Below are 288,358 nucleotides of genomic sequence, written 5' to 3'. Positions count from 1 at the left end.
TATTTTTAATATTGGCACTATGGGGGCTCTCTATTTATTCTGTCAAGTTTACTCAGAGCAAAAATATGTGGTTTGACAGCAAGAAACTCTCTCTCTGGCTCTTGTGATCTTTGGATTGTGGTGGAAAAGGCCTTTGCTAACTCATAACACTGCGGACTCAGATGTCAGAGTCTTCCTGAACTGTGCAGAAGTGATGGAGAGCGATGAAGTAGAGCATGACACAGTGCTGAGAATAGACAGTGCAGGAAAAGCAGAGACAGCAGGCTTCTCTCTCTCCCTGCTACAGAGGATTTATGACGTTGTAACAGGCTTTGCCGTGAGTCGAATGCGAAAAGAATTTCTCCCAGACTGTAGTACAATCAGCATTTTTGCTGCATTGGCTTCATTGCTTTGCTTCAGTGTTCCAGCGAGCTGACTGGCAAAATCCCAAGCTGCATGCTAAGATCCCTGCAGTGCTGCAGGCAAAAGAGTGTCCAAGCTGCAGAAATAATGAAGTAATGTAACTCGTAAGTGCCCTTCAGTTAGTCAGAAGATTCCCTGAGGAACAGCAAAATCCTGGAGAGGATGTTGCCAAAAGTTCCTTTGCTGTCATCCACTGCAGAGGTAATAATTTGCATATAGTTACTGCTCAACAAATTCCCTGATCCAGCCTCTGCCCTCCACACCAGAGCGCTGCTGGCTGCTTTCATACACAACAGACAGATTCAGATTCCTATAAACATGAGCCCAGGATGATGGGATCACTTATCTTTTCACCAAGATGAAACCCCATCAGAAAAAGCAATTTCATTGCTGTATCCACATCTCTTACTAGCTTACTCTATCCTTTACTGTCTTTTCCTTGCAGCCTGAATACGAGGCTCTCGAGTAAGGTTATTAGGTGCCCACAGTGCTGAACACAATGAGATCTTGATCTTCCTTCATCAATCACTATCACAATCACATCAGCATTTATTTGTTTACAGTGTGTTCTTTCACTAGGAAGGTCTGCTGGGATCTCAGTGGTAATAAGAAGAGAGCGCTGCTTTTCTCAGCCATGCCTCCTTTTAAAAATATAAATGGCATAGCTCTTTATGGCACCCAGTATGACATTTTTCCACAGATACTAGTGATTATTTTTTGAGTTGGCTTTTTCTTTTTATGCCTAATTGATACTTTTTTACACTGTATATTCAATAGCTTTCAGGCACTTTCCATGCAGGAATTTTGAGGTACAGAATTATTGTATCTATTTTACAGACATGGGAATCTGAGGAAAAGCATGGAAAGGTTTCCTGTCATCAAGGTCATACACTGAGTTTATAACAAAACTGGCATTTTAAAAAAATCCTGGTAGTTCACCACTATTTCTTTCCCTGTTTTTAGCCATTCCCATTCTCTACACCTTCTCTCCTTCCTGTCTTCCTTTTCTGCTACCATTTTGCCAATGTCATGTCCTCTCTTTCAGCAGGTCTTATCCCTGAAAGTGGGGTTTGTTTTCCATATTTCTGAATCTGGATCTGATACCCAAACACTTCATATGCCATGCAGACCCGCTTGCTGCCGTCCTGCTTCTCTTTCACATGCTAACAGCTAGGAAATTCTGTATCAAACTCCCAGCTATTTCAGGGATTTTGGACACTGCCAGTAATTCTTCTTTCTCCTGCTATTTTTTCTGTGGCCCATTATAGTGTTGGCTTTTAGCTTTGTTATGGGCCATTAGTATTTTGCTTTATAAACAGGTCATTCTGAAATGTTGTGGAGCATGTAGTGTGTAAAGACTCGAGAACAGTTTTCCATGGGACTTTCTGGACTCAGTATCTTTTGTATGACTGTGTGCAGTAGTATGTGGGGAGGCAACCCATCTTTTCTCAGCCTCTATTTCAAACAAGATTCCTAATAAAAATTTTCTTTCAGTATTCTCACATTGAAAAAGTCCCCAGATTTCTTCCTGGATGAAATCTTCAGTGTTTGCCCTGCAGTGCACCCCAAAAAAAGGACAGTCATCTGGATATACAACAGCTGGTTAAAGGACATGTTTAGGGTTTGAGTGGGGTTTTCTGGTCAGTATTTTTTCCTCTTTACTTTTCCAAAAAATAACATAAATTCTGTGCTTAGTTATTTTAAAAACTTCTGGGCAATATACTCTGTGAAGTCAGAATAGCCAATTCAAAATTCCGATTTGTATTGATGTGGCACTCTTTGTATTTTAGACACCGTGTAAATGTCTTTTCTGGATAGATTTATTATCTTGTTTTTAATACATTGAAACAAGGGGCAGCTGCTAAGGAGGAGGGGAGGCACTTTGCCAATGTGAGGACACCAGGGGAGCTGTCTGCCAATTTCAATAAGAGAAGAACAATTTTTTTTTTTTGCTTTCTACTCCTCCCCTCCTTCCTAGCTCTCCTACTCCCTTAGATTCACTCCTGGAGAGAGGTAGGAGTTCAGTCTCCAAACTGAATCAATTCTTGCTGCCTTCACTGAGGCTGTCAGCAGAGCAAGGCTAAAAGTGTCACAACAATGTTTTTGTGTTGTGAATAGCTTCTTCTATCTGCACTTGCTTGATATAAGCAGGCTTGTAGCCCTTTTCCCCTTTATCCTGCTCAATGCAACATACACACTGCAGATCACTAAAGCTAGAATTACTTGGCTTTACAAAGCTTCCCTAAAATGACTTGTCTCTCCCTGTCTCTCTCCTAAAAGCACCACAAACTCTGTCTTTTGTCTGAGTGTGCTCAGAGGAAAAAAAATCTTAATTTTAAAGACCTATTTTTCTTCTCACTTGTTTTACATCTGCCACCAGTTATCTGTATGAACAAGGCATGGCAAAACAGCAATAAGAAAGAGTAACCCCATACTGATAAGATGGCTACTAGGTGATCTGCCTTGACAGCATGTTCCAACTAGCCCTACCCAAGAAAACCTTCAGTGACTGGAGTAACAACATGGCTGGGAGAATCTCAAGGGATTTAGCCAATTCCAAGTGGATCAGCAGCCTCATAATATGGTCTGGTACTGGTGGAAATCACAGTTTTCAGGTGGGACAAGAAATGAACTCCTTACTGAGCTATTTTCCACAAGAGTAGAGACTGTCAAGAGTGGTGTCCGTGCTACTTCTTGCAAGATGCTAGTTACATTCTGTCCTACTCAGTATTTCCTAAGCACTCTTCATTTGTAGAAGCAATCCTCTCTTCTTTCTGCCCTGAGCTCCTGCTAAGTAAATAGTAGTTACTCTCCTGGGGGGAAATTTACCCTGTGCGTGGAACAGATATACTGACAGCAAGTGTCAGTCATGCTGTTTGATGGAATGATAAAACTTGCTCCTGTTGCTTAAATGCCTTCATTTCTATGTAGAAAACGATAGCCTAATGGTGGAGTATTAATCTGATGAGAGGAACTTCTCATCAGCTTGGAAATCCTTGTATGGTTGACAAAACAACATCTAAAGCTGGCCTCTTGTTCCCCCTTAAAGTTTTAAGTGCACTTCAGCTTTTGAAGCTAACCCATTCTGCTGGAGGACTGCCCAGTCTTGCTTTGGCTTGCCTCTTTCTCTGGATTCCTGCCACATAAGAGATGTTAGCTACTTTGGTTGTGTTTTAGAAACATGGAAAATGTGGGTCATATAAGCTTATGATAATGGATTGCTGGACTTTTCAGGCTGATGTTGTGTTTTGTATTCTGCATTTCATGCTCAAGAATTTCCCTTGTGTAAACCTCACCCCTGTTGTTTCTTTGCAAAGAGAAGTCTTTTGGAGAGGGGACAAGATTTACCAAGAATAGGAAGGGAAAGTGGTTTGCCGTGAAAGTTGTGACATATCCTATACCTCACTGGAGCTTTGCAGCAGAATCCCGTTTTGCTGCTCTCTGATACCCTCTTTTGCTGTACTGATGTTTGTTAATGCTTAATTACTAGTCTGCACTGCTTGAACCATCTCATGGCTTGTTGAGGCTCACTGACCATCACACTGCAGTCCACTGCCACCTTGGTTTTGTAACATCAGAGAGAGGAAAGCTGTGTGACAGAAGCATTTCTTACTGGAGCTTCCAAACAGACAGCCACCACAGCTCTTATCTCATTGTAGCTAAAGATATACTCATGAGGTAACAGGTGAGAAAAAGGTTGTTTATTTAGGAAAATAACATATGTATTTACATATCCTACTCCCTATTTAGATTTATATTTATCCCTTCAAAAATTAAAGACCATCAAGCATTATGTCCACTGCAGATATTAAAGTGCATGATTTTATTGTGAGACCCTTGGGCATGGGGCAAGTTTCTCTCCATATCTCCCCAGCACCCCAGCTCTCACTTCCATGAGTGTGGCTGTGCTAAGGCAATGCATGGCTTCACACTTTCACTTCTCCTTTCTTCGGGTGTCTGCCAAAGGTGTAGCAACATCCTGACATCAGACTGTCTGCAGGGAAGGAGGGCTGGCTTAGGAGCTGCAGAGCTGACTTGTGAGACAGTTCATTTTTTGTTTGGCCTTCGCTTCATTCAAATGCTTCGGCCATTTGTTGTTAGTTGAGCAATGTCAAACTTCTCAAGAGGACATTAAGATATGAGCACAGGCAAGAGTGGTGAAATGAGCAGCTCCTGTCCCATGCTGGGGCCCTAATTGCTCTAAAGAATTACACACTTTGTCGAGTCCTGTTTGTAAGTCCTCTCTGTATTCAGCCTATTTTCCAGCAGGGGGGAGAGAAGGTGAACTGCTTAATTTGCATAGCGCTTGGAGGCAAAAATTTTCAGAAAAATTAAAGCCTTCACATGGTGATTTTTATATGCATGTGGATGTCTTGTCAGCCCATGGCTGCCCTACACAGACAGCATTTCCCTTAATGGCTAGGTTTATGCCCATGTGCACAGAGTGTATGAAGTGCCTTTTGTTTCTGATAAGATGAAATGCCCTTAAAATAAACCCTGTCCCCACAGAAATCAAGAGCAAAGCTCCCAGTGACATCTGAGGGTGCAAAGTATTACAAAACCTAACCTTCTAGAAATGACTGAAGTCTGGACAGGCCAGATTTTTCTAAGGTGCTAGTAATCTGCTGTACAGAAGAATCTCATTTCTTAGCCTTGTGTGCTGTGCAAAAACATTTTGTTTTAGGAACAAGCTTCCCATGCTGATCAGGTCAAGAACTGAACATTTGATAAGAGAATTTACAGCTCTATGGAATGAGGCCATAATGCCCTGTTTGGGTACTGGAGGGTCTCACATAAAAATCCTGAAGCATCTGTCTGAAAAGATTAGGGAGAACCCCAATTCCAGTTCTGGGATTCACCTACCCTGCTAGTTTTTCATGGTTCATATTCCAAGCCTAAACTGGGATCTATACAGAGGCACGTGGTCATTCTGCCTCTGTAGAAGATCTGAAACTGCAGGCTGGCATTTCCCTGACCTCAGTCAGAGTTGTTCCTACTGCTGTGTTTTGTGGCACCAGCCCACTTCAGCAGCAGCAGCATTAGGTTAAAGGATACCCAGAGTCCTCCTTGTCAATCACAGAGGAGTTCAGCTTTACTCCCAGACACAAGATTCCTGCCCACAGCCAAGGTCTGAAATAAAGCTGGCCGAGGAGAATTCCTCAGGCATGCAGGTCATGGGCAGGCCAGAATTTGTGCTTGGAGTGAGTCAGCCCCAGAAGCCCTAGGAGGCTGACATTTGGGGATGAGGGCAGTGGAAGACAGGCCATGAGTGCATCACTAACACTTGTGTGTGTGCACATCCAAGCCAGTCTGTGAGTGAAGTCCTTGCAGCTGGGTAAAAATTTTGCTGCTGTGCTTGGCAGAAAATGGGGGCAGCTGAACTGGCCCTGAGGGTGGGAGGAAAGGGTAAAGGCAACTTCCCGCCTGAGAAGTGCCATGGCAGGGACTGGTCTAGATTTCATGCCTTCCACTGATTTCTGTGCCAGGCAGCCATGGTGGTTGTAGCCATACTAAAACCAAGGTTTTCCTCTTCCTCCAGGGGAAAAGAGAGGCCAGAAAAGAACCACATACACGACTGTTGCAGCCTGAATTGCTGCTAGTAAAGTCCAGGGTAAAGAAATGAAAAGGGCCTTTGCATAATATCCACAGATGTTCAATTCAGCCGCGCAGTGAGAGGTGCAGGTCCCAGCACACACACACATGGACAGTCCCCCTTTCCCTCCCCAGGGCCCGGGGCTGACCCTGTTCTCCTGTTCTCGGGCCATACAAAGATAAAGGCCAATCAGGGAAATGGGAGGGAGCGGCTCAGGAACACAGGAACAGACATAGGAACAGGGGAAGGAGCCATTGGGGTATTACTTAGGAGATGCCCCCCAGGGCCTCGACGATTCCCCATTTTTTATATTATTCAGAAAGCTTTTCTGAAGGATCAACTGAATCAACACAAAATGACACAAACAATTAAAAGCGCCCATAAGACAATTTTCAAAATGCAAACAATTTTGAGTCCCCAGTGTCCAAACATTTTCTGGAGCGTCTTAGAGCCGGCAGGAGGGATGCGGGGCTTCACAGTTTGTCAGGAAATTGAGGCAGGAGAAGGTTTCTTTAGCAGGGGCCGTTTCTCTGTCAGCTGTGGTGAAGTGTTCAGCTGTGATAGACTCTGTATGAGGCAGCATGCATGGTGGTATGCCTGGTGGGCTGTGCCATGTCTGCTGCTCAGCCGAGGGCCTCTGGACTGAGTTTCTCTCTGCAGGTGGCTCTTGATACCTGCTGCACAGGGCTGCATGGGATTTGCTTGTGGGAATGAGGGGAAAGGGCTCACTCTGTGCCAGGCAGGGTAGCATCAACAAGAATTAGAGGAAAACTTGTTGTGCATAAGGAGGCAGGACCAAAAAGTGCATTTCTTAGGAAATAGGTTAGTCGCCGTTAACAGGATCAAGAGGAGTCATGTGGACAAAAGGCACAAATGGGACTATTTCTACTACTGCTTTAAATTTCCCTGTAGCTGCTTCACAGAAGGATTCATTCCTCAGAACAATAATGTGGAGTCCTTCTTCTTCTTTTGATTGTAACAGTGTAAATCAGGAGCTAGTCTTTGGAAGTCAGTGCACCTGACGTAGTAAAACAGAGGATAAAGGTATATAAATGCAAGAGCTAGGAAAGGGAAGACTTAAACTGAAATGACCTACACAAGAGGCAGTAAGAGTGCAATTCCTTCCCACACTACTATTCACCTGACCTTAAACTTTAGCGAGAATTACTATGTAAGGACTGCTCTGCCCTGTATCCATTTTGGCTCCTGGCTGCTCTGCACCATCAGCCAGCAGGAGAGCTGCTGTGAAGTGCCTGGAATCAGGGCACCCAGCAAGGCACCCTGCTCTTGTCCCAGCACATACCAAAGGATACGTATGGCATCATGAACAGCTCTGAAGGAGCAGTCAGCAGCAGGGATTGGTGAAATCCTTTCCTTACTACCCTGAGGACAGGCAAGAACTTGCAGGGATATATACAGTTTAGTCTCAATTGCTAGCTCCTATTTCTCTCAGTTCTGGATAACTGGCCGGTGAAGTTGAGGCTATTTCTAACCTCTCGGAAAAAAATTTTACTTTAGCTTTCTACCTGATCATATTGGTACTGATCTTTTCCCACTGTTGTAGAAAAAGGCTGGCCGGACAGTGCAGCCCAGAGCAGAGCTACGTGTTCACAGAGCACCCAGGAGCAAGCCTGGAGCAGCTAACCCAGCTGGTTCTGCTTCCGTGTGCAACACATGCCATTGCAAAAAGAGAGTTTGGGATGTTTGTAAGCTCTTTTTGATGAGGTGGTATCTATCTTCTTTTCCACCAAATATATACTGTCCTAGTCTGTAGCTTTGCCTAATTTCCTATCAACAGCTTCAAAGAGACTTGGATGTAAGGTGTCCACTTTTAATCCTCTGTCTGCAGGAGCTGGAGATGGGGCTTGGAGGACAGGAAAAGATACAAAACTTGTTCAAAATACTTGTCCTCCATTTCCAGTTGCCACTTCCTCCTCTTACCAGATCAGGAGATGTCTATATTTCATCTCCAGTTCTAATGGAGAATGTCTGCTAGTATTTTCTCATTGACTGCATTCATTTTAGAGAGCAATCTTGTAATTTTGTCATTCATTGTGAGCTTCTGTTCCCTCTAGTGGTGGCTGGGCTCTGTGTAAGCCATAATATATAGGGAGTTTATTTTCGGTCTGAACCTATATTCAAGATCTGATTTACCCTCGGTCTTCGTTGTTCATTACAGATATTCACTAAGAGAATAGGAGACATTTAATCCAAGCTCTGGAGTTTGGAAATAGTCCTTGTGTATGCCTGAACTTCTCAGGACCTCGTGTGTCAAGCACCAGTCCACCAGCAGGTGTCCCAGAAGCCCACTCGTTTTCAGCACAGCAGGCACAGGATTTCTCCTGCCTGGTCCTGGATCTTCTGAAGAGCTGTACAGATGCTCTGCCACAAGCAGGATGCAGTGCCAAATAAAAAGCACAACGTGCAAATTAAGAGTGTGTGGCTTGCAGGACTGGGTGTGCTGGGGCCAGGATCTTCACCTCACCACATGGATACGCTCCTTGCAGGGGCTGAGGAGCCTGCTGTTGCCTTGGTGACTGGAGCCGGCTCTATCAGCACAGCCAGAACTTAATCCAGTATAGTCCAGAGGATTAAGAACGAGTTTCTGCAGCACAGCACAAGAAGGTGTGAGTTCAGGGATGACGTCAGGAAGATATAATGTTTTGTGCCATGTTTAGCCAACACGGGACTGCTGGGTTGAGACGGCTGCCGATCAATCCCCAGTACTGTAAAGAGAGAATTGTCTTCCTCATACTCCAAAAGCCCTTCATCTTTGACACGAACAAGAGCTCCATTGTGGACTACCAGTTCTCTATTAGCAATACCATCAACAGACAGTAGTTTCTACTGCTCTTGCAATGGAAATGAAACCTCTGTCTAAAGGAAAAACAGCAATAATGTTGTGCTAGTTCATGAGAAAAGCACAGGAGCATGTGCTAGCACCATCTAGCCAGCATCCCCATCATTGCAGCACCAGCTACTTTCTCCTCTTTTTTCCATCTTTGAACTTGATGCAAGTAGTTGCTTACTGTTTTGTATCCTTTGCCCTCTGGCATTACTGCACACCCTCCTCCACTTCTCATTGCCTCTCAGGGAGAGGCTGAGAACTTGCAGGAAATTGAAAAAGGCATTGATTTTGCACCAGTATGTGGGAGAGAGGATGAGATGTTCTGGTGGTATCCCAAACCTGAGATCCTCTGACAAGGGTGAAGCCAGAGTATTCCAGCATTCTGCTTCCAATATGGGCCTGAAATCGTGTGAAAATGGCTACAGTGGATGCACTGGGGAAGCTCTACCTTGACCCAAGGCACAGCCCTTAAAGCAGGGAGTGGTAAAGTCTCCTCTGCCGCCTGCTGTCTCCTGTTGTGGCAGCCCCTGGTATGGGTCAGCTGGACCCAGATGTCTGATTTCAAATCTATGCATCCAAAGCAGCAGGGGAGGAGCCAGGTGAGCAGCAATTAATTACCTGAGGCAAGTAATCCCTGAGGACTAGGCAGGGCTGTGGGGCCAGACATCCTTGCCCACTATGGAGAGCAGTACCCTGTTTCATGCCATGGAGCTTGTCCTGGCAGCCCACTCTGTCTTGGACCTGATCTCCTGGTCTGCTTTTCCAGGCTGTGCTCTGCTTGGGTGTGACATAGAGGTAGTACAGCAGTGTGTGAGCAAGGGCAGGATTTCCCTGTAAGCCCTGGGTCCTCATTCCCAGCATGTGAAGGTCGCTGGCTCCTGGGTAAATTTCCATCGGATGCGGCACTCTCCGTTGCGACTCAGCATTTCTGACACTCGACTGCAGCTCCTCTTTCTTATTTGATCATTTTCTTCGTAAGGGGAGCTAACAGCCGTTACTAGAGTGATTTGGACACCGTCCAACAGTGTGTGTATTACTCACACATTTCCCTGCTAGCAAAAGGGTTTTTTTTCCCACTGTCTGGTTGCAGCCTCTTCCTATCTTCATCATTAGATAGCTCAGAAGGTCAGTGCTAAAAGAGAAACCTCAGAGATTTTCTTTACAACCCAGAGTGAGGGAGGGCCAGTGCTGGGGGAGAGAGAAGGGGTAAGAAGGAATGGAGCGTATGCCTGACTGAATTAATTCTTCTCTAGGATTGTCTCTGGTACAGCTGAAAACACAATCCTGGAAAATGTAATATTTATAGAAACCGTACTGCCCTGGTTGGGTAAATCTCAAGGTCATCTGATGATCACTGCAAAAGGACTGGCCAGATACTGCTGCTTTTGCCCTGGCATCATGAGACCATAAGACCTTCAATTCAGCACTGAAATCTGCATACAAAATGGGATCCTACTCCCTCTCCCTAACAACCATCTCTCCTGAAACTGCCTTAAGAAGGAAATGCACAGCCCAGCAGTAAGGAGGTTCAAAATGCCTGCACAGCCTTTTTTTTTTTTTTTCCTTTTTGTTGAGAACATTAAGCTATTAACTCTAATTCCCTCTGAGGCAGAGGTCTGCAATTCATTTCACGTATAGGGCATCTCAGGAGTTTGCCTGAAGGACCAAGTGTTGGCCTGAAGCCAGTTCTTTCATTTCTGAGCCCTTTCCGTTCCTTGAGGGAATTCTGCATGGAAAAGCTGGATGCCAAAGTCCCCAGAGAGAAAAGAGGAGCAGAGGGTTTGTGTTTTTCACTACATCTGCTGTATTCCTGCACAAAGACAAGTCCTGGCCTCATCATCAGGTGGACACAATCCTTCCACTGCTCCCAAAAGTGCTAACTGTCAAAGAAATTGGTGGTCATGGGGAAAGGTGAGAGCAAGGTCATGACTGCAGCTATTTCACTCTGGTCCAAACAGCTGTGCAGGTCTGAAGAGTGAGGGGTCTGCATTGGAGGAAATGGAGTCAAGGAGGCACTGTTCTGAGGCAGGTACTCCTGAAAGTTTAAAAGATTGTCCCCTTTCAAAACATTAAAAGCGAACTAAATGTGATCTCTATACAACCTTCCTGAACTCTTTCCTGAGCACAGAGCAACATCTTCCCTAATATTTTCTGTTTCTGAAGTATTTCCTCCAGTTAGGGTGCTTGCAAGTCTTTAAATTTTGTGTGTGGGGTTAATAGAGTAAATTAGGATAATTATTCATGTCTTCAAGCATTTATTCAGCTGTTAACCAAAATACTTGATTGCAGCAGCAGTATTTTAACCAATGCAGCAATGCAAAGCAGTAATAAAAAAAAGAAAAAAGTCAGACTGCGAAACAGTGGTCTGCAATAATTATAATCATGTTGCAACTGAAACAAGGAGCATACAAAGTAAATAGCAAAGGTGAGCTCTCAGGAGAGTAAAAGGCATGAGAGATACCTCTTTGCTGTACATATACTTTGGGCCAGATTCAGCTGGGCCACACAAACGTGTGTGCCCAGCTGTACTGGAGCAGGTCCTTTGGTGCTCACTCAGGTGAGCCTGGAGGGCACCTCCCTGTAGCCCTGCAGCACCCCAGAGAGCCATTCCCTTCTGGGTAAGTGGAACCTGGTCTGCTTGTCTCCATGGAAATACTACAGCAGAGCTCATGAGTAGGTAGCTGGCCAAGAATATGCAGCTCAGGAGAAGTTATGGGAAAGCACTGGAAGACTAACAGTTTTGAACTCAGTGTCTAACAACCTGAACCTAAGCCAAGTTCAATGGCTCATGAAACTCAGGTGACAGGATTTTGTGGGTCAAGGGGAAATGCATGAGGAAAAATGCTGTGGAAAAGCATTAACTTAATGATGCAGGTGAAGGTGAAGACTGTATGTGAACAAGCTATACATAAGCATGTTCAAACATGAAAGGGAGATATAGAGAAAAACAGTTTAAAGCATTTGACCTCCAGATTCCCAGACTGAACCTCCCTGCTCTAGGAAGGAAAAATTATGTATAGATTTAAAGGTGGGTGCTAGAGGGAGAGCAGTGGTTTCTTGTCTCTCTGAAGACTAAAGGCTGTGAAGGGTATGAATTCCTAGCCTAGGATGGTCTGTCTTGCTAGGACTTGTGTGAAATTGAATCCACTCTGGAGAATTCATACCAGAAAGGCTGCAGCTCATACACATGACATTCTCAGGGATTAGAAAGATGATTTTTCATAGGCCAAATTACTTTAGAGACTCTGGCACTGTCATATCAAGGTGAATCCTATTATCCATCTGGGGGATGCAGGACAATATGGAAGCACCACTGGGGTATGGAATGCAGAGGCAGCTAACTTACCTGGGAAGAGATGGTTGAATGCATCAGTGGGAGAGAGGCCTGTGTGTGTACACTGTTTGTCTTGATAAACTTCAAAATTTCGGGCAGAGAACACGTGCTGAGCACAGTCTCTTCCTTGTGTTCAGTGTTGTCTTAGCCATATTCTGGAGAATATAAGGTTGGCTTTTAATCAGTGAGGTCAAGCTCAAAGAGGCAACTTTGCATGATGCATCCAAAATAAGCCTCCATTAGGAACTCTACACTGTCCCTCAACAGATGTTTTCTACTTTTCTTTGAATCCTTTCAAAGGAAAATACATTGCCCAGGTCTGCCTGCTACCTTGATGATTAATGGAATGCTGAGCATTAAATTTCTTCAGATGGCCTCACAGAGGAGTCTGGTAAACATGAAAGCCAAAGTTGTAGCTCAAACATTGTGGAGGCCTTTGTCTGCGTGGGTTTTTTTCTCTTGTTTTTTAATGCTTCTTGTTGAAGAACTGTAGTGTAATAATTATTATGCTTATGCCCCAACACGTATCATGGAGGCATGAGTAAAATTCTCTTCTTAGACCTTGTCCTTTGGCTGTAGCACCAATTCCACAGTCATTTTCTCCTGCTGGATGTAGGATCAATAACAAGTATATACATTTTTAACACTAGAACAATCATGCCAAACAATGCCAAAGAGGCCCTACAGAAAGTGCACAGGTTAGGGGCGTGTCAGGTAAGAGAAACATAAACTATTCATTCACTCCCTCTAACACTGTTTCATGCCTTTTAAATTATGAAAAAGTCACAAGAGTCTCCGCCTCCTTGCACATTTTTGAAAGAACTCCAAGCAGAATGACCTCCTTCTCTGTTCCCTTGGTGAGAGGACACGCTTCTGCCTACAGTGAAAGGAAGAAAATACTAGCATCTGCTAGTCCAGCAGACATATTTCAGCAGTGGAAGCTTACAGGTTTTGTCTGGTATTTTCCCTCTTCCTAAAGCACATGTTGACAATTTTGACCTTTCTAGTAATTTGATTCCAAAAACAGTGTTGCAGCAGCTGAGCCCTAAGATGCCATTTGGAAGATTATTATCACTCTGAAATCAAAGCAAGCAGCTGCTTGTTCAAGCCTGTGTGGAGATCCCCTCACTCACACAGATCCTATTCTCTCATCCCTCAGTGTCCTCAGCCCTGGGCCTGCTGTCAAGAAGTTCCAGCCTGTTTGGCCAATTCTCTGCATTTGTGTCGTACAAAAAAGCTGTAGAAGAGCCAAGCTGGTTGAATATAAAGGCATCCTTGTACCCAGGTACCTAGGATAGAGGGGGCAGGGGCTGTAAATCTTTTGTTCATGGTGTGCAATTAGTTGAAAGGACACCTTGGCTATTTTCAGCTAGATCAGAATGTGTTCTCTTCTTTCTTTAAGCAGAAGCTGGCTCATGCAAAAATTCTCCTTCCAGATCTGCATTTCCTTGGCTCCTCCCACTGTAGAGGAGCCAGGGAAATGCAGATCTGTGAATAATCCCTAACATTTCCGTGACTCAGTGGATTTGCTATGGAAATCAGGGCAATATTTTCAGAGTCATAGTCTAATACCTGAGCCCCGACAGGATTCATGCTCCCACATCTCTGGCATTTTGCATAGTTATGTAACGCCTCTTACTCATGGCACTGAAATCAGGAGTATGTCCGAGTTGTGAGGAACAAGTGAAATTTGGAGTAAAATCCAAACCTCCCTTTCCCTCACTCTTGAAAACCTTTTCATGTTTGAGTATGCAACATTTTTTGAAATGTGATTTGCAGATAGCTTGCTCTGTTGGTGAGGACAGGGTTACAACTTTATTTTAAATTTCCTCCTTTTGCATGGCAGAATTCAAGTTACTGTGCAGAAAGAAAATCTGATCAGCTACTTCATGAAACTAACATGAGCATCTACCTTCATCTTTGCTGTTTCATCCTCTTTTCTCCTGATCTCCTCCCTGCTTTTCCCTAAATGACTAAAAAGAACAGTAGCTGGGAGACCAGGTGTGTGAAAAAAGATAAAGTAATCTCATCCATACAACCCCCTAAGCCTACTACAGCTGTTTCTTGTATCAACTGAATATAAAGCTGTTGTCCTTAGAAAACTGATAATAAAAATAATTTGAGAGGCTCGCTGTTCCATGCAGAACAGTCATCTGTCCTAAATGCAGTTTCTGGTTGCTCCTTTACGCAAAGTATCCTTTCTGCTGTGTGTGACAGAGGTTGTTCTCCCAGGTTAGATGGAGCACTCACAATGAGTGCAGAGGCCACAGAGCCTTGTCAGGCTACACTGGGGAGTGGTCAGAAAAGAACTATTCAGATATTTTTATGGGATATTCAGAGAGGGTATTTTATCTGGCTTACTGAAAGGTAGGAATAAATCACCTTGCAGTGAGTTCACATTTATAAATACAAATAGGATTTGAAAGTGGTAGGTGTGCATGGCTTCCATATCTGCACCAGCTGCCTTCTCTAGGCCATAATCACATTTTCAGAGAAGTTGTATCAGCCACTACTGCTGTCTGTAATAATAAGAGTAGCACTGACTTCTCTGCTCATGTATTCATACAGCCACGGTCTCTTACAGAAAGAGGTGCCTCCCTTAAGGCTACAGAAAGCAGGTCCACCTGCAGACTGCCGTGCTACAGCTGTAGAGCAGGTGGGGAAGCCAGAGCCAGAAAAGCAGTCATACGTTGCAAAGCCGCTCTCAGGTTCTGTTTCATAGGTGAAGAAACAGAGACAGATGGAGGGCAAGTGATTTTCTCAAAGTGATATGAGTAATATCACTGGTAGTGCCAAGTCTTGAAACTAATCCTGGCTTAGGCCAGGCTCTGGGAAACGTACAGCAAACTGCAGCAACATCCCTGGGCTTCTTGCTCTTGTCCCAGGGAGACTCACTGCAGATGTGTGGCACAGCTGGCTCTGTGGGTGCATCATGGTGTTGGCTCTGGTCCAACAGTAGTGCTGTGGGACCTTCCTCTTTCTTTCTCATGTGGTGACCAAGTAGTGATTATTTACATAGCAGGTGCTCTTTCTTAAATTAAAATGATCCCTTCTGGGTTTTGGTCCTGTTCAGTTCAGTCTTCCCTTTTTTGGTACATGATGTAGCTGGGTGACCGAATTATTTATAGGTAACACCTGGCATGGGCAAAGACACTGACATTTAATGAATCAGTAGGTGTTGTATTACACTAAATGAAACAAAGGATTTGGTTTTTGCTGATGCTCCAAGAATAGGCTGCACGGAGAGCAAGCATACCTTGTATTTCCCCTCTGCTCCTTGTCCCTTTGGTATCCTTTCCCAGTGCACTCTGAGCTGTAATTCCCACTTCTTTTCCCCCCTCCATCACTCCCTACAATTGGCTGCCCCAGGAGAATGTTAAGCTCGGGTGCTCCATGCCCTGACTGCACCAAAGTTTCACTAGACCATGGGCAATAGTTGAAACTATCATCTTTTTTTGCAGTCAGAGGTATTGCAGTGTGAAGGATTGTGACTCTCACCAACCTCTCTGTGAGCCTGGGTTGCACCAACCTGCCCCATTCCTAGACCTTTCTTCTGCCATTCTGCCAAAAGTTCCATCTTCTTATTTGCTGAGTTCTAAGGTTCTGCTAGACCCTCGTCTCTGACTAAAGAGCTTGCTCGCCCATGAGCCCTGTTTTGGACTTTGATCTTCCTCCTGGTCATCTTGGCCAAGTCCTGGGCTTGAGGAAATAGTCAGGTAGGCAGTCCAGTCTGCAGGGAGAGTGAAGGCTACAAAGGAGAAACAAAGGAAATCATCCCAAACAACACTTCTGGCAGCAGTTTAATTGAACATGATGTGATATCACAGAATCGCAGAATCACTAGGTTGGAAGAGACCTTTAAGATCATCAAGTCCAACCCAGCCCTAACACCTCAACTAAACCATGGCACTGAGTGCCACATCCAGTCTTTTTTTAAATGCATCCAGGGATGGTGACTCCACCACCTCCCTGGGCAGACAATTCCAGCACTTCATTACTCTTTCATTAAAAAACTTTTTCCTAACATCCCACCTAAATTTCCCTTGGTGCAGCTTATATATCCATCCTGGGCCACATCTAATCTTGTCTTCTTGTCTTTTCTTGTCTTGTTATTCTTATCTTTCAGGAAAAATGATAAGGCTGGAAAACAGCCAAACAGGTCAGCTTGTCTTAGGGCTAGGAGTTCTGTGACTTGTATGGCTTGTATGGCTCTTTGATGGCACCCACAGACTTCAAGCTAACCCAGGATTCATGGCCTTTTCTAGTTATTCAGGCTCTCCCTAGCTGTCCATCATCCTCAGAACCAGCTCATTTCCTGAAAACTAACACTGCCATTTCAACCCAGTATCTTTGGCAGTCCTAGGACACTTCTCTTATTGTTTGGTATCCTTGGATCTGGCGTAGATAACCCAGACAACTTTCCCACTGTTCTTTGAACAGCATAACCCTCTTTGCACTGGTTAATTGTTTGGCCAAAGTATAAGAATGCTCTAGGTGATGTGCTTCACTTTGAAAAGACAAAGAGAAGAGCACAAATATGCACACAGAAACTACCAAATCATGACAAACAAGTGGTTTCTTAAGTTCTCTTTTCAGATGGATGATTTCAATCCAGTGTTAATTCTCTATTGCTCCTGTCTCCTGGAAAGATATTTAGAAGGGAGAGGGAGTAGCACATTTCCAGAGCTAGATATTGGAAAGGATCAGTAACTCCATCTCATAGTAACACTCGTCAGTCAGGCGTGTGCTGTGTGTCACTCAGTGGAGGAGTGCCTGCTCCTCTGTGCAGCATCTCTGCTGTCACTGACAGCTTCAGTCCTGCATTCCTTACTTAACTTCCCACTGTCACTCTCCTCTGCACCTTCCATCCTCTAGTCTGGTCCCTGCTTCTGGATCATCCCCTTTCTTGACTGTGCCATGAGTTTTGTACCTCTATGCCTTTTGCAGCGTCTCATGCTGACTGCTTTTCACACTTTCAATCTCTTTTATTTCTTCTATTTACCCCTCCCTTCCTGGTGTTTTCAGCATTACTGAATAGTATTTGGCACGTCTTTGAAAGCCAGAATCATATTTTCTTCAGGCTTTTATAGTTTTAGCCATCTCACAATGCCAGAGGGAAAAGTGAAACTAAGCACACGTAGGGATCACCCTACAAAATATTCATGTCAGAAGCTGACTTCTCAGTCTCAGTGTGTGGTTCTCTGGCAGGGCATGAGCACTGCACTTTGCTCAGCACCGCTTACGACGTGGGAGTTCCTGCCATCACAGAGCAGCCAGTGGGATGGGCTGTGCCAGCCTCTTTGGAATCTGCTCTGGTGCAAAGTCAGCCAGAAAGCCAGGCTGGTGAGCTGCGTACAGGTGGGAGTCACATGCAGGATCCCATCACCGCCCAGTTTTGGGCATATCAGGAAGCAGCTGGAATATTGCAGTGTAAATCTTTTCCAGATGATTGAAATGTGCCTGAAAGTCTTGGATTTGGCGAGAGGGGAGGATGTAATAAAGTGGATAGATCTTTTCTTTGTTCTTTCTGATCTGTAGATGCTATCGTTATCTGATGCTGTGCTTTCAGAGCAGGAGCAGGCTCTGTGTCAGCATCAACACAGGACTGAGTGTAACTCCTTTACTTGGAAATAGACCCATGCTTTAATTTATTGTGGGGAGTGTAATAGAAGGAAATAAACCAAAACATTTCCCCCATTTATAAGGGCAGTCTATGTCAGGGTGTCTGCTGTGGACTGCTTCCCCTTGGACGGAGCTGTTGGATGGCTGTCAGCACACTGAAGCCTTTTACATGTAAGAGAAGGCCAACCTGAACTCCCCTCATCTGGTCTGGATAATCTGACTGATCTCACCATTTCTGCCGAACAATGGAAAACTGCCTGAATATTTAAACATGTATTGTTCTCAGGGAAACAAAATGTTCAGCTAGTTTGGTTGCCTTAGCAACATTCACTTCTAAAAATACAAAAGACACAATCTACAAAATAAGTGAACGTGTAGAACATAGAACAGGCAAGGAAAGAAAAATGTTTCTTTCTTCCTGACCCAGAGCAAATGGGTCGTTGAGAGAAATGCCTTCATTTAAATCTCAATGAAGGATTTGGGTGTATCTTCACACACTTGTTGAATACATTTTATTCTTAATACTTTAGAATGTGGCTGATGTCCCTGTGACAGGCAAGTCCCTGTGACATCTCTTTTCCAGTGGCTCCAAAACGATTCTGTCAGTGCCCTTTAGAGTGATGTAGCTCAGAAAGCACAGGTTGCACCCAAAAAAAGTAGCAGGTCACTGCAAAGGTTGCTGCGCGCTATGCAGCAGGAGGGTTAAAACAGTAAAAATTAATTAAGAATGATTAAAGGCCAACATGAGACACTTCTTGCAAAGGCAAGTAAAAGAAACAACAAATTATTCCTTTGTGACATGATGTGGAAAGGACATGTGCACGCTTGGGGAAAAAATGAGGGGATCCTAGGTGTGACCCAAGGACAACAAAAATTAAATAAGTCTCCAATTTTCAGTAGTTCTGACAAAGGACAATATGGAGCAAACACTGTGTGTACAGAAAAGGAAATTACTGTATTTGAGATTAAACAGGAACGTAAGCATCTTGATCAGCTCCAGTCACAGGGACCAGAATATCTCAGAATATTGAGATAGCTGGCATATGAAATGGCAAATCTTACAGGGCGGATTTTTAATTAATCTGTCAAGTTGGTGGTCTGACTGCAGAATAACAGATGCAGTTATCTCTAAGAAAAGGAAAAGAATGTAATCTAGGGAAATGCAGACCCATTCTTCTGACCGCCACAATGCCTACAGGTTTAGAGCCAATCTGTAGGAGGGAAAAATTAAAAAAAAACCACAGAGGCAAATGAACACTGAGGAACAATGCAATATTAGTTTGTCAAAGGTAGAGCACGCCAGAATAAGTCGATATTTCTCTTTGATAAAACAACTATTTTAGATTGAGGAAATGAAAGAGATCTTACCTGTCCAGACTACAATAAGGTACTTGACATGGTGCCATAAGTGAAATTAATATCTAAAATAGAAGCTATGAAAAAGTTAGAGGGTAGATAAAGAACTTGCTGATGGTTGTGCAGAAAGGGAAGGCATCAGTTTGGAAGAGTTGAATTCAGTAGCTGGCTTTCCTAGTGCCTTAGCTTTAATATGCAGAAATGGATCAGCATCTGTAACACAACACTGTTGTAACTCAACAGCTGGAAATGCCAGAGAAGGACAAAATCTTGGTCTTAATAATATACCACACTGTCATTGCACAGTGACTGTGAACCCCAAAATGTTTCAGGTGTGTAAAGACGAATAATACCCTACAGTGTATCCAGAAAGAAAAGGAAGAATGATTGCTGGTATGCAGGACTCAGGAGAGATCTCATCTGAAAAATGGAGTACAATTCTTGTTGCCCACTTCCTGGAAAGATGAGTTTCAACAGGGGCTGGTGAAGAGAAGAGTGAGCCTTGTGACCAGGGCTAGGGAGGCTCATAGCCTAACAGAGAGATGAAGGGAGACTGGCTTTTACAGCCAGGAAAGTGAAGGATAAGAGTGGCTAGATTTCCTCTCTATAAATCTATTGGAGTGTAAAAATCAGATATTACAGTTGAAGGACATCCCAAGAACAACTGACTCTAAACTGATCATAAAGGAATTTACTCTAGAAATTAAAAGAAAGCTTCTAGCCATCAGAGAAATCAGGTTTAGAAACAGTCTCTAATGGGAGAGGCAAGGAAAGAGGCCAGATGCTTTAAAAATACTTCACTCAAATGAAAGACATTTTGTTCTGTGGTTTCTTGTGATAGCACTCAGTGACTGAGAGGCTTCCAAGGCTATATTTGCCTAATCACAAATCAGTTTGGCACCATCCATATACAAGAGGTCTTTTCCACTTTACCCAAATTAAAGTCTGTGCTTTCAGCCACATCAGTAGAACTTAGGGTGCAAAGCAGTGATTCACAGAAAACACCTGGTGGGAGGAGAATGACAGCAGGGAAAGGAAAACACAATTTCAGCAGAAAGCTGTTGTCCTTCCCTGATGCTGAGGGACGTGTGATAACACCACATTTGCCAAGTGGGGATAAGCCCTGCAGTGCTGATGCCAACAAATGAGCTAAAAGAGCTTCCTGAAAGTATAGTAACTGCATGTATTGGGTATAGATCCATCATGGAGACAAGCAGAAATGGATTTAACTTTCTCACTGTCTGTTTCTGTTTGCTTTCCTCCATGAACTGTGACTTTGTTGAGAATGTTCAGATAAAAACTTTTTTTTCTGGTTGTTGTTCAGCCTGGTTTTTATCATTTAGAATGTGGTTGCCATTCTGTTTTATATCCACCGTGGCCCATGACATTTTGTGACTGTTCCTCTCTCAGAATCTTTTTACAGAAGATAAACTGATGTTCAAACTGGTGGGATGATGGGCTAGAGCAGTTTGGGAAGTCTGCAGTAAAACAAATTGTCCACCAAGTCACTACTCACCATAAAGTCAATGTCTCTGCAAACTTTCTTCTGTGTTTCATTTTCCCCTTCCATTTTAGTCTGCTTCATTCAAGATCATTCACGTCCTCTTCACTCCCTTCTTCTCCTTGCCAGCTGAAGCACATGACTGAGGTGCCCTGCTGCAAGCCTCTGCCCTCTGATTTCCCATGATTTTCCTGTTATTCCATCCATCACTCTCATGGCTGTCACAGTTGTAGGTCACCGCAGCAACAATGCAGTGGTGCTAGGATGCACACAGAAAAAATGAGTTGTTATGACTCCAGCTGAGGCAATATACATGTACAAATGGAAAGAGGGCTTTGGGAGAGCCCTGGGTAAGATTTTTGGTTTGTAAGTGGATAGAAGCTGATATGACAGACTTGGAAGATCTTGCTCATCGTGGGCAAAACTCACACAATTAATTCCCACCTCCTGGTCTCTTCAGCCAGCAGCTTTTGCTATGTGTTTTTCCTGCAGCATTCCATTTGCTGTCTACACTTTGCCACCCCTCCCATGCCAGGCACAGCTGGTGAGTGTAATCTGTGATCCTCTGCAGACCATCTGGCAAACAGTGGTGCCACAGAGGCTGGGACACAAACCTCTGATGCTGCTACACGAGCCAGTGAGCCACATTCAACTCCCATCACTACAGTGCACAGAGGAGAAGAAAGAGTTGTCAGAGAAGAAAGCAGTCCTCAGAATCAAAATTTATGTGCAGTGTGGAAGGGGTTTGTCAGTGCTGCTGCAGCCCTTTGGGTGACCTGCGGTTTTCTCTCTGAACTATCAGAACTTTTATGTGTTTCAGTTGTGATGAGAATGGAGACCTTTCTCATAGTACATGTGTCTTTCCAAGAAAGGAGTCTCAAAACCAACTGTGATATAGTGGAAGTTATATCTGACTGTAGAGCCAGGTACAGGTTCTTGCCTTCCAGAATCACTGTGTTACTGTTCCATTTATATGGATGTAACTTTGGTGCACTTGCAGCAATTGTGTACAAGGAAAATTACTTAATTACACATAAATTTGCTCAGTGCCGTTATATATTTTGATAAATTATTAATCTTAATGAACCAGGTCTTCAGACGAATCAAGTAAATATTTGTCTCAGAGAACTGTGAGGGCAAGGTGACATGAGCTAACATTTTATCCAGCTAACATCATCCTGCAAAAAGATTAAAATGGATCCAAAGGTAATGTTATTAAAAGGAGTTTAGGGTTTGTGTTACCTGTGCCACAGATATATCTCCCTTGGACTCTGATATAGTGGCCAGAGACTGAGGTGTGCTCTCTCCTCTTGGGCTTCTAAATAGCAAGAGAAGCAAGAGACAGAAAGCTGGGTGTTTCATGTCAGTGCTTATGAACTTGCTGTCAAAGATGACTGGTTCTTGGTAAGGCATTAAAGGTTTTCTACAAAATACTGTGAAAATACACACCAAAAGAAAACACACCTACATTCCTCTTTGCAAGAAACAAGAAAAAGGAGGAGAAAGAAAATGCTATTTAATTTATATAAACAGGAGGAGGAAATAAAGGCACATACAAAGTTTTAGTCCATTTTTTAGTCGGTTATAAAGGAAAAGCAATGAGCTGTGTCTGGTTTGATTTTTTTTTTAAATAAAGACTGAATTGTTGAGGAACACTGAGTGGTGCTACACTCTGCCTCAGTGCAATTCTTTTGGTCAGTTTTCTGCCTGCTTTGCACCACAGACTCTGTGACAAAGCTGGGACAAAATCTGTCCCACTCTCTCCCTTTCCTCTCCATCCTCTCTTCCAGCTAAGGAGCTCACACACTACAGTGAACTTGAGGGCTCATATCTCACTATCTCTACCACCACACCTTGGTCTTACCCTTTGGAAAGTTATCTTTTTTTTATTGGCAAGATAATTAAAGGGGAGGCCACTTCATATATACCAGCTGCTCCTTTGCAGCCCTTTTTGCTTTGTTCAGGGTGGTTCTTCTTCCCTGGTATCTGAATGACTGATGTGGACTCATACCCTCTTTGCTGAGGCACCACATCACGGTAACAGCAGGAGAGTTTAACCCTGTGGTCCAGTGGTCACAAGCAATGTTCCTGTCAAGCAATTGTGTCTTCCCCTTCATGTGTGTTCCTGCCTGGCCTCTGTCATCAGGCTGTCTAATTGTCCCATCCCCTTCTCCATCAATTGTCTCCTGTTGCTGGTTTCCTGCTACCTTTTCTTTGGCCTGTGTTTAAAGTATCTGTGGGAATTCACTGGCTCTGGGACTGCCATGACAGGCTTTATGATGTGTGTATGTATGTGGTGATATGGCAATGCATCACCTTGCAGTTTGGGGATACAGCAGAAGAAAAAGGAAGGGAAAGCGGTGAACAGAACTGCAGTAAAGGTTGTGTCAGCTCAAGGCAGACACAACATCTGTACACATTTGTCTGTTGTGCTCTCCTGCTCTGCTTCCCACCAGGTGGAAGAACCTGCAAGGGTGAAATAGGATCTCACTGGGGAGACCCCTCAGAGATTTTGCTATGTTGATTACGAAACCTACCCAGCTGTCACCAGCTTTTTGCTTGTAGCTTTGATTGCAATTACTGATTTGTTCCTAAACCTGGGGGCAGATGTGAGTAAGACAGTAATAATGTCTTTACTCCTCTTCCCTCTGTAAGAAGGAAAAATGGTCACGAACTTGGAGCTCTGACTTGACAAGGCCAGGAACTGTGTAGGGCTCCTTGTTCAAAAAAAACTCTCTTGCTATGTGGCTGCTTCTGCTCTCCCACTGTCAGAAAATGTCCTGAGCCCAGGAACATCTCTGCAGATTGACACTGGTTATAATCATAGAATTGTTTAGGCTGGAATAGACTTTTGGGATCATCAAGACCAACCATTAACCTCACACTGCCAAGTACGACACTAAACTAGGTCCCTAAGCACCACATCTACACGTATTTTAAATACCTCCACGGATGAAGACTCAAGCACTTCTCTGGCAAGCCTGTTGTAATACTTGACAACCCTTTTGGTGAAGAGATTTTTCCTAATATCCAATCTAAAACTCCCCTGGTGCAACTTGAGGCCATTTCCTCTTGTCTTATTGCTGGTTACTTGGGAGGAGAGTTTGACCCCTACCTGGCTACAGCCTCCCTTCAGGCAGTTGTAGAGAGTGAGAAGGTCCCCTCTGAGCCTCCTTTTCTCCAGGCTAAACAGCCCCAGCTCCCTGAGCTGCTCTTCACAGACCCTTCACCAGCTCCACTGCGCTTCTCTGGACACACTCCAGCGCTTCAATGTTATTATTGCAGCGAGGAGCCCAAAACTGAACACGGGATTTGAGCTGCAGCCTTACCATGAGGGTTGAGGGGAACAATTCCTGCCCTGGTCCAGCTGGCCACACCATTATTGATACAGGCCAGGATGCTGTTGGTGTCATTGGCACCTGGGCACACACTGGTTCATGTTCAGCCCCTGTCAACCAACAAGCCTGGGTCCTTTTCCACCAGGCATCTTTCCAGGCACACATCCCCAAGCCGTGGTTCCCAAACTATTGTCTCTACTCCAGTGTCTGCCTGGGACCTGGTAGGAATGAGAAGTGAAACTGCCATTACAGTTGAAGTGCAGATCATGAAACTTGGTCTTGAATGGACCAAGTTTCATGCAGAAAAACAACTTTGTTTCAAGATATTTAAGACACCATTTGTGGGACCACATGGAGGGACAGGGAAATCTTTGCTCGCTCAGCTTTCCTGCCTGAAGCCAGGAACTCCCCCAAGGTTTGAAAGGTTTTGAAGATAGGGTGTGTGTTATAACTAGAAGTTTGTACTTTGCAACTTGCAGTTTTCCTCATAAACTGGCCTAGATGACATTTAAGTACATGGCAGGACCACACATGCACCATGCTGTGACTATGAGCAAAAACAACGCCTGCAGGCTAGCAAGCGCAGCAAATCTCCCCAGCCAAACCTAGAATCCCCTGAAATCTTTTTCTGTCTTAGATTTCAACAGTGCTGGAATTTTACCCCTGCATCTACTTTCATTAGATAACCTTTTTTAATCCTCCACTCTCTTTCTTAGTGGCAGACATCCCATAACATCCATCTGACCAGTACCTTCTTCCCATTTAGATCCCTGTCCATCTTCTGCAAGGAATCACTTAATATGAGTTACTGCTTTTTCATTATGTGATTATTTTAGGTATTTCTAGGGCCTTTCCTCATCTGTCAGGATATACTATATCAGCTAAACCATGTCTCTGTGTTTGTTGCAATTCCTCTTGCAGATTGTGTCCCAGCGATTCCCTTTCCCCTCCATTCTCCCTGCAGTGAAACTTCAGGTTTCTGAGGGGAGCCAGCAGGACTGGTCCTACCAGAAAGCTCCAGCTCACATCTGCTTCTCACAGGGTAGTGCCTTCCATCCCTTGGTGTGCATGGGGATGAGCATTCATGCCCACAGAAGCATCCCATGGAGGCGGCCCATTTAACCCCTTGCTTTCATTCCAGAAAATCTGGCTGGATCGCAGCCTTGCAGTGGGCACCAGGAAAAGCTATCCTGAAAAGCTGGCCTTTAAAGACATGAACTGATGACGTTGTCAGCACATAGCGTTCATTCCCAAGTCATGAAGTTTATTCTGGGACCACTTGAGAGCTTCAAAGCTCTTCCCTTGCCAGGAAAATATCTGTGCTGTTGAGCTCTCCTTCAGATTCTCTCCACATGCCATAAAGGAAATGTTCAGAAACCTAATCGGGGGGGGGGGGGATTGGGCTGCAAATTCTCCTTGTCTGCATCAGCCTTAAGGGGCATGAAATCTGAGGGTGCTATAGAATTCAGGCAGCCTTTCTAATGCACACCAGCTGTGTCATAAGCCTCCAGCATGGAGGCAAGTGCTCATGTGTCCCTATTGCTTCAGACTCCACCCTTGCTGGTACTCTGATCACTAAGAAGTAGCTATGCCTGCTGCTAGGTAAGCAAATAGGAATGACATGTTCCTCCCTTGGGAAAAGAGCGAGAGGTGAAGGGTGGTCTTGTGACTGAGACACTGAGCTGTGACTCAGAGAAATAAAAATCTCTCTTCCAATCTCTGTTGCTCAATTCTTGAGTGACCTTGACAAGTCACAGCTGCTGTTTCAGTTCCTGGTTTTGATAATGGTTTCTTGTTCTTTTGTCTAACTGTGTCAATGTTCGACTTTTTGTGCCATAGACTTCCCTCATTTGTGTGTCATCCAGCACAGTTAGCCCTGAGCTCTGGGTGAGCCTTTAGGTGCTGTTATGATATCCCTGAGCAGGAACAGGAAGGGAGCCTGTGGACTGTAGCATGCATGGGAAATGCACTGATCCTGACAACTTCCTCTTGGTCCTGTTCTGTTGATGCATTTTGACTCAGCAAGGGCTGACACAGTCTTGAGTGTGAACTCCCTGCTCTGAGCCACAAATAACCACCCCAGCCTCAAAAGGATGAACACCAGGGGCTAAACATTCACTGTCAGCAGATGCTGCATTGTAAGGGAAGGCAGAGTTAACCTACTTTGTGTACCTTATCCAGGACGTCGAGATGTGCTCTCAGTTCTTCTGACACAGACCTGAGTGGAAAAACTAAATCAAGCTATATAACCCTCACTACTGAGGGCTTATGGGCCATCAGTTGAAAGGCCACAGAAGTGCCAAGTGCCCAACAGTATTTGGAAAGGAGTTGACGGCAGCAAAACAATGTCTGTTTTGGAAATTATATATAAAATTCCTATAACTGTAGAGGAAGGTGTCTAAAAAAACAGAAGCCGCTTCTTCAAGACAGACTGCACTCAGAAATCGGGTGGGGATCAGAGGAGAATATGTGTCCATGAAAAAGAGATGTTCCCCCGTAGGACTCACCTGTTAGTAGGCTGTTCTTGGGCCACATGATTCCAAGCTAAATCAGCTATTGAGGGGGACTTGATGTAAAAAGAAATCAACAGAAGGGTAAAGCCCTGTATGAAGGGAAACCAGAAAAAAAGCAGCTTAAAGGTGTGACCCTGAAGGTTCCTGCTTCAGGATCTAAACCTGGGTCAATTCTTCTATACCCCGAGGAGAACAAGTCCTGTGGGATGGGACAAGGGGAACTGTGAGGGCAAAACTGGAGGGAGGACAAAAAAGATCTTGTAAAGAAAATGAATGGGAAAAAGGAGCAGGGATGTGAAGGTTGGAGAGAATGGGGTGAAGGAATGAAGTTAGGAAAAGGCAAAAAATTGAGAGGAGGTAAAAAGACAGATTTTTAGTGGCCTGTGGAGATGCAATTATTGAGCCAGGTGTACCTTGAAGCACACCTTGAAAGATGTATCTGTGGCCCCCCTGGTAGGCCTTGGAGAGGAATATCTTATACATTCCTCTTACCTTTTGCGGGGTCTGGATTGAGAAAAAATGTTATTAAGGCTCAGTTCTCTTCTTTAGGATCCCTGAATACCAGAGCAAACTAAAACCAAACTGTTTTCCCAAACACGCTTATATAGAGTGGCATTTTTTCAATGCTTTGAATTCCTTAAACTCCTTTCTCTGATTTGAATAATCTCTACAAAGCTATGTGATTTCAGGTATATCTTGCTGACAGCAAAGGCAGATTTAAGGTATGAGGCAGCTTTACAGGAATATCCTAAACCCAGAAGGACAGGGTCTTCTTTCATCAGGAAATAGCTTTACAGGCTCTTCCTGTTGTTTTTCTAGGGCAGTCTGAAGCTTGGTGCTGGCTTCGATCTACTATGAAGCTTCAGTCTTCACTTCAGTCTTTCAGCTAAGCCAGCCACTTGCCCATTCCTCCTATCAGAGTATTCTCTGTGTGTGAGGTTCCTCAAGAGCTGTGGCAATTACCATCATATGTCCTTGTTTTATTGGAAGTTTCTCAGTAGTCAGAGGTTCTATGTCAGAGTTTTGGGCTTAACCAAAGTTCGGGTTTCTTTTTATTTCGTTAGTGTAACTGTCCCTGATGGTTGTTGAGAAGAGCTTTAAAACATGAAAGTTGGAAGTTTAAAAGCCAGAAAAGAAAATTAGATAATTTTGAAAAAATAGTTTTAAGTGAATGGTATCATTACTAGTTGCCTAATTTGTGATTTTTAAACAGATTGTGTTTTTCAGAGATTCTGAAAAGGGAAAATTTGATAGTAGCCCGTGTATTTGTGTAATAAATTTTCTGCAGCATTTTAAGATAACTTAGGCAAATGTGTGATACAACTGTCAGGTTACTTTCTTTGTGTGTATTTTTTTCCAAAACGCTGTCTACTTTGAAATAGAGTGGCCAAAACAAGCGAAAAGCTTCACAAAAGTAACTCAGTAATGGAAACAAAGCTGAGGGATTCTTAGAATTAGGCAATCTCCATAGATAAATCTATTCCATTGTCTGAATGGATCACACTGGGATTGCACGTGTGTTCTGGCACTTCCATCAGCACACCTCCCACTTTTAAAAAGCCTTAACATGTTGTGGTATGCTATGACAACATGTCAGAAATTGTGCTGCCCAGGCCCAGGGGTCCCCTTTGCCTCTGACTCCTACAGAGTGCCCTGGCAATGCACAATGACATTGCTCCACACATCCAGGTGTTTTACTTGGCCCTCCAGACAAGCAACAATGTCCAACCCCAATTAATGTTTGACTGCAGCATCAAAACCAATCAGACCTTAAAACATTTCCTGACTAAATTAGCGACCTGTATTTACTGCTGCTTTTACCATAATTCATTAATAACCCTGAAGAGCTTTCACTTTGCAAGCACCCTCTGGCTATTACAGGCCACAGCACACATTATGGAAATACAACTGCAGAACCGCAGCCACACACATGGCTTGGGTCCTGGCTCTGTCTGCCGTGCCTGACAAATCCAGTCTGCAAACCCAGAGAGCATGTAGGAAGTCTCACGGTCTCTGTCCCCTCCGAGCCCCAGAGCAGCCAGCAGGTGTGTCCTCACCTGCCTACAACCTGCCAGCAGCCCATGCTCCTGCTGGTGCTGCAGTGCTCAGCCATGAGCATAGTGGGGCAAGACCAAAGTGCTGCTGGCAGTGGAGGTGTGAGCTAGGACATGGATATGCCAGGACACCTGGCCCAGCAGAGCCTTTCTTCTTTTGCAAGCGCAGTGAGGAAACCTCAGCCAGCCTTGATGCACGAGCAAGTCCACTGCTGAGTTATTACTGGTCCTTCATGTAGGTTCTCAAATGTTCCCCTTCCACTTCCATCTGGCTCTGGATAGAAACATATCAGCCTCTGAACACAAGGCTGATGAAACCTGTTGCTTTCTCCTGCCTTGCAACATGAAGTGTATGGTACTGTAATCAATAGGAAGGACTGTCCAGAATAGCATGGGTGCAAAAATAGTATGTCCTCTGTGCGTGTGTGTTTTCCCTGTGACACCCTCCTATTTCATAACATAGTCAAGGCAGGGTTTCTCTTGTTTCCCTGCCTGTGTAGATGATCAGGCACCATGTCAAATATTCCACACCTACCAGGAATCCAGATCCTGGCTCTTGTGCAGTCTGCAAAACTAAAAATCAAATCCACTGGGCAACAATAGATGTTGCTCAGCTAGAAGATTTGACTCACTATCAAGAAATAAATGAAAAAATATTGAAATTAAAAGCATTTATCTTAAAAGCCCATTGGACACTATTCCCCAGGCTATCTGGCACCATAGTCAGTCTCCATCACGACAGCATCCACACAAGCTGTAATCAGAACCAAGTGGCCACACTGGTGGCTTCTTTCCACCCCTCCTGGGTTGCAGCACAATAATAACAACAGCATCTCTTGCATTTCGTATTGTCTGCAACCTTAGAAACACCAGCAGAAAACAAGATGGCATTAAAGAGGGTCTACCAGTGATACAAAGCTGATTTGTGGCCTAAAGGATATATGAGTAAGGATTTAAATGGTCATTTTGGTGTGTGCTTAACTCAAGTTACAGCCATCCACACTATTTCCATGCTGGTGTTTATCTGGGCCCATTTTCTGGCATTTCTGGTGTTTTTCTGGCTCACCTTGGTGCACTTGAGAGCTGGCAGCACAAAGAGCACTGGGGTGACCTCAAAAAAGAGAGAGGAGTGCAGTTATCCAAGCCTGAAGAGAAAGACGCAGAAAGAACACTTGGCAGGAAATCAGAAGTCTCAGTACAGAGATAGAAGGCATAATGAAATCAGCAGACCTATGGTGTAGGGCCAAAGCTGTTGGAACCCAGGATTTATGGTATTCCATCAGTTATGAGAAGGGCGGACTTTTTTCCTTATTTCTGTTTTCCTAAATAGATGGTATATTATGACAAGACTCCCTTGGCAGTGGATTTGCATGAATAATGTGGCTGTACTGTACCCAAGTAAATCATATTTTGTTCTCAAACATTCCCAAATGGTGTTTGTGCAATTCTGAAGTCTTAAAATCCTACCTGCCTGGCAAAAGTTTGGCTGCAGGAATCAAAAGGAAGTGATGCATCCTGTAGGACAGGAAATCCTCTCCAGGACTGCGAGAATGTGGGGATTCAAGGGCTGCCCAGAAGAAACTTTACCCACTGTGTATCTGAAGCTACTTGGTGGTTGACAGCAGCTGTTGGATACCATGTGACACCATGACAGACCAAATTGCTTCAGGAAATAGAAAACTGTCAAGCAGATGCTGCTAGGACATTCATGGTGGGAGGAAGTACTCGGAATTTTTATTTAGGTACACTATTTTCAATAGTGACAATCTATAAAGGGCATTTTGAAAGAGCTGCTCTGTCACTGCTTTTAGAGAGCATTAGAAAGCATCCTCAGAGGTGTGCAGCTGCAAGATACCATGTGAGAGCATTGGAACAACACCTGAGCAGGTTTCTCTTTAAGGTCTCCTGCCCAAATACTGACAAGTGGAACTCAAAAAGATCTAACAAGCAGGAGCACAGAAAGGTGTAATAAATAACTAAAATATTATTTTGTGTCAATGAGAGAATAACTAAAAGAAACATGCTGAGCTATTTCTTTCTAAAAACTTAGTCAGAGAGACCAGTTACCAGGCAGCAAACACCTCATAAACTGAGTCTCTCTAGAAAGAGAAATGCTATGTAAAAGTGGTTTGTAACTAATTAAACTGGAAAATTTTATTTTTTTATTCTCAATTTGATGCTCTGTCATTGCTAACAGGGAAAACAGAGAGGATGTTGTGGTAACTCAAAGCTTCTGGTGTGACTAAGGTACTTAAAGTGGCCCATATGGATTTCAGACCACCCACCTACCCACCCCAGCCCTTAGTCAAGTCAAAACAAAGCATTACATTTTTGAAGAGTTGCAGCTATGGCAAAAAATATAGGCCTCTAAAAAGCTTATTATTAGACACTGCCAAGATAGGTTTTTGATGACAATTTCTTGTAATTTGGCAACACAAATACAACACCGGTGTTTTTTATTATGATACATGATGTGTGGTGGAGGCTCTTTGACAGGTATTCATCTTTAGGGCTCATCTCTCAGACATAGGAGATGAAGGGGGCAGGACATGGTGGCATCCTCTCACAGTTGCAAGTTCTCACACATTCATCTCAGTGAGACAGATTCTCCTTTCTGCAATGTGGGAAAATGGGAATAGTCCCCTAGAAATGACCAGCACAGAGCTGGTGTAAGGTCATCCCTGAAATGTGGGGTCATGGGCAGCTGCTCCTCATAGACCAGCAGGAGACATCCAGCTCCCAGGCAGCTGAGTTTCTACCATAGAACAAGAAAGTCTGTGGTGTGTAGCCAGGACTACTGCTCCTATACATTCCAGATGGTCCACTGAGAAATTTTCTAACCCGAATGATCTAAGAGCCTAATTGCCATTTACGTGTAAAAATAGACTCCCAAACAGTTTGTGCTGTGCCTGCAATTAGTTCTACAGCTGTTAGGTCTTTAGTTTTGAAATCAATGTCTTTATTATACCCTCAAAGATGATTCTTTCCCCAGGTGGGGCTTGTTGGCTGAACCCAAAGTGCCCAGTGGAGGGTCAGTCAGTGCTGTCCTCAGAGCCTGATACAGTGCCCTGTGAAATATCTTTGCAGAGCATTTCTGGAGGCTGTTACAACACTCGATAAACCCTCGTATCATATTCTCAGGGCTCTATTTTCAGTGGTGTTCTTTCATTATAGCCGGCAGCACTTGTGATTTTCTGATTCTGAAGGCCTTGAGGTCCCAGTGCACCTCTGTGCTCACACTTCTATTGGAACACATCATACTTTTACTTCTGCTCTTATGGGGATTTCTCTTTCTTTAGCCAGAAGCTTTTGATTAGGATGAGCTATACAACACAGTCTACAACATGTTGAGTTTGTTTGGATTTTTTTGGGGACAGGTCTGACAAAACCAGGTAAGGAGGTTGAGCATTTCAAGGAGAAGCTGACAAGAGTGATTAGTTTCATACAGAAAAAAAGAGAAACACTAGAAAGGTTAGTTTTATACCAGGAATAAAGAAAAGGTTTGTTGGGTTTTTTTCTTTTTTCTAGATCTTTTCTGTAATCATCTGAGGTGATGGACAGAGAAGTTTTCCCGTCCTTGGAATTGTTCAGCTGACACTATCCTTGCTGTCCTTGTTGTCATCTTGTAGCAGTTAAGTAGGGAAGTCCCAGATGAAAAGTGAAGGAGCAACACAAAGTGATGCTTCTGAGCTCAAGTCCTTGCTTTCAGCATTTGTCTCAGCAAAGCTCCTCCTTGAGGCTGTGGAAAGGATGCCTCAGTACACAGAGGCAGGAAAAGTGCCACTTGTAGGGCCAGGATTAAAGGATCAGAGCTTGTGGGAGTGGTTTTGAGGTATTGGGACTGAACTCACTGTCTGTTCCAAAATAATGGACAGAACTGCAAATTAGGGTAACTCTCTCTCTACTGAGAGGATATTTTAGCATGTTCCACAAGTGGTCTGATCTTTGAAGCCTGATGCAATGTGTTCCAGCTTCTCATGACAGGGAAGACACAAGCCTGTAAGAGGGTCATGGAAGGGTGGAGTGTTGGACCTTTGTTTGCCAAGAAGTGTTATTACGAGTGGAGTATTTTATTTCTGCCATTTAACTTGCACATGAGACACCCAGAGATGGATATTAAGACATGGATTATGACCCAGAAACATCAGGCTGAGCAGAGCAAACTCCTCAATGAAAGAAGAGAGGGAGAGAATAGCTGGAGCAAGTACAGGTCAGCTATGTGGAAGAGAAGCAAAAGGGCTATAGGCTTTGAAGGGCAGGGGCACCTGTGTGTAACTTCTGCCTGCTTTTCTGAAGTGGACTGTAGGAGAGGATCCTGCATATTGAGACAATATTTCATGACAGCAGGTTTTGGGAAGCTCTCCAAAACTGTGACAAGCCAAATCACAAGAACTCTGATGGATGAAGCTCCAAGTGTTGGAAATTATGTGGTTTGTCTACACAGAGAAATCGCACATGCTTTAAATATCCTGGAGTTAAAGCTCTGTGATCTCCACTGTGAATGAAGATTATATTTGTATGAAGGTGCATGATGCCAATACAACCATTTCAGTATGTAGCAGGAGTGGGGAGAGAGAACATGCTTCCAACTGAAATCATTATGTCTGTAGAAGAAAACAGTGGCTTGGGACTACTTAAGCAGAGTATGTTTATCATACCAACTAGCTCCAAAAGGCTGCATTATAATCATTAGGGGATGAAATTTATATCCTAGACTAAGACTAGATTTGAGACTCTAGTAATAAACTGGTTATGTCCTTTCTACTGGCTTCTGCCATACCTGCTAGCTCTTAGGAGCTGGAGGAAACTGTCCTGAAGGAGCAATCATTTTCTTTTTTTTTCTAGTTCCTCAGCATTTATGGCTGAGGAATTCTTTATTGGCAACAATATATATCATAGCTTCAATAATTCACATGGGAGTGGATTTCAGATTAAGTTACTCAGATAGACTTAGCATTTGTGCTCGAGTCCCCTGGCTTCTCAAGCAATCATTGATGATTCTGGACTTTCTCAGATCTTCTGAGCTAAAACAACTTTTATGGCTCTAGATGGGCTGACTATACAGAGGCGTACAGCACCTTTCTGTACATACATATGTGGGCTTGGGCTTGAGCTCCACTCCAGTGGAGTGTAAATTGATAGTGGAGTATGAGTACCAGCGTATTCCTAGATTAGCCAGAACTGATTTCATTTGCCTAATTCCAAATAAAATTCAGAAAACATTTTTCTAGGCAGCAGTGAAAGCAAGGGAGTTCCTCATCAGTACCTGCACCCTCTTCTAGGAGTGCAGGGGAGGATATCTTCTACAAATACATGTCACAGAGATGGCTGCCCTGGCAAAACAATAGTGTCCCAAAATAGTGTCTGCCAAGGACCTGGCAGAGGAGGGGGAAAAGATCAAGGGAGTAGGTGGGGTAGAGCTCTCTAAATAGATAATTCAGCTGACACAGGGGCTGCTATTCTGAAAGGGAAGCTTTGGCTGCTTGACTGCCAGTTTCCCTGTCTGGTGAACAAAGAGTTTCAGTGTGGCTTCACCATGATGTTTCTTCGCCTTTCATAGGACCTACAATTACATGAACGCACCAAATAGTCACTGAACTTTGTCTCCATTAAACCTATCATATTCCAGCAAAGTTGTAACCAGGTTACAGTAAGGCTACTAAATTTATCTAAATCTCTTTTCTAGCCTATGTAACTTAAAAACAATGTTCTGTATTAGTCTGAGTGCAGATAACTGTACGTTATTCTAGTTTTATATAGAATAGCAAAGACCTGTGCAGTTCAGTAACCTATATACAGGAAAAGGAATTCAGCTTAACTCTCCCACAGCAAACTGCTGTGTTTGACTGTAGCAACCCTGCCTCAGTTTCTTCCCTGTAATGAGACCAGATGGGCTCCTGTCCAGGGCTTACATATTTCTGAATGATAGACAAGAGCTAAAGGTTGAGAGCAGCTTTCTTGTTTGCACTAGAAAAACTGAAGTCTACAATGTAAGCAGCTTATAATCTGAAATATTTATGCATTCTTCCCTATAAAAGCACCTTTCTTCTCTGCAAAAGTACAGTGAAGCAAAATGCACTTCTGGCTGCTTAGAATAGCTATCAAGGAAAGGCATCTTAATTGATTATTGTGAAATTCAAATTATTTTCTTCTTTAGTTCTCTTTACTGCATCTTTTGTCTTTAGAGAGCAGGTCAGCCTTCCTGGAGGGCATACAAAACCTCACCAAATACAATGATTACAAGCAAGGTCCATTGCAGAAAATGACTTCCAGTGTCAAATGTTTTGCATCGAAATTGTCCACCCAGTGAAATCTTCTTACTCAAGTTTATTTTGATATTTGATGAGTTTAGGACAACAAAAAAAGCAGAAGTACACAGATCAAAATCCTATTTCATTACTTGGGCCCCTCTGTGTCAGAGTGGATACTTGATAACTGGACCCTATGGATGGAAAGGGAAGGAGGCTACAATAATTTAAGTATTAGTCAAGGTTTTAAAGACCTGTATTCAGTTCTTAGCTATCAAGTGATCTAAGTCTCTCCATCATCCATCTATGAAACACTTTCAACAGCTGTAGCCTTTTTTTGTAAGAAGTCTTATGAAAGTGAATGCATTAGCACCAAGAAAATGCCTGGGTATCATACAGCTGTATCAGCCAGTAGTGCAAGCAATGTATTGGACAGTGTAGTGAAGTAAACATTTTCCTGTTTGCTGTGTTAAGCTATGAGTCTTAGAAATGGTGAAGTAGTGTGATTTTCCTCTTCCATTGATTTCCAGCATTTTAGCATTTTTGGTAGCTTTCTGTAGTCCTTTCAGATTCCTTTCCGAGTCAGAAGAGAACTCACGTGTGCCTTCTGTACCTCGCACATCCGATGCACAGCATCAGGACACGTTGAAGAGGTGGTGAGAAGGTGTTCTGCAGATCCATGAGGGAACAGGAAACCTTCTGTGATGTCTCTGTCTATGAGAAAACACAGAGCACTGGAGTTATAGATATGTTTCACACTTGAGCTATTAGGAACTTGATGAAATTGCAAATACTCTCATCTTCTCTTCCCTGAAGCTTCTCTCTAGCCTTGGCTGAAATTGCAATAAATACTTTCTTTGCTTGGAGGGAAAATAAAAAGAGAAGGCAAAAAGTGAGAAAATAAAATTATCTCTAACATGTAGAACATGTAGTTGGAGCTGATGCAGTAAATCCAGCTGCTCGGTTGCTGCTTTGCTTTTGTTTGTTGTTTCTGCCGTCACCCACGAATGTAGTTGAAAAGCTAGCTACTAAAGTCATTGAATGCCTTTTGATTTATTCTTTGTTTTATATCCAGTATATATTTTCACAATTTGGGCTGTCATTACAGTAAGGGTGAAATTTCTGTCCTTTTTCTAGAGCCTAATTGTATAAGAAAATAAAACCCCAAAATATTTATAGTATCAATTGCAGTGTATCTGAGTATACCTGTAGTCTAAAAATACTGATTTTAATTAGCAACCTCTTCGGGGTGAGGCAAGAGCTCCATTTTTAGTTACAGGATATTGGTGGAGGTGGAACTCCAGTATAGTTCCAGGGCAATAAGTAGCACGGATTTTGGTGGCACATTTCCTAGCCCAGCAGAGGAGTGGGGAGGGCTCGTGATTATGCTGTTCAACCTCACAGCACGCTTGCACTGTACCTACAATGTGACTGAGACATCTTTAAACCACAGTGTTCTCTATTAAAGATCCCAGTGATGGTTAAGTGATTAAAACACAGAGGAGTAAGAACTGCTAGGCTGCTAGAACTGTAAGACTGCTAGAACTGCCTGCTGTTATGGGGAAGCAATTATGTACTGAATACCTAAAGGCAAGATATATTTGACGGAAAGAACTGGAACTGGGCTTGTAAAGAATAACTGTGAGTTCATCAGTGGTATAAATGAAGATTTTCAAGCAGTTTTATTAGAGAATTCTTTGAGTTCTGTTTTTGTGTTCCCGTTGGCTTTTTTGTGTGCATTCCTAAAGTGAAAGGCAAGAAAAAATTACTCCATCAAATTATTTGCCAGAATTATAGTCTGGCACATTCTACTGTCTGACTAGCCCTGGTGGGCAGGGTTAATATTGCTTTGAAAACTGAATTTAAGGTTATCTGATTCACAAACCCTCAATCTTAAATATAATATTAGGGAAGGCGGGGAGTAGGGGGAATTTTTATCTTACACAATGTTATAAAATAGTAATTGTAATTGGACAGCAGCTGTGTCTTGTTAGTTCTATTGTTCTGAAATAGTAATGACAGAAGACCATTTCCTTGCCTGTATCTAGACAGATGCAGATGTTACTGCAGGGTAACTTGGGAAGAAGGTACCATTTGCTACCCAGAGTACCAGCCTGTGTACATGCTCTGGCCTTACAATAAGCTTTAGTCATCTTGCTCCCTTTTCACTAAACCTAAATCCCTTCAAGCTTTCATTTACTGCTGCATTAGAACATGTAACTGAGAAAATAGATAATATTAACTTATTCCTCTGCTTGAGCTATTCCATAGCTCTGCACTGACTTCAGAAGAGCAATATCTGGTTCTGACAGCAAAGGGGATCAGACTGGGGTTCACAGGCTGTGGAATCTTCAACAGGGCCTAAAGGAGAGGGAACAGTACCCACTAGTCCATGCAGCTCCCATACACCCTTGTAAAAGTACCATGTGCTGTGCTTATCTCTGCATTCCTAGTTACTAGCTCCAGATAGTTTAGGAACAGTCAAGTTATTGCTCCGTACTATGCTTAATATGATACACTGTTCATGTGCTATCATCTGGGACATCTGGGTCATTTAGGGACACAAACAACTATCACCAGTAGGTTAGGATAGATGAAGGGCTTGTGCAAACTCTGCTGAAGCCAGTGTGAGTTTTTCCCATGACTCTGATTTGAAGCTAGATAGAGACATTTTGGCATGAAATTTATGCACACTTCTTAGTCAGTCTCCCTGTAGGAAAGTGTGGAAATAAAACATTGAAGGAGGGCTTAAGAGAAACTTGTTCAAGTGTGATCAGTGGTGCACTAAAGACTGTACTCTCAGGCACGCAAGCTGGTCTGCTCCAACTTCACCAACTCCATTTACAGTGTTTACCTGTTACATTAAGGAAGATGGAATGTTTGGTGGTTTGTCCTTTTAGATGCTCTTTCTCCTCCAGCTGTTGTCAAATACAATGAATTGTTACACAGCTGCCAAATTTATGCCGTTGCATTTATAAGGAGGAAAAGCCCAGTCTGAAATAATCCTGGTTTTCCAACAGCAGGAGCAGTTGCAGCAGGTGCTTGCTGAGAAATACCTCTGGAAGAGAGAGGAAGAGCAAGTATGCCTGTATATATCACTTTGCACACTGACACTCCTCCCAAGGCAAGGGAGGAAATAAGCCAGCTAAGGTTGAAAGTAGCAGCTATTTGACAATCCTTTTGTCTAATTGTACAAAGATTTAACCAGACCATCATGTTTGTAATGAGATTCATTTTAAGAAACAGCTGTTCAAAGAAATCCTCTTATTTTTCTGCTGTCAGTCAGTATCAGTTTGCTGCCCCAGTGGTAAACATTCACCTCCACCCTGTGTCTATGTATTTAGCCAGTGGGAATTCACACCAAGCAGCCAGCACATCTTTATTACTGAGAATTTGCACTGTGTGCAGATGTTCCTGCTGTTAACTTGAAAATCTGGCTGTGTAGTGCCAGAAACATTTATGAATCTGGGATTCTCTTCCTGGGTCTGCTGCTGAAGCCTGATGATTTGACTGTAGTTAGTGGAGATCTCACAAAAGATACACCAGCAGGACTGGTACAAATACTGCTCTCAAAAGAAGTAGTTACTCAGGTGACCAGAGGGAGCTGCTCAGGTGTGTTTATTGTTGGTTAGAAAGTGCCTTTGGAGGTAAAATCTTCTGAGTAGTCACAGAATAGGTGCAGCAGTGATAATGATTTCTAACAATGCCTTCAGGCACCGACCATAATAAGACTCTGTGCCATGGTGTCTGCCCGTGAGTTAATACCTACGCATTGTAATGATGTGGTTTTATGTGGATAACTCTCTGCCAGGAACCAAAGATGTTACTTTGCACTGCGCAGTCATCTAAATAAGTTATTGAAATTAAAATTCATTTTGGCCACAGTACTTTGGGCTGGATTTTAGCTATGTAAGAGCATGGAAGATGCCACTTACATATATTAGAAGAGCTGGGAAGAGGGATGGGTATGAGATGGTAATGTTTGCAGGTAATTAGCTTGTTGAGGCTAGGTAAATCTGGAAAGAGTGAGAAGCTTCAGAGGGATATAGCCAAATCTGGGTATGGGCAGCAGGCTGTGCAAGTATGTGGGTGTATCAGTGAGTATTGGGGAGCTAAAGGCATGCAGGATCTATGAATACATCTCATGTGAGCTAACTGCAGCCACAGAGCCAAGGCACTTACTACCACTAACTGTCTAAGGTGCTTCCTTAGCACCATGCTTTTGAAATAAGTTCTATCTATTACGGATTACAGGACAAATTTATATAATTTCTCATATTTTGCCCAGATATAGGCCCCTCACAGAAAAGATACCATGTCCTTGATGATCTTGAGTGAACTAATCTGGCACAAAAGTTTTTAAAAGATAAAAAGCTTTACAGTCCATTCTTCTGAATCGTTCCCATTATTAACTTCATTCTCCTTATAATACCTCTTTTCAACAGGAAGCTATCAAGTGGATTCCAAGAATGTCATCATCCTGACCCAGCTCACTCAGATTAATTTGTCTCGGGATAAAAATTATAGACAGAATACACCAGGTCTATAGAAGAAAACAAATAGTTCAGATGTCTATATGGAACCACTGTAAGTAGATCTTTTCTCTCAAGTAACGTAATTGTCTCTTTCTGTATCTAATTGCAGGTGGTTGCTGAATCTAATTACGAGATTGCTTTGTTTTCTGTCTTAACAATGTTTCTAAGGCCTGAAGCAATGAGAGAAAAATCAAGATTATTTAAAATTATATGGAGTGATTGATTCCACTGTAGCACAGAAGGATATTTTTCTTGGGCTTTCATAGATTTCAGTAGTTTGAAACTATATTGTCTTCTTTAATGGAAAAGTTATAAAACCCCCTGTAAGGTGAGAAGATTCATGAATTCCTTTAGTAGTCAATCACCAACATGTGAAACAGAGACTGAACTAGCCAAGCATTCTCTTAGATACATTACCCTCAAAAGCTGTTTCTGACACTTTTAAAATGTAAAATGCTGATGTGATGCTTCTGATTTGGTAATAATTTACTGAATTACCTGCGATTTGCATGAGAATTTCTGTTTGCAAAAACAGACACAGCTGGTTGTTCTGCAGTGTTAAAGCATATTGGTGGTCTCATATTCATGGTCAATGTGCCACCTGGAACACAACTTGGGAGTCTCCTTGCCAGCCACAGACCTCTGACATTGAGCAAGAGCTGGCTCACCATTCAGCCACAGGTGTCTGTTCCATTCATACCTAACCCCATCTTTTAAATTATGCAGCAGGTTTGATCCCTGCACTAGAGGGCAGTCAGAGCCAGCTGCACCGGCTGGCAGGTATGTCACACCAGCCCCAGGAAAGGTGGGACAAGTCTCAGGACCTGCCTTTTAGTCCTTCAGTCCCTCAGTATTTGCCCTTTACCAGGGCCAGGAGTGAGCAGCACAGGCTCTGCCACTTCTTTTAATGAACGAGACACTGAGGTGCAGTGGCTGAAGGCCATTATTTCAATAGGATAGGGCTTGGACAGCTGTCACTGGTTTCAGGAAACATTTAAGAGCTTGTCATTGTCTGGAAAATCTGTGTGAATAGGCTTGCATAGTCCCTTATACCATCACTGAAGCCATCAAAGCATTTCTGTTCCCTTCAAAGCTTTGTGCCAGTCTCAAGTCCAATTGACCTGCTCAACATCACCTTCATAAATGACTGCATTCACTTATTTGGAAGGTCCTGCAACATCTTAAATCCTGTTTAAATTGTAAGCAAGACAATAGGAGTATCCATTTCCTCACCTGCTTTCTCCCCAGGGCAGCTGAACAGGCCTGGCTTCTGGCTGTGGATTGGTATGGGCTGTGCCCTGCGGCATGGGGCATGACAAGGACAAGGGATTTGGTAGACCTTTAAGAGTGTGGGCTCCCATGAGACAGAATTCACCCAATATTTGGAAAGGTATGCCATCATGTGTGTGTGTGAAGAACAAAGCAGAAGTAAAACTGGAATTTGATGGCAAAAGGTCTGGGATGCAGAGTATTTGATTTATTTAGGGAGAAAGGAATTTTTCTCCCTCTTAGCCAGCACTGAATCATTCATGGAATTGTGAATTTGCCTCTTGAGAAGGCGGCATTGCCTGATACCTCAGACAAGATACTAAACTTGGTGGTTGCTGGTGCGACCTGGCCCAGCAGATCCTGTGCTATGTTGGAGGAAGAACTCTGGCAACCACCTGCTTGGATATTTCTGCCTTTGTGTGCAGCCAGATTTACAGCACTACAAACATGAGGAAATCATATCCAAAAAGGAACTTCACAGAAATACCATGCTGTTAAGTGAATAGCAATTTTTTGTAAAGAGCAGTTGACTTTGCAGACTGGCCACAAATGGATTTTGGGTAAAAGCTGGGGTTTTTTCTATCAAAAAGCTGAAAAACAGCCGAGGAATAGAGGGTGTCTTACTATCTCTGGTTGAGGGCCATGCCACCAAGCCATCTTGGTCAATGCTCCTCCTCCTCCTCCTTTGGCCCTCACATGCACTGCTCAAGACTGTCTGCAGCCCCATAGCCAAGCCTGGCGTTCCACCACCTGCACCACACAACCTTTTCTTTGTGCCTGCTGCTGCTGTTCAGGGTGCCACCAGTTCAAATGGAAACACAGATACAAGCATTACCAAAAGCAAAGCCCTGTGTGGAGGGGACAGTGTGCATCTGGACCTGGTCCAAGTTGAGTAAGTCACCTTTCTTCCAAGAACCAGGAAATATCTTCAGGGGATTTTTATTTTTCCTAATTCCTGCTTATTCTATTTATAAAGGACTGGCAATTTGTAAACATTCCCAAAGCACAAGGTCCACTCTGAGCTTTTGCTTTCTCAGATTTCATATCTGTTTACATTACAGTAAGTCTAAAATAATAAAGGGCAATAGTAACATCTCCTTGTTTTGTTTTTCAGCTGGCATTTCCAGTCTGGTCTGGAACAGCTGAACCCAGGAAGGGATTCCCACTGTTGTCAAGGGCTCTAAATGAATATTCCAGAGCCAGTCCTACATTTCTTTTATTTTGCATGCCCTAGACTCCCACCAGTTTCACTGGGTGCTGACACTTTTTGCCAATGGCAGCCTCAGATCCCCCCCGCAGGGATCTAGCTCCTGTGCTGAGACTGTGGGAGATTCATGTTTCATTTCCCTGTGCTGTGTGTAATCCTTTTCTGCAGCATAAAAACATAGGGACTATAAAGCCCCACCATTCTGATTTCATGGTTTGTGCAACACCTTTGCACTCCCCTTCTGTAGGGGACTGCATGCAAGAGAAGGAGAGCTAGGGGCTTGGGAAGTGCTTGTTCTGATGACTGAGACTTAGTAGCTCTTAGAGAAGACCAAAATAATTTTAAAATAAACCCAAACCCAAATTCTTCTTTAAAACATCAAGGTCCTTTCCGTTTTCTCCTTCCCCTTTCCCTTTCATCCTTTTTTTTTTTTTTCCACTTGTCTCCTTCTCCTTTTTATGTCTCCTCTCCTCTGAGCACCAAAATTTCTTTTAACCTTCCTCTCAATTAAGACCTCTCTCAATTTTTCAGACATCTCTGGCCTCAAACAGGAGCTGATGTGCCAAAACCCCATGAGAGAGGTCTATTCTTACAGTATTTCTGGCCTATTTTTGTTGTGAGGAGAGATGGGTGCCCTCTGAAGCTCAGAATGGTATCTATGGTTTCAGATGTTTTCCCTGACCACTGTGGCACTTGTCCATGGCACATACTCTGTGTAAATTACCTGTCTGCTTGAGGGAAAATGGAGTCACCACAGTGGTGACCTGCTGTCAGTTTGGAGAGGGAAAGGGTAGGAAATGTCACTCTGCCTTCTCTTTTGTAGGGAAAACAGTGGGACAGCATATTATAAAATGACCACTTGAAAGTCAGTAAAGGACAAAAGGACTGAACTCAGTCACATTTCAGGTCAGCTGGGTGTCAGATTTTCTCTCATCCAAGGTATGATAGCTGTTTCAAGCATTTTTTCTTCATGGCAGTAATAGTAGACAAGGTTTATGAATGAGAAACTGGAATACAGAGACATAAAAAGGACAGTTGCTTCACAACACAGAGGTGGGGCTATTCCCAAGGAGAAAACACTGGCCCATAAAGCTGGACCTAGACCACGTTTGGATGAGGCAGCATGGTACAGAGTAGCACAATTCCATCAGCTCAGTGCTTGCTCTTGTGCTGACCAGGAGTCCTCTGCTAGTTGTGCCTTTTTCTGTAGCTTTGTTGGCCAGTTTAAAACCAGACTGTTTTTGTCAGTGGAGGCTGAGGTTGAAGATGTGATTTGGGTTGTAAAAGAAATGGCAGACCACAAACTGCAACACTCCCTGGCGCTCCATGTCTTCTCTTTTTCCTGTATTATCCAGTACTGCCTCCCCTTTGTCTGTCATCTTGCACCAAAAATAACATCATATCAGATTGATTCCTGGCATATAATTTTGGGAGCACAGACATGCTGGACTCTGCCAATGAAGTTTATATAGCATGAAAAGAATCTTAAAAAAAAGAGACAGTTCTACAGTTCTCTAAAACTCTTCATTAACCTGCATTAAGCCTTCCAGATAAACCTCCTTAAAAGTTCTGCAAGCCAAATCCTGCCTTCTCAATGCTTTTTCCCATAGGATTTTGTGGGCCTCAGATAGCACGGTCAATTTGGAAGGCAAATACTGTAGAGATGATGCCCAAGGACAAAAGTCCATTATATTGCCTTCATGGCACAGATTATATCCAGGCAAGGGCAGAAGAGATGGTGGAGCAACAAGGACTACTGTGTTTCACTGTACTAAGAACAAATTCCATGGCAGCAATTATGTTGATTTAGTAGTAACTTTACATAACACTTTACCAGACTAGCACTGCAATTCTAAACAAAGCCCTAGAACCTTTAATAATAATGCCTGATTTTAAAGGAAGATGTATTTCACCTGGTTTTGCCTCTTTGGCTTTCCTTTTCCTTTGGAAAAATGCCCAACAGAAACCACGTGCATTACTTGTACACAGTAGTACATAAAATGAGAAAACTTTTCAGAATTTTTTCTCTTCTTGTGTTAGAAGTGGATTCAGGCCTATAAATGGATGCATTCTTTACAGCATTAGCAGTTTTTTTCACTTTTAATCAGCCACATGATGCTATCCAAATATAATTTAACCTGTAATCATCTTTCCTCCAGAAGCCCAATTATTAGCATTGCTAATAAGAACTCACTAAGGCGGCACTCAGGGGGGTTTTGTCCCCTGAATGCTGCCAAGTAGTTAAGTTATAATATAGTCAGAGATTTGAAAGGCTGTAGTCAAAGTACTCACCCTAGTTATAAAATGACTATTCTGGGAACTAACCATCCAGTTAGTACAATTACTTATTTCCAGTAATAGCAGGTCCAACCCAGTTCAAAGGTAAAATACCTGGTGAAGTGTAATAGCATGGTCTACAGGGAAGTTCTTCTCTGAGAACAAGTATGATCACCTTAAAGCAAGTACATTAAAAATCCTTGAGGATTTGTACTGTACACAATGTTCCTAGAAATGTTGCTTTATTCAAATTCTAACATATTTAAGCAAAAAATTAATAGGCTTTTTTCTTCATGAATGGGTTGTGGCAATGTGTAGGGCAAAGCCAGCTGACACTGAACTCTAAAATGCTTAATTTAGCAGAGCTGAAGGGAAATGCAGGAAGAACATTGCTGTGCATGGCAATCTGGAAGCGTGCACATAAGCAAATGTTCTGGTACCATGGACATTTTAGATCTGAAATATATATGCAGCCTTTAGATCAAAGGGTACCTAAGTGTTTTATTACACCAATCTATCTAATAATATTGAGCAAACTCCAAAGTACCAGTATCTGATAAACATTCACTTACCCACCTCTGATATGGAGCAATTGCAGGACATAATCATAGTTACACTCTAACAGCATGCAACAAACTAATTTCAGTTTTGTGGCAGGAAGACTGGAAGCACTTACTCACACATGAAATGACAGGAGAAAGTCTTGCAGCTGATACCCTTGCCATAGTTACAGACCTCAGTCTTTCCAAAGGAGCAGAGGAGATGAAATGCGAGGTTAGGGGCAAGATCCTGAGTCCTGCTTGGTTATGGGAATTGCCCTGGGATTTCTCATGGAGGGGAAGGTGGGGAGGGTGCACAAGCACTGGCCCAGCACAAAGAGCCTAGTAGCAACTGAGATCTCCTTGAAGGGACGCAGAGCAGATGAAGGGAGAGAGAGCTGGAGACACAGACTGGATGGTGGATGGGTTTGGGAGAGGGGTGAAGCAGAGTGAGTGTTTGCAAAGCCTCTTCACCCACGCTGTCTGGTGTTGCACAGGTGTCTGTGCAGGCAACAGTGGGGACTTCAGCACCTCTGCGAGGCTTCTGTGCGTTCCAGCTGTTCTGAAATACCTGGCACTGTGTGTGTACAGAGTGCCAGTTGCTGTCGAGGCTGGGAAGTGACGTTGGTGGCACCAAGTGGAGCTGGCCTAGAAATGGCACTTCTGGGTGCCAAATGAAACACAAGGTGCTGCAGCAAGTGGGTGTAGGCTTATCACAGAAGGGGATTGAGGAGCAGCAGGAAGGGCAGCAGCTCAGTAAAGGACAGGGCAGTGTGATCTTAAGACGACAGACAAATGGCATGAAACTAGAGGAGGAAGAGAAGGAAACACTCATCCCATATTCCTTGAAATCTCACTGGCTCCTCATTCATAAGGCTTAATGGTATTGCCAAACTTTTCTGGCATTTGAATTGGGAAAGGTTCAAATGTTGTTCAAATGTTGAATACTTCAAATCAGCCAGAATCCCCTTTTTCTTCTGCCAGCGGGACAGAGAAGAAGTACAATTTTGCCTATTGCAGGGGAAAAGGGAGTTACGTTGTTGGAGCTGGGGTATAATAGCACTTTTTCTAAGTATGCATGGCGTTTGGTTGGTTGTTTTTTCCTCCATACCAAGCTTTTCCAGCCCTGAATTATTTTAGTGAGAACATGTTACTATTTTCATCTCACATCAGTCCAAACCATTGTCCTAGTACGTCTTCTGAAATAAAATGTATTATTTGACATGGGAAAATTAGTGTCAGTTTAAAAAAATAAATTGCATGCTCACCAAACAAAGAGAGCCCTTAAGGAGCAGGTCTCAGGCTCTGTATTTGCAAATGAGTGCTGACTCAGGTAATTGAGTTTTTGGCAAGATTGTGAACACCCCACAATGTCACATTGAGGCCCAAAATATATTAAAGCGTTGGTTTGCAAAGATCACAAGTGTGCTCACCCCATTTATTTACAGAGCTATCCTAAATAAAAGGTCAAAACATCGTTGTAGTTTAGCTATAAGATTCTGAAAATAATGAACAAGCAGCATAATTTCCTTCTCAAATACAGTGTATTATGTGTTAATTTAAAACTTTCCACTCTTGTGAAGAGCAAAAAGTGAACCTAGCCACAGACAAGTAGTGAAGATAAAGAGTTTGAACTGTTCTGGCCATGCAAAGAGAGCACACAAATCAGCTCTTCTATCAGTAAAATAAATCAGGTCCTAACATTTTCACAGCCATATCTGAGTCATGGGATTTTAATAACACCACCAAGAATGCCATTGCCGATTATTTAATTATTGAAGGAAGAACATCCCCAGCCTAGGCTTTCTACCAGCTCTCTTCTCACCATTGCCGGAGGATTGCTCTGAAAAAAGATGGCCTTACGCTGGCAGAACCCTGTGGAAGTCTGTGGGAGTTTGCTTTCACTGTGACTTGCAGGAAACAGTTGGTGAAAAGCTAAGTCTGATGGTGAGGGCTGTCAGGCAAATGGCCAAACCCAAGAAGGAATACAGACACCTAAACACTCACTGATCTCTGTGACAGGCTGTGGCTTACATTTCTTCAGGTGGCTTGCTCCTGTATCTTCTTTTTTCTTTCAGGATTAACGTATCAAAGTTCAAAAGCGTGTTTATTTTCACAAAGAATAAAGAATGTGTGTGTTTTCAAGAGCTGTGGGCAAACTGGTCAGCAGTGCAGCAGGGAGAGTCTTGGGAAGGATTGTTAAAAATCCAGGGATAAATTTAGATTACTTGACATGCAGATGGGCTGTGCTGAATGCACATTGCCTTGGCTGTACTGTGTGGCTGGGCAGAGGGTGGAAGTGAGTCTGGGCACAGGCAGTGATGCCTCACAGCCTGCTGATGACAGCTGCACTACTGGTGAAGCAGGGACATCCAAGGATTCAGTCCCAGAGCAAATGGGGCCAGTGCTCGGGTGGCCCTGAGTGTCTTGTGCAAGCATCCTAGCTGCCCCAGGTTTCCTAAAGAAAACCAGGGCATGGGAGAGCTGTATCCTCCAGGTATTTTGTACCTTTGCAGAAGTCCTCAGAGGCCACTAAACCTTACAATCCTTGGGGCAAGAAAATACAATGTGACTGAAAAAGCTTCTCGTACACAGATCTAGGAATGCATCAGGTCTAAGCATGGGCAGTCTACTGAAATGCAGCATATATTGCTTTGGGTTAGGAGCTGACAAGCCAAACTTTCATCAGTATCCACCACATATACAGATTTCCCTGAGAATTCCATGGTTTTCCCAGCCTGTGCCTTTTCAAGGTGGCATCACTGTCCTCTTAGAGTCACTGCAGCTTATTGCTGGGGACACCGACAACATGCAAGGAAAATCCTGGCGCAGCACCTTCTTTCCAGCGTTGTTGCTTCTCTCCTCTCTGTGGAAGGTCTTCCAGACTAACACACAGGTACAGAAAAACATTGCACAAGAAATTAATGCTTCCCTGGGCGGGCACAGAGCACAGAGGATTTGTTCCACCCCTGTCAGATATCTGGAAGGTTAATCTTGGTGGTGCTGCGACCTGGGACCAGCTCTTCCCTGACTGCCGCCTTTCATGATCCACAGAGGACTTTGCACTGCTTTGATGCACAATCTCCAGGGCTGGTTTAATCAACCCTCAGAGCCCACAGAAGCACAGCCCACACCACAGTCAGCAATTTTGTCTCCTGACTTGACATAGACCTTCACTTCACTTGCAGCTGCCCTGAACTTGCAGCTAGGTAGAATGAACAGAAGTTTTGCTGAAGTAAGATTAACAAGTTCAAACCTTTATTAACATCCAACTTCCAGAAGTGGATGTGGTCTAAGGAGACACATAAATGCTTTTTTACTAAAATGTTGCTTAATTCATTGTGGCAAGTTAAGATTTCTATGAGAACAAGAGGCTTGAAGAGGACTACATGCTTTTTGGAGAGAGTGAGACAAAAAATAAATACAAAGAACCATCACGTATGTATATAGCTACTGAAAAAAAAATTAAACATTTTAAGTGCAATACTCAGCAGTGACAAATTATCCATCTCTTTTATGTCTTAGGGAAAAGTATAAAAAAGTTGCAAGCCTTGATCAATGGTAGATGAGTCATTTAATGACAAATGACTCGTCCTGTACTGATGAGTCCAAACCTTTTAATTCAAGTACATTTTAATCTCCTGTTCTGTTTAATTATCCAATAATGGCAACTTGGATGGGGAATGATAGACTGTGCATACAAAGAATCTTAAACTCCAAATTTTATTTGTAAGCTATCAGTGAAGAGGATGCTAAATAGGCTAGACCCTGACCTCTCCTGGGTGCTATTGCACTTATTAACCCAGATGAGGAGCACGCCTGAAGAGTTAAAAGGAGTCCACCAGAACTTAAGAGAAGCAGAGAAGTCATCACACTTTGAAATGCAGAAAGAAAAATACATGACAGCTTGCATTATGACCTAGAAACTCAGTCACTGAATTTTTATAACCTTTCTGCTAAAACCAGGAACATATAGCCCTGCCCTGCTCCAGAAACATCCTGTCAGTTTGTATGGAAAATGTGAATGTTCTCTCAGCTCATTGTAGGCCTTTGTTTTGGTTTGGTTTTCAGCTACCTTGTTTCTCCTAGTCTTCAGCCTTCTGTGTTTGCTAAAGCTATTCAAGAATGCAATGCCAAACAATGCCCTATTACTGCTCTGCAGCTTTTATTTAGAAGGCCGCCTCTCAAATGTACTCATCCTAGGCAGCAATGGCTACCTTCACCCACAGTTAGGGTTGCACAATTATTTCCATTTCAGGAGTTCTTTCTTCTTTTTTTTTTTTTTTCCCCATTTTTCCCCCTGAAGTTGCTTGTAACTTCACTAGACTTGATCATTTAGGCTGAAATTTTCCATGCTGGGTGTGTACCTCAGGCCTCTTTTCCTTAGGTTAAAACAAAACAGCTTCAATATCATCCATTTCTGAGAACAGGATGATGCAAAACGTGTGCACTTCCCACGTCAGAAATCTTACTGTAAAGTGAAGCACTCTGGTGCATTCGCTCCTTCGCCTTGCTTGGAGGTCAGTGCAAAGCTGTCCTGCTTCTTAGAAGAGCCTTTGTCATTACCGTGGTATTTCTGGAAATTTGAAAAAGTGCCGGACTGAAACACTTCAGCTCTGCCTGGTTAGAAGAGCCTAGAGTTTGCAAACTAAAATCTGTAAAAATGTGCCAGCCTTTCTCGTGGAAACCAGCACAGTCAGGTTTCACAGCAGTGACACAGCACCTGCCTGGCCTCAGGCAAAGAGCACAGACACCAGAGAGAAGGAGGTCAGCCACAGGCAGAGGATTTTCCTCTCCAGGTCCATAAGTAAAACTGGGTTTATTGTTCATGTTCAGCACATAATTTACTCTATTTTCCTCTTAGGGAAAGTCAATGGTCATGAGTTTTTCAGCAGGAGTAGTTTCTCTGTAATGTCAGGTGGGAAAGGGCTGATGAGGAGTTGATGTTCTAGCTATATCAGATAACCCTTGTGAGGACTAAGGTGAAATTTTGATGTTGTCACTGTTTAGTTTCCTATTAATGCCTCAAAAGCATTGTGAAATGTACTTCACACGCCACCATTAACACTGCAGCCCTTCAGAAGCCAGATCTGCCGTGGTAACTATATTCAGCTCCCCTTTATGGCATGACAGTGGTGTGGAGAGGATAGAGAAACAATTTAGAAACTATGATGGCAGTGTGACCAGCTGGAAAGCCACATCCACCTCTGGACTCCACTCATTAAACTGGCTCCTCTGGGACTTACACCTTTTCCTTAATAAGGTTCAGAGTATTACCATTTTCTTTATACCAAGCTTCTTCCTCTCATCCCCTCTCCCTCTGGCCTATGTTAATGAAAATATTACTACACAGTGAATAAAGAGCATATATGTGGCTAAAAGCAAGCGTTATAGCAAGATATTAAACCTCTCTTCATAATTATTGTGTCAAAAAATGAAAAGGCAAAACTGCATTTTTTGAGATGCATAGGCTCTTTTCTTCTTCTGACAGAAGCTGTAGGAGCAGGTCTGTGATTCTGCCACAAGCCTGGAGCAGCTGGGGACAGGTCTACTGCAAGCACGGACAGCACAGCACTGCCCCGGGCAGCAGTGGGGGCTGATTGCCGCATGACCTGCTTGCCCAGCACAAAGCCACAGGGTCCTGCTGGAGCTGTTGCTGTTGCAGAAAGGGCCAGGTTCCTTCCCTGGCACCTGCTGAATGAGGACAGGGTCTCAACACATCTGGCTCCCATTCTCCTGTTTTTCCTCCCATCCTTCTGAACTGACACCTGCCAGCTCTCAGAGCAGCAATGGTAACTTTGCCTGTGCAGCTCTGTTAATTGGTTCAGTCAGGCAAGATGGGGTTACTGCTCAATAAATACCAGCAGAAGATCCTTGGGAAAACTTCACTTCTTTTAAAGTATTTTAAGTATTAAAGTATAAAGTATTTAAGTATTTCCTCCTAGAACTCTGAGTTCTAGGAACAAACTAGGAATGACTGAGGATTTGCCACTCATCAGTTTCGTGGTCATATCCACCTCAAGCCGCCTCATACAATCACACATGCTCTTCAATTAGCTCCCTAACACACTTATGTGAAAAGTTCTGACAAATGCAGAGACAAGCGATGTCAAAAAATAGCAAACATATAACTTTTTAATAAGTATATCAACAAAGCCAGTGAGACAGTATTTCATATTGGCTAGTCAAGTTTGCTCTTGGGATAAATATTAAAAGATGGATAACCCCAACAGTTTCAAATCTGACTTTTGTAGTGGGCTACATAAAGAATTATCATCAACAAAAGATCACAACGGGGATTCTCACACTTGTGCACACCTTCAAAAAACTTGCAATGGGGTCATTAAACGGGAAATGTTTGTGTTTGAGAAAGTTACAGTACTAAAGTGGCTGTAATACAGAATCTCTGATACTTTTTTGATTTTGCTCAACTTTTAGTACTAATGATTTTTAAGGGGTTTAGTTATCTTAAACTCCTCTAAAGACTTAGACTGTTTTTAGCAGTTTAACTTAAAGTTGTGCCAGTTCATAGGGGTTGAGGGATCCCAGTTAAAGCAGTGTATGGTCAGGACATGTCAAGACATACAGTTCAGCTCTGATGAATGTTCAACATGTTGAAGCAGTCATAGTTTTCAAGCTCTTTTTTCCCTGATTTTTTTTTAATACAGGACTATCACACATAAACATAGAGGTTTTTTGGCACTGAGGCTCAGGGAAAATTTGAATTTCCTCAGAAGTTAAATATTAACTCAGAAACTAAAAGGTGAAAATTTAAAGTGATCCTTCTGTGCTTTTTGGCATGTTACTTGTTTTGGGGCTGTCATTGCTGTCTTAGGATTGCTCTCTAGGAGCAGATCATTGAAACCTTAAGTAGTGCTTCCCATCTCCTCATTGAAGTGACTCTTTGCATTGTGAAGAGGGGCAGTTGACAAAGTTTCAGAGGTTTGCAACAACTTCTTTATTTTTATTGTGGCGTAGTAAGAAGACACCAGTTCCTCTCCTTTCCTCTTGGGGAGAGAACTCACTATTCCCATGAAACCAGGCTGAACCTCAAAGACCCAGCAGGCCAGGAGTCTGCCTGAGGCATTCATGTAGGAGACAAAAGCAGATAACCATGTATTGCATCTAGAGGAAAGACCCAGGGCAGAGAGAAGGGATAGGGCAGTGAAGATGTGGACTGGGCAAGGAACACAGAGGGTCCCAAAGCTGGTGACAGTGAGCACAGCTGTGGCTGTGTCATGGAGAATGTTAGCTTTGCTAATCACTATCTGCACAGCCTAGCTTTTTCCAGCACAAATTGGTTCTCATTATATTGCATTAAATTCACATCATACAGTTGCGCTGAAAGGCTTTCTGGAATTCAAATGCAGATGAGGGCTGTAGCCCTGTGTTTCTTGTCTAGTATTGAAGGGGTTCACAGCCAGATGATTGGTTACATCTTCCTATCACAACTCCTCACTCCTTCCAAGAGTCTATTTGCTCATTGGCATCTCTCCTCCAAGGAGAGATGGCTCTGCCATTCATTCAGCTGGAAACGTAAGAATGGACCTTGCTGAGTGAATATTTCTGTCTGGCAGATGCTTAATATGCTTGGCACACTGCTAGGAATATTTCATTAGCAATAACAGTAGTACTGTCTGTCTAGTAAAGATCTTTACAAACACAGGAGAAAGAGGACTAAACCACTACAGCAGTACTCTCACCTGAGACAGTTACAAAAAAATCCCTTTTGCTACTGCCACCAGCTCTGACTGGGAAAAGAAAGGGTCTGTTTGCATTTGTGCTGAAGAGGTAATGTTGATGTGTTCCTAATTTTTAAATAACTTTAATATAATACCACAGAAACCTTTAAGATTATGAGAAATACATATGAACAGCAAGAAATAAGAATGTGCCATTGTGTTCCTGCAGCTCCTAATTCAGTTTTTAGAGTCTATTGGGCACAGACACATTAGTCTGACTTTAGTCACAGGCACAGACGATTTGGGCTTTGGGCTCTGCCTCACCTCTGTCATTTTAAGATGAGGCTCAGACCATTCTCCTCTTCCCCTTTTACCTGTCATTCCATGTCCTTCGGCACCATCATCACTTTAATTAACTACTTTATATTACAAATACCTAACCAACTGCCTTGTGAGAAAAGAGACTGTTATTGCACCCATGTGACTCATTAGAAACCACAGGACAAGAGGATAAAGTAGACTATGCAAGAATATATTGAAAATTTCAGCAAGTCAGAGAGTTCAACCTGTTTTTTATTTCCCAAATTCCAGATTTTCTGTAAGCCACTGGACTTTAGCAGAGGAGGCCTGCACTCTCCTAACATGCTCATCAACACACCTAATTAAAATCTCCAGGATAAAAGCATATGCAGAAATTGGACTATTTGCACTAGATCAGAATTCAGGAAAAAACCCCGAATGTTAACTCTTTAAATCTCAAATGTTAATTGTTCTCTATAGCCTTCCTTTATTGTCAAGAGCTCTGGATTGCATATCCAGGTTTACTGCAGTCAGTTCTGGAAAAAAACACAGGAGCAATCTGACTGCATCCAGCAATTTTGCAAGAAATCACAGAACAACTTACAAAAAAGACAGAGAAGAGATGAACTGCTTATTTGTAGCCTGGCTCAAACTTTCCTGAAGAGCTAATGTGCGAGAGAGATAAGAAATTTAAACTACCCTGTTCTGCTGGTTCCTAATTGTCCCCACAATATCCCTAATCATGAGAAGTCACACAGGAACAAACAAAGGCACACATAAAACAGTACCTGGAATTGCAGAACAAAAATGAAAAGCATGCTCTCCGGAGAATCCAGAGAAAAATACCTGTGCAATTGCTGTGAAACATGAAAATGTAAAGCTCAGAAAAGGTTTTTCTGCTGTTACTTGAGACAATAGAGATTTAGTAAATAAAGGGTTTCCATCAAAAGGTAAATGAGTAAGACCACTGTCAAAGAAAAACCTACCAGAGCAATACCAGAACCTTCACTTGCTCTGTGATGTCAGCCTGTCTTTATAAAGCTGTGAAGACAGTGCTGAGCTCAGCATAGTGCCTGGGCTTTACTTTCTTTTACACTAGATCCTGGAGAAAGTGTCCAATCAAAGGTGCTGGTGCAATGTTGGTGGTCTCACAAACTGCTTCTCTTGCCACCAAGAGAAAAGATGGAGAAAAAGAATCAGTGTCAGGGGCTGGAATGAAAAAAGTAAGGGAAGACAAAACTAGGTCTGGAGGTCAGGGAAGTCCAGGATGAGATGCATCCCAATGCTGGAACAAATTCCTGTGTACATGAATGTATATTATTCACCCTTGAGAAGAAAGTAATGCTGTAATAATTCTCCAATGAAAGAAAGTGATCTCAGCATTAGAAGAGTTTTCTAATTGAAATTTGGATTAAGGCTTGTTCTTAACTTGTCCTTAGGAGGAGATTGAAAAGGTGACTTAAGATTTTGGTAAGGGTTATTCCTGTTCAAAGAATGAAAGCGGCTTGAAGTAATTAGTAATTACAAATACAGAAGACTCATAGATCAGGAGGGTACTTTTTGTCCATGTCTGCATCTGAAACTAGATGACCTCTCTGGTTGAACTTCTGCTTCTTATTTCCAAGGACAGGATGATACCCCTCGTCTCTTGAAGCTAAACAAAAAGGCACCATTTTCCACTGTAGTGAGCTGTATTCTACCCTCAGAGCTATTGAACTTGCAGTCAATTTAAATCTAATGTGAAAATTGAAAAAGAGAGACCAGCTGTGATTTTCATGAAGCTAATCTCCTTTCTTACAAGGATACTTAATAATTCTCAAAATAGCCCTTGAATTCCTTTACTTCTCTCCCTACAGACATCAGGCAGGACTTCTCTCTGAGCCTCCTGGATGAATTTTGGAGGCATATCCTCTGTTATTAGCAGATACATGTCACCAGGTTAATGGGGAGGTAGGGAGCAGAGAGCAAACAGTGACCTGAGCGCCGGGCACTAGTCCCACAGGGAGCTGTGGAAGATCTACGCAACAAATCACATCAAAAGAAGCAAAAGCTAATGTTTACCTCCCCCTCAGTTTAATGCTCTCAGCTGCAGAGAAACAAAGCAGAAGAGAAATCAGGAATAAAATCCAGTCATGGCTGCAATTGGTTTCACCTGCTCTTGAGTGCACAGGTTGATACAGCTGTGAGATGCTGCTGCATTGCCTTAGAGAGACAAGCATTGCTGGCAGAAGTTTTGTGCCAGCTAAATAGATAAGTGAAGCTATAATGGACTATAGGTTTTTTCTTCAGGAATTCCATTAATGGAAGATTACAAATTGCATTTATTGATCACTTTTATTGAATGAGGAAGAGCTCTGAAAAACAATAATTCCTTTTATATCTTAGACTTGCCACGCAGAGAGAGTTAGGGCTTCTGATTTCAAAGAGCTGGTCCTGTAAGTTGGTCCAGCACTTCATCATACCATGGAGACCTGCAGTGTGATAGTGCACTGAGAATATTGGGGAGAAATATGTCCAGGGAAAATAGCAGTTGTGCATTCAGTGCAGGATTCAGCTTGTGGGCAGGATGCCAGGTGCAGAGATCCATATGGAATGAGGACAGGAAGGATCAGCCTGTTTGTTTATTTGATCCATGGCTGTATGAGAGGGTAAGTACAATTCTAGGACCAGGGCAAACGCACCATGGCTGCATGATGCTCAGTGCTGAAATGGTAGATACTTACTCTGCTGTGTCAAATGCTTTTTAAAGAAGTGAAGGGACACTCTGTTCTGGCAGATTGTATATCATGCACAGTCTGTCTGCACTTCACTGACTTCGTGATGAGTCAAGTGTGGTCTGTCCTTCCACAGCTGGTGTAAGTCCTCTATATGAATTTAATGGTTCCTAGCAGCGCTAAATCCTGTCAGCTGTGGCTGAAAAGATGATTAAAATGGGATTGTTTGCTTGCATCTGATCCAGATGAGACCTATTCTGCCATCACCCAGTAGTGTGCAGGCCACTTATCAATGGTTGCAGTGTCAGTGTTCATGTTCTTCCCTTACCTGTGCAGAGTATGGTGTGGGTTCCTCAGACAAAACAGTTTGTGATCCTGTAGCTGGAGATCATATGGCAGTGCCTTACCACCAGCAGGGCACAAAGGTTTCATAGGCGGTTTTAATCCTGGCATTTCCTACCCATGAGCGGATGATTTTGTCCCCCTGGTGATGTTCTTTCTGTGTGTCATATGATCATAAGTCTACCCTTGTGAGCATTTTCCTTGCAATATTTGGATATTTTGTCTATAACTCTTCAATAGTGGGCTTTTGTGTCTTCCTTTGTAGAACTTTTGCTACTGCTCAGTTTGTAATCTTTAGCAATGAATTCTGCTCTGAAACAAAGCAGTCTAAGACATGATTGCTTAAGCATCTACAATAATGAGACTAAATGTTTTGGCATTGAGGAGCTGCCATAAACAGAGCTTCTTTTGTGATGGGTTCTTCCTGGAAATTATTAAAATCTCCTATCAGTATTTCTAGTTAAGTTTTAAAACATACTGCTTCCTTTATTACCTGCATCCCTAGCAATTCTCTCTGTCTTTCAACAAATTAATAACCCAGCTGTGTTAGAAGCCAGTTTTGCATGTGAACTTGAGGGTGACTTTCACCACAATGCAATTCAGCCACGTGCTGCGCCAGGTGCCAGGTGTTGGGGCCAGCCTGGGACAAACACTGAGCTGGTTTGTTACAGAGCTCTTGGAAGTAAGGCTGCTTTTGTGTCTCTGTCAGGAAAGAACAAGCAGCCTTCCTTGCTGTGAGGCTGCTCATCATGTCTCTAACCAGGGGCTGCTGGCAGCTGTCACCCCATTAGGAGCTACAGCAGATAACCTGCTTTTTAAATGGGAGCTTGTCCTTAGTAAGATCAAAAGCCCTCACATTGCAAATGGAGCACACTTTCAAATAAATGCAGCACCTCTTTAGAGCAGTGTCAGGTTTTTCAGCAACTTAGCAGAAGTGAATTTAGCTGCCCTAACTAAGAGGAACAGATATTGAGATGAAATCATAGAATGGTGTGGTTGTTAAGTGACCCAAGTTCCAACCCCCTTGCCATGGGCAGGGACACCTTCCACTAGAACAGGTCTAAGCTCTATCCAACCTGCCCTTGGACACTTGCAGGGGTAGGGCAGCCACAGCTTCTCTGAGCAACCTCTTTCAGTTTTTACCACCCTCACAGTAAAAAATTTCTTACTAAGATCTAATCAAAACCTTCCTTCTGTCAGTTTCATGCCAGTACCTCTTTTCCTATCATTACATGCCTTTGTTAAATGTTCCTCTCCAGCTCTATTGTAGGTTCCCTTCAGGTACTGGCAGGGGCTCTAAGGTCTCCCTGGAGCCTTCTCTTCTCCGGGCTGAACAATCTCAACTCTCTCAGTCTGTCTTTATAAGAGAGGTGTTCCAGCCCTCTGATCATCCTTGTAGCCTGCTCTGGACTTGCTCCAGCAGTTCCACATCCTTCTTATTTTGGGGCCCCAGATCTGGACACAGGACTCCAGGTGGGGTCTAACCAAAGCAGAGGTGGGGGGGCAGAGTCCCCTCCCTCACCCTGTTGGCTACACTGCTTTGTATGCAGCCCAGGATATGTCTGGCCTTTTTGGGCTGCCTGCATGTGCTGCTGGGTCATGTCCAGCTTCTCATCCACCAACATGCCTCCTTTGATCTGTGATCCTGAGATCTGCTCCTATGACAGAGGAAGGAAGGGACATGGTACAGATAGAAGAGTGGCGGTGGTGACCCTGTGTTGAGATCAGAGGAGCGAGGCAGATCATGCTGTTAGCCCTGATGTTGGAAATAGCAGCTGTCCACATATTCTGTCCCCAGTCAGCCAGAGGTGGAGGCAGCAGAAGACAGTGTGACTCTTCAGCACCCTGGAGTACGTAAAACGGGTAGCTGGGCCATAGCTGGCTCATGTGCTTTGGCTTCCTGCTCTTGGAAGTTCATGGCTTCATTAATTCCTAGAGCCAGACTTGCATCTGTTTAAATATAGCCTCAATTATTTCTCCTTATGTTTGCATTTCACTACTTTTTCCCCTCTCTCAGCTACATCCCTGCCCATTCTCGTTTGCATAGGGAGGGAAAGATCTAACCAGTGCTCTTTTGTAACAGGGATGCTCTTTTAATTCAAATGATAGCAGTCTGTGTGATTGTATTGAGCATCTTTGTTTCCATCTCCAGCTGCCCTCCTCTGCAGGGTGGGCATTGCAAGTGTGTCACATCTAGCGCTAAGATGATGGAGCCTCAAATCAAGCAGATGAAAAGACAACAAACATCCCCCCAAATTGCCAATGAGGGTAAATACTAGCTTCATTAGTGGAGATTCTCTCTCTTTGTGTGCCATCACATAATGCTTGCAACACCATCTTTAGTTTTTGTCTGCAGAATGCTGCAGCCATGCTGACTGGAAAACTACCCATGTGTCTGCATCCATCCAGGAGAGCAAGGGGAACATTTTTGTCTGTGTTGCAGCCAAACCCACTTTCTTCCAGCACAACAAAAACTTGCTACACAAGCTTCATGCTAGAGGTGTTGAAGGGGGTGGCAAAGTAGGAAAAGATGGAAGTGCAGCCAGAAGGCTTGTGCCTCAGATACTCTTGGCATGGAAGTTGTAGCTGTGTTTCAACAGTAACAGAAAAGCACATGAAAAGTGAGCAGCTTCTCTTTTGTCCCTAGCAGGAGACCAACATCAACTCTAATTGAGAGAATGTGATGGAGTACAGTCACAGTTTTTTCTGGACCCTGGGGACCTGCCAGCTGTACACAGTTGGGAGCCAAGGCAGTGCATCTACAGGACTGAGGAAATGTGGGCATCAGCCAGAGGGAGGTGATGAACGGAAAGGAATTGGCAGGTAGCAGCAGAAAGAGTATCATATGTTGGGAAGGTGGTTGATGCTCAGGAACAATTATCCTGGGAACAGTGCTAGCCTATTAAAGGCATTGACTTGGAGATTGTTGCCATGGTGGTGTTGATGGCAGGAGTGCCACGACCTTCCTGAAGAAGCAGCTTTATAAAGACAGGCACAATCCTGGCAGCAGAGTGATCAGCTCTTAGCCTGGCAGCGGTGCCAGCAATGCAGAGAAAAGAGACTTGAGCACTGTGTGGCAGGTTCCACAGACTGGATACCTTTACTAGAGCAGCCCTTTGTGAAGGGAGCTAGGGACAGCAGCTCTTTCCTTACAGGGGAAAACAGGAGTTTGTATAGGGAACTGGAAGGGCGGGGGAGAAACAAGTAATGAATGGATACATGTAACTTGGAAGAGTGGCAGGGAAAAAGCCAATGGGATACAACACATTAACTTAAAACTGCAGAGAATCATGGGCAGGAGGGTTTCCTCACCACGGCTGTGTGACTAGTTCAAGGGTTGGCTCTCCAGGGGAGACTAACCACTCCTCTGCTGGCCGGTTCCTCGGCCCCCACAATTGTAGTGCCCTCTGTGATCCAAAGGTTAGAATGAATATGAAGCTCAGCAAGCACAGCAATAAAGTGGGGAAGCCAAGCTAGCTTGCAGAGTAAAACCCAGGAGATGGTTTAACTGTATCACGGGCTTGCATAGAATTGCTCAGTAAATTGCTAGGCTCTGCTGTTGAATATGAGTTGAAAAGCTTCTGCTCTCTTTCCATTTTCTGATACACATAGTATGTGTGGAAGGCTTGTTTGAATCCCATAGAAGGCTGGAGGTGTTTCTGTTCCTCTGGAAGAACAACAGGGACAAATTTCCCACTGCAAGTTGTGGATGGGCTTGGGGAAGTGTCCCTGCTGCTCCCATGCACCTTACCGTCCAAACAGCTCCCACATGGAGGGTGCCCTATGCTTGCATGCAGGGAGAAAATGTGGAATATCTTGGGGACTGAAAATTATACCCTCAATCTTTATAAACACATAGGCTCTAATCCCAGAAAGCTGAGCATCTATGAAGACATTTTCACCAGTTCCACTGCACCAGTTTAGTGACACATCTGAGATTTCTTCAACTGAAAGAGCCCTCTGAAAATTAAGAGGTGATTACCCAACACTTTGCACAGTTTTAAAACTAATCTATGGAAATTGCTTAAACATTTCTTTGTGAGATCCATTTTAAACCTAGCTAGTGCAATTTTCTTGTGGTAGCAGAGGCAAAGAGTTAAAAAAAGGAATGGAAGAAGGCAGAGGTGGGTCACCTCTTTGTGTATGTGTGTGTGCATGCCACCTTTAAAACATGGTCTGGCTCAAGCATTTGAATGTCATGGTTTCTCTACTCTTTAGAATAAAAATTTTCATGAGCTGCCAACTATTGATAACATACTTAGGTGGGACAACCAGCAGCTGGATTTTTACTTGTTACTTTCTCACTGTGATTTCACATAAGCAGGGCAGAACCATGCCTGGAGTTGAGGGAGGAGATTAGCAGGAGTCAGCATATCTTAAAATTTTACTCTCTCCCAATAACTCACTTTTTTCCTATGGACAAGTTTTCAGTTTCTCTGTGCCTGGGAATGTGGCTTCATGACACAGAGTCTTCTTTGGTAATTCAAGCTTTAGGTATTGCTACTTCACTTCCCATCATCATCATCATCATCATCATCATCATCATCATCATCTTTCTCTTTGTTTTTTCCTTCCTCCACAGCTCATTCCTGTTCCTCTGACACTGCATGGCACTGTGCTCATCATTAGTCAATATTTTCCAAGCAGAATTGTCCCTCTGGTAACTGTTGAAATTATAAAGCAATACAAGAACAACAAAAACCCCTGTGTTGGGTTTGTTTGTTTTTCAGTTGAAAGCTACACCACCAGGTTTATAAGATAACACACTGTTTTAAGGCTCAGCCAACTGGGAGGTGGCTGTGGCAAAAAGGAGGAGTGGGGATGAGGTAGAAGCAGCAGTTGCTGAAGACTTTGCTGCCATCATGTTTTTTATACTGATGCACTGTGGCCTCCATTTTAGTGTTAAACATAAATGAGAGAAGGTGCTGTGAGTCATCACCAAAGGATGTTTGCAAAGGGCTTTGAGATCCTCACAGTTATCTTGCAAAGAAATGTCCATGAAAAACAGACATCTCTGTTGTTACCCTATGAGATTTTCCATGCAGACAGCAATAAACAAGAATCATTGCAGGTCATGGCTAGTCATGAAAGAAATGCATGTTTTGAGAAGAAGGAGGGAAGAGGGGTTTTTCTTTGGCAGATACATTTCTGTTCTGTTGTCTAATTGCAGGAAGGTGGAGGGAAGACTCAAAGTTATGGGTTGAGCTTTTGACCCTGTTCAGGATGCAGTTGTCTGAGCAATTTTTGTTTAGAAGGTTGCAGTAGGAGTGCAGTAAGGCTGTGATATGCAGTAACTAGCTGAAATCTTATAATTCTCCCATTTACCCATAGTTGTTTTTTGTCATTCTGTCCCAGCTCAGTTGTCCAGTTGATGGTGGTACAAGTATTTATGCTGTATGTCAGACAGATGTTTGAAGGAAAAGTAATTTTTCATCCTGAGCTAATTCAACCAAACACTGGGTTCAGTTCAAGCAAGAGTGAGGTGCAGGAGCATGAGTATGTGATTAAAGGTGGAGAAAACCAAGGTTTTTTAAGCCAAGTTAAGCAGGTGTGACACAGATGAGCATGTAGCAGACTGTACCTTATCCTGGGTAGATGGTTCCCAGGAAGAGCTCTGTGTTACAGAAACACTGAGATTCAGGTGTTGTTCTGTTCAATGTTTTGTATATGACACCAGGGTAGAGTGTCTGTATTTAAAAAGCCTCTAAAGTCTCAAAAGACAGCTCTGGGAAAGGCCATGTGAAAGGCTGTCATCCAAAGGCTGCATAGGATCATTCAGCATCCAGCAGACAACAATTCCTCTGCAGTGACATTGGTGCTGGTTTTTGGGCAATTTGATATGGGAGCTCAGTGAGGAGGGAGCTGCTTTGATGACTAGAAGGAGTGAGGGACAAATAAGGAGAAAAGAGGGAGGAGAAGTGAGACTGAAATGAAAAGGGAGGCTGGTCTGAGGGGACCAGAAAGGAGGATGTAGGAGCTAACTCCTATTCAAGAAGAAATACTTGATTTAAAATTGCAGAAATGGATGACATTGTGAATACAGCTTTGAGCTTGCTGGTGTGATTCTGTGTCTTTTCCTGCCAGCCTTCAATACAACAGCCCGTGCACCCAGCTCTTTGCAGTATGTGTTTTATCTTTTCCATTTCTTCTCTTTTCCATATGCAAGCCCATATGACTCTGGGGTAGAAGACTCCCCATGGCTCTCTAAAGGGAGTCAGTCAGTCTTGTACAGCTACTGGTGGGTGTGTTGGGAATATTTATTTTTGGAATCGGGGGAACAAAAGAAAAGAGGACCCACACAATGGTGAAAATATATTTTTTTCTTGCGTGCTGCTGCTGTGCATTACTAACCTGTTATCCTATATATGGCTGTGTTTCAGGAGCAGGAAAAGTCCTTCAAACACCCTGGTATGGGATGGGATGCGATAGGCCAATGTGAAACTTGTCCTTTAATTGCCAGCTCTGTCCTTGCGCTCGGAGTCAACATCCTCTTAAGACTGGACTCCCCATTTCCATAGAAATGCCAGCCCAGTTCTGCAGAACGGCATCATTTTACATGGTGTTTGTTTTGTGTGTCACAGCTTTCAACACTGCAGCCTGCCTCTCCTCCCCCCCACCCCCCTTTGTTGCTTGCTTTCATTTTGCTCTTTGTTTCTTCCACCGTATTGTTCATTTATTTGCCCTCCCTTTGTGCCTTGTCTCAAGGCTGTGAGCAATGTCTCAGCGCAGGGAATTCATTGTGCTACCACGTCATAGTGAAAAGAGCTCCCATTCAGAGCCAAGGGAGCATCTTTTTAAAGGAAAAACTGTGTTATCCACAGCTTTGTGTTTGTCCAGCACTATGTACAAACAGTGTCCCCTTTGGCACTACTTTATCTCCTGCTGTTTATGGCAAGGTATGAATCAAGGAAGAGACAAATTACAACAAAGGAGGAAGTTGGAGCCTGTTGAAAGAGAGAGTAAGCAAGCAAATGCCCAAAGTCACAGGGCACAGAAAGACTCATAGAACACAGCTATGATTTTGGGCAAGACATCTAACAAAGGGGTGGGAGCTAAGACAAGGGTCTCTCACCTCTCACCTCTATGTGCCCCTGGCTGCTGCAGTTTACAGGCAGATGCATTCAGTTGGACTTGATGATCTTAAGGGTCTTTTCCAACCTAGATGTTTCTACAATACCTTGAGCTTGCTTCAATTTAAGCTTCCACTCAGACGTTCAGCATTGAAGGACACAGCTGAAAAGCAGCCGATCACCCACTCACTTCTGGATGGGGTGTAACTGCCACACAGCCCTGCAAAATCCATCCCTGAAAACAAGTTGGTGCCTGGGCTTCCCAGATGAGGTTCAAGACAGCAGGGCTATCGGAGCGGGGCCGTCAAGTTGCCATGATAGCAATGAGAAAATTAACTCCAATGGTTGTGATAAAACAAGGCCTAAAGGAAAGAAAAGGTTCACCATTGCCAGAGTGAAAAATATAAACAGGGATGCTTGGAAGAGAAAAGTTAGGATGCTTTGTCAACTCCACTCCAGAATGTTATAAACATGGTGACTTCTTGATCCGTGGCTGCCAGATGGGTAATAAAATCCCATTAGTGCTCTCTGTTGTAGATGAGGCTTGCATGGGTTTGGCCTAATGGAGTCCCTGGAGAAATAGGTGAGGTTAGTGAAAAGGTAATGGAGACAACTCCTGCCTGTGGGCAAGAGTGGGAAAGGGAACTGAAGGAAAAGTCCTGAAATTAGGCAGAGCCATAGTCTAAAACCTTACAAGCAAGGACCCAGATCCCACATGGCCTTCTACAGGTAGCTCTGCTGAAACTAGTGTGCAGTCTCTGGCTGGGGTAGACTCAGAAAACAGCACATGCTGCAAGACAGCAAGGGAAGGTGGTTTGAGCTGGTGCTCTGCAGTGAAAGCAGAAATTGCAGTTGCTTAATACAAGTAGAATTCTATGAAGACACAGCTTTCCTACCTGTGCTCCCCCTATACAAGTGCTGGGCTGGCACTGTCACTTGGTCCTTGGCAAGACTGGGGCCTGAGAGCTGCTCTTGTATAAATTTCCTTGCTGACATTCAAACTTAAATGGTTAGATTTGGTTTCCAGACACTAGTGCTGAAGTCATAGAATCATAGAATTGTTTAGGTTGAAAAGAACAACATTCAGTCCAAAATTTAATATGTAACACACTGGAAAAAGTTATATGCAAATACCTATTTTATACCTATTCTTTGTGCCCAATGAGCTTTTCATGTTTATTCTTCAAGTGGTGGATGTTTCTTTAGATATTTTGAGATTCATCACCTCCATTTCAGAGATCAGTGTGACTTCTAATAAGACATTAAATCCATGTTCCCATTAGCTGCAACATCCTTTACCTGCCATTGAGCACCCAGCTATAAAGGGTGTGAAGATTCTTGTGCCCTTGGAAATGCATCCAAAAACCAGGAGCAATAAGGTCCAGACAGATATTTGCAGACTATTGAGAGCACATATCAGGAGCTGCGTGTTATCATCAATGGTGGTATTTAGTATAGTTTGGATTTTTCATTAGTCTTCAGAAACTATGACAGATAACTGATGGAAAAGTAAGGATAAACAGTCCCTCTTAAGGCACTTCTGTCTTGATGTACACCAGTTTTGAAATAGGTCTGGCTTTACATGCAAGACAAGAATTTTTTTAAAGCCATATAATGATGACAATACACAGGCAATTAATATGATTTTGGGTTGCTGCTAGGTGCAGGAGACACAGACAGCCCATCAAAACCCTTCAAGAAGTCTATACAGAGCATAGGTATCTATAATCAACTAATTTTTAACTCTGTTACTCAAACAACAGTGAGCCAAGTGCAGCATTATCCTAATAAGATAAAAGCTTTTCCTCTGCAGAGCTCCCTGGCTTCTAGGTCCTCCTTCACATTCTGTTTTCTGCCCTGCCAGAGCAAAGGGCTGTGGTGAAAAGGGGTATGTGCATGGGGCAAAGCTGTCAGGTGTGGGGGGAAGATTCCTATGTCAAAGGTGCCAAGCCCAGCACTGTGCCAAAGAGTGGCATACTTGTGAAGGGAAGGAAAAAAATCCAAGTTAGAGGACTGATCCCACAAGGACTTTTGGGGTAATAACCTGGAGGAGAGTAAAAAAGACATTTTATTCTGCAACATTTTTATTTTTCTGTGTGGGTTTATACAGAACTTTGATGTTTTCCATATAGTTTTTCAAATGTGCAGTTGACATTCGGGTAGAGCACTCAAGTGGCTGAGAGAGCTTTTCCTCCTTCTCCTTGCTGACCTTTTGATTTTTAGACGGTTTGAAAATGGAAAATTCTCTTTTCCTATTCTGCTAAACAGAATGTCATTGCTGTCAGTGTACACTCTTGCAAAAGACAGTACAATTTTACCTTGTGTTTTCCAAGATACAAATGTTTGAGCGTTGATTGTGAATGGCTCATGCACACCTAAAAAGGCTTAATTGCTTTATGGGAGCTGGAAGGGTCAGAGGAGCCTGCAATGAGCAGGTTTTTTGCACATAGGACTTTTCATGTGATTTAATATACAATATTCTCCTAGAGCATTCTCTCCTTTAGTTACTGCCTCCTCCTAGGGGAACTGATGTGTCTGCTCTGGTCAAGAGGTCTGGGAAGTAGGGTGGGAACTGACAGCCAGGCAGTAGCCAGGGTGTGGTAATAAATAGCTCCTTTTCAAGTGGCAGCCTGTCACAAGTGGGGTCCCTCAGGGATCAGTGCTGGGCCCAGGGCTGTTTAATATCTCTGTCAGTGATCTGAATGATGTGATCAAGCATACCTTGAAGTTTGCCAGTGATACCAAAGCGAATGGAAAATGGACACCTTGGAAAGCAGTGCTATCCTGCAGGAAGATCTGGATAGGCTGGAAGAGTGGGCAAACAAAAGCCTTATGAAATTCAACAAAGACAGATGTAAGGTATGAAAAAACATAATCCTGGAGTGCAGCTCAGGCTGGGATCTACCCAGGTGGGGAGCAGCTCAGTGGAAAAGACCTGGAGAGCCTGGCTCAATGCACTGCAGCAGCACATTGTTCACTCACAACAACCCAGCAGGATGCTGGGCTGCACCAACAAGGGCATCACCAGCAGACATAAAGAAGTCACTGTCCTGTTGGATTCAGTGCTTGTCAGGTCACCCCTGGAGTACTGTGTTCAGTTTTGGTCCCTGCTATACACAAAAGATGTGGACAAGCTGGAAAGGGCCCAGAGAAGGGCCACAAAGATGATCAATGGTGTGGGAAGCCTGTCCCATGAGAAAATGGTGAGAGGTAAGTGGCTTCTCTCAGGTTTGAGAAAAGAAGGCTTAGGGTAGACCTTATCACCATGTTTATCCAGTATTTAAAGGGTGGCTACAAAGAAGGTGGAGACTCCCTTTTTTCCCTAAATCTTATGGAAAAGACAGGGGGTAATGGGTCCATGTTACTTCTGGGGAACTTCCAATTAGACACAAGAAGAAAATTTTGCACAATGAAGCCAACCAGCCATCGGGATAGTCTCTTGAGGGAAGTGGTGGATTCCCCAATATTGGATACTTTTAAGATTTATCCATTTGTGGTTGTCTGTCTTGTCCAGACTGTGTTTTTGGCAAGAAAGGTTAGACCGGAAGATCCTTATGGTCCCTTCCAACTTGGTATTTTATAGTTCTATGATTTTCTGATTCTGACACTGGCTTAAAATGACCCCAAGGAAAGCTTGCCATTTATATGGGATGTCTCTCTTCCAGGCATGGACTAAGAAATAGCTGCTACACACTCAGTGTACCCCTGGAAGTGTCACAAATGCTGGTTTCGTAGACAGGTGCTAACTAGTCACTGCAACTGTTACAACTTGGCAGAGTTCCTCAGCAGTTCCCCAAAATTTATGCTTGAGGGAACATATTCTATCTTGTTACACTAGACAAATGATTTTTGCCAGCCACTAAAAATTCTAGAAGAGATGTGGGTTCCTGTGTAGAGAGTTCTTTTCTTGGTCTTTATCCATGGACTCCTTAAAAATAATTTACAGACCCCTGGAATCTCACATAGTATGGGTTGAAAACCACAGTACTGGATCAGTAAACAGATCCCCTGGTGAAATGAAGAGGTATTTTTCTGGTTGCAAGTAGTGCAGAAGTAGGTGTGAAGTTAGTCCAGTTCCATTTGTTTGTTGTTAGACAATGTGTTCTTGTGGATAAAGCAGTGATCTGGCAGTCAGGAAACAGGGTAGCAAGCAGGACCTACATCTGTGCATCATGCTCTTCAAAGCAGAAAGTGTGGTTGATTCTTGTGGAGAGGTAAGACAAGCACTTAGTCCAATATTTCAGAGCCATAGAAGCAATTTTGGATAGAAAACTGGCTTCTGAAAAGGGCAAGTAATGAAACATATGTTTTGTTTGGGAGAAGTTCTGAAAAAGACCTTTCCTGACATACTGTATTACTACAGAGAGACATTTTCCTGGGATGTTAACAGAAGTAGCTTTCCTAGAGTGATGACAGTAGGAACAGCACTGGAGATTTTTTTTTCCATGTCCCAGTACCACCAGAACAAATTTCCTTTTTGGTGTGTAGAAAACCTGTTTCTCCTGTATTATAGGAGGCAGTAGGAGTGTAGTACTTCATTGAGAAGTTCAGTATGTCTCCAGTTAAACTGTGTGAGCTGGCTGCAGTTCAGCCTGCTTGTTAAAGTTGGCATCAGCCTTTTAGCTTTGCCAACCAGCTTCAGAGGAGCATCACATTCACCTAATAAAATACAAGGACTAAGTTTTTCATTCTCCTTCCAAATTGCTGCCTGAATGCACCCCATTGGTAGGACATCATTACCACATCTTACACCTCCTCAGTAAGCTACTGGGCTAATCAAGATCTCTGTAAGAGTCATGAAAATCTTTGCAAGGGTTATGTGGAGAAGTGAATATCCAGAAGAAGGAGAAAGTCTCATCCTCCTACTAAACATGCTTTTAGCACTGATAGATAGAAATATAGGAACAAACTGGATATTGACTTTCTAAGATATGATAGGTAAATGAGGGCTGCTCTCTTGTTGATTGGATATGCATCAAAATGCTGAACAGGTTCCTGAAAACCTGCCACTAATGCTTCATATCTCACAGTGCCAGAATGTTTTAAGTGGTTCTTGCTGCTTTCCTTAACAGCCAGTTCTTGCAGCTGGGTGTTTGGAAAGCAGAGAGTTTGTTTTTAGTGATCAGTTTTAACTGTGGACTAAACAAAGATTTCTCTCAGAAGCAGAAACAGTATATGAGGATCTTTAAGCATTTCCATGATTGGAAATGAAAATTTCTGAGCCTCTTCAGAAAGGGGTTTCTTTCAGAAAGGAGTTTCTGAAGAAGAAAATACGAGGGAGAGCGGACTTCCTTCTATCATCTTTCCAAGGAATCAGTCCTAATTTGGTGGCTGAAGAGAACAGTGTGCTTGAGATTTAATCTGTGTGAGGTACACAAATACTGCATGAAGGAGCATCACTTCTTTTGTACATACAGGGAGTATTTCAAGCATATCTGCATTCTGGCTTTCCTGCACCAGAATGAATCTGAATTATTTCCACTGCAGACAAAGACAGTACTTCCTGTGATTTACAGCAGAACCTTCATGTTTGGAGGCAATCAGGCACAGTTACAGACAATCATCCATGACCCACTGTACTTGAATGCAGTTTTTGGCCTACGTCTCACCTTGTGTCACTTCCATATATGTGTTAAGCACTGCAGATGTCACATTGAATCCAAGGACTTGCAAGTGGAGAGTACTTGTTTAATAACCTTGTAACTCCTGCAAAGCTTCTCAGGAGCGGGATGTGGTGCTCAGGTCTGATACTGCCTCTAGTGTGTCCAGCCCCCACCTCTTTTTTGTTACACATACTCACATGGCATTAGAGAGCTGTCTCACAGCCACTGCTCTACTGTCCTTCTGCAGAGGAGAAGAACCTGTGTAGGTCCCTGCTTTTAGTTTGGAGTTCAAATAAAGTGACACTTGGCATTTACAAACCATGTAGCCCATGCCGAGCATTGTCTGAACATGAAGCTGCTGACCTACATGCCAGCTGTATGAATTAGGTCACCCTGGCTCAGTTTTGTCTTCATAGTACAGATAAGGAAAATAATTTATCCCTGTGGAAAGTGGGCTACAAGGATTTTAGTCCCAGCAGACTTGGTTTTTTTTTTATTTACTAGCCCTAAGAGGGGATAATAAAAATGAATGGGGGGAAAAATTCATCAAGTGCAAGGTGCATGCTGTGCCCCGGCCAGAGGATGCCATGTGAATGAGCCAGGCAACTGCCTCTAAACAGAAGCCTGTGATATCCCAACAATACTGAGATCCCAGCAAGGGACAAGTCTTGTTTAATTGATCTGCAAGTAAGTGCATAGGAATAGACGATTCTTGCCCCACAGCCATTACAATAGATTTGCTGAGAGGGATGTAGAAAAAGGATTCAGCCTATGGAGAACTGAGAGGAGGTATGGCTTTTCCCAAGTTGGAATAAAACCTGTGGCAGGGCAAGACTTAAACCCCTTTTCCCCTTTCAGTGCTTAACCATCCCTTCTCCAAATTCCCTCTCTGGCTGTGCCTGCAAAGCTGTCATTCTGAGGAGCATTAGGAGCTGCCACGGAAGTGACTTCCATGCAGTTTCCCTCTTCCTCACCCCCACACCCTCTCTCATTAACTTGAAAGCTACTATTTATAAATCTGTTCAAGATTGCTTGTTCAGAAAGGAGGAGCCAAGACATTCTGCGCACAGACTGAGACTCAGCAGAGACGCAGGCAAGAGCTACTTCTCACTCAAAGGGTAATAACCAGATGGAACAAGTCAGCAGGAAGAGTGCCTGAAATGTCACGGAATGAGATCAAGCAACAGCTAGAGCTGTGTGTCTGCAGGCAGAATGGGGAGAATCACAGGCTCACAGGAAACAGTAAGAAAGAAGGGCTGAGAGGAAGCAAAATATTTACATGAGTAAGTACATTGGACTAAGTGGCCTGATAATTTCCCTAGACCACCACATTTTCATAATGCATTTTTGACACTCTCTACCAGCTTTTGTGAGAGTGATGAACAGGAGGCCTATAAAGCTGGCTTGCTACGAAAAAGTGTGCCAGGCTACTAACTATGGAGTGACTTGTCATCTCTGTTTTAAACAGTTCATTCGACTCCTGGGATGCTGCTTGTAAGCACAAAACTTGTTAAACTCAGGCCTGCCTGCATGTTCCGTAGCACCTGGTGATTTTGTACTGGCAAGTTAGAGAACAGGCTGATGACAACTTGAACCCCTGTGAGGGGAGAAGTGAGTACCTAAATAGCTGTCCTACATTGTATGGCACTATTTACAACAGCCTGACTTCTTTTATCTTTCCTCCTGACTGTATTTTGTGATAATGATCCAGACATGACCTAGCTATCTCAGCTCTTCTGGAGATGCACAGCACAACTGTGAAAGATCAGACAAGCTCATCTGCTATGAAGATAGGAGGAAAAAAAGGGCCAGCCCCCAAGTTTTATATAAATAAACAAAACTGCAGTGACCCATAAGGAGTCACATTCATGGAGAGAAACAGAATCACATTGTTCAATAAATCAGAGGAGAACAAAGAGGTTCAATGATAACCCAAGACCAAAGCCATTTCTGCTAAGGAGCCTGCATCCACATCCTGAACATAACCTCACCTCTTCCCCTTCCGGTTTAACAAGTGATTTCATGGAGCTCTTTTTGCCAGCATGCAGGCAATTCCCTGAGCTGCTTCTCTTCACTGGGCTTCTCACTAGAGGGCAAAGGGTGTGCTATACCAAGTGCTCTGCTCTGCTCTTTTGCAGTCTGAATTCTTCCTGTTACTCTCAAAGGTTTACTGTCCTTGACATCTATGCTCTTAGGAGCTTTGTCATCTGATACATTATTGTTTCTTAAAACCCCCCAAATTTAAAGCCCACAATCTTACCAAGGTGAAGTCTCAATGCATTAAGTGACAGTTTACAGATCCAGTAAATGACAAGTGTTCCCACAAAATGCCCATGCGGTGCCTAAGACAAGACACAACCACCAAAGAGGTAGACTGAGGGAATGAGAGAATCAAGAATTAGAGTAACAAAAATAATGTGATGTGCACAGTTGTGACATTTTCAGTCTGATGACTTCAATGATGGTGTGCTGGACATACCAGAGTACTGGGACACTCTTACAATAATACCAAAACATTTCTAACAAGAAAGTTACTGAGTTTGTATTCATCCTCCTTGCTGGAGAAAACCTGATACAGTTTGTGGCATCTGACATATCTTACATATTTAGGAAGCTCTCTGCAGACATCAGAGAAAAAAACATTGTTCTATCTAAAGCATGTCTCAGTCACAGACACAGACAGAGGTGGGTTTAGAAATGAGCAATGAAAACTGTCAAAGGCCTAGAAAACCTGCTAAATAAAAATTCTTGAAGGAATTGCATTTATTGGATTTAGGAAAAAGAAATTTGAGGAGGAACATGGGAAACTCTCTTTTAGCAGAGCTATAAAAAGGACAGGGATTAATTGTTCTCTGCTTCTGTGACAGGGTGTGCCACAAATAGTGGCCAGCTTTGTTTGCATAGACAAAGATTTTGGTTAAGTATCAGAAGGAGATTTATTCTGAAAATAGGATGAAAGAAGCAGTGAAGCAGCCTTGAAGGCTGTGAAGTCCCTTAAGAACAAAGCTTTGTTAGTCAGTGATGGTGGTGGCATGTTTACTTTTTCACAAGGAGGGGGCCTCTGAGGTAATTCCAGCCCCATATTTCTGTGATTTGTACTAAGTCTTCAGTTCTAGCAGAGCAAGGCTGCAAGATGTAATCTCATTATATAAATAAACAGAAATCTCCAACCAAACCTGGAAAGGGAAACAGGCAGTTTGGCAAAAACAAATGCCCCAAGAACCTTAAAAGATTTATAGGTGTAATTTGACCCTGTAGCTCTCTTTAGGAGTATTTGTGAAGAGTGTACTGGGTTGAGTAGGCTGAAGAGGGGGAAAGGACCCCTACTCCTTTTCCTTAGCTTTGTGGCAGGACAAACTGGCTTATCCTGTGTATAAACAGGCGGCTTCAGGGCTGGCAGTGGGATCCAGCCTGTATCTCAGTGTCTACGCTCAAAGTGTGCAAATAACAAAACTTCTAACAAAATTTTATTGATGGAAATATCCTGAGGTAGCTAAGGTGGTTCACAATTTCAAAGCTGGAACAGGAGAGGAGAGAGGTTTGTGAAATTAAGAAGTCTGTCCAAAATCAGAGGGGAAAGCTGAATAGCGCATTGGTAAAATACATGAACTTTAAATTACATTATGAATGATCTATGGTGTAAGTACTACATATAAGATTGCTGAATATTTTTAAACAGCACCTGTTGGGTTTGAGTTGAAACATTAGATTTACTTTAGTGTAAGTTCTCTTAGTTAATAAAACTACATATGATTTGGCACTGTATTGATGAAAATCTAGTATGTTTGCTTTGTGAAAGTTTCATCGGGTTTCTTTTTGCATCCCAAATAATTTACCGATTTATCATTTTCAATAATATCAGTGTTTATGGTTTTGCCTTTATTTTTTGGTTTTGTTTAAAAAGGAAGTTTCTGTGTCAAACAAAGAGGTTCCTAAACAGTGATAGATCATGGCTGATGATCCTACCTTGAGCACTCAAGCACACATGTAAGAATTGAAACACTGTGAGCTTAACTCTGGAAGATGATAAGAACTGTGGCCCCAATCCAGCAAATTGTATTTGTCCTGGGAATAGTGTGATTCAGCTGAATTATTTGTGTGCTCCAATCTAAGTGTCAGGAAAGAGAGCAGTTCAGTCAGGACCTGTTGGGATTAAGAGAAGCAGTGCAGATTTGATCACAGCAATTAAGTGCACTTCCTTATCTTTGATGCAGTTCCTCTAATGTATGCAAGGGACAGTGAAACTGGATCTGGATCTCTAAGGTCCTTTCTCCCTTTAGATTCCAGCTTTCAACATGATCTCTTTCACTTGGAATAACATCAGTTAATTGAGATAACAGATACATATCACTCATTTATGACAGAAAGAAGCTACCCAGGTTCTGTAGAAATTGCTTATCTTTGTGTTATAACCTAATAAATATGTATTCTCCAAGAAGATTAATCTTGGAATATCTAAAAGTCCTGTCTAAAGTCCACAGTGGTGAAAAAAGTAGGCTCTGTCACGCTGCTATTGCTAATAGCACGACTGTTTAGCCAGGCAAGTGTGAATTGATGAGTCTCAATCCAGCCACAAACAGGACCCTTGGCTCAGCCCTGCTACAAGCATCTCTGTCTCTTGCTCCACTACACAGAGTAGCACACAACCTGATGGAAAACCCACAGAATAAACTGTTCCAGAGGTCAGATCCATCCTAGGGTCTAGATGTTTGTCACTACTTCTCTGTCTATCAGAGCTTTGTTCAGTGTGGCCCAGAAATGAATAATGCAAAAGCCTATTTGAATCATGTGGCCTCTGCTTGTTCTCAAGTTTCTTGGATGAACAGCATTTTACTACAATACTGCAACATCTACATCCTGTTTCTAGGACAGTTTTCCATCTCTTTCTTGCTTCAGAGTAGCAGGGCTTGGATCACTGAAAAGGATTAATGGAAATGCAAAACAACATCAAGTCCAGAGCTCCTGGCTTAGAGAAATGGACACTTCCTGTTTCCATGCAAGCTGCATAGCCTGGATCTGAAAGCTGGTTAGCTTGTCTCTCTGGGGGTTAGCTCTTTACAGTTAGTCCAAAAAACCCTAATTTGGTGCAGACCTATAGATGGTTATATAGAACCTTATGCATATGATCACTCAGTAGTGTATGTTGACAGGAAATGGAAATTTAAAAAAATAGAGAAAACAGCTAACACAAGGCTGTTACAAACTGCAAAATAAGAAGGAAACTCACTGTTTTCCATACACCTGCAATTCTCTGTTATTTGCTTTCCTTGCTGTTCTCTGCTCCTTCCATAGTTTCTCAGTGTGTAAAATCATAATTGCATTACATAACTTACGGGGCTGATGTCACTGTGGAATTTGGTGCTTGGCTGTTTGATTTATTTTTATTAGATGCAGTGATTAGAATCTAAAGAGTGATTATAGCTTTAAAACGTCTATGAATACGTACTTGTTTCCAATGGGATTTTCTTTGTACTTCTTAAGAACCTGTCTGATTCAGAATACTTATTGAAACTTGGAGAATGAATGTGCATGGAGAAGTATCAAGAGGGGACATTTGGATCTTAAAAGCATGGTCAAATATCTTAAGGGCAGCAAAGTTGTACTGTAGGGCAAGGTACTTTATTGCTTAGGTTGCTGACAACTGTAAAATATGTCTCTTTCCAGAAGAAACATATGGTCTCAAAAACATTGGTAAGGGGGTATGATGTGGTTTTTCATTGCACTGAACCAAAGCTAGCCCAAAGCCTGTGAAAGTTACTACTGTTGAACTTACTGGGAACTGTGGAAAAGGGGCTCAGATTCCAGTGCTTGGGTTCCCAAACACCAGGGCACTAGTGAAGGATTAGGAATCAGTGTCCACTGTTTCTTTACCTGTATGTGATGAAGAGGAGCCCCAGGAAGAGGAGCAAGGAAGCTGCACATTTCTGTACAACAGATTAATCTGCTTATGTGGGGATGAACTGGAGTGTCCCACTGAGGGTAGTAGTCTACATCACATGAGAAGGGAAGCCTATCCTTCTATATGTATTTGATTTGCATGGTTTGAAGGAGCTAAATTAAATCCACACGCAACTGGAATGACAGTCTTAAAAGAGCTGATTTGCTCACTAGACTAAAATTACCATTCTTCATGTTTCATTTTGGTGGTGCCTTTCCCTGACATATCTGGCTCTACCAGCAGTTGTAGCCATTCCAGAAAAGGAGTGCCTTTTTCTGGTTTGAGATAAGCCACTCCTGTACTAGGTTATAGGTACTGCTCAGGGTTACCTTGCCTGGTCTCTTCAGTACTGTTTGTTCTCATTTTCATAGCCATCTTGTCTCTTCAGGTTGACAGTTTTTCTGTCTCAAGCTATTCACCTATGTAGTCCTTGGAAAACCTCTTATCATGAGAAAAGTTAAAAAAAATTTTTGGAACATTTTCCAGCATATGTTCACAGACACAAGGACAAGGTACATCCTTGGCTGCTATCAACTCAGAGTCCACATTTCAAAATGTGTTCTGGCACACATTGTTTGTTCGGGAGAAGTCATACAGAAATACTTCTGAGACATCTACACCTTGTTTATCAGTTGAATGTCATTGAACTTTTTCTTTTGTCCTTTCACCAGAAGGAAAAAACCATAAGTGCACACAAAAGGGTCAATGTTTTTGAAAGGTCAGTAATTCCAGATGAAATGCAAACCTAAGGCTTAAAAAAAAAATGTCCATTGAGCAATAAGGCACTTAGAGTTTGACTTTGTTACGCAAGAGAGAAACTTTCCAGCTGGCTGGCAGTGGCTCCAAAGGGTGTCTGTGTGGTTATTGATTAATTAAATCTATTGTTACTCATTTCTTTCATTAATCCAAGTGTTTTCTCTTCACTCGTGTCCCTGTATAACCCTGTTCTAAAGATTTGGAATCTGACAGAGACAACTGCTTTGAATATCAGGTTGCTTATTTGAAAGGCTAAGTCTTCCTGTCTCAAATTTCTAGGCCTGGTATTTTAGACCTCAGAAGAATGAGAAAGTTACTTCAAGTCTTCAAGTTGAAGGTGTCTCCAGTCTCATGTTCAGGCCTGGAACTCTGTAATGTGTAATGTATAACAGAGAGGAAGGGCACAAAAGGCTGGACCAGAGGGGTGGCTCCACTCGTTCTGTAGCACTGCACTCAGTTCCAGTGCTGAAACACAAACCATAGCGGGTGGTGTGAGGGGCAGATGTCTCTAGAGGGTTGACACTTGCTGTTCAGGGTTCTAAATCTCTGGAGGAGTAGTGTGGAGGATGAGATTAGCAATATCAGCAAGTCAGCAACACAGTTTTGCTTCTCCGTGTACCCACCTTGGCCCCAGAGAAAATCTCTAAATAGCCTTATACCCCATAGTCCTCTGCTCATGGCCCCAACAACCAAAGACCTTAAACAGCCCTGCTGCCTCAGCAGTAGGAGGCTATGTCTAAAAATCCAGAGAAAAGCCCAGCTCCTGCTAGGCCACACAGTCCCCAGCATCTCTGTTTGCTGTACTGAGGGTACTTTTTGTGCTGGTCCCTGGCCCGACTCCACCGACTTGTGTCACACAGGAAGCTGAAGCCCTGCCAGCTGGGAGCCGCTTCTGGTCCCTATCTCCAGCCATTGGTGCTCAATTGGAGCATGTTACACAGGCTCCTGACCTGCCAGCCTTGCAGGTCCCAGGCATTTGCTTTCCCTTTTGAGCCCTTGAGATAGCAGAGTCTGTTCTACTGCGATTAATGTGTTTAGGAAATGCCAAGTCTGAATTAACTACTGCAGGGTACTGGGACTCTTGCTTGACTGGCAACATTTACCAGAAAGTAGGATGGACTGTGTTCATGCCCAAGAGCAGGGCAAACCTCTTTGATAAAGCTTTCCCACAGAAGCAATTCCTTATCACAGCTGACAAGTCACGCCTAGTTCCTTCCTGCTCTATACCAGCATTATTTCCACTGAAAGACAGGGGTCATTTGAAGGGTAATGCTGCAGCTGTCACTCAAGTCAAGAAAGTACCACCTCCACCTTTCTGAAGCAGGGAGAGAGGACACGCTTCCAGTTCAAGATTATTTGGCTGCTTTACAGTTTTGCTTGGTGAACATAAAAGAGACTTGGAAATTTCAGACGCTTCCTTCAGGAAATCCTTTACAAGTTCCTTTAGTAGATGGGTTTTACCTCAGCAATTCAACTAATTACAATCAGTGACTCGATCCTGGAAGAACAGGGAAATTGTATTATGCACATTTCATACAGGATTTACTTAAGCATTCTGGGTTTAGTTCTTTGGCACCTGCAGCTAGTCCTTTTGCCTGTAATTTTGTCTGGCAAGAGTACTGATGCCCTCATACCAGAGAAATGGGCTTCCTCTTCTGAAGAGCAACAACAATAGTGTCAGCTGGCAGGCTCATTTCTTGCAAAAATCACAGGCAAACAAAATATGCATAGGTTGGTCTTCCAGTCCAGTAGGATAACAAAGGAGACGTCTGTTCCGTGGGGATGTCCATTTTCCTCCAGTTGCAGAGGGAGAGGGAGGGAGGTACCAAAACATTACCTTGCTGATAAGTGTAGATCACCCTGGTTATAGCAGCGCTGCTAACAAACTCTGCGGTAAACTTTCATGCAACACAGTATCAGGAAGGCCACCACCTTTCCCTGAAGCATTTTTAAATGGGACTTTTTAACCATTTCCTAGCCACAACAATGTGTTGGCCATTGTGAGAGTCTGTCCAGAGGACCTAAAACCTCAGACAGGTTGGCACCGCAGATGCGGAGGAGCAGCTCTGGGGAGGAGCAGACCTGTTTACCTTGTGTGCTGCTTAACCATATAAATGTCTTGAGCACAGAGGAAATTTGCAGTCAATTTGGTGCAAACAAAATATTTCAGCATAAGTGCAGTAATTAAACAGAAATGCTGCTTTTAACTAAACATCTGTTACCTTTTCCTGATTGAATTAAATAGTTATAAGCCTCTGAGGCTCACTATTACTCTCTCTTCCTTTCTATCTTAAATCTCTTTTCCTATTGTCTGTTTTATCAATCAGTGATTGTGCCTGAGGATTTTGCAGTGTCTCTTTTTGATCAGATTAGAAATGTTTGTGATTTCTTGCTCTCTGAAGCCTTGCACAAACAAAACAATCTTCCACAGCTACCCAGCAGAGCTTTTTGTGCCAGCAGCTTGCCTGCCTTTGTCTGCTGATGCACCACCACTGCCCTAACCTCTGTGGAGGGGACTGATCCTGGAAATATTTTGATCCTGATATGAATAAGGCTGCCAGTAGAAGCAGACAATGCTTTGCCATCATACAGTGTTATCTAACACACAGGAACATGGACGTAGCCTTTCCCTGAATTACCTGCTCTGGGTGTTGTGTTGAAGCTGTGTAAGGTGCTATGACCAAAGCAGATGCAGGCAAAACAATTTAACTCTGTACTCTGTCAAAGAATTTATTGTTACCATCTTCCTCCTGAAGACCCACCACAAGCAGCGTTGTGGGTGGTGATGTCTGAAAACTGCACTACCTGATTACAGATCATAGTAGGGATGACTTCGAGCTTTCTGTCTCTTCAGATAATTTTCTGCTGCTTTCTCATCATCTTATCCTCATCCACCTTCTGTGTTTTTCTCTCTGCAGTCTTCAAATATTTCTGTATTGGTGTTTTAGGTCACCTAAGTGAAGCTGGAAGAAAAACTGGTTATGAAAGAGCAACAGTGATAGTCAGCTTAGCAGCATGACTCCTGTGTACTCAACCCCACTAGGTTCCCTCAAATGTAGGTGCCTGGCCTCACCTGACCTGTGGCCCCAAGCAGTCCTGCCTTTGTATTGGTTCAAATTTGCTGCAAATAGGTCACCCTGTGTGAGAAAGGCTATAAGAAAAGAATCCTAAACATTTTTATTTCTGAACTGGCAATAATCTTGGACAGTGCATGATAGAGCTTATAAATAGCGCTTTGAGTGCCTGTGATGTCACAAACCACAAGAGCGTCTGACTTGTGATTTATTACATCAGAATCATGACTTGTTCATAGGCTTGTAGTTTGCAGCTTATTTACAGTAAGTACACCCACTATTATTCCTAAGCCATCACTGTTATGCAGATATATAAATGCTCCCTGGAACTGAAACAGTAAACAACCAATTAAAAGTTTAACCTCTTCCTTTCTGATCTCTTCCTGTGTGATTAACTGAAGATGCTGTTGCATAAATTACAGTTGTGTCAGATAATGAAAAATTGGTGTTCTTTCATTTGCCTGTGTATCACATTTACAGTAAAAAACACTTGTAGATTTTTTTAAATATTTATGCTCAAAAATAATTTCTCATTAAAACTGCATTCATTTGAAGACAATTTCTTCCCTTTTCTTCACTGCAAGATTGTTGTTTTACATGACTTCCTAGAATAAAACATTAAAAGCTAATTTCTGGAATTTAATGAAAGAAGAATTTGAATTCTTTTTATAGTTCTTGACACTGCACACATATACATACAAATTGGTTTATCTAAGAAGCAGCTTGAAAAACCAGAGTTGGGCAATGTAATTAGGAAGGGAAAAGCTTGCTATTCAGATTAATTAAGCTAAGTAACATTCAATTTTTATGTCACATCTTTTTGGCAGAGGGGGTAATCTCATTTACTTTGACCACATTTTGGAAGAGGTCACAGTTAAGGTTTAAATACAGGCCAATATAAACCCCAGGCATTAATGAATCCTGAATGTAATGATTTTAAGATTGGAAAAATTCTTTGTTCCACTCCCTATCTATATCACTGATTATTATTACAGGGATTATTTGGTTTTGAATGGCCTATTTGCAGAGAAAGGCACTCACCTAAAAATCTACAGAAAGAACTAAGCCATTTCAACCATCTTAGTTCAACTATGTGCATTTTAAAATAAAGAAAATCCCACCCTGAGAAAACCATGTGATTATATTCAGGTACCTAAAAACTGGTATATCCAGGTATCTCAGAGTGGACAAGAGAGTAACTGTATCATTCAGAAATGGCAAAATGGGAAATAATTTATGTAGGTCTTCTCAACTGAGTATCAGTGGACCTGGCTGGTATCAAAGCTTACTATAAAGCACTTCTAAACACATTGTTCTGATTTACTCCCTCACTTTTTAAAAAATCCCTCAGGTGAATCTAAGGCTGTAGGAGAAGAAAAATAATTACCAGTACTAATGTCCTGTACAATACCTGGCTCTATGCCTCATTGTTTCACAGTCTGTGATCTTAAAAATGTAGTCCTCCTTTTGTATTCTCACAGTACAAAGTACTGTAACCCAGCTGGTCAAAGGCGATCAAACACTACATGTCAGTGGAATTTGCAAAACAGACACAAAGGAAACTTTTCTGTAACCAGCTGGTTCTTTCTAAACATTCATTTGCATTAAAAGATTTGCTGTGTTAGTGGCCCTTACTGGAATTGGAACTGAGTGCATATAAGACAGTTCAATGTGCATGAGAAATCAGGTTTATTGAAGTCTTCTCTGTACAGATTTTGCATTAAATACCTAATCTTATTTTTAAGTAGGGAGTTGGCTAGATGAAATGTACCAGTGTCCATGAAAGAGAAATCTAATGCACGGCCTGTCAGCAGTATTTCTTCTAGTTGAGTTTATATACATCTGTAGGTGGCCTCAAAGCTGGGTTTTATTCATTGTGATCTGCTTTTAAATATGAGTGTTTCCAGACTCTTGCTGGGGTAGGCAGAGAGTTTAGTGGAGATCATGGGAGAGCCATGTGCTTGCTGTCTCTGAAAAGAAAAGACACAAGGTGACTTAAATGCAAGAAAAAAGCTTATCTTTGTTCAAAGAAAAAATATTTGTGTATACTGCTACTAATCTCAGGTGTTTAGTCATCAAGGAAGAAACCTTCAAAATTCAGAAATCAAATGATTAAGCAAATAAATAAACAAACAGGGAAAAAATCATTTTAATGCCCCCTGACTATGGGGGACATTGGTGAAGAGAGTTCTGTTTTCAGGATTTTTCACACAGTCATGACAGTTCAAATCCCATTTCCCTTTGATCTAAGTACCTAAGTAACCCCTTGATACCAGGAATTGCAGCTCAAGGAAAATATTGCAAAACTTTCCTGTATGCAACTACGCAGATTTTTTTGTATCATCCGGTTGCTGGCCCACTGCCATTGGCACAGAGCAGTGCTGGAGGCTGACTGGGTGCCTTCCACAAGTACCCACTGTGGATCTTCCTATGTCTTACCATATCCCTGGACATGTGGTAGCAGCCACTGTCAGAACCTGGGCAATGGCTAAACAAGCCTCTGCTGGAGCCTTTCCTATGTCTTATTTTGGATTTGGAAGAGTTAATAAATACACAGATTTGTTTTTCCTCCTCCGTAATTAGATCCCAGAGTAAAAATGTGGTAAGCCTCAACTACATCCTTAATCTCCTGAACAATAGAAGCTGTGTTAAAAAACCCAAAACAACTGTGTTCCTGGGAAGGGTGGATGCTCATCAGTGATCCTCATCTGGGTTTCTGGTGTGAGCCTTGCATCGGCTGGCTGGGGGCACTGAGGGGGCAGCCTGTGACTGCAGGGGCACCTCCTGCTTACCTGGGCTGGGCTGGGCTCCTGCCAAGCAGGTGTTTGTGGCTCGAAAACTGGCAGGGTGCTCTGCAGCAATGTGGAGAGGTGTTGGGGAAGGGGGAGCCTGGGCAGGTGGGTGAGCAGCTTGCTCACCACTGTAAGAAGTGGCTTCTTTCCAGCTTGGAGCACTTTGGCAGAGGGATGAGGTGGACAGATGCTCTGCACTTGCCCAGTTTATCTTCTGGAGAGGTGCCTTCCCTCTCTGGGTCTGTCAGCTCCCCTGCACTAAAAATACTTCCCTGAAACGTGCCCTCCTGTGCACTCAGTTGTGCAGAGAACCTGACCCTCAGCTCAGCTGGCAGAAATCAGTCTTCTGGCATTTTCTGTGTTCTTCAGGAAGGGCACAATCAGCTGCTCAGAACAATTATCAAAAGAATTGGGACATAGAATTGCACACATAAACCCCGCCTCTCCTCTCTTCCTCCTCCCTCTGACTCAACAAGTGGTGTAAGTTCCAAGCAGCATCCTTATCCTACAAGTGTGTTTAATTTCCCTAACAAATTGAGGTATTAGGAATCTTAAACCCCAGATGTTTCTCAGAGTTATGTAAACCAAGAGGCACCCAGATGCTAACGTAAGAGAGGAGGGAAATTCCCTTTGGGAACATGTGCCTGGCCCATGGATATAATGGGCTGCCAAGCAGTGTTATTCAAACCGTGACATGCAACAGGCTCAGATAGCAAAAGCTCAAGGCAAGGAGAATGAGGTGAAGGTGTAAAGTGACACACTGTTCCTTTTCTTTTTCCCCAGGCAGGCCTTGGGAAAATCAGAATATACTACAGCTATACCTACCAAATAAAGAATCAAGTTCTCCTGTACATGAGCTCAGGCAAACACTAGAAAGAGACATGACAACAAGTATTAAAAGAAATAAGATGTAACAAAACAGGTAAATGCTAACATTCAGTGTTTCCCAGCGTACTGTATTTCATTTTCCCCTCCTTGTTTCACTCCCCTTTTGAGACAAAGAATTGTCATCTGGAAAAGAAGAAATTTCCTCTTGTTTTGTTGCATTAAGGCACATAGGAAGGCTTGAAAAATTTTAGGTATTTAAAAATTACTCTCTCTTTTTAGAGCAGTCACAAACACTGAGTCTGTTTCCTGGAGGTCTTCCGTGGTGACCTTCAGATGTTGGCTATGAAGTCCTTGAATTCTTAGACAAAGTAGCTGGGTCTTTTTTCCTTCCAACAGCTTCTTTTGTCCTTTCAATTGAAGATATGTTAACGAACACACACTGTCATAAACAGCTGTTCCTGCCTCGTACTAGAGCTCATCTCCACCATAATAACGCTACTGAAAAGAAAAAAATTATCTCCCAGTGTGGATTCAGTCCTGTGTGAACTTTTGCTTTCCTTTCTTCTGCAAGGCTCTGTCCCTCATCCAGAATGGGCAGCCTGCCCCTGTCTATCCTGGGATGTCCTGTGTTACAGGGATCAGTGACACGACCTAGCCTTATCTTGTACTAGGAAATTATAGAGCTATCAAGAGGGTGGAAAATACCTTTTCTCTCCCTCTCCTCCCACCAGTCAACTGCAATCAGCACAAGCTTTACTGTAAATGCAGTGGTAAGAGGAAAAAGCAGCAGCAGGAGGCTTTTTGCTGGTGTGGCTTATTATTACTATCTGAGAAAATAAACTCTAAATGCAGTACTGAGGTTTGCTGGTTACACCATTGCCCCTGTAACTGTATCTTGTTTAGTGGAGGCAAAAGATGAGATTGGAAACTGTGCAACCAGTGAGGCAGGATTTTATCAAATGCTGCAGCACCCCGAGGAGTGAAGGAACTAAGCTGTAGGTACCAAAGAAAAGCATTTGATAATGTTTTGAGGACATCCACATGTATCTGGGGCCTTTCCAAGGGGACCTTCACAAAACTCTGTGCGTCTCTTCTCATTCTATCTCATCTCTGTTGAGATACCAAGGAATCCATGGCCAGGATATCATCAGGCCTTTCTGGCTGAAGGGTACTGACTGCAATAGTGTCTGACTCAGTTTCAGCCTAGTGGCCTCCTGAAACTCTCAATATGTGCCAGATATGAGAAGCTCTTCATCATGCAGGTATCTCCAAAGGACCAAATTGAGGCCAGCTTATCCTGGCATGTAGAGTACTAATCTGAGGCTGAGTCACCATTGAATCTCACCGGACCAGGTTTTGAATCAGGTCAGAGGATCAGCTGTTTATTGTCAAAATCCTCAGGCTCTCTATTTCTACTTGCCAGGAAAGCTGTTTAGCTTCCCGCCACCGTTTCAAAGAGTTACTCGTTCAAAGCGGCCTGTGTGTGACTTCTCCTTAGTGCAGCTTCCTGGAGAGGGGGAAACACAGCATCACCCTGGGCCAGGGCTGGCTGCCCTGGGTGCATGACCTTTGCCATGCTAACCTGCCCTCATCTTGCCCCTCATTAATTGCCTCCTTGGGCAGCTTTGTCGCCAGCTCTGGGAGGCTGGGACAGACAGCTCATGCTTCCGCTAGTTAGGAGCCAGTAATAGCTACTTTGGGTCCTGACAGGAGAGAAGGAGAGGCTGGTAATACCCCTGCTTCAGTGTCCCATTAGAGTGGAGGAATCCTCAAAATGTGGGTTAGTTAGCCCCCTCCCTCTCCATCCCAGGCTCTTCCTCATCTTGTTTCAGCTCTGCACCAAAACCCACGTGAGGAGGGTGTGATGCTATTTATTCTTGTTTCCTCCCTCTCTGAGATCCTATCAGAAACACCAGTCTGAGTCAGAGGCAGAGGCTGTGACTGAAACGAGAGAGAAAACTCGGAAATGCACAGATTTCAGCCCCGTGTGGCTACCCCAGCTCTCTGGAAAACTGGGCCTCAAAAATGTGTGAGATACTCAGCAAAACAGCAGCTAAAGAAAGACTATGTGAATTAGAAACTGCCTAGCAAGCAGCCAGAAAAAGGAGTGGCTAGCTTGTCGTAGGTAAGGAACAGGACTCAGAGAAATGTTGTAGCATGGGTGTTACATGACCTTCTACCCTCTTGCAATATCTGCTATTTTTGGACACTTGCTGAGAAGAATCCCTCCAAGATCGCTCCTCTGGTTTATTGGGTGGTGATAGCTGGGTTTTCCAGCACAAACAGAACTGTGCTACAGTGAGAGGTTTCCAGCAGTGATATTTTTCCACATGCATTTGGATGAAAAATCTTTTAAAAGCCTACTCTCTGCATTTGGCAGGTAGGGGCAGGGTACAACAAACCAAAAACGTATATCCAAATATCCCAGCCCCAAATACTTAGATCTAGCTCCTTACAACACATTTCATTGCATATTAAGCAGCACAGATCTGGAAGGATCTGGAAATACTTTCCACATCCAGATCTCCCCAGCAATAACCATGTCTTGGGCAGATTGCGTTTTTATTACCTTCACTGCCTTGCTGAGATGGTATCCCAGTACTTAAGGTGAACTGTGCGAGTAATGGTACTTCAGCAGAATGGAGCCATTTACTTCTGCTTAAGTGAACTGGTGCTTAATGGTCTGTACAGTTATATGACCTCTGGTTGCAATCTGATGAGATAGAACAAACGAAATGCAGTAGAGTCTTGCTGATAATGGGAGGAGAATGGAGGCTCAAGATCTAGGGTATTGCCAAAAGTAGGGACAACTGGTCAGCAGGTGGCAATCTTATATCTGAAGCAGGAAAGGCCCACCACCGCTAGAAAAATTTCCTACCAGCCATGTCTTCAGTGAGAGGTGTAACTGAGAGATTTGGATGCTTTGTGTACTGGTTCTAATCACATTTAATTTTTCTTTGCAGGCTGTTAACAGCCCACTTCTGCCATGTTCCAGATGTTTTGACTTAGTTTCCCTTCCTTCCATTCTGCCATGCCTTCTGGTTACAGATCTGATAGGTTATACTCAGCCTCCTCCTTGGCCAGGCAGCAGTACAGGTCCAGACATGCAGCCTTGCTATTTGCTGCTAAAAAGCTGCTCTAGAATGGGTGCACCGAGCAAACGTAAGCCATGTATTCTCATTAACCAGATCTGCTGCTCAGGTGTGTGAGAGAAGGGCACCTCGGTCCTTGCAGGCATGAACGGCTCACTGACTCCACTGGCCTGTTTGTCCATGCAAAGTAAGTCAGCTGCAGCAGTTTGATCAGCACCACCTTTAATACAACACTTCAGCGTAGGCATTGTTGCTTATATAGTGATACTTCTGAAATGCTTTCATTTGGGCCTTTTTATAATACACAGAAAAGAGTTGTACAAACCATTTCCAAAGCATTTGACCTCATTTTCAGCCTGTCAAGTGGGAGAGAGGCCATGAAGCATAAGGAGGTGGTTGGGACCAGGCAGGGAGTATGCACCAATGGCAGCATTTGTGATGTATGTTGTCCTAACAACAGCAACTTTCTCTAAGCCAGGATCGCCTGTGCTAACATCTTGAGGAACCCTTGAGTATGGCCTGCTACCTGAAAGGCACTTCATGCTCTTGGGGCGAGGGAGGAGGTGAGAAAAAAATGATACTGCTGCTTTTAAACTGAATTTAGCATTGAGGAGACTAGCTTGTTCCCAAACCTGGAGCCTGGAGCTCTGTCTTATCCACAGGGCATGGGAAACAGGCAGAGCTGGAGCAAATATCCCTGTCCTGAGTCTTCTAGAACTGAGACCTTGCATCCATGCATGTGAAGTGCTGCAGGAAAGGGGCAAGAGTTGGTGATAGCCAGCCACTTCCTGTGGACTTTGCTGAGCTTATATAGTGGCCAAACGCCTTACACACCTCAGAGCACCAGCCCCCAGTAGTCTGCTAACAGTGCTTACACTGCTTTCAGGAAAGCAAGGTTAGGGGCCTAAAACCAGGTGACCTGGGCATGGTTACATGACAGGTTTGTTGCAAGACAAGCAGTTATACTAGAGTCTCCAGAATCCTTTCTCTTGGGTTAGAGCAGCTTCAGTTGCCCATTCAGATATCATCCCCAGAACCAAACAGCTAATTTGGGCCTATTGCAAGCGAGATATGAACCACTGAGGATTAAAAGTCACTTTTCTCATCTTGCCAACAGTCACCAACTGGAATTTGACAGCTAAGCACTACTAGCCTGTGCTTCGTCTAAGCTGGCAGCCTTCTTGCTGAAGTCAAGGTCACCAGGAGTAGCACAGTACAGTGAAATGCCAATTAAAGCACACACGAGCCACCTGGGCACTCACAGCAGGTTTGATTTCTCATCCCTTCTGCTGCCCAGTTTTCACAATGCACATCTACAGATTCAGGTTATAACCCCTGAAGTGTTGCAACAAGTTAGGGCTTGGAGCACATTTTGTCTGCAATGTTTGCATGATCTGTCTCACGAGCAGCCAGGGCTGTCCTAGGCATGCCAGCAATGCGGGTGGGAATGGCTGGATGAAACTTCCAGGAAGTGAAGAGGGCTTTAGCTCCCATCCCATTGTAACCCCAATGGTGTCAAGCATAAGTTTTCTGAAACTGAAACCTCCCTACCTACTGCTTGCCTGCAGCCTTTACCCAGAGAGCTCGTGGAGCTGCAGCAGTACAGATCAGTGGTGTGTGGGAAAGAAAGGGTGAGCACCGAAGTGGTGCTGTCTCAGACAGCTGCTCACATCCTGCCCACCAAAGCAGTGTTCTGCGTTCAGAACCTGACCCAATTCCAGCCCCTGCTGGCTTCACAGGAAAAACACTGTGGGGTTCTCAGGAAGCACTTGCACAACAGCCGATACCAGGTGAGCTGCAGGCCAAGACAGATGTGTCGTCAAAGCAGCGTTGCCACATGTGTTGCAAGGATGAGTGAAGGACATTGGCATTTTGTGTCATTCAAATCTAGAGGATCATTTTTTCTTTTCAAATGCAATCAAAATGGAGAGGAGAAGGGGAAAACCATGGTTGTGATGTTAGGACACCAGTTATGAGTGTGAATGTGTACCTGGCATAAAGTCAGTTCTTTCAGTAATGTTTATGTTACTTTTATGCTCTTGTAGAAAAATCATCAGTGGATTAAGACCAAGAAAATGGTAGGGGCCTTTGCTTCAAGAGAAGGGCTACAACCTGGTGGTGTGAAATTACTGTTTCAGAATTTTTCCCTTCATATTTGACATTTGCTCTACATCTGCCCAGGAGCTCTGACCGATCTCTCATGAGCAACCTCAAAGCATAAGTGAGCACAAGTGAAGGATAATACATTTTCTTTCACCAGAATGAAGAGGGAAAGCAGCAACTGATGGGAAAAGTCCTCTCTTTAGTATGAACCATAAGTCTTCCAGCCTGAGGAGCTGGTCTATGGCTCACAGTGGAGTGGGAGTGCTGGGGTGGATGAGAGGGCTTGGAGTGGTGCACTTGCCCTCTGGTGACCTGGTCATACATGCTCCTTGTGACCTTTGATGAAACACTGGCTGTTTCTCTCTGGAAACCATTTGCTTTCCACCTACTGTGTCAGTCCTCAGAAAAGCTCACCTTGGAAAAAAAAGGCCCGGTCATCAGCCTGGTAAGTCAGGCTTCTGGTCTCCTCTGTCTCTCTCTTGACCTGTTTTCTCGGTGAGAAGCACATTTGTCCCAGACCCACAGAGTCCACATCAAAAATCTCTGCTTTAGTTTCCCTGGATCTGGGAATATATAGAGAACTAGAAGAGGGAAATGAGAACAGAAGATGATGCAGGGAGGTGTCAAAATGAATAGACAGGAAAAATTAGATCAATATGTGACCCCAGGCTGCCAGATGGGTATGTGAAGGAAAGGAAGGAACAGGACTTTTAGAAGAGAGTTCTCACCCTAAGGGAAATAGGTGAGAGACACGGCAAATTTTACTATAAGGGTCTCAAAGATTGAAAGATCTCAAAAAGCTGCTAAGAGCAGGGAAGAAAACCAGTATTCATCTTGGAAAATGTGAGACATAGGGATCACCACAGCCCTCTGGGGAGGTTCACATTTTTCCTTAGATGGCCCTTGTTTAGTTATGCTCTGCACCAGTACTTACAGCACAGCCCTGCTGATGCCACAGCTTAAGCCTGCAATGTTAGCAAGCGTCCGCAATGGCTGGTCCCAAACCATGTGGGGCAAGGTGCCACAAGGCTTTCCTTCTTGGCCAGCACCCAAGAAGGAGCTGTAGCAGCTCCACAGGGCCCATCCCCGCCCCTGTCTGCCTGGAGGCTCCCGGTGTCCCGGCCGGCTCGGCGAGGGGGCTGGGAGGACAGCGGTGCTGGTGTGACTGGTTTGGGCGGCATACCAGACCAGAGCCGGTGCCACAGCGCTGCCCGGCCCAAGGGCTGCTCCGCTGCTCGGCACCTCCGCGGGGCACGGCAGCGGCAGGGACCGGCACCGGGAATGGGCTGGGCCGGGCCTGTGGGTGAGGGAGCGGCTGCCGCTCAGGAAGGTGGGCCGTGGGAAGGCAGCGTGGCGTCGGAGCGAGCGGGAAGGAGCACGAAGTGGTGCCGGGCCCAGCGGCGGGTCGGGCTGGGGGAGCGAGGAGCACGGCAGAGCCCCAGGTGGCTCCGCCAGGCCGAGGGAAGGCCGGGGGTGCCTCACGTCAGCTCCAGGCACCCGTCAGGGTGGCACAGGTCGGGGCACAGCACCGCCCCGGGCACCGGCACTGCTGCCGGCTGGTCTGCAGGGAAGCGGTGTCCTTGCAGAAAAATGACTCTCCAAGTCCCTCTCTTGTGCTGTCCCAAGTTGCCCTTGATGGTAGTGGAAAAAGCCACAGTGGGGATCCTGTTCTGCAGCATTTTCTCCTTGAACTCCAGAAGGCAAGTTGATGTTGCTGTAAATGCAGCGACACACTTCGCCGCTGAGGCATTTCTGTGTGGCTGACAGGGATTTTGCCTAAGTCACACGGGAGGCCAGAAATATGTCATCCTAGCCTTAACAGCTCTTTCTGCTCCTCCTGCTCTAAGGACTGGCATGAAATAATGAATAGGGCATCAGGTAAGGACAGCTAGCCCCTGTCTTCTACCAGTCAAAGTCTTAGCTGGAGATTCCTGCTATGGAGGTCATTAAGCCAAGGGAGCCTCCTTGGAACAAGCAAAATATCAAATCCTAGACCTTGAGCTGAGATTCGGTCCTCACTGTTATCAGGCTAGAAGGCATGAAGCCAGGCAGGATTATTTCCTACTTTTGTTTGAATTTCTTTTATCTTGAGGCCCTGATGGTAGACAGAATTGAGAAACTTACCCTTGTGCTTCTTTGGGAATTTTTGCATGTTTCTTGTGTCCTGGGAGCATGCAAACTTCCCATCCTCTTACCACAGATTGTATGGTTTTTTAACCCCTGTTTTCCACAATGCATTCCAGTGAGAAATGTGTCCTGTAAGTATTTTGTCTCAGATCATCCTGCCCTCAACAAGCCAGGACTTGTGGAAAGGAAATCTGTTCAGGCTAGGAATGTGTTAACTATTCATTGCTGACTCTCCCATCAGGGGCTGAGAGCTGTGCTGGGGATTTTGTGCAGGGGATTTTCCACCAGCTCTGCCTATTCCAGCTTTTCAGCTGGGTGCATTTTCCCACAAAGATGTAGTCTCAGAATTGCCATCTTCACTGCTTAGTCACTCAGGTAAAGAAGATAATTTGAGCATGGTTCTCATGCTGCCTCCTTCCTACCAGGCACTTTCCTTCATTTTGCATTATAAGTGAGACTAAATCTTTCTGAAATTCAATGTGTCAGCACTGAATTATTTATAGTCATGTCAAACATTCCTGAGTATATGGATAAAACCTGGGATAAAGTGTCCTAGTGTGCCACTGATGACAAAAAAGTGTTGTGCCAGTCAGAGAGCCAGCCTTGATGTGATGCAGACAAAGATGATTTTTGCAGGCTGGGGAGCAGGTGTCAGCAGGGTGGTGCTTGCTGTAGCAAAGTCAGTATGTTGTATTTTAGGATTACTTTAATTATCACATCTATAATAATGTAATTTTCCCAGCAGCTGACTGCAGCAGCAGATAAAAACCTAGAATTATGTTTGTGAATTTGATAGAGGAGATTGCAGACTGTTCCCAGACCATGTTTGTTCTCTTTGCCAAAGCCAAGTATTACTTAAATAGAAAGCTAGAGACACTATGCTTCAGCTGAAATATGACCCATTATACATGCCTGAGAAGACACAATTAAAAACTCAAGAAATTCTAAATAATTTCCTCCAAATAAAACTACGGGAGGGGAGGTAATTTTATTGCTGCATAAGTTATAAATCCAGATCTTGCTTTGTAGATACTTATTTTCTTTAGATGCTATTTGTCCTTATTTAAAGAATAGCTCAGGCCTTATACATCTGCATATAAAGTATGCAATAATATATCATTATCCTGCTTGTTCTTTATTCATTTTCTATTTAAAAATCTTCCAGCAATTGGAGCACTCATCCTTATATTCAAAAACTGCTTGACATTAGTAACTACCCTCTCCTGTTTCCAAAATAATTAAGATCTCCACATCTTTACATTTTTTAATTTTATTTCTGTCTGTGTTCTGACATATGTATTGACCAGCCCACTCCCACTGCCCTCCACAAAAGGAAACCATGACTAACAGATCCTGTCTTCAGTTAGAGAAGGTCTCTCAACAAGGGGAAATAGGGATTTTCTCTGGCTGCTTTGGTACTCAGTGCATTGTTCACACAAATGGGCTGGACCATTGTCAAAGGAATGGTTAAATCTCAGCCAGACCTGAGAGTGTTCAAGTGGGCAAGGAATTATAGCCTTTCACCTGTTTTGGTCTTCTCAGTCTTATCATAGCAATATATGCTTGCTTGGTCACTCCCTTTCAAAAAACAGTTGGTCTGCTGAAAAAATAGATCCTTTGGTTTGCTCTGTATTTAGGCAAAACCAGTCTTGATTCCAGGACTATAGAAATGTATGCTTTTCTTTCCACCCTTCAGCTAAGAAAAAGGAGAAAACAAAAATTTGAGCAAATCCATCTATAACAGTGTAATATTTTACAAGTCTGTTTAATAGACAACTACAGCAGTGAGGGGGATCTCTGGCAAGTCACTGCTGCCCTTTATGTTGTTTGTGCTCTGACAATTTCTTCACTGTCCTTCAGAGTTTGCAGATTGGACTGTGATTTCTTGATGGGTTTAGTTCATGGGTATAAACTTATTTTCTGGTAATGCCTAGATGGGGTAGAAACTTCAAAACCATAAAGAAACCATTGACATCCTCAATGTCCTGAGGGTGGAGGACAGATCACTGAAGGGAAAAGTGAAATAAAAAGTTTGGAAAATCAGAGTTACTGCTGTTGACTCCTCAGCAAAGCTGTGTGACTTCTCACACTGGAGTGAATATTTGTCCCCAGGTTTGTGTTTCTCTCTCTAAGGGATAATGGTGGTATTGATAACATGTATATGGATTATTCTGTATTAAAAATTTTTGCTGTTTTTTTGAGGTATACTAGTTGGGAGTATACAGGAGAATACACATCCAACTCATCACAGTTCTGGCACTAGCATAATTTAAATTATACTTGGAAGAAAATGCAGTATAGTTACTTAAATAGCTGAGAAAATAACTTCTCTATGGTCTGAATGGCCTTCTCCATTACTGAAGTATTTTTGTCATGGCTCTAGCAATATATGCATATGCTGGAAAACTTTCATTGTAGGCATACTCTAGAGAAACTGGGTGTCCAGCTGGCTGAGAAGGTCACCTATGTGTCTAACTCTCTCAGACACACTCAAAATGAAGGGGGAAACTAAAGTTTCCCTTTGGGAATAACAGCTTAATACATTTCACCAAGTTCCCTCCCATCCCTGTGAGGTCTTGATGAATGTTGTGGTATCATCTTCTCTCAATCCCAAATCTAGCCTACCTGTTGCTCACCCTGCCTTCAGCGCTGCCTTTCACACATACACCAGGCAATAAAGCTGGTAGAGGAAGCTTGGGCTGGGTTGGAGAGAAAGTGGAAGGGTAGGATGAGGTCTGTCAACAACATGTTTTTAACTGGCAAATAGAGGGACATTTCCCTTTAGTGAGAAGACCTGCACCTGTGATGCAAATTAAGTGGAATATTTGCAGTGTCATACCAGTTTGTGTAGGTTCCACTTGTTTTAAGATACGCACAAATCAAAAACCTCTTTTTCCCTTTCTTTTCTGCCTCTGGAGCTAATGCATTTAACTCTCAAAGAGGAGAGAGCTGATTGCTAACTTCAGATTCTCTTGATGTTAATTTTACTTTTTAAAAAGCTGGCATATTATTCTAGATTAATTATATCTTTCTGTAAATAAAATCATTGGAAGGGGTCCACCTCCCTCCCCTCATTCTGCACAGTTTCTTCCTTGATTTCTTTCACAGGTCCCTTCCCCAGTGAATACATCTGAGTGTTACATGGTGTTAATTAAGGATCTTAATTGCATATTCGTCTTTGCAAAGCCTGCCAGTGTGTACAGGCAACTGTGATTGATTGACAGCATGCAAAGAACAATGGAGAAGCCTTAACAAGACTTGGCAAAGCAATTCAATCAGTGGAGAGCGTGCTCAGGGGAAGAGCTTCGCAAGGATTTCAGGAAAATCTGTGCTGGGTAACTTTTATTTCCTTAATCAACGGCAGGAAACAGTTCAGCCCTGCTGCAGCTGGTGATAAACCCACTGCTAGATGAAATAACCACATGGCTTGAGGTAGAACAAGCTGTTCTGGAACATGCACTTTTGTCATTATTTGGAGAAGCCTTAAGAAATTGTGGTTCTTCTCGGCACTGACGAGCTGGGATATTTTGACTTTGGGCTCTGCAGTTGTGACAGCACAAAATGCTTGTGATGCTGGTGCAGAGAGACTCCCCTCCCAGCTGAGGTCCTGAGTAATTGACCCAATGCTACACAGGTCAGTCATCTGTTCTGCTGCCATCCCAAGGAAAAGCTCCAGCACACGGGAAGAGAAAAGGTCTGGATTTACCTCAACTCATGCAGAAAGTCTCCCACAGGCAGGGTGAGCTTCATTTGCAGCCATCTGCCCAGGATGTCAGGGGAAAAGCTTATTCCAGTTCTGGGCACCATCCACAGGGCTTGCCTGTCTCACAGGCTGTGGTCATATCTGGTACCACCAAATCTGAGTACCAGACTCCTTCCCTTGAAACTTTGCCTTCTCCTCACATTCCTAAGGGGCTAAAAATTGCTGCAAGCTCTGATTTGCAGGAGACAAGTGGAGGTACAGAGATGTCACCTGTAGCCTCCTCAGTTTCTTAAGCAATGATGAGAAATTTTAGGGTAGAACCAGAAATTAAACCTAGTTTTCCCAATGATGTTTCTTGGGGAGTTACCTCAGGAGCTTCCAGCCCATGGAGCCAAGTAACGCATAGAAGACATGCAGTGGTTCGGGTAAAACTCTGAGAAATCACAGCAGTCTGGGATCTGTTACATTTGGAAACAGTAGCATAACGCAGTAAAACTAATTTCCCTCCATCTGTCATGCTTGGAGTAGCATTTACGTACGTAGATCTCTATGCCAAGGGGTCAAGTTACAGCCCAGCTCTCTGCTAACCATGTTACTAAGTTTTTGTCTCACCTGCCCGTGTTACAGCTCCGAGGACAAATTCCTTGCTGAAACAGAATTTCACCTTATGTTTAGCAGAAACAATAACCACTGTTGCAGCAGGAGTGCCAAGTGTTTTCAATTTTCTGTGCAGACAGATCTGCTCTCACCAGTGAAGAAAGCCACCAAAGAGAGATATGCACTTTAAACTTCAGGGGTAGGAGGATGTGGTGATATGCTGACCTATAAAAGTCTGCACAGCTATTATTTTTTGCCTATTTTACCTCCTCCTCCCTGTCCTGCACTTGTCTCCTGAGTTGAGAAGCACAGAAGATTGGGTGCTGGCAAAGCATATAGGAGACCTGGAGTCAATATCTTTGCCTGCTGCAATCCTTTGCATTTGAGCTGGGTGAACCACTTGGGGTTTGTCTGTACCAGGTGAACTAATTGCCTGGGAAATTATACCTTCCTGTAGGCAGCAGTCAGATAAATTCACCCAGGAGAACATGGCATGAATGTCTCCTGAACAATTTAGATCTTGTCACTCAAAGAGGTTGCCTGGGCTGCGGGGATGGCCCAGTTCCTGGGGAGAGCAGCTGGTGAACCCCTGTGGTTTACAGCCTTCATCATTAAAGTAATTATCAACAACATAGGAAACTTTAAATGAAAAATGGGCACATTGGATCCCTCTATATGTCTGTCTAATCTAGGATCCTCTCTTCATCAGTGATTGACAGTAGATGTTTAGAGGAAACTATGAGAAAGGCAAGCATGTAGTGGTAATTCTCTGGTGTGCTTGCCAGGCTGTGGTTTCTTGAAAGCTTCCTAAAATCTTGCTGTTTAATTGCACTTAATAGATCTGTTTGCAACTTGTAAAATCATTTTTTGAAATCTATTTTAGGAATCCATAGCACTGCTAGCAGCAAGTTCCAGAATTTAATTACCCATTTGATGAAGCTTTTCCTTTTGTTAGCCTTGAATCTGCCACCTCATAACTTTATTTTATGCTGTTTCTTCTGTATAATCCTGCCATGTGACCAAACTGTGTGCAAGTCACCAGGACAATTCTCAGACTTGTGTCTTGTCTATAGCTGCATGCTGTGAAACTATTGTTATGTGGTTATGTTGTAGTTATGTTGTGGATATATGTGGCATATGTGTCGAGGGGAGGATGTTTTTCACTTAACCGAGCCCAAACCAATATAACTCTCAATTTTAAATTCCATTACAATAACCTGAATAGGTCTGCCAATGATAAAACTCTTCTGTTTTCTTGGCAGTGAAAGCTTTGCCAATGTGAAGCACTGATACATCACAGAATCACAGAATATGCTGAGTTGGAAGGAACTCATCAGGATCATCAAGTCCAACTCCCTGACCCTGACACTCCAAGTGTCACCGTGTGCCTGAGAGCATTGTCCAAGTGCTTCCTGAGCTCTAGCAGACTTGGTGACCATTTTCCTAGGGAGCCCGTTCCGGTGTCCAACCACACTCTGGGGGAAGAAACTTTTCGTAATAACCAACCTAAACCTCCCCTCACACAACTTCAGGCCGTTCCCTATTGTCCTGTGGTGACCTGCCACTGGTCACCACAGAGAAGAGATCAATGTCTGTCCCTCCTCTTCCCCGCATGATGAAGCTGTAGAAAGCAGTTGTAGTCCAAAAAGCTTGTCCTTCAGCCACAGCTTTGTACAAACCCTTTTCCAGCACCAGTGAGTTTTACCAGGGAGTGTCTCTCTGTGGAGATGGTGTGTGTCAAGGCTATGCTTTATACCAGCCTGTAACTCACAGGCAGAAAACAGGGCTTTGCTGCAAGAGTGCTGCAGCAAGGCAATTCACCCCTCTTTGCCACCAGACCCATCTGTAGGCCAACAGAAATCTTCAGTAATCCAGCCTTTGGGGCTAAACCAGCCTGATGGGGTGCAAAGCTGTCCCTCAAGTCATGTGAAAGAAAAAGTAAAAATATCTGCATGAGGTCTAAGGAGCCTCCCCGCTCAATGCCCATATGAATGGCACGAAGTTCATGAAGACCTGTGCCTATGATTTGCTTAAAAAGCCACATACCCAAGACCCTATCTGAAAGTCTGATAACAGACTTGATTTCTCAAGAACTGTTGAGTTTCTATTAAAAGAAGTGAGAGAGATTGTGAGTTCTGCTCATTTGAAATTCAAGTAATTCATGTAGGAATCCAAATATGGAGTTGGACTTTTATCTTATGATGTATTGGCCTTTGTCTTGGGCTGTAGTAAAGCAAATATGATAAGCTATGATAAGTGGCATAAAATTTTCAGCTACTTTCTAAATGTTACAGCATCAAAGAACCAAGCAGAATTACTGAGGGGTCAAAGGCATAGATTAGAAACATCATTAAGAAATTTTAAGAATTACTGATAAGTTTTAGTGTCTTTGTTTTATTACTTCCCTGTCTCAGTCAGATCTGCAAACACACTGATTCACATTTAATTGAACAGCTTCATTGTGAAACCTGCCATTCTTAGCTCTAGTAAAGAAAATATCTTTAAAAACACCGCCCCCGCTTTCTAACATTGAACAGACAAAGAATTACAGCTCATCTGCCATAGGATATACTCTACAAGTGGCATCATCTCCCTTAAGTCTCCTTTTTTCTGTCATACATGGTGTGACAAGTAGCAGTCTGGGGACCTGTGTGCTGTGTGTGCCTCTGTGCAGCAGGGCTCCTTCCCCCTGCTCCTTCATGCCCCTCAATGCCTTAGTCATCACCAGCAGCCTCTGGGCTGGTGCCCCAAAGCTGCAGAGTGGGGAAGGTGGGCCATGCAGGAGGCGAGGGTGACCTTCACTTTGAGTCCCCAAAGCCCTGCCCATGCTCCAGGGCATTTGCTTGAGCACAAATAAATGTGTCCCATTTCCCTGAAAGCACCACTCCATGGAGCATGTTCTGCTTCCACTGGCCATGGGCTGTAACATTCACTGTCTGTCATCAGATGTATATATTTGATTGCTCTCACAGAAACAAAAAGGATTAGCTGGCTCTGTAGAGCATTGGCCTACATTTCACCATTTTGCTCGTGGAGCTGAGCTGGATAGGAGTGTGAAAAAAGAGCTTGTGAATGCCCTAGTGCTGACACAGTTATGTCAGCCAAAAAAAACCCCAAAGTTGTCTCAAGAACTAGTTTCCTTTTGAGGTGCTCTTCTCTGTGGCTTTCACTGCTACAGAGGTGAGCCCCACCTCATGCAGATCATGCAGTGCAGGGACGATAAGGGTGTGCAGTCCAGCCTGGCTGTGGCTCCAGAGGTGTGCTGCTGGCGCCTGCTCTGTCCACGCAGTAGTCTGGTGTCCTTGGTGCAGCTCTTAGGAGAGGCATGCATCTAGTGCAAAGTTTAGGCTTGAGGATGACACATGAGAGGCTTCTGACCAGCCTCTGATTAGGATACTGCATCCACGTGCTCAAGGGTGCATTCACCTCAGTTTATTTCAATTCCAGCATACAGGCACACTGCAGTGGAAGGTGCAGTGGCTTGGAAAAGAGTGGATGGTCCTTTAGGTCTGACTGTATGCAGGATGCCCCTGGGAATGTCATACATTCCGTGTCTGCCTCAGGCCGTGGGAGATTTCACAGCTCTAGTGTCACATAAAGTTCACCACAGTGATCTGAATTGATGCAACCAAGTTAAAAGTGACACTTCAGTACAGATAAGCCCTTGATTTTTAAGTTGGTTATTTACAGTAGATCAGCCTGTGTGAGTCACAGCATCTGACCTGAACAGCACATTCCACTACCTGGGTAAGGATTTGTCTGGTTCTGTCCCTTTTTTGCCATTTTTAAACTCCTTGTGAAGTCAAGGGTGATCGGAGGAGGCTGGAAACTTATCTGGACCAGTGAAGCCTTCTTTTGCTCTGGGTTTTGACCTTTAGTCATTTTACTTTCAGCCAAAATTCCTGGAAGTTCTTTTCTGCTAATCTGTGCACTACAGATTATGAAAAACTGATGAGAAAAGCTAAATCTCATTTGCTCAGAAAGAATAATTCCATTTTTTTCCTGCAGCAAATGAGAAAATTAGGCAAATAAATGCATTTGCCTTAGGCTTAAGTTGAATACTCTGTTTCATTTGGCTTCACGTAAGGGTGAAGAAGGGCCTGGGAATAGGTCCCTGATGGGTTAATAACTCAAACTTTGTTTCTACAGGGTTTTTCAGAGCACAGTAGTTTTCCAGATGGAGGACTGGCAGCCTGAGGAAAGGTCTCGACCCAAGGGGTCCTGGCAGTAGAAAGGCTGGATGGGTGGGTGTCCATGAATGTTGCAAGAGAAGACCATGTCTGTAGACCTTTACCTGACAACTGTGCCCAGCTTTGGCCAGATGAGTCCGTGAGTCATGGTCCAAACACAACATCACTATAATTTGATTTGTGAGCGTTGTCTCCAGTGCTCTGGTAAACATCTGTCCATTGGGAACAAGGCTAAGTCACTTTTCCCATCTCTTGCTTTCTGCCTGAGGGAAGGGTAAGAAGTAGTGGCTCTTGTCCTTAGTATCATGTTAAGATCCAGAGCTGGATAACTGCTCACATGTTCTGAGCACTTCTGATGATCCCAGAATGCCGAGACAGTGCAGCACAGTGAGGGTGGTCTTATATTTGAATTATTAAGTCTTGAATTAAGACTAAAATATTTAAGAGTTAATTACCTACCCTAGAGAGGCTATTCTCCATTTTTCTGTCTTGTGTGTCTGCAACTTTCTGCACTGCCCAGCCTCATGCTGCCATTTGGGTGATGAAACAGAAAAGGCCTTTTTTGTGCCTTATATATCAAGAAACCTTGAAGCTGCCCACCAAATCCTCCTTTTGGCTCCTGTGGCGTGCCTGAGGTTGGCACCACCCTGCAAAGCTTGCAGGTTTTGCTGACACATTGAGATAAAAAAAGGACTCACCTTATATCCTCAAGAGCCTAGGCATAGCAGTGACAATGAGAGATAGGTATTTGAGGTTAGAAGTTTGCATTCATTCTGGTGTAAAAATTTCAGCCCCCCTGGAAAAATATTGGTGTTCTCCCTTTAGGTTTTTTAAACTGCATATAGACGAAAGCTGCATCCCCAGGAAGGCAATGATTATGATTTTGCTCAGAAAGGCATGTCTGTCAGAGGGTAAAAGATTATAAAAGAGCAGTTTTCTAAAAACAAAACTGATTTCAATTGAAAGCATGTATCCAGCAAAATGCCTGAAAAATTTGCAGCAAATACCTGACTTAATGTTTCAGCCAAAGATAAACGATCAGGCAGACTCAAGAAGTAATGGAATGAAATTATACTGTCTGTGTTGTGCTGGAAGGGCATAATAAATGGTCCCTAGATTGCAGTCTCAAATTTTCCTGAATTTTCTGCACACTGTTGCTTGGAACCAGACAAGGCAACCACTATCTTGCTCTTCCCATCTTGCCTCTCCTGTTCAGGTCTGTTGCAAGGCCTGATGTGGAAAGGGTAGAAAAAGAGTGCTAGATCTGCAGAAAACAACTCCTGAAGTGGAAGAATAACAGTTGAGAGAAAAGCTTCTTCCCTGAGTACTCGTGTACATCTGGTCTCCCCCACTTCTGCTCCTCTCACCTCTTTTAGATGATCCCATACAAGACCCTTCTCTCTCTTGAATAGCTTCTTTACAAAAGAAAATGGAGGGGAAAAGTCATCTAAGTGAACTAGTGGCATGAATTTTAAATAGGTGAGTCAATTGCAATAAAGTGGACACCTTTAATAAGGGTGGGTTAAATCAAATGTTCTTCTTAAGCTAAAATGCCAACATGTGGCTTTAATGAGGTTTAAATAACTTTTTAAAGTTTCATCACTTGCAAAGTTCATTCAAATTAGGTTTTGGAAGCATCTCCATGTAGGTAAACCCCCAGTTTCTCCCACTGATGAAATGGGGACTTCCCTGCCTTAGGAGGGTGCTGCTGCCAGACCCAGTTCCCCAATACCTAGAAAGCATGTTGCTCTGCCGGAGGCACAGGGCCAGACGTGCACAGCCCTCCCTCCTAAGTGCAGCAAACATGGGCTCTGGGCAGCTGCTCATGGTTCTGTGCAAGGCTCCCAGCTGCAGCCTCTCTAGACACCTGCCAGCTGGCAAGGACAGTACTGTCACCTGCACAGAGCCCTATCTGAGGTGGCAAAACACTGGCTCTGCTGTTTCTTCTGCCACCAGCTCCCCATGTCCCACATGCACCTACCAGAAATGGGGCCAGGGATGTGCACTTAGTCTTTAGTATGCTTGGAAGTCCAGCAGGGAGAAGAGGATTTGCAGGACTGTTCAGTGCCTGATGTGGGTGACTTTCCTGTGCCATTTCATTAGGGGAACTCAACTGCAGCAGATTCCTGGAAATCTGATCCCTGAGATAAACGTGGAAGAAGTGAAACAACAGTATCTGTCCAGTGCTTCAGACTGTCAGTTCAGAGGTAGGTCAGAGCCTCCCTGACCTGAACAGAGCTGCCAGTATACAGACAGCTGCTCTCACTCATAGACACCCAGTGGGCCTAAGTGGAGGCAAAAGTTATGCTAAACAGCCACACTGCTTTCAGAGTCACATGAGCACTACTAACATGCATTTTCTAAGAGACTGATGACATTTAAAAGTCTTTGAGTAAACTATTTGCTTTACATTTGTAACAGGATATTCATCCCACTGCTTGCCATGGGAATGAAGTACACCAATCAGCCTTCCCAATGACCAAATGTTTGCCATCTCAAAAACATTCTCCTGGAGAATAAAATACACATCTTTATTGTACAGTTCTGCCTCATCAATAATGCTGGGACAGATTCTCTTACAAAGGTATCAGGTTTAAGAGAGCAGCCATCTTACTAACTACACCAGCCTATTTCCAGATGGCATTTTGAACAAAATATAGACCAAGGGCCTTGCTATCTAATCCGTTATGCAATTAATTAGCACTTATAAATTAAGTATGGGCCTAGCAGAATGTGTCCTTCCATGTGGCAAGCCTCACGTGGCAAGGACAGACTGGTGAGCCGGTGAGTCACCACAGGTGATGCAAAGGCCACCTCAGCCGATCATTTTGCCAGAAAAATGAGAGTCAATTCCCAGGTGCTAGGAGGCTGCATCTAAAGAAGGAAAAAGATTCTCTTCGTGCACTCTTGTTTGTTTTCTGGTGGTGTTGACATGTGGATGCTCAAATAGCAGCGTGACAGACAGGTACGGTACCTCCCTCATCAGGTGAACTACTGTGTGTCCACCGAGGTTTTATGGTTCACCTGTAACTGCACACCCCGTGGGAAGGCTGATCTGTGGGCACCCTGAGGCTAATGGTGACTTATTCAGCCAGACCAGAGACAGCTCTGAACCCTCTTGCTGGGCCATGGTGAAATGCACCAGTGACAGGCCAGCACTGGCTCTTTCTGTGCAGTGTGTGGCTGCGGTGACACCTCCCTCACCCCTGCACCCCGCTGGCCTCTAAAGCTCACCCAGGTGAACTTGCAGGGGCTGCAGTCACACCATTAGGCTGGAGGGTGAGGTGCAACGTGCCGGATACAAACTGTTTCTCCAAAGTGAGCCACAGATTAGTCTGGGGACTACGCCCAGTTTACTTAGCTGCCAGTGTACTCCCTGGCTTGGGAAATCCCTCGGTGGCACACTCCTGACACCTGGGAGGTCACACTGGTCACTGGGTACTTGCCCTGTTCTTAGGCTCTTTTTCTAAATATTTGGTACTGACCACAGCTGGAGAAGACACGGTGGATTAAATGGACCTTTGGCATGTTCCAGGTGTTGCCAGTCTCATGTGCTTACAAATCACCAAAACTAGCTGGTAACAAAACTGGTTAGCTAAGACCATTTTGGTAAGGAGTGTTCATTTGTGAAGTGCTTTGAGTATCAGGCAATAGTAGCTAATCTTTGATTACCAATAGTGACTGCTTTTCCAAAAGGAAATATGGGTGGGGAGAAAAAGGAATTTCTGTTCAGTTCCTCATCCTGTTGCCTGGTGAATTCTTTTAACATGCAGAAGAACAGATTTGCATGTTGGTATTTTGGGGATGTTTCCTGCGAAAGAAAAAGTGCAACTCAAAACTAGCTGACTTGGAGGTCTTGTCATGATTATATCCTCCAAGGATGGTGTTATTCAGCTGATAAATAGGGTTTAAATAAGGGAAAAACAAAGGTATCACCTTATGTCAATAATAGCAGCATCACAGCACACGACCTGACCCGTTGTTAGGGCAGACATATGAGTGGAGCTGTTTGCTCATGGTGTTCACTTCCCCATGGCAGTCACTTGTGGTATCTTATTTAGCCAGGATTGAGAGCTTCTGAGAAATGCCTGATCAGTCTGTGGCCACCAGCAACACAAGTGCCTAGGTCCCATCATGATGTTGCAGGATGGATTCACTTTGACACAGATCTGGTACAAATGTCCATGTCAAACATATCCTGGCTATCTGAGCACAAAGGCAAAAACAGATTTTCCAAGGTATACAAGCATCTAAAAACACACTGAGGCTCATACAGCTTTTTAAATCATTCACACAGGTCAGGTTTTTAACTTCTACTAATTATAAAAAAAAAAAATATGAGAATTATAATGAGAAAAGTGCTTTTTAAGCACCTGTTAAATGTGTCTTGTCCCTTTGGCTTGCATGATAATGCCTCTCAGGCTGTGTAGTGTGCTGCAGTCCACAGGACTGGCTTAAAGAGAAAAAGGAATTTCAGACTCCAAAGTGGTTACTACGCCACCAAATTCATACAAGTGAAATGAAAGCAGACAGCTTCCATCACAGCTGCATGATGTCTTTGGTCATAATAACTGGAGGTTCAGGACTACAGAGGGATTCTCCAGTGAAAATGCGTTTGGTTTTTACATGTCATGTGTCACTTCAAGTGAGGGTGCAGTGTTGGTCACTTCAAGATGTCACAGTGGAACCAGAAAACCCAAGCCAAACCAAGGTCCACCAAGAAGGCCACAGTGGGCAGCAGGCTCCCTGGTTTGCAGAGACATCCACCTTCAGCTGGTAAGAAGTTCTAGTATGGACAATGCTGGAGCAATCTTTACAATTACCACGTACATCTGTGAAGAATTTCAGGGGAAAGACCTCTAGTGAGGAGAAGGAGAAAGGCCTCTGGCAGGCATTGTAAATCATGTACCATCCCACTGATGTTTAGGAATAATCGAACCGGAGCTTACCATTCTCATTGCCAGCTCCTGTGTGGTGCTCTTAGATAAGTCTTGCTCCTGATGGCTAAAAATAGAAATGTTTTTCCACTCTGATTTTGTTTTTCTTTTTAGAAATTTTGTTTTTCTTTTTCTTTTAGAGAAGGCCTCAAAATAGTTTTGGAGGTTATTTAGTTCTTGTTCTTTGACTTGGTTGCCTGCTGGATGTCCCAGGCTGGCTGGCCCAGCAGACAGCAGAGTTCTAACTGGAGCAGACAAGCAGACTGGTACCCAAATACAACCTTCATAAGAAACCCTAAATGAGGCTTATGATCAGGGCCAAGTGGAGAATGAACTCCTGTGATCTTACTGCCTAAACAGAAAAGTGCTGGCAGCTGTTGAGAGGGTGCACAGTGCTTCTATACCCAGTAGGAACCAAATGGTGACAATTTTTTTGGAGCAGCAGGGTTGAAGCTGTATCAGTGCCTCAAACTTGCAGCTGCTACCTGCATCAGGAGCTCATGTAGCTGCCTGAGCTTGGTGGCTGCATACCAGGAAGCTGACTACTGCTCCAGTAAGGTTCCAGGTGCCCATTATAACAAAATATGTGCTCTTGATAACTTCATAGCTAGTTCCTGGGTACCACTGCTTCCCTGTGTGGTGATCACTTCCAGATGTGCTTAGGAAAACAGGGTAGATTTCATGCAAGACAGTATTTCCATGTTATCTTCTGTGAGATCAGAGTAATTTTTTCAATATAAACCCAAAAGCAAAATTCTGGCAATATGATGTGACTTCTGCTGCCTTCCCAAGTTGCCTTTGTGTCCATCAGAAGAGTGTTGGTACCTGGCAGGTTTCACTGCAGCAATTACCAGAACCCCATACTGTCCACTTGAAGTATTTATTCCAGTTGTCAAACACCAGGCACACATCATATAGTCTCTATTGCATCCCCCCTTTCTGTCTTCACCTGCCATCCAGTCCACGCCAAAACCCTTCCTTTGTTCTGCACATAGTCACCAGTTCAACATAAAGTGAATCTTTTTTTTCTATCACTGAGCATTTAGACTTTCTCCCACCAGGACTGGTCAAAAGACTGCACCAGCTGGTCATTGTGGCAGGGAAAAGTGGCTCAGCTCACATAAACTAAACCAAATCAGGACCGAAATGGTTTATTGATTTATTAAGGACATGTAATTAATGGACAATCCATGAACTATACATTCAAGGTCTATGTCAGCAATACAGCAGTTCAACCACTAGGTTAGACACTTAGAAAACACTTATAAATTCCTGCTGGTTCCTAAACACACCTTTGTAACTAATCCCCAGACACGTGGGCACCAACCCCTCTCTCACTGCCATGGGAGTCACTTCTGGGAACACAGCTCCCCCCAGTTATGTCCTTCTCCCACTGGAGTTGTGGCCACTCCAGCCCTGGTGGTGCCCACACCGCTCCAAACAATCAGCTAATGCATCTGCTGACAGGAAGGGACACCAACAGGTCTCATCCTGTCCCAGAGTGTGAGTGCCACATGCTGCATCCCATGGGGTCAGACCATGCACTGAGCGCCTGCTGCTGATGGTGTCACATGGATGGGGAACTGCTGCATCTGACCTCCACAGGGGCTGTGATGTGCCAGACTGGATTCTGACAGTCTGAGGCCTCTCCCTGTTCTGTTACCGGTTTTTATTTTTCTTTTATACAGTCTTTCCAACCAACTCATTCTTTGTCTCCAAATTGTCTTTGTCATTCCCTGGCTACCATTTAATCCAGCTGACGGATGCCATCCTCTTTAGCTGATATCTGCTATTTGTTTTCCTCTTCAGCAAAAGGAGTTTTAGGCAAATGCCTCAGACACTTTTGGATTTCCCATCCATACATGCTCCTTAGTCACTTACCTGTTTTATTGGCTGTTGTCTTACACCTCATTTCGCCAAGGGTGAGCTGTGGAGGCACTCCACCATAACTAAAACTGGCATTAAGGAAAAGAATAGTGTCCCCATGTCTGAATTTTGGGGGAAGTTATTTCTACAGGTATTTGCTTTCTCAGGGCCTACCAGTTCATGAATCCTTGACCTTAGTTACCTCACCTTGCACAACTATATGCAGGTAATCTGTTTAAATTGTGCAGTCACTGTGCTCAGAGAACCAACTGCATATGTCTGTAAATCTAATTGCTAATGACCCCACACCTGTAAGAGGGACAAGGATAGGAAGGAGGAAGACTTGAAAGACAGTTTTGTCCTGGGAGACAACATGCCCTGCTCGAGCCAGTGTTATGTGTAGCAGCCCCTGAATGGGTTTTTTCTCCTCCTGAACATCCCAGGCAGAAAATTGTAGGACAATCCCAAGGCAGCGTCCTGCAGGACCAAAAAGCTGGCATGGGGACCAAACACTGGCATGTACTTTGCTGGGACCCTGAGGGCAGTTCTTGAGGATCACTACTCTCCCCTTCAAGGCCATCAGAGGACTATAAAATGGCTGTTTGCCACCTGGCATCCTGATAGCAGTCTGAAGGCTGCCGTTCAGTTCCTTGTCCTCTCTCACCTGTTGTGTGTGATGCAGGCTTGATGCCAAGCAGTTGAGCAGCTGTCCTTTTCCAGCTCCTGGGCGTGCCCATCCCCATTTGTTTGCAGTGGCAGCCCTTGGAATAGTACCGACTTGAGGCCATTTTGCACACTTCTGTCACCTTATAACTTGCACTTGGTCCCACAGCCTGAGTTGCTCCCTGCCCTGGCATGCCTCTCTGCTGCTGTCCATCACAGCATCACCCACAGCCATCTTCAGAGATGTTTCTAGCTCACAAATTGCTCAAAGTTTCTGTGTGACCATTACCAGCACAGTCTCCTTTCCCCCAAAAACGGCACTAAGGGGCAGAAATCAAGCCAGAAAAATCCTTACTTTGTTTTGCTCTGCACTGGCCATTTTTCTTTCGCTGCTACGTTAGAAATAGTTTTCCACCCTCCTGCCCCATAGTGAGCACCTTTTCTTGCTCTAGGTGCTTTCTTCCCATAAAGCAGGAGATGGAAAGGAAGCAGGAAATCTCTTTGATGGCTATGCTAGAGGCAGTGAGATAAATGCTTAGCAACTTCCATCCCGTAGGTTGTTCCTTCCTAGGTGTCAGTGCACAGCTTTTCCTGACTCCATCTTTCATCCTGCAGCTAATCTCCTGGACATGCATTGCTTTGCACATTTTGTTCTTGGCAGTTTCCAACATTGCCTCAGGCCCTTATCGCCTTAAAAAATCAGATCATACGGTTGTGGCCTTAGAGACTGCCTGATTGATATCTGAGCAGCCAAACAAACAGTAAATTTGAATAAAATTTGGCACCTCATTGCCTATTAATTCTGCTGATTCTGAGAGGATAATTCACAGACATCAAGGTAAAGTGCATCTCCTGAGCATGCACAGGACAGAGTCTTCAGTTTTGTAAAAGGTTGGCAGGAATGGTTTGAGACCCTCATGAAGGGCATTTTGCCTATTCCACATCCTGCATGCCCCAGCCTGTGCAGTCACAGGGATTTGATACTTCTGGCCACCACCAACACAACAGGACTTGTCTGTGCATTTATACAGAAATAGGAGGAAGAGCAGGAAGAGGAGAGAGTTTTCCAGTGATCCTTGAACAAACACTGATGAAGTCAGCAGCTCCTGCAGCTCGGCTTCCACCAACAGCACTGGAGCTCATAGTGATGGCGTGCTGTGCTCAGAGGAAGATCGTGTTTCTGGGTGGCCATTTACTATGTAATTGTGATACAGTTCTTTAGATCTTCTCTAGTTGCTTTCTCCAAACTCACTTTCTGTGGTCAACAGGAAATAATGCTGTGGTAGAGTGTATCTCCATTAAAATCTTCCCTGATTTCAGTATCACCTTGAACCTCCCTGAATGTCCCATGCCTGTTTTGTTTTGGATGACCTTATTGCTCAGGCAGAAGGCAGGAAGGGGAAGGAGGGCTGCACAGACTGCTGATGTTCCATGTGCCCTGAGCTAACTCATGTGCTGTTTCTCCCACAGAACAGATGAACTGGGTCCTGGCCCATAGAAAACACGAGACATAACATTGCAGGGCAGGCTGTCTGGTGAGCAGATTTCATGCCTGGGTGACACCACCACGCACCCATACATAATTCCCTAACTGCTGTCCTTTGTAGGGTAGCACACCTGAGCTATAAAATTGCGCCCAGGGCATTAGAAGGAAAGTTGGTTCAGCTCCTCAGCTGCCACTGCAGACTTGCAGTTGCAAGTTCTCAGCCCAGCAGCTGAGAGGAACAGACTAGCTGGCAAAAGCAGCATCTGCACTGTGGTGTGGGGAGTCAAAAATGGGTGGTTTTTCCTTAAGCAGTGCTTGTGTATTTATTGGCTTGATTGTAATCACAGCTGCCTTAAGTTGTAAGTGATACTGCCCTCCTTCAGCATAGATGATGTTCACTTGGGTATCAGGTACTGCTGTCTGTGTTTGCTTTTGTTATCAACCACCATCACCAGGACTCTTTAAAAGACCAGCTCTGACCAGACACCAAGGAGAAAAGAGAGATTCCAATTATCCTCTTCCTCATGGCTCTCCACCTCTTTCCCGTCACATAAACACCAGAGAGGTGATTCTCCTAACCCAGGATGAAAATCTGTGTGGCACACTTGACTCCCTTTGACCATGTATAATGTATCAAGATGCATTCATCAAACCAGACACTCCCAATTAAACACACGTGGCCTCGTGTATCTCTAACCCATAAGCCTTCATGGCTCAGAGAAGTCTGGTTGCATGTCTAAAGCTAAAGAAGCCATCCTCAGCTGCTGCCAGGAGTGTAGCTGTAACCTTGAGGGTATCTGGCCTATCTGGACCTAGAGTGGCCCCAGCAAAGTAAGACCGGGCCTAAAAAAGCAGGTCCCTCAGTTGCTTCAGGGGCTGGTTCAGGGTTGTAGCCATGGAGAAGGGTGCCTCATTATGGCTTGTTCCCTAAGTGCTAGCTTTAATGGCTTGGGAAAGGTGTGTGATGATGGTGGCCAGACCACTTCTTCTTGAGGCCTGAGAAGAGCATGTTGAGTTTGGGTGGTTCTTGATTCCAGGCTAGGTCATTCTTGCAGGGAACTGCCAGAATGTGCACCTGCTAGGTAGTACCATGGAAAGGCTCATCTTATGTGCATTCATTGCAACTCTAGACCTTAAGGAAAAAAAAAAAAAAAAGACGGAGCAAAAGTTCAGAGAATGTATCAGTAGCTTAAGGGTGAGAAAATGTGTGGAATACAATATTACAACTCGACAGGAAGTTCAGAAGTAAACCCAAGTGTGCTTGGATGCACAGATTTAATTTAAGTGTCCTGTAATAGTAGCAGGCAACCAAGGCACATTGGTTACCTGTGATGACAGAGGTGCCCCCGCAGAAAACCCCCCAACCCCACCCGGCCGGGCCGGCGGCTGGGTATTCCCCGACCCCGAGGCGGCTGTGGCGTTTGTGCAGCGCTCTGAAGGTCACCCCGCAAGGGCGGCGGCTGTCGCGTGTGCGAGTCGTGTCCCTCCCGCCACAGGGGACGGGCAAGGCCCGCTGCCGCCGGGGAGACACTGCCCGCCCCTCCGGCTGGTGCTCCCGGGGCGCGGGGGGCAGAGCGCGGGGCCGGGACGGGAGCGCTGCCGGCGCTCATTATTCCGCAGCCGCGATACACGCGAACCTGCCGGAGCGCGGCCCGACCGGCGGAGCGGGGCGGGCGGCCGCGCGAGGCGCTAGGAGCAGGAGAGGGAGAGGGATGGCGCTCAGCAGCGCCCGGCGACCGGCTCTGCTGCGGGGAGCAGGGACCGCAGGGAGCAGGCGGGGCGGGAATACCGGGAGCGGGCGGGCACGTGTGCGGACCGGCGCGCGCACAGGTGTGCAGCTACAGCCGGGCAAGGGACGCGCGCCCCCGCGGTAGCGCGCACGCACCTGCCCGGCTCGGCGGGTCGGAGCTCCGGTGAGCAGTGGGCGGCCAGCACCCACCCTTCCCCCCGGTGCCGGTGCCGCAGCCCCCCGCCCCCTCCCTCCTTGACGCTCCCGCCGCCGGGCCCCGCCCGCGGAGCGCTCGGCGGACCCGCATTGGCGGCGGCGCGGGCAGGGCGGAGCCCGCGGTGTATATGAAGGGGCGCTGTGCGGGGAGCGCGGCTGCTCCGTGCCCCGTGCGCTCCGCCGCATTCCCCCCGCCGCTCCCGCGTTCCCCTGGCCGCCTCCCCCGCTCTGCCCCGTCGGGCCGGCGCCGCCGGGGCGGGCGCACCCATCCGCACCTTCTGGGGCCGCTCCGCCCAGCCGGGTCCTGCCCGCTCCGCCCGCTGAGGGCTGTAGATCTCCGCACGCCGCTCGCCCACCCCGCTGTTCGCCATGGCCCGCGGGAAGGCCAAGGACGGTGATGGCAACTGGAAGAAATTCATCTGGAACTCGGAGAAGAAGGAGCTGCTGGGCCGCACCGGGGGCAGCTGGTGTGAGTGCGGGGCCGGGGGGCGGCGTTGCGGCGGGCGCTGCAGCACGGCCCCGGCGCTCCGCCTCCGCCGGCTGCGGCGGGGCTGCGGCCGGGGCGGGGGGGGCTGGTGGCAGGGCGTCCCCGGGGGGCGAGGGAGGCAGGGACGGGGTCCCCCTGCTCTCTCCCCTCGGTGTCCGCTGGGGCCCCGCGGGGGCCGGCGAGCGCTGCCCGTCGAGTGCGGCTCCAGGTGGGTCCGGGGGTGAGGCGGGGTCGGGCCGACCTTGTCGAGGGCGCCTCGTCCTTGGGTCTCCTTCCTTTCCCGGTGGCTGGCCCGGCCTGGGAGCATCGCCGTCGGGGGACCCTGACCTTCCAGCTCTCATCTGCCTTAGACCTTTCAGAGGCTTTTTCTTTTTTCTGTTTTCTCTGGATAAATGAAACTAAGCGAGTTTTACTCCGCTGGGAAAGAGCAATTGACTTTTAATATCTCCGCAAGAAGGAAATGTCTCTATGTACATGCCTCATAAATGCTTGTGCTGTATTCACTGCATTTAGCTTAAAGAGGTTTTTAATTTCCTTACGCAAATAACAGCCTTCCAGTTGCTGCCAACCACAGCTGATGTTACCACCCTTGCGATGTTGAATTCAGCTCCTATTGTAATGGATTGGCCCGGAGGTGCCACGTCCAGAGCCGGCAGCTCTGGCAGGTGGACTAGAGCAGGCTTCTGCCGTATCTTTACGTGAGCAGAATGGGGTTGTGGGTGCGCATGGAGAGGTATTTTCTGCTTCTGAGGCACCAGGCAACTGCGCAGCGCTTTAAACACGGAGGCTGAACCAGGTCCTTCTCCCAAATTGTCCGTACCTATCTGCCTAGAACTGATTTCCATTTGCTGAGTCGATCTGCAGGCTGACGATCAGATTCTTCTGTTATAAGCCTACCTGTTGCAAGAAGCTTTTTCCTTCACCTCTGTGGTGCTCAGTTTCTAGACCCACTGCGTATTTTCTGAGACCTTGGAGTTTTGACCTTTAAGGTGTCTTTGGCGTTTAGAGCATCCTGGCAGGCAACCTGATTAAATAAGCTACCTCCCAGCGTTTGCCTTTTGATGTTACAAAACTCAAAGGCATTACGCTGCAGACAACAGCATTAGTGTTTGGTTTGTTACAACAGCACCTCCTATGACCGTGCTCTGGAAAAAATTTCCACACGTCCCTGACGTCACGGCCATTTGCTTTACGCTGCCTGGATACCAAAGAGTGCTTTAACTCCTGGAGCACCATGTTACTGCACCCAGGTCTGCCCTCCAGCCCTGGCTACCTCCGGTGCACCGAGGAAGACAAGAGGATGGAGTGCCTTTCTGACAGTGTCCCTCAGCCTCTGTTTCTCTGGGTGGCCGTCCTGTTTTCTGTCTTTCATAGACTTAGAACAGCCAGATGCCAGCTTTCATTGCGAGGCTTCTCCAATGATGTAGGGGGTTTTTTTGATGGAGCTGGGGAATGAGGAGGAATATTTCCACCCACTACTTACTCCCCATCTCTGGTAGCTCATCACTTCAAGTCCTTCAAATAAACTACATCTGTTTTGTTTGCGATTAGGTGAGGACAGTCTGAGATCAAGCAGGCTGGCTCTCAAGTTGTCTTTGGTCACTGCTTGTCCCTGCAGCCTGATGAGCAGTACAGTTGCTTGGCATGGGCTGGCCTACCCTTGTAGGTGGCCTGGTGGTGTGTAGTACAGCATGTTACCCTGCAGTTAATCTGTTCAGATAATCCTTGTAAATTGGTAACCGATACCCAGAGCTGGGCTGCATCTCCGTTCTTTCCAGTCTCCCCTCAAGATGATTCTAGACATTCCTTCTAGACTGAAACTACATTTAGTCTTTCGTTCTTACGTAATTCACACTCTAATTGGTATGAGCGCTGCCAGAGTGTCTTTGTAGGCACACAAGACTGGTAAATATGCAGAATTTTGACACCTTAAGACTACTTTCCTACATTTGAGATGGAGTCCTGAAATTAATTTGGCCTGAACTCTTTACCCGTTGTCTTTTTTTGGAGGTGATGGCCTGAATTACTGGAAGAGATCAGGCTTTACAATGGCTTGTAAATGTGAATTAAACACTTACTGGTACTGCTCCTGGAAATTTTTTTTTGAGCCCCAGAGCTGTGTGGAATGAGTATCCTTCAAGCACACCCGTGCTTGCTGTGGGGCACGTGAATCACTGACCGTGTCAAGTGCACGGGCCTGTGGTGGTGCTGCTGGGTCAGCCAAGGGATCCTTGAAGGTGTGGGGGAGCACGGTTTAGTCTTTATGAGCCCAAATCCCGATTCACAGATTTCTAAGTTGTCAGGAGCTCATGTTTCCCACCACCAAACAACTGGAGTGCCTTACATTTCCCGTCTGCATCAGGGCATAATCTCACTGTTAAATAGATGTCTTTGCAACATCTGAATTTCGTGTGCTGGGCACCTCCTTGCAAGTGGCAAAGGTTGGAAGTACTGTCCTGAAGCGTGACTGCCATGAGAACTTGATTTGATTCCTCTTTGTTTGTTTTCTCTTGCAGTTAAGATCCTCCTCTTCTATGTCATCTTCTACGGTTGCCTGGCAGGTATATTCATCGGGACCATCCAAGTGATGTTGCTCACTGTCAGTGAATTTGAGCCCAAATACCAGGATCGAGTGGCACCTCCAGGTAACTAAATAGGAGGCCCGTGTTTGACTTCGTGCAAGCTGTTCTGGGAAGGCGGGGTCGGTTACTCACCTCACGAAGGAGTATGAAATAAGCGCGTCGTTGCTGCAACACATATTTGTAGGGGGTGGGTGTGTTCTCAGCCTTCTGTGTTAACAGTACTGGGGCTTGAAGAAAATCCTGCTAGAATTAAAGGTTGCATCACAGGAAAAATGTTTCCTCTCTGAGAGGAACTTGAACCTGCTTTGGTTTTCTCTTCCCCTAAGCTGAAGTGATTGGGTGAGGCTAAAAGGCTTCACTTTTGGGAACAGGCTGTATGAGGAAGCTAGGTTCCATTTTTCTTCCTTCAGAACCACTCTCTTCACATGGGTAAGTGAAGGGATAAAGATAAAACGTTGGCTCTATCAGTGGAAGCGGCGTGTACAAGGAGCGAGGGGACAGTGCCAGTTCTGGGAGTGCTCATGGAATTGTTTGATCCAACACCAAAGTACCCCTTCTCTAGAAACGCTGTGGCACTCAATAGTGGGAATTGCAGCTGATTGCTGTGGGAGGTGAAGGGAGGGTGGGTGGGTCTGGTAGCTCCTCACAGACATAGAAATATGTGCTCACAATGATGCCTGAGCGGTGTCTGTGGCCAGCTGGCCTTGGGTAGGGCAGAAGGAGTGAGTGGCCCTGGCTGCAGGTTTGTGCTCCGCCTGCCCAGGCTGCGCTGCGCTATCTGACTCCGCCGCAGCCGGCGGCTGGAGCGCAGGGGGAGCTGCGCAACTGCTGCTTTCCCACATTGCAAATGACCTTGAGGCTGCCTGGCACTGGGCATCCTAACGATCCGTCTCCGGTTGCTCTGTGAAACAGTTCAGAAGCTTTTAATAACAGTGGTATTTAAGTGACAATTGTGACGCTGATGGCTGGTAGCTACACAAGTTGGCCCTGATGCTGCGCTGTGTCTTGCAGCCCCGCTGCCTGTCGTGCTGTGCTGTGAAGCCCTGCCCTAAACACAGGGAATGACACTGTCACCAAATGGTGTTACAGCTCAGCTAAGTCATCTTTTCCCAATAACTGCTTTTCTACCAGCATGCTTGAAACTCAGAACAGAGGCTGGAACTGCTGTGTTACTGTGTTTTACTTCTTCGTGTACCACCACCATGGTTGGGGCAAATGCTGTCTTAAGGACTGAAAGCAGCTCTTGTAATCTTTGCAGTGGACCCTGACATTTGGAGGAAAGACTGTCACTGATACTGCCCAGAGCCATTGGCTGCATCTGAAAAGCCAACATGGCTAATGCTGGGGTAATTGTTACTAAGTAATGTGTTTTTCCCCTTCATGAAATAATTAGCAAAGGCACCCATGGATCTTAGGTCTCACCCAGATAGCCCTGCTGTTCAGCCAGATGTCACATAATTACCTGTTCTAAGTAAACCAGTTGCTTTCTGTGAAACAGCAGTTTATGATTCCAATTTCAAAGCAACTCTGGTAAAATTTTTGTGAACAACTTCAGCCTGCAGAGGATTTTTATTAATATCGTAATTGCATACTGCACCAGTTTTTCTGGGGCTTCTTTTTTTTAACAAAGAAAAGGAATTGAATTTCAAGACATTCTTGTAGTTTGTACTGCAGAAATCAAAATGGAGGAACAATTACAAGGTTGTGAGGAATCTTTTGTAATAAGCTTTCAGGATGGGTACTGAAATCAAGGGGAGCAAAATCCACCTCCTTGAATGTGTGACAGTGGGGAGCCAGTAAACAAGGGGTTTGAACCAAGCTGCAGTGGCATATGCATAAAACTTCAAAGAAATAATTAGTAAATAGAACAGGATCCTTTGCAGAGCATCACTTGACAGCACTTCCTGCAGATGTGGACAAGCTGGTGCAGGGCATGGTGGAGGCTGGCACTTTGTATCCAGTACATTCTTTGTTCTGTAGCACACCAGCCGTGAAACTGCGAGTCCAAAATCGCCCTTTAATGCAGGCTTTCAGAGACACTGACAGGTAGTGAGTGGCTGCACTGCTGTTTGGGGGGGGCAGCAATCCCTGTATTCTCTGGATGTGCAGGATTCTCCCCAGTGCTGCAAGCACAGCTGCTGTTCTGTCAAGGAACACACGTGTGGTGAGCACCAAAGTTGAACTTTGTGATCTGAGACACCTGCACATGATGAACCATATAAAGTAGGATGTTGTGCAATTCTAATTCCTGGTTCTTGTGGGAAAACTTGTGAGCCAAGTAAGTATACTGGCAGCTTGATAAAGCCCGGGATTTGCTAGGGAGCCAGAAAAGCTGGTTTTATTCTTGTTACAGTGCTCTGTCCTTCTTGGGCAAGTCACTGTTGTGTCAGCCCAGAATGTTTTGAGAAAGAGAAAACTAACTTGCCTTCAAGATTTGCAAGAGTAAATGCTGTAGGGGCTGCTATAATATCATTCTTGTTCTGAAATACCACAGATTTCATAACAGCAGCAAAACCTACAGGGTGTTGTATTGAGTTATTGACATGGGTATAACATTGAAAGCCATAAAGTGCTATTTTTGTAGCCAAGTGTCATTAATATGGTAATTGGTTTCTGCATTGAACACAACAGGAATGTTATACAGGGCTTCAGGGCAAGCTGAGCATTGTACCTTTCCATTACACTGGTTTTCCTTTTGTCTTGTGGTGGGGGAAGGGACAGTGCAGTTCACCTGCCTCCAGCCCTGCCATTGCGACAGCCCCAGCTCCCAGTTCCACGTGTGCTGCAGGCTCGGACTCTGCTTTGAACACAGAGGACTTAACCCTGCTACTAGTGAAGGATGAGGATATTGCCTCTTAAGAAGCATCCCTAAAAAATAGAGCTTCATTCTCCCCCTCCCCACCCCAATACAAATTGGGCTGTGTGTCCTGCCATCTTGTGGCGTGCATCCCGTGGAACAGCATTCTGTCGCGGGCTGGTTGAGGGGACAGACCTCGCTTCAGCCCGAGGCAAAGCTTTCTAAGTGGTGGCTGGAAGGAAGAATCCCTGCTCCAGCCAGGGGATTTCAGGTGTTCCTGCTTCGGGCACTGCTGCTTGGGCAGTGAGTGCATCACAGAAAGGCTGCTTCGGTGTGTGTTCCCCACTTGGCTTATTTGACTTGGACAGCAGCAGCAAGGTGGCAGGGAGACTTCAAAGGAGTGTGTGCTGCCTCCTGGGAAGTTGCACCTCTTGGCTTCTCTCATCTCAGCAGCACCTGTGCTTGGGAAAATCTCAGTCTTCAGGATGTTGCAGCCAAGCAGGTTTTGCTGCGTTTGCAGAAAACTCAACCCCTGTTCTTTGCGCTTTGGGGATGAGGTTGACTGGAAGCTGGGAAGGACATTGATATGGTGACTTTTAAAGTCTATCCTCACATAGTGAGCTGGGGGAGGGTGTAGTGATCACTTGATTTGTTTGTGTCATCTCATGAGTGTTCATACTCATTTGGAACAAAGATTACATGGTACTTGGAAATGAGCATGGTGTGATGGAGCAAGAGTGGTTACTATGGCCTTATATAGCTAATAACAAGCCTGACTTCCCGCTTGTAGTTTCTTCCTCTTTACCCTCAGGATACTTCTCCTGAAGTCTTGCTATTGCAGCTCAGAATGATAAAATCTATGTGGAAAACTTTTTTTAAATGAACTTGAATAAACAGGATTTTAATCTGCAGTGGCATTTTGGAAGTGGAACTGTAGCTGAAAAAAAGAACCAAATGACTTTATGTGGGTTTTTTTGGTATTTGATGTCCTTGTATAGTCGCAGCCAAGAAAAGGTGGTGTCCATTACCAACTCAAGGCATTGCTCTTCATTTATATGGACAATGCCAGCCAAGTGAAGAAGAGTCTTATTTCCTAACAAGGCACTCTGAAGGGCCAGTTGTGGCAATTTTCTAATTTGTCAGTATTTTAGCAGTGAGTTACTTTATTCTTTCATGTGGAAAGAACAGCATAACCATGTGACACCATGGTACATCTCAGTTGTAATAGCTTGAGCTGCAGAGCTGGTCATACAGATTACAGTCTGAGGATGGGGAGAGGGTTGTTAGACTCCTGGCTCTGGAAGCACCCGTGGGTTTGTTTCTTTTCCCCCATAGGACTTGCTCATGAATGGCTTCCTCATGTGCATGCAGCCTGTAAAAGCTTCATTCATGCCAGCCACACACTTCCTTGGGTGTCTAGCAATACATGCCAGGTAGTACTGCAAGGACTCAACTTTTAAGTGTTTTTTCTTGTCTTGCTTGCTTAAGTTGCCAACTGGGGGTGAGAGAATGTTCCAGAAAGGTTAGTGTTCCGCAGAGGTTACCTTCTGCCATTGTACAGCATGCTTGGTTTTCCACACAAGATTGCTTAAGGTTTCAGTGGCAGTGCTGCTCTGCTAACACCACTGCAGCTTTTAGTTTGGCTATGGGATGTACAGAAGGAAATGATACATCAGGGCTTAGGGCTTCACATCCACTCAGTTGCAGGCATGTGAGAATGGAGGTTGTGGTAGAAGCCAGTAGCACAGTTTTTTAATTAGGATAAAGATATTTTTCATTACGAGTCTTTAATATTCATAAAGATTGTCTTTCTTGCTTTGTAAGTGGGAAGATTGATCTCCACTTTGCTCCTATCCTAAACAAAGCAACCACTCGTGTGCCAAAGCCTGGTCTAGTCTGGTTCATCCAGCCACCTGTAAATGCTCCCAATTAGGCAGAAAACAGCCCAGCTTGGGCCAAGGGCTACCTGGCAGGAACAGTGGTTCCTTTGTGCTGGCTGCTGGAACAGCTGCTTGGATGTACTGCCTGGGCTTCATGGCAGTTCTGTGGAGGTGTGCAAGACAGGGATGCTTTGGGATGGCAGTCTGTTCTCCAGCCAAGCCACTTGTCTGATGAGCGGAGGATTGGCTTTGGACTTCATCTGTCAGTGGCCAGGCTCTCTTAAAGAGAGAACAGAGATCTTTACTGGGTGGCTTTTACAAACCACAGGGCTTATTGCTGACCTTCACATCACCTTTCCCAGGCCTGTGTGGGTGCCCTCGGTGTTACCTTGGCCAAGACAAGAAACAGAGGTGGGGAGGTCCTGAGCAAAACTGACAACTTCACCTGCCTGAGTGGAACTTAACAAGCCTGGCCACATTATCTTGGTTTTTTTTTTCTTTTTTTTTGTATTTATACACTTGAATATGTATGTCATCTGTAACTTGAACTCTGGAAAAGGCAGACCCAGGAGAGGACCTAAGGCCTGGCCTGCCTCTGCTTAATTCCAGACAGCCATTTCAGGTGACTCAGTCTTTTCTTCCCAGCTGAGTGGTAACATGAGAAGGCCTTGGCAGGATGGGTTTGAAGTCCCTTACTAAAATGGAAACTGGTGTATTTTTTTCTATCTATAACTGTTTTGAAGCAAGAAAATGAGTAATTGCTTGAAAAAGGGTTGAAAGCCACTGACTTTGGGAGGGTAGGATGTCATTCTGTTAGAGGAATGGAGAAGTGCTTCTAAACTTGTAAACTCAGCCTGGTCCCTTTGTAGCAGAGGGATTTTTGAGCAGTGGAAAGCTGCTTCAGGAATTAAACTTGAAACACCGGAGCTCCTTGCTGGACTTCTCGCAATCTTGGTGACCAGGAGCCGTGTTTAGGGGAACAAAGGTAATCTTTGTCTTAGGTTACAAATTCCAAGTTAGTGGGTAGTGGCAGGGGGGTGGGGGGGAGTGGTGAGTTGGTTTGCAGAGGGACTGAGCAGAAGCACTCAAGTGGCTTTGGAAAAATTGCTGGAGTCACAAGCTCTTGTGGGTTGGGGCCAGCCGGCTAAGCTGCCTGAGTTTTGCACCAGTGGAGCTTCTTGGCAACAGGCCTGTTCTGAAAGCTGTCAAAGCAAATGCTGCTCTCTTGCTCCTTTTCCCCATCTTGCTAAAATGAAGAGGACAAACTGAACTGAAGTCAGAACCTTAATAATTACAGTCACTGCCACAAAGGCAGCATGAACTTGGTTCCCGTTACTTGAATTAAAGTGTTAGCCATGCATCAATACTTTCAATTAAAATGTGACCTAAACATTGCATAGGAACAATTATTTCCAAGTTCCACAATGAAGAGCAAAGGAGATGGTGCTTTTCATTATCTGTAGGCATTTCTTGTTTATAGTCTCTTATCCATGCATCATTATTATAGTCTAAATCTCAGCTGTTTAGAACAGCCCAGAATGTGGAGAGTCTTTTAAACAATTCTTTTGTGTGGTGGCATTTCCTACTCACCTCCTTGGTGATGAGCTGCTGATAGAACTCAACTTCTGAGGTCTCTTACAGTCAGAAATACCCAATTAGGCAGTGAAAAGAGAGGAGGCAGTGCTCAGGCAGCTGAATTTACTAAGGGAGAAAATGTCTCCTGCCCTGCATCCCACAGGGGAGACACACAAAGGCCACATGGATTCCAGCTGGCAGAGCATGACCGGACTTGGGAAACCTCTTGTCTTTTGTTGCAGGAGCTCACGAGGGGAGAGCTGTGCTGTACCCTAACCACAGTTTGCAGACACTGAAGGCAGCCTGTTAGGGATACTTATGTTCTTGTGTGGTTGGCCTCTTCCCTTCTGTCCTCAAGGAGGAGGCAGAAGTACATAGTGGACCTGTGGTTGGCTCTTTTTTCTTGAAGGAAGGCTAGACCTCATAGCCTCACTTCTCCATTTTGTGATTTTTGTGTTTTTACCTGACACAAACACTGTGATAAATATTTTAAGACTGTTGCTGGAAAGAGAAGAACCTCTTCTCCAGTGAGCTTAAGCTGTCTTGTCAAAGTTCTTAGGTCTGAAAAATAGAGATTATTATTAGGAGTTATGTTCTTGGCATCACCTGGAAGCTGTGCAGCTCTGAGGTATACTTAATGTTTTCTCCCTGACTTTGCTTTTCTTAGGACTGACTCAAGTCCCCCAGGTTCAAAAGACAGAAATTGCCTTTACGGCCTCTGATCCCAAAAGTTATGAACCCTATGTGAGGAACCTGGCTAATTTCTTAAGGGACTACAGTGATGAGCAACAAACTGAAAACATCGTGTTTCAGGACTGTGGAGGTAAGTCTTGATTGTTTCCTACAGCTGAGGACTGAATGATGCCTCTGTCAGGTCTACCAGAAGCTGAGGGTGAGCAGTGGTGGTCTTGGTCTTCAGCTGTTCCAGCAGCATGTGTGTGAACTGGCTGCTCGTTAATTTTATTTGGGCAGACCAGACTGGGCCGTACTTAGTAGCTTATTGGAGGGTTGGGAACCCCCACATTTCACTTGGAGAACTCATTCTTCAGCTGACTCTGAAGATGGCACTGACCTTATTCTCTCTGAAAGCCACTGGGGTTTTACTGATGACTTTGCTAAAGCTAGTGTTGGTCCTCTTTGTGCCATGCAGTCAAACATCTGGGAGGTGTTTACCCTTAATAGGTTATTTGTAATCATGTGAATGAGACTCTCACCTCATAATACGTCTGTATCAAATCTGAGGGGAACCCACTTGTAAAAGCTGCCCAGAAAAAAATTAGTCTCTGAGCCAGATGGCTCTGGAAGAAATCTGTTATAAAACAAAGCTCCATAAAACTTGCTGGTCTGGGAGCAGCCCTGTGTTGGGGGGTGGCTGGGCGTAGGTCTGTGGAGTGCCTTAACTGCCCTGGTGAGGCAAATCCCACCTGCCCAGGGAAGTGTAAGTGACATGCACAAGGTCCCAATGCATCTGGTTGTGTTTTCCTTCCCCTGCTGTGACAGACACACCTACTGAATACAAAGAGAGAGGACCATATAATGATGCCCAGGGCCAGAAGAAGGTCTGCAAATTCAAACGTGAATGGCTGGAAAACTGTTCTGGATTAAATGATCCCACCTATGGCTACAAGGATGGCAAACCATGCATCCTTGTCAAGCTCAACAGAATTATTGGCTTCAAACCTCAGGCAAGTATCTTTCTTCCCTTTCTAATGGAAGCTACTGATCAGGAGGAAGGGTTGGCTACAGATTTGCTATGCCTGCTTTTTGGTTTCCAGAAAGAGATCAGTATTAAACCCTTTCTGCAGAGGATAAACTGTGAGACAATTTGAGTAATTTGCTTTAAAAATGCTTTTTATTGTGAAGCAGTGAAAGTCGTGCACTGCAAGTTGGTAACAAGTAGCTCTGAACCTCCCAGTGCAACCTCCTGGTTATTTATCTGGTAACTTCTCAGCCTGCTATTGGAGTTGCTATAAAGGGGCATTTTCTTCAAATTATAAATTCCATTTTAAATTCCTGTATGCTTCCATGGCACCATCCCAGGCCAACCCTGTCTGTAGTAACATTAGTACATTTTGTCATGCCCTGATCCACTCCATTCTTTTCCTCAGGCAGTGCAGTCTTGTCTGCCTTGCCATAACTGCTTAATTAATTTATGAAATGCTAATATTAAATACCAGAGTGAAACACAGGCTTGAAAGAGTAAACTACATTTGAAAGTCAGGCACAGCTGCAAGAAAGGTGAGGAGGTCTTTAGTTAATTTAATGTAGTTTTCCAGAGGCTTTAGGATATCTCTGCTAACTGGTTGCTCTGCCCTTCACCCAAGGGAAGGCTGCAGTAATGCCGAAGGGTGTTAATCTGGGTATTCATGGTTTTCCTTCTGGTTTTCCCCCAGTGCATAAAAATGCTAAAAATTTCTTTTAAGAATTCAGTGGCAAAACACATGCTGTTGGATAAGGTGGTGTACAAAACCTGCCACTCCATCTTTTGGATGGAGAACAGTGCAAATGGCGTTCTAGGCCACCTTCACTTCCATCTGTCAGGGCGCTTGAGGATGGGAATTGGTGCTAATGAGTCCTGAAGAATGTTTTCCTCCAGAGAGCTTGTCCTGTGCTACAAAAATGAACAAACTTTTGGTTTATCTGATGCATGGTGGAAACATTTCAGCAGAATGTACTGTGGTGGCTGTAGGATGACACGAGATATGCATGTTTGATGACTGGGGAAGAGAACAGTTGTGTGTTTCTCTCTTTTTTTGCAATGAAGCTCTGTAGACCTCCAGACTGCATTAGACAGCAGGGTCTGGTCGCGGAATGACTTTGCAGATTTCATTTAGAAATAAGGTAAACAAGGCAGTATTTATTTTGTGGTTCCGTGCTCCAGCAGAGACCCAGTAGTTCTTGCATTGGGAAAAGTGTTTGTAAAGCAGATCTGAAACTGCAATGTTGTCAAACAATACTGCTGCACTTTAAAAGACCAAAGACCAGCCGGGTTAGTGGTTGGACTATGAGAGTTGGAACTCACACTTATCTCTGATAACACCCAGAGCTTTTGTCCTTCCTTGTTGGTGGTGTTGAAGTTCAGCAGTGTCAGAGTGAGACTGCCACACTTTGTTCTTTCCTGTGCATTTCAAGTCCTGATTGCACACACTGGGCAGGCAGGTGGCAAATCCTGCACCAGTGCAATCCTGCAACTGCCTGAGCTTGCAAAAATGAGCCCCACTAGCCACCGACACTCTGCCATGAAACACTTTCCCCAGGGACACCACGGAACTAAACCCAGCCTGACCTGCTTGTATCCACAGCAGGTGAAGCTGTAAGAACAGCCAGCAGTTCTTGACCCAGCTTGGGTCAAGTTCCCCTGCTTCCAGTTGTGTTACACTACTTGTCAGTCCCAAGAACCACTGACAGCTGTGCTTAGAAGGGATTCCAGTTAATGGTGTGTGTTCAGTACTGTTGATCTTTGTTGCTGCAAAGGTGCTCCAGTCTGCAGAGGAGTGTCCACTGTGTAACATCCCCTTGTTCTGGATTTCTTCTAGGCTCCAGTCAATGAAAGCCTACCTCCTGAGATTATGGCAAAATACAACCCAAATCTCATCCCTGTCCACTGTGTTGCCAAGGTAAGTTGGAAATGCGACAGAGCAGAGTTGGGAAGCTGCGGGGGATGACTAAGCCTTTGTCCAAGTGTAGTAGTTATCCCCTTGCCTGCCTTTCCATAGACAAATGGGGTGGTTCTTGCTTGGGGTAACAGAAGTTTCTCAAAGCCCTGCTGATGGATGAGTTAGTGCTACCTTCACAGAGTGGGGTAAAAGAAGGGCAAGATAATTAAAGGTATCTTCAAAAATAGCCATTTGGCTTCCAAGTGCTGTGCTGGAGCCAGCAAAAAAGGCCTCCATGGAAGGAGGTTTTCATACTCGGCATGTGCAAAGCAGCTGAGAAACAGCAAAGTTTCTGTAGCCAAAGACTGTGCAATTGTACCACAGGATGCTCTGGTGGTTTCTGTGTAAGTGGCTGAGGCTCTAAATTAGGCAAAGCCCTTTTGCTGGCTGATGTGCGCTGACACGTCCTGTAAACCACTGGCAGCTCCTGTGCTGCCACGGTGGGGACCAGCGCTGACCAAATGGGAGGTCACGGTCATGCTGAAAATCAGCTGCTGATACAGCCCAGGGCCGCCAGAGTTTGGGTGGTTGTCATTGCTTGTGCCTCCTCCTCCCCCCTGCAGCGAGAGGAAGATGCGGACAAAATCGGCACGGTGGAGTACTATGGGATGGGCGGCTACCCCGGCTTCGGGCTGCAGTACTACCCCTACTACGGGAAGCTGCTGCAGCCGCGGTACCTGCAGCCGCTGGTGGCAGTGCAGTTCACCAACCTGACCTACGACGTGGAGGTGCGTGTGGAGTGCAGGGCCTACGGGCAGAACATCGTCTACAGCGACAAGGACCGCTTCCAGGGACGCTTTGATATTAAATTTGACATAAAAAGCAGCTGATCGTAAGCACAACTCTCTTCTTCCCCCCTCCTCCTTCTCCTAGCCATTTAAAAAGGTTTAAAAAAAAAAAAAAAAGAACAAAAAAGAAAACCTCCTAGTCTTGAACAAACTGTCATACGTATGGGACCTACACGTAATCTATATGCTTTACACTAGCTTTCTGCATTTACTAGGTTAGAATGTAAACAAAGTGTAGCAATAGCGACAAATATTTATTCTACTGTAAATGACAAGAGAAAACAAAATTGAGCCTTGGGACATGCCCATTTTTACTGTAAATTATGATTCCATAACTGACTTGTAGTAAGCAGTGTTTCTGGCCCCTAAGTATTGCTGCCTTGTGTATTTTATTTAGTGTACAGTACTATAGGTGCATACTCTGGTCATTTTTCAAGCCATGTATTGTATCTGTTTTCTACTTCTTGTGAGCAAAGACTTCTGCTGTCCAAGGTGTAAATACTCAATGGGACTAGAACTGGCATGAAACTTCTCATTATTTTGTTCCTTTTCAAAGAAAGGCCCACCTGTGAGATGATATTTAACAGCACTCCATAAGGCTTCTGGCTTTTCTGTGGTGTTAGGGTATTTTATTTGGAGGGGTGGCAGGGAAACTAACTTAAGTGAAGTCAAAGAGAATAGGTGATTGTGTACTGTGCTTTGTAGCGAATGCTGTCTCTCTCCCCACCTCTTCCCTTATCCTCCAGAACGTTGTGTGAGAGACCGGGTCAGGCTATCACTATCCTCAGTGATAGGCATAACTCTTTGCTTTGTATATTTTCTTTTCTTTTCTTTTTTTCCTGCTGAAGGCATCGCACACTGTGGTGCTAATGTCTTTATTGAATGTTTTAGCCATTTTCATGGTGGAAGAATTTTATATTTATGCAGTTGTACAATTTTATTTTTTCTGCAAGAAAGTGTAATGTATGAAATAAACCAAAGTCACATGTTTGAAAATAAATCTTTATTTTAAACTTTATAAAAGCAATGCAGTACCCCATAGAATGGTGTTAAATGTTGTCTAAAGTGCAAAACTCTATGTTCTAACATGTAATAATAGCCAGGAGTACAGTGCTCTTGTTGATCTTGTATTTCAGTCAGGTTGAAACATTGGACAAATAAATGAATGAACACACAGTTCTGTGTGCATGTCTTTGCAGTGGGTGAGGATGGAGCCTGTTAGTTGTCCAGAATCTTGAAGAAGTACTGCACCTATTGCAAAGAGAAAATGCATCTTTATCATTCCCGGACAGTCTTGGCACAAGGGAGTTGAAACAGTTGAAACATTTGAAACATTGAACTGTTACACATCAGTGTTGGGGTCTGCTCATTAGTGTTCCCTCTCCCTACCCCGGATGAGAGGCTCTTGTGGAACACCTGCCTGTGCCTGTCAGATTCCCAAAAAGTCTCTTCCCAATTACTGCACATGCTCCACCTCTGGAGGCACTGGCTCTGTGCTCCAGCTTCCAGCAGCCAGAAGGGAGGCTGCATACTGAAGCCACAAGAGTTTCAGGGCAGCCACTTGCTTTGTGTTACTGCTGGGCCAGTGGCCATGGCTGAGGACAGGCTCTGCCTGCTGGGGCTGCTCCGAGATGACAAAATGTGGCAGCTGGCTTTGTGCAGGAGTCAGTCTCACTTTGTGCTGCAGGATGCAGAGTACCAGGGAGAATGTCTCCATGTAAAGTGACAAAACAGGACTATCCTAGAACAAGTGGCTTGATAAAGACTTCCTAAGTGGAACACACAATCCCAGAGAAGTAAGATGCTGAACTCTTTGCCTTCTGCTAGAAGGAAAAGCGTGGTATGCTGTGGTGGTTAGTGCACTCATTTAGCTGTTCCATGTTGTTCTCAAGAAGCAGGTGCCAGCAGAAATTGCACCTTCAACTCTTTCATTTGCTACTGTATGTTTAGAGCAAGGATTTAAAAAGCTGTAATGAGAGCCCTAAAATACTCCCTAATGGAAACTCTGTCTGCAAAAAGAACTGCAGGAAAGCTGAGCCATTTTGGCTCCCAGCAATTGATGGGTTCCTACTGCTACCATTTTGGGTGGGGATGGTGTTGCATGGCTCAAGGGTTGGTAGGATCAACTGCCCCTACAGTCCAGTTCCTAGATGATCACTCTGTGACAATTAAAAAAATCAAAACAACAACAACAAAAAGCCCCAAGCCAACCAACAAACCAAAAAAATTCCCAATTTTATTTTATAAGACCCAACTCATGGTTAGGTATTTTACTGCCTTTTAATTCTCTATATGAGTGCAAAGTCTAAGCATGGACTATTAACAAAGAGTCTGGCTTATTCCAGGGGTTGGGACAACCATTGTGGAAAACTTTAAGGTGCTTGTGTTTGCTTCACTGAGCAAATGTCCAAAAGGGCTTGTGCAACGTACTCTCAGGAATTGCATATGAAATTAGGCAAAAACAAACCTGTACCTAACATCCCCACCCCAATCACTTTCATGTCCCACATCAGTGAAAACAGAATGGCTGCTCAGATCACTGATTAACCAGGCAGGAAGGGCAGTAGCTACACTAGCTACATGCCCTGCAGCCAGCCACTGAAAAGTCCCACCTGCTCCCAGGCTTCAGGACAACTCTGCTACTAAAGGACCACACCCCCCACGCCCCAAAAAGGCAGTAAATGCACCTGGTCAGACACGTCCCCTTCCCCCATTAGAAATGCTACTGCAATTTGTCAGACCGTAGTGATACAGCACTAGAAGACTGTAGGATGGTCAAAAAAATTCCCAAACAACCGAAGTCCAAGGAAAACTCCCCCCACCACAAGCAGGTGTAGACTCTTAGCTGGGTACCCTGCTCGCCCAGTGGCACCGCTGCTTTGGATACACAGCAGCCTTGACATCAAAATGACCTTTCACAAGTGGCATGGAAACAGCCTCATCTGGGTGGGGGCTGGTCAACAGCCCTGGGGGCAGAGGGACTGCAGGCAGGGCAAGGGCCTCGAGGAGTGACATCTCACCAATGCAAATTAAACCATGCCTTCAAGGTGCTCTATTCACTCTCCTCAGGAAGGCATCGCTTTCCTTACTGCCTAATAGGACGTTACATTATAAATTGCCAGTCTGAACATGCTGGTCTTTCTGCCAGATTTACTCAGCATAGTCAAATATAATTGTAGCCATTAAAGAGAATTTTCTCTCCCTTCTTGTTATATGGGACACCTGCATTTAATAAGAGAGACATACAAAAGCACTAGTAAAATAAAAAGCAGAGAGACATATGTACATATATTTAACAACACAAGCCTTTTAAGGCTGTGTCTGCACAAACACTTCCACTAACACACACCAGCTATCAATTTTACAGCTCTGAGCACTGTTCCCAGCTTGGCCAAGGGCAGGTGTCCAGCACGGGCCAGGCACAGCCCTCTGTATGGGTTGGGGAGCTGTGCCAAGAGCAAAGAAAAAGGCTAAGTGCAGTGGAATCTACTTCTTCCTAGGTACTAACATCATGTCCCTCCTCAGCCTGGGTTGCTGATACAACTGCTGCCAGCACAGGCCTGTTTCCCTGCCATGGAGCAGGTTTAATAGAGCTCAGTCGATGCCCCCCCACCCCCACTCTGGGCTGCCTCAGCTGGAGCTGCATGGCCACCCCTAGGATTTAAGTACTGATCCACCTCTGCAGCACACACTGACACAGGTGAATGCTGGCCTTGCCCAATGCCTCCTCACTTAACTCTAGCACGAAAAGGATTTGTGCTATTTTAGTCCCCAAAGGCCCCTTAATTTTGTGCAACCAATTTTTCCAGGCTGGACTGCACATCCTCAGTTTATTTAAAACCTGTGCAAAACCTCTTCCTTCTCCATTGGCTTTCAGTAGATTGTTCAAGACCCACACAGACTGTATTGGCAAGGCTCAGACATCAGAACAAGCAACACTACATTTCATATATTGTGCAAAACCAGGCGCCTGTATGTTCTCTTTAAGTATAATTATCTTTATGTGGGTCAGCTGCCACCCAGTTCCCAGTAAAACCAGTTAAGAGCTGGCAGATCTGTGGTATGCAGATAGGATCTTTCTAAGAACCTCCCCCTTGGGAGCATGGCAGTGCTGGATAAGAAGCAGCAGAACTTAGTCACCCATCCCATGACCACAGATATGGCGTTATGAGAAGAATCAGGACTTCAGAAGAACCAAGATTTCAGCACTACCAAGAGATTTGGGGTGCCCCCATCTTATGAGGCCCCAGCTGAAGACACCTTGAAGAACCCGCATTTTAAAGCACCAGGTCCTTTTCCAAGGGGATCCAAGGGGACTTGGTGATACCTTGCATCAAGCATCCAGATGGGGGTTAGATACTCCAAAATACCCTGTATTTTAGGAAATACAGTTTCTCTCTTTCCCAAGGTCTGAGCATAGTCCAAACCACAGAAAGGGGAGTTGTGCCAGTACAAAACATCTGAACAAGTCTCACATTTGACCAAGGGCAAGGTCAGCCTCTCTGAGCCAAGCACACCTCTGATCTCTACAGGATCCAAGGGTGACAGAGCACAAATCCACACCAGGAGCTGACCTGAAACCAACCAACACATTTCATAGATGCCACCCAAATGCCTTTCCAATGATGCTAACATTCAGGCATGCTCACTGTTTCCCAGGGGTGAGACAGGATCTAATTTAACATCAATACTTCCCTTGCAGACCCTAGGAAGCCTCTATCTGCTTTGCAGCATGCAGCTATGCCCTCTCTAGCTCCTGTTCAGGGACAAATCGCAATAATGCTCAGGAAATCACAACAGGTAAATAACCATGACCTACTGGCTCTGACCCCATAAACTGCTTCACTGAGGAGGAGCTGAGAGCTGCTTCAGTTCCATGAAGTTTTGCTTCAGTCACACTCCCTCCCAGCAAAACTCATGTTAATGAAGTTGGCTGCTCTCTCTAAGCACTTCTAAGCGTTACCCCAAAGTTTCAGGAGCTAATACAGCATGCAATAACAAAATCCAGTCGAATGCCCTGGCTGAGCACAAGCAAGTATCATCTGAACAATGTGTGCCCTAAGAGCATGGAAAGGCCAGGCAGAATTATAAAGGGGGAAGCAAATCAAGTGAGACAGCCAGTTTTCCAAGGGAGAGCAAAAGATCTTGGTATTAACACAGGGCCCTGCACAGGCACAAAGAGCGCTGAAGATTCCAAGTGTAAGAATTACAGGCACTTACAATTTACCTCTCTTTCTGTCCAGAAAACAATGCAAACAGCAGAGCTGATGAGAGGTGTCTGCTGAGCAGCTTTGGAGTCAGAGCTTTTGTCTATAGGCCAGACCCAGGCACACCTTGGGCTGTAGCAGCACTCCACACAGGTAGAACTGCAGCCTCAAAGAAATCCCCTCACTATTGAGAAATACCTCAACTCTCCCTTGTTCCTCCGGGCTGGCAGTTTTTGGTAAGAGACCCTGTTAGTCTCCTTCATAGCAGAAGCCAGGGGGCTGACAGGGTGACATACTGTCAAGAAAAGGGCTGAGTTCAAAGATTCCCTTTTCATCCATCACCAGAAAAATGACAGTAATTTTCAGTCCTTCCTCATCTCTTCAGAACCAAAACTGGCAGCTGGGAGATGGAAGCCTTTTCCATCCCTGTATTTATTTAGAGCCTGTCAGGAATCTTGGTGCCTTCCACACAGCTAGACAGACACTCACCAGCACCCTCTCCCCAAAACCACCACAACACTCTTATCTTCTTGGTCAGTGCAGGCATCCAGGCACATGATCCAGAGTCTTTGCTGACCCAAAGTTTCAGTATCAGTACCCTTTCCCTAAACATGAAGGTCTGATAAATTTTTACACGTTAGCTCAGTTTGAGGTCACAAGTAGGAAACAAAAAGCTTTTTTTGCCCATTAACATTAGTTTGTACATCTGCATGAACTCACCAATGCTGTTAGCAAGCACACTTGCTAACACCTGACATCTATACCACACTTCAGCTACAGTTCACTCAGCTGCTTCACGACTAAATCATTAGATTAACACATGGAAACGCCCATGGATTCATAGCATCCTTTCAGCCACAAGCACTCCAGAAAGAAGACTGGTTGTCAAAGAAGACAGTCTACTTACTTACGATTGTATGTGTTCTGAAAATAAAGACTTATTTTCCCACACAGATCTGAGGAGGATTTAGTTTGTTCAAAAAAAAAAAAGGGGCAGGTTTATCAGTCCTGCCTCTCTCTCAAGCATCACACAATGTAAGAAATAAAAAGAAATAAAGCCAGTCGGGCTGCCTAAGACAGAACAATTTGTACACATGCACTTCAACTATCCACAACAATTTCTTAAGCAGAGCTGGGATAAAACCCCCTATACACCAAAAAACCAACCTTGCAATGGAAGGTTTTATTACATAAACCCTACAGTGTTTATTACATAAACACTACACTATGTCACGTGCTGTTAACATTGTCACCTCAAAAATTGTGTATGGTTATATTCAACTCTGAAAATACAGTGGAAGAGAAGGGCAAGGGAAGCTATTTAGAAATTGTAACAATAAAATAAAAGATTAGAAACATGTGAATTCCAAACAGGATGGATATGAGAGGACAAGACAGTAGTTCATTATACCACAATCACAAATACCAAGAGAGTTTTATGCTATTTACTCTAAGAAAAATAAGTGAACTCCAAAACTACTTTAAAACAACAAGATGTTGTTTTTATGTCATATAACTACTGTACTGACTCAGATCACTGACTTCTGAAGCATAGATACTTGCAGATTTAACAAGAAGGTACAAGTTCACTGAATCTCCTCAGTCCCCACCATAAGCCAACTGCTCTGCAGCTGGAGCTGAACATATTAGTTCAGAACTCTCCCACCTGGAGTTCTACTTCTTATCTAGTAACATCTTTGGTCACCATCAGAACACATCAATGGCTTGGTAGAACCAATGGAATGAAATAAAGTGTAAGATCCCATCTCCCATCAGACATGACAAACTCCAACATGACAGCAAGTACTGCTTTCCTGAGGATCCTGAGGATTCCTCAAGATCACTGCCTCTGCACTTCACACTTATCTTGCTGCCTGCCTCACAGTCAGGAGTTGCTGTAGAGGTCTTGTAGGGTGCCCTTGAAGCAGCAAGCTAAGGTGAGACACGACACCATAAGTGCACCACAGATGTCAGTGCAAGCTGCAAACACACCCCAGGCACTGGATAAAAACACTGGAAAGGGCCCTGCTGCTCATAGACATCTGCAGTATCTAAGTAAAGCCAGGTTTGTATGTGTTTGTACAAGCCACAGGCACTGCCAATGCTGAGCAGTCTCTCTAGCCTGCTCACAAAGCACTGACAGTCACGGTCCTCACGAGCTACCAGGTTATGGCCAAGACAGGAGGAAGTGGTCACACAGAGACAAGAACATGTTTTCCAACACATCATAGATTTAAGTGAGGATGGAAGCAGCAAAGAAGCAAAAAAAGCAGAAGGCACCCATCATTTAAAGTCCATCCTGAGCAACCGCGATGTTCAGCAGATTATTACTTGTGCATGAGACCCAATAGAGTACACATGGCAAGAATGCTAAAATTATGAAGATGAGACAGTAACAAAATATCCTGAAAGAAAGTTCCAGTGGAAGGCACCACCAACAGGCTCCTACCCTCTACTCTTATTGTGGCTCGGAGTGCTGACAGGAAGCATGCCATCCCACCAAACTAACGGCATAAATTCCCCAAACATAGTGCTCAAAGTACCTTCTGAGAGATGTCACTGAATCTAGAAAGCTCCATTTCCCTGTGGAATGGGTCACTATTAAAAGGCCAAGAGTTTGTTTTGAGTCTCATCAGCTTTCAGTGACTTCAACTCTGCCGCTGAGTGCGGAACCACGAACTGCCATGGCAGGATACCTCAGAGATCTAGTTACTATTCAATGGCTGGACTAAGGCAGCTACCTGAGGAAGCCCACAGTTCCAGTCTGTGGCTGGATAGTCTTAGCACACTGTGTCTCCCCATCAGAACCAATGTAGAAGGAAACTTGCCCACTTATCAATTCTGAATATTCAGAGAGAATTAACTTGTCTGGTATTATGCCTCTTGCTCAGAGACTTGCTGACATATGTCAGTGTATCTCAGGAATAGCTGTGGATGCATCATTCCTGCCTATGTGCCAGTGCACTTAACAGTTAAAGACAAAGAGGAAGAATGCAGCTCTTACTGAAACCAGCAGATGCTGCGTGACTTCAAGGAGCTCTAGACTACAGCCAACATCCTTTCAGGTGACCACTGCCATCCTGTTTTGTGTTTGCACAGCTGCTAGCACAGGATCAACACAGTATCTAAGCCCAGCACTATGACAGCACAAAACCACTAGTGGCATGAGACTATGCTTTGAATCATTAGCTATTATTAATTATCAAAGAAGAAGTAGCTTCTAGAGCTTTGCAAAGTCTAATGTCAATATATGCCATGGTATTAGCATCTATGACAGACAGGAAACCTTATTCACAGTCTTCTATCCATATAAACATGTCTGGCTTTGAGTTTTTCCTCCCATGTTCCCCCTATATTTCAACACGTATAAAAATAGCTGACTTAAATTCTCTTAATTACTGTTGCTTGATGGTAGTCAGTGAAGGAAGCTGCAGTGAGATGGGAAGAGGTAAACCCCACACAGGAAGCACCAGCAGAGATAATAATTTGTCTATTTGACCTCTGAGAGAGAGGTGGGAAGTGCAACTGGACGAGGTCAGTAACAGGAAACCACATGAAAATTTATGGGCATCTCAGAGCATGTTTGTTATGGAACAACAGTTTCTCCTACCCTGCAAATAAGGTGCAGGGCCCTTTGCTCCAGAAATGAAGGATATTCTGAGCTTCTATGTGGCTGTACAACTATAGCACACCCTTACTGCTCTTGCTGTATAAGCTGTTCCCCTGGGCTTTTTTGTCTTCTTTGCTGTAGTTTGCCCATGGTGCAGCTGAGTTGCAGCCCAACTGTTGCTCTGCTTCAGCTCTAGGAAAAGGAGAAATGGAAAAAGGACCTGGGCTTTTTGGTTAAAAAATGAGAACATGCTGAGGGAAAGAAAGAAGGCAGCAGCCTCAAAGACACAAACTGGGCCTCAGATGAGTTATCAAGAAGTGTCACGCCTTCCCTCCACCTTGACCTCCCCTCCACAGAATTACTTTGTTCAGCGCAACACAAACACGTGCAAAAAGCCAAGCCTTGTTTATCATGTAGATTACCTTCAGGATCAGGTGCAACTCAAAGAGCTTTGGCAGATGCTTGGTTCACACTCATTAACTTCTCTCTAGCACTTATGGTAACTGGACCTCGGATTTTACCCAGAAGTGGAAGCACAAGAGGTGAACTATTTCACAACTCTGTTTAAACAAGTTCCTGGTTTGGTTTGCCTGTCTAGCCCACAAGTATAATAATTATACAACCTATGCTCAAAATGAGGCTGCACGTGACCTAATAATACAATAATCTTTAAAAGAGAAATCACAAACATCTCCAAGATCCATCCATCTATTAATGTTATTTTTAATTCTTAATTTCCTTCAGATAGGCCTAGGCAAAAGGGTTACTTAATTCTCTGTACAAGTATATGTACAGCACCAGGAAACATTGTGAGACAGCATTCCAGTGCTGGCTAACATGTTCTGATATGCAAAACCGCCACCAAGTAAGATTAAGTTTTCTTACACTCCTGATTCTTTCCAACCTGTTCCCACAGTTGTCAGATAAAAAGTCTCAGAAAGTTTAAATGGAGAAGCACTTGAATCATAACAACCATTATCTGACAGACCTCTCTAGAAATCATTTTGTACCAGGAGAGACTGAAATTTCCAACTGACAGACAAAAATAGCTACTGCTTGGATGAAAACTGGGGAGAAAAAAGTGCTGAAGCCAACCTCACTCAAACTACTCAATTTTTATTACTTTTCAGTGGAAACAGTGAAAAGCATTTTACCCTGGATTATGCAGCTCAGTGTGGGCCTCTAATAAAAGGCTTCATTGCAAAATTGTTTTATGACTGAGTGAAACAATGGCTTCTTTATTAAAACATTTTAAAGACTCCTGAGGGAAATGCAGAGGGCTGAAATGCCCTCAGTGAAAGGTTCATTGCCATGCTATGCACTTCTGCTGTGTAATGTTTTACAAGCCGGGCTGCTCTGTGAATGGGGAGAGTTAGTTCTCGGCTGGCAGAGGCAGCTTGCATAATACCAGACAAGTTAATCGGTAACAAACAATGCAGGAGACCTTTGTTCCAAGTGCGACACACACACATTCCACACTAAGCACATCGATGCTTCAGAGAGTTACTCATTGACATGCTTTATTAAATTGCTTGGACTATACCTTGATGCACCAAAAAGGACTAGTTTAACAGAGCTACATCCTTCTGATGTCTTCCATCCTAAACTGTTGCACTTTAACCTCGGCCCACAGATCAGCTCTTTACTAGTACAGAAGCATTTCCAGGGTGGATGATAGTGAGCACCTTGCAGCACACTCACATGTCCAGACAATGGCAGTGGGCAGCCAAGGAGGCAGCACACAGGAAAGGGCAAGGTGGCAGCCAGCAGAGTGCTTCAGTAACAGGAAGTGGTTATGGAAACATGTGTTGTGTTCCCCCCTCCAAAGCAACTGCTCCCCTGCCCACCCTGAACCGTTTGCTAAAATACCACCCTGCCCTCAGCCCCCCTGAAAAAATAGAAAGGGAAAGGAAAAATAAGACATGCTTCTCCTGGCATGATCTGGAATGTCAGACAAAGGACAGCTAGCCTCTAGCAGGTGGAATACACACTGCACCAAAAGCTTAGGAGCAGTACAGCTCTTAACACTCAGCAGAGCATTCAGTTTATACCAAGTCTCCAAGTCTGAGGAAAACTATCACGGTTTTCACTGCCCACAGCACCAGCCTGGACAAAACACTTCTGCTGAACTGGACCATCCTGTCACCGCTCACTGTACAACATCACCTCGCATCTCCCCAAGGCTGGATCCAGGCGGCTGAACTTCCAGTGCCAGAGCTGTGGGAGTCTCTGTCCAGCAGATCACCATAGCTGATCTGTCGCTAAGGGATATTACTTGTTTGCTTTAATGCCCTGGGAGCAGTAATTAAGCCAGTCTCACTGGTGCAAGGCTGAGCAAAGGAACAGAGAGCCTCCAGCAGTTTGTTGTACAGTCAGCCAGTCCCCAGCCCTACACCTGAACACCAGTGTAGAGCTGAAATTCAAAGAAGTGATAGGGAAAAAACCAACCGTCATGACAGCTCTCTCAGGAGACAGATGAAACCCAATCTTTGATAACAGCAGTCATCCCCCTTTGATAGGTTATTTTCATGTCTGTGAGTGCCACAAATAGCTCTGAGGCAAGGGAAAAGGCCAGCAAACGATACTCGAGGAGGTCCTCGCTCCTGCCTGTCTGGAGAGCTGCCCGTGACGCTGAAAACTGACCCGGGGCCGATGCCCAAGGAGGAGCCTGACGCACCCGGTGGCCTTGCGGCGGCCACACGCCGTGCCAGCTGAGAGCACCCGTGGGGACACAGGATTGGGAAGGCAGTTGGCACATCCCCCACTCCCACGAAAAGTGGCTTCAGAGGTCACCCCCCTCTGCAGTTCCACTCGTAGCCGAGCAGGCACACAAAGGCGCGGGTAAGCACACACCCCAGCAATTGTCCCGATATTGTCCAAGGATTAGTCACCTAATAACAGCGTCGCCCTCGGCAACAGGGAGAAGGCTGTTTGACCCAGAACTCAAGTTTTACCCATCCCACAGCAAATCCTTTCTCATGCATGTCTCGCTGAGAGCAGCATCCTCCCCTGTGTGTAAGTACACACACACACAAACACATGTATGACTATTAAGGACTTGGTAATTATGCAAAGAAACCCCATGAGACTGACTGATTGCCCCAACACCATGGCACAGGAACACAAAGCCAGCCTGGGTGGCTCAGCAGGCTGCACCGCAATGGAGAACCCTTTTAGTTCACCCAACATGTGTGCATTCTATGATCCCCAGAGTGATCTTCTGCACTGCAAATGCCCTTATAGAACTGCTCACATACACAAAAAACCAAACCCCAAAACCTTCAACTGCACAGCAACAAGTTACAGACAGAGTGTGCCAAACCCCAGGAATTCTGGTTTTGTTATAACTGCAGTTCTAGGCTACCAGTTTTTTAATTATGTGGTTTCCTGCATAATCTGAAATATACTGAGCCACTTGAGACCCGGGGAACTGAGGTGTGTGTACAGCACCACCTCCTGTGGGAAATTTTACTCACTGTAGTTTCAGTGATTTGAAGGAGGCCTTTGTGATTGATTTTTAATTTGCCTTCACTTCTTTAAAGAGGGACACAGACTGTGAAGTCTGGTAGCCACAATACTTGTATCACTGCTTTGATTAAGAACTATTCTAGGAATGATCAATTTTAAGGAAACTTCTTTTGTCTAGAGAATGATGATTCATCAGAGCCAACAGTTTGCAAGCTTCTATTTCATCAAGATATTTATCAGAAATGTTCCTCAGGTCAAAGATGGTGAGATGAAAAACAGAATCATCTTCCACCACATGTAGATGACACATCTCTAGTCAGTGAAACAGAGCAGCTCGGTATATATGCATGTTCCAGTCCTGGCTCTACTTGACTCAGAAGGAACAGGAAAGCAGGTGAGTACTGTAATTGCTTTCTCCAAATAGTACCTGCTTTATACAAAACAGAAAAAAAACTTGATGAGAGGTAGAGCTGTACCTGCTTTGATGTGGGAAACAAATGCAACTGTCTGCTCTGAATGAATGTCCAACACAACATCAGCTGCTGGTTGACCCTTCAGTCACGAAACTGCATCATCTCACAAATACTCCATTGCTATCAGTCTCCCTTCTCTACTCTTCCTCCTTTCTTTCCTCTTCTCATTAAAATGGGAAACTGATGACAAGGCTGAGAAAACAGACTGTTCTGAGCTAGTTGTGTCTTCTCATTGTCGCTTGTAAAAATACATTTTGTACTGATAAGAGGACACACAAGTCTATAAAGTGAATAAGTAAGTGCCTGACCTAGTAAGTCAAACAACTCATCTAAGAGATGAGGGCAATATTCACATTTCTGTATCACTAAACTAGGAATAAAAAAGAGCACTTAAAGTTCTGCAAATTAAAATACACTGATTTTACTACTGTGACCAGCTGCATTTAAGGTTCAACTACATCTCCCCTCCTTTCTTGAGCCAAAGTGAGTTATTCATTAACTCTGATATTCTTTAGTCGCTGCCTAAAATGTGAAGTCATTTGTAAAACAAAGACAGGAGTTAAGGGTCATACTGGTGGGAGCAAGTGCTCGTATTTGCTTTTGGGGTTGGTTTGTTTGTTTGAGAGGATTTTAAGATTAAAAGTAAACTTTCCTTTTTTCAGATCCATGGAAAGGAAGTCTAAGAGAAAAACACTGAAAAACTGCTGTACTACATTATTTAAGTATAGTGTTCTAAACTAGGTGCACAAGCTGACCCTCACTTAGTTAGTCCTTGCTGTTCCCAAGACAGTGTTCTGTCTGCTCTCACCAAGTACTCCTTAGTCATGATTTTTGAGAGAAAGGTTACAACCTTGCCCTTCCTAGGGACAGTCAATCAAGTGCAAAACACCAAAGCCACCTAGAGTTTGGCTATTAACTTCAGGAAGCATTTTATCTATTATCTAATTCTCAATTACCTAGCTCATCTCCCCTAAGGAGTCTCCATTTATGGACAATGAGACAGCAGTTGCTATTGCAAATTCTTCAAATTTCAGCTGGGTGATGAAAACTGAAGAGAAAGGTGGAGAAATCTTAAGATAAACAGTGTGTTGCACTAAAAGTACCAAAGTTCTCAGGAAGGCACCAGTGTAGTGTGTTCCCTTCTACAAGGGAACACGCTTCTGTTGTGCTTCCATAAACACTATGCATTTTAAGACCCATCACAGAATACTTGGTCAACCAGGGATCTCCCCTTTCCATCTCCATTTGGTTCTGGAAGTTCAAAAGGCACAGAACCAATTAAGACACAAAGCAACCTATTCAGCTTTCCATACACAGCGTCAACAGCAGAAGTTTCCTCCACGTTTCCTCCAGGATCCCTTGGGCACTGCAGGCCCTGCACCCACCCTGTGTGCACACAGGACACGAAGCCATGGCAGGAGTCAGGACTGTGGCAGGGACACCTAATAGCTGCTTCAGCATTAACAGTGTAAATACTCCACACACCAACCAACAGGTACAATCAAAGCTTCCTTTGTACAAACTCACTGTGCTCAATTCAAAACATTCACTGCTTTATTTACTCACTAAACAACATTGAGTGATGTCCTTTACAAATGCAGACTTAATCTGGGCTGTTACAGAAGAAACTACAGATTGATGAACAGCAATATTCTGCACACAATTATGCCCACGGTAAAAAAATATCTTAGATCCCTTTCCCAAAAAAAATACAATCAATAAGCTACTGTTAAAATGATCAGACTGCACCAGGAACTGCAAGGTGTGTAGTCAGAGTAATACCAGATCAACAACTTCAGTTATGACTGAGCTGCAGGACTTGAAAGACAAACACACGTAATGGAAATCCTTGAGAAAGAATGCCAGCCTCAGTTTTTGTTTTGAAGAAGCAATTCTTGCCTCACTTATAGTAGCTCTAAACTCAATTTAAACAACCAGCAAAACCTACTTTACACCAATGTAAGGCAACAGACAGTGGAAAATTCTGATGGAGAACTAAAATGTTCTTTGAGTGTCGGCCTGTTTGATTTTTCCCTTACAGGCTGTGCCTTTTGTTCTGTTGCCACTGGAAAGCCACGGCTGAGGAACTTTAGGCATGTGGTGAAAAAATACCCGTTTTCTCGTATAAACCCTAAGGAAAAAACTAAAAATTGTCAACTTTTCAAGACATTTTGAAAATGGTGAAAAAAGCTGCAACTTTGTATACTGGTTGCCATCATGATATTTTGAAAATGGTGAAAAGAGCTGCAACTTTGTATATTGGTTGCCATCATGACATTTTGAAAATGGTGAAAAAAGCTGCAACTTTGTATACTGGTTGCCATCCTCAGTGTTGAATTTCACTGGTCTGTGCCTTAAACTAGATGGGATTTCCTAGCAAAAGCACTTTAACCCATAGGTTATTTCATAGAGGAAGTTGGAAGTTAGCTCTTCTTCACTCCCACATGAACCCACCATTTTGGCAATGTAAAATTATCTAAGTAGGACAGCCCTTGCTGCTCAATGATTCTGCTATACCTGACAGCAGAGCACTCACAAATACATACAGACAGCAATAAATAAGCTGTGCATACACTGGAAAAGCATCTCCATTGACACAGAGATACATCCAAGATTACACACCACTTCAACCCCCTGCTATGGACCTTAGTTTTGAGGCACAGAATTAAGTGAGTGAGCTTGTTCTGGTTTTCATAGTGAGTACTTCTGTCTTTACAAATTCCTGCAATTTAACATTTTCTAATTTTATTGGACTTTAAATTTTGGCATACAAAGCCAAATCAGATAATAATTAGTAAGCTAATATAGAACACATGAAATATTAGCTGATGTGCATAAGTATGACTGTCTACAAATAAACCTAGGCCCTGTCTGGAGGATTTAAATCCCTAGTGCCTGTAATATTCCAAGTTCCACACAAGCTTACTGTAGACGCAATCTAGTTTAGGAGTCAGGGTGGTCACCCAAGAAAGGGCAAAGAAAGTGTCGCTGCAGAAGCACTGTCAGGTACTGATATTCAGACCCAAGGACACATTCAGACAAAGACAAGACTCTTGAGTTTCAATCCATTGAATACTTCATTGTACTATATTCATTCAAGAAAACTGCATAGATGATTTTTTTTACAGTACTGAGTCAAACACCCTTAATAAACTCTCTCTTTTTGTGTCTAGTCTGGCCTACAACCCAGCTACTCCACGTAGAAAACACTTACTGGCTTGAAAGAGCGTCAAGAGAAGCATTTCATTTTTCAAGTTCCTGTGAGAACATGTTTGCCTAGCAAGCCTTACCTCTAAAAGTCCATCTTCAGGCAGGTCTGTGCAGTGAACAGCATTCTGAATCTTGTCCTTCCCAAAGACAGCACGCAGAGTTCCAGGTCGGAGGTGACGGGCTAATACCTATTGAACACAAACAAATCAGAAGACCTTTGTGAACCACACTGTTCATTGTATCATGGATGCAAGAGAACCTTACAAAGTAAAATATTATTATGCTATTAAAATACATGTAGCATATTAAAGTATGTGTAGCACACTGTAAAATAAAACATAGATTGAAAGCAGCCCTCAGGAGAAGGACCTGGAATGTTGGTGGACAAGAAGGTTGACATGATCCAGCAACAGGCCAATTGTATCCTGGGCTGCATCAAAAGCAGCATGGCCAGCCAGCAGGGCGAGGGAGGGGATTCTCACCCCTGCTCCACTCCGGAGCAGAGTGAGAATCCCCTCCTGACATTCTGCATCCAGCTCTGGGGCCCCCAACGTAAGAGGATCGTGGACCTGTTGGAGTGAGTCCAGAGGAGGGCCATGAATGAAGCACCTCTCCTGTGATGACAGGCTGAGAGAGCTGAGGTTGTTCAACCTGACAACTCTCCAAGAGGACCTTAGAGCAGCCTTCTGGTACCTAAAGGAGACTAAAGCAGAGCTGGAGAGTGACCTTACCAGGACAGGCAATGATAGGGCAAGGGTGAATGGCTTTAAACTGAAAGAGCGCAGGTTTAGAAAAATACTGTGAAGAAATTCTTCACTTCGAGAGTGGCAAGACACTGAGACGAGTTGTGCAGAGAAGCTGCGGATGCTGCATCCTTGGAGCTGTTCAAGGACAGGTTAGATGGGGCTCTGAGTAACCTGGTCCAGCAGAAGGTGTCTCTGGCTGTGGCAGGAGGGTTTGGAACTACTTGATCCTGAAAACCCCTTCCAACTCAAACCATTCTATGATTCTATAAAAAGAGAAATTCCAACCTCTTCTACACACATAGCTACTGAAAAAACCATGACCACAGCTACAAATACCTGCTTGAAATTGGGCCAATCAAGCCATGTTGGGTGGCATACAGGACCCTTCATATTGCAGAAACACCTTACTGGCACTTTCATCAACACAGTTAGCTCATGTTAAGACCTTTGCAGCTCTCAAGCACTGGATGTGCTTGTCTGTGAGCAGATACAAATGTGCTGCTTTGCAGATTGCTTCCCTTAGCATGGAGCTACCTGCTTCAGAACATGACATTTGCGCAGTCCAGCTGCTGAACCTCCTCTCAGTCTTCTCCTTAGACACTGTGACTAGGGCCAACATCTGATCCCCTCTAAGGATCAGTCCAGACTCTACATCTTTCTTTGTTCTTTGAAATTAACATTTCAATACTCTTCTTCATCTACAATGCCAAATACCTCTTAGGCCTCTCAGAGGCCTATTTACCACAGGAGATACTCAGGTCCTGAGATAATATTCCTCCCTACATTTTCCCTGTGGTATTTCCCTCATACCCCGGAGGACTGCCTTCATTGGCTCTCCCCTCCACCATACTCTTTCTTTCAAGCCACAATGAAGTCCTGCTGTACTTCTCTGCACTATCACCTTGCACTGTGGTCTTTTAACCTCTTTCCTGCCCCACGGATGCACTTGGCCTCTCTTCCCAACACCCTGGAGGCTCTTCTCCAAGATCTATGCCACCCAGTTTTCCCTCCTTAAAACCCTTTGGATGCTCTTCCACAAGTGCCTGTGAGGCCTACAGCTACTGAACAAAGAAAAGAACTCTTTCCTTGCCAACAAAGCCTTCATCAGCCCCTTTCTGAATAGGCACTGGGTACATTAGGGTGTAATCACTTTGGAAGTGGCCAGTGCAGTTTCACTGCACCACTCCCAGGTGTTTGTTTCAGTGTCACAGCTGGAGGTTACTGTTCCCACAACTGAGTCATCAAACTGGATTGTCCAAGCATGTTTTAATTTTCAGTGTCAAATGGGTTCGAATTGACTTAATCAGTAGCTCTTAGCTGACCTGGAAAACCTTGCACATGAAAACCAGTCCATGATGCAGTCTCTTCTGGGATGGCAGTGAATGTTTTAAGCTAGTTCCAAAAGACCTCACAAGAGCATTATCTGACAAACAACACCCTCTGTCCACTTTCCAGCTTCACCCATTGTTTATGTCTCATTATCAAACTAAGACAATTGGACTTTAGCTCAGCAAGTCCTAGATATTTTCCTGTCATAACAATTAATGATTATTATGGTCTGTTACCCCCCTGGAACACAATTAAACTGCTTTAATGCTTGGGGTGTGTATAACCCAAAACATGATATGAGGAGAAGTTTCAGTTCCTCATTGTTACTGTGTGTACATCACAGGTTATACAAGACCTTTTGATATGAATGTAGGACATTTGAATAAGACACACTCAATATCAAAAGAAGTTTGCTTAAGAGGAAAGTTCAAGAGTTTCACTTAAAAAAAACGCCCCAAGGAGAAAAACCCCCTCTTCGACATGGTCCTCATTAAAGGCTTGAGATAAGGAAGTCTGCTGGAGAAACAAAAGTCACATGCCAGTTAACTACAGCTATGTGACACTTTAATCAAGCCTTCCTTCAAGCTAGTGTTGATTGCAGTAACCACTAGCTGTCAGGAAGCCAGCAATAGCACAGGAGCTTTCAATCATTTCAATGAAAGTTTGGGAATACTAGAAAAAATGGTCATGGCTATGAAACCTTTAAAAACAATTTAGAGACAGCACAAGTCCAAAAAACTAAAGCTTGGTATTTTATATTCTGTTTACTTCCTATCCATCAAAAATTCTTTTGCTAAAACTGTTCTGTCCTCCAACAGGTCCAGAAATGCTGCTTCTTATGAAAATTCCACAAGATTTTCCTTGACTCACCTTCCTCATCAAACCCACTTTTCTTTTTTAAATTCTCTTCTCTCTGTTTTTAAGAGCAGCTATGGTCTCTTAACTTACCATTTGCCCTAAGTTGTCATTTCTGCTTCACAACTGAATGGCAAAAGACATCATGTTTATTCCTGTGGACTCACTCTTTCTTACTAATGTGGGCCAAAGCTCCTGCTGTTGCACTGTGCAATCTTCTGTTCTTCCTTCCATTTTTCAACACAGTTTGCTACACATTCTAGTGCCCTCCTGAAACTCTTGAACAAAGAGGGATGCATTCTGTTCTGCCTGGAATTACACCGGGTCAGAACTGCTCAAAGGTAGGTCCTTCAGCACTTTACACTGTTAAGACCTGATTAATAAGAATCTAAATAATCTTTGTATAATCTAAAGAATCTAAAGAAATAAATACTCTAAAGAATCTAAAAATCTTTCTTGCCATTAGTTAACAAACAACATGAAACTGTCTCAGCTTACATTTACACAGCCAAAAAAAGTACAATAATTGTCAATTCCAAAGTTTTACTATTCCGCTGCTTTCTTATTACACCACTGAGGAATCACGAAGAAACAAGATCTCTGTAAATGATGGAGATACAAAGAGCTGTACAGCTCATATATTGTGTCCTTGTGTATGTATGGCTGGAAATCTTGGGAATGTTTCAGGGAAGAAGAGAATTCATTATGGAACTTACTGCTAATAGCAAGTATTAATACACACTCTTCTGGTCCATGACAGGAAGCTTACCAATCATTTTATTTATAAAGCCTCATCTGTCTCAACAGGGAGATACAAACAGTGGGCTTTGGGTTGGTTTCTCCATGCCCCACCATCCCCTCTTAAACCTTTTTCCTAAGCTTTTGGCTGAGTCTAGTTTCTGGAGTATGCATTTTGTGCAATGGTTTTCAGAATTTTTTTGACAGGAGTTGAGAGTAGGATGATGGAGGAGTTAAGAGCAGCTACAGCTCTGCCATATGCATGACAGGAGACTGATGTGTGCGTGCTGGAGCTTCATGTGCATGTGCAAATGGGGATGACACAAAACTGGGACCTCACACAAGAAGACACTGTCTGTGGCACAACAAACCAGGGCTGCTGTACCAAAAGGCTTCAGCCTTTGGTCTTATTCAGCAGGTTATTTGATCACCCCTTACAGCTGGGCTCTGATCTACAGATAGCCCTTTGAAGATCCTTATCCTGTGTGAGATACAGATGCATATATTTCATGTTTCTCTTTATCATGTAACTGTGTCCAATGCAGCACAGCCTGCACGAAGTACTTAGCACATTTCTAAAATTTTTCTATTTCTACACAAGCGAAAGGAAACAAAAATGTCACCAATGCCAGTAATATGTCAAAATCAAACTGAAAACATCATAAACATATTCATAAGCAAAGCTCATTAATTGCTTTTCTCCAAAAGGCTGTATTTTTTTCATGGGCTGGATGGAAGTTAAGTAGAATAGTAACATGTATTCCAGCCAATACTGCAGATTACAAGAAAATTTAACCACAGTGTGCTCAGCAGGTTCCTTCTTTTTTGATTTCAGATCAGCAGCATTCAGAGGATCTCCTGGGCTGCATCAGACTGCACAGATCCCTCTACACTCTCATAAACCATTTTCCTATTCTAGCTGAGCCCTGGCTGTGCCCTTGCTCCTTGATCTTCTTGGCATTCCTCATTCATCCCTTTCTGAAGGCTTTGTGTTGACTTGGTCTCACCACCTCTGCCTTCCCCACCTTGCACTCATGAAGCTTCCCTCTTCTGCAATTCTCTATGCTCTGCTGCTGTCAGCAATGAGATGGTCCCTCTCTCCCTTTGAGGGTGCCACCTAATCCATAAGGCAGAGCCAGCCTCAGGCAAACATCAAGCACCTTTCTCCTCATAAGGACCAGCTATACCCTTGTCAAGAAAACAGAACACACATTAACTGTGAACAAATAAAATAATGTAAATTCCACCATTCACTCGGAATTTGTCTGGCTGACCTTCAGGCATTGGAAAGTCTACTGCCTCATCCAAGCAAGGCACCTGAGCTTCCTCTATAGTGCATAAAAACAATCTAAAACAACATTTGCCGCACAGCAATTATGGAAGCTAAGGAAGGATAAGTGCCTCTCTCTCTTCACATCATCATAGTTCTTTAGGTGACTTTTATTTTCAAGGCATTTTAGCACCAGTCATATCAAATACTGATGGTTGCAGTAGGGAGCTGGACAAAATACTTGTTGCTCCAAGCCATCAGCAAGAAGTAACACGATAAAAGCAGTACAATCTTAGTCATACAAAACAGGATACTAGACAAGCACCTCCTGCAATGCTGATCGAAGCAACAAACACTTTATAACACTACTGTTACTGTGAGAACTCAGATCAGTCCAAGAGATTCTTCACAGAAGTTCTCATCCAAAGACAAATGCTTAAGTGTCAAAGTGACATCTGTGGTCACAGGTGACTATGTGAATGATACCAAAAGGCCTAGCTTGCCTTGGCTTGCTTCACGTTTTCCTTGCAACTCATACTCCCTCCAAACTGCAGCCAACCACTTGTGACATGTGTGCTTCCTGATTTGTTATCTCAGCTCTGCCCTGGTTTATGTTGCTCAGTTTCATGACATAGGCCACTTGGAAATCAGCATCAGCTGCTGCAGAGCACAATTTTCTGCTCCTGCAGCAATTCAAGGTCCAGTTCATCACCCCTAAACTAACCCTTCTGTCTGTATTACAGAGAAAAATTACCGAAGATGGTGGTGCTGTTGCCACTGTAAAAACTTTAACTGGGGAAGAATTTTGCCTTGAAACCTGTGGTCTGCCTGTAGAAAGGTGCTTCATAAAGCTTCTAAATACAAAACCAGGCCAGTGTTAAAGAGCATGCAAGAGGCTTCCTTCAGCTTACATTTCACAAACCAATCCAGAACAGAAGTAATTTGTCGAGTAACATGTTTTCTCTTTGTGTTCCACATGAGCTGCAGCAATGTAATGTACAAATACAGAGTCAGTATCAAAGGCCTTACACAGACTTCAAGGGAGTCAGTGTAACCTGAAAGTGCTTCTGTACTTTCCACATATCACAAAAAAAAAAAAAAAAAAAATCAAGCCAAACCTCCTTTAAACACACACACTAAATTCCCCTCGCCTTTTAATTTTTATCACAAGCCAAACTCAAGAACCTGGAAAAGCTGCAAAGTCTTTACAATATTTAGCCTAACCATCTCTCTCCTTAGCACTGCACACTTCACCTAGACTTCCAAGCCATCTTCTCCTGGTTGATGGGAGAATATATCACTTTTTTTCCATTCTGACAAGGTTCTCATACTTTTAACTGAGCCAAGTCTGTGTGTACATAGTTCTGTATGTGAAAGAGGGTGGCTGTAAAGGTTTATTCAGCAAATGAATTGATCTGATCCAGGCAACAGCAGTCAAATTTTCAATTGCAAGGCCTATAAAAAGTGCATGCGAGGTAAAACTCCTTCCAAAGTCAAACAGTTTTGCAACAGTAGCAGCAACTTCTCAAACCATAGTTTATTTTATTATGTAAGCTTACTCTTGTCTGACTAAAAAAAAATAAAAAATATCCGTCTACTTTTCTGTTTATTTTAAAGTCAGCCAACCTCCGTACTACCAGTCTGAAGCCCCATGTCTTTCAAAGTTTTGTTAACAGACCTAAAATTATATTCCACGCTCCAGTGTTGGCAGTTTTCCGGAAGCTCACAAATCTGTATAAGTTGTTATACTGTCTCCTCCTCACCCTCCATCCCCTCAGGCGCTTTGATTCTCTCTGTTTCCCTCCCACACCTTCCTACCACTCCTCCTCCCTGGCACCCTAAAGGTTCTGCACTAGCTCTCTGCAGGTTCTCTGCTGTGGGCAGCACGCGTGGCACATTTGCCAGCCTAAGACAGTATTTTCACTGGTCCTGGTGCTTCTGGTTGGTGTTTAAGTGATTCTAATGATAAGCGTCCTGCTCCGAAAGTTTGTGTACCTGTCTACCATTGCCAGTGTGCTGAACTTGGGTAGCCTGGAGTGGATGGTGAAACCTTTAAGATAATTGAGATACCAAATACAAGACGGTCACAAAACAGAACAAAGATAAAATATCCACCTTGTCCCATTATCTTGTCCCATTATCTGGGTGCTATAAGGGATATTTACATTACTTGACAAGCTGGAAAAAGAAAACATTTAACAACGAAAAGCAACTAACCCCACAAGACATCAGAACATGCAGTATAACAGTAAATTTCATTATTAGATGCTTTAAGTTTTAAAGGTGAGATGGTCCTACTGATGCTTTTCCAATGCCTTCCAAGGCACCCAGAATATCATCTATTTATCAATTCACCTTTAAAACAAGGACAAACACACACTAGGTTGCAAAAGATATTTTTAGATTTTATTAATTCAGATTAGCAAAATATGTGAAGGGCCTCCAGTAAAAGTCACTACAAGATTGCAAGGCATTATTTTTCATCTGCAGGTATTTTGGCTGATTTTTCCCCAGTAAGAACAAGAATAATTAAAAATCATCTTTTCCTCTGATTTTTTTTTGAGATTAAATTCTACATTTGCGAAGCAGTCCAGGTATTGGGGCTTTACATTTTGCAAAGAAGAAAAAAATGCTCTGAAATTCTACTGAGACTTCCAAAGCTGAACCAATTTTCGACCATTCACTTCAACAGAAGATGGAAATGGATTGAAAAATAAAATTCACATGTCTGCTGCAAATCCCAGAGATCATTTTAATTTAATTCTTAGCATAAAATGATAGAGACCTTCCCCTTCATTTTGTGTCCTAAAGCCTCTCCAGTGCAACCTTGGAGGCAGCAACGCGCCATCTTCCTACACAGTTGTGTGCAGCCCTGTTCTGATGGAAGGAATTATTCATTATTTGTGTTACAACTGCTTTTTAAAAGCCCCTGCTCTGTTCAGGACTAGCTGTATTAGTCAATCTGCCTATACATAATAACAGATGGCTCTTGGCCTGGAAAACTCATAGGAAAACTTATAGGAAGAGACACAAAGAACAGAAAACAGCAGCATGGGTCCCATTTTCTGGAGTGGGGAAACCAAGACATTGAGACATTTTCCAGGGGCACAAAAGAAATAATTCACAAGAATCACAAGTTCAGTGTCTAACTTTCAGCTCATATCTTTAAAATCTCAGAACAGTTCCTTAACTATTCTCTCTCCTTGAGGTAATGCTTTGTAATTCCTGGGTAGCACTCTGATGATAAGCCAGTCTGCAGAACTCAGACCATACCAGGTCACCCATGGGAACTTGAGAGCTGCCATGGGAATATGAAGAACTACTGCTTACCCATCTTGCACCCTGACCACCTTCTAGTTCCTTGATGTGCGAAGTCAATGGAAGCAGAGAAAGGAAAAACTTCTTATTAGGAGTATTGAAGGGAAGTCCCATTACCACATCAGATGCAATCAGATGCAATATTGTAAGTGAAAGAAGCTGATAAAAATTCAGCTCAGGTGGCCCTGCAGCAGAACAGAGAATGTCAGTCTGAATCAAACAGACCAGCAAGCAGCACCCCAAATTATTCAGCAAGTTCTCAGAAATTGAATTAAGCATGTTATATCCAGCTTCTAAAATGCTTTTGTTTAGTTAACAGTATCCCTAGGCAATGACACCAGAGATATATACTGAAAACTACTGCTGCAGTTTTTCTCACAATGCTAAGGCTGGCTGTCAGCAGTTGATAAGAGGAGTAAGAACAATACCCATCATCGTTGTAAATGTGAAACCAGACTACTAGTTTTTGTTACAGAAGGGAAGGCTTAGGCCACAGTATTTGTTTTCACCCACTTTAAAGCCTTCATTAATGTAGTTCAAACAGAAAATAACTTCAGATCCAGAATCATAGAATAAGCTGCCTTGGAAAGGAACCACAAGGACTGTGAATCCAACTCCTGACCTGGCACAGGACACCCCAGGAGTCACACCATGTGTCTAAGACCATTGCTCAAATGCTTCTTGAACTCTGTCAGGCTTGGTGCTGCAATCACTTCCCTGGGGAGCCTGCTCCAGGGCCCAACCACCCTCTGGGGGAAGAACCTTTTTCTGATATCCACCCTAAACCTCCCCTGACACAACTCCAGGCCATTCCCTCGGCTCCTGTCACTGGTCAGCACAGAGAAGAGATCAGTGCCTGCCCCTCCTCTCACCCTCCCAAGGAAGCTGTAACTGCAGTGAGGTCTGTCCTCAGTCTCCTCTTCTCCAGGCTGAACAGCCCAAGTGACCTCAGCCACTTCCCATACAGCTTCCCCTCAAGGCCCTTCTCCATCCTCATTGCCCTCCTTTGGACACTCTCTAACAGCTTTATACCCTCCTTGTGTTGTGACCAGAGCTATACACAATATTCCAGGTGAGGCTGCCCCAGCTCAGAGCAGAGTGGGACAATTCCCTCCCCTGCCCGGCTGTGATGCTGGGCCTGATGTCCCCAGGATAGGGCTGGTCCTCCTGGCTCCAGGGCACTGCTGGCTCAGATTCAACTTTCCATTGACCAGGACCCCCAGGTCCCTTTCCATGGCACTGTTTTCCCCATTGCTTTCTCATTCCCAGTCTTTCTGCACATTCTAGGTTGCCCCATTTCAGCTACAAAATCCAGCACTTTCCCTTGCTGAACTTCATACAATTGGTGATTGCCCAGCCTTCTCATTTATCAAGGTCTCTTTGTGGGGTCTCTGCCTTTGAGGGAGTCAACAGCTCCTCCCAGTCCAATATAATCTGCAGACTTGCTCAGTATTCCATCCAGCCCTGCATACAAGTAATTTATGAAGATGTTGAAGAGCAGAGGGCCAAGGATGAAGCCCTGCAGAACCCCACAAGTGACAGGTCACCAGTCTGATGTCACTCACTGTAACCCTTTGTGCCCAACCTGTGAGCCAGCTGCTCACCCATCCTATGATGTGTTTATCTGGCTGTATGCTGGACACCTTGTCCAGAAGGATCCTGTGAGAGATAGTGTCGAAAACTTTACCAAAATCCAAAAAGATTACACCAGCTGGATTCCCTTGATCAACGCGGTGGGTCACCTTGTCATAAAAGGAAATTGGGTTTGATAAGCAGGACTTTCCTCTGAACAAAGTCATGCTGGCTGTGATCAATGATTGCAGTGTCTTTCATGTGTTTTTCAATACCTTCCAGAATAATCTTCTCCATAACTCCAATTTCTCTCATATGACAATTTATCATCAAGAATACCTCAGATACACTGTGATCTACAGCTCCTTTCTTGTTTGGCTGTTACTAGCTCTACTACTGATAGTATTGACCAAGCAGAGCCTGAACAAGAAATCCTCTGGGATAAGGAAAAGAGAAAAGTAAGTAACGCACTTCTAGGAATTCACCATTCATAATCTGCTGACATGAAACTTTCTGGGACAGTTACAGCCAACTTCAGGATATTCATAGTCACAACATCATCATGGTTGTGATGCCTTGAGAGGCCACCTAGAACAGAGGCTAGATAGTGTTAAAGGAATAAAGTAGGTATTTATTAAAAAGACCTTCAAAGAATACACATTGGGCAGTGCAAGACCTGGCTAAGGTTATACCCAAGATGGGTATACCAGGTCACACGTTTTCACACTTTTCTAAGTTTTGGCCCATTTACTTGTTGGGGTGAATTGTCCCATTACAGCTTCAGGTTATGAAGTCCCATCCTCCCAGATTGCTCTCCTCAATTCGCTGTTGTTTACACTTTTTGAGCCTGAAGCTGTAACGGTGTCCTTGGTTTTCAGGCTGGAAAAGGATTGTTTTGTCTAACTAAACTGAGGAGAACTTGCTAACAATTTATATGAAGGTCAGAGTTATACACTAACGCAGTACAGAATCTGGAAAATATGAAAGCTAAAACTTAAGGTGTCAGTTGTGTAGAAAAGTTAACTGTTCTACTGCCCTTTTTCTACATGGTTATAACTTTCTCTATTGCACAATTTCATCAAGCAGCTTTTTGTGTTGACTCTTGCTAACTGCCATCTACAGAGCTCTAGAAAAAGCACTTGCTGTTCTACCACGTTCTACCTTGATTTTCATAAAAATTCTACCTTTATTATTTTCTTAATTTTTAAAAAATGAAATATCACTCATATTACCTCATAAAGTGAAGTATTTGCAACAGCACAACATAGCCAATATGTTCCAACCAGAGGCTGGGACAAATTCTAGTAAAGGACAAGGCTATCTACAGTCAACAAAAACCTAAGGCACGCATGTAAGCAAACGCTCTTAATCTATTCAAATCAAGGATTCTACAAACACACAAGGTCACCATGACCAGAGTGATAAGAAACTAAAGGGGAAAATAGTTGTTTAGTGCAGTAATAGTATAATTTTCTCTCCCAGACAGAGTGACCTCAGAACTTGCCGTATCTTTTGGAAACACTGTTCCCTTCTTGCAAGGAAAAACTGAAGATATAAGCTGGCTTATTTTCCTGAATATTCATTTCCTGGTATTTTATATATTCAAAAACATTGCTGTCCAAGGTAAAGGAGTGATTTGCTGTCTGCTGTAACCAAACAGAACACAAGGAAAGCAAAGAAAACAACCACATCAACTGAAATTAACCCAGAACCATTATATTCTCAAAAAGGCTCTTACCTTGCCTTTATGGACTGAATATATTAATTAATCTGTTCTCAGGAACCTCTGCAACTACAGTAGAACCTTAAATAGAACAGTGCAAAGGAAAAAGAAGGGAGAAAATGATACTAAAAAAATGAAAAGAAAGGGAATCATCAAGGAAGACAGACATCCTCTGACTGCAGGAGGACACTACAACCTAAAACTTCTGATGATCAGCTATTTGTATTACTGACAAAGACTGTTTTCCTGGGGCGGGGGGGGGGGGGGGTGGGGGGGTGGTATACTCTCATTTTTAAACAATATTAACCTCCCACAGGCCAGGTAAACCACATTGTAATCCAGTGCAGCTGTGAGAAACAGGCCCTGGAGAGAACCCTGCAGACTGCCTTTGATCAACCTAGCAGTGCAAAATTACGTTGTATATTTGTCTATACTAGGCTGGTATCACATGATCAGCGGCTATATTAGAAGCCTACCTCTTTCTCTACAGCAGTGGGAACCAAAACTTTTCCCTTTAATCCACCTAAGATACCTAAGCAGAGATACAACAAAGATATAATGTATTGAAATGTATTGATTTTGCATTATTTAGACACAAACCAAGCAAATGCCAAAAGAAACTAGGCAAGCACTTCTAAAACTTTGTGTGGTCACTTTTAAAATAAAATATGAGCCAACAGTATGAGATACTAAATCTGTAATACCACCCTGAAGCATGGCATTTATTCAAAGCTTGGAGAGGACATTACGAGGAAGATCCAATGCAAATGGGGTGTGGAAGCATTCATTTTGCAGAACAAGACCTGCAGATGGATAGTTATTACCAAAACTCTGCGCAATCAGAAGAACCCCACCTCCTGAAGGCTGAATAGACAAATTTATGTAACTTACAGCATTTATAAAACCTTGTGTTCATCACAGTTGCTTAAAATAACCAATTCTTTAACATACACCTACTACTTTGATTTGCACTCAGTCTGAGTGCAAAGGGAGCCTTTATGATTTCTAAGCCAGTCTTTCAGTCTTCATTCCCACCTACATACAGATGTAATTAGTCTTTATAATTTCAGATCAGATTAAATATCTTTGTGTGTCTGCAGAGCTGATCAGTACCAAGGTCTTGACCAAAAAAATTGAGTTTTCTTAAAAAGTAAATATTCTAGGTGCAGCTTAAACCCTTACCAAAATGGCTAGTCCTGTAACACTTTTCAGGAAAAGGCCCAAACATCCAGCTCCAGGATATCCTGGCACATTAGCCATTCTGGAGAGTAACTAGGAGGTCTCCATGGTAGTTCAGCAAGTCAAGGAAGATCAGTAAAGTGCTGTAAATGCTTTGTGGCACAGCCCTGCTTTCCTTCAGTCTCTGGGTTCATGTTAAGTTTAACTTCTATTGCTAAGATAGGGCAAGTTATTCCAGCCTGGAACGAGGCGAGAGGTACCCCAAAAGAAACATTTCGAAGCCAGAGACATAAGGGAAACACAGACATAAGGGAAAGACAGAAATGCAGATGGGAACCCTGAAGCTTCTGAAACTCATGCTACTTTCTAGAAGGACATACAGAATTTTTGACAAAATATTGTAACTTCCTGCAAATGTCCAGAAATCAGTTTAAAACATGTCTTGTCATCAGGGGATACTAAAATATCAGTGTTAGGTAGCAGAGGAAACTCCAAAAAAAAAAACCCTTCTACATAGGCTAGAGGGGTTTTGGTAGTCAACTAATTATAAAAAAAGGCATTGCAGCAACTGGAAATGAGATGCAAATATACTCTCAGTCCTCTCCCAGAGGGCACCAACACCTTCTCTCCAGAGGACAAAAGCAGCAGACTCTCCAGTATCATGCCTCTGTGGTGGCAGTGGGCCTGGTAATAGACAGTGAAGGATCTTTTATTAACTATTTTACCAAATTAGTTGAATTTGGGACCACTGAACTCAAGTCCAGTGAGCTCACATCCACAGTGTCTTTAGGCAGCAACAGTTGCATTGATAACACATTCAAGTTCAGTAGCTCTGGAGCCGCAGACAAGGAGTACAGATAAAACTGGTTTTTTTCCAACTGTAACTTTGCCAACATGCCTCAATCACACTGGATTTAAAGCAGAGTTAGGTCTTGAGGGCTCTGTCAATATTTAGTCTCCTGACGGAGCCTGTCAGTCACCACTAATAACAGCAAATTTCAATCTAGCCATCAAGAATCAAAGTGAGCCTACAAGCTCCAGCTCCACATGACACTGAACAGCCATCATATGGCAGCAACCTTGCAGCAACAACAAGCCACATCTAAAGCAAACCACTTGCAAGTAAAGAGCTCCTCCACTACTACTGCTCTGATTTTTATTCTAATATCTGCACAAAGACATATTGCCCTGGGGCTGAAATCTCTCTTGCCATCAAACGCCTGCCCATCATCTGCAAAGAGTGGCTTGGAGGAGACAATCTGCAAGAAACAGAGCTCTAAGCTGATCATTTCAAAACTGTAAGCAGATCATCCATGCCACTACAAAGCACACACACATGTGAGCAAAGCAAATAGGGCAGCAGAGGCAGGCTGGGTGTCAAGGCCTGCCAGACCTCTGCAGTACATTTTCAGAAGCAAAAAAGACATCAATAGAACTTACTATGATCACTGAATTCATGCCTGTAAAAATTACTTATTGGATTCTTGACTCTCAGCTGCTCCCAGGGCTACACAGAGCTTTGAGAGGAAGAACAAGTAATTATCAGTTTTGTTCCTGCTGCAGCCAGTGCAGACTCCATGCATTTTAAACCAGGGAAAGAAACTCCCTGCCACAGGTGGGGTGTTTGGCATCCACAGACAGAGGCTTGTTTCTGGCAAGAAACTGTAATACTGTTGGAGGTAAATTTCAAATCATACACCAACATACTGACAGTCTAAAGCAGTGGTGACAACTTCTAGTTGCAGTCCCATTGCAGCTATGGGTCATTAGAGCACAGCTATCTCAGCACTTCTTTTCTTCTAGATCCCCTGCATCTGCACAAACGGGTGACATGGAAAAAGGCAGGAGAAATCCTGAACCTACAGATACCTTGGGCTTTAGGAATCAGCAGTGCCAGCTCAGAAAAAGGGGGGCTGCACTAGAGGGAAGAATGCACCTCTGCAGACAAAAACTGCCCTGTCTCCCAACTAAGAGCCTTAGCTCTGTCTAGAACACTTTTTCATCAGACCTGCAGAAGTTAATGTAGAAGTTAAAAACTGAAAGGACAGAGTCAGATGATTGATCTTAAATAACATCTGAGCAATTCAATCATGTCTTTCCCATTGCTGGCTTAAACAGCAGGATATTGTAACTGGTATTGATTGGTCTCTTTGCTACTCTAGTTGGTAAAAGTCTGCATCTGAATTGTTGTAGTGTGTTTTTATACTTTGCAATACTTTGAAGTAGTTCGGGTTTTGTATCCCTGTAGTTTTCCCAAATAGTTTACCCCCGACTGTGCCCCCTTTCCCTTTACCTATGTAATTCTTCTTCCATGATGAGATCATCCCCAAATCCCCACCCTGGCTCTCTGTCAATCTCTCAGCATCCCATCCCCTCCATCTAGAAGCTTCGGTCCAAGACGTCCAGTGATTACCCAGAGGCCAGGGGTCAGCCCCCCAAGACTTTCTTTATACACTGTCCTAAATGTCCATCCCTTAGTACCCATCCCTTAGGGTCATTTATTGGTTGGTAAAATGTTATCTACTTTTGGTTTCCACCTCCCTTTAAATGTAACCTTGGCACATCTCCCGGGGCTCTCAGCAGAAGGCCCCCTGAGGTGCAGGAGCTCCCCTGGCTCCTGAATGAAACCTTGGATTAACCCCTGCTAAGAGTCGGCCCTTTATCTTCCACCGGTGTCTCTGGTGTCTCTCCTGCTGCAAAGGTGCCCAGCCTGGCTGCCCTCAGCACCCTCGGGGCACAGAGAGTGGCTCCCACAGTCGGCCGTGCCGGGGATGCTTCCCAGGTGTCTGAGACTCGGGGCTGGCCAGGGTTCCTGAGGGGCTCCCAGAGGGATGGAGACACTGAATGAAAGTTGTTATTTTTATTACATGACTCAGACTATCTGAGCAGATAATTAATTATATTAAAATCTTCTTTGTTAAAGAGTTAGATTAAAACAATCTTATTTCTCTTGAAAGACATTATGTACTTCATTGTCAACACTCTCATCAGGGCTCACTAGGCTATAGGGAGAATCCACACTGAAATAGCTATAGAGGTATTACCAGAAAACAAGTACTTGGAAGCTCAAAAATAGCCTTTATATTCCTTTACATCTTCCACTGAATTATTCTTTATATGATGCAATATGAAAACGTTGTGCTGATAATGTAGCTCTAGGAATGTACATGAACATTTTAGGCCCCCTGTTTTTCACTGCTAGAGATTCTCAGGAGGTCTATAAAAACAAAAATCTTACAGCAACAGTGCTCTTTGGCTCATAGCTATCCCTATTTAACTGATGTGATTAACTGAGGCAGAAAGATATTGAACTTTTTGTCCAAGGTCACACAGTGAGGTCAGGAATGGAGCTAAAGCAGACTCTAGCTCTTTCAGTTCACTGCTTTGTTTTAAACCACGTAATCTCCCTTTCAGCTCTTTCATGCAAAAGTAGAAATGACTTGATACAGTGTTACACTTAGAGGTGCAAATCCCCAGTGTAAAAAGAAGGCAGGTTGGGATTTAAAGCAAGCATATGAAAATCCCCTTTCAGTCCACAGGATGCAGAAATATTGCAGCACATCCCATCACTTTAATAATATCTCACAACAGAAGGGACTTGAGTCACGTTTAGTGTACTGCCAGTTCCAAGTAAAAGCTCTTAAGAATACTAAAATTTATGCAGTCAGCCAGGAACATGTAGCTGATGTAGACTCTTGGAATAATGTATTATAACCAACTTTTTAATTTGCATATGAACAAAGTTAAAAAAAACCAAACCAAAACAACCCACACCTTAATTTCTACAGCATTTTTCAAGTGTTTTATGAATACTAAGTAATCATCCTGGCAACCCCACGACAAAATGGTACCAAGAAGTTATTTCAATATAGAAGCTTCACAAAGATGTGAAAACTAAAGCTGTAGCTTCAGACCTAAGCAATAACAAAAGGCCTCTCACTGCTCCAGGGTCCAAAAATATACAAACATTAGTGAAACGAAATATCAGTGCCAGCAACCTCAAGTGGTGACAGGATTCCCTGGTCACTTTCGCCTTGTTCCAAGGTTTTCCATTACGGATTTGACATCCAGATCCATGTTAAAGCAAGCCAAATCAATGCAGAATAGGTTGCTTTCTTTTTCTTTCTTACTGAACTTAAAACAGCTTTCTTCATAATGCACACTGTCCTGCATTTACCCCTACCCCTCCAAGCATTTTCATTTCTTTACAATGAAGGAGAAACACAACTTCATTTCTGTCATACTTTGGTCCAGTTAGTAACTTTCACCTCCAAGTAACAGCGTGTCCTGAAAGTTGAAAAGACGTGTTCAGTAAGAATCAGATTTAATTAACTTTTTAAGTCCTCTTCCTAGCTTTCTAAAACAGGTACCTCTTTGCCAATTTAAAAATTTTTTTACTTTCAATTTTTTTTCCTTTCTTTTCAACTGCACCAATAGAAACAAGAGGTAAACAGCACTCAGCAAAAAATGTGTAATTTAAGAACCTGCGTAGCAAGATTTGATAGTGTATTTTAAAAAAAGGCTTAAATGATCCAGACACACCATGAAAATCAGAGGGACCTGAAGTCATTTCATAAACCCCATTCTTATTTTTAACTTAAATATCTGAACAAAATTCTCAGCTGCTCATAGGATGTCAGCATTTCAAACCTTATAGTTCCGTGTGCACAGCAGTCTGAGGATGTCTCCCCTCCCTGAAAAGCTGCAGTCTTGTGTGACATTCAGAGACCTTTTTAAACAGCTCTTATAAACATTGCAAATCAACATTTTCAAGATGGGCATCAGTATGACTGCTGGCCTTTTACAGGGGTACTGCAAAAATAAGTGAAGAGTAAACAGCTGTTTGTTACAGTAGATGTGGAGAGAACCTTCCACTTCCAAGGCCCACATATTAGCCACAGAGGCAAACCAGGACAGAGAGGAAAAGGCACAGAGGGACGCCAAGAGCAAGGCACAGAAGGAGCCTGAGACCTGACTAGAGAATGCAACTGGAAGACAAGAACAAGCATCATGACTGGACTACAGAAAAGCCTGAGGTGTGACTACCAATAACTCAAAAGAATGAGCTGCGTCCCAGCAGCTGAAGCCAGGTGTGCTTAAAGAGGCTGACAGCTCACCAAGAGCACACTGAGCCAGGCAGACACTCAGCAGAAAAGCGCCAGCATACAAGGAGGATGCAAGGAACAGCAAGATCTGCAGAAAGGCAAATATCCTACTGCATGCACTATCTACTGGGGACAAATGCTTCACAAGCCGGAAATCTGCCACGCTGAGCCCTTCAATCAGACCACAGTAATTTTGGGAGGGAGCACGTTCAGCACAGTTCTTCCCAGAGATGTATCTTTATCCTATCACCTGCTTTCCAGGTCCAATAGGGCTTCTTCACACATGACTACAAAGAGGCTCAAACCATGTTTTTGTTTAGTTGTCTTCCCTACTACCACAGAGGAGGTTTTAATAAATTATTTATAAGCTGTTTTATAATGAAGGGTATTTTTGGCAGAGAGCTTTACTACCTGCAGTGCTAACAAACTATTACCCACTTATAGAAAATAGCCCAGAGTTCCAGTTCATTTTTAGCATTGTACACTTGTTATAAATTGTTATCTTAACAAAGTCTAATCCTCAAAATAGAAGAATTTTAATTCTTTCTTCAGCCCTAAACATCCTGCAAAACGAAGAACAGACTGAAAGGGCTGTTAACATTTACACACAGTTTAGATATCTGATGTGCCACAAAGTAATTATTACATTTGCTATGTATTTAAGATATAATTAACAGAACAGGTGATTGGCAAAGATTCACTATATAAGTCAAATTCCAACACCTTCACTCACTTGAAATAGCACTTTACCTTGAAAGCGATGATAGTGATTTCAATGGCAGAAAAGGTACTCTTTAACAGGAGCAAAAGTGACCCAACTGGGTCCATTTTTGTGAACTTGGTCTTCTTCTGTGTTTTTGAACAGACTGCACACACATCAGAATCTAGCATACATGAACAGACAAGTTATTAAGAGATCCAGATCTCTTAATGATAATGTACTATTTGCACGACACTTAGATCTTCCTTAACCACTAGAATATCAATCAAGTCCAAATTATCTTCATAGTCTGCATATAACCTCTTTCGGTAATGAAACTGCTGTTATGGTTTCTGCTACTCCTATTTTAGACAAATATTGTAACCACAAAGCGCAGTTGTGAGCTTCTCTGGCAATTCCAGTTGGAATGACAAAAGCCAAGATACCTTAGCCCCTTTATCCTCGGGGACTAGCTACAAACACTATCTGAAGAGACAGACTAATTTCAGGCAATGATTAGTCTTGAGAGCATCTGCAGTTACTGTACATAGGCTTTATGTGCTTGGAGAATCAATTTGCAATTTTTAAAGAAAACAGTGCACAGAAATATAACACAGTTGCCTTTCTTCCAAACATACCATTAGTGGAACAGCTCTGAAGTCAGTGTCCAAAACTTACAGTCTGTGCTTCCACTAGAAGCAGGCAGGTACTCATTTTCACTTCATGAGTCAGACATTAAACCATTACCAGGGAAACACAAAGAGCATCACATGGCCACTGAGGAGCAAGAGATCTGGGAGACAGGAAATTAGTTCCCTCCTCTGTGGTTTTCTTCTGTTACCCAGAAAATCTATCAGTTTATACATCCCTCAGTTCCTCAGCTCATCGCCAGCTGCTTAAACACATTGCACAGTTATTACAGTTTTTCATGTGAGTAAGAAAAACTAATTAAATTTCCCCTATATAGGAACAATTGTCTTTCATAAATAAAAGCCACTGTGATGTTTGCAAGCACAGGTTGATTTTAATGTATCAGGTATTAAACAAGCAGACACATGAAAAGGATGTAATGGGCCCAAATAACATGACTGCATCTGTGAATGTTTTAAAGACCAGTAACCTTAAACATGGAATTTGAAACAAAACTGAAACCACTAGATTGTGTACATTACTGCTGATATACCATCCTACAGTTAAAACTAAGTCCGATAAATGGCTTATGCTTTGCTTACAAGATACTAACGCAGTAGAGAAATATTTGAATGTTACCAAACAGAAAAGGCAATAAAAGTTTGGATAATGCCTTTAACCTGTGCTTTCTATAACGAAAACTCTGGATCTGAAGAAAAACATACTCTGAATAACTTGTTCTCCCCTTCAAACATTCATCTGTGTGATTATTTTTCAAGAAGACTGGTGACTTTCCTCAAGTTTGCCCCTAAAACATTAAATCATAAGAAGAAAAACATACAAATCCTGACTTCACTGCCTCCATCTCACCTTTCACCTCACTGTTCTTGTGTGTAGAGCAGCCTTCACTGTTTAACAGAAATCTGCAAAACTTCTGAACAGTACCTACACCTGTCTTCAAATTGCACACAGTATTACACATAAGTAATTATACGCCTCAAGAAACGAAAACCAAAAGTTAGATGCAAACAGGTATAAGAACTTTGACACACCTTTTGGTTTGCTTCCTTCTAAAAATCAGAGGAACCTATTCTCCTTTCAGTTTCATCCTAGGAGAATGCCACAGGCATTAACATGTGATTACACTAGCATCCACAAGAAATAACTGTTCATTCCAGGGCCCTGAAGCCTTGCATTCTTATATTTGTGAATCCTTTAACAGAGATTTTTGCCGAGATAGCTTTCCTTTCACATAAATGTCATCACAGTATTTTATAATCTGCTTTAGGTAAGATCATAAGGGTTGCTAAAGGATTTGCAAATTGGTTCACCAAGGTCACTGTTTGACCTCCTATAATAAGGTAAAACTGACATATTTCTAATTAATGCAGCAGGCATGTGGCAGCCATACCACACTTTGACATTTTAATTCACTTAGCATATCAATTTTTTATGCTTTATTTATCACTCAAGAAAGTACTTACAGGGTCAGAAGGACCACAGAAGTCTCTGAACACTTTTGAAGGATTGAATTGTCTAATCTCCATTGCTATGCAAGGGCCTGAACACAACTCTGAAACCATCTCCTGGAAGAGAAAGAAGACAAAAAAAAGTTGAACTCTTTGGGTTTCAGCAAGGGTTTTATTTCTCCCCAGAACAAGGCCCAAACTAACAGGACAGGAACAATTAAGAAATATGCATTTAGGAAAGTGAGGACACTAAACAGATACCATTAGTATAATGCTTTCCATTTTGCTACTTGGTTTAGAAGGTGGAAATTGAGAAAAATTGGATATTCAGCTTCAACAGGATTCTGAATAGCATATAACAGCATCCACAATACTTTGAATTCTTTTTTAGGTACATCCTTATTGATCTGGACCTAGATTCCATGGCAGTGTCTCGTAACTTGTCAAACCAGACTGAATCACTGGAATGTACTTTGCTGGGTTTTAAGCCTGAAAAATCACGCTATGTTCTGCCAGTTCCACAGGCAGCAATGTACTTTGCAGTGTTCCCTACCAGAAGCATAGTACACAGCCTATATCTGTTTTCACATATACACTCGTTCAATGGCTTTAAGTCATTAAAATGTCTCCTGGGCTTTTGGTTCTCTCTGTCTTTTCCTCACAGATTACCACAGAAGCTGAAACACACAAGCCAACAGAATCTGTGCCCGTGGCACAACCTGTTAGGGAAAGGGTCTGGCAACATTCTTGTGATATACTAATACCAGGATCTCAGTTACAGTGAAATCATCTGTTTCCGTGGAGTCTCCAGGAGAGTAAAGAGACATCGTGAGTTCTGTGTGGGTGATGAAGATGGGTCTTAGTTTTCATAAGCTTAAATTAACTCTGGGCATTAGTGCCAATTTGGAGTTTGTTAATTAGAGGTATAGGTTTCACAAGCAGAAACACTTTATTTTGATGTTCTAGTCTGACTTCTTTTTTTAAATCATGGCCTTATAATTGCATATTTGTCTAGAAATCTGGACAGACAAGTTTTAAACAAATCAAGACAATTAAAGGAATCAAAACCAATGAGGAAAGACGAAAGGACAAAACATGCACAGAAAGTAAGCGAGGATAGGCAAGGACTAACAAGGTTCTGCAATCATGCCCACCAGCCACAGGCAGATCAAATATGAACCATGGCAGAGCATACAGAGTGGATGAAAGAGCAGAAGGAAAACAACAACTAAGTCCTTCTCTTCCTCCTATAAATTGTGACAGAAAATAAATACAAAATGACTCCGAGTCAAGCAGCACTGTTCCAAAAGCTGCGATCCTCATACTGGATTCCATACTGAGAATGTGTACCTAAGCTCCCCTCTCTGAATTTTATCCAGTGCCACTATCATCAGCCAGATCCTAGGAAATTTAGGTAGATGTATTCCTTAAGGACATGAAAAAAGTGCAGACTAGCTTCACGCTCTACAACATAAATAAATATTTTAATTCCAAAAACTGTTTTATCACCAACAGATCCTCTGTTCAAAAGAGGTCAAAGAGCTACATATTTCATTCTGCTAAGAAACAGTAAACAGTTCCTCCCTCTTTTATTGTTTCTGTCTCAGCACAAACATTCCACCAGCAACAGTGAACATGATGGAAGTTACTCCTGACTCCTTCACTACCGCACTGAGCTGAGACTTGAAGACCGGCTGCCACCAGGTACAGCACAGAGGCAGGCGGTTCTGTGTCAGACAAGCCTGATCTACTTATGCAGCCTCATCAAGTTCAGAGCTGAGTCTAAATAGCACGCAACGTTTGTCTGGTGAGGCTCCCAGTTACAGCCACATCAAACTTTCTCTGGCAAATACTTTATTCATCAAATAGCATGGGTTTGTGGTCAGTCAGAACCATTCCTGGAGGTGGATCAAGCTCAAGGATTTTTGATTAATAAAGTGGATTCTGAGCTGAAATAATCTCACTTCTTTTTCCCCGTTTTTTATTCTGGCTAGAATAGGAAATAAGAGCAAAACAGCACAAAAACTAAGCAACATTATATAAAATCCCATGTAGGAGATACTACCAAAGCTAAAATTCTGGGCAATTGTACAGCTTTCTCTTTTCACAAAGTACTTTATATACAATGTCAAACCTTTATCTGACTCACATGAAATAACCAGAAGAAATCAAACTACAGTTTTTTAAAAGGATTTCTGAATGCTAGTATCTTTTCTGCTGAGTTATTTTTGAATGATAAATAAAATTTAGATCAAAACAGATGGTTCTGAGTCACATATAGAAGTGGTCATATTCTTTCTCCAATATCCTATTTTGTAACACACTTTCCTATTTGGACTTCACTGACAATGTCCATTGCTGTTCCCATGTGTGCCTTCTCCAGAACCCTTTACCATCATGGTTAGCTTTTCTATGTTCTCCTGCATTTCAGATACTGAGTGCATGAAAATATTAATTTGATTTCTTTTCAACTGAGTTAATCCAGCACATATAACCTGCAGGATGGAGCCCCAGATTCTCACTTTTCTTGACATCACCTACAACACATTTTATTTATTGACTTACCTTGTTTAAATGTCACCTTCCCTTCTGAGTAACTCTCCAATTAAATTATATAACTAAAATTTGCAACTTGCTAGAGGGTTAGAGATTGTGCAGCCCAAGAGCAGAAAATGGCAGAGAATTTCCCATTTTGTTCAAAGCAGAGACTTTTGCAGCACTACAGGACTCCTCAGGCCCTGAAATACTGATCAGATACTTCCATTTATAAATTCTGCCACATACTCACAAGTATGCCTGTCCAATCTCCCTTTGGTACTTGTCAAAAATTATGTTCAGAGGAGACCTTATGAGTATTCCCCAATCTGAGAGTGAATTAACAGCACTCCGAACCCATTTAAAGACAAATCTACAAACCCTGTTAAAATAAGTTAGACTGAACAATCATAAAGGAGGAAGAAAATAATAAAAAATTCATTTTCAGAGTAATATTAGTAAATACGTAGAAAACTTACAATAATGTAGCCATTTAAAAATTAAGGATAATTTGCAACATAATAGCATGGCAATAAAGCTAAACTCATTACTATGAGTAAATTACACAGTAAAGTAAAAATTACTGTGAGTAAAATGAACCAAAATCCTCTGAGAGAAGGTGATCCAGAAGTACAAGCTCATCTTCTTGTATTCCCATTGTTCTATCTGCAGCCAGGAAGTTTTATGTGACAGTACAAGAAAGCATAATACTGTAGAGAATCTCAGATGTCCACTGGGATTACAGCATATCTTAAACTTCTTAAATTTTCTGAATATTTATGAAAGTCAGATAAATAAACCAAAGAATAGTTCAAGATGTCATTAGGAAAGCCTCCAACACAGCAGCCTCATTGTAAATAAAATGATAAACATGTATTTTGGTCCAAGCTGCTCTTACAATGTCCAATCAAAGAAAGATGCAGGTGGTCTCACAGCTCAACATTAATAAAATAACTTTTTTTGGGGAAGCTGGGGACATGACTCTGTTGTATTTTACATATTACTTGGCTGAACAATTTTCATAAAAGACTCTCCTTAATTATGACACAAATAACACAATTCTCACAATGAATTAATTTATTTGAGAACAGACTAGAACTGTTCAACACCAGGTTCATAAAAGAAACCACATCACAATCCCAACTAATAAGAAATGTGGTACTTTCCTCACTTGAGCATATTTTATTTTTAAACAGATTCTTGTTAAACTTATGCTTACCAGGTATTCAGGGACAACGCCTTTGTAAATCTCATAAAATTCTTCCACATTTGGACGCTCCATGTTGAACTAAAAAAACCAAAATGTTAGCCAGTCTATATTAAACAACAACAGGAATACATAGACACCCATTCTTAACCAGCAAATGTTCAGAATCCTCTAACTTTTACCAGGTAAAAGGAATGGCTTTACTACTGCAATATGAAGCTTGTCAGCGACTTAGTGATGGCACAGGCAACATAGTACACATTACTTTTTTCGACATCAAATACAAGTAGACAATGTAGTGTTGGGTGATCTCACTAAGAAAGAGACTGTTCTTCTTTTGTGATAGGGATTTGAGTGATAGGAGAATGTCAGATCTTGAGACTTTCACCACAACTGAAGGGCAGGACTCTTGAGAACAATCTCTGCGCCAAATCCTTTTAACTGCTGAGGGTATTCAGGGTGTCAAAATTCCTCAAGTACCTTTAAAAGCATTTCCCATAATTCATACTAAATATATTTTTTTAAAAAAATTAAGGAAGGATATTAAAAATAGTTTAATTAATCTTAGCTAGTACATTTTGTAAAGATATCTCAAATTGCTCCAGAAGAGACAGATATAATTACCTCCCCTGCTAACTGTGGGGAAATTCAGATACAGGGAAGTGAAGTGTCTTGGCTCAAGGTCACCAAGCAAACAGAAACAGATTAGCTGATCAGTCAGATACTAAAACACAAATATCACCAAGACAATGTTGATCCCAAAACAATGCTACAGCCTGCACAAGAGTTTTATACTGCAGGAAGACACCTGTGCACTGCTATGACCTGCATACAGCACTACTCAGGCTTCCCTTTATCATAAAAACACAAAAAAGGAAACCTACCATCTGCAAAGCTGAAATCTCAAATCCTTCCTTGAGGATGGCTTTTATAATCTTTCCAGAAAGCCCTGAAGAAACATGGAAAATATAGTATTCAATCTCAAAAAGCAGATTTTACAACTGAAAGGTATTATGCCAATACACTGCTTATTCTCAAACGGAAAAAACAGTATTTGTGTAATGCTTGAGAGGAAGCAGAGAAGAGGTCTGAGTTCACACACTCTATGTTCTATATAAGCTTACATGTTGATGGTTTCAAATAATTAAACTCCATGCAGCTGTTGAAAACATTTCTACCAAAAAAGGTAATTAGTGAAGCCTTTGCTCTTCTCAGATCAACTGCAAAACACCCAGTTGCTGCAAGATCAAGATTTATATTTTTAATGAAGACCCACTGGCAATACTGATGCTTAATCAGTCATCAATTCAGAGCACCAGCTGTCTTGTTCTTTTTGCAGGTCCTACTTTAAGCCAGAAACAATGCAGGATGATAATAAATAAACTAGTGCAGGAGTTCATGTCTTATATGGGAAAATCACATTAGTGCAAAATAACCTATTACTTCAAAGTTTACAGCTCACAAATAAGCTATTGCTGATGATACTGCTTGCTTATTCTCTCCAGAACACATCTTCAAAGACTGAATTATACTGTAAAACAAAACATGAAACTTCAGAAAACAAGAACCACTGATTTTCCACTGAATGGACATTTTAGATTTGCCCGTGCTTATAAGATCAGGCCATTTTGGAGATTATGTCAGCCAAGCACAGTACTCTGTATGAATGAATTTCACAGAATCATTGTCTTTTTATAGAACACAAATGCCTGTCCTCTAGCACTATTTGTGAGAAAATACAGATTTCTGGACATTTATCTAGAAAAGAATTAATCATAGAAGAATACCCTCTAATGAATGACAACAGCAGGACCAGTGACTCCTGGTCATTAGATCCTTTTATTAAGTAGTCTTTAAATTGCAGGACATTTAGCACTGCATAAATATAGGAGATGAGAATAAAACAAAGCTAGTATGGAAGTTATAGCATGCTTGAGATACAGCCTACTAATATCTGTGCCATGGGACTAGAAAGCTTCCAACGACATTTAAAGGACAGTGGAAGCTCTGAGTAAATAAGACTGAGGGTTGAAAGACTTTCAAAAATTGTATTTACAAATGAAAATGAAAAAAAAAACCCATGTCTCTGAAGTATTTGCTATCACATTTTCACTCTAAGGTTTGTGTAGAAAAGCCTTCCCTCTACAAAACACTGCATATTTCTTCCAAAAGTCTTCCAACTACTGAAAGGAATATCTGAGATTTCAGTGCATACTCAGTCCATGCGGCTCTTTGTGTTTAGAGAATATAGAAACAAGCAGAGGCAAATACAATTCCTGTCCCACTATACTGTTCCACCATGTTTTGGTGAAAGTTTCCTTTTAACACTCCTGTGAACCCAGAGGAAAAAGAAATCCCCTTTTTTTAAGATTAAAAAAAACCAAACTGCAATAGCAAAATGAAGGGTCTTCGACAGGTTTGCCCAGGAAATGTAAGACCACATCAGAGAGAGAACCCAGAGTTCTGATTTCTTTTTTTCCACCCTGCTGCCTTCAGTCTTGTTTTCAGAGATGAATGGGCATTTTGTAAAGAGTTCAAGTAACTGGCTGGGAATCATTCAGGAAATGAATAAATAAAATAATTTAATTAATTAACTAATTAAATATGTGACACAGCATAAACATTTCCTCATTCTCAATCTTCAAAGACAACACTCTGGTCAACTCCTTCACCAGAAACCAGCAAAGATGAAGAAAGGGCACTCTGGTAGATAAATGGTCACTGTCACTTGCAGGGAAAAAGCTATGAGAGAGGTAAGAGACAGCTGCTTTGCCTGACACATATCCATTTTACACTTTATCAGCCAAGAATGGGCAACTTGTGCAGGCACTCTACGCCAGCAAGCATCTAATTAAAATACATCAACTTCTGGGGTATTATTGATTTGTGGAAGCAAACAAACTCCACAACTTTTGTGAAAGTTGTAAAGCCAGTATGCTTATTACAGTGCTGGATGCATGTGGGAATCGTTCCCCTAAAATGACATGTGTACCTCTGGGAACTCCAGATCCAAAAGGATCCTCTCAAATACATATGCATGCAATTTCACAATAGCTTCATACATATTCATTCTACTGATTTCAAGTGATATTTGCTGCTAATTCTTCTTTATCAGAAAGAACTCCTGGGTCATGTTGCCCTGCTCTCTCTGTCTCTGTCCTTCAGCTGAAGCAGTTTCTCCGAGCATAGGTTTTTGCGAGAACAGGCAGTCAGACTAAACAGCTATGTTTGCAAGCTACAGGCTTAACTCAAAGATGTACATTTCACCTAAATCAAAATGGATTTCTACTCTGGAAAATTTCCACTCTGCCTGATTATGGAGATCTGCTTTTTACAGAACTTTTGTCTTCAGCAGTTTTACAACCTACAAATAAAATCCACGTTTAAGAGAAGCAAAAGGGGACTCTATTCAGCTTTCTGGGCTGTTTCTCTGCTGAAGTAACTAAGACCTATCTCTTCTGTAGAGAGGAGATAGTCTTCTTTAACGATAGAAATGAAAGTAGGAAGGTATTTTGCATAATGGTCTTTAATACAAGGTTTCTTTAATAATTTTGATAAATCTATCATGATTTTCCTCTATATTGTATTTCTGAGCTCACTCTCACTCATCAGAGCAGCAGAGCACTTTGTTGCTCCAGACAGACGGCCCATGTCTGCAACATTGAAAAGGCTTAACCAAAGGACTTATTGTCACCACCATGCAGACAGATAGACACCAACCGAAAAATTCAAAGTGCTTTGAGGAAGAAGTGCCATGAGATTTCATTTATCCTTGCAAAGCAGGATGTTAGCACCACTTCCAAGACATGGAAATTGAGGCAGAGGAGCATAAGCAAGTTGCCAGTGGCAGCGCAGATCCACAGATCAGTGATTTGCTCTTCTTTGTCCCAGTTTAGGCAATCCACGTATCATTTCTCCTAGGGACACTTTCCTTTCAAATTCTACCTGAACCAAAATAGAAACAAAAAGCACAAAGGCAATCCCCAAGCAACAGAAGAATGCAAGCTCAAGAATCAGCCTGGAATCTCTCTGAGGCTTTCAGCCAGTTACATGATTGACCTGGGACGTATCCTCTTCATTGGGGACAGATAAGGCTCAGGAAAATATGAGCTAATTAGAACGCCATTTCAGCAGCTTTCAACTTTAAAAAACAAATCTGTAGTGAAAAAACAACTTTATAAGGACCCTTCATAAAGGGTCAGTGGATGTTTAAAATGTGATTACAGTAAGAACACAAATCAAAGCCACAGATTAGGCACCAGTTATGATGAATTTTCAGTCTCAAAGCACAAAAGAATCCCAAGCATTACTAAATGCAACTGAGGGAATTTAACACTAATCCAAGCAAAAAGAGTGAAAGAAAGGGAGCATGGGCAAACATTTTTTGTCTGCTGGGCAGCTTCATATTACTACATACCTTGTACAGGACATAATAATTTTCTAATATAGACAGAAATAATTTTCAAATATATTTTAATCAGGTAAAATTATAAAGTACCAAGACTTTCTCAGTTACATTAATATTATATGACTTGTTGCTTTACAACATACAGTATTTGAAAATTGTCCTTCATTAAGAAATTGAAAGTAGCAGGGAAGACATCAGATTGAAAAATGTTACCACTGTTTGCAGAGTTATGCATTGGGATAAAATAATACAGTTTAATGCAAGCCACTTTTAACTTTAATCAATGAGCCACAGCAGCTGTGCTACTGGGACCTTTCAGTTCCAGTGCACTATGAAGCACCAGCCCTAGGAGTAGGAATGTTACATTCTCTTCCATTTCTTCTTGACCTGTTTCCTAATTTAACCATTCCTCTAAAAAAAGCTCATTAGGCAAGATAGCAGACTGCTTTCAAAGCAAGGCAAGAACTAGATTCCTCATCTTAGCCTCCATATGTCGTTTTTAAAAATCCTTCCAATAATTAAAAATAATTCCTCTTAAACATCAGGGGGTTTTTGACAGGAATACAAAAACTGCCATGACTGATCAGACTGATGATCTACCTCATCCAGTAATATATTTCTAGAAGTAACCTGTACTGGGTGCTTAACATATCACTAACTAAAAGTAGCAATTTAATGTCTTTTTCTGACATTTTGAAATGCAATTTTGCTTCATAGGATAATGAAATAATCTGATTCTTTACTGCCGAGTGGTAAGGTCCTATTTCAGAACTCCAGAGAATCACAGACTTGACTCCAAGCAAAGTCCTTTTTGAACTCTAGAAGATGGAAAAGTGGGATTTAGAGTTGGGCTCTCCTGCAATGTATTTCAGTTGAAGTTCTTGCTAATCTTTGTTTCAGACAACATTGAAAAACACTGGGCAGTAAGTAAATGACAAATGTCCTTCTCAAAAAGCGCACTTCTTCTTATCATTTGGTCAACCTATACCCTGAAGAACAAGGTTTCTCTCTCTTTTCTTCTTTTTCTATTTAGGAATAACACAACTCTAGGCATTTTTACTATGCAGCATAAAACCACCATTTTTAGACTCTCCAAAAGTTTGGTCATGGTGATAATCTATAATTATTGGTCTCACAGCCCCACTGTGTACTGTGTGAAAAAGGATATGCAATCATTTTTGCACCTGTGCTCAGGGAATGACAGAGGGTCTCCTAAGTGACACATTCTGGGCCAGCAAAGGAGAGGGGACCTCAAAAGCCTCCCAGGCTTTTGGGAGGAAGGAAAGAAAAGACCTGTGGATACAGATGGGAGAGAGAGGAGCATGTGAGGAAATGCTGAGACAATATTGTTCATAGTGATAGAGCCCAGGATGTTCCATTACCCCTCATTTCTGTCTAGGTACTGTATTAAAGGAGAACCTCGAGAACTTTGAAGGGCAGTTTTACAGACATTTATTCTTTACTTATGGAGAACTTAATCAACACTGCAGCACTGGTGAAAACTTTCACAGAAAACATTCATTTGAAAATACTAAAAGTTAAAGGAGTGAAAACAAAGATATCATCACGGCCTTACTGGAAGGTAGAAGTCAGGAAACTGCTAGCACAAGAAAAATTATGCATGCAGATATTAAATCTCAGGGGACCTTGAAACCAAAATGACCAAGTATGTGACGCAGCTGAGAATGGGAACTGACAGATTCAAAGGGGGTGAAAGGTTCAAAGGCTTAATTTCAACTGCAACTTTCTGAACTGCTATGAACAAGGCAAGACCACACATGTGAATTCCAAACAGGGCATTATAAGATGCAGAAAGACACCCATCCATAGGCATAGGGAAAAAAAGGTATTCTGGAAATTCTTGCATGGGAACAGATGGGAAGAGTCACACTTAGCATTCAGATACAAAGGGCCATTGAGAAATTCAAGGCAAAGATTAGAGCCAGACTACACAAAGTATCTAACAATTTGGCTGGGCAGTGTGAACCATTGGAGAAGAGAACTTGGAGAAGAAAGCAATATCATGAAGAAAAGTCAGTATTTGTGCAAGAAATTGCAATTGTGCAATCTTTTGAGTTCAGTTATGCTGAACTCAAACTGACAGCTGTATATCTGCAAAATAACCCAAAACCCAGAAAAGCTTAGTTTTCTGTCTTTCTTTGTTCTTGTGTTAAGAGAAAGTTTCAAAAGAAATACCCAGTTTGATTTGCTCTTTCTTTCATGATGTTCATTACTTTGTAGTCCTTTAGCACATCCAATCAGATTTTATTTTTCTTTCAACTTAAGAAGATTATGGTCAACCATTCTGGCTAGTACAATAGTTCTATGGCTATAATGAGTTTCATTTATTTTTGCATATTTCTTAAGTGTGAACAAAACAAAATATGATATTTTAGCTGAGGCTGTACCACTGGATTATATGAAGGCATTCAGTATTGCAATTCAAACCATTCACAATCTTAGTAACATTTCTCTCCTTTTCTCTGGTTATCCCTGCTGAACACTGTGCACAGGACTTCTCATTAATGGTTACAGCTACAGAGAGGAAGTGGTTAAAATTATTCCTTGGAATGTGCATTAGCCCATAATTATAAACAATAACTTTAATCTACTATTTCACTGTTAATTAAATTCTGGAAGTTAAAATTTTCATGCGATCCCCTACAATCTGGAAAGTTCACCAACTCACTGTCCTAGAACAATAATAAATACACTGTAAGCTGTAAATACACTGTAAATACACTGTAATTATTTTCCACTTGGCAAAAGACTATCACATATTCCTATATTCTGTGTCTTGGCTGTCTTCAGATCCAGTATCTTGCCTTTCTCCTTACCCTCTGATTTGAAAAGGGCAGTAAAAAAAGAGACTTCAATATATTTACCTTTTGCACATTTTTTTGTACAATGAGTTGGATTAGGCATGGCCACATTTTTTTCATTTTTCTAAAATGTTCTCAAAAATTTCTGGTAACTTCAGGTTCCGTTACATCATCAAACATCAGGCCAGTGATGCCCTACAAAGTATTCCTAATGATTATATTAAATCTTCTTTCTTCTAAATTAGTAAATATGCTCATATTTTGTAAATGTACTTACAGAAAGCTGTATATCCCTGCCCTACCTATCTCAGGTTAAATAAATTAAACCCATAAAGCTTTCATTGGCTAAATCTCTTATTCTTTTGCTCTCTTTTTCTGTTCTTTTTGAAACAGTGCCCAGAAACTGGATATGATAAATTAGTTGGATTTTCATTAAGCAGAACTAGTGGGTACATAGTGAACACAGATTATGCCCGTTTCATCATTATACCAACCATTTCTCAAACTTTTCACTGATACTCTGCCAGTTCTTCTTTACTTTATATCTTTGCATTTATTTTCCCTTCTTCACAGCAGTGTTATGCAGTTTATATTCAGTTTAATCATCTTTGCATCACATAATTTCTGTAATTCATCATGAATGTTTTGATGTTCTGTTCACAGAAATGTTCTGTTCACATCCTTCAAAATTTCAGTAGGCACTCGGTACCATGTGTGAACATTGCAAGCATGCTCTGCCCTCACCTATTCAAGCCATTAATGACAATATTGACAAGAACTGGCCCCAGGATGCCTGATAAGACTTCATTTGTAAAGCCCTTTTAATTTGACATGCTCATGTCCAGTCCAACATTCAGGGAAACATTAAAAACTGTGCGGAGGCCCATGTTGACCTAAACATACAAATTACTCCACGAAAGGAAAATTCTAGTTTCCTAACAGCAAAGAACTTTCACAAAGGCATTGACAACCAAGTGAATTAGGCCATCTTACACTGTTTTACCTTCCTTTAGAGAAAGCATACTTGGAGAATTCAGAGATCGATATTTTCCTTCACAAAAGACATGCTGGTAAATGTCCATCAACCACTGAGTGATTTCAATGAAATGATACACTCCTGATTCATCAGTTTCCTCGGTATGAAAAAATTTCACTATCCTGGTCCACTCTTAGAATTGACTTTTCTCTAACCCTTTACAAGTGAAAATCCCAAAATGCAGTAGCAAACACTCATTTCTAATGTCTCTTTTTTTTTTTACAATAATACCATCGTCCCTGCACAGAGATGATTTCCAGTAACACGAACACCACAAGTACAAGTCTACTGAACACAGCAGCAAATACATTCTTTCCAGCTGGAGGATACTTATGAGCTTCAGCAAGGATGTGCCATTTGACCTGTTTGGTCCTCTGAAGTGTATCTCCTCCTCTTCCTTCCTGTCTCAAGCTGTCAGAAAGGATTTCCAAATTCAGTTCACCTCCTCCCCTGCTGAAATCTATTCAAATGTAAAATACATTTTTCATACATCAAAAAAATAGATGTCACTTTCCCAGTAGTCATTGAAATCCAAAATCAGTCTAAGCTGGGAAACCAATGCCAAGGTGTTAAAACTTTAGGCAGAAATAAATGAGAAAGACTACGGGCTTGGTTTCAAAACCAAACATCCCAGGCAAGGAATATCCATCATTACAACAACAGCAAAGAATTAACAACACAGATGGAAGCGCATGGATGACTGATTTCATGAAAGCTAATTTTTTTTAATTCTAAAAAACGGTGATGAAGTGGCAAAGTAGGTTGTTTTCACTTTAACTACTTTTTTCTAGCTTCTCTAAAGAGAAAAAAATCCAACCATCCAAAAAAAATCCCAGCACCACTAGACACCACCAAATGCTTCAACATCCTACATAGTATATATATTCGAGGAAAACACAAGAAACAAACTGCACTTCATTTGACATAAAATACCTCTCCTCCCTGGGCAAGTCTGTCTGCAAAAGAATGCCTGCAGCTGAAAGCAGTGTTTTACTTGTTAGTCCTCACATGACTCCAGCACTATGATTGCCATGTTGCATGTGGGAATACCCTGAGGTCACATCTCAAACCATCCACTCTGTAGTATCTGCAAAGATTTGTGTTCATTCCACAATTTTTTTTTGTTTCCAGATTCTATCTGTGGATAATAATTCCTTCCACGCTTCAAATCGCTGAGTGCATCAAGGCTAGCACTGATGTCCCCTGGCACTCAGTCTTGTAGACAAAATCCAAAGAAAGGTTCTGCCTACAATGGGGCAGACTCCACAGCATCTGCACTTCACCCTTCTATTATCTGCAGACAGAAGATGTACTTTCAGATAACTTATGAGAAAATTGCACTCCTCATTTTTTCTCAAGCCAGGTTTCTGAAAACCCTGTTCTAATTCTAGGTCTCCTGAAAATAAAAATACTTAATTACTCAAACTTATGCCTAAAAGGGTAAAAAAAAGCTAACGATTTCCAGATTTTTTAATACCTAATGAATACAAATTGCCTTGAGAAAAACTGTGAAATAGATAAGTAGTGCTGAGAGTGAGAGTAGATTTGTATCTTGACTATACCATCCTCTTTTTCTTTTCCAGCTTATTCAATTTCCTAACTACACACATGTAAGTACACTTAGCACTATACAGAGGTGAACCTAACATTTTCATAGTCATGCCTTCTCTCTTTCAAAGAGCAACAAGTGTATTGTGCGTCAGGACAGTTCTTCAGTTGTCGGCAGTTGGATAATCCACTACAATGCTGGATTCCCATGCTCTACAGTCCTCTCCTCACTCTCTCTTGTACAGTATATTCACTTGAGATATTACACAGGCAAACCTTGTTTCTGTACCTGCCTGAGACTGAACTACTATCCTTGGTATTCTTTTTCTCACATTTAGATTTGTCTTTGGAGCTACAAACTTCACTCAATTGGAATTTTACTGCCTTTGCATAAAGAAGGAAATATGATTCTTATGATTTCATGTCATGCAACATTTTGTTAATGAACGTAAAGTTCTACAACTTTCTACAGCTGTCCACTAGCTACTAAGTTAATATAGAGGAGGTCTAAGTTTCATCATCCACTCAGAACACGTCTAAAAACACATTCCCGTACAGTGTCTTTTCCACTTGGCAAGAAGGTATTCCTGCTCCTTTTATTTTCTACGAGATTTGAATTTTGTTTAGTTGAAGAATACTGTGGAAGACAGCACTGTATCTTTTTTTAATTAAAAGGGAAAAGGATTTAACTTAGCAGAAATGTTAGAACAAAATCTCAAGCTTAACACATACAAGGAGAGCAAACCTGTCTGGGTGGTCAGTCTCATGCCTAGGACCTCTCAAAACCACAGAGGCTTCTCTCTTTTCTCTATGCAGCCTTTTCAGTTTGCATATTACACGCTTCTGACCTGAGTCTTTATAGCCTGATCAACTCTATTTTAAAATTTTTCACCTGCTAATTTTTCAAGGAAAAAGCTAAAGGCCACATCAAAGAAACTTTAAACCTGTCACGAAATACCAAAGTCTACTTCCTACAGCAAACATGACTAAACTGTTACACATAAAAATGCTAAAACTTAATCCCACCCAGTGATCTATAGGGTGCTATTTCTGCTCACAGAACAGTCAAATCATAACTGACCTAAGGGCATTAAACTGATGTTTACCCATTCTGGTGAATTTACATGTTTGGCTACTGAGCACTAGTGCTAATACCTCCAGATCTACTAATATGAGGGGAATTACAAAAAGAGAATGCTTAAGTGATTGAAACTATGATCTTGTGTCTCAAGTATCAGAAGCACAAGAAGGAGGAGGATTACAGAAGACAGACCAACACTAAAAATTTCAAATTGTTAAACAACGTAACCATACAATCCTAGAGCTGTTCTTACTAGTTACCATGCTCCTTGACTAAAAACTGGTCTCAGGAGAAGAGGAGGAAACTGAAAGACACTGAGAAGTTAACAGATTCTAGAGGGGATAAACCCATCATGTCTCCCTGATGCAGCCCTGGTCAGAACAAATTTGCCTGGAGTAGCATCGGGTTGCTTTTGCATTCTTCTAGCTCTCGGTGAAGAGGAATTGGACTGCTCTGCAAAGCCTCTTCAGAGTTAAAATACAACCACCTCACTGCTGCCAGCTAGGGAAGCTCTCCATCTCCCCTGGGAGCACCCACCAGGGAACTCCCTAAAGCTGTCTAGTCCAGAGCTCTGGGCTACATTGCCTTCCACAGCGTACCCATTTCTGATCCTCCACAGATGTTATGCTGACACCAAATTGACACGACAGCTATGGCCTTACTTCTTTAAGAAACATGTGTGGCACACATTCCTAGAGGGCCAGTGATGCCAGCATTATGAGCACTCTTGACAGCTGAGGTTAAACTTCACCTTAGTCCCCCAAGACCCTTTAGCAGGCCAGGGTTCCCCTGCAGCCTGGCAGACATGCTGACACTCCTGCTTACAGGAATTCTCAGGTGCCTGGGCACTGTACCAGGTCCTGCTGTGGTTGGCTGGGCTGTGCTGCTGTGGCTGCCTAGGACCAGACACTTCTGTATGTCCAGCAGCAGAGAGGCAGCAAGGCCAGAGATAAAACCAACACTAACTTTCCTCTACTTTATCACTGGATAAAAACCACCTGTGGCAATGAAAGTCATTCCCTAAGAGTATTGTGCCCAAGAATCAACCAGCATAAACTAGAGATTACATCCTAAAAAGTACCCCAGTTTACAGCTGCCATTAAAGCAAATCATCTTCCAGGACAGAAAATCAGGAAGATTTTTCTTTCTAAGAATCAGTTATGTAACAGACTCTGTAGGAAAAACAAACACTGGGGAAAAGGGCCAGAAAGCAAAATTCAAATCATTAATTCAGCCAAATGTCTCTACAGAAATAAAGACTAGATCTCCATATAAACTGAAGTACGTAAGTGGAACTTCATGTAATTGTAAATATGTAATGAGTAGCTTATATACATGGTAATTAGATAGCCAAGTTCAAAGCCTCAGCAATGCATAGGAAATTGCAAAAAGGTTTATTTTTAGATACTCAATACTGAAAATTTGTAGAGCACAAATCAAAACTCCAGCGCAAAAGAGGCTCTGATGCTTTGACCCACATGATTTTCTCTCCATGCCTCTGGCTTTGCCAAACCACCTTTTCCCACTGAAGGCCACACACAGGATTTCCTTTCCTCTCCAGCTGCTGTGTTTCCACTTACCTGACCGTGTGTGCAGCTTTTGCTTTACTTATTAAACTATCCTTATCTTAACCCATGAGTTTCCTCAGTTTTACTTCTCCAATTCTCTCCCCAATCCCAGAGAAGTGAGCGAGCGGTTTTGTGGGGTTTGGTGGTCAGCTGTGGATAAACCACAACAGAGCATTAAAACAGTCTGCTGACTTAGAAAAGGCAATTCTGATTTCTTTGTTTTTGAGGGTAGTAATCACAGCTGTATGGAGGGAGAACGCTCACACAAGGTACACTTTTTGTCTTTCAAATTTTAGTTGCTTTTTGACAGCCGTCCTCTGACTTTCCAGCCCTCTGTGGTGTGAGAAAAAGGACTATATAGGGGACATTAAGATCAGCACTCACACTGCAAAGCTGGAAGTGCACGCACATTTTTTGTTTACCTACATTCGTACCTCCTCTCCTCATCACCCTCACCCTCCTACAGGCACTCACACACCCAGAGGGATGTGCAAATAGGGTCAGAGTTTGTCTTCTGGCAACTCAGAAAAATTCAGAGAAGTTCTAGAAAAAAAAGGAACAGACAGCCCACTGAAATCTACAGAGATGAGTAAGATTAAAAATAGGAAGAGAAAACCTGAGTCTGAGTCTCTATATGTAATAGAAATTTTATCTTAAGTCAGAAAGCCATCCACTTTGCTATTTTTACAGTCAAATGAAGGACCCTAACAATCCTGCCACAGAAAAGTTTGTCCTCTGCAAACACGTAGCTGGGTAAAATCATAGAGCCAGCTACTGCCTGTATTTCTGTAAAAGGAACATCGCTGTGTCTTTGCTACATGGCAGACTTATCAGCAGCAGATACCATGCAAGGTCTGGAAGAGATAACAGGCACATAATCAGAAGCAACTATGAAACTCCTTCTTGTGAAAACCTTTTTTTTTATTTCAGCAAGCTCTCTAGACATCCCACCTGAGGTGTGAAAGGCCTGGAAACTGCTCCAGCCACTTATGCTGTTTCCATTTAAGCTATCCACAAAGAAGTGATTAGAATGTTGCAGTGTGCTCTACATCTTACTAAGAAAAAACTCTATGCTCTCACATGGTGATATTTATTCTGCATTCAAAAATACTGTTTCAGTGCCTGAGTCAAAATATTTTACTGCACTCACTGCTCCTACACATGCTCCTGGATCTAAGTACAGGACACAAGAGCGCGGTTATTTTTGCATGGTAACAGCATAGCATTAAACATTTCCAATACTCATATGGCAAGCTCCCAGGGCATTCTCCAGCACAGAAAGTATCACAGAATCCACCAAATGCTTTAGGTCTTTGGCTCACTTTCATAAACAAGCCTTTCCTACTTTCCATCCCCACCGCATTCAGCAGAACGAGATTCGTAACAGCACAAATCTCCCTTTGTGAGTCATTTTAATCTGATCTGCTACTGCCTCGATCATGGCCAGGTGTCCTGCTTTCACTCTCTTGGGAGGATGCTAACCTCCAGCAGGTGACTGTGCTGGGCAGACAGGAGCAAGGACATGGGAAGCTGTCACAATAAGATATGTCACACCTCACATAGGTTTTAATCTTTCTCTTTTTCACCTCTCCCTCCTTATTCGGAAGTGAACAGGTATCTGCATGGAAAGCACACGACCCATTCACTCTTCATGGCAATGAACTGCAGAAATACTAAATGTGTAGGAAAGACAATGTATCTGCAAGCTTTTCCATGTGAAATACACCCTATGCTCACACAGTCTCATTCTCCCAAAAAGAGGGCACAGGAATGGTCATGGATACAATGGATACATACTGCTTTCTCCTCTGCTATCTGCATTGCTTACCTTCATTAACAGCATGAGGCTTAATAATGCAACAAGTACAGTTTGTGAATTTGGCACTGCTGACTGGTCCACGACCTCCACTGGAGGGAAAGAACAACTCCAGCTCCTGAAAACAATTGTAATTAAACACAATTTAGATTGATCTACCTGCACACATCAGCTTTTATCATGAGTAACAACATCTGAAGTATCCATAATCACAGAAGATAAACCTTTAGTACTGATTTTTTTTCCTACAAATACTTCTTCCCTGAAGCATTATCTCAAATGTATCTTTTCCTCTCTGGCACCATTGCTACAATCACAATAACAGGATTGGAGTATTTCTCGCAATGTCTTCCTTCAGTTCTGCAATGCAATCTGTTCACACTCGGAGCACTCAAAATGCTGATGCAACAATAATTTGGTAGAGGTGCTCACAGCTTTACTAACGCTCTCTCTCTTTCCTCAGTATCTTTCCAAATTCACTCCCTTACACACATTTTTTATTTTTCCTTTTTCTCAAATCATCTTTTCCACTACATAAGCAAAAATACAACTATTATCCATTTCTCAGTATGTTTTCTTTCCACATACAAAACTGACCTCCTTCCAAATTGTTTACATTTTCTTCCTTTAATCTTAAACAATTAAACTTTGTCTAAAATTGCTGAGTCACTTCTCATGCCTTATTGGCCCTATAATTTTCTTAAAAGTCTCACTGAATTGAAGCTCATTAACTCAATTTGCTTTGATTTCTCAGATAACTCAAAGGAACCTTTTTGCCTTCAATTACTTTCTTCCCACCATCACTATTTAGGCATCAGATACCTTGTATCTTAGACCATACCAGGGTGAACTTGGCAGTCAGGTTTCTTTCCTCAGTGATATTTTTTCATTGTTCACTGTCAGCTTCACACTTTTTCCATTACCTTTTATTCACATATGTTACACAATTTGCCAATCAACAAATGTGCAAAACATGGGTTCCGTTTCATACCTATCGGTCAAATTCAGTAATGACAATTTCTATTTAAGAGAAAATGTTTCATCCAAGAAATACTACTATCAAATGTACTTGATTTTTTTCCCGTATAACAGTAGCAATGCTAAAGGCCATTTCCTGGAATTGTCTCCCTTCATTTACTAGCTCAACTTATATGGAATAAACTCACATTTAGCTCATGGCACTTCAACCATTTCTGTAATCCTTTCTTGAAGAATTACACAATTCAAACTTGTCGTGCTTTGGATCTCGGACAATGGATCCTGGACAATGGATCTTTCAACAGAAGGAAAAAGTGCCTTTGTTTTTCTGCTGGCAAATAATCCACATTTTAAGTAGGCGCACCTGAGACAATAGGGTTCATTCCTTACATCTTTCTACTGATAAAATGCTGCATGATTCCAGGAACTTGTCCCACTCTATTAACTGCTATTTACTCTAAAAGAAGCAGCCAGAAAAAGGCAGTAAAATATGTGTAATAGTTAACACTTAGCTTTATCCATTAAAATTCATAAAAGGAAATTAACTCAATAATGCTGAAAGACTTGCATAATGAAAGGCCAAACTGTAATCTTGTGGAGCCTTAGGAAAAAAAAAAATCATTTTCCTTACCCTTTATTCCTGATCTAAAGAAATTACAAAATTTGGCCTGCAGACAGACAGCAGCTTAGAGTGTATCAGAGACATACTTTCACTTGTCATTTAGCCATCAAAAGAACAATGCAGCTTTCCACTCTGTTCATCTTACAATACATTCATTAAATGTGGTTGAGACTTCAGTTTTCTGTCAGAAGAGGTAATTTAGGTCCCTTTATCATATATTTCCTTCTTTTCAGCAAATCTTCTGCAGGCACAGCCAACTAGTTTCCATAGCAACTGCTATACGGCCATATAATACTAGGCCTACTAAATTAATAAAGGCACAGGGGCACTAAATTGAAAATTATGTTTGATTTATTAAAGATAGGTATCAGTAGCACCACAAAGATGCACACACCTGCAGATGTTCAGCAAAATAATCCCAGTGTCATAAAAAAGCTGCAGATGAATGGGGCCTTCAGACATCATTTCAAAAACAATGAAATGCAACAAGAATAACAAACTAAAACCTAAGCACACACTTATGCTTCTAACCAAGAATTTATGCTAATAGATACTCTCAGCTCAGAAGCTGGCACAGTTGTCATGGCAGTACACAGCAAAAAAGAGAAACTTTCACCCTTACATTTGAAGACATCTAACTATTTAACCAGAAGTCTCTCTGCAGCTGTGCTACTGCAGCTGTTCCAATTTAAAGAGGGAAGACTAGAATCATGGAAGCAACAACTGGTATCTTTCCCCAGTTAGAGTGGTTTACAGCTGAGACACCACAGTGACACATCAATAAACCATGAGATAAACATTATTCTTGCCATCATTTATTAGCATATCTATCCCAAAACAATGCACACAAAAGTCACCTTAATTCTATAGAAATGCTAATATCTATTACCCAGTCCCAGCGCTTTTTCTTAGCACTGAGAAAAGAAACATGGCAAACAAAGCAAAACAGAACCAAACTTCTCAAAGCCAGGTCCACTGTGTTACCTCTCAAAGCACAAAGCACTACGAGTGGCCTGGGTTTTAATTTTTCATTCTGAACATTAACAGCAAAGTAGGCTGCAAGCAGAGCACTAGTGAGAACTGTAAAGGAGAACAGATGTGTGAAACACAAGAGGGCACAAAATTATTTAACTGTTTAATCCCTTTCTTTTTATGACCAACATCAGTAGATTATAGGTAGATTACACAGACTATTCAATAAACTTGCTGTTTGTGATGTAGAGGAGACATTAAAAATGGCCAGGCATGCTCTCCTGATCAAAGCACCCAAGATTTACCTTTGTGATAAACAAGATTTTTCTTTTCAGAAAGTTTATTTTTCCATGCTAAAAAGGAGCACATAAAGAATACGTAAACTAGTTCTGAACTCAAGCGTAGAAACAAAATGAGAAATTCCTAATCCGTTTGTTAGCAGATAAAAGTAAAAATAAACCTCAGTCAAGAAAGAGTCAAAAACTTACTTTAGCAGCTGAAGCAACTGAATCTGGGCCATGAGCTGCATCTCTGAGGCCACAATGTCCAAAGCTCTCTGAGATGCTGTCCAGTGTATCACTCTCAGTCGTTGTAGGGTTTGCCGGCCCCACTATTGCTTTCCACTTACTCACTGCATCATCTCCTAAGAGCTCCATAGCAAGGATGGGGCCACTCATTATTAACTGGATAAGCTCACTGCAAAATGGAAAGAGCACATGGTGATCCATGCTACAAATTAAAACCAACAAAAACATGACCCAGTGGAGATGCTCAGAACTCAAACCGGCAAGACCTGGAGTAACCTGATCTAACTTTGAAGTTGACTCTGCTTTGAGGAAGAGGTTAGATTAGGTCATGTGCAGACATTCCCTTATCATGGTTGTAGAAAAAAACCGACATGTAGCTAACCCAAATTCACTCAAGCTACTCTGTAGAGTCTTAGATTTCAAAAGAATTTTTAAAGGATCAGTACTAGTGTCCTGGTAACAGTGAAAGAGAGACCCTGGTGACCACAGCCTTCCACTTCTGCACAGCAGCATTTCAAGGCTCTCATACATGACTTGGATGTGTACCCCACTGACAGAACATCAGCACTGCTTTCAAGCTGAATTCTCCACTGCCCCACAGATCTCTCCCATGGATTTTGCCCAGCCAACATCCAAAGTGGGAGTAAAGGGGAGGAGTTGAAAATTTGCATGGGATAAGAGACTTACAAAGTGAACTATTACATCTTGGCATAACTCAAATGATTTTAACGGGATGAATCCAAGTAAGGAGAAGAAGCTGTGAGGAGCAGCCTGCCCCCTGTCCTGACCATCTCACAATAGAAAACAGCCATCCAAAATTTGTAACCCAAACATTCCATTTAAAAATGAAACAAAACACCAATAACTATAATTCAGTATCTTCACAAAACATCCATGCCAATAAGCCTGTTTTCACTGTTTAGTCTGGACAGAACCAACAAAGGAGAACATTAGCCCTGAGTTTTGTATTACTTTGTTTAAAAGAAGAGCTTTACACAATTATAATTGTGGATGTGCATGCTTCTCCAACTACCTTCTTCCTAATGATTACCGGTCAAGAAAAGAAGAGAAATCCTAGTAATTTTTTGAAAAAGAAACAATATTAAAACTATGAAAAGTTACATAAAGAAACAACACAATATAAAGCAATTGGATATTAGGTTCTGTTGGTCAGAGTCTGCTTGTTTAGGACAGTTAAATAGTAGACATACATACATCAAGAAAAATGCAATTTCTACAATACTATTTACTGCGCAGACTAATCCTTGAATATTCTTTTTAAAATTTTCTTTAATATGAAAACCATTATTTTCCAAACAATAGAATTATTTTCCTTACTATTCACAAGACTTACATTGACTAGTGAACTTGCAAATGAAATCTGAATTTAAAGACAAGATAGAACATTAAATATAAATGAGTCGTAGATTTCACACTTTACTGCCTTGAGGTTTCTTGTTTCTATTTCATTTGGAATGCTCTAGAGCTATTTATTTCTAATTTAGAGAAAAATCCTATACAGAAGATGTAGCCAGTAGGACTGTAGGATGGGAGACAGGCACATCACAGTGGACAAAGGCTACAGTTCCTCAGACAATTACCATTAGTATAGATAGGCATCTGTGAAATAACACTTCAGGCAAAATTCTTGATTATTTATCAACATATTCAAGCAGGCTTACTCAGAAAAGAAAAGGCAATTCTAAATCATGCATTCTCTGACCTCCAACATGGTCAGACTTAGCCTGGGGCCATGTGTCTCTGAAGGGCTTGAGACTGGACCTACAACAAATCAGCTGCTGTTGCTGGAGAGCATCTGGCAATGCTAGTTCTCAAGTACTTCGTGTCAGTACTGAAACAAAGTCTTTCAACCACATCAGTGCAAATCCATGCACCAACATGGCTGAAAAGCACAAGGCACCTTCTCCCTAGAAGAGGCAGAATGCACAGTGGGGAGGGAGGAAAAGAAAGTTGCTGGCACTTTCAGGGAAAGTAGAAACGATTCGATCTCTGGGTCATAAGCATCCATCTGATCAGTTATGGAAAGACTAAGGTTTCTCACATCAGGTGGAGCAGTCTACCATCGTGCAAGTTTGGCATTTGTCCAAGGGTAGCAGTACAGTAAAAACTACCCTATGAACCATCCTTTCAGTTATTTACTATTTGGGATACTTGTAACCAAATAATTTCTTACAACTAAGTGATCCCCCTAATTCTCACTATCTGCAAGCTCCACCCTGATCCTGAAGATAGTCCTTCTCTTGGCTTTAAAGTTTAGCCCTGCTAGGAGTATTTTCACTTCTGAGGGACAAAAGACATTCCCCTGATACCACTGGGCTGTAAAAAATGTGAGTTAAAACCATAAAGAGCTGAAATAAGGATCTCTCCCTGGAGGAAGAAGAAAAAGCGCATACTTTGCAAAGGGCTCCATTCGACTAAGACAAGCTTTGATTCTCCCATAGTCCTGTGGCATCAAAAATGGTAAACGAATTTTGTGTGTTCAATAAATAAGCTTAATACACATCAAGCTGAAATTGATATACCTACTGATAAAAAGGTTTTGCTCGATAATCAGCGTAGAAATCAGCTGCTTCTTTTCTGAAAAAGTAAAAAGACACAGATATAGCTATATATACACACACACACATATATATATATACACACATAGATACATACATAAAAGCCCCCTGAAAACCACAATTATCATTCATTCAAATATCATCCATAAACGCGTTTCTACAGGCAATGTCTTCCTAAGCAGGACAACTTGTTGGGTGTTCCTTTCCAATAACAGAAACTACATTTAAATTTCATATTTTGTGTGGCTACCAGTACAGCTGACTACTCCTCATGCTCCTGCTCTGAGAAGGATTTACTAAAGCCCATTTCATGGTCATTGATGGTCCCCACATTCTCAGGTGGAGAAATAAATGCAGCAGAGTCACCTTCTTGCAAGCCATTTGCTGTAATGTTGCTTTCACCATTCATCAGTTTGAGCGGGAATACTGGAAAATGAAGTTTGGTTTTAAAGCATAAACAATTTATCTGCTCCACTGGAACACTTCTTTATCAGGGCTAGTGTTTGATTAAACTGGTGCATAACAAAATACTGCACAACCTGATTTCTATTCAGTGTCCTCAAATCTTACAAGTTGCATAGGCAGGACAATGGCCTCCCTTGCACTGGATTTCTCCCACACTTTCACACTTCAAAACTCAATTTGGTCTTGCAGTCTCCTCAGGGAACACAGCAGTGACTACACACTGCTTTCTTCCAAAGCAATGGGGTTCCTGCAGTGAGGGGTCTCCTTACACTGCCAGGCAAATAAAGGCTACCAGGTGTACCCAGTGTGTCTGCAGCACAGCTGTTACTCAGCCTTTCCTCAGGAGCTGGAAGCAAAAAGATGTCCTTTTCAGACAGGGTGGTAGCCCTTCCCAAGCTCTGCATTGCCACAGCCACACTCCTACCAGCACTAGGCTCAGCTACCCAACTACAAGGTTTTGGGGACCACTGCAGTGCAGAGCTACCATCCATCCACCAATGGACACACCATTTTGTGGCTTTTCATCCCACCAGCCCCAGCCACCAGCCAACCTACTCTCTTCCCCGTCTTTTTCTCCAGCTGCTTCTCACGTTTTACTCTTGCTTACTGAACTACTTTTTCTGCATGGCAACAGCTAGAAAAATCCATGGAGTTTTTCAGCTCTAAACCTGCTATTTAGCAGCTTCAGAAATCCTGTTCAGAATACAGGCTCAGTATTGGCTTGCTCCAAATTCTGGTGTGTGCCACTTTTTGAAGCTGGAATTTGTAGAGAAAGACAAGCTCCTCAAGAGGACTGACAAGTGAAAGAAAGCAATATTGCTGACCTCTGCTCTGGGTACAGAGTTCATAATAAAGCAGTGCTGTAGGGTGAGATTCCAAATTGGAAAGTTGTTTTTACCTGCAGCACAGTCTTCTGATTTTTTCTGGTCTTCATGAGTTGCTCATTTTCAGCAGCTCTGTTTACTGACAGAAATTGCCTGCATATTTTTCAAATAACAGACTCCAAGTATGAACAAAGGCATAGTTCTGTCATCTGAAATTGCACTTTTGATGCCTCTCTCCCATTTGCAGTCCAGACTTAAACCAAATATTGCCAGAGGAAAGAAATAACATCAAGAAGAACATAAGAAGAATTTAATTTTCTTAACATTTATTAATGTTTGAACAGTCACATTTTTCTCCAGCTTTTTCATCAAAATGACCTGAGTAATTCCTAGTTTATTGCTTTTAGTTCAGTATGAGCCATTCAAAATCCAAAATATTTTATCAACCATAGAGTAGATTTACTTCCCTTCCTTTTCAAACTAAGGCAGAAGCATGATGTAAAAATTGTGCTAGACACAGGAACTCTTGCAATCTCACGCTTCAAGCCTACACTGTGCAAAAGGTTGCCTACAATTCATTATTTCACAAGAAAATCCTCTTCTGAAATTATGTCACCAAAGAATTTTGGAGGGCAAATATGAAAAAGGAACGTGAAGAGATTAAGTATTACCATTTCTGATTGCAAAGAAGTATTTGAGAGGTCTGTTTCTGAAACAAATTGAGCTGTACTACTCAGTTAACAATTCCGACTGAAATAAATATCAAAGTGCAGTTGTGTTGTATAACTTAGTTCCTTTTTAATTTCATTATTAGTTCTCTGTTTTCAAATAATGGAAAACAGTGTTCACCTATGTATAACAGACTGAACTGACACAGGATTAAAGGAAGAGACTGAAGAAGCAAGTGCCTACCCACACTTCCATATCTTGGATACAACTTCTACAGATGGCATGAATCTATTTAACAGTGATTGACAGACAAATGTTGTTAATAATCCCTTTAAAGCAAGCAGTAGATGATGATGATGATGATTTGAACAAGCAAGCCTGCAGAAATGTAAGGGTAGAAGACTCTGGCAAAACCATAGCTCTATCATTTTAAAATAGCACAGTCCCAAGAAATTGAGTAGATGGTATGCAGAGAAATCACAAAATACTAAGGACACTATTTAAATACATTCAGTATCACAGACCATTCTTGTGCTTATTAATAATTATATATATAAGACAAGACAACCAGAAATTTTTATATTGTAGTAGGCAGTAAAAGTTCAAGTCTCCATTTCTTCCCTTCAGTGTGAGTCAACTCTAAAGCACGTGACTTGGCTCAATAGTTGGACTTCTCAGACAGACAATCAAACAAAGCATGACCCAAAACAACACTTCAGGATCAAATCTCTCATATTACAGGAGAGAGGAAGCAAAAAAAAGCTAGTTTGAAAGAACATTATGAATTGCAAAGAAACATTAGAAACATGTTTGAACTCGTGAATTAGAGTTGTTGGGTGGAGGATCTGGAACCAGTACCATCAGATATTGCAGCAGGTGTATGCAGAAAGGAGAGGAGGAAGTCTTAGAGTTATTTTATCAGTATTTCAGAAAGCCAAAAAGGTCCTGAAGTGAAGGAAAAATTGTTGCTGACCTCACACATAAATACTAAGAATACATCAAAATGGTATTATGTAAGATAGAAAGATTTTCTTTCCAAAAACATGTTGCATACAAATAGGTTTGGCAAAGCAGCAATGGAAAAATAACGCAGTAACTTTGGGAAAGTCTTCTACGGTAAATTAAATATGTTCTCTTTCCTCTGAAGCATGCCTTCTTTTAAATCTTGGGGCTCATTAAGAAGTGGAGAACACTACAGGTTGGGGGATGAGGAATATGCATGAGTAAAACCTGTCCAACCCTGTGCCATCGGAAGATCACTTGCTTTGCCTAGGACTTCCAGCAAAAATCTGAGAGCAAAAATTAAGACAACAGATTTACTGAGAGCAAGCAAAACAAATACTTTAAAGACATTATTATAATGAGCAATACCACCTGTATGAGGAAGCCTTGAGGTGAGGACATACAGACATGTCAGTTGTAAACACTGCTGGACTGCTAAAGCTATGGTAGCCACCTTGGGTTCATACAGACATAACGTATTTCATCACCCCTACTCATTTGCACAGCACTTTTTAATACTTAGTTTAAATCTCTAAACACTTTCAGAAACCTGCAGAACTATGAAACTGATGAGTTTCATGAGTTACCTCTCTTACTCACTGGAATGGATCTGACACATGGAACAACACAGAATAGCTTTAGAATAGCTTTAGAGAATATTCTTAATTGCAAAAATATTTAGATACAACAGAGCTAACCTTAAGAATTCCTTACCTTGAAAGCAGCATCATTTTGGCCTTAGTTATCGTCAATCCAGCATTAATAATGATATCAAATAATTGTCCCATCTTACGCATTCCACCAGGTTTAATCAAAGCCAGTGTTCTGGAGCAAAAAAAAAATTATTAGAGAGATACAGCCAACACAACTTTCCTTAGAGCATTTGGTGTGCATGTTTGGTTCATATTCAGACAAAAAAAATAGCACATCAAAGAGAAATTTTGTCCCCGTCACATATTCATTGTCCCAGTGTCTCATCAATTTCCATGCTGTTCTTGAATGCCTGTGCAACACATTATTCTGATAAGAACGAGGTTTGCACATTTTAATTTCCTTGGCTTTCTAACCCAAGTCAGGTCACAATGTTCCACCAGCAGTTATTATTTACCAACTTCTCCCTTTGCTCTCAGAACACACAATTTGACCACTTCTCCCTTAGATAACTGGTATCTCAATAGCTCCTCAGTCTGGGTCAGAACACAACTGAATTATTAATCTCTCCCTCTACTTGCTCAGCTCCCTTTTTCCCTAATGTTAACCATATACATAAAATTGAAGCTGTTAAAGTTCCTGTTAAAAAATGTTACTTAAACATGTGCCTCTTCCATAAAACTCAGAGTTTGAGTTTGATTGTTTTATTATTACTTTTAAAATACTTGAAGACCTCTGAGAGAAGAAGATCCTCTTGTGCTTGGTAGAGTATAAAAACTTCATGGTTAGAATGTGCACGCCAAATAGCTGACACTGTTAATAGACACAATAAAAAGATGGAAGAGGAGGTATTTAATCTCCTATACTGACTGACAGCTATATTCTGTATTCTAAGGGACATCAATCCAAAAATCTCTACACTCTCCCCCACATCTTTGTTTCCAAGTACATCCTTTCTTCTAGGTAATTATCTTTTTTTACACTTTACATCTCCAGGGCCAGGACTATTTTAGTGAGCTTTGCACAGCACCAAGAACACCACCAGCACTAAACATATTATTAATCAAAAATAACAAGCACAAAGAGAAGGTCTGTAAAATTGCATTTTCTATTTGCATTCATCTTGTGGTGAGTCAGCTTCAAATGTGCTCGGCTTACAAACCAAGAGATTTATTGAACCCTGCATCTCAGAAACGCCACATCCCTGACAATCCTAAAGAGCAGTTTCCATCTTTTACACTGTTTCCAATAAAGAAGGCTCTCCAAGATGGAATTTTTTATTGCAGTACTTCCTTGAACGAAACACAAATAATTGCAAATTCCCTGTTTTATATACCAGCATAGAATGGAAAGCAGCCCTTCAGTTAGCAGCAATATATTCCAGCCAGGGCAAATATGCTGAGATTACAGGAGATGGATGAACTTCCACTACATTTGCTCTGAACCTTAAGTGACCCCAGATTGACAGATGCTTTGGCAAGAGACAGACTATTTCACAGCAAATGTAGAGCAAGGGAGGTGTTAGGACCAGGAAATGTAACCAGGAAGATTTGAACATATGCGACATTTTATCTGCAGCTAAGGGAGAGGCGTAGATGACCTTCAGAGCTCAGAAACAAACAGATTTCCTCAAGCACCACAAAGCTCCCCTACACAGAGCACCTCAGGCTCAGACCCATGGAGAAGTATGATACAAAAGGACTGAGGGACTAAGGCTGCAGCCAGAAACTGCATGGAAGCAGTCAGCCTACACTGCGCTTCAGTCCATGACTGTGCAGGCTAAAGTTGGTTTAATCCCATTTTCAGAGCAGGAAAGGCTGACCTGTTACCAACACAGTTTGCCAGCTTACTCCATGCAGTCTTAGAGCCTGGTCCCCTCTTCCCCAAGGATGTCAGAGCTCCACCTCATTTTGTGATATTTATCATATCACAGGGTATACCACAAGCATCGAGGCCCATGAGGAGGAGCAGCTGCATGTTTGACCAATGAGAATCACACAGTGCATGACCTGCATGCTGGCATAAGAGGTTCTTAACACTTTCATTTCCCACAAACAATAAGGATCAAACCTCTGGAATGGCATCTCCAGCACCATTTGCATTTCCTCAAGGAACACACTTTTGAATTTATGTTATAACACAGGTTGTCTGAGACAGAATGGTAAAGCTAGAAATAAATTGTGTCTTACTTTTCTAATTTCAAGGGGTTTAGTAATAGTGTAATTCCTACAAATTTGCAAAGAAATATTGCATTATGAAGCAATTTACCTAGAAGACATTAATACAAAATGCAATGAGCAACCCTTGTAATATCTTTTGTCTGACACTGATATTTAAACTTTAGCATTTCAGTATGAGCTTTTCAGAAGCAAGCGGATACAAAAAGCAGACTTCAGGATGCTGAGGACTGTTTCTGAGATTGCATTTTGATTCATGTGCCCTATTTTTAGTTTTAATTAGGAATATGTTTCATAGGGTTTGGCATGATGCAGTCTGCAGTGTAGATTTGAAAACTGCTTAGTGTCTAGGAGCCAAGGAGAGAGAAGGAAAATTAAGCTCGCTTGCTTACATTTTCAGAGGGACTGTGTCACAGTACTGCAACAAGTACTGAAACAACAGAAAATGAGAACTGATCAAAAGAACAATGCACAAACCATGCTGTGACTATGCTTTTGAGACCTACTTACTTCTGATAATAGGACTGCTGCACGTACAGTGGCTTATGTCTTGAAGGGGAAGAAATGCTGATTATGTCAATGACTAGAAGCATAAGAATAATATATCCCATTCAAACCAGAACACAAGTATTTCTGCCTGACACACAAGTTTTCTAACATTATTTTCAATACCAGTGATACTGACTCTAAGTAACTCCTACTTAGGCAGGACACACTGGTCAGACAAATGTTTACCTCAGGTTACAACCACCGAGGATCACAAGGCTACAGAAAGAGAAAGCTTGGTCCCATGCCAGTGATTCCTTATGTGGCACACTGTAAGTAAGGACATGCTGACCTGACCATTTTAGCCACTGTTTGTGATGGTTTTCTTATGATACGTTGGGAGGGGAACAGAAATGCAGAACACTTAAATACAACAATATTGAAATACTGACCCAAGACTTAAGAAAAGTAGAGATAGAAACTGAAATAAAACTGTCTTAATAATTCTAGCTTAATTCTAGAAAGTGCCTGTGCAAATCTAGCCTTTTTCTACACATCTGTTTTGTATCTCACATACCCAGGGTCACATTCACTTGTTTTGCTGACAAAAGTAAATGTCCCTAACTCAAAACATTCAAGATTTTTTTAATATTCACTCCACAGTCTCCCTCAAAAGCCTCTGCTGAGCCTGTCTGAGCACACATTAAGTGACCAAAGAATGTATTTCCAAAGTCAAACTGATCTCCCAGTAGTCCTGTACAGCACAACTGAAAAAAAAAAAAAAAAAAAAAAAAAGGAGAGAAATATTCAATATTCTGCTTCATACAGCAACCTTAAAATTATTTATATCATTCCAATTGCACATTATTTTGGGAATTATCATGCAAGGCATAAATCTAATAACTGCTGTAAAACCTGCTAGGAACGGGCCAAAAAGACAAATAACTCACATGCAACTGTTTTGCCCAAGGAAACTCTTTTAATATGACCCTGTTTACTCAGTGAAAGCTTCTATGAAGAAACTGAATTTTGAGGATCCTTTGCCTGAGTAAGGCACCTTTCACTATGTTCCTTTGGGCTATTCTGAATATGTAACACCACTTGAATATCTATGTTATCTTTCAGCCAACATTCTTAAAATGTTTTCCAAACAGCAGACATGTCATAAATGCCTTCCCCTCCTTTTGTAGAGCAGTAAAAAAATTTGCCTCCTCCTAAAACCAACACAATTACAATGTTGCCATGTAGACTGCAACGTCTCCTACTAGAAAATGTCATTTTATCATTAGCTGCCTTTTCTTGGTATAACTGCAGGAGCACTGCAAGAGCACCAGGCATTATGTTAGTTTAGGCAAAGCAGGAAATACACAACTTTACACGGATATAAAGATCTACTAAATCTTTATAATCTACCCAAAGCTGCCCTGAGGAACAGAAAGAGTAGCCACATACACAGACAGAATCCATTCCCTTGTGTTCCCTATGTCCTTTGCTGCTCTTTCACCACGCCCAACCCCAGCTTAGAGAAGTACGAGAACTCCTCTGAAAAGATATTATGGCATGTATTTTTAGAGCGATTTTTTTTTTGTGCAGTTAAGACAAAGATGTGTGTTAAAACATGCAGCTCTTCCTCTGTCTGGTTATGTACAACTCTCCAAAAAGAGTTCAAAACAAGCCCATTTACTGGGAGGAAGCAAGAGAGCAAGTGATTAAGGCTCACTGAAATATCATACCTAAGAAAATGTTCTGTGTTCTTTTCTAAAAAGCTGGAGGAAATTATAAAAGTGTATTAATTTGCAAATTCAGAAATTACCTGCACTGCCATTAAACCAGATCTGAATTTCTTTAAATTAACCTTAGTGTTCTTGTATTCTTAGTCCTTATATGCACTCTCAGATGGCTTCTTTAAGTCTTTTCCAAAGCAAGTCTTTAAACCAAAAATATATTACAAGTCTTATCTTCATCCATGATAAACAAACTTCATCTTAACAAACAAGCCTGTAATTTTTACTGACATTCCACACTGTACTTTCTGTCCTCATGCACACAGAGCTTAAGAGAAGCTGAAAAACATTCTCAGAAAAAATTTCCACAATGAGGAAAAGCAACAGAGAATGGGAACAGTCCTCTAGTACTTTCCTTTATCACTACTAACAGAGAAGAGATCAGACTGGTGAGGCATTAGGCTTCTGCACAGAACCCAGCGAGACAGCTGCAACTTTCATGAGGTCCATGCCTTTCAAGATCAGCACACATCAGTTGCCACATCAGTTCTGCCCCAGGAGAATTTACAAATCACAAGAACCCTACTGCTGCCTGCCCTGGCTGAGTAACAAAGCTGAACAGGACCCATTTTCCTCCTCCCCCTTTTCTCTGCCAAAATACCTAGAGGAGCCAGCAGCTGATACCATAGAGAAGCTGGCCTTGCAAGGTACCACTTTGCTTCTCTGCAGCCAGCAGAAAATCAGATCCCTTCAAACCGCATACAAACGTGCAGCCACATTAGTACAGAAACCTCATTTCTAGCAAACACCAACCACAAGATTCCAAAATCTCCCTTCTCACCTCTCTTCGCGGCTCCCAAGCTTGCGAGAGGTGTACAGATTCCCATAGTCCACTATGGTGAGGTGCCGGGAGAACACAGTGACTTTGCTGCCCACATAGAAATCCTCCAGGTGCAAGCTCTCGTACTTGGTGCGCCTCAGGAATGTGCGACGGTTCTTCACATCGTACTGCAGCAAAAACAAGATTAAAATCTACCTAAGCAAGAGATTTAGTTGTGGGCAAACTCAACTTAATCTTTACTCTACTGTCAGAAATTTCCATAGTACTGTGGGATTGAATCTGATCACTTAATCAATTTAATTCCAAGCCCTTTGAACTTACAGGGGTACCAAGAAGGCTTAGAAGACTAAACCACAATTACAAATTTATTCAATTTAAACAGTCTCAGGCTAAGAGCTACATTTGAAATTTTCTTCGTTTGTAATTTGCTTCTTCTAATTCAAGCTGTGATAAAAGGTTCAGGTGCCTGGTGAATGCCTCTGCCCAGCCTCAGTGAGAGTTCCCCCAGCACATCCGTGCTGTTTCACAGCCCAGTGGCTCACACCAGAACGAGCGGGATACACACTGGCAGGTCTCCTCTTCAGGGCATCATTCCAGTGATATTATGCTCTATTTGACTGCATAAGACTCGGCATTAGGGACGGAGAGATGATTGCAACACTTGGCTGAGATGTTCTCACTGCCTAGAGCTGCAAGCTCAAACGCCTGTCAGGACAATTCAGCTTTATGTATTATCACTCCAAGCAAGAAGCCAGACATTAATGTGTACTTTTCTGGGTGGGCTAGCAAAGCACAGAAGTCAACCTGCTGAACAGTTTCTTCACTGCAAGTAGATATTACAGATGCCTTCCAATTCCTGGGGAAGTGGAAGTCTGTGAAAGGAAGAGCTTTGTCCTCCTCAGGCCAAACTTCTTCTGTCTCAACCTACAGGCGATGTCTTCCACTGCAATGGTGCATCCACTAGAATAGCATTAAAAGAAGGAACATCATTCCCACAAATTTGGGAGGGGAAAAAAAAATTTAAGAGCAAAATTCCATGTTCTGAAAAGGGTGAATACAGTCCTGTTAGAAGGCTAGAAGAATTGTAATTGTTTTCAGGAGAGCCAAAACTTTGCAGATTAAAGAACTGTAAATTATTTTGATACTGCCTTCTACTGAGGCATGATTGTAAGGAAGAATCCTTCCCTCCTGATGTGTCCTTAGCCCCTAATACATACTCCTAGTAAGTGTTCACTATTCAAGCGCAGTAGGGAATGAAATGACAACATGGTAAAAAGTAAAAAAAAAAAAAAAATCAAAGAAACCAACTTGAATTTGTATACTTGTTTTACCAGGACTTTGCCATGAAGCCTATTAGCCTGTCTCAACCATAAGCAAATTCTTCAATATCTTGACCAAAAATCTGAGTATTTCCTTGGTTATTTCACTAATGGTTGCTAGAAAGGCACCCCAAGGTGCTTCTCTCATCTCAAGAAGAAGAGGGGATCTATCTGTGTTAAAGGATTCCTCTTTAGGGTTGACTTTTGAATATGTTTAAAAGATCTTCTTATAAACTGAATGATAAGCCACAGCAGAAGAAATATAAAACTGTTTGGACTGTTCCACTCCTGCCCCTGCACAAGTAGAAGTAAACTACCCAAAACAAAATCGTTCTGTCCTTTTTAAAGATTTCTTCTCTCTTTTTAGGAAATCTTTTGTAGAAAGAAATGTTATTAAAGCTTTAAGAATTCCCTATGAGAGTTTTTCTCTATGGAAGACTTGGAGAATGGGGCCTCTCTGTCAAGAGATCCAGTCTGACTGAAAAAACTGTTTGCTGTCCTTTGACAAAAACCTATGCTGTCTTCTTACAGCTGCAAAGTAAGCTGGAAACTTCTCTTATTATTCCCATTGGCATTTTACTTCACAAGCAAGACATGAAGGACAGAAAGAAGAGTTAAGCTCAGGACTCCATGTAATACAAGCCCTTAAGAGCTCTGCTCCACCTGCAGATGAGGTGTGTGATTAAGGGAGAGCTGGTGTCAGGGATGGGGGGGAGGGGATGAAACATCTTCCTCGTACGTGGGGGAAAGCTGGCTCGTAACCATCACCTCCCTTCTCTCAGATATGTTAGAGGTAAGAGCAGGTTGTCACCTCCACAGGAAAGTTCTAGAAGATGCAGAAGAACAAGGCAGTAATAATGAAAAAAAAATCACCAAGTTCTGCAGAAATAAAAAATAAACAATCCAGAAAATAATTCTAAATATAATATCTGTCCACAAACTCATCCCCAAAAGTGATTTTGAGATATTCTAAGGGTGTTCACATACATTTTTGTTCTTCTAATTCCTGTGCTGCCCACATGCAATCTATGGCTGCCCACATGCAATCTATGGCACACTACACTACTTTAACCTACGAGACATCAACATAATGCAAAAGTTTGCCAAGACACAGGTACTGCATTAAGAAACTCAAGAACACCTTGGAAGCTCTTGGTTTTGAGACATGTAGGTGAAATGAACAATAATTTTGCCAGCCTACACATGGTTGTGTAGGAAGATTATTACAGTTCCTGACTGATCAGCTAAACTGTCTCTGGGAAATAAAAATTAGAAACCTCACATTTTGAAAACTGTGCACATACAGACATCATACAAAGAACTAAGTAATCTGTGCAAAGTGCATCTTCTCGCACAACTGGGTATTATTGCTTCTGTGAGGAGCAGTTTGGGTAAGAAAAAGCCAATTCCAGTAGATTTCTTATTTCTGCAGTTGATTTTTATAGCAGGAAAGTTAAAATTTGATCATGAAATTACTAAGTGTGAATATCCAAATCTAGGCTATTCTTAGACTCTTCACTAAGAATTGGAATGGACTAATCCATGCCACTTAATCATTCCTAAAAGGAGGCGCAAAGCATTAGTTGGCATGAGGACTATCTTTACAGTACATATTATAGTTTTATATACGTGCCTGCTACTGCAAAATGCTGGTTTTCACTCTTGGCAATAAGCAATGGAATGAACAACAAGTCAGAAAGGTCTGTGCAAGCACCACTGATGAAAAAATTTGGATCTCACTGTCTGAAATGTCCTACATCTCATTAAACCAAATTTACCATTTCCTCTACTTTGGTAAGAATCTTTTACACTTTACTCTTCAGAGACTTCTGGAATTCCTGCTGAAGCTTAGTCTCCTGTTTGGAATTAGCGTCAGCTTACTTTTCTCAAGCAGTAGGCCAGAGCTACTGAGTTTCAATTCTGAAACCCAAGCAGAGATTGAATGAAAACAGATTTGTGAAAATAATCTCTCCACACCAAAGCAAGCTTTAAGAAAGAAAGAAAATCATAAATGTGGAAGCTATTCTATATGCTTCACTTACTTTTCTTTTCATTTTAGAAACAGAGCAAGACACATTTTAAATTAGATTTTCTTACCTGGAAAATTATTAGGTATAGGCAGTGAATTGCCATTTTATGAACTATTTAATTTGATATTACATTTATGACAAGAGATTTTTTTCTTACATTCTTACCATTTCAACTGATGAATCATTTGGATAATACAGAAGTTCATAACGCCGAAAGAGTGAAGCATTTGGGTCATACCATTCAGCAATGAAAGCATATCTCTCATCTTGACTCTGGAAAAAGAAAAGGGGCAAAATTTGGCTGTTACAGAAAGCATACATAGTCTATATGTAAAAATACACAAATAAAAAACTTCCTCCATTTCTTATCAGAAAAGTGAAAAAAAAAATCACTCGTAAATGGACTCGCACACTCTGCATATTATCTCCTGCCTACCACAGCTGCTGACATCTTTTCATTTGTTGGCTATCATCTTTTAAATAGGATGAAACTTTGATCATGGCAGTTTTCCAGACAATCTCATAACTTACCCCGATTTCATCAGTCATGAAGCACAGACTACTGCTGAAGTTGTTGTCAGACTTCCCAACTTAGTCAAAGTATTTGATTTACTTTATTTCCTTAAAAAAAAGTGTTCGCCTACAATTAAATTACAGACTCTTAACACAGCTTCTATACATCCTACAAGGAAACACTTTCCTCTTCCTTAACAGTCAAATCTAAATTTCTCTTAATGATGAGATAAAAATATTCAAGTTAAGGACAATATTAGTTTGATTCACTACTTAACTTCCTGAAATTTACATAAAGCATAAATAGCCCGACCTCATTTACAACTCACTTTCTGCCCCTAGGGAGTGCAGATGAGGAAAATGGATTGCAGTACTTCCAGAAGTGTAACTACATGAGTAGCTTCTCTCCATGCCTCATCCTCAGAGGACAACAGCCCCCAGCAAAGCAAGAACAAAGGTGAGGCACAGCACGTGGATGTGCAATTTTCATTCCTCTTAGTGGCACATGTTTGTTAGTTATTGAAACAATATCAGTTATTTGATATAGTTAGATGGAGCTCTAAATTTTTAACTCCCACATCTCTTCTAAATCTGACTGCTACTCTTAAGGGCAAGCACAGTCTTATAACTGACCTTCACACTTTACACATATCTGTACTCTTCTTATATACTTTAAACATTGAGGAACCACTGGGAGTTCAACTTAAAGCCACGTGGGCCTCTTCAGTACTTCAGATTTTAGAAAAGGGCAACATTTCAGTTTTTACAAAGACCACTTAATAAGCAAAAAGAGAGTTCCTGTAAGCTTCCATGACTATTCTTAAATACCAGCAGGAAAAGAATGATAATTTTCCAGCATCTTCAGCTTACCACTGACTTAGGACTAAGCACTTTTGCAGGTTGAAGTCCTAACAGAAGCAGCAGGAGGAAAGAATGAGATAATGAAGAACAAATTCAGAATTTTACAATGTGATGAATACTAGTACCTCTTGGTAAATGCCCCACTCTCCTGTCAGCTCTTACGGTGCAAACAAAGTATGACTGCACGGCAGAAACACTTTTGCCATGGGGGCAGCACAGTGCCCCGTGAAGGATGCAAAGTTTCCACTTCTCTCTGTAGAAGGCTGCGCAGCACTGGAAACCATATTAGCATCAGCTATTCCAACTTCTCTATTATCTGTACAGCACACACTGCAGCCTTTGACAAGAATTAAGCTCATCTTTTATGTGCAGCATCCAGCATGAAAACTCCCTAGGGACTTAGCCTGATTTCCGGCCCTTGCTTGAGCTGGATGTGTTTGTGCATTACTGCCACTGCCATCATTCTGGAGAAATGTAAATCAGAACTAACTCTGTCTCATGGCAAAACTCACTCCTGATTTTTCTATATAGGAAATAAGGAGTAATAAGGGTTGGCAGACTGATTTCAACTTTGATCTCACACTCTACTAGACAACAAGACATTTGTTCAGTTGATTTGGCTGACCATCATCTTATCAAGAATGGATTTCATAGAAAAGCAGTTCTCTGCCGAAGAGCTTGTCTAAAAAGAAAAACAGTCCTGTTTCACAGAACCATAGAATGGTCTTGTCGTAATTGAGATGGAGACAATACAAAGCAACACACTCCATTTTCAGAAGGCTTCAAACTTGTTTTTATTATAGCATGCATGCTTTTTATAGATTCTTACAAAACTCATAAGTTTACACTTTACTCATTGTCACAAAAGACAAACAAAGTGCTTATTGGAATCAGCAGTTGCAGGTTTCTCTTATTTATCCTTTTTTGTTTCTCAGTTTCTATGTCAATGACCTTGGTAGAAAATTCTTGCAGGAGTAAACATGGATCCTCTTATTAAACTTCTCTCTGGCTCACAGAAGTCACTGTAAAACCTCTTCCACATGGTCTGGCTTGGAAGGGACCTCAAAAATCACCCAGTTCCAACCCCCCTGCCATGGCAGGGGCACCTTTCACTACACCAGATTGCTCAAAGCTCCATCCAACCTTGAACACTTCCAGAGATGGGGCACTTCTCAAGTACTACCTCCAGAAAATAACTACTGATGGATGAATTAAAATAGATGCACCATCCTTAATCAATGCCTCTTCATGACATGAAGACATATAATTGCATTACTACATGCTACTTTTTCATGTTATAGCCTTGCTTTCAACTGTATTTTCGAGGTAGCAGTTGCCACAGAAGCTACCAATTTTCATTTAAGCAAAACTTCCAAAATTTGTAAATTACTTGTCTCAGGGAAGTAATGTATTTATGTGAACAACCAAAGAAAGCACCATTAGATTTTTTTACTTAGTCACCAGTATCAATCATCAGCACCTTCATGTTTACAGTGAGAAACTGCCTGGTGTGCCTTGTGTGGTGAGGAATTGCATCTTTTTTTTTTCTTTTAACACAACCTTGGATTTAAGAATCTGATTTTCATTAAGAATCTGAAATTAATTTTATAAGATTTTATTCAATGTCTGAGCTGTTATATTTTTTATTCAGCAAGCCCTACTGGCCACTGAATAGCAGAAATCATCATTCTGTATTATCTTCTTCTGGCATTGTAAGTAAAAGCAAAGTAATAAATGCTACTTAGACTCGAGAAAAACTGCAGAGCTAATCCCCAAAACACCCAGAAAATGCTATCAGTAAGCAGGACAGCTTGAATGCATTACTGTTATGCATCCAGAAAATATGGAGACCTAGTATTTTTCTAAAATGACCAAAAAAAAGCCTCTAAAGCTTCTCCTGAACCATAACTATAATTTTCTCTGCTGTATGGACATAGAATTATTACAATAAATATTTATACATATAGAGAACAGTATCAGAAAAAAGTTCAAAGCTTATGGGAAACATTCTAACTGGAAACATTGTATTTGTGAACATGTCAATTGTTTAAGAGGCAGACACTGCAAAGTGAAGAAATTCAACACTGAAAGCAAATTGAAGACCCTAGCAAACAAGTACCTAAAATACAGCAGGACTCTGACCTTACTATTGCAGATTCATGCAAATAGTCTTAAAACAGATAAAAGACAATATGGAATACAGTCATGATATGGTGAGCTTATTCTGGGAAGCCCTTGCCAGGCAGTGCTGTGAAACTGCCACTCAAAGTCATCAAAAATGCCAATTTCAAAATGTAAGTTCTTAAAAAGTGTGTACATATTAAATTTTTACATGAGAACAGAAACTTTTATTTACTTATTTAATGAAGTAGGATTTTGAAGGCAAAAACCAAACACAAAAAACTGTCCGCTTCCCATCACATACTGTGAGGATTGCAATAAATGTTTAAGCCTTCACAAGCCTGAAATTCTAATTTCTGAATACTTGTTTTCAATCAGTACACCACTCAGTCAACAGAACTGGTATGACAAACAACTTTCCTACATACCCCTTCACTAGTTTGTCCTGACTGCAAACTGGAAGGAGTCTCAAGGATTAGGAAGTACTGTGGGAGGCAACCTAAGTTTCATTGTTAGCTTCTGTCCATCCTCCTAACAAAGGAAACACAGAGAAAATAACTCTCCAAAGAAGAGTGATTAGAGAACAGTGGTGACCTGTCAGGGGGTGACACGTTCAATGCACCACACTGCTTCAGACTGAGAATGAGTCCTGAAAGGGGAATATTTTACAGCTCTTGACCAGAGCGTACCTCATTCCCCCAGGAAATGGGACAGGCATCTTAGTCACCACTGAAAGCACATTCCTTTGAACAGCTCAAGTAATAACAAATTAAGTGAATCTATAAGTACATCATAACTCAGAAAATTCTTGCTTCAAAGAATTAATTTCCATTCATTTCTGTACCATTCCCTCATTAAAAATCACACATAGCCTCTGCTCTCATGACTATGCAATTAAACAAGTAATACCTAATGGGGGAGAAATATATTTTCACAAATGCTCGCATTAATGGAAAAAATTGCTACCACTAAAAACCCCAGCAGTGATTATGCACTTTACATTTACATACTGATACTTCCAGAACAGCTGTCTTGAACTCGGCATTTACATCTCCTTTCCATGGTAAACTCTAGAACTGAGATCAGCAATGTCAAAAGTTCACCTACTGTGATGATGGAAAGAAAAGGTTTTTTCCTCTTCCTTATGTAAGTTGCCCAGAACAACATTTAAATGCATGTGGGTTTTGCTGACTTTTGCTTTTTGTTTATATTGGCATGTGTGAATATGCAATAAGATGGCTCTATGGACATGAGAAACACTTACTGAAGTACAGCTGAAATAAAAATGCTAAATTTTGTACTTACTTCTGAAAATGATGGGGGAAGCAGTCATTCTTAGCCAGCATGGGACTAAGTTCTAGGACCAATCCATGAAAGAGCTGTGCTCCCACAAAACTCTGCAGAGGGAAAGGGTGTGTTTGGAACCAAACTGCCAAGGACATTCAATACCAAAAAGCAGAATTCTTAACAACCTGGACAGGACACAATATCTTGTCCTGTAAAACTTCTAGACTTCCAAAAGGCTTCTGTCCACAGGAAAACAAAAGGAGATCTTCCAAAGGTTTTCATGAGAAGCAACAGTGGTAAAAGAGCAGCTCAAGGACTAAGGAACTCCCATGGAGAGGTGGAGAAACTTTACCCCTCTGGTTTGACCTATGAAGAACATAGACATGGATTTGGTTTTCCAAATGCTTCACCTAACAGCCACACTACTGCACTATTCTGGGGTGACTAGTTCTCTCCTCCTCCTCCACTGATTTTGACTAGAAATTCTATACTAGAGTTTACCTTACAATGGAGAACACAGGGCACCAGGAACTTATTATTTTTTTTCAGCTCAAGAGAACCTCACATGAAACTACCAAAATATTTCTCAAAATCAGAAAGTCCTGAGGTATCTAGAAAGTGCACCTTTACACGCTATTAGCAATATGGTTTCTATGAGGTTATACAAGCTGCCAGGAACTTCAGCATGCATTACATTATCTGACACAGACTCAGGGCCCATTGCTCGCATATTACAGCTTTAGGAGTTATGCAGAGTATTGCTACATTTAAAGTGTGCAGCTTTGTTGTCTGCTGCTCCTTTGATTTTTCTCAGTGACTCTGAAATCAGACCAAAGGGGAAAAGAATCAAAGGATTTGAATCATCTCCTAATGAATCACCTTCTAATGAAGCAATAAAAAGACTGCACAAACCTCAGTAAAAGGTGAATCCAATCCATCCTGATATTGTTCTATATTGATATTGTGTTCTATATTTTGTAAAACTCTGCTGTCACAGGGAAAACCTCCAGTAAAGCACAGACCAAGCTGTTTCTATGAAAATCACTGGAAACATCACAGGATGGACCAGCAGACAGGAACTATTCTCACACCAAATGGGTATTTCTCCTAATGCACCAAAAAAGCTTTCTGGAAAGGTTGCTCTGAAGCTGCCTAAAATTCTTAAACAATTTTAAGGGAACATTTTTTCACAACCTGCTCCCCTCCAGGTTGCTGGAACTCTCAAAAAAAGCAAGAGTATTTTTATAAAAAATAAAATGGTTTCAAAGCATAAGAATACTAGTTATTATAAAATATTTAATGTGATGATATCATGAAGCTCGTTGACTCCAACATCCTATAGTCTGCTTACGCATGAACATGTACATACCTTATGTTTTTAGGAAGAAACAAGATTTAAAAAAAAAAAAAAAATCACAAAAGTATTAGAGCTTGGCAACCAAAATTAAAAAAAGCTGAAATGGCCAGTGAAGAGGTATCTTTATCTTTCCTCTTTATAGTTTCTACAAAAAACCCACCAACTATCACCATTTGTGCTGGTGCATTGCTTAGACAGATGTTGGCCTTCACAGGGGTGAAGTGTGGGACCAGACCAACTGCTTTCACCAAGAACATTATTTTCAGAATTAGGCCCAGGAACTGTTGTTATAAACATATAATCAACTTCCAAAGTCCAGAAGTTATTGCCATAACTGTATTATCAACCTCCAGCAGGTATCTAAGTCCTGTTATGAATTATTTGAAACTGTTCCTTAAAGCCCATAAATCTCCAACCACTGCTCTCCCAGACCAATCCCCACTTCAGATTTAATGCTACTTCCTAGTCCTGAGGAGGACTTCAGCACAAATGAAAAGCAGTGACTGATAAACTCCTGCTGGGAGGAGCAAGAACCAAGAATTTCAGCCAGAAGCAGCCACTGACAGCGTTATACTCCCCCCGCAGGCCAGTGACAGAAGCGCCATCACAGCAGCACCTGCCTTCTCCAGAACCCCAGAAATACTCTGATTGCTTCAAATGGTTGACTTGATAGATTTTCCTGTTCTCCCATTTCAACATCTGGCAAGCCCTGCTTTATTGTCAGCTGAATGCTTTCAGGTGCAGGCCCTGCACGATGCCAGACTTCCCACATGGCACCGAGTGGTTGCAGATTCACACTACCAGACCAAAAAGATATAACCTTAATTAGGTTAAAAGACAGTCTTAACCAGTAGGTTAGGAGTGCTACTCCTTGATGGAAGGACATCTTATATGTGACAATCTTCTGCAGACATAAAACTGAAAAGTAAAATTCAGTAACATTTAAAACAATTGAAATCTCTAAAAAATCTCTTTATAAGTCAAGTACTTATGCAAACATGAGAAATAATGAGAGCTGGTTCCCCATAATCATGTTTCTCATCCCTGACTGTTGTGACCAGAGCCTCTCTTCAGCTCAGGTGTTTAATAAAGGCCCATACCCACCTGGATTCTCTGATGTCTAACTATAGTTGAGCTCACAGTGAAGTCTAACATTCTGCCTGGCAGAAAGTGCTCTGATTTTCAGCATTGTAGCGCACCTTAAATACAAAAATGAATTCTCATCAGTGCATGCTTATTAAGCTATGTTATTCAAGCCATCTTCTGCCTTCACAGCTTATGTAATACAGGATATTTTCCAGGCAAAACTTAAATCCACAACACTGTGTAGATAGAGCACTCAATTAACTCTGTCTCTTAAAACTTATTTTCCTCCTCCTCTTCTATTCATGTTTCTGACACACAAGTCAGAATAATTTTTAGAACTCCAATTTTGCAGCCCCCTCACTGCTGTTGCACCTCACAATACTTTCTCAACAGGCTCTTCTTTAGTGAAAAAGTGAAATCAAAAGATTGCTTTTCAAAACGAAAAACATCTGGCAACTGCAATTTCCACGACAATGTCTTGACTACAGACAATTCTCAACCTAAGCCTTTTACTCAAAAGCGCACTGATAAATTTTGTAAACGTTATCTCTTTTCATCCTCTCCTTGTAGAAAGCAAAGCCTACCTAGTGAAAATTTCACACAAACTCTAGACTATTTCAAATTAAGCAAATATAGGATAAGCTAGATAACCTGCAAACATTCTTAATCATATTTGAAATCTATTGAGTCAAACATTCTACTGCATTTATGCACTCCTCCAACTGGTGCTACATCCTTTGGATCCACAGACATACAATATTACTGGTCCCCAGGCTTCTCAGGTGCCTTTTAGACCGGATCTGTTCATATGGCTGTTGCTGCTTGGTATCTGTTGCCAAGCAGCATGGAAATACTTCTGTCCCCATAGCACTAACCAAGGGAATCTTCCTCTTCAGCTGGGATCTCAGTTCAGTAAATCATACCCTTATGCTCAGGGGCTGTGATAAAAACAGCTCTAGAAGGTTGAAGGCCTCAAATTTTCTTGTCAGATTTAGGAATCTGCAATTCATGCCACATCAGCAAAACTGGCTGTTCTGTTGATTTACTAAGCAAGAAATCTGCTTTTACTACTAAATTATGTAAGCTTCCTATGAAGCATGTAGGCATGATTAGTATAACCTAACCTTCCTCCCCACCCACCCCCCCCCTCCCCGGGCTCTCATATAAAATAATCAAGAATTGAAATTCCTGATCAGTAACTTCAATCCTCTGCAACTGCATGCCATACATAAGTACTTGGTTACAGGATTTATGTTATTTTTCTAATTATGGAAAACAATTTCTCTAAAACACATGAAGGATGCCATACTGCTACTCACTGCTCTGTCCAGACAGGTTTAGCTTTAGAAGACCAGCTACATCTTGTCTTTAGCAGAACATGTGGCCATTTATTACACATTTATAAAGCTGCAGACGATAGGATCATATATTATTGCACTCATAATTACATGATTACAGGTAATTCCTCTTAGAGCAGTCAGTAGTGCTCAGCACGGTAGTGCCTGCCTGCCTCCACTAACTCCAGCAGAGCCTGACAGTGATTTAAGCAAAAGCAGAGCTGTTCCCTGAATCAGAGCACGATTTGCAACACAGGTCATCCCACATAATCACATCTGAGCACGAAGTTTAGGTGCTTTGCACTTAATCAGCCAGTAGCGGCAGAACTAAGTGGTCAGCTGCTGAAAGCTGCGTCTCCACCTTCCCACCACGTCTCCACCTTCCCACCACGAGCTTAATGCCTCCACGTGATGCCAGGAAGAGAAACACTGAGCCACCTGTGCACACCTCATCACAACGTCCATCCAATATTGTACTTACAGGCAAACCTCCAGCTTTTAATTTCCAGTATTTTGAGAACTAAAGCTTTCCAAAGGAACACTTTTTTCTGTGGTTGTTGCTTTTTTTTTGTTTTTTGTTTTTTTTTTTAAAGTGTTTTTATTAGGATTCTGAAGCACTTTTAGGATTTTTCTCCCCACACATTCTTATTCTGGTATTCCATTAAATTTTCAACCTCTTGTAGAATCAATCTGGAAATCTTCACACAGAATGGTTAAAATTGGAGAAAGTTACAAGCAGCTGGGAAGTAGAGCTTTGAAAGGAAACACCTACAAATCCTAAACTAAAGCTGTTAACAGCACTTCAAAGCACTACAATGCCTACAGCATCTTCAGATTATCTCAGCTCATAATAATCTTCTGAAAAGCTTTTCTAACAAGAACTAGTTGGCTATCTTGGAATCACAGCTCAGGGAGAGCGGGTCCTTCAGCCAGCCAATACCACAAACAATTAGCACCCAGGAGCCTGTGTGAATGCTCTGAAGACCACACACACTGCATCCACCTGGAACAGTCAGAGCTTGTCATGATCTAGAAACAATTTATGGTCTATGAAGCTGACAACTCTGCTGACACGTTCCTCATTCACTACTGTGAGCAGTAACAGCGAGTATTTTGTCTGCACTACTGTTTAACCAACGCTGGCTTTACTTTTTCTCAGATTGTGCCAAATTCTAAGGTAGTTGGACTAAATCCAGATTTCAGCCCACAGATGTCATGGTCGTAATTTATTCTGAAGTCAGACTAATGACAAGTTACGTGCAAACAGAAGTTCTCATGATAAAATCTGTTCAGCAATTTCCCACTAGTGAAGTAAGAAATCAAAATTTTCTGTGGGTGACTGTAATCATATTCCGAAACTCTGCCAATCCTAACAGACTTTTACAGGTTCACTTTATGAAGCTTTGTTCTACAATTTACAGATTATTTCTCTCCCAGAGCATAGGACTTTTGTTACCAGATTTGCACAACTGAACTATTTTATTCCCCTGAGATGCAAACATCTCTGCTGGATGAAGACAGTGACTGAGAGATTCCAATCCCATACACAGTTGAATAAGATTGCTTAGTTCCACCTACTCAGCTGTCCCCTGCATTAGTGCAACTGATGTTCAGGACCTTTTACATAAGGAGGCTATTTTTCCCACTTTTGTAAAATGGGAATAATCATCACCATCACTCCTTTCATGGAAAGATACCACGATTTAGTAGCTAAAATATTTGTACTATTTAGGCATCATAAATCCCCGTTCATTTTGACAAAGCAGAGTAGAGGCAGGTTAGTCAGTTCATCCTAATTTCATGTTTCCACAGACCCTTGACTAGAGCACAGGAACCAGGCAGTTGTGGAAGAAGTCAGAAAGGGAAAATTCTGCCTTCACACTGCCTCTGCAGCTGCCTCCTGGAAACACTGCGAGTCCAGAATGTCAGTAGCTGCAAGGACTGGATCCAGACCACCATTCTTCTACCCCGTCCCAGTGATATGGGAGTCTTCAGACTTAAAAGATCACAGTTCAAAGAGTGTATTGTAAAAGAGAGCATGAGACAGGGCGAGGACAGCATTGCTCCTATGTAACTAGAAAACATACAGCATGATACTGTCCCTACAGTAGGAGAAAGAAAACAAGGAAAGGCTAAAAATAGGAGTACTAAACTTAGTGAGGGATCGCACTTAAATGTGCAAGAACAGGTACACAGGCTCAAGCATGCCACCCACCTCTCTCCACTTCCCATATGTAGCCCTCTCTTATGTGTAGCTCTTCTTTCAAGTGTGTTGGAGTATTCTGCAGGAAAAGTGCGATTTTTTGAAAAAGAAAATTAAGGTAGTTACAATTATTGAAGGATCGCATGCAAACAAAGATCATGCAACAGGCTCTCAGGAACACATCTCGGGAGAGAACCACTTCTTTCCAAAGACATGAGCACCCTCTGCTGCCCAACGACAGGTTGAGCACCTTATTTAAACCTCAAGAATTCACTTCTGAAATGATCAGTTAGAAGGCATTGCTGTCTCTTCCTAGTGCACCTAGAGCTTCAAAACTAGTAACCTCGTAAGAGGAGGCAGAAATGATTAAATGATAAAGCACAGATCACAATAGCCAGGGTGATGAAGTCCTTTCACACAGGAAAACTGAGACACATGTGCAGGTGGCCTTCCTCAATGCCTGGCCTTCCTCAAGGCCCAGCCTCCCAATGCCAATCCACAGCTTCCCAAAAATCTTGATACCACAGTTTTTAAGTGAGTATCAGAGCTGCCCACTCCGGGACAACTCATAAAGGCACCTCACAGAATTTCTCATAACTCTAATAGGCACAGAATGTGAGAAAAAAAAAAACAAACAAAAAAAACTTCTACCTCTTTACATGCTCATCTGATCTGAGATACACTCATTATAGATGAAAATACTTGCTAAGCTGTCATTCTTAGTATTAAACTGTGACAGCATGTTCCAAAGCCCTGCCACACATAATTTACTCCCTTATGCTGTTTTTTCTTTCCATTTTCCTGACTGGGAGAGAACTATGGGGTTCCACCCACACAACACTACTAGTGACCTTGATGTGTTGCTCAGGCACCAGGGCCTCTGGTTTCCATCTGTATAAGCACACAAGGGAACACAAAATAGTTTGGATGCATTAGGCAAAGCACAGTGTTCACTGTCAGGAAATAGTACTTTTGGTGATTATTTCTTGCAGCTACGATTATAGTTAAAAGTCAAGCCCTCTTCAGACTTCGAGCAATAGGTGTTCCCTACAACCATTGTTTCTCCCCAGCCACTTCATGACTAACAGAGTATCCCACTCAGATATACTAGATCACCACAGGATTCTAGAAACTGACACTAAAATGGTCAACTGAACAGCCAAAACTACTTTTTGGAGGGTCACTACTCCTCTGGCTTAAAGGAAACAGGCATTACCATACAGAAAAACTTAAAAGGTTCAGTTTTTAGTGCTTAGCCACTGGCCACCAAGGCATTCAGGGTCTGGAGAACAGGACACATGTGAGGAGGCAGGGAGAGTTGAGCCTACTCAGATTAGAGAAGGCTGAGGGTGACTTTACTGCTGTCTGCAACTGCCTAAGTGAAATACACCAAAGAGATGGATCTAGACTTTTCCTGAAGGTGCCCAGTGAGAGCAAAAAAAGCAAAGGACACACATGGAAACATAGAACATTCCAGTCATACACTAGAAAAACAAAGAATTACCAAGAGGGTGGTCAAGCACTGGCACAGGATGTCCACAAGAAGTGTCCATCTTGGGAGATGCTCAGGACTTGCCAGGACACAGCCTGGAACAGCCTGGTCTGGTTAGACCTGTTTTGAGCAGATTCGAGGTCCCTTCCAACCTAAATGATGATTCTATGGTTGTAATTATAGCTTGGTGTCTCTTTGCCCAAAGGTAATGCTCATCCTTCCAAGCTGCTCCAGATCTGACACAGACCAGCTGGGTTCCTGTACTAAGAACAATTTAGATGTACTTTCAAAAAGTGCTGAGCTCTGATGGTTAATGGTAAATTTTACCCACATCAAATCTGCCTGGAACATCTCTCTAAATAACTACTGCCTCTGTCATCAAATTCTATTATTTTTTACTGCTAACTGAAAGTTTGTAACTTTTCTCTATTCCTGGCACTGATTCACTGAGTAATTCCTGAACTTCTTGAGTTTCTAGCAATATATATATTTTAAAAATACCCCAACATACCATTAGGACTGACATGTCAGTTATTAAGATCTGTACCCACAACCCAAAGGATCTGGACAGTCAACTCTAGGTGACAAGGGGAGATCAGTATCAAAGTTATCATCAGACAATGTTAGGTTACTTTGACTATCACAACGTCATCTGTTTGAGTCACCCCATCAGAAGAGCCACCAATTAATCTAAAATTACATTTGGAGAGATGATAATTTCTGCAAGCCAAAGCCAAGACTTGGCTACTGTAGGAGGCAATTTACCCCATGGATTCTAAACCTGTCAACTCTGTATTTGTAGAGCAGTATTTTATAAAGCACATAATGTCATAAAGATGTCAACATCAAATCCAAAATGAGCTCTTGGAACAAAGGAACATTATGGGGGTTTTCAAACAGTTTTCACTTGCCTGACAGAGTGCCAAAGAATCTGTTATTTTATCAGCTACATCTTATGCAATGCACACAGCCTACCTGCTGAAGAAGCAGATTTCCACTGTTTGGAATCACCATTCAAGACAAAACCATGACACACTACTGATGCTCACAGGAAGACTCACTATGCAACAAGCAGTTAGAGGCTAGTATAACATTCTGCTTATTTTCTCCTTGTGCTGCATACAAAATTTTTCTCCCGGTGATGAAATACTGCAAATGAGAGTTGGGCATTAAATACAGAGAATTGTCTTTGTGGTTGGTTCTGTCTTGCAAATTTTGAACTGACAGGATCAGGCCACAGCGCAGCTGAGGAAAATTCAATGTAACACCAGCTGTCACTCGAGTGAAACCGAGTCTTGTTTGAAGACCAAAGAAGCAATATTTCTTAAGCATTAGGAAAGTGTATTTTGCAGAGATACTGATATTGCATGTTTTCCTGGAAGAGTTTAAAATGCCTTTTTTTTTTCCTTTTTAATGGCAGCTGTTTTGCAACAGGAAGTAAGCAATCTGAAAATTACAAAAAGTCATTTTATAAACTTGCACTTGTTCAGGAAAGTCTATTAGCAGGAAGGAGTTTAGTCTGTTTATATGAGTAGTTCTGAATGACAGATCTTCACGAAATTATTCCATTTTACCAGACCATCCAGTATGGTTGAGAACACTGTGTCCCAGGAGTCCTGTAAACCAACCCAGCCCCATGAGCTGTTCTGCCTTTATAAAGTCTTCAGCTGAAAATCTGAACACTCCATGAAAACCCAGGCCTCACTATTGTCAAGTTCTAGAAATTCCTGATTCATTTCCTAAGACCCATTTCTAAAAAAAAAGAAGTATTTTCCAGTAATGAATCAACGTACTTAAAAGAATTCTCATTTTCCTTCCTTGTCTTGTCTAAAGGGTGATGATTTCCATGTTGATGTTCTCCAAGCTGTGGGTTTTACTAATGAACTGATGATAATAATAATTACAGCAAACGTGTAACACACAAGGTGTCAAATTTTCTGTTGAAGTGGCTGAAGTGCTCATCCCTTGATACATATAAGACTTTTGTCAAAATTACAAGACTGCAAGCTCTGGAAACCAAGAGAGCAAATTTCTTATATATTTTCCCTTAAGTCTGCAAAAAGAACTAAGGTAGTTGGACACTTAAATTCCACTAACTGTGTCCTTCTACATCCATAAGGTCAAAATCAGAAATTAGACAAGTCACCTGGTTTTTATGTGCCTTGATGTCTTTATGCACAAGAAGGAAATAATTTGTCTGTCCTGTTGTTCAAAGAGTCTTTGTAATGTCAGCTGTCAGAATGCAGGGGTAACAATAATTGTTTCAAAGGGTGGAAGAAAAGGAAATCCTCTAAACTGCACCTAGGCACAGAGTTTCCACTGCAATCAGGTTCTGTATCTGTGGTGAACAGATCCCGTTGTTCTCTGGAAAATACTGCACTTCCATACCTCAAACACTTTCAAGTGTCAGTGCAAAAATACATCTCTGAATGTGATTACATGAAAGGTACCGTTACAGAATAGTGGAGCACTCCAGCAGCCAAGAGGGAGAACACATCTTAGGTTAAGAAAAGCAGGTTTCCCTCTGGGAATTTACTGCTCCCATCCACAGCAGCCAAGTCTCACACAATTAGAAACCAGGCACCAGAACACACCAGAACTGGCCTGAAATGCTGCCATTTGATGACAAGGAAAGCTGCTCTCCACTGATTAGCAGGCTGCAAAGCCAAAGTGCTGTTTGACAAATAACTGCAGGATATTTCAGAACATTTGTCCCTTTACCTCAGCATCTGCCACAACAGCAATATGCCTGCCCAGTTTTACAATGCACACAACCACTTCCAGAGCACCGTGTGCACATGAGTGGAGTACAGGGTGTGACACAAATACATTCCAAACCGATTCCACTAAAAGTTATTACCTTTTTCTTTCTGTGGCCATGAGATGACTCGTAACAGGGTTTTTCTGAGTAGGTATATATGTTAAAACTTACTGAAGTTAAGTGATTAAGTGGAAGCAACATAGTACTAAAGGTTGGTCAAGCTTTCTAACCCAAAATCCATTACTTCGAAAATCTAATTAAAATGCTGAGGCTAGAGTCCAGCTTGTAGATCAGTATTAGAATCCACCAGAAGACATATTTTATATTCTGATTTTGCTCCTGAGAAAAGATGTTCTGAGAGGGTTTAAGATGGGTCAGGTGCATAAAGTCATGGCATCCAACAGTCACGTCCCTTTCCCAGGATCCTGTGTCCATATGTAACTGAGCAGCACTCATTCCCAAACACCTGTTCTCCCATCACCTTCCAGCTGCCAAATAATTCTTAATGCATTTTAGGAAACTGCCACAATGAAGGGTATGTGAGTGGAAAAATTAGTGCGTTTTTAAGTAAGAGAGAAACAAGCAGGACTCTGTAAAACTTCAAAGACCAGAGCAGAAAGGCCCCGGGGCACAGGAGAAGGGCAAGAGAGGCAGTGTTTGGGAAGATAATGGAACAAGTTATTACGTTATTGAACATCTAAGACAACAACAACATAATCAAAATTTGTCAAGAACAAATATTTTTCTGACACAGTGAGCAAGGGAGAAGCCACAGTTGTGACAAACAGGCAACTGATAAGGCTTTTAATCTGACACCTGAGAATCTGACAAGCTGAGTAAGGCACTGTGGCCTAAACTACAGGGCAGCTACATCTATCATATGAAGATGTAATTAGGAATACTTCCCTTGCCAACTGGGAGTCGGATGGCGTTCCACAATGATCTGCCATGTGCCTGCATTATTTTGGATTTTTCTTACTACTCTGAAAATGAATCTGAGAAAGCGCACTTCCAGAATCTGGGCTGACAACTAAGGTGTGGGAAAGATTGCAAGCATCTTAGAAGTAGAAATCAGCATGATAATATGAAAATTCTATAGAAACAAATGCAAAGTATTACAATAAAAAATCAAATACAAGGAGAGAGGAAATCTGATATATTTGAGGTTGCAGTGAGAGTGCAAAACAGTTCAGGGAAAAAAAATACAGTAACTTGGACAATATGAAGATCTAAGCCACAAGAAACAAATATTTTGCTCTGTTCAGCAGCAGTGGAACACAATGCAGCTGGGAAGAAACCTGCAGGTTAAACACCACCTTTAGAGAAAATTGCAGGCAGAGTGGAAAATGACTGAATTTTAAAACCAAACCGGAAGAAAAATATTAAGAAAACAAAATTTGTTTACTGAAGAAAAATGTGAAATGAGGAAAGGGCAAAATTAAAATCGTCAAGTACTTCTACAAATAAAAGACAAAATAGAATATCTTTAACCCACAAAGAACAGAACAACTAATCACTGGTACCATATCCAGCACAGAATATAATAGGAAAAAACTCAGTGACTTACAAAAATCATCATGCAATGAAATTATGTCAACAGATCATGTAGTTCCTATCACAGAAGGCTTTTCAAAAGAAATTAAACAAATATGCCATGAAACATTTGGTTAGAGGTTGCTATAAGATTTTGAACTGTTTTAATGAAGTTAAATTGGTGTCACCTCAGAAATAAAAGGTTAGAAACATGTCAAACTCAGTGACAATCAATCTAAACAAAGTAAATGTTTTCCCTAAGCTACAACTCACAAAGCAGGACTTCTGCCAACGTGAATAAATTCAACGTGGGAATTGAAAATTACAGTTTTACCTGGATTAAACAGAACACTTGTAACCCCTGTACCTGAAAACAAACAGTGACATTTCTATTTAAGCGGCAAATGGTGATCTTGAGTTTATGTTCCAAAAGCAAGGTGCAAAATAAGCTGCTAGAGGGGCTGGGGAAAATTTGAGGTGCTTGAGGACAGGTGTGTAAGGGTGGATGCACCCACAGGTGCATCTGCCTGGCAACTGCATGTGTCTTGCATATGAGTTTGAGTACAAAATTCAACTCAAAAGTGTTGATTTTTTAATCAGCTCTGTAACGTTGGGGTTTGCACACCATCTTGGGCAAAGGGGACCCAGTTGAGTCTATAATCACTAACCACAGAATATGCTGTGATGGAAGGGACCCACAGGGACGGTCGAGTCGAACTCCAGGCCCTGCACATGGCAGCCTCAAGTCACAGCCGATGTCTAAGAGCGTTGTCCAAACACTTCTTGAACTCTGACCAATTCCCTGGGGAGCCTGTTCCAGTGCCCAACCACCCTCACTGAGATTAAAATGCAAACTGGGTTTTTTCTTATTACTGCCCTTGCAATGGCATCCTGTCGTCTGTCCTGCTTACTACACAGCAGATCCAGCCAAGAATAAAGACTGTGGCACCTGAAATGTATTGTCCACTCCAAATGCACCACTGCCTTCGCGCCCGGTCTCCCGAGCTCCTGGCCCAGCCTATTCCCAGCTCAGGGCGGCTCCGGGATGGCAGCAGCAGCAGCCTCCCAACAGCTGGGCACCAACGAGCCCGAACGGCCCCTTCAAACCCCCCGGCTACGCCCCGCGGGCCCCTCAGCCAAGGGCCGGGCGGGGCCGGGCGCTCCCTCCCGCGGCCCGGAGGGGCTCTGCCCGCGGAGCCGCCGCCGTCCCCGGCCCCGTGTCCCCGCTCACCATGGCGATGACGGTGATGAGGATGATGACGGCCGCGATGGCGATGCCCGGCCCGCCCCTGCCCCGGCAACCGAAGCGCCACCCCCGCGCCCGGGCCCGCGATTGGGCGGGAGCGGACACGACACGCGGGGCGCCCCGCCCGCCGCCGGACGCGGAAGTCGCCGAGGTGACAACCGTGGGGGTTGTCGCGACATCGCTGCTGCGGGCCGGTCTGCCGGGGCCGGGGCAGGGGGCCCGGGAGTGGGCGGGTGTTGGCTGTGCGAGGCCCTGGATCCCGCAGGGCTCGGCGTCCTGAGAGGTGCGGTGGGTAATGATGCAAGCAGTGAGGGAGAGGGAGGAGGAGGGAGACGTGTTGGGAGGCTTACGGTGCTCCCGCACGTAACTGGCGGGGATTGTAGCGTGAGCTCCGAAGGAGCAGGATCGCCGTCAGGTCGTGTCTGATGGAGCAGATAAACCCAAATGCTCCTAATCAGTCTTTCGTTGAGTATTCCTGCCTCTTCCTGAGCAGCTATGCTTTCATCCTCCTCGTTCTCATCAAGTAAATAGAGATCCTCAATCAAAAGGAAGGAAGGGCAGTGGTGATTAACAGCTAATGCTATTAAGTAAGGAAACACACAACTCCAGTTGTAGAAGCAACAGATGGTGAGACATCGCTGTATCTGTCGTTTAGCAAAGCTCAAGGACGAAAAGCTGTTCCTCTTGTCTTCTGTTAATCACAAAAGATAAACCTGCCTGACACAAAACAAATCTTTAGTCTAGAAATCAGAAAGTAGCAGTGTGCTCACTGCTGCCATTTTCTTTTTAGGGCAGAGAGCTACTGCAATGGAAGTCAAAAAGCTGTAGTTAAACCATTTCAGTTAGTGGTACAGAGAAAGGAAGCAAGGTCCCTGGGGATCTCCCTTGAATAATGGGGAGAACTCAGGGGAAAAAAAGCCAGCCAAACAAGATAGTATACTGATCTCAAAGGAACTTAGTTAGACCCTAGTAAAGAGGAATGAGTGACTTGTATAATTGCGAGTAGATGGCTCTGTGGATGAATGTGGCAATGGTCAATACCTTTGGTGGATAAGGGAGAAAATGGCCAGGATGGTGGCTTGGGCCAAACTGGGGGTCAGCTTTTGTTATTAGTTAAACTAACCATGTGCACCCACTCAGGGCACTGACTGCTTTGACTGAGCATTGGCCCTATCAAGAAGGTTGTTTCAGCAAGCAGGACTGAAGGAATTGTACAGCTGCTGTTGTTTCCTCCTCACCTCTTCATCTGTTTGAAGCACAGTGTGGGATTTCCTTTTCTTGTGGTTCTGTGATTATTTTAGGTTATCTTGGCACGGTGATGCAGTTGTACTGTGGGAGTGTTACAGGCTTTGAAAGGGTAAGATGGGGGCTCACTGAAAAAAGGAGGTAGGGAGGCCAGAAAAAAAAAAAGAGGAATGGAACAAGATGAGGAGCAATGCAAAGGAGTTGAAGTGCAGCTCTTGGTGAAAAAAAGACATAAGTGCCAGAAGACTCACAATCTTCTCATTTTCACTCTGTGGGTTTTAGTGTAGTTTTTATAATTTTGTGTTTTCCCTGATTGTTTTGGTGTGGGTTTTTTCACTGTACTACTGAACTGGAGTTTTGAGGTTTTGCTAGAAAACAGGATAATCTAAGATTAACTGCTGCGGTTACCTTGCTAAAGATTTTTTTTTTTTCCCCCTCCTTATTTCTTCCTCAGACTTAACCTAGTTAGGAAGAGCTGACTGCTAAAGAGAAAATGACATCTCTAGAAAAAGGTGGGTTGTTCATATGATGTCTAAGCAGACTGGATTAAGAAGTACTTTTAACTGGAATTCTAAACATCAGAGTTATACTGTATACCAGGCTCCTTTCATTTAAACTTGCTCCTTTTATGTAGCTATGAGGAAGTAGTTCTGTGACTTCATTATTGCAGTGAAAACCAGAGCTGCCTGGATGGAACAGCAATTGAATGTAGTTTTTCTAATCCAGCTTGATATTGAAAATAAGATTGTCATTGGTACTGTGATCTGTCTGTACCCTTGTCTGACAGCCTCCTCTGGTATTTAGAAGCTGTTGGTACTGATTCAGCAAACTTGAAAGTAAGGCAATTAATGGTGTTATTACAGCATTTTTGAAATCCATTAATATTTGGAAAGAAGACAAGCTCACATTACTGCCTGCAGTATGAGAAAAAAAAGCAGTATGTGTAGCCATGCCCTCAGAAATTTTGTTTCTCTCACCTATTGTGTGGAAACTGTACTACAATAGTAATTCATTCAGCTGAAAACTTAGTGGACTTAAATAAAATAATTTCAGTACATGTCATGTATATTGGGGACTATAGAGCAGAATGCAGCATTCTGGAAATGTCAGATTCTGTAGTTCAGAAGTGGAGCAGAACTGGGTTGTTGACTTTTCTTAAACCTTCACTTGGGCAACTAAAATCTGTTAGTACTTAAAAGTCTGCTAAACTTCTTAAGGTGTCAGTAGCTGTCTGGGTAATAGCTGTTTTTCATTTTCTTGCTTTTTAAATGAAACTGCTCTGATTCTGCCAGCTCTCAAAACCTGATTTTGTTTTCAATCCATAAGTAATGTTGTCAAGAATTTTTTTTCCAGGAAAGCTCTTTTTTTGTGTCTGCATTTAATCTTGGATGGCAGCAGCGAATTAAAATTAATGCAATTCAGATCAATGTTTGTGTCTTGTACTGCTGTTGTTAATGAGCAGTGCACATTTGAGTAAGGGCTTACTGTGAGGGTGGTGAGCCACTGGAACAGGCTCCCAGGGAAGTCGTGGACGCCCCATCCCTGGAAGTGTTCAAGAACAGGTTGGACAGGGCCCTGAGCAACCTGGTCTAGTGCAAGGTGTCCCTGCTCACAGCAGGGGTATTGTAACAAGATGATCGTGAAGGTCCCTTCCAGTCCAAACCATTTTATGATTTTCTGACTTGTGCTTGATAATCACTGTTGCAATGGACTATTTGACACATGCAGTGTACAATTAAAATCTTTGAAGTGCAGAAAATAAAAGACTTACAAGACACTATAACCAAGTGAAAGGTCGTAAACTCTTCCTCCACAATTTCTAAATTTCAGTTGATGATGCCTCAACACCTATTCGAGGACCTGGAGATGGCATGGAAACAGAGCAAACAGCTGGAACAGTGGAAGTAATCACTGGAGCCAGCACTGCAAGCCATCACATCCACCACAGCCCCCATAAAAAGACAGCTTCTTCCCTGAGTCCTGGAGTTCTGCAACTGGGGAAAATACATGCAGATAAATCAGTGGAGATTGAAGCTATTCGAATATTAGTCCCCAAAGCAGCCATCACCCATATTCTTCCAACTAAAAATGCTAAGGTAGCTAAATCTGTGGGACATAAAGGAGACACATTCCATCAGTCAGATGGAGACACAGATCCCAAGAAAGAACAGATAGAGCTGAAAAATGCAATTGAAAAGCTAAGGAATTCAGAAAAGCGGTTGTTACAAGATAAAGAAGGTCTCTCTAATCAGCTGCGTATACAGACCGAGGTAAGAAGTTGAAGGTGTTTTCTCTCCCACAGCTGAACTGTTTTGGTTTGTAGAAGCAGCTTGTGAATGTGAGGAAAGAGAACTGCTATGACACTTTAGCCTTGAAACAAATAAGTTCCCTTTTGAACTTACCAGCTAAGATATAGAGTAGAAGTACATCAAAGTATTCCAGTGCTGCTTCTCTGACAACAGAGGAAAGAGTCAAAGACTTAGCTAGGAGAAACACACTAGATAGCTTCAGGGAAATGAATCTTTCATGAGAAAAGACTTTACTCCTTAATCGCTAAGTGAAAAGTGTTATGCCAACTGTAGAAGGGTTGACTGTAACTTCCTACTTCATATACCTGTGGATGTCTTGTCTAACCCTTTGTTATCTTACTGATTCAGGAGTTGAATACTACCGAAACTTTGTTTCCTGCAGTAGGCTTTCCTCTTTGACTGTTAGAATTTAAACAAGAATGTGTTGGACATAGGTTAGACTCAAATGTTTATGCTTGCTTGGATACATCCCATTCTGGAAAGAGAAAGACAATTTACTGTTAGCAATTTGCAATAAGTTGCGCTGCATTCTTAAGAGTGTTTATTCTCTGTTGATAGTTGCAAGAGAGTCTGGTCTAATTCTAGGTCAATCGGGAGTTGAAGAAATTACTTGTTGCTTCTGTTGGGGATGATCTGCAGTATCACTTTGAACGGATGGCTCGTGAAAAGAATCAGCTCATCCTAGAAAATGAAGTCCTGGGCCGGAATATGGCTCAGTTATCAGAACAGTTGGAGCGCATGTCTATACAATGTGATGTGTGGAGAAGCAAGTTCCTAGCAAGCAGGTATTCCCTCTCATGGAGCTGTCCTAACATCATTCTCCTTCAGTCTTTCATCACATACACTCATTGCAGTGTGCTTTCATATGCAGAGAGCAGCCACAAGAGCCATAGTGATACCTACTGTGAAATCTGAGAATACAGGAAAGGTATAAAGAAGTAAGGTCCTTGTAAATCTGAATAGTCCTGCTTTTCAGAGGTAATACAGTTAGTCCTAACCCTCCCTAAAATCTCAACTACAGCTCTTTTCAAGAAAGCAACAAAAGCTCTTAATTTTGATAAAACTGCATGCAGTTTAGGGTATAAAAATGTCTTCTAAGGCAGCTGACTTTTCTTACAGGTAGTTAGCTGATTTTCACCCCCACCTCCCCCAGTATGATGCAGTCATCAATTTGAGAAGAAGCTGACATGTTTAGGAGCTCTGCTTATAGCGAGTCAGGGATCTACTATAGGAGAAAGAGTAGGGGGACCTCTTTATTAAACACTGGTTGTGTTACTGCTCAGGACCTTACTTGTTACTTCTTTAACCATAAAAGCAGGTCTGAAAGTCAAAATCTCATTTGACAATTACTTTAAACTTGCTTGTTTGTCTTACCAGATCTGTAAATAGTGTTCTGTTTTTAATTTTCTACTGTACTCGGATATTACTGACTGAATTATGATGCTTAATGCATATCATAAAAGCCCTTACTGCTTGAAGGAAATGGCAATGGAACATAGTATCCTCCCTTTAATTTGCTGGAGAAGTTTCAGCATATGGGGTGAATGGTAACTTGTCTAACATATAGGCTGTAATGGTACTTTTAAGTCCTAGCAAGAGTTACTACGCAAACCTGGGGTTTTTTTAACATTATGAGGCACTCTGAGATCAGAGCTGTGAGTCTCAGCAGTGTGGTTAAAGTAACTCTCTTCAATATTGTAACATTCTGGTTCATTTTTATCTCTTATTTCTAACTGGTGGTTGTTTTAATGTCATTCTGGTTTTTGCATTTGGAATACCACAGGCATTTGCCTGCTGAGGGATAGTGCCAAACCTCATGGCATAGCAAAATGTGACAACAGCTGTCTCCTTTGTAGTTCTTAAACGCTCATATCCTAAACACTCATCTGGTGATTGCCCCTGAGTAAGGCAAAGAGGTGAATTAATGCAGTGCATAGCCATAGCTTCCATTTTTAAAGAAGAGTGAACAGATGTGATTACAGCATACTTGTGAGAATTGTTAGTAGAAGAAAAATGTATTTAGCTTTTTCTTTCAGAGGATCCTTGTCAATGTACACTTTCCCAAGGTGTTTGGAAATGTCTGTTATTAGATTTGTATTAAGTGATCCAAGATTGTTTAGACTCAGTCAAAACATAATCTTGCACTGGTGTTGGCTGTAGTTGAACAGAAATTATTCTTAATTAGGTTGATATAGGCTCTGCATAGGGGAGGGGACAGAGAACAGCAGACAGTTTGAATAGACAAATTATGGTCTGTAGCAGAAAAAAGTGACTTTCAAGCTGTTCACTTGCACTACTGACTGGAGATTTCCTTTGCAGGGTGATGGCTGATGAGCTGACCAATACCAGAGCAATTCTTCAGCGCCAAACCAGAGATGCACAAAGTGCAATCCAGGACTTGCTGAATGAACGCGATCAGTTCCGTCAAGAGATGATTGATACACACAAGTATGATTTTTTTGAATCCAGACTGCCTGTGTGCAAACTTCATTTTTGTCAGTTTATTTTAGGCTAGAGGAGAATCAAATAACTTTCCCCTCTTCCAGTGATACTGAACAAAAATCAATGATGCTGATGTATATTATGGTCACTTTTCAGTCTTACAGCTGAAAGAGCAAATGTAATAAAATACTTGCTTCATTCCCTAGAGGTCTGAGGTCTTAAGGATAATAAACTATGGAACTGACATCCCTCACATCCTCAGGCTTTCTTTCTTTAATCACTTACTGACTTGACTTCAAGTCTTCTCTGTTTCCTTGCAAAATATCAAAGAAATTATTCTTCTACCTACATGGACTTTACAGTGCTTATTCTGCCAAAGTGTTTGCAGGATTAATGTCCTGTGTTGGTGAGGCCTTGCCTTGGAGAATAGCCCATTTGTCTCCTTGTTCTTAAACACGTTTTTTGGTCCATTTATTTGGTTTAAGATTTAGCTTATGCAGTAAGCATTGGGAAGAGATGATTTGTCTGAAGTATGCTGGGTGCTGATTATACAATATAGAATACAAACCCCACTAACAGTGCTTCTTTTCTTTCTGCACAGGCTGCTGAAGGAGCTCATGGTCTCTCTTCAGTGGGGGAGACAACAGACATACTATCCTACTGCCCAGCCTTACACTACAACAGAGCTAGCGACTGTGAATTGTAAGCTAGCCAAAGCTGTAAGCTCACATCTTCTAGGAAATGTTGGCACTAACAGTCCAAAAAAGACTTCAACAGCTGTGGAGTTCTGCAATACCCCTGCTGAGAAAATGGCTGAAATGGTAAGAACTCTTGATGCATGTTAATCTTTATATTAAGGTTCTGGGTAAACAGATGTTTCATTTTCAAGTTGGAAAAAAGATGACAAATGGCTTTTGAGCAGAAATCCTTCCTAGCTCTTAGAGAAGGGAAAAGCATGTTCAATTGTATAAAAGTATTTTCATTGTCAATTTTTCCATCCTTAGATGCTACATGTACTGGATCCAGCTGCACATCGAGAATCAACAGAAATTTCTTTTTCTGAGACTTCTCCATCTTCTTTACTTTCCACAAAGAAAAGTATTGGAAGGTTTCACCCATATACAAGATATGAAGATGTCACCTTCAATTGTTGCAATCACTGTCAAGGAGAGCTGATAGCCCTTTAAAGGCCCAGCCAAGGCAGCTGCACATGCATTCTTTCTGAAGAATTACACTAGTTCATGTTCAGGAGGCTTCCCTTTGTCCTTTTTCTGTAATGGGTGGGTTTGGCATAGGAAATTATGCAGTTTCTTCTTCTCTACCTCTTGAAGTTAGGTTTTCCATAGTCTCTGAGATACTTCTACCACTACTCAATGGGGAAAACTACTTATTTTCTTGTACAAAGGCAAGACAAAAAACGTTATGCTGGTCCAATTTATAGAGCATAGAGATGCTCTTGACTATTTAACATGTATAGTCGTATTAGCAAATCTTAATGAATTTCCCTTTAGAGGGAGACAAAAGTAACTGTACCAAAGCAAATGAAGTGCTGATCAGTTATGTCTAAATTTAAAAATAAAGTAATGGTAAATGGTTTTTAATTTTAGCCAAGATGATGAACTGCCCTCAAGTCTGTGTTCTGCCTTTTAAATTTAGTTATAAAAAGGAGTATGTGCAATGATTCTTCATAGCTCTAAGTTCTGAAAGGAAGAGCATATGCAATGTCAGCCCTCAAGAAGGAGATAAAGCTTGAATGAACTATAGCTATAATATATAAGTAGTAAATGCTTTCAAGTGGGTTCTAGAAAACTCTGTGGGGTGAGGTTTTTCTTATGTTGCCATAGAGCTGAAATAATGGCTTTTTCATTGTTTCAGCTTCTAGAGTGAAGCTGCTGCATAGCTGATCCTCAGCAAAGGCAGACTGACATACTTCCTTTAGTACACAGCATTGAATCCTGGCCTGGCACTAGGACTGAGTCCTTGCCTGAGGTCTTCCTGAGTATTGTGGGAAGGTGAAGACAAGCACTAAGTTTGCATAGGTACTGTTAAAAAAAAGATATTTTTTTACTTGTATGATTTTATAATCTTGCCGGAGATTTGAAGTTCTTTACATAAGTTTGAACAGAACTTTTAGGAGACAATCTGCTAAATCCAAAGAAGCCTGTTTAAGTTTCTTAGTTTGATCCCCAAATTTACCATATAAAGCTGTCTAGTTTAGGGAAAAGGTTTCTGAAATGGTTCCTTTTACCTTTGAGTTTTCCTTTGAATCTCATACCCGTTATCAGAATATGTAAGCTGTAAGTTCTTGCTGTTGCTGCTTCTGATTTGGTTTACATGAAGAAAGCTACAATAAACTTCCTTTGCTTGCTTTCAAGTTGTAATTCTGGATTTAATGAAGTCACATTTCTGACCTTGTTTTCTCTGTAGCATAAACAGAACTATATGACATTGAGCTGTAAAACACTTCACTCTGCTGGTGTGAGGCAATGAACAGAGAAGCACCTCTTTTATAGTTTTCTACAATTAGGGAGATGGTGTGTGTGAACCTTTGCAAACATTCCTCCTGGATTTGCTTGCTAGACACAGGAAGCTCTTTGTGCCTTTTGTGTCAGGGAAATGTACTGAAAAGAGGAAGGTACCTATTACTTACGTGTCCCATCAGCATGTGAAATTTTCATTTTGTGTCAATGCTTACTCTCTATGCCGGCAAAAGCTGCAACAGAGCAGCCTCCAGTCCAACACTAATGCTCTCAATATGCCTGTAACTAGCCCCAAAAATAACCAAGAAAAATACTACCAGCAAATCAGCTTTGCATCTACTACACTTCTGTCTGCTGCAGTACTCCCAGAAAACACTGTGAATGTTGAAAAATTTAAAAACAATGCCAGGATCGTGAAATCTGTTGGGGCATACAGCTGGACAGAATGCTTTTCTTCTTTCACTTACTTTATGATTTCATGAGTGACTTTGGCATGTTCTCTATCAAGAGTTCACAATTTAGCTGGGTAAGGTGATGTAGTTTGGTAGATTTATTATAATAAACATTGACATTTAAATAAGGAATCTAGCTTCCTTACTACTGGAAAAAGGTCATAATTTGCACAAGCTTTTAATTCCATGGAATACAAAACTACTGAATATGACTCATAGAAGTAAGTTTCAAAATCTGTTGCATGATCACCTACACACTAGTCTTCAATCACCACTTTCCAGAAACCTAAAAGAACACAGTCCTCTGGTCTAGAGCTGGTCAACAGATCAATAGGAAGTGGTACAAGAAACATCATTTTCCAACAATATAACACCTTGCACAGTCTTAATCACTAGCAGCATCAAACAGCAATATTAATCCACCAAAAATTCAACATTTTACACAGCAGCCTGCATCCAGGAATCTATGATAAGTAAAAAGTGCCTTTTAAAGAAGGGAATGTGTATTTGCCACCCTTATATACACATCTTGCACTCATTTTGATTTGGTTAAACCAAGAAGATCCCTGAGTTAGGCATTAAAGCAGGCTTTTTGACTAAATTAATAGATAGTAAAATCATTGTCACTAAAGGTAGTTGTTAAACTTGCTTGAAAGCTTTAAAAACACCACAAAAAGTCAGTAGCTGTAAAGGACAAAAACTCAAGCCATTAAAATTAAGAAGATTGTCACCAAGAACTCTGTGGCTACATCAAATTTTCAACTGTAATGATCTGAGAAACAAAAGGATTTGGGCTCTGAATTAAATATAGTGGATGTTCCGCATTTGTCTTGCTCTTCTGGCTTCTAATCTAAGCTGCCTGGCTCTCTCTTTAGCAGCTAGTTCTGCTGCTTGTTTCTCTTCTCTCTTCCTTCTCAGCCAGCTGTGGAGAGAAAGAGGACCAGAAGTACTGGCAGTTCTAATTTCAAGTTTTACATTATCCATTCAAAGGAGATTTGCCCCCACTTAACAGTAGCCCACCATGTCTTGTAGGGTGAAGTTGGGTGTCATGGCTGAGACAGTCTAAAAGCCTGCCATACCCAAACACAGGAAGCACAACTTTCCCACCCCAATTCCCCTCCTTCTGTACCCACCTTTACCTCCCCCATTTTGTTAAACTGGATTAGCTTTATGCTCATTTCATGGACTGAATCAACCCAAGGTTGCTCCAGAACAGGCAACAAGGGTTTGAGGAGAAGATCCCTTTTTTAGCAAAAGTAATTCACTCTTTTCAGCTCAGGTTCTGACAAGTAATTTCACAACAGTGAAAAAACAACATCAAGGAACTGATGTATTTTTGTTAGGGTGTAAGTTTAAAAGGGCATATTCATGTGAAAAAAAACCCTCCAAAACAATGAGGACTTCAGTAACAAAGATGTACTATAAGATAGCTACAGTTTGAGATGATAGACTACAAAAGTTTCAAATGTGGTCTCTCTTAGGAATGTTCCTACTCACTCTCTAAAAGCTCTGTCGCAATCCTCTGGGCTTGAAAAAAAGGCGACTTCCTCAGTTTGGCGTCTCAAGACTTCTATCCGTCTTTCTCTCACATATTGTTGGTGCTTTTTTTTAAGCCACAACCTGTAGGCTTCTTCTGGATCCCTGTGCACCTCCTAATTAATAAAAAAGACATGTATACACAAGGGTTATCATAAATAAGTTTTATAATAATCACATTACAATAGCGTTTTTTGTATTCTGCTATCATCTCCCCTCCTTGACACACACTTTATAAACCCACTAGAGTATATGCTAATCTGGCATGGAATATATACATAAGCAAGCATTCAAAGCACCATGTTTAAAAAAGCACTGAATTTAGCTTTTCAAGCCCATCACTTTAAGGCAGAAGAACTTTAAAACAGCATCTGAATCTCCAGGTTTTGATCAGGTCGTGCATTAACTGCTTACTAACAAGTTCTGATGGTAAGAAACACACTCCAAGGAGTTTTCTGGCTGCTTGCTCACTCAGGGCTCAGTCAAGGCTTTCTCCTGGTATATGGGAGCATCACTGTATCCCCTGTGATTTTATAGTTAAGTTCACACTTCTACACTGCAAGCCACTCTGCTAAGCAGATCAATCATAAACCTGCAAGTCTACCTCTTCACTGAAAACAATGCAACAAGAACATTTCCCATTCCTGTAAATTTTCATACACTTAGCTAAGAAGGCAGGTTTAGAATTTGGCTTTCCTCTTTAACAAGAGCACTATAGATCCCAGTTCCAGATTAGGGAGACCTTACTTTGATTCTCAGCTCTTCCAGCTTCTTTGCACGACGAATTCGCTTTTCTTGTTGTACCTGTTCTTTCTTCTTTTGTAACCAAGCTTTAAAAACCATTTCATTCTGTCTTTTCCTCATTTCTTCTAGTTCCCTGTTCTTTTCTTCTTCCTAAAGTGGAAGGAAAACTGAATAAACTTAGTTTTTAAGAGAATTGTCTTAATCTACAAAGACTGTTGCAGGCAATAAATAAGCCATTTGAATTGCATGAGACACACTATAATACAGATGAAACAAGAATACTCAAAGACTGCATCACAGCTGATACAACATTTAGGAAGAAATTGCTTGGAGCACTTTTGCTTGTGATATACTCAGACACTTTCAGTCTAGTCCTTTTTGTGATTACCTCCATTTCCATGACACCTCTCGACTCACAGACATTCAAATAGCATCAGGCGAAAACTCTTAAAATTAAGTCTGCCCAATATCTCTAGTTAGCTTAGAATCACTCTAAATGGATACATTTTAAAAATAAATGCAGCTCTCTGGCTTGATGGACCACTGAACCCTAAAGGATATTTAATAACATATGGATTGCAGGCACTACCTTATTTATAAGAACCTTTTTTGGACATGAAGTTGCAATGTATTTACATAGGGAGTATTAATAGCTTCAGATTTTTTTCAAGTGTACAGAATGAACTGATATTTACAAAATTGCGAAAAGTTTCTTTTACTTATTAATTACATTTTAGCTAAGGATAAGTATCTACAAGGAAGAGAAAAAGTTTCAATTAATGCTCCACAAAGCTCATAAAGACACTTTTTACCAGGATTTATTCTCTTTGAAACAAAAGCTATAATCCCTACTCATTTCAATACTTTGAGAAATCTAATCTTGCAAATAGATGATATTTCTTCCACTTACACAGAACTTCCTTTTATTTTCCAAACTTACCACTTCTAATTTACTGGAATGAAAGAAACTCCACCAAAATGAAGCAGATAGATTCTAGTAAAGTCAAGAAATATTTAATGCCTGTGAAATCCATCACAGAATGGAAGAATTCCATTCCAGAATGAAAAAATAAGGTAACACATCCTTACTTTTCAATAAGTGAGCCAACAAAGGAAGAAATTTAGCACGTGCTGTTAGGAAAATAACCTTCCTTCCCCTCACTATCCTAGTTTTACATTAAATACACAGAGCATGGTTTCAGGAGATCTAGTCTTGTGTGCACAAAGAAAACACTTCAGTTGCTCAGCAGATTTCATACCCCTCATTACTAAGCTGAGCCTCAGCAACCTTTTCAAAAGCAGGCTAGAGCTCTTTCCACAGATAGAAAGTAACCTTGGAAGCTACTTAGCCAGCTTAATTAGTGCATCATGGCAGACAAAAATGGCAGATGAGTCATGCTTCTTTTATGGAGTAACACACATAGCAAGTTACCTTTTTGTAATTGTATCATTATAATGCAAAAAGAAGGGAAAAAAACAACATTTTTTAACTCCCTAGTAAAGATTTCTGAAGTTCTCATTACAGCTGTCAGAGGCTGACTCTCTATTATATTTTTTTTTCTGTGTAAGGAGCTGAGAAAGAATTAAAAGGGTTCTTACAGTCACTCTGCTATGTAAATGTTATATTATGACTGAACACTCTCCCATATGATAATTGCCCAATGCATACTTCTTGAGAACCCAGATGTGCCCCAGCCTTACTGTGGTTAATGTAAAATTTCTGCACTGCAGTATAACATGTGCAGATATGACATCATGTGCTACATTCCATAAACTGTGAGACTGTAAGAGAACCTAGGTAGAGAGAGAGCCAAGAAGCAAAAGCAGTAAGAAAAATATAACAGAAGAAGGCCCATTTATGAAGGATATATTAAATAAATACTTCATTTCTCCTCTGAGCAAGGCATGGTCCTATGCCACTCTGGGAAAGGAGCTTTGAAAGATTCTATACAAACACCAGAGAATTATTATTGCTGTTGTTGTTGTTACTACTACAACTATTATTGCTGCCTCTTTTATCAAGGAAGAATGGTGTAAATACCCTGAGCACATGGTCTTTGTGGAGCAGAGGAATAGGATGGTCACTGTGATTTACTTTTCTCTATATATTTACCTCTCTCTTCAGTCTTTCTTTCCTTAGTTCTATCTGCCTCCTTAATTCTTTTTGTCTGGGAGTAAGACTGTAAGTGGAGCTTTTCACGGGTGTGTTTGCAGACTCGGTCTTCTGTTTTCCCAGATCTTTCGCACCATTCAAAGCAGAATCTGGCTGCTGCTTAGAGTCAGATAGAGGAATTTCTTGAGAGGCAGTGGGCAAAGAACTGGAGAGTTCTGAAGTCTGTTGAGTTCCAACATCTGTAAAAGAAACACTTATTGGGGCCAAAATGCCCTGACTTTCAACATCACATAGACTTAAGAATTCAAACTTTCCATCTTTTTCGACTAGAACTTTACCTTTTATCTTCTCATCTAAGCCAGCACGTTCTGAAAGTGATGTGCTTTTCTGTCCCTTGCTGTCAGAAATGTTCAGCTGAGACATCCCGTCTGAAATGTCTCCTCTTGCAAGGTCAGCGTCTTCTGGACGAAGATGCAACTCATCCAAAAATTTTAATTTCCGTTCTCTGTTTTCATCCACAGGAGACTGGTTTTCCAGCTCTTTGTTGGCTTCTTCAATCTTTTCCAAGACATAACGCTTTAGTTCTTCATCCTCTTCCTCATCCAGGTTCTCCTCATTTTCCAGCTTGGATTCCTGGATAGACCTTTCTCTCTCAGCCTCAGATTCATGGTCATCCTGTTCAGTATCTGCCCCAGATTGCAAATATTTTTCATTAGAGTATAATACTTTCACATTTACATCTGCCTCTGAAAGCTGATCTAGATTTTCTTTCATTTCTTCATTGTCTTCCTGAAAGCTGTCTGATGTTTTAAGAATTTTTGCTTCAGCATCCTCTTCCTTTTCTTCAGGATTCTAAAAAAATTAAAATAAACTAGTCTTTTCTCTCAACAAAAGAACAGTTATCAAAGAGGAAAGAAACAGTGAGAGAGAAGAGCAGAACAAACTATCTGCATTCTAAACCAGGTTGTTAAATAGTGCACATCATAACTAACAGCTTCTTTGACACTAACAAGTCTCTTAATTTTCTTCATGTTCACATTCACACAAAGTTTAACTAACCAGTAAAGTGATTAGTGACAGCATTAAACTGCAATGAGTGTTATACAAAAGGAACACAGAAGTACTTTTGAGAAAAAGTTATATTTTCAATGAACACTGAATTTTCTGCTTGATAGATATTAGAACCAAACTTACCAGTTTGCTGAAATGTTTTTCACTATAAATCCAAATGACCTTCCTTGCCAAAATTCAGTGAATGCACCTACACATTTCAAGCAATACTGAATTTGTGCCTATGATTCCAAATATTACTAAATTTTGTCTTCTAAATAACATAAATAGCATTTAACATAACAAATACCTCTTTTTCACCAAGGTTTTGTTTTTCTTCTTCATCCGTTAGGCATTCTGTGTCTTTTTCAAAATCATCCTCATATTCTGTTGAATCACCCACATCTCCTTGAGCTTCCTTTTCACTCATTTTGATGATGTGTTAGAGGAATACTACAAAAAGCAGAGGGAATAATACATTTTCAAACTCTAGCGACACCCACGTCAAATTTGTGAGCAGTATTAATACAAGCATGTTAGACAGTGCCACAGCACCTCAGGACTAAGGATCACCAATGGCTCATAAACATGACTGATTTTGGCCTTTCCAGCTCTGGCTACCAGGAGAAGGTTTGAGTTAAATCAATTCAAGGGGCTTTAATGTCTCTGACAGAGCTTAAACTAGAACTCATGATCTCTTAATAGTTAGCCTTGTGCTTGGACAAAGAGACCAGTATTTTATGTTAGCTAGAAGTGCTACAAACTTCTTATTTGTGTCTTACCTTGTTTATATCTTAACTTGTTTAAATGCAGTATAACTTTAAACACTCATTAACCTGTTAACCAGACTGGATATAATCATGCTCATGACAAAATTGAAGATGAGCCACTATAAGGACTGAATATTTTAAAAAAATCTTTGTACTGCATAGCACACAGGTGCCACCAGCTCCTGTAGGACTGTTTAAATGCCAGTGCATGGTGCTCCAGGCTGACTGCCTGCTGCCCCTCAGCCCAGCTCTCTCAGTACAAGGCATCAAACATGCAAAAGTTTAAAGATGAGGACACACTCACAAGCCTAGAGAGCTGATTCTCCTCTGTTTATAGCTTTAGCCCCTCATCATTCCTTCAATAATTTATTACTTTTTACAAAAGCAGCACAGAAGAAGAAAACATCAATTATTCAACATTCCTGTTCTTTTTGTACCATCTGCTGTAGGCTGGAAGGTGGCACTTCTATGTGTCTCTAGGAGGATTGATCTGTGTCATTTTCAATACACCAAAGATCATGACTGTTGTGACAGAACCAGGAATAATGGGTACAAATTGAAAGAGGGGAATTTTAGGTTAGATATTAGGATGAAATTCTTTGCTGTTTCAACAGTAAGGCACTGGAACAGGTTTCACAGGGAGACTGTGGCTGCCCCATTCCTGAAAGTCTTCAAGACCAGGTTGGATGGTGCTTTGAGCAACCTGGTCTAGTGAAAGGTGTCTCTGCCCATGGCAGGAAGGTCACAATTTGATGAGGTCCAACCCCTGAACATTCTGTGATATGATGTGGCAAGACAATATGGGTGTAAGGGAGAGCTCTGACTCTGGTTTGCCCTAGAACAGCAAGACAGCTCTTGCTGTGTGACCATCCTGCCCTTCCAGACAAGAATCACAGAATCAGAGAATCAACAAGGTTTCACCTGAACTGTCAAATCCATCTAGGCATTTTGTAAAAACCCCTTCATCCAGCAGATGCTGCTTAAATTCTTCCAAGCTTTTGTTTTGAGTTCAGATGAGCATCTCTGAGTTCTCAGTTATTTATTGTCAGGAATACACTTCTGCTCTTTAGAACTCAGCATTTCATGCTGGTAAAGAGTGATGTTCTTTTAAGCCTCAAAGCTTAGTCAAGATTTGGTTTAGAGTGGTAATAAACCTGGGCATTCTTTGCTGCAAAATTGTTTGTATGGAAACTTTTAAAAGCTCTTTGTTTTCTCTGATCCATATGTTGTTCAATAAAATCTGTCAGTTTTTTCACTTCTTTTTAGCTATGACTTGCCACTGGAATCACTCATTCACACTAGATTTCTCAGAATTTAAATTTTAAGAGCTTGTTCAGACTGTTGCCTTTGCTTTCCACCCTATATCTATTTCCAACATGTTTTTCGTGCACCACCTCATATGACACATAATGATTTTTGCAGGGAAATGCCCCTTCCTTAACAAATATCCTTGGTTTGGGTGATGACATACCTGGGATCTTAATAGAGATTACTTTGCTCTAGTGTATATTCAACACAAAAGAACTATTTCTCTGTGATTTCATTATTAGGATAAGCAGATACAAAAGCTGCCCAGATGAATTGTGCCTTTAAAAAAACATGTTCCCATCAGTCTGTGGCACTCAATACAAACACATTAAACATGCTGTTTAATTCATTTAGGTGAAGCGTAATAATGGGGAGCAGCATAAAAATCAACTTCTCCTGTTGTAAGATAAGTAGCCATGGCTGAAGAGAGAGCTTCCAATTCAATGAGTTGTTTCATAGAATCATAGAATGTTAAAGGGTTGGAATGGACCTTAACATCATCTAGTCCCAACTCCCCGTGCCACAGGCAGGAACACCTCCCAGTAGACCAGGTTGCTCAAAGCACCATCAGCCTGGCATTGAACACTTTCCATGATGGGGCATCCACCATCTCCCTGGCAATCTGTTCCAATGTCTCAACACCTTCACAGTTAAAGAATTTCTTCCTTTTATCTAACTTAAACTTCCCCTCTTTCAAGTCTCCACTCATCTCCCCCTGTCCTGCCACTGCAGTTCCTGACAAGGAGTCCCTCTCTGGCTTCCCTATAGGTCCCTTCAGGTACTGGAAGGTTGTAATGAGGTTGTAATCTCCTCCAGGCTGAACAGCCCCAACCTTCCCAGTCTGTCTCCACAGGGGAGGTGCTCCCGTCCTCTTACCAACATCGTGGCCTCCTCTGGACTTGTTCCAACAGTTCCATGTCCTTATGCCATGTCCTTCTGGTGCCTTGGGGCACCAGAAAATCCTGAATCAGCTCCTATTCTATTTTGGATGTTATGAAGTAAAGTGATTCGGCATTAAGAGGGACCGAAAGCATTCAGAAAAATCTCAAATCTTCATTTACACCTGCTTCTGTTCTACTTAGGGTGTGTCTGTGGAGGGTGTGCGCTGTGACTATTTGTTCTGCACGGCTTACTAACATCTCTACGCGGTTACACTCGGTCACAGTCACAACAACAAGCGGGACAGAGACGGATTTCTGCCTCTTTGTCCTTCTGCACTAAAACACACACACATACGCAGACCCACGAACCCGAACTCCACGCGGGGCGGTGGGGAACGTCCTCACCAGCATTCCCTGCTCCCCGGGGACACACCGGCGCCGCTGCTCCCGGCCGGCGACGAGGAGCCGCCGCCGCCGGGCGTTGCGGTTGCCGTGGCAGCGGCGGGACCGCTCAGCGCCACGGCGGCTCCCGAGGGACAAACGCCGCTCTCCTCCCGCAGGGCCCCGACCGCCGCGAGCAGGCCGGGCCGCAGCGCTCTGTTGCCATGGAGACGGGCCCCGCGCCGACCCCCCCCGCCCTGCCCCCTTTTCCGCGTGGTACGATTCCACCTTGGGCCTGGAAACTGTGAGGAAGCAGAGGTGGCACACACCCCACCAGGAGAGGGGCAGGAGTGCGGCAGGCGGCTCGCCCTGTCCAGCCGAAAGCCCTTCTTTGATGCTTTTAAATTATACATTCGTCGGGGAGCAGCCTCGGTTTGCTTGTTGTATTATTCATCATGCTGCGGCTGGCAATGAGCAATCGGATCAGCCCAAGAGGCAGCAGTGTCAGGATTTGGGCTTTTGTTAATCACGGAATCGTAGAATTGCTTGGGCTGGAATGGAATCTTGAAGCTCCAACCCCAGTGCCATGGGCAAGGACACCTTCCACAAGACCAGGCTGCTCAGAGCCCCATCCTGCCTGGCCTTGAACACCTCCAGAGTTGGGATGTCCACAACTTCTCTGGACAACCTGTTCCAGCATCTCACCACTAATGAAGGCAGCACTGAATCTCCAGAGACACACCTCTCTGTGTTAACCACACACCGCTCCTTGAACTTGGAAATGAAAAAATGAAAAAAAAAAAAAAAAAAGCCAAAAAACCCCACCCTGATTTACCTGCAGAGCCAGGCGGGCTGGCAGAGGGAGAAGGATCAGGCTCCTCAGGGCTCCTCAGTGAAGCTGGAGGGAGGTGGCAGGTTGCAGTCTCCTCTAGGGAGAACCAAACAACCCAACAATGTGTGTCCCTGAGGCCAGCAGGACCCCAAAGAGCTTTGTGGCCACCAGACTCCCCACAGAGCACACACAGAACTCACTGCAAGGGCGAGCAGCTGTCAGCAGCCGTTCAGGGTGATAAAGTTCATTCCGCATCACAAGAGGCTTCCCAGCACCGAATTTTGGGGAATGACCTTCCTCAGCCTTCCTACCAGCCGGGGCTGCAGTAGCACAGACCCCTCTGGGGGGAAAGAGGGAGAGAGCGAGGGAGGCAGTTCACCTCACTGGCAGCACTGACATGGTGCCAATCACACTGTCACGGCCACACGCCTCAGAGGGCAGCATCTCCCCTGTACCAAAGGGTTAATGCTAACGAAAGAAAATACAGGCAGAAAAACAGCCATGAAGCCAGAGCTTTGATAACTCAGAGTACCTCAAGTAGGGTCACCCTTTCACTCAAAGTCACGCGGAATAGAAAAGCTGAACCCCTTAAATGTGGGGTTCACAAGTTCTCTGAAGATACCTGTCATCATAGGCCACATGTCTTAGGAGGAGGCAGGACTCCTTGACCTCAGGGTTTCTGCTCATTTTACACCATACAGTGAAAAACAAAACCAGGTTTTGACACTGGTTCTAGTGGACTGGAAGCGCTCCCTTACACTTACCAGAGATAATGCTCAGTTAGCTGCTTGGCAACGGTTCCTGCTGTACCTGGTGAAACTTCAACCAGTGACCTCACCCAGGGCATGCAGTCATCCCACCCTTGAAGGCAATATGCTGACTATCTGACTTTCCACATGTCATTTTGACAAGTTCATAGCAGTCTAAAATACAGAGAACTGGGTACAATACTAAGCCTTTCTGCTCTGTTTTTATTGTAAGACTTATCCTTCATCTTAAAAGCCAGTGCTCTCCTTTTAATTCACAAGAGATGCTTTATGTGACTAATTACAAATCAGCATGATTAAGACACGGATTAGACCCTATTGTTGGGATGTCAAGCTGTGATGTTTGATAATAATAATTTAATGATTTAAGGTCAATCAAAATTGATCCGCGCAGTCATTAACCCACATGTCATTAAATGTTGGTTTTCAGATGTTCCCATGTGTGAGGAAGCTGCAGAGCGTGGTTATGAAAAATGCAATGAAAACAGCAGTAAAGCAGTGCAGGGCTCCAAGGACAGACCCTGACATACTAGCTGCTGTTTTCCTTGTCACTAATGCATCAGACACTATGCTCAGGCAACAGATTCATGGACAGTGTGTGTGTTTCACAGAGAAAAGTATAACACCTCCAGAGCAACGTTATATAGTGTAGGAAACAGTTCACACAGTCAAAAGCCACTGGGAACAGGGTTCAGAGCATCCAGTCTCCTGCCCCTTCCATAGCCAAAGTCCCTCTTTCCTTCCCAGTACTTGGCTACGATCTCACCTATAGAGAAGAAAACACAACTGCTTCCACACAGAGCCCTTCCCTTTCCCTGCGAGCACTGCCAGAGCAGCAGACTGTGTCACACATGCACACAGCCACATCAGGGGTTGAGTGCAACCCTGCCTTGCTCTGGCGGGCTCTCACAGTCACTGCTAGCCCAGGGGGACACCAGTGGGTGCTGCTGCTGAAACAGCAGCCTCTGGCAGCTCTTACTATTCCTTGCTTTTTGGACAGAAGAAGTCCAGCACCCAGTCCCTCACAGCAGCAGTTATCCCAGGAAGTATACCTCATCCTACCAGCATCACAGCAAGCCCAGTGCAGGACCGAGATTCAGTTGAAACACTCACCTCCAGCAGCCCCCAGCATCAACTGGAACAAAGAAACAGCCCCAGCATCCCAGGCAGACAGCCGCGTGTAGTGTTCATCTCATCTCCGCCAAACGGCGCTGCATGCTCTATCTCCAGCGCAGGAATTCTGCTCCTTTACAGCAGCTGGGTGCCCCTTTCAGCTCTCTCAGCTGTCCACGATGTGGCAGGATGCAATGGGAGGAGCAAGGATTGCCACAGTTCACGTGGACTTGCTTCACTTGCAGGAGAGAGCAGCCTTTCACCAGCACCAGATGAGAAACGCTTGAAACCACATTAAGCGTAACGCTATACCTGTATGACCTACTTACTTATATTCTTGACATATGCAAGCAGATATTTTAATCCCCGACTCTGTCAAGAAACTCATCCCCTCACAGCTGACTCCTGTATTCACCCTGGGTAGGCAGATGAAATTCAGAACAGAGAGGACATGACAACAGTCCCATCCTTCAGCAATAAAGCTCTGAAGGAAGCATGTGTAAGAAAGCCTCCCCTCCCCCTCTTCTTCCCAGAACACCCCTTTTCTTTTGTTTTTGGTGTTGTGCACAGGGCTTGTTGGGCTACTACCCACACAAACCACTGCGCCCTCCAGCCCAGCCTGTACTATGAGGTACAAGCCACATCTTCTAGAAACACAGCACAGGAGAGTCTTCCAAGGCAGGGTGTGCCAGGATGGGGAGCTTACAGCATTTCTCCTTTAAGGCCTCAATTTTGCAATTAGGTCCATGTAAGTAGAAAGGTCCTCCTGCAAGGAAACCCTACACCTGCTTTCCCGTATTGTCACCCCCAGTTAGACTGGAACATCCTGACCAGGGCTACCCTGCATTGGTGAGTGATGATCTCCCTCTGCAGACCAGTCTGCAAGAGTGGTGCTTAGGGACTGCTCAGCAGTTAAGAATCCCCAAAACAAGACACTTGCACAGAGTTATGCAAACCTACACAAGCCAGCCAGCAACTATCAGCTTCTTGAAGCCTTGCTTCTCTTTGCAAGTTTTGTTTTAGATTGCTTTTCTCTTTGTTACAAAGATGCTCAGAACAACCTGTAGCAGCAGTGCGATGGAGCAGCAGGGAATCAAAATAGAAAAAAAAAACAACTTCCACACAGGATAGCTCAGAGTATTTTTATTTAACAAAAATAGCTGTTTAATTAGAAACCAACAACATCCACATGGTTACAGGTTTTCCTAGGCATCACTGTTAACTCTGCATACAGCTCCAATCAGGCTCCATAGTCACCTCATCACCAAAGCAACAGCAGAGCTCAGAACCTGAACGACATCCAGGTGTGGCTTCTATACCTTGTGGGCCTGAAGACATACACAGCGTAACAAGCCTTTCTGTTGTAGTTGCCACAGTTTCATTACTTTGGTACAAAAATCACTGATATTGCTGTAAGTCATTAGTTAATTTGTGAGTTGCTTTTAAAATAACTGTGCTGTTCCCCATCAAAGATTTGATTTTTGTAGGAAAAGTATGATTAAAATTGAGCTGCTCCTTTTGGTCACTTGACAGGAGTGCTGTGTACCCATTCCCCCTGCTTTGCTCCAACTGCCATCAGACCAAGGAACTCAAAGGACAGACTATCCCTGTTCCAGTACAGCTCATCAGCTAGCATTTCATGCTTCAGATTTTATTTTTTTAAAACCAAAATACCATAGAGAAAGGAATATATACACGGGCGGCTTCAAGTTTCCATTTTAGGATAAGGCAGTTAACTTTACATGTGTAAATGCCAGTGCAGCTGAGCCCCTCCTTAGGGGGCTGTTTCAAGAGGCAGCGTGCAGAAAGAAAAGTTTTTGGGGAGTGGGCTCCCCTGAGCAGGTGGCCTGGAAGGGCTCCCTGGATCCCAGGCAGCACATGCCAAACACATTAATCATGCACCTTGTGTAGTAAAGGCTGAGGCTCACAGAAAAAGATGGGAAGTGTCCCAGCCAGGGGAAAACACCCTTCCCAACCCCAATACTGTGAAATCTCCTTGGCAGTAAAAGCAGGTGATGAACCAAAGCTGCTTCTTCAGCTGAAAGAAGAAAGGAGCTCTAACAAACACACAGAGAGAAGGCATGGAAGGAAAGGCTGCACTGCACCTTCTCCCTTGCCAGCTCTCCTGTACGCTTAAACTCACCAGAACCTGCACAGAAACAAGCACACTCCATAGGCATTTGTTGCTGTTCTGGTCATGCTGCCTGAGTAACCAGGTGCCCAAGCCCAGGACAACTGTGCAACTCCTCCTCAATGTTGAAGCAATTTGGAAAAAATAAATTATTTTTAAAAACCGATATGAGGCAAGTCCCAAATTGCTTAAACTGGACAAAAAAAAAAGAATTGCCCACTCTAAACATTCATTTTTTCTGCTCATGTGGAAAGAAGAGGTAGAACTAGTGGACAGAGACCCACCAGAAGCATAAAGGCATTTTAAAATAACAGTGGAAAAATGACAGACCATAAATCATAATTTTCCAAAGCCTCAGGCAATCATTCTGCTAACTACCATAATTGAAGGTGTCAATTTAATCACCACAGCCACAATTTTCTAAGGGCACAAAGAATAGCTTAAAATCCTGTGAGTTACCTTCCTTCTCAGTGCTATGCTAACATACACCACCCCTTAAACAGTCCAGCCCATGGGTTGTGAGGCAATGACTCCTGTAATCACAGGAACCTGCAGCCCTAAGGGACAAAGGCAAAGTTATCCAAGGGTCCCATGGAATAGCATTTTGCCTATTTCAACTCCCTTCAAGTATCCCCTCCAGTTACAGTCCTTCCCAGGAACAGGCCTTTGTGGAACAAGTAGTGCTGCTGATAGCCCATCCACCAGTGGCACAAATTGCCCCAGGACAGAGTTATGTTTTTGGGGAAGCACCATGATCAACTAAGGTAAACCTCTGGCAGCAGGGATGACAGACAGGAACAGGAGAAACAGTACAAGCTCCTCTAGGAAGCATGTGCGTATGCAGAAATGTAAGCGTACCCGTCCTCAAAACAGAGCATCCAGCATCACAGGGCAGCTTCAGTGAGAGCCACGCTGCAGAGCACAGTCCTCAGGCCACCTCCTATCCCAGGCCTGGGGCTCTCCACTGAGAGGTCTGTTAGTGTGCCCTCATTTCTGCCCTGTAGCAGCACCTCATGACAGAGAGCAGCAGTTGACCAGACAGTCACAAAACTGTCTGCAGATCGACAGTATTGTACTAAAACCTCCCAAGGTTCTCATTCTTTGAGAAAACTTACTGTTCTTTGTTGCACATCCCATACATGCAACAGAAGAACAAAAGGCATTTTAGAAAGAAGATATTTGTTCTTACTTACGTAAGAGCTAATATATTTACCTTCTAAAATGTGCTACTAATATAGTATAAATATGGATCATATACCATTAAGGTGATTGCCTTGGGAAGAAAAGGCAGAGATTAAAAACAGACCTATATCTTCATACATAGTCACCAAGAGTCTTTGCTTAGTGCACTACTGGCTTTCAGGAGATCTGCTTTGCACCTGCTCTTGTCTTCTGTAAGCTTCTACAATACTGCAGATGCCACTGACCAAGAACACCAGTGAGATGGCCGCAAAGTAAGAGGCATAAATCATGAACTGCAGAGAAGAGGAAAAGAAATAAAAACAAGTGGTTAAACCAACAGTCTCCAGATTCATAGGAATGTTAATAAAATCAATGAGTTCCCTTCCACTTCTAAAATATCAGGATTCAGTGGTTATATCTCTGTCAAATCCTTGACCCAGAAACAGGTTGCTGAGAAGCTTCACAGCTTGGTTTATCTTCCTGCCTTCCCCACATCCCACCAATAAAGGTAAGAACATCTCTCATACCTGGGTGAAGATGTCCAAGCCAAGACCACTGGCATCCACAACAATCACAGTGAGCAGAGTCTGAAGTGCTAAGGCAATGAAAGTATTAACCCCAAATACCAGGGCATACCGCTCCACACTGAGATTTGTAGCAATCTGGAACCTGGGAAGAAAGGGACAACCAGAAACATAAGGGAAAAAGCAGAGGAATGCATGAACGGCAGGAATGTTTCTGAACAGAACAACTATGCAACTTGAGGAGTTACATTGACTGGTTTCATATTTTCCACAGCTAAATTACCTTGCACAGATAGTGTCCTTTTCTAAATAGGATCACAATGGACTAACTCAATAGCTAGAAGAGACTCACAGACACACACAACCCCTTTTTTTAAAAGCAAACAAACAAACAACCCAACCCACCACTAAGGGAGCTCTGTGGGTTTCAGTGTCACTGAAGCAGCCCAGCTGTCTGATGTAAAGGGTCTGGTCACATGGCGAAGATGCAACACACTCTGATGCCAGAGAGCAGCTGGCAATCTCAAAGCTTCACTCTGTTGCTCTGTGGTCCATAACCTTTTGCATCCTTCTAACCAGAACTCCCTTTGCAGTTGCCAGTTTCAGCATCACCCCTCTCCTTGTGCTTGAGCTGTCTTGGAGTGATTTTGTGGTTCAAAATCAGCTAAGCTCTCATCCCCAAAGTGACAAATAACATTGAAGTAGTTTTCCTACAGGTTACGGGAAGCCGATGCTTCAATCCAGACAAAACATTGTCCTTTCCTCATCTGTTAACACTTCACTCCAGCCATGTTTATGAAAAACATCCCCCTAGCAATCAGCACTATCTAATACTTAGAAGTATTCACTTCAGGGTCACAAGATTTTAAAGTTTGGGCATACTGCCAGCCAAATATATCTCCATGCCTCAGTTTCCAACCTGAATCACAACATGAACCCTTGCAACAGACTCTTGTTCCACAGAAAAGGCACCACTTTCACACCAGCTGTAACCTTGAGAGCAGTCAATGTTACAGAGATACTCACGTTGCTATTGTGATTAGCATCATGTAGATAATTCTGAAGATGACATAGGATGCATAGCACGCCCAGATGTTACGAACAGTGTCCATGACATACACAGCAGCAGCAATAAGAAGGGAGAACAGGGCAAGTGCCACTTCACCCCACATTTCCCAGGATGTTTTTATGTGACCCACAACAACGACTGCAACTGCTCCTGGGAGGGGAAAGAAAGCATAAATCTTAGTAATTGCAGTTGGAGCAATTTGGAGATGGTGCATTGGGAGCTCTACAGCCCCTGACAGCCAAACATGAATGAAGTGGAAGATGCAAATGGGAACACCTCAGCAGCTCTCCTTCCTGACCCCTCCCTCACCTGGAACACTGCTGTAAACTCCCATTTACTTTTACAGAAACAGGACAAAAAATACACAGGTCACTGCTGACTGCCTCTGAAGTCTCCTCTCTGGTTCCAGAAGCATGACAGCCCCAGGCCTCAGACCACTGCCACTCACTCCTCTGTGCTTGACAGTGGCAGTGCTGTCAATAATTTGCTAATTTCTGTTGAGAAATGCAAACCCTGGTTCTCAAAAGCACTCACCTAATTATTTACTGGTGCTTTAGCAGAGGGTAGGAGGGAGAAAGGCACAACTCACTTTAATGCACAGCTGTTATAGCTCTCTCCCAGGAAGCAGAAAAACCTACTTTTACTGTCATCTCCACACTGGGCTATAAGATTAAGTAAGACGAGGAGTCCAAATCCACATCTCCTGGAACACAGCCTAATCACAGGTTATAATCATGTACTATTGATTGTGCAAGAACAATCCTTTACAACCCAGACAGGTTTGTAATTCTGGCTGGATTTTGTGAAGAGAGGATGGGGATAGAAGACAAATCATAGGATGGGAAAGTATGTGGTATTTTGTGCAATTCAATGAGCAGACGAGGTGTGTTCCGTGCGCTCTCATAGTTGCAACTACTGAGAAGTCTAAATACATATAACATTAATTACATTACATTCCAAGTAGGCCTTGGTCTGCAAATAAGCCAAATAGCGACCAACAGCATAACGGCAGTACACAGCAAACCAGACAAACAGCATACTGACAAAGGGAGGTTTACAGGACATCTCTGAAAAACAGGATTGTGTTCAGCAGTAGACCACTGCACAAAAGTGCTACAGTGCACTATCTAAGCTCTTTGTAGCCCTTAGCTGGCATGCTGTCTTAGAAAACCTTCAAGCACACCAAGATTGCTTATGCACCACCAGTTTGCACAAGCCTGCAATCCTGTCAGATCTTACATCAATCTTGCAGATCAGTGAAGAACAGCACTATGGCAAGGGAAAGGATTTATTTTCCCTCACTAAAGTCTAACTAACATCTTGTTCTTTGGAAGTCTGGCTCCTTCAGTAGCTAAATTCTGAAATGCAAAAAGAAGCTCAGTCCTAAAGCATCCTTCCTACTGTCTCAGAAATTCTGAAATTTGAGAACAGACATGAGGATCTCATGACAATTCAAAATTGTACTCTCCTTATGTGCCAAGGTTGTATCAGCCTGACACCTAATTAAGACATTCAGTCTCTGTCCTTCCATGAGACACATTCAGCTGATCAGTGGTTTCACAACCCAACCTGATAAAGGATTGCCACACTCCAAAGAAGGTGCAGGGATGCAATCTAACAGTCAGCTGATCTCCCTAGAAGGGACACTAATTTTCTTTCCCAGGACAGGGATGCAACAGATACATGAGTCACCATGCCAACTAAAACCCGTCTGCAGGGCAGGGATGGCAACAGCACCTTATGAAAAGGTTGCCAAACGTTGTTCCTAACTGAGCACAGAATGACTAAGAGCAATGAAAATGGCAAATCAGATCTGGGACACAGGAGAAGAGATTTCTAATACAGGGGGAAGAGTGAACAGCACGTTCTTCTTTAAGTCTGATGCCTCACTGAACAAAGCTGAGTGCAGTTCAGATTATCCACCTTCAAAAGGAATGCAACTCAAGCCAGGTTTGGTGCAAAGATGGGCACATTGTGTTCTTGCAGAATTAAAGAACAGAACAAAGAGTTTAACTTTACCAAAGAACAGCTAGAAAAACCTGGCTTGTCTGGCCCAGAGCAAAGACTTTTGTGCTAAAATACAACCTTGGTGCGACATTGGAGATAAATAAACAGCCCATTAATAAATTCAAACTGGAAACCAGAAATTAGAGCATTTGCATTAGTGCCTATGAAGTCAGGTCACTGCAAGCTCAGTCTTAATGGGTGTTAAGACTTCCAGTCCTGTCACACACTTCAAGCTTTTAGTTGCGACTATTAATTCATGAAACTGCTTCTTTCAAGCAATTAATCTCTGTCAACTGGAAAGATTCTGTCTTTTGAGCTGTTCAGGCTAATTTGCCTGAAAACATCACCCAAAATAATTCAACCATTTATAAAAATTATACTTGAGGAAAAAAAAATCAAAATGGGAAACTAAAAACTTCAGTTTTACAAGAGTTTAGATCCATTGTTCACAGGCCTTTTTAAAAAGGACCTTGTTATCAAAGATGTTCATTATAAGGTTTGAAGAATACCCTTCCCCTCCCTTTTTTTATTTTCTAAATTCTGCTGCTATTAGGCCACATTATGGGTCTTCCTTTCCTTGATAACAATTATTCTCCTACTGGGATAAAGGTAGGATGATAGAGGAAGCCAATCCAAACAAGAAGTAAGAGCCACAGGCTCATGCTAGAGTGGAGAAACAGTGTATGACAGCAAGGTATTTAAGGGCAGGTTTAGCACACCAAGGACTAAACAGACAAAATCATCAAGTTGCCAACAGTTTCAAACCCAACTAACAATGGGTTGTGGATCAGCTTTTAGAACTATAAACAAGCCACAGCTTCCTATTGAACTTCAAGAAGGGGCTGAGCAAACCCCAGGAAGCACTAATAATTTGTTTGTGTACCTTGGTTTCTTTTGCCCCCAGGTAGGTGATGTCCACAGCAGATGATGGAACAATGACTCCATCAAATAAAAGTGATGTGCTGCAGCAACATCTAAAAACCTCTGCAAGGGTATGTTAGTTTTTTAAAAACAGTATTGTCCTAGTTCTGGTAATGAAACAGTATTAAACAACTTCATAAACAAACACTTGTGTTCACTGACCTACCTGACTCTTTCAAGTCAACCAACTTCTTTCATCTTAACAGCTTCCGCTCCTAACAGTGCTGAAATGACTAACCATGGCTCACCGCTTTCTGGGTGCATACAGGAAACCTTCATAGGCTCCTGGAGAAAAACCAAATGCACAGGACCCCATGTCTGACTCTGAGTGGCTAAAACAAACATAACCCCACTGTCATGGTGACAGTCAAGAGCACACAGTCAGCCACATGCCTGGAGCCTTGTGCCAAGTATTTCAGAATGATGATTGCCTTGGGAGGTTCCTCTAAACACCTACATACTGGATTATAAGAATCAGGGCTGCTTCAATGACTGACTCACAATGAGCACCCTACGTGTGCATGTCAGGGAAGATTCATCCCAAATACCAGGGTTTACCTCTCCTGCATGCTTGGAGGAATGCATGGCACTTCCAAATCATGCTCTAGTGACCTTGAGGGAAACAAGACATTTCTCACAGCAGAGCAGGAGCTAAGCAGGAAGCTTACCCAGGAGCGTCGAGGCGGCCTCCACAGCACCATTGTAGATGTCCGCGCTGTGAGAAGGCAGCACCATTTCCCACAGGCCCTGAGCATAGTTGATGACCTGAAAGTAGCCACAGGTGGACAGTGCCCACCACACGGACCAGCAGAGCATGGTCCTGGAAGAGTAGCACTGGAGGAAGTCCTGCCAGAGGTCTTTGAGCACCTTTGCGATGTCTACTTTCTGCTTCTGCATAGACTGGAGAAGGAAGGGGAGAGAAATGTTAAGTCTTTGTTTATGAACACTTCACACTGCTCCACAGAGTTGCCCCTTTCAGGTGGTCTGATCACTGGTGAGTGACAATACCACTCTTGGATACAAACCCCCACACAGTAGTGAATAAAAAGCTTTCCCATCCCACAGTCTCTGTGCCAAACAGGGCTGTACCCTTACATGCAGAGGAAGGGTTCAGTCCCAAGCACCTCCCCATCTCTGGCTCTCCCTGGCAGACAGCAGGGACTGCCACATATTATGTGAGCCTCTGAAGGGTACCACAGAAGAAACTAGAGAACAGGACACAACATCCACTTTGACAAGACAGGATCAGAAGCCAACCATTTACATCATAAAGGCAAAACGTATCACTGGCACTTTTAAGTTCTGATTCAAATTCAACCAAATTTTGTAGCACAGAGAACCACATCTGTCCCCAAATAGGTTGATTTTCTTTAGAACGTGCATTGGGAGTTTATAAATACTCAAAGAGGCCATCGCATTACCACACACTCTACCCCTGTTAAAGTTCACCAGGGCTTCAAGAAGGTGGGAGATGTCACCTGGGGATCTAAAGGGAAACAGAAGCTACTTCCACCAGACACTGCTTTTGCAAATGCCAGGTCCTGCCCATACAAGTGCCCTGACAAATGGCAGGAGATAAAAAATAAAGCTTTCCACTCTGAATCTTTCTAGAAAAAGCATGCAAAGGGGCAGATCCTTAAAAATAATTGAAAATAGATCAAATCTAGCAACAGGAGATGACAGTAATCAAAATTGTATTTTACATACAGACTGTTACAGTCCTGTTCTTTAGTACTTTATGTCAACAGCAGCAAGGGAAAAGAGCATGTCTTTACTTTGTAGACAAAAGTTCCTAGTTACATTTGCTGCACACGCACATGAACAGACATAGCCTAGACTCTTTAGGGCAAGACCCTCCTGGTCTGAGCAGGAGGAGCAGTTAGTTAATGCGAGACTGGGGCTCTTGCGAGACTCGGCAGAGCCCCAAGCCCACCCAGCACCTCAGGCCCTTGTGAACGTGGATTCCCTGCAGGGAAACACACAGCATTGTCACAGGACTGAGCTATTGCCCACTGTGCTGTCACATGCTCAGTTTCAGAGTGGTTTCCAGACAGCAGCAGCAACTTTGAGCTCTTGGCATTATGCCCTTTCCCTGGGGGAATCATGCAGTATGTTCCTGGGAAAGACTATTTTCCATGAGCAATAAAACTAATTTCAAAAGGTTCCTACTAAAACCCCAAAAGACCACAGCCTGAAACCTGTCCTGAACGTTCTTTCTTCCACCCCTTCAAGTGTCACTGATTTCTAAGCATTTTTATTAAACACCAGACAGTCCCACTGGTGCCTTGCCAATGGCGTAACTCTTGCTCTGCATAAGCAAAACAAAACACAACAGAACAACTTGGGAAGAAGTGACTTGTGGCAATGTGACCTTACACATAACTCCCACACCGGTGATTTCACAAAGCTTAGACACAGGAAAACAAGAGAAGGGAACGGTCACACACAACGCAAAAACTGATTTGGCTGCTCAGCCCCAAGTGAGTGTCTGGTAAGGCAGAAAGGCACACCTGCTCTGCCCTGCCCTGCCAGTGCCTCTTCAGTGCAGTTATTCCTACAGCCATCCATGCTTGTGAAATATGGTTGCTGTTACCTCAGCAAGAAGGACAATCATCACACTGCAATGCTTCTCAGCCTTCAGCACCTGGTGTAAGTGATCTCAGGGGAGTTAGGCAGGTGTATTCCCTCCTTTTCTAAACTTTTCCCCACTACTTTGGTACTACATGTACTCTCATGGGAGAGGAGTAAGGTGAACAAAAGGGATGGATAAGTTACATGTTTATGGCACAGAATTTGTCTTTACAAATACCCTTCAACATGAAAGCATAACTCAGGTAAAAATATTCTTGGTCACACATGATCATGCTGGATGGGGCAGGATTAAGTCCCTGGAATGTTAATACCTTTAATTCCCAGCTGTAGCTGGAGAAGCAGAAAGCCCTGGGTGCTGCCTCCCCCAAATCAGCTAACTGTGGCTTACTTGCTAAGAAGCACCCACTGCTGACTAATCCAGCAGCTGCACTTACCTTCTGGCTTGTCCTCAGAACGAGCGCAGCCTCCTTCTGTTTGAGGGCAAGGCTGGCCTCTCCCCAGGGCCTCGAATCCTCCTGGCAGTAATCTTCACACATTTGCATTTCCTGGAGCAATGAGGCCAGCAGGGACCTGCTCAGCAGGCAGCTACACACTCACACCGGGCTCCAAAACTGGAGGCTGCTCACCCACGGTGGGACTCAACATGTCTCTCCCTGCACTTCTTTCCATACAAATGACTTTGCCAAGTTATGCAGCCCACAAAAGCCACAAGTCAGGGCACTACCTTGGCATTCTCAGGGGCTGCATTAAGCTGATATCATGCAGCTGTGCTTCCTGCAATTTCTCATATTCTGCCCTTCTATTACTAATCAATATCTGCTTCAAAGTGCCTCCAAGAACTACTGCAGTTTCCTTCCTGGAGCAGCTTCCTTCCAGGATCATACGATAAACCCCAATTATTACACAGCACACTGCAGCACAACTCACGTAACAGTTGGAGTAAAAATGCCAAAATCTGAGTACACGAAGAATTGCCTCTTTTCTGCAAGTCACTGGGTGCATCCAGAAGCACAGACAGAGTTTCGACATATGCTCAACGTTTAGAGTCCCAGAGATGTCCCTTGCTTTGTACCATTGGATGGCAATCTGATGCCCAGAGCATTCAAACTGCAGCCTTGGTGAGACATGAAGAGCTGTTTCCGAAAAACTAAGGAGCAGCCCACTATGCTCAAACAGCAAAAGGATGCCAGTAATAATTCTCCCTGTGCCATAAGTAAGGAAGAGGGATATGTAAAGGGATACTTTTTTGCTGTTATGAAATATGTATATGAGTTACTTAATCACTAGTGCTATGTAGGTATATGCACGTGCGGCAATCACATCAGTATGGCATCTTCTACTCATGTAAACTCAGGGCACAACTCACCTGTTTCTCTGCTGAATGATGGTCCCCATTTAAGGGAACTTTTGTCTCATCCTCCCAGCCAGATGCCCTCTGCAGATCGGGATGATCTTGGACAGCTGCTCCATTTTTACAGTCCACGACCTTCATTTCGCAACTAAGCCGCTGACTTGATAGGTGGTGAAAGAAAAGGCTTTTTTGTGGCATGGGCAGGAACCACGCCGTGGCAAAGGCAATGGATATGCTGGTTAAGGAGACAACGTTCAAGCTGAAGAGGGACCATCCCGCCACTGACACAAGGACCTGCCCAGACACCGAGCCCACTGTGTAGCCCACCAGGGTGGCACTTCGGCAGTAGCTGGTGACCTGCTGGTACAGGCTGATGTCGACGACACTGTAGATGTAGGAATAATAGGCGATGTCAGTGGCAGTCCCCATCCCGTAGAAGAACTCAAGGAGCTGGAAGGCCCATAGCTGCTGGGCATACAGCAGCATGAACCAGGTGACGATGAGGCTCAGGCCCTGCAGCAGGACCACAGGCTTGTACCGCAGATAGTCCGTGGCAAGGAACACGGGGAAGAGCAGCGCCAGGTAGGAGTAAGTCCACACCGGGTAAATCTCGTTGAACACCTGCGGGAGGGAAAAGACGGCGGTAACCGCCAGCGCTCCCGTACTGCGAACAAAGTACAGACATACAGACACACGGACAGACACACACCCCGAGGGGGAGGGGGGAAGGGGGTTGGGGGGGGGGGGGGGGGGAGGAAGTCACCCGGGGACGCGGTACCTCGGTCTCGGAGAGGTTCTTGTGCGGCCCCAGCAGGTACCGGGTGAGGAAGGGCTCCGACGGCCGCACGCTGCAGAAGAAGCCGTAGGCGCAGAGCAGCGCTGTGGGCAGCGCCCAGCAGCAGGCGTTGCCGCTGGCAGCCCGGGCGGAGCGCCGCGCCGGCCGCCCCCCGTGCGAGTCCGCCATGCCGGGCCCGGCCGGGCCGGGCCGGGCCGGAGGCGCTCCGGGGGCCGGAGGCGCCGGTGGCGGGCACGTCCCGGTCACCGCCCGAGACGAGACTCCGACCCCGGCCCGCGGCGCTGCGCTCCACACTGATTGGCCAGCGTGTAGAGGGCGGGGCCACGAACCGCGCTCGGATTGGGCAGACCGCCCCGTGGGCGGGGCCAGCAGCCGCGCTCGCGGGAGGGGTGGGGCAGGGCCGGGGTCCCGCGGGTCGCTCGCCCCCCGAGCTCCTGCTCGGCCCGATCCCCGGCAGGTGCGAGCCGGCTTCGGAAAGCTGCTCCCGACACATCCCTGCCGGCTCTGCCGGCCTTGGCCGCGCTTCCCGGGCCCCTGCGCGTTCGGCCGCTGAGCGCTGACCGCTGCCGCTTTCTTCCCTTTCGCGAGATAAGAGCTTGAATCACTTCTGTGGTTTAATAAAGCAGCACCGTGTTGTTCAACCAGAAGAAATAAAACTCTTGCATTCGAAGTCATTATCTAAAGTTTTGTCTAGAACTTTGCCAATCCTCTGAACTATTCGCTGTTTTTCTGTTCAATCTGTTCCTTTCTGTCTACTTGATTTGCCTTTCCCTTTGCTCCGCTCCCTTCATCTCCATGACATTGCCACTGCTCCTAGGGCCTCCTACTTTGTACGTACAGTTTGTTCTCCAAACTGGCTGACGCCAGAGAGAATTCATACTAGGGGTCAAGCCTCTCACCTGTGGAATTGCATATTCTGCCTCCGAGGCATCTGGATATACAGAGTTGGGTGGGAAAGAACAAGATATATACTCTGGATATACAGAGTTGGGTGGGAAAGAACAAGAAGCCCCAGAACAGATTCCTTGAAATGCAGAATTTTACTACTATCTATTTCTATTATATAATTATTACTATTTTATTACTGTAATCATCATAATCATACCTTAGTAAACATAGCTACAAAGAGGATTTGGGCCATGAGATTACTCAGCTGTCTGTAAAACACAGTTAAATATTTTGGTCTTGATCATTGGGCATCAGTGGTTTGCTGCTTTTATCTTCTGGGTTTAGCAAAATTTCCTTTCCATTGTTCTCCACGTTCTCTTCTGTAGAAAACCTGTAAGATTTATTAGGGGAAAAAAAAAAGGAAGATATTGTTATTTCACTACCTTTTATCTTGAACTAACACCCTACATACAAAGAATCATTCCTGCTAATATTGACATCAATTTCAGCCACAGGCAAGGAACGGCTGATCTTTTCAAAGAGCATGGTTAGAGTGAAATGAACCAAACCAATGACTGATAAGCACGTTGCCAAAGGTTCCCTCTCTTAGCAGCACCTCTGTCCTCTGGCATGTGGCCCAGGAGCAGGTAATAAAGGGATATGGGCTGTTAGCAAGGCCGTGTGCACCCTCTGACTATTGCTTCCTGCCGAGCAGGGGCAGGAGGAAAGAACAAAGCCTTGGAGTTCTTGGTGTGCCCTGCCTAGAGGCAACAGTTCCCACAGCTTCCAGGCTGCTCACAGGGTCTCATGGATGGCCTTGCTCTTTTCCAAAACAACAATCCTTAGAGCTGTGCCACTGGAGCTCAACTGCTGTTTCCAGTGTTATGAGTTACATCAGTTCAGCCCTTTTCCTTAAAAAAAATACACAGTCAGTCAGGCAAACTAAATTTCTCCTCCAAAAACTCCAATAGAAAAAGAAACTGCAAATTTTTCCTTAAGTGCTCCATGTTTTCTGAGGATTTTGGTTTTGCTCTCAAAAGAACTCACCTTGTTTTATTTTCATGGAATATTTTCAGCCTTTGAGAACAAGATAAAATTTTATTCCCTGATTTTTACTTCTATCTTTTCTTTTCTTAGTCTTCCTCCACATTTTCTCTTTCCATCTCCCCACTCTACTAGAAAAAGAAAGGAAAGGTTAAACATGTTAGAGAGTAAAAACCTGAACACTTTCAATATTTTTTTCTAAGGTGGAAAACATAAGCTGTGGAAAGTAGAGTTTTTCACACTTTCCTTAATCTTACTTATTTCCTTCTTCTCTCATCCTCTCCGCCTGCAGTGTATTGTAGAGGAGTTAATAAAATATATGTGCATGAAAAGTTCTCCTGAAGTCATAAGGACAAACAACCATCTCTCCAAAATACAGGAGTCATTGGGAGACAGGTTACTATCAAAAGCCTCTGGCAGAGAACTTCCCTTCTGCCCTGCACACCACAGCAAGCTCTGCGCTGTGTCCAACGCAGACAGAAGCAGAGAGCTGTTAGAGATTAAACATTCATGGCTGAATTTGAGGAATTATTTGCCTCAGGATACCAGAATAACTCCTGGGCTAGGATGGGTCATGTTGTACAGCACTATACATTTCCATTATGGATGTAATTGTTTAAAATATTTTGCAGTCAGCTACATGAGGAAAAAAAATAGAAAAGCCACTCAAGTCTGCTACAGTGGAAAAATGATCATGGGAAGTGCTAAAAGAGTACAATAGTGATGTTACAAAGTAAAACAAGCACTTAAAAGAAATATACCCTGTACTTCTATTAAATGAAGAAGCAAATAGGTTGGTCTGAATTATTTGATGCTTGGTGTATGTAGGTCACAGTGGGCTAAACATAGTATTGCTCCCTTTAGGAGTGGTGTTACAGATGTGCCCAGGAGCCCTGAGAATGATCCCATGGCCTGTTGTGGAGAGTGCTGTACAAACATTCAAGAAGATAGAGTTCCTATCTGAGATGGTAATTAAAGCATGATTCAAGCACTGGGTGTAACAAACAAATGGAGAATGGGGTACAGTAATGATAGGAAAGTGTAGGTGGATAAACTGGTTATGATGCAGAGCTAGCATGAATAAACACAGCAAGAAGAGGAATATTTTGCACTGATTAAGAGGAATAACTGACTCATACAAAATAGCAGTTGGTCCAGATAGGACAGTGCTGCATTTCATTTCTGTGGTGCTTCATGGTAATATTGATAAACAGTCTTCCCTAGCACATATGTGGGTATGGGCAGAGCCTTTCTCTTTCTCTCTCAGGTATGTGCCAAAAAAATCTTCTCCTGTCATGAAAGACACCTCGGGAGTGTGAGTGCTTGTGAAGTTGCAAGCCCTCCTTTGTCCCTTAGCACCATCCTAAATGATCAACCCGCTAGTATTCAAGGCCATTTCAGGGGGTGCTGGAGGATGCTCAAAAGATTGGTTATTTGTCTGGAGTCCTGAACACATTCTCATTTGATACTTTTTCTGCAGGGTTCTCCTGGCCCTTCACTCAAACATGCTCTTGCCATGCACCCTCACAGACATCTCTAATGTAAGAAGAGCCCCAAAGCCCAGATTCACCTTTGCATCTGTGCTGATGCACAGTTTCTGAGTGGATGCAGAAACAGGATCTTTGTTGGTTTTAATCCATGCAGCTTTGTCTCCTCGGACTCCTGGGCAGTTTGCAGACCCCTGGGCACCTTGGTGAAGGTGAGCTGGCCTGGCTTCAGTGCAGGTATCTCTGCAGTGCAGATGTTACATTCAGAACCACCACCAGAAAATCTGGCAAAAATGGAGGTTACATCTCCTCTAAAAGGCTGAGGTGTCTGTACCCATCCACATGAGACTGCCTGCATCTTTGGACTGTACAGGGCACCCTGTACAGACCTGTCTGGATACTGCACCATCAGCATCAGGCTCTGAAGAAACTACTGTGGTGCTGCTGTCAGTGTCCATTTCAGAGGTGCTCAACTGTGTTCACACATACTTCCAACTCCTTTCCAGTCCAAGTGCAGACACAACCAGTTTCAGTGTCTGTGTGAAGGAGTGCAGCCACCACCACCTCTGAAAAGAAAATGAAAACACTTGGTTGCACCTAGTAAAGGTGGTTGTGAGTAAAGCACAAGGCTTCAAGTACAGCCACCCATGTGGTATTGTCAATTTGCAGACAGTCAACTTTGGACATCCTGCAGACTTTTGTAAGCTGAAATGAGCATTAGAGGGCAGCAACTCCATTGTAACGCTGTTTGAGGCTAAAAGCAGTTGACTTTGGATCTTTGTATCAAAGGCCAGTGTGAAGGCATCCATCCAGATTTGTGAAGAAATTATTTGCTGTATTACTCTGAACTTTGGCACCACATTTCTCCCTCAGTCCAAAAGACTTTATGTTTGTTAACCTTTATGCTGTCACATGCATCTTTAGTCTCTGAGAAAACTGCAGGAATTCTTGCTCTCTTTGTGCATTTTGCAAATAATCTCAACATACACAGAATTTCATTCCACAGTGTGTAAAAGGCTCTGCAGAACTGACTGGTTTAACTATAGATTTTCAAAAGTCTTGGCAAATTCAATCTAAGATGGCTGCTTAATAAAATTAAAATACTTTGTGTATGTGGTCCAGCTAGGATAGAGTTAATTTTCTTCACAGCAGCCTGTATAGGGCTGTGTTTTGGTTTTTTGACTAAACGAGCACTGATAACACATGTTGTTTTAGCTGGTGCTGGCAGTGTTTGCTCAGCACCAAGGCCTTTTCTTTTCCCCACCCTGCCCCACCGGTGAGGAGGCTGGGGCTGCCCAAGAGGCTGGGAGAGGACACAGCTGAGCCAGGGGATGTAATATCCCAGACCGTGTGACATGGGGCTCAGCAGGAAATGCAGGGGGAAATGATAAGGATGAAGGGGGAAGGTTCAGAGTTATGGTCTTTGTCTTTCTGAGCAACTGTCAGGTGTGTCAAGCCCTGCTTGCCTGGAAGCAGCTGAACGTGTGCCTGTTGATGAGTAGTGGCAAATGAATTCCTTATTGTGCCTTACTTGCATGTGCAGCTTTGATTTGCTTATCAAACTGCCTTTATATCAACCCACAAGTTTCCTCTCTTTTGCTCTGCCAATCCTCTCCCCCAGCCTGCCAGGGGAAAGCCATCAAGTGACTGAGCGAGGGTTTAGCTGCCAGCTGAGGCCAGCCTGCTGCAGTCCTTTTTGGTGTCCCATGTGAGACAAGAGGATTTTGAGATAACACCCCTGATCAGAGTGTGCTAAGTAGAATTTCTAGCTGTTATTGGCAGTGGTTCGTACTTTTTGCCTTACTGTATATAAGAGTCTGGCACATTAGCAACTGGTTTGGACTTTTGCTATTTATTGTAGCACTTATCTTACTCTGCTGTGCAAAGGAACATTTTGTTATCAGCAACAGCCTCATGTCTGAGGTGGCACAGGGCTCAGACATCCCTGCTCTACTGGGCAGGCTGGAACACCACTGGAATGGGGTCAATTTCCATCATAGGTGCCCAAAGGGTGTTGTGGCTTAGATTTGTGACTGGGGCAGTGTTCACAACACAGGGGTGTTTTAGGTGGCACTGAACACTGTCTGCACAGCCTCAAGGCCTTTGCTTTTTACCTCTCTGCTCAGGCTGGGCATGGACAAGGGGCTTGGGAGGAAATGCAAGCAGGACAGCGTACCCCAGCTAACCAAAGTACTGTTCACTAGTAAGCAGAAGCACACTCTTCAACTTATAAAATTGATGCAGATGGACTGAGTCATGCTCCTGCAATCAGTTTTACAGTTATGTAACTTTACACAGAATTAGACATGCATGACATATATGTATGTATAAAGAACTAATTACTTATTTAGAACATTAGAGATCGCTGTCCTCTAAAATATAATTTCACAGTTATCACATAAAAACTTGGTTCTGCTGAAGTTAGCAAGCATTTATTGACTGTTTTCCAAGGTAAAACCTCATTCCAAAGTTTACATGTCTTTCTTTTTTTTTTTAGTGAATATGGCTTGTGTTGCAATTTCATGGTGGTGTCAAACAAAAATAAATTAAGCACAATTAGAAAATACTAAGAAACCAGCCTTTAAAGATGAAGGAATTACTCACACTGTTTCACCATTTGAAATTAATTCTAATTGATGAATTAGAATTAATTCTAATTTCTAACTGAAAATTTTACTTTCCTGTTGCAAACTTTCACGATTACCAGAGCTACTACTGTAGAGGCAAATATACAAAACAAAATTTTGATGCCTTTCATGCAACAATATTAGCTTTATTTTCCAGTGGAAAATTACAACATTTTGTGACATAGTAAAAAAAGAAAAAAAAACAGAAGAAAACATTTGTTTAATTTTTACACTTTTTTCACTCCTGTTCTATACATTCTCTTTAAAATGCATGTTCTGTAAGAGAAAGAAATGAAAAACTACTGAAATAAAACTGGCTAACACCGTTCAAGGTTCAAAGACAAACTACTTTAAAAATCCAACCTGCTGAATGGTACCTAGTGTGATAGGTGAAGTGCTGCAAATAAACAATTTACAGGATAGAAGTCCAGAACACTACTGAAAGCTTAGTTAAAATTCTGCTGGAATGATGAGCTCATGGACTGTGTATCTATTTTCAGATGTTGTTATCCTGGGAAAAATCCATGTAAAATCTATGCACAAGTGTATTTCCATTAGTGAAAATGCTGTTAAATTGTAAGATAAGATGCAGCTGTTTCTGTTACCCAGTTTCATCTAATTCTCCTCTGCCACTCCCAGGTTGTACTGTCACTGAACAGCTGCAGTTCTCAAAGCTTTCCTCATCAAGGGAGCTCCCTCTCCCAACAGTCTAAAAGTGGACTAAGCATCAGGGGGTCTGAATTCTCATTTTGGTTCTCCCATTGCTGTTCCATCACCTGCCAGGTTAAATCACTTCCCTTCTTGTTTCTAGGATGGAAAGGCACTGCTGACCCCCTTTTCCCTTTCCAGGGCACTGAAAATGAATTCTGTGAAATCCACACCATTCAGGTGTGCTGGGTATGCAAGAACCAAACCAACAATGCCAGCACACATTCTCTGAGAAGGGGTTGCACATAACTTAATGCTGAGACATGTCCCGCCTTTGCCACAGTGTAGGCGAAAGACATGTGGAGGAGAGGACACCCCTACAATAATTCCTCACCAAGGCACTGTTGGAATGCAGCACCACAGCTCCAGATCAGCGCTGGTTTTCCCTCTCAGCCTTATGTATGGAGAACATACACCTGCTATAGCTTTCTATTCCTTTCTATCTGTGCTGCAAAAGCATTTTAAAATGGGATAGTCAGGGCTCAGGATCAAGGCCAGAGTCTCCATTCCTAGGGATTTAGGACTTAATTTTAAGTAAAAAGTAAGACAGGGTACTGGTTATAATGAAGAAATGATAATACTAATCAGAAGGGACTACTATTTCTTCCAGAGAAAAGAAGCTGAAAAGAGATTTTCCCCGAGAAAATAAGCTGTTTTCTTAAGTGTGGGTTTGTAGGAATGAAACACCTGCCAGAGAAATCTCTCAATCCTGCTGGTAAAACATTATGTTCCTTTGACAAAGCACATATCCAAACTACTAAGCGTGACTGTTTTAAGGGTTTCTTAACGAACAGGTTGTTCTGCAAGATGACTGCTGGCAGGTTAAGAGTTCCCAGACTCATCAGTCCTCTTTGCAGCCAGGCCCCCACCAAAATCACAGCCATAGAGTTCCACCCGAAGGGCAATCCCTCGGTACCATGTTTTTGGAACAATGCGGATGAACCTGGACAGGATGGGTGGGTCAAAAAAATTCTTAACGTGCCCATTGCTGTTTGTATTACCTGGGAAAACCTGCAAATACACAAACACAATTAGTTAAAAGGTGGCATTTGAAAAAAACCCTGCATTTTCTCTTTACAACAGTTCCAAGCTGTGGCATTAGTCAAACCCAGGGTAGATGGACTGGCTCATTTCTGGTTTTAAACAAGACCACAACAAGTCTCTTCCTAATGTGCTGGGTTAAAAGTAGTTCAGGCCAGCAATAGCTGAGCCTGAATGGATTAAGCAGCCTCTGTTTTCATCCACACCAGAAAATTTGCCATTCTAATTTCTAATTGATCAAATTCCCAAGCTCCTCTTATTTCACCACTAATAGCCCTTGTGGATTAGGTTGGTATAAGGTGGTAATACAGGAAAAAATACAAAGGACTGTGTCTGCTCTGTGGGTACCTGAAGCTACCCAGTTCTAATATAGCAATACTACTTACTAACATTAATTTCACTTAAAAAATCAGGGCAGAAATAAAATAATTAAAAAAAAAAAAAAAGAGGTCCTGGGAATCCATTATTCACTCAAATTAAATGTCCTTGTGCATTCAAACTAAATGTTCTCCTTTACAAACAGTGTCAGCTCCTTTTATCACAATATTGGCTGCATGCTCTGCAGATACAGCATTCATTCCTTTTATTATGATTAACCATGATCACTAAAATCAGATGGATACTGTGACATTATCTGTAGTAATGTCCCTAGCACTTTACTGTCCAGTGAGAATATCAATTTGGCTAGGCATTCTGCCTTTGAGCCTTGACAGTGTCCAGCACCTAAAACCAAACAATTCAATTCAAAACAACAAAACAATTCAATTGCCTGGGCTGGCAGTGATACCTTTGGCATTGAGCTTGAACCCTCTGTGTAGGGCTTCCACTCGGAGCCTTCATTGCTGTACAGAACAACATAGGCTTTCACAAAGCTTTCAGCTGACATGGACGTGACCCCCTGCGTAGCAATAGCAGTGATCTTCTTAATTGTGTGGAGTTCAATTTGCAGCCACTGTTGGTTGTTGTTAAACTACAATTGATATGAAAGTTTGTGTATTAGCAAATATATAAATGTCTGAATTTGCTTAAGTGAAAATCATGTTTACAGGCAGTTAAAACTGTATCAAAATGCATCAAAACTGTATCAAAGAAGTCCAGAACAATAAAGCTGAGGCAAGTCACAAGCATTCTTAGTGACCTGTATAAATAACTTCATTACTACAGGTAGTATGTTTGGAGTCTGAAGATTTACGCTTTAATTTCCAATACATAATGAAATAGAACAGAGATTTACCTCCAGTGTTGAAACCTAATACTTAATACTAATACCAAATGCTTATACAAAAGAGCAGCTTCCATCAAATCTCAAGGTGCTTTGTGAAGAGATGCAGCTCCATTTCAAAGACACAGAAGCTCACATGCCTTGCTGAAGATCACTCACCCCCAGATCCACTAGGCTGCACTGCCTATAAGCCAACCCAGAATGGGTTTCTTTAGCCCCTTTGAGAAAAATATTCAAACTGCACTCATCTTCTGAAATTAAATAGGCTATTCCCACAGACTGCAAACTGTGGCCCAGAGGATTTCACTGCTGTTGCCAGAGGCCCAACAAATTTCTGCTGAAGAGTTGAGTGGTGCTCTTCCCAAAGGATGGTTGTGAAGTGACCAGTCATGCTCAGCACTGCACAGAGCATGCAGTAAGCACCGTGACCACACAGGCAGCACCAATTTATTAACCAGCTGCCGTTGCCTTCTCTGTTGTTCTCTTGTTACCTTGGCTCGCCAGGCATTCATCCTCCCGTTCTGATTGAGACGAGCAAGTGAAGCATCCCACGTGTTAAACCACGATGTCTTCACAGATGAGGCTGTTATCTGGGTATTCTTGATCTCTCCACTTTCCATTCCAAGTGGCAAAGAGCAGCCTGTTGAGAGGAGCACTGTGTCATCTCCAGTACACCCAAGTGGCCACGGCGAAAGCAACAGCGTTGGAATGGAGAAGACCCAAGTTTTAGCTTCATTTAAAGTATTAGGTAAAGCATTTGCCAGAATGGAAGCAGTTGACCAATTCTTACCATCTACTTCACAGCCCAGAAGCTCCATGCGAAGAGTAGGCCTGTCGTAGACCTCAGTGGGGTAGAGTCTGATGTACCTAGCAATAATAGGGGGATCAATGATGTTCTCTTTTATGTCATTGGCATTGGAATTACCATCAAAAATCTGTTAAAAAAAAAAAAGAAAAAAACCATACATACTTAATTTAATGCAAACACAAATTTGGATGTGGAAGGCCTGCTCTGTTACAAATGTAGTCTTTTTTATGCCCTTAGCCCCATCCACAGTGATAGCACAGCCTATGCTGCAGGGCCACTTGAAATATCTCATGGTCCCATCTTGGCATATTTGGAAGTATCTGAAGGCCTCAGTTTAAATAAGCAAACTCTTTTTTTAATGTAAGTCTATAAAAATGCATGAGCAAAGAGGCAAAGGAGAGGTAAAAGACAACAGGCTTTCAATGTGGGAGTTGTACCACAGAAACCTCAGTGTAAACTGAAGGGAGCTGTAATAGGTAGGGCTGGAGCAGGTGGGTGTAAGATGAACTTCTTTCAGCATACAGCCACACTCACCACACAGGCCTTCTGCAGGCAAATCAGACAGCTCAACATTCAGCTGCTGGGACAGATCAAAGGAAGGGATGAGAAGCAGAATCTAATCCCAAATGAGGTAAAGGCCTGATTTTTAGTTCAGCTTCCTGCTTCCTGCTTTTTTTCAGAAAAGCTGCCATGGGCTTAGGAAATAATAGTAGGGAGAGATGCCTGTGAGAAAACCAGACTCCACACAGTCAAGGTCACAAGGCCAATCCAAACCCCAGTCCAGGCAGTGCCTCACCTAACAATTTGTCTTCTAGTGTGAATTTCATTAGTCTGGTAAATGCCCTTTGGGGCTTCCAGGTATACCTATTAAGGCTCGAAAGGCCATAATTTTTTCCACTCTTTCTTAACATTAGATAAGACTCACTGCATCCCTCAGTGATTCTGCCTAGGTTGTTGCAAACCCCACGGCACAGACAGACCTTTCCTGTTGGTGAGCTGTCTCCTTTGAAGGTGTTCCATATCCGTTTGTCTTTGCTGTAAACAAGAAAATACTTCTGGATGTACAAGGACATAAATAACTCCTTGGCTCCCTGTGTCTGTATCCCAGTGAGCAAAACTTGTCTTTCAAAGTCCACCTAGGAACAGCAAAAAATGTTTATAAAGTCAATAATGAACAGCAAAACCCATATAATTCTTTGGCATTTTAATATGCACAACACTAACATTCTCTAAAGGAATAAAAGATACCAGAGTATCTATCAGAGATCTATCAAATTAATGCTCTCTCATTTCATTTGTGGTTTTGCATGTGCATTTAATTTCAGAGGCCATTTTACAGGGTTCAGCACTGCACCACAAAGGCACCTCAAAAGTATCTGTATGTCTGTGGTAGGCACAATTCCCCCCACCCCCCATTTTACAAATGGGTCAAGAAGCGCAGAGAAATTAAAGGCTCACACTTTTAGAGGCTACCTCTAATTTTGGACACCTAGGCTGCAGAAAGTCATATGACATTCTGAAGTGCTGAAAAGCCACCATTCCTGCTGATACCATATCTAAGCACTTAGCACATAAAAACAAATCTGGAAGGTGTACCTGTCAGCAGTAAAACTCATTCTCTGGGACATGCCCTCCACACCTCTGCATGCTTCACTGCAGTAACTTCAGCTTCCCACCACCACAGCCCCCTGTTAAATTCTTTCTCTTCCCAATGATATTTCCAGTTTCACACCAGATCTCCCAACCTTCTCCACCTACTCCACTTTCACTCACTTGCCAGTATGTCAAATGTTGGCAAGTCAAACACAACAGCTACCTGCTGAACTTGAGTCTCTCTTGCCTTCCAACCAATTTTAATGAGATTTATAAGAAATCAGCTATTCTCCCCAAATTTGGGTGCAAACTGGCTGTGTAGTGCAAAAGTCACTGGGATGGCAGAAAAACACAGAAGTGAGGTGATTGAATGATATAGAGCTTGAAGTCATAATTATAAGCTTAGTTTCCCTAAGTGAAGACAACTGAGCTCTGTCAAGTGGGACAGCAGCATACAATCTAAGCAAAAAACTATCTGAACGAAGGCTTGAAGATATTACACATTAAATGATCACTTAAACACAAACATACAAATATGTACTGTTACACAGACAAAGGAAAAATAAAGTAGTAGAAAGAATGACTCCATTTACCTACAAAATGGTTACAATCTAAATTGTGAGGGTAACTGTCCAGTCAATGAGCCTCAACAGCAGCAGGGACTGAGTTACCCCAGGGAAGAAAAACAGTTCATGGCATCAACAATCTTGCCACATCTTTTCAGTGTTCCCCAACAGCATTCTCAGTGACAAGAGTCACTTGACCTTCTAAAATAAGCCGTAGGAAAATCATATCTCAATTATGTTGTACTTTACCTGGATCCAAGGCTGTTTCTCCTCCACTGTAGTACTCCAAGCATTGTATTTTCCATACTTATTCAATCGGGCTAACTTAGGTTCCCAATAGTCTAGACAGAAAATACGAATAAAGCAAGAATTTTAAGAGACATTTAAAAAACATAAAATGAGGCTGTTATTAGCTTTGAGTGTGCCATTTCCCACCCCCCACCCAAAGGATAAAAGAAAAAAGAAAGAAAATAATACAAACAAGAGATCTAAAACCATAATCTAGGACATGGTCAGCATCTCTATCCTGCAAAGCTTTAAAGTTGGCAAAATGACAAAAATAATAACCTTTTATGTAATATACTAGTTATTTATTAATTTGGAACCAGGGTCTAGAGTTGGCTAAACAAGTTTTGGGCCCCAGCAGGATCGGACACGAAATGTGCTCTACATTCGTGAGACAGCTCCCCTCTGCATAACAAGGTTTCCAAGTTAAAAACTGGTATAGAATATATATTACAAAACAGCTTTCAAGCCTTCAAAACACTCTATGAGGAAACAAAGAAAGAAAATCAAATCCACAAAAAATTGGGTTTTACAAAATAAGTAACTTATTTTTTATTTCAAGGGAAAGGATGGGCATTCCTGCATGTGTGCGTAACCTGTACACCTTGATTTGACACTGTCCATGTAAAATTCTAAGAAAAGTCTCTAAGTAATGATCCCACTTTTGTACCACAGACAAACTTGACAAATTAAAGACTCCCTAATTGCTCTGGATGCCAGGGTTCCCAAAGCTTTCATAACAGATATATTTTGTCCTTTCATATGTCATACCACAAGCAAATCTCAAAAGCTTTTTGAAATCTTGGTGTTATTTTCAAGAAGGGAATCCAAGGGACAGAAAGAATGCTGGATTTGTTCCTGATCACCCAGAGGCCACAGAAAGAGCACTCCCTGACTCTCAGTCTTGTGACACTGATAGCAGACGTGTGGTACTTAAAATACAATAATGATGGCTGCCTAACAGAACTCCTTGTCTCTGCTTGCAGCACTGGAGAGACTTTTAGCCTGACAGCTGACTGCTGCTAAACTGATCTTGAAAGGCTTCACATCAAAGAAGCCAAAAGAAGACAGAACTGCAACTCTTTGCTGGGGGTGTTCAGGGACCTTTTAAGGGATAAACTCACCTATGTGGTGTGAAGCATCGATCTGCGAATCGAGTATAACCCCACTTGCCAGGCCCATTGGAATCCTGCACTCTGAAGGGAGCACAGTAAGTTTGTTGTTAAAGATAATGAGGACTATTCCAATATATATTCTAGTGAAATATAAGACAACATCACTCAGGACAAGAGTGTAATTCTAGTACACTATTAATTATAATAAATATTATTATCTAGTAATTCTATAACATCACTCTTTTCCCAGAGAAGTCCTAAATTAATCTCTGTACTTTCTCTCAACAGATTAATCTACTGGTCACTATAGGGAAACCTCAAAATCAAAGCTAGCATGCTGAAGGAATTAAGGTAGTGTGCTGAATAATTAAAAATTAGCATTGTTGGAAGCTAAAAATTTTTCTTCTAGAACAAATTTACAATAATCACTCCACCATATCCTTGAATATGGATAATTCCCTACTTTTTTTTGAAGAACAATCTCCCAAATTTATTTTTAGTGATCCTGAAAGGGTAGAGAAGACTTTCCCAGCCAAAATCCACTGTAGTTCATACCTTTCTCTATAACCAAATAGGATGCCTGCATTCCTGCTTGCTGGTATTCCCCCACTTCAGTGTCCAAAAGCCACCAGCCAGGTCTCTGTGGTTTCATTTCAATTGTTCTAAATGAGCCTTGAAAAAAGGAAATTAAATGTATCAGAAACATTTGCATTACAAGGCTGATGTCACTGAGGCTGAATTTTAAACCAAAGACCTTCCTATGACCTAATCCAGAAAATTTAAATACACATTGCAATGAGAGCAGTAACTTCCATCATCTCAGTGATTTTTCTTCTTAGCAAGCTAGTTCTAGCTGGAGACTGATACTGGAATCAAGTAGTCAGATCAAAACCCAACCTTTGCTGATGGTGCAAAGTACAAAACCTTGGCTGCCTGTACATAACAGATATCTGCACATTAACTACAGTGCTGAACAGTGTAGTGAACAGCGTTTATTACAAAATACATGAATGTTAAGTCTATGGTGCTGGTTATGAGTCTTACTCCTGCTGTGCCAGCCTGTTGTTCCAGTAATGAAAAGGATGTAAAGAAGCCAATAGCAGAAGCGGGAAAATTACAAGTATGGGCCCTTCCCTTACTTTCTTCATGCCCAGGAATGCCAAGGATTGAGCAGGAAGTAGGTATGGTTTCAGTCGCTTGATGCGCTTTTTAGAAAGCACAAGACATGTTCTCATTGCTTTTCTTATATTCCTAGTTGCTGCAGACAATTCTTCAGGTAATTCCAGCTAATTCTTGTTCCCATTTAAACAAAAATATGTAGATTTCACAATTAAAAGCCCTACCTTAAAAATAAGGAAATAAAATATTGAATAAACTACCCCTAATGTTCACTAAAACTCCTAGTATTCCAAGCCAGTCCCATTATTTTGATCTCCTTGTTATCTTCTTTTGTTTTCCTTGAATTCTTGTAGCTGGCAACACAGGCTTCGTAAGTGCTGTTATTGCACACTAGTACTGCTGACAGTGATGGGGCAAAGGACTACATCCTGCAGTCTAATGAAAACTTACAGCTTATTTCTCCCTGGAGAGAGAATAAGAATTCTCCTAGGGCTCACAATTCTTCTTTCTGTTCTGTATCACTTACCCGGACATTAAAACCCCCAAACTCTCACCATATGGAGACCTTTAAGCTACTATGATAATGACAGACTTCAGAGGTCTCCCCTTTGAACTTACTCTGCTCTGATACTTACCTGGGAGGAGAGTGTATGTACCAAGCTGATGCTCTGGCTCTCCTTGTTCTATGAAAGTCTGTCCATGAAAATGAACAACATGAATGTCTTTTGGCCCACCCATATTCAGCAAGTGCCATCGGACTGTTTCACCTTCATACATCCTCAAGCCTTGCAAATTGTAGGTAATCCCATTAATGGCTGAAAAAAAAAAGATTGTTAGTCAGGAAAACTGCTCACAAAGTGGTCTCAAAGTGCTAGAAAGTAATTATTGAAATTAGCAACATATTTAATGAAGCAATGCACTTGGGAAAAAAATAGATTTTCCAATTTAAAGTGCAACATACTTTATGGTCTATGTAAATCAATTCAGAAAATTCAGGGACCTCACCAGAAGATCTGAGCACAGTTTGGTAGCAACACATGGCAGCCAGGAGAATAAAAACATTTAAATTTAAGATGGGAATATCAGACCCAAAAGAAAGAACAGCTATCCAAAACTCTTTCTGAAGCTTCCATTTCCACAGGCACAACTGACATACATCTATATCCACAGAGAGGTGTATGAAAGGCTGTTATACAGTTGCTTCAAATTCCTCAATAGAACTCAATAGTACTTGATTGGTCAAATTATTAAAATATTTTTAAATTTCTTGCAAGAAGTTGTCAGGGTACTAGCATCTTATTGCAAAGAACACTTCTTTGTTTCTTTTTTTCTTGTAATAGGGTGGGAATATGTTCTTTCTTCATTTTCTTTCTTTCTTCATTTTAATAGCAAATTTCCCATCACTTCTAATTTTGACATGTAAACCATGACTACTAGGGGTACAATGGGTAACATAAAAATTCACATAACTCATGTGGGGGATTTATGCATGTTGAAAAGCACCGTGAGCTGAGATACTTCCCCTGACATCTTTCCCTCTACCCCAATAAACTGCATAGTTGGCAAAATGAAATAGGTACCATAGAATTTGTGGCATTGCTGTGTTTCTTGTGTCTTCCCATTACAAGGCCTTCCAGAACGTTTGTCAAAGTACCAGCTTTTCTCTTCATCAAAGACCATAAAAAGCAAGAAAAAGTCTCGGGTGTATGTCCTGCTACTGTTTGATTTGCTGAAAGTTCCTTTTTCACAGATCAGTATTGGCCCAATCAAACCAGACTGAATGTCTTTCTCCTAGAAGGTAATAAAACTCATATTAGAGGTAAAAGTGGATTTCCCAAAAGATGTTAAAAAACCCCCATAGCATTCTGCAGGAATGCACCAGCCCCTAAAAATATAAAGCAGGTGCCAGAATTACTGCTCCCTTCTGTCTTTACTCTTCCCTGCTCAGTCTACCAGAGTTGCCCCCTTCAAATTCTTCCATACTTTATGTCCTGCCTTAACTGAGTGCAAGAAACTAAATGTCAGGTGGGAACATCGAGCCCAAAAGAAAGGACAGCTATCAAAAAACATGTTCTGCAGTTTGCACTTCTGCAGCCACACATCATTCAGAGATATTCAAAACCCAGCTGAACATTGGCTCTGGACAAACCACTTCAGCTGACCCTGCTTCAGTTGCAGTGGTGGACTGGATGATCTCTGGTGATGCCTTCCAACACAAGTGTTTCTATGATTCTGTGATCAACCCCAGCAATGCCACCACTTCTCCTTCCATTCCCTTACCAGGTTTAAATCAGAGTAGTAGATCCAGGACCGACAAGCTGCTCCTGACTGCACAGGGCCCGATCGCTCGTTTGCATACCACACATATATGTAGCTGTTATTTGGCTGAACTTCATCTTCCTTAAACCAAGCAGTAGATTCATCATCATAAACACTTCCCTCAGAGGACTTTTCATAGAGGACTCCATGGGCATGGAGGGAATATGGTCTGGATGCCAGATTCTTAAAATGAACCTAAAAACCCAAAATAGATTCTGTTCAGCAAACTCAGGCCTAAACCAAAGTCCCCACACACTACATTCCCATGACCTCAAACCAGGTCAAACCATCTTTTGCATAAAGATTACAGGCTATGTTTTACATGGAAAAGCCAGCAGAGAGAGCTTTTTATCTCCATGAAGAGTCTCCACCCTTGATGCAGGTAGTTTTCTGAAAAATGACAAGTCTAGCTCCCTGTCTTCCACCAAATCGAGGCTCCTAGGACATTTACTGCTACCCTCATACCTGGAGCTGCTCAGTTACTGCCAGCAGGGAAATGGGGAGTTTCTGCCTCTTATGCTTTCTTGCAGTTGTTGCAATATAGTAACTCTAGACCTCTGTATGTATTATTCTTGCTGAAATTAGCGATTCCCATTTCTCCCAGAGAAACACCAGGATAGTGGGATTACATATTTATTCTCCTTAGAGAATATCACTCCCAAGCTACAATATCTGTTTCTTCTCTTACTTATGATTTAAACATAGCTTGGTGAGTTCCTGTTGCACACCACTCCTACTAAAATAAGCAGAAAGCACTGAGATCTATCCTTCCTATCGAAGTCCATCCCTGTGTGTTGGAAGACTGAATGAAGGAGGATGAGAGAAGGGAAATTTTACAGCAGTGTGCTTCCTAATGCAAATATACCACAGTGTATCCAGGGATATGGTTCCTCTACATCCTTGTTGACAGTTCTAATAAAATCCTGCACATTTACATAGCAAAACTTTTTAGAGGAAATGATATATTTTCCCAAAAAGCATATATTAATCTTGAACACACATGTACTAATTTTTAAGTTCAGACAACTAATTTTTCATTAACACTAAACCTAAATCTTATTTTACAGTAGACCAATGAGCCAGTATTTAATGTTGGGAAACAAAGAAAAACAGAATTGAATTTGCTATGGACAGGAGTGAAAAAAGATGTGTTTCAAAGAAACACATCACAGCGCTTACAAGTTCACAGTGCAATTTCTACCTTTGAAAACTGTTTTCCCTCCATCATCTTTTAAACATTTGTGGTATTTTTAGATCCATTTGGTAATATTCCAAGATCACTGTAAGAATCTTATCCTGCACACACAATCAAAACATTGACCTACTAGTATAACGTCATCCACTTCAGCCCGAATAACTGGTCCCAGAATGCCAAGATGTTCTGTGTATTCATCTCCATCCTGAAGAGTCGAAAAGGTACTGTCTGTATAGCTCTGGAAAATCACCTTACGTCTGCCGCCATCTTTACATGTTTTGTCATTCCTCATTGCACTGAAAGGAAAACCCCAATTAAAATCCCAAACAGGGAATCAGAAATACTAGCTTTATGAAGTCATACAGCTGAAACATTTTAGAATTCTGTGAATATAAAGAATAAACACTCAAATAGCTTCAAACTGTGTCAGGGAAGGTTTAGACTGGATATTAGCAAAAATTTCTTTACCAAAAGGGCTGCCCAGGGAAGTGGTTGAGTCTTGGTCCCAGGAAGTGTTTAGAAGGTATGTGGATGTGGTTCTGAGGGACATGGTTTAGTGGTGAACCTGGCAGTGCTGGGTTAAAGGTTGGACTCACTGGTCTTAAAGGTGTTTTCCAACCTTCTGTGAATCTACAAAATGAGCTTCAGATGATTCTGAAAATCATGACTTACAATGTTTAAGCAATTCAAGTTCTACAGTTGGATAAGAGATCCCTTAACCATTTGGCAAACCATCCCTGAAAAACTCCCACAAGTCTCTCAAAACCCATCTGAGCTCTATTTTCCTTTTTTTCTTAGCTTTAAGAATCTGAATTGGAGTTTGGCTGAGTGTAGTGAGCCTATCACCTACACAGTACTGTCTCTCAGATCTTTTAATCTGATAATACCTGCATTTTGCATCACAGAGCTGGTGTGGTAAAATAAGCTTTTACGCCTTCAAACTGTTGTTCAGATCTTAAATAGAAGTGCTGAAATGCTACTATAATTACCTACAAATCTTGCTTTATTATCAATTCTGCAAAAACCAGAAATTTAACATAAGTTACATAGGAGAAAGGCTGGGTTTTAGCTCTTCGACACACTGAGACAGGATATGTCACAGGCTCTCTAAAATTCACTGGAACTATTCAGCTCACACTAGCTGAGGATGAACACCTGTGGAGAGACCTATATAGAGGTCTAAGTAAAAAAAGTTATTGATTTTGCAAGTACCCAAAGAAACTGTCTTGTTTCTGCTAGTTTTGCAAGTGCCATTTATATGGACTGAGATGAGGCAGGAGTAAACCTGGAGACTGGAGAATACTGAAAAAGTTTTCTTCATATTTCCATCAAATGAAATGGAAATTCAATTTGAGAAAGAATCTATGATTGGAGATTAATTTTGCATAATGAAAATATTCTTGCTCCTGTTTTGGCTGCTTTTGATAAAAATCCAAAGTTGTGCAAGTTTTGGTTCAGGTTTTGATGAAAAGTGACAAGGAATTCTATGCCTTTTTGGGTGAGCACTCATCCTAACCTGTATCAATTAAGAGAGTGAACTTTTAGTATAGTGTTTCTCTCAGTATATTCTCACATATTCTTTGCTGTGGCACAGTAGCCAGTCTTGCCTGTCAAAATGTAAGAAAATCCCCCAGCATTAGGATTTGTGATCCAGCCACCTTCTCATTTCTCTAAACAGCAGGAGCAACAATAATACTTTATGCAGCTTTGTTTTTACTCTTAATATAAGGCAGTCACCAGTGTGGTTAACCACCTTGCAGCTTTCATATATTTTTTAATACTGCAGCCTTGTGAAGTTGGAAAGAGCTGTTATCCCATTTTCCAACAGAGAACTGAGACACCAGAACCATTTCCTGCTAGTGCTAGAAACTGATTTAATTTGCCTATAAGCACATCCCACTCTAGATTCCATCAGTTAGTCCTTTAAATTCCTGGAAAGACTTTACACAAGGAGGTCTCTGTCCTGTGTACATGTACGAAGAACTGAAGCACAAAGTAAAACATTCAAGTACAACAAAACAAGCTGCAAGATTCCCACTTGACAGTGAGTTTTATAGCTGATGTATTAAAGACTGTTACTAGTGAGTCTACAAAAGTGGGTTAAAAAAAAAAAAAGAGTTCTTAGCTGTGTTGTGCTATAGTAAACTCACTCTGACATTTCTGAGGAGTGTGAGTCTCTTGTGGAAAATTCTTATGGTTCTGCCACTGAAATGTCAGAAACCAGATGGCACATTACAGATGCTTTTAAGTTTATCAGCATGTGAATGAATGCCAGGAGATTTCAGGATGGCGTGCCAAGTGAAAGCAAACAATTTAGGCAAACCTGTTCTTATATCCTGCATAGTTCCAGCAGATCTCTTTAGCTGCGATGTAGTATCTCCTCTTATTGCCTCTGCTGCGCAGGTAGTGCTCAGCAATGTCATCAGGGTTACGCTGCCTGCTGATGTTCACCTTGGGGTCTGTCATGTACGGGTCATCAAAGCTCACATAATGGTACTCGTACTCCCCACCCAAGCTCTCGTCGCTGTAGGAGTCTCCTGTCACGTATTCGTAGCCCCCGTCTGCTCGGGGAAGCCCGATTGTGATGGATGGCCTGAACTGCCGCGGGGTGAGGGTGTCCCCCGGTGACTCTCCGTGCCTGGCTCTGCTCGCAGCCACACTCTGGCTGACCTCACTGGCTGCCTTGGTGGCATCTGTGCAACACGGCACCGCTGTGTGGTTGGGCCCACCTGGAAGCAATGCACGGCCAAACCCTGCTATGGAATTGCTGGGCTTTTTGGGGTTTCTACTCCTTGGGCTCAGCAAGTAGGTAATTTTTGCATCTTCCTTCTTTCTCCTTCGGATCTTGATGAAGGTTCCAGATGAAGTCAAGGTATTGTTGTTTCCCTCCTTTCCTTTCTGAGTTAGGTGAATGTGGCTCCCTTTCTGGTTTTCCTCCATTAGATGTGAGAACTCTTGATACTTCTTCATATCCTCCTTATTTATGGATGCTGTACCATTTCTGCCATGATGATTTAACTTACCACCAGCAGATTTATCTAAACTTGCCTCTAATCCTGGATTCATCTTTGCAGACACCAAATTCCATTCCTCACTAGTCAGTTTAGGTGAATATTTCCCAGTCTTGGGCAATGATGCTTCTAGTAAGTTCTTCACTACAGCAGGGCTGGAATTAGGGCTTGTATTGTCTAACATATATTCTAAAGAAAAAACATCTGCTGGTTTATCTTTGGAAAGCCTGGGTCCAGAAAGGCTGGATGCATTAGACCCATCTCCTACTAGAAGGTCCAAATCCAGTGTCAAGTTAACTGTGTGCATGGCATTTTCCATCTTCTTTCCCTCCTCTTCCAGATCATCATCATACTCATTTCGCAGTTGGCCAGTTTCCACCATGGCTTCATTGGATGTGTTCTCTGTATGATGCACAGAATGAGGTGCACCGGTCTTGTCAGAAAATGAGACATTTTTATTTCGGACATGATTTAGAAGGGCATTCATCATTTGGACAGAGTAAAACTTAATGGCCAGTGAGCTTCGCCTTTTCCTTTTCTTGGTAGTGGTATAATTTCCTCTTCCTGTGCTTTGCTCTTGATATTTTTCTGGAGAAGGTTTACTGTCCTTTCCACCAGCTGGAAGCTCTTCTGCAACATTCACTGGGCTTTCCCCATTGCTCAACAAGTGTCCCCCTGCAGACATGTTACTGTGAGCTATTTCATAGTTGCTTTGGCTTCTATTCTCAAGTACCAAGTCAGCTTCTCCATCACTTCTGGTAGCTAAAAATAAATACTCTTCTGCTGTGACTGACGTGTGATTTGACTGGAATGTTTCAGCTTTGACTGGGGGAAGAGGAGTGATATGAGTTTCTAAGAACTTAGAGTTGTTTGTTGTTCCACTACTATTTATAGCTGTCAGACCTGAGCCAGATCCCACCTCAGAACTCGTGGCATCAATGTCTTCATACTGCTCCCAGGCCAGTGCTGTAAGATTCTGTTTTTCTTCATCACCTGCTGCCTTTCTTGAGCCTCGGATGGAGTAAAATGAAGCCAGATAATCCTGGTAATCCAATTCCTCCTTGTTTTCCTCATTTTCTTGCACAAGTTTCTCAGCTGAGGTGGTAACAGCCTTTCTTTCAGTCTTGGTGGGACTTAAAGCCACAAAATCAAATGTTTCATCTTCCTCATAGTCACATTTCGCATCCCTGAATCTCAGCCTCATGCCGTAACTCATTTCTGGGGTGCCCCAGGATGCCAAAAGCCAAGTACCTGCAGTTGAAATGAAAGTGTTATGAGACAGGACATTATCTGTCATGTAAGTGGCCAAGACAAATAGTTTGTGCTGCTTCTACAGCACCTGCCGTAGCAGACTGCTAATCTTTATCTGGGATATTCATGAGCTCTCACTGCAATGAAAACTAATTAATAAATATAGACAAATAAGAGTACATATAAATACATCTAGGAGATGAACTCTTTTCCATAGATTAAGCTGTAACTAGAACCTGAATCCAAAAATAACCCATGAAAGAGATGGATATGAAAAAGAAAGAAACAAATTAAAGGACCTATGTTTAGATCTGGATCTAAGAGTGAGACCTCGCAAGATAAAGTTTCAATTTTATCCTGTTCTTACTGGTGCATGCACTGCTACATAGATAGAACATTCTGAGCAGAGCAAATACATTCTGAGGCAATGTTGGCAAACATCTAACAAACACAGTATTTTAAAAGCTTTTGGATGATCTTTAATAAGTAAAATAAGAGTAAAGCAATTTGAATTTCCTATCTGACACAAGCTATTAAGCTGCCAATCTGAGGCATCTCTGATTAATTTAAAGATTTTAATAATTCCTCTAAAACTTCATCACAAGGTAAGTTCTCTATTGGAAACTAGAATCTTCAGAGAAGAAAATAAAATCTGTTTCCCTAAACAATATCAAATCAAATTCTTTGCTTGTAACACCCTGCTTTTGGAACTAGTAGAGATGAAAGAATAGACAGAATTTACACCCTAAGAAACAGTTTTTTTTATTGAAAAGGTCACATACAATTCCTCCTGTATTGATCAGCTTGAAGTGACCTGCACAGCTTTCCTGATTTCTAACAGTAAATTTATCAAAGAAAATATGCCCTAGATGGAAAGAATAGCTTGCATACCAAAATCAAGCAAAAATACAACTTTATTACTGGGGAGGTTTCCATAAAGTCTAATAGAGTTCTAATGATCCTCTAGTCTTGAGCATTACAAGCCACTTGAACATTTTTAAGTTATAAGGTCTTAATGCTGTGCAATACATAAAATATATTTTTTTAAAAAGTAAGATATTTTAAATGGGATACGGATACTTAAACCTTGAGGGATTTTAGAATGATCACCCAAAGTGCACAGATTTCAATGACAAAGAATCTGTTCTTTTGGAAGTAATGCCTTAAACATGGATGACATGGGTTCTGATGCCCCCTCTTCCAAGACATGGTGAATATCCCACTGGTCTGTGGAACGCTGTGAGATGCATCCCACAGACCAGTCACCCAGTTCAGACAAGCAGACTTTACCGCTGCTGAATGACCTCAAGCCTAAGGTCAGGTGTAGCCATTTTGCCCAGTAATGACCACCAGAATTTGACAGTTTCAGCCCATTTTAGACTGCTCAGAATAGACAAGAATGTGGCAAACCTGGAAATCATACAATGGAGTTCATACCAATTTCCGAGAAGAATCTTGCCTTAAAATTATCATTACTAACCCCAGTATTAATTGTGAAGTGAAAAAAACCAAATCACAAGATGACCAACAAAAAGAGCCTCAGTACAGCATACAGTTATGCTAAGTTGGTGTGGCCAGCAAGACTCCATGCACATCACTTGCACTGGGGAATGATTCAATGTTTTCTAGCACTGTGTTTACCAGAAAAGTTTTCTCTCCTATTTAGGTAAGTCCTTATAGACTGGAGATTAAATAATGTCTTAGAAGAGCTGTCAAACACTACAGTTCCACCACTTACCACCATTGTCCATTTCCACTGTGACCGATTCTCCGCTCATCGGGAAAAGGCTCAATGTATCCTCGTATTTCCCTCGATACAGAAAAAAGTGTCCAGCAAGGCGAACAGAAACAATTTCATCATGGGTGCCAACACTGGAAAAGTGCCACTGAACAACAGTATCTCGGCAAAATCCAAGGATTTCACTGCTGTCAGACACATAGCCATTTATTGCTAAAAGGAAAGCAAAGTAAAAGTGGTTTCAGTATTTTTGTATCAAAACTTCCTGTTCTTTGATGTCAGTGCACTGGATTCATGTTTGCACTGGAAAGAGACTAGCAGAGGGCTGAAACTGTGATAATTTTCATCTCTGAAAATATTATCTCTAAGGCAGCAGAGTGCTGCACCAAAATTTAGTTAACCCCTGTCTTTGCTTCAGCGTTCAGAGCTATCCTAGCTACTAAGTGGCAAGGTGTGCGTAGGCCTTTTCCCCCTGGCAGCTAGCAATAAAACAAGGGGAAATGGCCCCAAGCTGTACCAGGGGAGGTTCAGGTTGAATATCAGGAAAAATTTCTTCGCTGAGTGGATAACCATTGTAACAGGCTCCCAAAGGAAGTGGCAGAGTCATCATCTCTGGGAGTGTTCAAGAAACAAGTGAATGTGGCACTCAGCAATATGTTTTAGTAGGCATGCTGGTATTAGGTGAGAGGCTAGACTTGATCTTGGAGATCTTTTCCAACCTTTCTAATTCTATTTCCTATTTCTGTCCAGTGCCACCTGGCACAGTTAGAAATTCACTGACTCTCTGGAGGATTCCCCGATCACATGTACTTCTGAGGACAAGCAATCACTGACTGCTCAGGTCCATGTAAGCTTTCCTATTATTCATCTCAGTATCCCACTCACTGTGCATTATGTTCGAGTTATAGAACTTGGGATCATCCCTTTTAACAGTGGCTGGGTTGCTGCAGTACTCCTTGATGTTATCCTCTAGGTACCAGCTCTTATTTTCATCAAACACAGCAAACACTGCCTGCTGCTCCTCATCTGCCTTTTTCTGAAAGACAGTCAACACAGCAGTTACATTTTATCAGCAGACACATGTATTAAGAACCCAATCCTACAATCTCTTTCTTACTACGTAAGCAACATAAGCTTCATCAGAGTCCTGATAAGTGTTATCCAAAGGTTATGTGGAAGGGAGTAGAGGCTCCAGACTTCAATCCTACTACTGCAACTAACCTGCAGTGGAATGCTGAGCAAGCCTCTAGCACTGGTGATACACAGATGGTTTATGACTGGGCTCTCTGTAACAGAGCCAGACTTCTGGCTTGACCTGACAAAGCTTCTGACATTTTTTTCTCTCAAGTGATCCTTCAGTCTTTACCAAGCAAGATTTCAATAACTGGTAAAGGGAAGCCCTCTCCCAGAACTCTCCCATGCTGTTTTGGTTGGTCTAGATTCATTGTGCCTGAGATTGTCAGACGCTGCGGAATTGTCTCTGTTACAGAAAGGAATCAGGTAAGATATGAATATCTTCAGAGTATAAAAATATAATAACAGCAGGAAAATTTATTATCAAGTCTAGAAATAGACTTTAAAGTCAGGCTGACCTTTTCTTGACCTTTCTTTGCACTTGCTAAGAAACACAGAACATAATTCCTTTACTGCTCTGGACAGTTAGAGGACTGTTTCTTCAGGAGCTATTGGTTTAACTGCTCTCCACAGAACAGTTCTCTAACGGAAGTAAAACTAAATTCAGTGTAGAATAAATAGCATTATTTGAGCAAAATCTGCCCAAACAAGTTACCTGCACACCCTTTTGTGTCAGTGCTTCACTTTTACAAATCAGAAGCGGGCCAATCAGTCCAGAGGCTATATCTCTCTCAATATTTACAGCACTGTGATACAGCCGTGTAATACATTGTGCATCCTGTGCAGTGGGTTGATCTGTTTTAGCAATTTTCCACTCATAAGTGTACGTATTCCCTGGTTCAACTCCTCTACTCTGGGTGCCATTGCCTAAGGAAAAACAAGAACAGTTATGATACAAACTCAGAGCCAGATCTTAGTATCAAGCTGCACCTTCTAATGACATTGGTGTAGTTTGGCCACTAAAAGCCACCTTGAAATAACTGAAATTCAGCGATAACTTTTGTCTCTCTAAAATCACAAACAAGAACAGAAAACTAATACGACAAATAGAGGGTATTTGTCTCTGCTTTGCAGATAATACCTTGGTTTCTCTACAAGGCAACACAACAGGTAAGCAGAGGCAGAGAACAGAACTGAGGTCTCCCAGTCATGCATATTCCCAGCCACAGCACCTCCTTCAAAGCAACAAAACCATCCATAACAGTTAGTGATATGCAAAAACATATTTCACAAATTTTTTACTTGTGGGATCCAGAGGATAATCAGCTCCTTCTGCATTCTTTGCAAGTGTCACTCCATGGAAATAAATGCTGTAGGGTCGACTGGCCTTATTTTTGAATACAATCTATATTAATAGGTAAATGAAAAAAAAATTAGGATTCAACAAATCCTTGTGCAAATACATAATGAAGTTACCACTACAGTAGAATTTGCCTGGCTTTAGCCCAGAAAGTGCCAGAAAGGCAAAAGGGTGTCATAAGTATTGTTTGATATCTAAACCCAAAGAATAAATGCTGTTACCATTTTCTGTTGGACTTTGTAGACCCCACTGAGTGAAGTTCAGCTGCTCACAGCTGGGCTGTGGAAGGTCTAAAAAGAGCACTTGTTCTTCTAGCTACTAGGAACACACTGTCTCTGGAAATATGAAGTTACTGACTGAAGTTCTTAAAACCTTCAATGTGGGAGAAAAAAAATTTCAAACCAAATCTTGTCCCAGTTTCTAAGACCCAGAGGGGATATGTATGGAAAAGGCAAAGTTTCCTGCCTATTCCTGACAAAATCAGGATTAAAAAAAAAATAATAAGAGAAAAAGAGAAAAAAAAAAAAGAGGATCATGCTAAGCTCAAATTCAGAGCCACAGAGTCATGGTGGAAATGATAGAAGTTAAAGGTTATGGAACTTTGTGATACATCATTAAAAGACAAGTGCTAGCACAAGCTTGTAATGCAAACATTTTGTAGTTTCATGGTATAACCTCATGAAATAACATTTGATTATGGAAACTGATTACCTTTGTCTAAAACAGCAGGAAAAATATATTAGCATAAGAAACAAGAGGCTCATGAAGTTCAGCCTCACATACAAATCTCCTAGGAAGTCCACCCAGGTCTAGGGCTTTTTTCCCATTTTGGACCAGTGTCAACATATATTTTACAGAGTGTGACTGAAGCATGTTTATGTTGTAAAATAAAGCACAATTATAGAAACTACAGAAGGAATACTGAAAAATGCAGGCTAAACACTGTTACTTGTGATCATACCTTTTAATAGGGCAAATATTTAGAACATTAGCTATATTATTTGAAAGACAACAAAAATCAAACTAATTCCTTTGTGCCTCTGCCTCAATGTAAAGCATATTATAGTATAAATAATCTCTGTATTTGTATTACTTACTTTGACTTTATCATTGATTTGAGCTCTGATAATAGGGCCCAAGATTCCAGTTTGCTTGGGATGAGGATTTTCCAGACGTTTAGTGAAGGTGGCATCAGTATATTGCGTAAAAATAGCCTTTTTATATCTTTTACCTATGAGATTGGAGAAGTTGTCCAAGTGTTGTGATTTATAGTGTCTTCAAAATAAAGGAAAAGAAAAATTATCAACAAAACTTGAATAGTAGATCTGTTAAAATACAAAATTAGTATTCAAGCACCTGGTAGAAATCACACTGCTTGAAAAAAAATTCCAAACCCTAAACTAATCTAATGCTTTTCACCCCAAATTCTAACCTAAATTAGGTAAGAAGAATCTTAGATCATTACTTGCATTTTGGCATTATATATGACCAATTAATATCAGAGTTTACATTTAATTTAATAGTGTACATACAAGTATGAAACAAACTGAAGCAGCAGGTACACTTCCAAGGTAAGATAGAAATCAACTATTCTCCTTTTTCAAAGGCCTAGTTGAGCATGGAGGAAAAAACCCAATTTGCTCACAGTAGCAAAGACTCCAGGAGAAATAGGAACAGAATTTTAATCCCAGTTAGGCACTATACAGTAAGAAGTGTTATACTGAGGTTTCAAACTTCTTTTTGCTGTCACTCACACTTCAAAAAAGGTTACTGAAAAGGGATAAAATCTACACTTTTGAACAGGAGAGGAAAAATCAGAGCACTGAGATGGTTAAGTAAGGCAGTGTGGCAGGAAAGATATAAAAGTTTCTTCTGTGCAGTTCAAGAGCACATAAGGGAAGCAAATCATGCCAAAGGAGAATGAGTTGTGCAAACACTGTATTTCTAAGGAGGCATATGAAACTATAACCCTTACAGAATAAGGAACTTGTTTGTTCTGCTTAAATCCTTAAATATTCTTATGAATATCATCTTGTAAAGGCTCGTAAAGGCACAAATAACACTGGGGAACCGACAGATTGCAAATTTAACCCCACAGTGCACTGATAGCACTGCATACTAGGACATCATGTATGCTACAGAATTCCTTCTATTTGTCTTAAGTTGAGCAAAATAGCCCAATATGCTTATTTAATAGGACTTGTATTCCATCTACATTGGTACTATGCAGATATCATTTATAGAGAGCTCTTTTTCCTGTTCCCTAAACACTTTATTGTACTGAACTTTGAAAAACTTTTAATCTCCAGAAATATTCCCTCCCTCCCTTTCTCTTCCTTTTAAGGACTGTTTATTTCACCAGAATTGATGCTGAAAAGTATTTTAGAAAATAATCTTGTATGCTACTTTGGACAATTCCTTAGTCATCTTGTTATTTTGGGCTCCCTGTGAGAGAAAAAAGCAGGTGTCCACTGCTGGGCTTCTCAGCAAAGAAAGTCACTGACACTGCTGAGAGTCCAGTGAAGGGCCACCATGGTGATCAGGGAGCCAGAGCACTCGGCATAGAAGCAAAATTCCAGTTTCTTCAGTCAGGCAAAGACATAGCTAAGGGAGCATCTTATGTTTAACCTCAACTATCAAATTTACATTATAGAGAAAGCAGGACCACATGCTTCTCAAAGCTGCATGGTGAAGAGATGAGACACATTGGCCACAAAGTGCTACACGAGGAAGACTATTTAGATATAAGGAAAAACTTTTTCACTGTGAAGTTGCCAAGATGCTGATAGATCCCTGTACTTGGAAACAATAAAAATGCAACTGCATAAGGTCCAGTGCAACTGGATCCAGCTTTGCTGTTGGATACCAAGAGGCTCTTTCCAACCACAATTATCCTATGATTTCATGTTAACGTTCCCTATTATACTGACAAACTAGTATTTTACCTGTCAAGGGTGTCTGGAATTCTGGGGGCGTAATCCCAGGTAACTTCTTCTGCAGCAATGTAATAGACCCAGCTTTTGACCATAAGACGTTCTCTATAGGAGAGACGACTCTTCTTCACCTCTTTGTCCCCACAGTCCCTTACAGTGAGATAACCGTGCATTCCAGCTAATTGAGAGGAAACAGGACCACAGTGACTTCCCATCTGAGGAACTCTTACCACTTCAGCTGGTTTTTACCCCCAAAAGATATCTCCAGCTCTTATAAGAGAGATATTTTTCTCATTCTTTAAAACAGAATTCTGATCATTGCTGAAAGATACCATTTTCAAATGGGAAACAGAAAATATTTTCATCACACTGAAGTACCCTTAGCTGAAAGTACTCAGTTTCTCAGGAAATGGGTGGTTTCTTACTAAATTTATAGTGGTGCTTATCTGAACAGTTCACAGAGACTTAGATGCTGGAGTATTGAATCACTGTTGCTCTGTGCTGTGGACACTGCAGTAAAGCTGCAGATAAGAACATCTTTCAGCTCACCATGTACTTCCAACAGAATGCCTGGTTCTTGGTCAGTTTCTTAGTGAAATGACAAAACCATCCGAAACAGATTAACTGTACTGTTGTAAAACAGCAGAAGCTATTTGGGACATGGAGAAGAACAGCTTTACAGGTGCCTAATAACCAGATGTTTCCTTGCCTTGCAGGTGCTTTTGGACAAGAGACGATATGAGCCACCTTCCTTCCTCAGTCACAGTCATGTTTACAGTGGTTGAGGCTCCTCCCACCAAGTTAACAGCAGAAACTCGGTGATGTTTTTGCTCCATGGACTGGCCATTAATGTGAATGGAGAAGATTTCTGGCTTGGAACTCATTCCTATCAAGTGCCAGCTAATGTTGTCATATGCACAAGCCTCTAAATCTGAAAGAGACATGAGATTACAGTTCAGAATACAGGCAAATCATGCAAGTTCCCCATGCACCCTAGGTTTGAAGTGAGTCTTCACTGAAAACATTAAAAAAAAATTGCTGTGATCAATGTTTGCAACAAGAGGAAGTTTCAGAAGTGTGTAAATGGAACAGGTACCAAAATCATGTGCCAGTGGAAGACAGATGTTTAAATCTTACCTGCAAGTGACGAACTAACTTACAACAAGCTGGCAAAAAATGGGAAAAAAACCAGTGCCTTCTTTTAGAAAGCTGACCTGTCCTTGCTTGGGAAGTGAGGGGAAAACAGGGCAGGGAATGCAAAGAACAAAGCAAGGATCTAAGCTAAAGACTGATGTGGTACCTAGTGACAGTAATTACTTTCTTAAATATTTCCTTAAAAAAATTCCCACTTAAGACAATCTTTTGTATTTGCTCAATGGATGGGAGAGAGATATTAAAAGTTTTTTCTTAGGAAAACAAGAGAAAAGCCCCGCTACCATCTCCCTAGTCTTCTCACTTGTGTCTTTTAATGACAACTGACTTTCCACTTTCAGGAAGTTTTGCACCCAGTATGTTCTATATGCTGTAGAACCTACAATTCACTTAAATCACTCTCTCACCATCAGCTTGTTAAAAAAATGAGGAGCTTATTAAATCCCTTTTTTTTTTTTTTTAAGTTAGTAATCCTTTTCTTCAAGCAGAAGTCTTCTTAGAGGTAATCTCATTGTTCCTATCAGTAATGTGGTGTTATTTCCTTTCAGCAGCACAGTTTTTCTTACAGAATTTAGATGCTCACAGACACATTCTAAAAAAGGCTGTATCCCTTTTCTCCACATTCCCATCCTTGAGCATAGAAACCAACTAAAGGTAATAGTCAGTGTTCATAAATGTTTGTTTCATTTCAGATAAGCCAGAACAGTACCTGGTAAAGTTCCATCAGTATAGCCATTAATTGTATACTTGACTGATGCTGATTTTTGCCAACTCTTGTTCTCATCAAACACACCAAACATCAGTACATATTCCCTGTCAAAATGTTTCTGTGACCCATCCTCATTTAGACTTCCTGTGAAGGAGAAACAACAGGTCTTAATTTGAAGCAGAAATAAAGCAGACTCCACATACAGTTGCATTAATATATATTTAATGAGCTTGTTTCACCTGTTAGCATGTACTGGCTGAGCCTGATCAAAACAAAGCCTTAAGAATGCTCATAATGTGATTTTATTTCTGGAAGTACTTTTGGATTAGGTAATGTTCCAGATTGCAAGGCAAGATGTATTCTATTGCCATCTGTATGGCAGTTGTCTGGTGTCAAGCAGGCATTGCTCCTTATCTCTCTTCCTGAGTGATCGTAATCAACAAGGGACATCTGCTGATAAGGGGCTATTGAATGTCACCCCATGACTGATAAGAACTATAGCAACCCATTGTGAGATGCTCCGCCCAGAGGGAGGAGCCAAGCAGTGCCATACAGATATAACCTGCAAGTTCTGACACCAAGACAGCTTTTGCTCCACTGGACTCCCCAGAGCAACAGCAGCTGCTTCTACTTCCATGGATCTGTGGAGGAAGAATTCACCCCTTTCCTACAGGACTGCCCTGCTCCAACAGAACCACGCCTGACACTGCAGGAGGACTGCAGCTCCTTTTCCAACTGGACTGCTGCCAACACCCTGACCCACAGGGTGTCAGGTCGTGTTCTGACTCTGACAGTGTTGTTCTGGTGTATTGCATTGTTGTATTTTTATTTTTTTCTTTTATATTGTTTTTTTCCCTTTCCCTATTAAAGAACTGTTATTTCCTGCTCCCATATTTTTTGCCTGAGAGCCCCTTATTCATACCAATTCGGAGGGGTGGGGAGGGTTTGCATTCTCCATTTCAGGGGAGGCTCCTGTCTCCCTTAACAGGCACCTGTCTTTCTAAACCAAGACAGGTAACCACAAAATCAAAAGTTTGAAGTATTCCAGAGAAGATAAACATCATGCAATGAATCGTCTCAGACAATTTCTGGCAATGTGTTGCAGAGATCACCTTAAAGAAGGGAGTGTCAAACAATTTTGGTTCACAATCAGGTGCTGCCCTCTCTTTTCAGACTGTGTGACAAGGGAAGAGAGATGGCAGAGTCACCAGCAGCACTTTTTCAAGCACTGAGGTCATCAGCACCTTTAAAAAGCTTAAAACCAACCACTCAGCAAACAACATTTACACACAAAAGACTTCAACAGACACTGCTGCACTGGATCAGTTGCAAGAAACTGTCCTGGGTGATTTTGTGATACAGATGTAATTTTTGTCAAGAAGTAGAATTCATTCTGGACATGCCACACAGAACTGGTGTGATTTTTACTGATTCTTTCTGTAGATCGCTCACATCAAAAACTTCCACTTGCTACTTTCAAAACATAATCTGGTCCCTCCGGATTGCAAGAATGAAACATTTGCAAACTTATTGATTATTCTACCTAGGAAAAGAAGCAGTAGAAGAAATTATCTTTAATATATATTTTTTTTTATTTGTGGGAAGCTACAAAGTTCTGGTTTTCTTCACAAAAGAAGCCTCAGATCAAGAGAGGAATTTATCTACTTGCCACACAAAGAACATTCAGGCAGTGCTTTAACTCAAAAGTCCACTTTTCATAACCTTAACCACCTCTTAAATGTGTCAGACCGTGGGGAGCTGACCCCAACCAGCAGCCAAACACCCACTTCAGCGCCTTCCCATCCCCAATGTGCCAGGAGAGAGAACAGGAGGAAAAAAAATGAGAAATTCATGGGTCAATAAAGACAGTTCAAAGGTGAAGGAAAGAGGGAAAACAACAAGCAACACAGGAAAAAAAAAAAATCACTCATCATCTCCCACAAGCTGACTGATCAGTATCTCAAAAACTGTCATCTTGGAAGTGAACACCCCTCATTCTCCCCACACTGTTGTTTCTTCTTCTGCCTCCATTTTTTACTGCAGAATGATGTTAATGGTAGAAAATAACCCTTTGGCCCATCTGTTTCATCTGTCCAGATGGGTCTCCTCCCAAAGCCACTGTTTGGGGAGGTCTGAGCAGGAAAAAGAGAAAGCTTTGATACTGTGCAAGCACTGCTCAGCAACAGTTCAAACACGGATGAGTGTATTATCAATGCTATTAAGCCACAAATCCAAAACACAGCACCATATGAGCTGCTGTAAAGAAACTGAACTGCATGCCAGGCAGACCAAATACACAGGTACATTGCACATTTACCAGACATAGTGCCCAGTCAAAAATCTGTGTTCAGAAATCTTAAAAATATGCATAGAGAGCTGTTTGTCATTGTTCTAGCCAGAAACATACACCCCCAATTTTCTTGAAGGCAGTGGTCACACCAGTCCATCTCAAATTCATGTCCTACTCAAGCCCAAAATGCATGAATTTGAGAAGCCTGAGAAGGAAGTAGTTTCAAAATATTTGCCCAGTATGCCATAAAACACGCATATATACAAAAACTCAAAGAAAGAAAACCAAAGAAAAATCAAGAAAATAACAAGTCCTAGATAATACTAAAAGCACCAATCATAAAAAAATTCAGGAGGAACATAATTAATACTAATGCAACTCCTCTGAGGTGATAAGAGTAGGTGTGTTCTGCATTAAAATGGGTATCTATGGCATAGGAGACTGTCCTTGTGCAATCCCCACAGAACCAGGGCTCTGTTTACTTTCAGGGAACCTTTAAGGTCCAAGTCCATGCAGTTTAGTCTACACAAATTTTTGACTCAAACTAAATCCGGCTAAATAACTCACAGCATGTTTACCATAAGAAGGATATATAATTTGGAAAAACCTTGGATGTAAGGGACCATTAAATAGTTTAAGTACTTTACACAGCAGCATGTTGTTTCAGTCATCCCTCAAACCAGGGAGATGTATCTAGCAGCTATTTACAAGTGCTACACGACACCAGTTATTAGTGGAGAATTCAATGGTTCAGACTGCTAAAATCCAAAGTCTCTGATCAATGCAAAAACAATTTTAAGACTTAAAATCTGTTCAAATTTGGCCATATCTCCAAATGATTAGCAAAAGACACACTGCTCTGCAATTTTAAAATCAGGTTACAGAAGAGAGAGTGTTCCAGGTTCTTGATCAGACAGCCTTTAAAAGACAATGGGTAAAACAATTTATTTCCTGCCTTATTCTCTGAAATGGCCAAACCATTCTGAACAAAGTTTTAGAAAATATTTATTCTTAGACAGGACATTTGAGGTCATATACATTTAGCAGTTAAGTAACTGCAGATGCAACCAGTGCAGGCAAATGTATCTATATAATAATGTTTTCTGACCATTCTCTAATTATAGGATGCAACTGCATGAAAATTGGCATTTAAAAACTCTAACATCTAAAAGAACGGTGATAAAAAAACATTCATTTTACATTGCATGTAAAGATGTGAAAAAGAAAATAATATGTAATCTCTCATTATCATACATTATCATCTTTGTTAGAAATGAAAATATTACCTTATAGTAGTCTTACAGCATTAAATTACCTTTCTTACAGATCAGCAATGCTCCAACCAGACCAGAGTTAAAATCCGTTGACATATTCTCATGAGAATAGTAAGCATAAGTAAGACAAGGAAGGTCAGCTTCTCTTGGACCAACTTCTTCTGGTACATTCCACACATATGTGTAGAGCTGGCCTGGAAGCACAGCATCATCTAGCTTTTCTGCAGCTGATGTTCTGTCATTATACAGAGAGCCTGCCAAGTAAAGAGTCAGTAGGATGGCATTAAGAAAAAGAGCAATTAAAATGCTTGGAATATCTTCCTACAATCAGCTCCAAAAGCTTGATCTTGCTTTTATGATACTGCACCTTCAAAGAGGTAACTCATGATCCCACTCACACATTGCTGAGAGTAGCATGGGGAGAGTAGCTAATCCACTACCATCCTGTTTCTTAATCTTACAGATTAAAGATTTCCTAGAAGTATTATCACTGCCAAAAGGCTGGGGTCATCATCAGTCTGAGTAGGGTTAGGATGGGGTGAAGCTTCAGCCTCTGCTCAGTAATGCTCTGCAGAGGAATGCTGCCTACTCTGTCACCTTTCTAACTGTGTCTCAAAGCCACTGCATGGGCTGGCACTGCCTTGCTGCCTTAGGCCTTTTGTATACTGCACATCCACATATGGAGGCAGTAATGGCTCGTGTCTGTGCCTGCCATATGCAACAGATCTGCAATGTGACACAGAGGAGACAGAGAATCGAAATCTGAAACGTAAAAGGTACATTAATTAATATGACAGTCAAACTGAACTGCCCATCCCTTCCAATCAGATGTTCTGTTCAACTCCATGAGATGGAGCTGCAAAACTCCTTTTGCATCCACACAACAACCAGCCTTGCATAAATTTGTAAACTGCAGGTCAAAGCTCTGGCTCAGCACCCAGGGCAGGGCAAACCAGGAAGCATGAGCAACCAAACTCATTTCGTGATGGTACTTTTATTTTACTGTCCATTTGGTCATAGTTTATCACCTCTTTTTGCTGGTCTCACGAAGGTGTGGACCAAAGCACCACAAAGCTGAGCATTAAATCCTGAGTATCAGAACAGCATGATCAGCACTGTTAGGAAACTGAGCTCATGACACTCACATTCCTACTGCTACAGTGATGAACAAGAAAGGAGCTAACAATGGAGGTGAAGGTGCAATCCAGGATCAACAGATATTTGTGTTACACATAGCTTCACACATTGATCTGGATCCCTGCCAACATTTCATGCAGTAGTCTATAAGCAAATGAGCAAAACATTGAGTTTCTACAGTACTTACCTTCTTCATTTTTGCTGTAAACAAGGCCTTGAGGATGAATGCTGACTGGCTTGTCAGCCATATTTTTAAGGTGAACCACTAAAGTATCTCCCACTTCAGCACGCAGGGTTGGTCCCAGAAGTCCTGTAGTTATTTAAGATAAAGAGGAAAATATTAATAAAACAGTATGTTCAGTGAAACAAAGAATTTTCTCCCTCTTCAAAAAAAAATTAGCTCTCAAAATACAAGTCCCAAAATTAACACAGAGAATGTAATAACACTGCAATGAAGATTTACCCATAAAAAGGCATATGGGAACTTAAAGCCTATAGTGCATATTCCAAAATGTTATATTTTGCATCTGGCAACTAGCACTTAAAAATCACAGGAAAATAAGGGGAAAAAAGTTATTTACAGATACAGAAACTCTATCAAAAGATTCATCCTGAAGTTCACTGAAAATTTCTAGATGTCTTTCACATACAATTTCATTAAATAGTTTTAGAAAATAAACACTTTATAGCTTAAGAGTTTAGAGAAAGGCATCCAAACACATTACTTTAAGTAGCACTCTGAATGCCAGAAGTCACAGAACAAAGAGATCTTTCAATTCCCAAATGTTGTCCAAGTAAATAATCATTTCCACACTGCAAATTTCTTGAGGCATTTCCTGCAAAAGATTTCAAGAGCTGGTATCCCTACTCCCCAAGTTGCAAACAAAAGCAATTCAAAAAGCTGCTAAGACAACTTTTGGCTTGTTAGTCTCTTTTTTCGTAAACTATTTTGTATATATTTAGTTTCAGGCCTTAGGCTCCTTCACAAGGAATTCATAGTGTCATCGCTGCGGCTGTGCCAAATCTAAATGCATGTGGTAAGTCTCATCAGATGCTGAAAACAAAGGGAACAACTTTGTATGGTGCAACTGATTTGCAGACAGCCACATCCTCTGAAAGCCCAACCTCTCTAATGCCTTTGGAAGCCTTGTTCCTGCACTGTAGAGACCTCATCCCCTGTGCCTATTTGGTTTATGTGCAAATAATGAATGCAAAAGTACAAGCATGCTTAGGTTGCCACTGGCTTTAAAATAAGGAACAAATCAAAATAGTCAGACATTTCATTCCTGTTTACCTGCAAATGTATTTGCTGGTTTTTCTTTTTTAAAATCCACTTCATATTCTCTGTAAGAAATTTTCTTAAATACAGGATCTGAATGTTCCAATCTGAAAGCAAAAGTTACAAAAAATATTGAAAGGACAAAGATTCTCAGAGATGCCATTGCTGTTTGATGGAAATCTCAAAAAATGAATCTTGGAAATATATTTAATTGCTTGCACATGTTGCTGAAGGCAAAGCATACAGTCCAACTCTTTGTAGTGTCTTCACATCTCCCTCTTACTCTATTGAATTTACGATGTTCCCGAACCAGATAATGTCATATAGGGCATCCAATATCCATACCTAGAACAGTCCACCAATGATTTTACAGGTGGTTTTTATGGGTCCTTTTGATTCTACAAAGGCATAAAGATGCCTTTGTTTTGTCCAAGACACAGAGGAAGATGTCTCAACCCATACTTAACCTAGAAAGCATGTGACAAAACAGAGGAAAGGAACCCAAATTTATGTTTATTCAGCCCTATGTTTGAACTTTAAGACTCAGCAGAAGGGTTTTAAAACTGCATTAACAGCAAGCTCCTGTCACAGGAATGACTCTGAAGGCAAGCACAAAGCTTTTCTCTTACAACAAACCAAGGATGTCACAGCAAGTTAGAAAATGAGAAACACTGCAAAGTGCCCTTAGTCTTGTTACGTAAACAATTTGACACCCAGGAGACCACACTGTTTTCTTAGAAAATATTTAGGCAAGCAGAAGGAAACCAGCAAACGACACTTCTGCAATGGAAAAAATGACAAGAAGAGGGCAGAAAGAGTAACAGCCCTTCATATTTATTGGTTGATCTACTATAGTATGTATGATGATTGAATTCAATAGTAATTCCACTTGCTCTCTTTGTAATGCCCTTTCAGGCACATTTGACAGTGAGGAGCTGATGAGCTGCTCAAGCATGGGGAGGCTGAGCAGAGAGAACCCACTTCAGTGATATCCAGAGTCCATAAGGGGGAGATCCCTTTGGAAAGAGATCTCTTGTAATTCCTGTGCTCCCCTCTCTCACCACAGCAGAGTCAGGCAGAAGCAATTGGTGTTTAAATTAATTCCCCCTGATAAAATTTAATCGATTAATTCCCACCATGATAAAATTTTGTATAACTCTTTAAGGGGAAGGATGGGATCCATAACCTTCATTGACAAGAGCTGCCCTAATGTGGCAATGTTCATGAGAATGTGCACGTAAGACTGAAGGGAGAAGAGGAAATGTATCAGCGCCAATAGGGTAATGAGGAGGAATAAAATACCTAGCACACTAACACTTCAGAAACATCACACTACGCAAGCAGGTCTAGTTACAGAACTTCCAGGAATTGCAGCAGCAACACTGCAAGATGCACAGATAATACATATTCACTTTATGCTGAAGTGCCTTATAAATAAATAACACTTGTACGTAGTAACAAACCTCTGCAAAGATAAAACTGACACTTAGAGATATAAGGCGTCCTTTTCTAGTCAATATTAAGGAAACAGCTCAGGAAGAATCCATTTTCCTTTCAGCCTCTCAAGTTATTTATAAATAAAAGCACCAAAGTATCAGATTCTTACACTGCATATGACATTCAGGTTCTACTGAAATCAGCACAAGTTACATACCCCAATACCTTTGGAATCCAAGCCATCAAGCCATTAACTCTTCCTCAATGAGTATTTTTGTGTTGTGAGGACTTTTATTTTTCTGGTTTTTTTTTTTTTTTTTTTTTTTTTTTTAAGTTCATTTTTGTTGGGTTTTGTTTGCTTGTTTGCTTTGGGTTTTAGTTAAATTTCTATAAGCTCTATAAAATTCATTAGACTCATGTGGGATGTGACTGGCTCCAAATACTTAGGCAAGGTAACCCAATAGACATTGTATATAAAATACTGCTGGTTATCTCAGAGAACTTCACCCGAGGTTTTAGACAGTCTTGTAAGTCTCTACTGGATGAAAACACTCCATCTGAAATATGAATTTAACCACACAGCAGTTGATGCTTACATTGATGCACCCAGTGTAGGAGAGAATGAAGTTTTAACTAGTAAATTCACATGTCCAGGTCAATACTTAAATGGCAGCTGGCTTCAAGTTCCTATCTTGAAATCCTATTTTCTTCTGTCTTGCCAGTTTGACATCATGCTTATACCAGTTCTATTAAACTTTCAAGGGGGTTTTAAAATCACAGAAGCTTTTCTATAATTAGATCTTGGGAAAAAAAAAGTTAGAAAGTCATAATCTGAACTGGAAGTATATTTTCCATATTATCCTGAAAGGCAATACATATTTAGGAAAAAAAAGAACCACAAGCAAAAAAAACCCCAAAGAAGTCATCCATATATATATATATATATATATATATATATATATATATACATATATATACACACACACACATATATAAAAGCAGCAGTATTAAAAAAACACTTTTACTGTAGGAGGACAAGTAATTTTTAATTAATTTTATTGTTTCATTTTCAGTAGTTCCCTCCCAAATTTAAACACAACTCGAAATTACAACCAAGTCCTGAAATCTGTAGCATTGCACTTGCAGTGTTTATAATCCTAAGGACAGTAGTAGCAATAAAAATAATATATTTTATATTCTTGATTGGTGGATGCATGTAGAGTGGCCACTGTGCAATGCTATCTGAAAAAAAAAAAATCAGTATTTTCACTTAATAAAGCAGAGAAATGCTTGATCTAACCACCTTTACTCATCAGAATGTACATTTCGCAAAAGTCCTGAACAACTCAGAAATTGTGCAACTAGCTCCAAAGTTCATCTGGCTCTGATTTAAGTGAAAGTGATAGCATCAAAACTGGAACATAATTATTCCTTCAGCAAATTCTAAAGTCCTAAAGTTTTTGAGATCTTACCAAACCATGGCTCAATTTAACATTGCTCAACATCCATGTACCTAAAATAAATACATTAAAAAACTCCAAGCAACCAACATTAAGCTATGCAAAAATGACAAAGCAAGTCTTGGAGCTTATTTAACAGAAGTGCTCTGAAAACATAAAAATAATTCTATCCTCTAATGCAACAAATAAAACGGAGCTTTCAATATGTCACTGGCTCTAGTTCAGATCATGCTGTTTAAGGTCAACCAAGCTCCTCTGAAATGAACAGATTGTGCTCCAAAGTCCTCCTGGTCTCTGCAATTCCACAAGAGATGAGAGACAAAACCCACTTTTCAGTCCCAAGGGAGGACTAATTTCATCCTTCTTATCCTGTACTTTGTTACCTGGACTTTTCCTCAGGTTGTGGTTTGTAGGTCCAGCTGGTGATCTGTACAGCTATATAGTGTTCTCTGACCTTCACAGCTCCTGCAACATGCTGCTCTGAGTCTGGCCACCACGAACCAAGCAGAAGCAAGAGAAAAAGCTGCAAGCAGTGTAGAGTCATGGTAGAGATGCCTGTTAAAGCTGCTCTGGAAGACAAGGCAGAAACCACCGCTTTTATTGCTGTTGTTGCTTCTAACTTCCCCTCAGAAATGAAATAATTATGATGCAACAGGGTAACAACATTTGCTATGGTCAGGTCATTGCTCTTCACCTCCGCCTCCCCTTACTGACAGGGATCCAACAGAGATAAAAAACTGTTTAAACTATCTTCCTTCCCCTCCTCCACACCACCTTCAGCAAGAGAAAAGCACCAAGGAGAAGCAGCTTCAGCCCCACTAGGTGGTTGGGTCATTGTGTACTGAGGCAAAAGATAATTTAGATTACTTCAATTACAGGATGTTTGACTTACGTGGTTAGGAAGAAGGGGGGCATATTTTCTATCTTCCCAGAAAACAGAAAACCAGCACATGGCTGGCACTGATGGAAATTTCCCAGGTAAATGCTACACCTCCTAAGAAATCATTCCCAGCTTAAAAGCAAATACTGAAGGATTAGGTATGGGGAGTAGAATTGGGTGCAGAGCTAAAATCTCGTTCAGATCACCATGCACGGCATGCTCAGAACAGTAAGGCAGCTGCCCTTCCAAATGCTGCCAGCTTCAGCTTGATTCTCACTACACTCCCAAATACCTCAGGTAAAAGGTAACCCATGGGCTTCTCAGTTACCAGGTCAGATAGGAGACTTTTAATCTAGTCTTGACTAGGGTCTGTTGGCATTTAGCTAACAAGAAATGATTAGGAAAATACCTTTTGATACGATAATTACCAATGTCAACTGTATTACCAAAAATGTTTCCCTGCTTTTGCCAGTACTAAGAAGCTGGTCAAAACAACAAGTAAATTGTTGATCATGTTTCTCACACACTCAATTACTAGAGAAAGAAAAAATCCTATCTATTTTTCTTGTGGCCAAAAAATGAAACCAATATTTTCAATAATGTTTTCCTAATATTTTAATGAAAAAATTACCCACACCCCCAAATCAAAATAACTCTAGTCCAGAACTGGACAAAAAGGACAACATTTCATTTTGGACTACTTCAAAAGAAAACCTGATCAATTCTAGGTTTGATATATTTTTTTAACAGCAGAACGGCCTAACTCGCAGCTTGGTTAATTCTATCCAAACTATGGTACCATAAGGACTTGAAAGAAATAGGGGAGATGGCTCAAAAAAATAAAAATAATTATGAAGACCAACAGCTAAATGCTCACTACTAAACATCAGGATCATTCAGTGCATAAACCTGAAAACAATCATGCTCACTTAGCACACGACTACCAACATCATGGTATATTTCTTTAAACAAATCTTCCTGTGATTCGGTTTAATGAACTAAGTGTTTGCATTAGAAATATCCATTGTAAGTAGGCTTCTAAAAGTTTTTCCTTTTAATAAAAAGCTAAAATATTGCAGGCTAAAAATTAATACCCAGATTACATGATTAACACCCCCTGCTTTGTGTCTGTGAGGTGGGAATCGTCAAAGTTGACGTCAATTGGTTACTTCCCTTTTATCCATTTTGAGGAATTTGGGAGCTATATTTTTGAAATATCTTAGTCAATGAATTATGCAGCATTACTATAAAGGTAAAATTTTCTTTCATAAGTGTGGGTGATCATATTGATAGTTTTAAAGATCAGTATCAAATTGAACTAGCGATACTTTCCATTAAGGTACATTGACTACCATTTGTTACCCTTCTTTAATCCTTTAAGAACCTTTAAGAATCCTTTAAGAATCCTTGAAGTTCCTTTTAAGAATCCTTAAAGAAATCCAATACTGGCTGCTTGCTTATTTTTTCCTCTTCTCACATTTTAAGTATCAACGTAAAATTGACCTGCCTGAAATCATCTGCATCAGCCTTAGGGGTTTTTTTTTTCTTTTATTTAAGCTATTCCATCACATCACATCCGCTAGGCTTTATGAAGTTTCAGTGCTCTGAAAATCATTACTAATAATCCAAAGATGTTGTTCCCTTTCACCTGATCATTAATTTCTAATATTTGCAATTATATCCTGTCTGACATTGTGAAAGTCTAATACATATAATTTTTTAAAAACTAGTATTGGTTGCCTGCAAGCTATTACTATTTGTCCATGACAAGTGACTACAGAATATATTCTTTCAGGGTGGAATCTTCCAAGACAATGAAAGTTTATTGGTTATTCATATATTTAGCTGTGATCTTTTTTTGTACT

General features: G+C 42.3%; 6 protein-coding genes across 9 annotated transcripts; 2 read left to right on the top strand and 4 right to left on the bottom strand.

The window, feature by feature from the left end:
• The first annotated feature begins 108,596 nt into the window (after positions 1 to 108,596).
• ATP1B1 (ATPase Na+/K+ transporting subunit beta 1) lies at positions 108,597 to 123,385 on the top strand. Its single transcript, XM_084201091.1, has 6 exons — positions 108,597 to 108,913; positions 111,448 to 111,576; positions 118,433 to 118,588; positions 119,266 to 119,450; positions 121,302 to 121,382; positions 121,985 to 123,385. Exons 1-6 carry the CDS (start codon positions 108,814 to 108,816, stop codon positions 122,249 to 122,251), a joined length of 918 nt encoding a protein of 305 aa, XP_084057217.1. The 5' UTR covers positions 108,597 to 108,813; the 3' UTR covers positions 122,252 to 123,385.
• NME7 (NME/NM23 family member 7) lies at positions 123,323 to 212,525 on the bottom strand. Of its 2 annotated transcripts, none has more exons than XM_084201089.1 (12): positions 212,481 to 212,525; positions 194,864 to 194,971; positions 191,350 to 191,516; positions 186,185 to 186,295; positions 182,479 to 182,529; positions 179,893 to 180,100; positions 176,845 to 176,950; positions 163,438 to 163,502; positions 162,566 to 162,634; positions 158,827 to 158,928; positions 138,258 to 138,365; positions 123,323 to 123,460 (listed from the first exon to the last, which is right to left on the bottom strand). In XM_084201089.1, the coding sequence occupies exons 1-12, from the start codon at positions 212,481 to 212,483 to the stop codon at positions 123,428 to 123,430; spliced, it is 1,131 nt and encodes a 376-aa protein (XP_084057215.1). In that variant the 5' UTR covers positions 212,484 to 212,525; the 3' UTR covers positions 123,323 to 123,427. The 2 variants fall into 2 exon arrangements, with proteins under 2 accessions (XP_084057215.1, XP_084057216.1); XM_084201090.1 differs by lacking the exons at positions 123,323 to 123,460; positions 138,258 to 138,365 and adding exons at positions 157,484 to 157,505; positions 158,395 to 158,451.
• A 115-nt stretch (positions 212,526 to 212,640) lies between these two features.
• On the top strand, positions 212,641 to 220,865 carry BLZF1 (basic leucine zipper nuclear factor 1). Of its 2 annotated transcripts, none has more exons than XM_084201087.1 (7): positions 212,641 to 212,778; positions 214,195 to 214,252; positions 215,571 to 216,010; positions 216,635 to 216,834; positions 218,369 to 218,497; positions 219,093 to 219,312; positions 219,496 to 220,865. In XM_084201087.1, the coding sequence occupies exons 2-7, from the start codon at positions 214,234 to 214,236 to the stop codon at positions 219,676 to 219,678; spliced, it is 1,191 nt and encodes a 396-aa protein (XP_084057213.1). In that variant the 5' UTR covers positions 212,641 to 212,778; positions 214,195 to 214,233; the 3' UTR covers positions 219,679 to 220,865. The 2 variants fall into 2 exon arrangements, with proteins under 2 accessions (XP_084057213.1, XP_084057214.1); XM_084201088.1 differs by having other exon boundaries at positions 212,662 to 212,783.
• A 643-nt stretch (positions 220,866 to 221,508) lies between these two features.
• Positions 221,509 to 230,334, bottom strand: CCDC181 (coiled-coil domain containing 181). Its single transcript, XM_084226805.1, is given in 8 exon segments — positions 221,509 to 222,226; positions 222,228 to 222,345; positions 222,921 to 223,075; positions 223,707 to 223,853; positions 225,817 to 226,055; positions 226,155 to 226,668; positions 227,177 to 227,319; positions 230,195 to 230,334. Coding segments are annotated over 7 exon segments (1,338 nt in total). The 5' UTR covers positions 227,297 to 227,319; positions 230,195 to 230,334; the 3' UTR covers positions 221,509 to 222,181.
• Positions 230,335 to 234,046: 3,712 nt separating this feature from the next.
• Positions 234,047 to 245,772, bottom strand: SLC19A2 (solute carrier family 19 member 2). 2 transcript variants are annotated; one of them, XM_084227205.1, is made up of 7 exons: positions 245,474 to 245,772; positions 244,711 to 245,316; positions 243,779 to 243,889; positions 241,421 to 241,652; positions 237,782 to 237,974; positions 236,759 to 236,900; positions 234,047 to 236,524 (listed from the first exon to the last, which is right to left on the bottom strand). In XM_084227205.1, the coding sequence occupies exons 1-7, from the start codon at positions 245,657 to 245,659 to the stop codon at positions 236,399 to 236,401; spliced, it is 1,596 nt and encodes a 531-aa protein (XP_084083331.1). In that variant the 5' UTR covers positions 245,660 to 245,772; the 3' UTR covers positions 234,047 to 236,398. The 2 variants fall into 2 exon arrangements, with proteins under 2 accessions (XP_084083331.1, XP_084083332.1); XM_084227206.1 differs by lacking the exon at positions 243,779 to 243,889 and having other exon boundaries at positions 245,474 to 245,771.
• A 5,569-nt stretch (positions 245,773 to 251,341) lies between these two features.
• F5 (coagulation factor V) lies at positions 251,342 to 286,157 on the bottom strand (the record flags this gene model as incomplete). Its single annotated transcript, XM_084226555.1, has 25 exons — positions 251,342 to 253,256; positions 254,074 to 254,256; positions 255,000 to 255,148; positions 255,299 to 255,443; positions 256,297 to 256,452; positions 257,725 to 257,816; positions 258,885 to 258,956; positions 259,431 to 259,547; positions 260,630 to 260,809; positions 261,575 to 261,785; positions 262,275 to 262,508; positions 263,639 to 263,804; positions 265,832 to 267,770; positions 269,509 to 269,721; positions 270,394 to 270,544; positions 271,298 to 271,509; positions 271,885 to 271,987; positions 273,040 to 273,217; positions 274,888 to 275,053; positions 275,585 to 275,806; positions 276,737 to 276,880; positions 280,342 to 280,554; positions 281,625 to 281,747; positions 282,732 to 282,823; positions 285,997 to 286,157. The coding sequence occupies 25 exons, from the start codon at positions 286,155 to 286,157 to the stop codon at positions 253,068 to 253,070; spliced, it is 5,811 nt and encodes a 1,936-aa protein (XP_084082681.1). The 3' UTR covers positions 251,342 to 253,067.
• Positions 286,158 to 288,358: the final 2,201 nt, after the last annotated feature.

This window comes from Fringilla coelebs (assembly GCF_963513975.1).
Source record: "Fringilla coelebs genome assembly, chromosome: 2".
Taxonomy (NCBI): Eukaryota; Metazoa; Chordata; class Aves; order Passeriformes; family Fringillidae; genus Fringilla; species Fringilla coelebs.
This window is presented reverse-complemented; position numbering and strand designations above follow the sequence as displayed.

Coding starts and splice junctions, on each gene's coding strand:
- ATP1B1 (XM_084201091.1), top strand. CDS start 108,814: ATGGCCCGCGGGAAGGCCAAGGACGGTGATGGCAACTGGAAGAAATTC. Junction 119,451..121,301: donor TTATTGGCTTCAAACCTCAG/GCAAGTATCTTT, acceptor GATTTCTTCTAG/GCTCCAGTCAATGAAAGCCT. Junction 121,383..121,984: donor CTGTCCACTGTGTTGCCAAG/GTAAGTTGGAAA, acceptor TCCCCCCTGCAG/CGAGAGGAAGATGCGGACAA.
- NME7 (XM_084201089.1), bottom strand. Junction 162,635..163,437: donor AGATTTCAGCTTTGCAGATG/GTAGGTTTCCTT, acceptor TGGTTTTTTTAG/TTCAACATGGAGCGTCCAAA. Junction 158,929..162,565: donor GCGTTGTCCCTGAATACCTG/GTAAGCATAAGT, acceptor TTTCTCTTCCAG/GAGATGGTTTCAGAGTTGTG.
- BLZF1 (XM_084201087.1), top strand. Junction 216,835..218,368: donor AGCAAGTTCCTAGCAAGCAG/GTATTCCCTCTC, acceptor TTTCCTTTGCAG/GGTGATGGCTGATGAGCTGA. Junction 218,498..219,092: donor GAGATGATTGATACACACAA/GTATGATTTTTT, acceptor CTTTCTGCACAG/GCTGCTGAAGGAGCTCATGG.
- SLC19A2 (XM_084227205.1), bottom strand. CDS start 245,659: ATGGCGGACTCGCACGGGGGGCGGCCGGCGCGGCGCTCCGCCCGGGCT. Junction 236,901..237,781: donor ATGCTAATCACAATAGCAAC/GTGAGTATCTCT, acceptor CTTTCTTCCCAG/GTTCCAGATTGCTACAAATC. Junction 236,525..236,758: donor GCTTGGACATCTTCACCCAG/GTATGAGAGATG, acceptor TCTTCTCTGCAG/TTCATGATTTATGCCTCTTA.